Below are 288,358 nucleotides of genomic sequence, written 5' to 3'. Positions count from 1 at the left end.
ATCAGACATCAGAGGTGAAGGAGAAAATGAATTCATAACAGTACCTCCCCCTTGAGGAGGGGTCACCGAACCCTCATCCACACCACCAGGGCGATCAGCATGGGCCCGATGAAAAGCACGAACCAATCTTTCGGCATGAATATCAGATGCAGAGACCCAAGCATTATCCTCCTGGCCATAACCCTTCCATTTAACCAAATACTGGAGTCTCCGTCTAGCCAGACGAGAGTCCAGTATCTTCTAAACCTCATATTCCACATTACCTTCAACCAATACAGGGTCAGGAGGTGCCACCACAGGAACTACTGGCTCAACAAACCTCTTTAACAGAGACTTATGAAACACGTTATGGATCTTGAATGTAACAGGAAGAACCAATCGAAAAGAGACTGGATTAAGAATCTCCAAAATCTTGTAAGGTCCAATAAATCTAGGTTTAAACTTTGGAGAAGCCACCTTCATAGAGATATTCTTTGATGACAACCAAATCATATCATCCACCTTAAAACGGGGACCAATGGTCCTATGCCGGTTGGAAAACCGCTGGGCCTTTTCCTGGGAGAGAGACAACTTATCCACCACTTGGTCCCAGATCTGGTGCATTCTCTCCACCACAGTGTCAACACCTGGGCAGGCAGAAGACTCCACCTGCCCTGAAGAGAATCGAGGATGAAACCCAAAGTTACAAAAAAAAAGGTGACATCAAAGTGGCAGAACTAGCTCTATTATTTAAAGCAAATTCGGCCAAGGGCAAAAATGAAACCCAATCATCCTGATCAGCAGAAATAAAACATCTCAAATACAACTCCAAAGTCTGGTTTGTTCTCTCCGTCTGCCCATTGGTCTGAGGGTGAAACGCAGAGGAGAAGGACAACTGAATTCCCAGCTTGGAACAGAAAGTCCTCCAAAATCTAGAAACAAACTGATCTCCTCTGTCAGATACAATGTTCTCAGGAATCCCGCGCAAGCGAACCACCTGTTGCAAAAACAAGGGCACCAACTCTGAGGAAGATGGCAACTTAGGGAGTGGTACAAGATGGACCATCTTAGAGAATCTCTCACAAATCACCCAAATAACAGTCATTCTCTGAGAGACAGGCATATCAGAGATAAAATCCATTGAAATATGGGTCCATGGCCTCCTGGGCACCGGCAAAGGCATCAACAACCCACTAGAGCGAGAACAAGGTTTAGACCGGGAGCAAGTCCCACAGGACTGCACAAAATTCCTGACATCACGAGACAAGGCGGGCCACCAAAAAGACCAACTCACCAAATCTCTAGTACCAAAAATATCTGGATGACCAGCCAATGCGGAGCAATGAACTTCAGTCATTACTCTCTTCCTCCACTGGTCAGGAACATACAATTTTCCAATGGGACAACGCTCAGGTTTGTCCTCCTGAAACTCTTCCAGAGCACGTCTCAAATCGGGCGAGATGGCAGAAAGAACTACCCCCTCACCTAAGATGGTAGCAGGCTTGGTCACAACAGGAGAATCAGCAAAGAAACTCCTAGAGAGGGCGTCTGCCTTGACATTCTTAGTGCCCGGAAGAAAAGAGACCACAAAATCAAAACGTGTGAAAAACAAGGCCCACCTAGCCTGTCTAGGATTCAAGCGTTTGGCCGACTCCAGGTAAATCAAATTCTTGTGGTCAGTAATGACCACGACTTGATGTTTAGCTCCCTCCAACCAATGTCTCCACTCCTCAAATGCCCATTTCATGGCAAACAGTTCCCGATTTCCCACATCATAGTTACGTTCAGATGGGGAGAACTTTCGGGAAAAGAAAGCACAGGGATTCATTTTAGATGTTACAGGATCTTTTTGGGACAAAACAGCTCCTGCACCAATCTCAGAAGCATCCACCTCTACCTGAAACGGGAGTGAGACATCAGGTTGACGCAAGACCGGAGCAGAAGTGAACCTTCGCTTCAGCTCCTGAAAGGAGGAAACAGCCTCCGGAGACCAATTCGGCACATCAGCACCCTTCTTAGTCAAATCAGTCAATGGTTTGGCAATACCAGAAAAATTAGCTATAAATTTACGATAAAAATTAGCAAAACCCAAAAACTTCTGGAGGGCCTTCAAAGAAGTGGGCTGAACCCAATCATAAATGGCCTGTACCTTGGCCGGGTCCATTTCAATAGCTGACGGAGACAAAATAAATCCCAAAAATGAAATCCTCTGTACCCCAAAAAGGCATTTCAATCCCTTGACATACAGGGAATTCTCCCTCAAAATACGGAACACAGTCCGAACATGTTCCACATGAGAGTCCCAATCCCTGGAAAAGATCAAAATATCATCCAGATAGATGATCAAAAATTTATCCACAAAGTCTCGGAAAATATCATTCATGAAGCACTGGAAGACAGAAGGGGCATTAGTGAGCCCAAAAGGCATCACCAGGTACTCAAAATGTCCCTCCGGAGTATGAAACGCCGTCTTCCATTCATCCCCATGCTTAATGCGAATAAGATTATACGCCCCCTGAGGTCAAGCTTGGTAAACCAGCAAGCACCTTTAACTCTGGAGAATAGATCAGAAATCAGGGGTAATGGATACTGATATTTAACAGTAATTTTGTTGAGGGAACGATAGTCAATACAAGGCCTTAATGAACCATCTTTCTTGGCCACGAAAGAAAACCCAGCACCTAAGGGTGAAGAGGATGGTCTAATATGACCCTTCTCCAACGACTTCTTAATATAGGATCGCATAGCCTCGTGCTCGGGTACAGATAAATTGAGAAGTTGACCCTTGGGAAATTTACACCCAGGGCTCAGCTCAATTGCACAGTCATAACTCCTATGAGGAGGCAAAGACGCAGACTCATTCTCACTAAATACATCATAAAAATCAGCCAAATAGTCAGGAACATCATGCGACTGGGGAGAGGTGGAGAAAACAGGAGCGTCACTAAGTGCACACCGACAACCCCAACTCACCACAGACAAAGATTTCCAATCCAAAACTGGATTATGGATTTGCAACCAGGGAAACCCCAGATACCAGAACAATGGTATCATGCAAATTATGCAACACCAAAAATCTGCAATTTTATTGATGGTCTGGGGCGACCCGCATTACCGCCTGGGTCAGAAAATGAGGTTTATCCTTCGCTAAAGGAGTAGCATCAATACCCTGCAAAGGGATAGGCGTCCGCAGAGGTGTCATAGGAAACCCACAACGTTTAGCAAAGTCCAAGTCCATCAGGTTCAGAGCTGCTCCCGAATCCACAAAAGCCTTAGCGGAAAATGTGGAGAGGGAGCAGATCAGAGTAATTGCCAGAAGAAACTTAGGTTGAACACCACCCACAGCAAATGTGTGGGCAAAACGTTTCTCTCGTTTAGGGCAGAGGCATCTCCACAAAAAAAACACAGCTATTTACGCCTTCTGAACTAGACAAAACTCTATCACATTGCATAGGTTCAGACATTTGTTCAACAGGTGGCAACACCTCTCGTGCAGTTTTGCGTTCACGCAAACGCCGATCAACCTGAATGGCTAATGACATAGAATCGTCAAGACCAGAGGGAACAGGAAATCTCACCATAGTATCTTTTACGGTTTCTGACAAACCCTTCCGAAAGAGAACTGCCAAGGCACCATCATTCCAGGTAGTAAGGACCGCCCACTTTTGGAATTTTTGACAGTACAACTCTGCTGAATCCTGACCCTGGCTCAATGCCAACAGGGCCTTTTCAGCCTGATCAATAGCATTAGGTTCATCATACAACAACCCCAAGGCTTGAAAAAATGCGTTCACATTAGTTAGAATAGGATCATCAGGTGTCAAAGAAAACGCCCAATCCTGGGGATCGCCGAGCAGCAAAGAGATGACAATTTTAACCTGCTGCGCGGAGCTCCCCGATGAGTTAGGCTTCAAGGCAAAAAATAATTTACAATTATTCTTAAAATTCAAAAATTTAGACCGATCCCCAAAAAACACATCAGGAGTAGAGATCTTTGGTTCAACAGCATGTGAATGAGCAAGATAGGTGGAAATTCCCCGCACTTCAGCAGTGAGCTGCTCCACATGATCAGACAATTGCTTAATCTCCATTGAGAAAAAGTTCCCCCTACAGCCTCAGAGAAATAGAGGAAAAAATATACGCAAAAAAAAATTCTGACACTTTTTTTTTTTTTTTTTTACAATTCTTTCCTGCTATTGAGTACCCTAGAATCTGCGGCATGGCTGGTGATTCTGTTATGAATGAGTCACCGGAGGAGGAAAAAACAAAAATACAAGCTAAGTCCAGAAAACCGGAGAGCGGATTGCAGACCCTTGATCCTATTCACCACAACTAACAGTAGCAGTGGGGGGTTCCTACGGTGCCCTAGACCCCTCGTCACAGCCGGAAAGCTAAATAAGCCTAAAGAAAGAAAAGGGAAATCTAAACTGCCCCAGAGCAGACCCCAAAGCAATAGACAGCCTCCAACATGTATTGTCGGTGAAAAACAGATGAAAACACAAACACAGACAGAAAGACAGGCTGAGCAAATGATGGGGCCCAACTAACTAGATAGGAAAGGACAGAAAAGATGCTGGCTGCAATCACGCAAAAAACCCTGCCAAAAATAATGTCCAACACGTCTGATAGAAAAGGCCCTGAAGTCACTAGACTTCAAAAACACTATATCAGCACTCAGGTATATTCTGAAGACAGAGTAAAGAGATCAACTGATCAGAGACAAAAATGGAGTTCAGCCCGTCCCAACCAGGGCAGGCTGAACACAAACACTAAGTAAACAGACAAAATCTCATGGAAAAGTAGCAGAGCAAAAAACTTAGCTTTTAGTAGACAGGAACTAAACTGGATGCCAGAGCTCAGAGCAGAAAGGATCACCAGCAACTCTGCAGGGTGTCGGCTGCCTTATATCCACTCAGAAATTCCGGATGCCCAATCACACTCCACCTGTTCAGATGACAAGTTCTTCCCATCCAGATCAATTTCACTACCTCCTTTCACCAGCAGAGGGAGTTCATCAGACATCAGAGGTGAAGGAGAAAATGAACTCATAACACCATGGCCCTGGGCGTCCAATAAAAGGGGATTATTTACAGGGGAAAAATAAAGTTTGTAAAGGGTTCGTGATGCCACCTGTGGTGTCTGATTAGAGGTGACCAGCGCTGCCGGGCAGATCCTCTGAGACTGATGTTGATGCAGCAGAGTTAGTATAGCTCTCCACAGGCAGAGCTTAGTCCCAGGGCAGATGAAAGATGTAGAAGGTGGTGTTGATGTAGTATTTAGTAAGAGATATAGCAGAGTTGGATAGGTGATGCAGGAATAATTAGAGGACACAACAGAGTGAAGTTCCCTTTACCTTTTAACTGAGCTTTGTAGGTACATTCCTGGGCTCAGATTACAGATGGTTCTGGATTCGGTCTGCCTGAAGGCAATTTGGGAATCTCCTTATACAGGTGGGTTGTGAGGTCTCCTCTCTAGCGCTATTCTCTGACTTCTATGACTATCGGCTGATAGCCAGAAACGCGTCAGAATGTGATCTCTATTTTTATATCCATATGGACACTTGTGTTTTTAATGGTGTGAAATAAAGAAGTATTTTTATTTATTTTTTCAGCAAGTTGATCCAACCCTTTTTTTTGTCTATTCTCTGAGGCACTTGCTGCCGTGGATTCTATTCAAGTTCCTCTCTGTGTCTGCTGCATAGGTAGAACTCCACTCACATGACAGGAAGCTGTAGCCTCCTTCAGGAATCACTCCTATATGGTGTCTCTAGCTCACATGTGCTGCTATGTCGTCGAGTCTCAGTTGGGGACAGAGGATCTGCAGCCTACTGCCCTCTGGATTCTGCTGTGGGACCTTTAGTATCCACACAGCCTCGGACTCCGGCGTCCGGTCTCTAGCGCTCAGGCTTAGAGATGAGCTCCTCTCTAGCTCCAGTCTCCCAGCTCCATTCCACAAGTCCTTCCTTCACCCTGTTCAGGCTCTAATTCCCACTAACTTCCTCCTCCTGACCAGAGAGAGCAGCTCCCCTTAAGTTGGGTTTAGAGCTCAGACGCCAGCAAGGTGAAGGTGGGGTACTGGTATCGGCTGGTATCAAAGATGAACTTGTGGGACCTTTTTGGGCTGACGATGGAGAGAAGCTCAACTCCCAAACCTACTGACAGTTTCTTAGAAGATACCTTCTTGAAGCAGTGGTACAGGAAGAAGTCGGTATCGTTCAAGAAATGATTTTCATGCAGGACAATGCTCCATCACAGGCATCCAAATACTCCACAGCGTGGCTGGCCAGTAAAGGTCTAAAAGAAGAAAAAATAATGACATGGCCCCCTTGTTCACCTGATCTGAACCCCATAGAGAACCTGTGGTCCCTCATAAAATGTGAGATCTACAGGGAGGAAAACCAGTACACCTCTCCGAACGGTGTCTGGGAGGCTGTGGTGGCTGCTGCACACAATGTTGATCGTAAACAGATCACGCAACTGACAGAATCTATGGATGGAAGGCTTTTGACTGTCATCGTAAAGAAAGGTGACTATATTGGTCACTGATTTTTTTGTTTTGTTTTTGAGTGTCAGAAATGTTTATTTCTAAATTTTGTGTTGCGCTATTGGTTTACCTGGTGAAAATAAACAAGTGAGATGGGTATATATTTGGTTTTTATTAAGTTGCCTAATAATTCTGCACTGTAATAGTTACCTGCACAAACAGATATCCTCCTAAGATAGCCAAATCTAAAAAAACCCACTCCAGCTTCCAAAAATATTAAGCTTTGATATCTATGAGTCTTTTGGGTTGATTGAGAATATAGTTGTTGTTCAATAATAAAAAGAATCCTCTCAAATACAACTTGCCTAATAATTCTGCACACAGTGTATATATAAACACACACACCCCTCGCTTATTTGTGCGCTCATTTCTGAACAGACTATAGCCCTGTAAATTGCCCGCCCACTCATGGCTCTCGTCTGTGTTATTGCAGTCTGTGCTACCTTTGCCATGACTTCTGTGCCTGCTGTTGCTACTGCTGATGATGTTACAAACAATTTTTCGAAATGTGGAGACTCAATGTTGGGTCTCCATCTTGTGGGTTGCATGCAGTGTAAGGTGTGTCAAAGGCTTATTATACTGTTTCTACTCTGTGGACATTAATGCCACTTTCGTGGTGTGTGACAATTTTTTGAATTCTGGATAATTCAAGTTGGGTCTTCATCTGGTGGGTTGCCTGTAGTGGAAGGTGTGTCAGAGGCCTATTATACTGTTTCTACTCTGTGAAAATTGATGCCACTTTAGAGGTGTGCAACAATAATTTTTTCCAATGTGGGGAATCCAAATTGGGTGTTATCCATGTGTGTTGCCTGTAGCAGAAGGGCTGGTAGACCATCAGGTCTACACTAATTTTCACTCAACTACTTGTTCTGCTAGACTTACATTTTTATACCAATAGTACTCTATGAAACTGATGCTTGTGCCACATGAGTGTGGCTGGGAAAAACAAAATTGACCTGTTGCATGAGTGGTAGCTCAAGTGCTCCCAGCAAAGTTCAATTCAAAGCTGTAAATGCTGTCCCAGACCCTGATACCTCATGCATAGACCATGGCTGACTGCTTCTGTGCCATTATCAGTTGTTCTACTGTGGTTCAATTGATCAGTCAACTACCTGTGTTACTTTCCTTACATTTTTCTACCAACAGTGCTCCGTGAAACTGATGTTTGTGCCATCTGAGTGTGGCAAGTAAAATAAAAAAATGAAGCTGTTTCATGAGATATCAGGGCTCAAACCAAGCAAAGCTTATACTGCTCCCTTAAACAAAAATTTTTTATTGAAACTTTGGTTCAAAGCTGTAAATGCTGGCCCAGACCCTGGTACCTCATGCATGGCCCATTAGCAAATTTCTGCTGTGGGTCAATTGATGCCACTTTTCATGGCGTCTGCCCCTAATTTTAGCTGTTTGGGAAGATTTTGTCACACTTTCAACTGTGTTGTCTATACATTTGGTTTGACCTGCCGTTGCATTTAATGGGATTTGGGTACATTCATCGAACCGTTCGGTAAACATATTCGGCGAACATCGGGACGTTCAGCGAACCGAACTGAATCTTGGAAGGTTCACTCATCTCTCTCTACTTGAGACTTTGTATTTTGCTGTATTTTATAGGTACATTTCTTATAGGAACCACCCTTTGAGGTTCATCTAATGTATTAGCTAATTTTTCTTTTCTTTTGGAGGAGATTGGGGTGGAATTGAAAGATACAGCAATTTTACAATGCTTTTTAATTTTTTTTATGACATGCAAGTATAAAGTGTAAATAATGTGTTAATTATTACAGCAATACCATGTTTGTGCAGTAATCACAGTAAGCATCAAATTTGTCAGCATCAAGCTTCAATATTTCTTCATACTGCAAGCTGTTGTAACCTGCAATCAACAACAACACCACAGAAATGTCTCTGCACCCATGTAGGACTCCACCAGGGATCAGATTCATTCCGATCCTTTTGTTCTCCCAACTACAGGACAGAACATTTAATTTCGCTGGGAAGACCCTCTGGACAAAACCTTACACCATATACAGTACATATACATGTCCTGTCACTCCTCCCATTACATTTAGATTGTAAATTCCTATGGGCAGGGACATCAATTCTGTTATCTCTTTGCCTCTTGATTCATTTAGCTCACTTGTCCTTTTAACTCATGATGAAGTATTGTAAATTGCTGCAAAATAAGGTGGTGCTATAAAAATAATCATCCTCCATTGACTTATAATTGACTTTTCCAGGAAAAGTCCAGAATTAACCAATTAGCCATTCAGATGGAATTCTATAATTTTTTTTTTTAAATAGCAATTTCTTGTACACCTGGTTTAAAAAAAAAACATCTCAAGTCTATTTCACACCAAAGCCCCAGCATGTCTGATTTCCTTTGAAAATGATATCACTGGAAACCTGGGCTACATTTATACCAACTTAACTTTGGTGATGACTCATGCTTTCTGGAGTGACCACCAAAGTAGGCATGAACCTGACAATGATGACTCCTTCAGAGACGATTCCTAGACCAGAGAACACACCTAAAAATAATACACATTTCTAGAAATTGCTTATATTTTCTCAGAAGAGCAATTGTCATTTTTCCATATGTCAGTACTTGAATTTAATTATTTGTAAGACTTCAGACTGAACATTTCATGGCAAATATTTTGCATTTGACATTTATTTATTTTTCAAATATTTTTTATTTTATTTAACCCTTAAGCAAACAACAAATTTTGTCTCTGTGTTTTAATTTTTTACTTCCCCTTTTCAAAGAGCCATAACTTTTTCATTATTGCTTCAACAGACTTGTGAGGGCATGTTTTTTTTTTTTGCACGATAAGTTGTCATTTCGAGCAAAATCATTCATTTTACTATATAGAATAAAGGAAAATAGCAAAATGATTCAAAGTGAAGTGAAAAAAATGCAATTCTGCAATTGTTTTTTGAGTTTTATTTTTATGGTTTAATTGTATTGTCTTTTTTACTGCTTTAAAGACTTAAAAAAATTCAGACCTTTGTTAAAAAAAAAAAAAACATACTTCCATTGTTTAAAGCGTCTCCGGACTTGTCTCTCATGGAGCACATCTGGGACATAATTTGTTGACAATTGCACAGGAGCTGCCAGAAGAGGATCTTGAAGTGTGTGACTGTGCATTCAGTGCAGCAGAAGTTCATCACACAAGCATTGAAAATTTCATTGATAGCAACCAAGGCTGTAAGTGCGGTAATTTCTGTGTGGTGCTTATACTACATACTGAATAAATCAAGATGTTTTTAAAATGTTGTTTAACCCCTTAACTACCATCGATACGCCTTTTAATGGTGTCAGTTAAGGGTACTTATTCATCAGCGCCGCTTTTTAATGACGCTGAGAAATAAGGTTATAGCGCCCCCCGCCAGCGACGACAATCTCCAGGGTCTCGGCTACCAGGAGTGGCCGAGACCTCGGAGAACATGATTCGGATCGTTTTTTACTGTCCCCAGTCTCGTGATCACCGTTATTCACGGAATAACGGCGATCACAAAAAAGGTCAGATTTCCCATTTATTTCTCTCTCCTCAGACATGATCTAGCACACCAGAGGAGAGAGAAATGGGGTCCCCCAAGCTCCCCGGTATCTCCGATATCCCTGGACCCTCCGGCTCTGTCCCCGGCGTCTTCTTCCTGGAAGAAAATAGAGGGCGCATGCGCAGTGCACCCGCCAAGATCTCCCAATCGGCACTCAGCAACAATAAGAGATTTGTCACCCTCTTAGTTAGGTAAAAATAATAAAAGAATTTTTTTTACATTTTTACATTAGGATTAGGGTTAGAATTAGGGTTGGGGCTAGGTTTAGGGTTGGGGTTAGAGCTGGGGTTAGGGTTGGGGCTAGGATTAGTGATGGGCTAGAGTTGGGGTCAGTGCTAGGGTTAGGGCTAGGGTTAGGGTTGGGACTTGGGCTTGGGTTGGGGCTAGGGTTAGGGTTTTGTTGGGGTTACAATTGTGGTGTTGGGATTACGGTTGTGTGGTGTTATGGTTGTGGTGTTAAGGTTAGGGTTGTGTTGTGATTAGGGTTGTGTTGCGATTAGGGTTGTGCTGGGGATACGGACGGGATTAGGGTTAGGGTTGGGATTAGGGTCAGGGGTAGACTTGTGTTAGGGTTGGAGTTAGAATTGGGGAGTTTCCACTGTTTCGGTTCATTAGCAACATGGTGCCCACCATTGATTCCAGCCAATTTTGTATTCAAAAAGTCAAATGTGCTGAGCCCTGTCATGCGCCCAAACAGTGGCTTTCCCCCAACATATAATGTATCGATGTACTCAGGAGAAATTGCACGACAAATTTTGCGGTCCATATTTTCTTGTTACCCTTGTGAAAATAAAAAAGGTTGGGTCTAAAATAATTTTTTTGTGAAAAAAGTAAAATGTTCATTTTTTTCCTTACACATTGCTTTAGTTTTTGTGAAGTACCTGAAGGGTTAAAAAAACTTCTTGAATGTGGTTTTGAGCACCTTGAGGGGTGCAGTTTTTAGAATGGTGTCACTTTTGGGCATTTTTTGTCATACTGACCCCCCAAACTCACTTCAAATGTGAGGTGGTCCCTAAAAAAATGGTTTTGTAAAGTTTGTTAGAAAAATTAGAAATCGATGGTCGACTTTTAACCCTTATAACTTCCTAACAAAAAAAAATTATGTTTCCAAAATTGTGCTGATGTAAAGTAGACATTTGGGAAATGTTATTTATTAACTATTTTGTGTGATATGACTCTCTGATTTAAGGGCACAAAAATTACAACTTTGAAAATTGCCAAATTTTCAAAATTTTTGCAAATTTCCATTTTTTTCATAAATAAACGCAAGTCATATTGAAGAACTTTTACCACTAATATGAAATACAATATGTCACAAAAAAAATCTCAGCATCAGTGGGATACGTTGAAGCGTTCCAGAGCTATAACCTCATAAAATGACAGTGGTCAGAATTGTAAAAATTAGCTTGGTCATTAAGTACAAAATTGGCTCTGTTACTAAGGGGTTAATCTTTTGATATGCATGTATACAGTATGCACAAATGCACACATACAGTAGGCATGCATGCACACACATGGTACACATGCAGACTTGCTTGCACATGGTACAATACGCAGACATGGACACACGGTACGCAGACATGTACATAGACAAAGATATACACAGATATGTACACATACAGGTATACATACATATACTGTATATATTTGAAGACAAAGTCACAAAAATGCATATAAACAGAGAAATATACAGTGGCATGTATATTTTGGGCACCCCTGATCAACATTATCGTTACTGTGAACAGTTAAGCAAGCTGAAGATTAAATGATCTCTAAAACTCCATTGTATTTTAGGCACTAAATATATACGGTGGCTCAGTGGTTAGCACTGCAGCCTTGCAGTCCTATTGGGGTTCTATTTTGAGGTCTAGCCATAGATTTTCAATTTTGCTCAAATCAGGGCACTGTGAGGGCCATTGTAAAACCTTCAGCTTGCACCTTTTGAGGTCGTCTATTGTGGATTTTTTCATGTGTTTAGGATCATTATCCATTTTGTAAAAGCCTTCCTCTTTTTAACTTCCACTTTTTTACAGATGGTTATGTTTGCATTAAGAATTTGTTGAAATTTAATTAAATATTCAGAATTGAGAGTCCTCAGTGGTCGATACCTTTTAATGGCTAACTGAAAAGATGGTAACACATTGCAAGCTTTCGAGACTACTCAGGTCTCTTCTTCAGGCTAGACTAATACAAAATCTGAAGAGTCACATATTTATGCACAATACAACACAGAAAAAATGCAATGGATAAGACAAGTGACGTGAAGCAGAACTATCAATATGGGAGAGGTAGAAACATAAATATTGGACCAGTACATAGATAAGGAGTCCGGATGTTTTATAGTCCTCTGATTGGGGTCTCCTAATGTGTTGTGATGCCCCCACCAGGTCTTGAAAGCAAATTCCTTAATTGATGTAAAAAGACATAAATCCATGCGACACATTCATTCCAGCACTGAGAGTGTCAAAGGTCGTTATAAATTTATACTCCCAAACACGTCTCTCTCTCTGAGATGTGAAGCTACTTTTCAGTACCAGTAATTTCACATCCATGTTGCTCCACAGTATAGAGTACACAGTCTTTTTAGTGTATGGGTAGAGGGTATTCTTAAACCACTGGTGAAGGATACAACTAGCTACATTCAGGACACAACTGACCTATTGAATAAACTAGCAGCAATAGGTCCTCTACCAGAAGGAACGATCCTGGCCACCATGGATGTGGAATCTTTGTACTCTAATATCCCCCACTGTTATGAATGAGTCACCGTAGGAGGCAAAAACAGAAATACTAGCTAAGTCCAGAAAACCAGAGAAGTTGGCAGCTATCGGAGGACTGAGCAGTGTATTTTAATATATGGTGGACTATGAGGAGTATATTATACTATATGGAGGATTATGGGAAGTGTATAATACTATATGGAGGACTGAGGAGTGTATTATACTATATGAAGGACTATGGGGAGTGAATTATACTATATGGAGGACTATGAGGCATATTATATTATATGGATGACTATGAGGTGACTATGAGGTGTATTATAATATATGGAGGACTATGAGGTGTATTATACTAAACAAGCTTTTGCTGCATATTCATCGAGTGATTGGATTGTTTATGCTGGAACAAAAATCATTGTTCTCAGCAGCACATCGCCGGTGTAAACTATGGATGTGCTGCTGATAACATGATACTGTATGGGGACAGATTGATCTAATAGTGATCGTTCTGTTCCCAAGATTCTTTCTCAGATGGTGGAAAGAGGCCGGGAAACAAGCGTTGAACGATTTCAATATTGTCGATCGCGCTCGTTTAGCGTCCTGAACTCAGCGCATGTAAATACAACAGAAATGCTTCTGTGTGATGTGCAATATGTTAGCATTTGGGGCCCCGTTTTAAACTTTGCCTAGGGCCCCACTTTGCCTAAAACCAGCCCTACCTGTTGCATTCACAAACTCAAATGGATATGTGTAAAAAAAAAGAAATCGCAGGCGCTCCCCTCTGGTGGAATGAATCCTTAAACAGATGTTAGATGTGAACCACTCCTTCGGGTGCTGTCCAAAAAGGTGAAGACACTTTGCATTTGTCACATTAAATTTATTTTAAAAACATAAGTATTAAAGATTTTTTTCATGCTTGCGATAATTAAAAAAGCTACCAGGAGACAGGCCAGTACACCAGGAGTCGTGGAGGGGGCCGTAGGAGGGCAGCAGCCCAGCAGTCGGTCCGCTACCTCAGCCTTTGTGCAAGGAGGAACAGGAGGAGCACTGCAAGAGCCCTGCATTATGACCTCCAGCAGGCAACAAATGTGCATATGTCTGCACAAACGGTTAGAAACCGACTCCATGAGGATGGTCTGAATGCCCGACGTCCACAGATGGCAGTTGTGCTCACAGCCCAATACCATGCAGGACGATTGGCATTTGCCAGAGAACACAGTGCTTGGCAGATTTCACACTGATGCCCTATGCTCTTCACAGATGAAAGCAGGTTCACAATGAGCATATGTGACAGACGTGACAGAGTCTGGAGACACCACAGAGAATGTTCTGCTGCCTGCAACATCTTTCAGCATGACCGGTTTGTAAGTGGGTCAGTAATGGTGTGGGGTGGCATTTCTTTGAAGGGCACCACAGCCCTCCATGTGCTCGCCAGAGGTAGCCTGGATGCATTAGGTACCAGGATGAGATCCTCAGACCCATTGTGAGACCACATGCACGTGCACTGGGCTCTAGGTTCCTTTTTATGCATGACATTGCTATACCTCATGTAGCTGAAGTGTGTCAACAGTTCCTGCAAGAAGAAGGCATTGAAGCTATGGACTGGCCCGCCCTTTCCCCAGACCTGAATCCAATTGAACACATCTGGGACATCATGACTTGCTCCATCCACCAACGCCACTGTGCACCACAGACTGTCCAGGAGTTGTCTGTTGCTTTAATCCAGGTCTGGGAGGAGATCCCTCAGGAGAACATCCCTCCTCATCAGGACCATGCCCAGGCATTGAAAGGAGGACGTACAGGCACATGGAGGCCCCACACACTACTGAGCATCATTTCCTTGTGTTGAGGCATTTCCACTGAAGTTGGATCAGCATGTAATTGGATTTTCCACTTTCATTTCGAGTATCATTCCAAATCCAGACCTCCATGGAATATTAATTTTGATTTACATTGATCATTTTTATGTTTTATCATTCTCAATGTATTCCACTATGTAATGAATAAAGATTTATAACTGGAATATTGTATGTGTATACAATGTATAGATGTACATGTTGGTAATATAGAATTGTATGTCTTTTACACTGTTTTTAGGAATACGGAAATATAGCAAAATATGTGCAAAATTTTACAAACTTTTGGAGGTTTTACTCCATTCCCTTACAGGTTCACTAACTTTTTGAAAAGGGGGCAGATCTTAGCAAGAGGTGGCATGGTCAAGGTGGTTAACAAATTTGCCATAATTTATACCATTGGCATAAATGAGAACAAAAATGAATTCTAGAAAACATTTCTTAAGGTGGCACACAGCAGCTAAAAGATGCACCCAATTCACTAAGATTTGCATAAATTTGTTGCATCTTTTTGCAGCGCCCCCTCAACAAGAGTGGAATACACCAGTCTTGAGGAATCAGGGCCATAATTATTGAGATCATCTATTGCGACTCATGAGTGCAACTCATGAGTGCCTTTTTCACACGTCCTGATATTACCAGTACCGGAAAAAAAGGTTACCAGAGATATCTGTGTCCGTGTGTGTAATACATGCTGCACACGTGTGGCAACCATGTGTCGCCCGTATGCCACATCAGTGCCACACGGACAGCCGCTGGGGAAGAAGCGCTACAGTAAGCGCTGTTTCCAAGGGGCAGGTGCTGAAGACGGCTCTCACCATTCTCCCCTTCTCTGCTGGCGATCAGCATGAGCAGAAGAGAATGATGAGAGTTATATTAAAGTCAGAAAGATGACAGCAGGTGGGAGCTTTTGGGACAATTACTCCCTTCATTCGACACTTGCTACCGCTAATAACAGTGACAGCAGGAACGTATGATCCGGGGTTTTCCTCAGCCGCCACCTGCAATCTAATTAAGTAAATTAATGAAAGACCCATTATGGGTTCCCCCCTATTTTCTTGAACCAACCAGACAAAACTCATAGCTGGGGGCTGCAACTCTCAGCTGTCAGCTTCAGCAAGGCTGGTTATCAAGAATAGAGAGGTCCCCATGCTGTTTTTTTAATTTTGTTTGACAACCAGCCTTGATAAAGCTCACAGCTGGGGGCTGGTATTCTCAGGCTGGTAAGGGGCCATTGATATAGCCCCCCTAGACTAAAAACAGCAGCCCGCGGCTGCCCAGTAGATGCGCATCCAATAGATGCGCCTTTTCTGGAGCTTTGCATGGCTCTTCCCACTTGCCCTGTTGCAGTGGTAAGTGGGGTAATATTTGTGGAGTTGATGTCACCTTTGTATTGTTAGGAGACATCAAGCCCACAGCTTAGTAATGGAGAGGCCTATAAGACACCTATCCATTACTAATCCTATAGTTATACGTTAAATAAAGACACAGCCAGAATAAAGTCCTTTATTTGAAAAAAATGACACAGACTCCTTTATTAATCTCAAACTATACTTACTGCATTGCCTAATCCCAGCGAAGCCCTCAATCTCCTGTAATAAAAATAAAATAAGAAAAACAACAATATACCATACCTGTCCTTTGTTCTGTCCTACGCTGTAATCCATGTCTGGGGACTAAATAGTTTTCAACCTGGATGGTGCTGAGATGCGACCGTCCAGGCTGAAAACCATTGGTCAATGAGCTGCTGAGAGCGCAGCATCATTCACCAGCAGTGACATCATCACTGGCATTTTCCCACGGTCCTGAGGTTACCACAGTTCAGCCCGGCCTCGATGATGTCATTCTCCTCTGCTCGCGCTGATCGCCGGCAGAGCAGGGGAAAATGATAAGAGCTGTCTTCATCACCTGCCGCCGGGGAACATCACTTACTGTAGCGCTTCTTCCCTGACGCCGATGCGTGTCACATGGAGGACATCAATTTGTGTTCTCTGTATGCACGTGTGCAGGACGTTTTGCTATCCGTGCTGATGGTAAAAACGAAAATGTCAGCGTGTTTTGCCCATGGACACACTGTCCTGGAAACACACTGACATGTGCACAGACCCATTCATTTGAATGCGTCTATGTGTGTCTGGGTGTCCAGTACGTGTGAAAACTGTCACCACACATACAGGAGACACTGATGTGTGAAAGAGGCTTAACATTGTAACATTCTCTCACTGATGTATGCAATAAAAGAGGCTGTAATCACAGGTTCATCAAAGTCAACAATAAATAGCATGACAGTACTCATTTACAAATCACATAGATACATACAGTCTGTACTAGTGAAGATAATGAGCTAATCATAGATAATTTTATATCTTACACTGCCACCTGGTGGTGGTACATGATATAAACCTACTATGTAAGTAAAAGTCATAGGGATTATTTTATCATTCTGCATGCTCTCCCCCTCACCACCCCTTTTTTTTGGAGAGGCTATTTATGTTTTTATTTGAATTTTTCTGTGTCTTTCTTTCTGGCTTATTTCTTTCATGTTTGCATCACAATTTATTCCAATATCAAAAAGATGTGCTTCCTTTGCACATTTTCAGCGATAATGATATTTATTAAGAGGAATTTTTTAAAGAGTTGCAAAAAAGTTAAAATACTATTAATAATAATTGGGGGTGGTGTAAACAGTGGAGACGGAAAGCCATCTCTAGACAGGTGTGACATATTTAAATACATTTATGCAACATTGGATTGGTTCCTTCACAATGGACTCTCTTATATTCCTCTCATTATATATCTTCTCCATGAAGTTTGGTGCACATGCTAAGGACCTTCCAGTTCATTGTACAGCCATCAGCACAATGTATATATAATATATACAGCACTATAGTATGAATAGTTATTATTAGAGTTGAGCGACTTTTGTTTTTTTAGGGTCGCGTTTCGTTTCGTGAAACCCGACTTTTCCAAAAGTCGGGTCGAGCAAGATCGTCCGATTATAGGGAAAAGTCGGGGTCGTCCCGAAACACGAAACCCAATGTAAGTCAATGGGGAATAAAAGTCGGCAGTGAGAGGAGGACAAGAAACACACCTACAGTGCCCATTTGAATGCCAAAAGCATCAATTCTTCTTACTTAAGCTTGTCAACCTTAATTAACTTCATAATACAAGTTACACACTGAAAAATGGGGGTTATTTGGCTAAAGTTGTGGAGGGGGGAGGGCTGGCTGCAGGTTTTCATGTGCCCTGGGCGAAAAAGCGCCCCTTTAACACATACCACAACTCATCATGCTCCGATACGGCAGAGAAATAGCGGTATAGTACAATGAAAAATACCTCACTTTTTACATCTCCTGACGAGGCCCATCTATTTCTCCATACAGAATCATTGGTCCCATATAATGTTTGAAACAGTATATGATGAGCTCCACATAATGCTACAGTATATGTTGGTCCCCATGGATGAAGCTCCACTGTCTTATGGGCCCAAATAATGCTACAAACATAATGGGCCCCATTTCTAATGCTCTAGTGTATAATGGGCCCTGTAAATGCTGCTCCAGTGTCTGATGTCCACCTTTGGAATGTTCCAGTGTATGGTGGGCCCCATCTATCATTCTCCAGAGTATAGTGCTCCCCAAAAATTGCTGTCCCAACATTGAAAACAATCAAATAAGTCTCCTCGCTAGGGAATCCCTGTACTTGTCTGGACAGGTGCTGTAGCTTGCTTAACAGCTCGCCAGCCGTTCTCACGCCCAGTATGGATTGCACGTGATTGCACAAAGGTTAGAAAGGGTACCGTATCCCTGGATAACATGTATGGATAGCGTACACATTCAAAATATATGTCTCAGGAGGCAGGCTCAGACGGTGTCAGGCCCAGTATGGATTGCACGTGATTGCACAAAGGTTAGAAAGGGTACCGTATCCCTGGATAACATGTATGGATAGCGTACACATTCAAAATATATGTCTCAGGAGGCAGGCTCAGACGGTGTCAGGCACAGTATGGATTGCACGTGATTGCACAAAGGTTAGAAAGGGTACCGTATCCCCGGATAACATGTATGGATAGCGTACACATTCAAAATATATGTCTCAGGAGGCAGGCTCAGACGGTGTTAGGCCCAGTATGGATTGCACGTGATTGCACAAAGGTTAGAAAGGGTACCGTATCCCCGGATAACATGTATGGATAGCGTACACATTCAAAATATATGTCTCAGCAGGCAGGCTCAGACGGTGTTAGGCCCAGTATGGATTGCACGTGATTGCACAAAGGTTAGAAAGGGTACCGTATCCCTGGATAACATGTATGGATAGCGTACACATTCAAAATATATGTCTCAGGAAGCAGGCTCAGACGGTGTCAGGCCCAGTATGGATTGCACGTGATTGCACAAAGGTTAGAAAGGGTACCGTATCCCTGGATAACATGTATGGATAGCGTACACATTCAAAATATATGTCTCAGGAGGCAGGCTCAGACGGTGTCAGGCACAGTATGGATTGCACGTGATTGCACAAAGGTTAGAAAGGGTACCGTATCCCCGGATAACATGTATGGATAGCGTACACATTCAAAATATATGTCTCAGGAGGCAGGCTCAGTCGGTGTTAGGCCCAGTATGGATTGCACGTGATTGCACAGAGGTTAGAAAGGGTACCGTATCTCCAGATAACATGTATGGATAGCGTACACATTCAAAATATATGTCTCAGGAGGCAGGCTCAGACGGTGTTAGGCCCAGTATGGATTGCACGTGATTGCACAAAGGTTAGAAAGGGTACCGTATCCCCGGATAACATGTATGGATAGCGTACACATTCAAAATATATGTCTCAGGAGGCAGGCTCAGACGGTGTTAGGCCCAGTATGGATTGCACGTGATTGCACAAAGGTTAGAAAGGGTACCGTATCCCCGGATAACATGTATGGATAGCGTACACATTCAAAATATATGTCTCAGGAGGCAGGCTCAGACGGTGTTAGGCCCAGTATGGATTGCACGTGATTGCACAAAGGTTAGAAAGGGTACCGTATCCCCGGATAACATGTATGGATAGCGTACACATTCAAAATATATGTCTCAGGAGGCAGGCTCAGACGGTGTTAGGCCCAGTATGGATTGCACGTGATTGCACAAAGGTTAGAAAGGGTACCGTATCCCCGGATAACATGTATGGATAGCGTACACATTCAAAATATATGTCTCAGGAGGCAGGCTCAGACAGTGTTAGGCCCAGTATGGATTGCACGTGATTGCACAAAGGTTAGAAAGGGTACCGTATCCCTGGATAACATGTATGGATAGCGTACACATTCAAAATATATGTCTCAGGAGGCAGGCTCAGACGGTGTCAGGCCCAGTATGGATTGCACGTGATTGCACAAAGGTTAGAAAGGGTACCGTATCCCCGGATAACATGTATGGATAGCGTACACATTCAAAATATATGTCTCAGGAGGCAGGCTCAGACGGTGTCAGGCACAGTATGGATTTGACAGCCCAGATTACACAGCGGAGGAGCAGGGAGAGGTAAAGATTGCAAATGCTGGGGCCCTGCCCAAGCAAGGGGGGCCCACTCGTGGGCGTCGGTACTGGCACTGGGCCCCTCATAGTACAGCGGTGTGTCTGACGGCGGGTGTGCACCACCACCGTCAGAGACACTTGATTGCACTATGAGGGACCCTGTGCCAGTGCCCGCGCCCAAGAGTCGGCCTACCCACCTGTCCAGGGCAACGGCACTCGCACGGTGTCGTGCTGTAGGTGGTGACCCCGGCCATGGGGGGGGAGGCAGCACAGTTAGGGAGTTTTAGAAAGTGGCATATGTTGATGTTGGACATTCAGCTGATGCAAAAGGCGAAATAGGTGAAGTACCAGGAAGAGGTGGACCAAAGCAAGCCATTTTTCTGTCACCCTATGTGTCATCAGGGGAAGGTGGGACAAAGTCCTTGGAAACCCATGCGTGGTTCATTTTAATGAAGGTTAGATCATCCACATTTTGGGTTGACAGACGGGTCCTTTTTTCTGTCAGGATTGATCCAGCTGCACTGAAGACTCTTTCCGATAGCACACTTGCAGCTGGGCAAGCGAGCTCCTGTAAGTCATATTGGGCCAATTCAGGCCAGGTGTCCAGTTTAGCGGCCCAATAGTCAAAGGGGAATGACCTGTGTGGGAGAACATCGATATGGGAGGAAAAGTAGTTTGTAACCATAGTTGACAACTGCTGTCTCCTGTCACTTTCCATCGATGCAGTATTACCAGTTGTGTGAGCGGTATTTGAAAAATCAGTCCACAACATTGTCATGAAACCCCTGTCTCCAACGCCACTTCTGCTGTGTGCACCACGAACACCTCTGCCAAGCTGCCCCCGGCCCGTACGGCTCGTGTGAGAACCATCACCGCTGCTGTGTGCTGGGAATGCCTCAAGCAACCGATTTACCAGAGTTGCTTGTTTATTAGCCAATATTAGGTCAAGGTTCTCCTGTGGCATGATGTTTTGTAATTTGCCTTTATAGCGTGGATCCAGGATGCTGGCCAACCAGTAGTCGTCATCGTTCATCATTTTGGCAATGCGGGGGTCCCTTTTTAGGATCCGCAAGGCATAATCTGACATGTGGGCCAATGTTCCCGGTGTCAATGATGCACTGCGAGTGCTGGTTGGAGGAGCACTTTCTGGCAAATCCACATCCCTCCAGTCACGCACAAACCCTGTACCAGACCTTGCCACGCCAACATTTTCACTTGCCCCACGAGATTCATCCTCCTCCCCTAAGTAATCATCCCCATCATCCTCCTCCTCTTCTTCCTCCACCTCGTCCAGGAGAGGTCCCTGAGCAGACAATGGCTGAATGTCATCAAGGATTCCCTCCTCCTCTTCCTCCTCATCAACATTGGCTGCAGACGCCTGCTCCTTAAGGTGCGTCAAAGTTTGCATGAGCAGACGCATAAGTGGGATGCTCATGCTTAGGATGGCGTCGTCTGCGCTTACCAGCCGTGTACATTCCTCAAAACACTGAAGGACTTTACAAAGGTCTTTCAGCTTCGACCACTGCACGCCTGTCAACTCCATGTCTGCTCTCAAAGTACCTGGCCGTGTATCCTCCCACAAATGCATTATGGCCTGCCTCTGCTCGCACAGCCGCTCCACCATGTGCAGGGTGGAGTTCCACCTTGTTGCAATGTCGATAATGAGGCCGTGGTTGGGAAGGTGGAGCAATCGCTGCAGCTTCTGCATACGAACGGAGTGTACAGGCGACCAGCGGATGTGCGCGCACAGTCTTCGCACCTTCTGGAGCAGGGCTGTTAACTCCGGATAATTTTTGAGGAAGCACTGCACCACCAGGTTCAAGGTGTGAGCCAAGCAAAGGCATGTGGCTGAGTTTTGAAAGGGCTATGGCTGCCACAAAATTACGGCCGTTATCACTAACTACCTTGCCTGCCTCAAGATGTACACTGCCCAGCCATGACTCAGTTTGTCGCTTCAAGTACTCGGCCAGCAACTCGGCGGTGTGTCTGTCGCCCAAACACATCATCTGCAACACAGCCTGCTGACGCTTTCCACTAGCTGCTCGATAGGGGGACACATCGTGTGCAACAGTGGCAGCTGCAGATGGAGTGCTCGTACGACTGCGCTCTGTGGACGAGCTTTCGCTTCTGGAGGAGGAGGAGGAGGAGGTGGGTCGAACGTCTACAGCCAACTGTTTCCTATACCGTGGGCTAGGCAGCACTGTCCCACCACCGCTGTCCCCTGTGGACCCTGCATCCACCACATTAACCCAGTGCGCAGTGATGGACACGTAATGGCCCTGGCCATGCCGACTGGACCATGCATCAGTTGTGAGGTGCACCTTTCCGCTCACTGACTGCTTGAGTGCATGGACAATGCGGTCTTTCACATGATGGTGGAGGGCTGGGATGGCTTTGCGAGAGAAGAAGTGGCGACTGGGTAGGTCATAGCGTGGTACTGCATAGGCCATGAGTTCGCGGAAAGCTGTGCTTTCCACCAACCGAAAGGGCATCATCTCAAACGAGATTAGTTTGGCGATGTGGGCGTTCAAACCCAGTGTACGCGGATGAGAGACTGAGTACTTTCTTGACCTACTCATAGTGTCTGGGAGGGTGAGCTGGACTTGAGAGCTGCATATGGTGGAAGTAGCGGTGGACAGGGCGGACTGAGAGAGGGTTGATGATGGTGATGGAGTTGGTGTTCTTTCTGATGGCCTAGAATCAGTCTTTCGTTGATATAACAGTGGGAATCCCTGACTGCTGTGGTCTTGCAACGACACCTCAACATTTGCTGCTGTGCTAACCGGTGGGCTTACAGTGGGGGAAACAATGTAGCGTTGCTGACTACCTTCGTTGTGATCAGTTGCACATGTGGCACTTGAGGTTTGGTGTTGTGTCCACGCTTGCAAGTGCATGCTGGTTAAATGTCTAAGCATGCAACTGGTATTCAAATTTTTCAGATTTTTCTCTCGGCTAAAGGTCTTTGCGCACTTCTTACAGATAACCTTGGCCTGATCATGAGGATTTTGTTCAAAAAAGTGCCACACTGCACTCTTCCTACTTTGGCAGACATTTTGCGGCCTAGCACGCTGTGATCTTTTGACCCTCTGGACAAGCTGTCCAGCAACTCTTTTGATGTTTGGAACCTGTCTTTGGAGTGCTCCGGGCCTGCCAGATAACAGCTGTTGCGATGTTGATGTCTGCTGTGGATGCTCCTCATCTGAGCTATTGGAAGCAGCACCCTCTTCCCCCAATGGATGCCAATCTGGGTCAACAACTGGGTCATCCATCACCTCCTCTTCTATGTCATGTGCACCTTTCTCTGTGTCACCGTGTATGGTGGTATAGTGTGCGGGAAGGGGCACCTGAGTCTCATCAGGGTCAAAATCTGGCTCTGTACACTGCGAGGACAATGTAGTGCTCTGAGTGAATGTACCAGCAGAATCATCCATCAGCGGCTGTGCATCAGTGCACTCCATGTCAGATTCATCTTGGCCTGGGTAATTCACCATTTCACTTGATAATCCAGGCATGGTATGTGAAAACAGCTCCATGGAGTAATCAGTAGTATGGCCTGCGTCATCCTTCAATCTTGGTTGGGGTGAAGGACACAAGGAAAGGTGTGGTTCATGAACATGAGCCTCCAATGACGACTCAGTGCTTTTACTTTTTACAACTGAAGAAGAGGAGGCGATAGAGCTGGAGGCTGAGTCAGCAATGTAAGACAAAACTTTTTCCTGATGCTCTGCCTTTAAAAGCGGTTTGCCAACTCCTAGAAAACTAAGCGTTCGAGGCCTTATGTAGCCAGACGATGACGCAGGGTCAGCACCTCCTGCATTCGGTCCTATTTTGCTCTTGCCACTACCATCAGATCCACCACCAACACCATCATTACCAGCTGCCAACCCCCGCCCAATTCCACGGCCTCTTCCACCAGCCTTCCTCATTTTTGGTAGAAATGTAGACAAAATCCAACAAACTATATAGTAATGTAAAACAAGGTACAAGGTGTCTATAGGACAGGGGAGATTTAGAATTTCTGCACACACTTGTGGACAGTGGACACTTTTGGATTGTGTGAGGCCCACTGATATCTGAGCGCTATGTGACAGGCTCGATGGCACAGCTGCCTGTGACCAAAGTGACGAGAGGATAATGGAGATTTTGAATCTCTGCGCACACTTTTGGACACTGGACACTTGTGGATTGTGTGAGGCCCACTGACATCTGAGCGCTATGTGACACGCTCGATGGCACAGCTGCCTGTGACCAAAGTGACGAGAGGATAATGGAGATTTTGAATCTCTGCGCACACTTTTGGACACTGGACACTTGTGGATTGTGTGAGGCCCACTGATATCTGAGCGCTATGTGACACGCTCGATGGCACAGCTGCCTGTGACCAAAGTGACGAGAGGATAATGGAGATTTTGAATCTCTGCGCACACTTTTGGACACTGGACACTTGTGGATTGTGTGAGGCCCACTGATATCTGAGCGCTATGTGACACGCTCGATGGCACAGCTGCCTGTGACCAAAGTGACGAGAGGATAATGGAGATTTTGAATCTCTGCGCACACTTTTGGACACTGGACACTTGTGGATTGTGTGAGGCCCACTGATATCTGAGCGCTATGTGACACGCTCGATGGCACAGCTGCCTGTGACCAAAGTGACGAGAGGATAATGGAGATTTTGAATCTCTGCGCACACTTTTGGACACTGGACACTTGTGGATTGTGTGAGGCCCACTGATATCTGAGCGCTATGTGACAGGCTCGATGGCACAGCTGCCTGTGACGAAAGTGACGAGAGGATAATGGAGATTTTGAATCTCTGCGCACACTTTTGGACACTGGACACTTGTGGATTGTGTGAGGCCCACTGATATCTGAGCGCTATGTGACACGCTCGATGGCACTGCTGCCTGTGACCAAAGTGACGAGAGGATAATGGAGATTTTGAATCTCTGCGCGCACTTTTGGACACTGGACACTTGTGGATTGTGTGAGGCCCACTGATATCTGAGCGCTATGTGACACGCTCGATGGCACAGCTGCCTGTGACCAAAGTGATGAGAGGATAATGGAGATTTTGAATCTCTGCGCACACTTTTGGACACTGGACACTTGTGGATTGTGTGAGGCCCACTGATATCTGAGCGCTATGTGACACGCTCGATGGCACAGCTGCCTTTGACCAAAGTGACGAGAGGATAATGGAGATTTTGAATCTCTGCGCACACTTTTGGACACTGGACACTTGTGGATTGTGTGAGGCCCACTGATATCTGAGCACTATGTGACAGGCTCGATGGCACAGCTGTGACCAAAGTGACGAGAGGATAATGGAGATTTTGAATCTCTGCGCACACTTTTGGACACTGGATACTTGTGGATTGTGTGAGGCCCACTGATATCTGAGCGCTATGTGACATGCTCGATGGCACAGCTGCCTGTGACCAAAGTGACGAGAGGATAATGGAGATTTTGAATCTCTGCGCACACTTTTGGACACTGGACACTTGTGGATTGTGTGAGGCCCACTGATATCTGAGCGCTATGTGACATGCTCGATGGCACAGCTGCCTTTGACCAAAGTGACGAGAGGATAATGGAGATTTTGAATCTCTGCGCACACTTTTGGACACTGGACACTTGTGGATTGTGTGAGGCCCACTGATATCTGAGCACTATGTGACAGGCTCGATGGCACAGCTGTGACCAAAGTGACGAGAGGATAATGGAGATTTTGAATCTCTGCGCACACTTTTGGACACTGGACACTTGTGGATTGTGTGAGGCCCACTGATATCTGAGCGCTATGTGACAGGCTCGATGGCACAGCTGCCTGTGACAAAAGTGACGAGAGGATAATGGAGATTTTGAATCTCTGCGCACACTTTTGGACACTGGACACTTGTGGATTGTGTGAGGCCCACTGATATCTGAGCGCTATGTGACACGCTCGATGGCACAGCTGTGACCAAAGTGACGAGAGGATAATGGAGATTTTGAATCTCTGCGCACACTTTTGGACACTGGACACTTGTGGATTGTGTGAGGCCCACTGATATCTGAGCGCTATGTGACACGCTCGATGGCACAGCTGCCTGTGACCAAAGTGACGAGAGGATAATGGAGATTTTGAATCTCTGCGCACACTTTTGGACACTGGACACTTGTGGATTGTGTGAGGCCCACTGATATCTGAGCGCTATGTGACACGCTCGATGGCACAGCTGCCTGTGACCAAAGTGACGAGAGGATAATGGAGATTTTGAATCTCTGCGCACACTTTTGGACACTGGACACTTGTGGATTGTGTGAGGCCCACTGATATCTGAGCGCTATGTGACAGGCTCGATGGCACAGCTGTGACAAAAGTGACTAGAGGATAAGGGAGATTGGATTGCTTTTAAAAAAGCAGTTTGCGGAGCAGTGGGTAAACAGCAATGCCAGTGTGTCAGGAAGCCTTAAAAGGCAGCCCAACAACCAACACCACTGATACACCACAATATAGCCTCCCCTTGCACTGCACACACAGTGACTTGTGTGTTGTGCAGGCCAAATCGCTAGCAGCAGAAGCAGTTTTTTGTCTTCTTCCCTGCCTAACGCTCTCCCTACAGAATCAGCAGCAACCTCTCCCTATACTAAGATCGGCAGAAGGAAGATGGCGGTCAGCGTGCACGCCCTTTTATACCCCCTGTGACGCCCACCAAAGCAAGCCAATCACTTGCATGCCCTTCTGAAAGATGGTGGTGACCCGTGCCTAGGTCATCACGTTGCCCACAGTGTCCGTGGATCCTGATTGGCTGTAAAAGAGCGCAAAACAAACTTTTGAAACGCGACTTTGGCGCGTAAGTCGCCGACCTCGTGGCCGACCTCATCCTAGGGTCGGGTTTCGTTTCACGAAACCCGACTTTGCCAAAAGTCGGCGACTTTTGAATTTTTTCGACCCGTTTCGCTCAACTCTAGTTATTATTATTACTGCTTATATAAATTAGACTGTAAACAACACTGCCATCTAGTGTTCATTCAGGAAAATACAATAGTGTATATTTTACTGCAGATATAGCGAGTGCAGGGGAAATAGTCACAGGAGACAAAAGACCCATCTTCCACATAAAAGGAAATTAGCCTTTTAAGCGACACATGGTGGCTATGGCCTTTTCTACAGTTCTGGTTGCTTTGTTTTTTTAAACTATCTTTTTAGTTAGTGTATTTTTTTCATGCTTTATTTTTTATTTTTTTGCCTCATTCCTGATGTGGCTAATTTTCGCGTTTTCAAACATACGCATATCAAAACTTGTTTTCTGCGTGAGAACTTGTGACACCATACATTTTATTGAATGAAAGGGAAAATTCCAAGTCCAGTGAAATGGTGGAAAAAACATAATTCAACCATTACTCTTTGAAGTTTTGTTTTTCTGGCATTAAGTGTGCAGTAAAAAAATACCTGGAAACATGAACTGCATGAATACGTCAGTGTGATTCCAGGAACAAATCAATTACTGGACTGTTTGCTGCAGTTTTGATACAATCACTGTTTTATCTGCTGCAGATCTAGCAGTTCTCTGACTGCTGAGTTGTGTATAACCTCGCCCACACCACTGATTTGCAGCTTTCATTTTACACTGTGCATAAGAAGAAAGCTGTCAATCAGTGATAGGGGTGAGGTTATATGAATATGAAGGACTACATGGCATTGCCTGATGATAAAACGAAGATTTTATCACAACTACAGCAAGCAGCCTAGTAAGTGACACATCACTGGAATCAGAGTATCTGTCTCTACATTATGCTGTACTCAGATTAGCTGGCAAAAACCTGGTAATATATTTATTTTAGAAGTTTAAGAGCTGAAGTGGATGTGATTTCATGAAAACTCATGCCTACATGCCTTTTAAAGAAGCACTCCCATCCAGGTTTTTCTCCTCTTAATATATTGCAGTCATCATATTATATAGCACTGTGTACTTACAATTGCTCATTTTTCCTTTCTACACAGATAATTCTTCTCTTTTCCATTAGGCCTATGACATCATATGATTTAAAAATGACTAGCTCAATGCTTCTAAGCTCTATGTACAAACAGGAGGTCAATTTTCCCTGCAAGAATCATACTCTCTTCAATTCCTGACCCAGTTGCTCCACTTTGCCAGAGACTTTGCAGTGAGTAGAATTATAGTTGCAATGATAACTTGTGGGGAAGGTGATTTGACGGACAGACTTGACTCGAAGTAGGAGGGAGCGGTTGGTGCACTATGGACGGAGATTGACAAGGACAGCAGGTTGATAGCTGGGAAAGACAGACAAAAGAGTGCAGTACCTAAAAATGACCACAAGATGGCAGGGGGGAGTAGTTCAGGACTCAACAGCAGCTTAGGGCTTGAGAAACACTTAGTCATGGGGGGCGGGGAGATAGGAACCCAGGAGGGGAATTCCCGGTGAGAGAGGGGATAAATAGGACTGGTTGGGGTTCCAGGCAGGTTAGTCCCGGGAGGAGCTCGGCAGAAGACGGAGAACAGCGAAGAGCTCGACTAGGGGACTGATAGGAAAGAGACAGTCAGGGGGGTGGCCCTGACCCGACGGACCGCAGGACAGACGAGGCTCCGGGGGTACCGATTGGACGACGACATTGAGCAGGTGAAGTGCTGGCGGTGGATTGGTCTAGGACAGCCCCAGTGAAAGATCCACAAGGGACGTTACTTCAACTGGAGGAAAGGTGTAGGTACCCAGGCCTGGAGACGGAGAACTGTAAAGAGGCTGCGGTGTGTGGTTGTGGTCGTCAGGAGGACGACGAATAAAATCCGGAACTGTTACAACTGAACTCTGCCTCCGTCTTGTCCTTGCTTCCCCTGGTGTCTGTGATGTCCGGACGTGGTAAGCAGTGGACCACCCCCCAATCCCGCCCCCAACCACAAACTCATGCAGAGAAAAGAGGCAGTTTTTCAAGAATATTGCATATTGTATAAGACTGACCCAAGCTTTTCTTTTGGAGATTCCAGTGGTCCTGGTTTATTTCCTCCTAAGTATGAGAGTCCACATTCTAACAACAGAAACTGCAGAGATCCAGTGCCAGTGTAAAAGATTGCTATTCTTCCCACACCTACATCAGCTTTAGACAACAGCAACAAAGGTGAAAAGGTTGAAATCCCTAATCGCCTGTGTCTCACTCCTAAGAAACCACATCCCCTCAAGAAATGCTTCAGATTCAGAAAGAAACCACTCCAAGAATCCAAGGAGCTTCTAAATAAGTTTGGGGTATGTTATAGATCAGTGGTGTAACTACAAAGTTATGGGCCCCGGTCAGAACTTTCAAATGGGGCCCCCCATGCCAAAATACATGCACATCTCCGCTCCATACACCTCATACACGTGCGGCTCCGCTCCACACGCCTCGTACACGCGTGGCTCCGCTCCACTCTGCACACCTCGGACACGCACATCTCCACTCCGCACACCTCGTACATGCGCGGCTCCATTCCGTACACCTCGTACACGCACGACTCCACTCCGTACATCTCGCACACGAATAGCTCCACTCCGTACACCTCGTACACGCACGACTCCACTCCGTACATCTCACACACGAATAGCTCCACTCCGTACACCTCGTACACGCAAGGCTCCACTCCATACACCTCATACATGCGCAGTTCCGCTCCATACACACGCGGCTCCGCTCCGTACACTTCGTAGACACACGGCTCCGCTCCGTACACCTCGTACACACGCGGCTCTACTCTGGACACCTTGTACACATGCGGCTCCGCTCCATACATTTCGTACACAAACGGCTCCTCTCTGTACACCTCATACACACGCAGCTCCGCTTCATACACACACAGCTGTGCTCCATACACTTCGTACACACACGGCTCTGCTCTGAACACTTTTCACACACACGGCTCTGCTACATCCACCCTGTAAACCCCTCCTGACCCCACACATAAACTTACCCTCATCCAGTACCATGACAACCAACACAGCAGAGTCCTGAATACACGAAGGCTTCTGATCATGTGACCCCTGACTCCTCCCCTCCTGTGACCTCATCACAGGTCCTGTGTGCACAGAACGGCCATCGCATCAGGCCAATTGCAGCCTGGCAGCCAATCAAAGCATGGAGCTGCACAGCCAATGAGTGGCTGCAGCTCCCAGAGGCTGCCATTCCCCTGACATGCCCACTACACAATTCACCTTCAAAGTGCAAACTCACGATCGGGCACCTAAGCACTCCAGGCCCCGTCACAATTGCGACTTCTGCGATGGCGGTAGTTACGCCACTGTTATAGATGTTGTGCTTCTACTGAATACTTTGCTAAAAACTGTAAAATTACTATTAAATGTTTAGAGTTTGACAGTGAGGACCACGTACAAGAGCTTCTTCCATCCCAACCTAACTTTGCACCGTTTATGCCTTCTCCCACCACAAAGCATGGCGGGGTGGATTTAGACCATGGTGCAAGTCCTAGCACAATATCTTCTTCATGCGCAGAAGTCTGCGAAGCAGGCCTTTGGGACAAGTCCTGTGCAAATATATTTCCGGTGAACATGTAAGGGGGTGAGAAGAAGATGCTGTGTCAAGATGAAGTTGAATTGTAAAGTTATTTATAGTAATGTTTTATAGTTATAGGTCTTGTATATAAAACTGTATTTTATCTTTATGTCCTGTTTATGTCTTGGTTTCTTGGAGATTTTACCTCACGACCATCTCCGGGGATTGGAGAAGGTTGTTCTTAGAGGAACCATTGGGAGGTAAAAGGATATAGTTAGCAACATTCAGTGTAAGATGTAGTTACAGATAAAAAAAAGGGATGCACTTCCTGACTGGAGAGTTGAGCTCAGTCAGAAGTCTCAGAGTGTTAAAAGTAGAGGCAGATTCAGTGTCAGTGGCTGCTTAAGGCCTACCTTGATTCTTTGTCCCCTAAGTGGAAGAGGTCGGTCAGGTCACAGCAACATGGAAATATGGTGAGCCTCAGGGAAGCTCTACTGCAGGAGAGAAACCTCCTGCTACTAACAAAGTCTGTTAAGATGCTGGCAGGTCCAGCAAAGAGGAGGCGCAGGGAGCACCAATCAGAGGGGCGCTGTCTCATACTGTATGCTGCAGTCGAATGTATCATAATTTTCTGAATTCAGTTGCTTACCCATAGATTATGTTTTAAGTGATTTGTGGTATATACACTATGTTCCAAATTATTATGCAAATTGTTTTTAAGTGTCATAGCATTTTTTTGTCTTTTTTTAATTAAACCCATTAATGGTATTGTGTCTCAGGGTTCTTTGGATCACTGAAATCAATCTCAGATACCTGTGATAATTACCAATAAAAGGAAAACTGGATGTTCCACACTATTGAGCAGGCAACAGTTTTCAAGTAACATGGGAAAGAAAAAGGATCTCTCTGCTGCCGAAAAGCATCAAATAGTGCAATGCCTCGGTCAAGGGATGAAAACTTTAGATATTTCCCAAAAACGTAAGCGTGATCACCGTACTGTTAAGAGATTTGTGGCTGATTCTGAGCACAGATGTCTTCGTGCTGATAAAGGCAGAATGAGGAAGGTTTCTGCCAGGCAAGTTCATCGGATTAAGAGAGCAGCTGCTAAAAAGCCATTACAAACCAGCAAACAGATATTTGAAGCTGCTGGTGCCTTTGGAGTCCCTCAAACCTCAAGGTGTAGGATCCTTCAAAGGCTTGCTGTGGTGCATAAACCTACTATTCGGCCACAGCTAAATAGTGTTCACAAGCAGAAACGGTTGCAGTGGGCCCAGACATACATGAAGACTAATTTTCAAGCAGTCTTGTTTACTGATGAGGGTCGAGCAACCCTGGATGGAGTAGTGGATGGTTGGTGGATGGCCACTATGTCACAACAAGGCTGCGACGTCAGCAAGGAGGTGGAGGAGTCATGTTTTGGGCCAGAATCATGGGGAAACAGCTGGTAGGGCCCATTAAGGTTCTTGAAGGTGTGAAAATGACCTCTGCAAAGTATATAGAGTTTCTGACTGACAAATTTCTTCCATGGTATAAAAAGCAGAAACGTGCCTTCAGGAGCAAAATCATCTTCATGCATGACAATTATTTTTGAGCGATACCGTTCGATACCCAAAAATATCGTATCGGATGGTATCGCCCGATACGAAAAAAATATCGGGTATCGCCAATTCCGATACCGGAAGTCCCATTCAAGTCAATGAGACTTCCGGTATCGGAATTAAAAAAAAGCCCTTTATTTCCTTGTTGGCTAATTCTACATAATTGAAAACAAATAAGAATCATGTAGAATGTATTGTGGGAGGTGGAGGAGACATTAAAAGCATAGTGGTTTATTCAAATCACATGGCATAGCATTAATTCTAATTTTTTTTTTCAAGACGTTCGGAGTTAAAAAGATATTGACTATGTTAACCTTTTTTATATTTAGTCAGATATGTATGTTTCACAACTTCCATGCTCTTCACCTTCTTTTGTACTTCTCCCACACTTTCTCCTTCATGATCCGCAGCAGTAGCATTTTTTTCATCAACTTTTTCTTCACCTTATTCATCTTCTTCTTCTTCACCTTCTTCCCATTAATTTTTTTTTCCATTCTTCATATTCTTCTTATTCAGCTATTATTAATTTTCATATGCTATTTCTTCATCTTCTTCCTATTCTTCTTTTTCTTCATTTTCTTATGGTGACAGGCATTCCTGTAGTACTTATCTATAAAAGTTATAAGATTACACCTTACGTTCTGCCTGTCACAAAAGATTTACAACAGGATTTGTCCGCGTTCAGTTTGGCCTGCAGCAGCAGGCATTTTCCAGGGGCACCACGAGGAGGAACGGACTCACCCCCATTTACTGCTTAGTCTTCTTCTGCTTATAATTTTCTTCTATGCTGATTTTTTGTCTTATGCTTAATGTTCTTCTGCTTTCTGTTCTTCTGCTTTTGCTTCTTCTGCATCTTGTTCTTCTGTCTTTTGTTCTGTATCTTGGTGGTTGTCTTCATGCGAGAACCAGCTGACAGTACTGGAACCCGTAGTGGCAGCAGAAGGAACAATAGCCAATGGCACTACTGAGGAACAGCTGATGGGGCTGGACCCCGGTTACTATGCAGGAGGTACCTGTGCTAGAAACCACTACCAAGGACCAGCTGACGGTGCTGGACCTCGGATACCGAGATGGAGGCACCTAGGCCAAAGGCTGTGGCGAGAACCAGCAGACAGTGCTGGCACCCGGATGGGTAGCAGAAGGAACAAGAGCCAATGGCACTACTGAGGACCAACTGACGGTGCTGGACAACGGTTACTAAGCAGAAGGTACCTGTGCTAAAAAGCACTACCAAGGACCAGCTGACGGTGCTGGACCTCGGATACCGAGATGGAGGCACCTAGGCCAAAGGCTGTGGCGAGAACCAGCAGACAGTGCTGGCACCCGGATGGGTAGCAGAAGGAACAAGAGCCAATGGCACTACCGAGGACCAACTGACGGTGCTGGACCACGGTTACTAAGCAGAAGATACCTGTGCTAAAATGCACTACCAAGGGCCAGCTGACGGTGCTGGACCTCGGATACCGAGATGGAGGCACCTAGGCCAAAGGCTGTGGCGAGAACCAGCAGACAGTGCTGGCACCCGGATGGGTAGCAGAAGGAACAAGAGCCAATGGCACTACCGAGGACCAACTGACGGTGCTGGACAACGGTTACTAAGCAGAAGGTACCTGTGCTAAAAAGCACTACCAAGGACCAGCTGACGGTGCTGGACCTCGGATACCGAGATGGAGGCACCTAGGCCAAAGGCTGTGGCGAGAACCAGCAGACAGTGCTGGCACCCGGATGGGTAGCAGAAGGAACAAGAGCCAATGGCACTACCGAGGACCAACTGTCGGTGCTGGACCACGGTTACTAAGCAGAAGGTAGCATAGTGACCTTGACACTACCCGGAAACAGCAGGCGTGCTGGAACCAGGCTGGGCAACAGGGAGTCCCCGTGCAAAAGACTCTGCCGAGAACCAGCTGACGGTGCTGGAACCCAGATGGGTATCAAAATCTACAAGAGCCAATGGCACTACCGAGGAACAGCTGACGGTGCTGGACCACGGTAACTAGGCAGGAGGTACCTGTGCTAGAAAACACTACCAAGGACCAGCTGACGGTGCTGGACCTCGGATACCGAGATGGAGGCACCTAGGCCAAAGGCTCTGGCGAGAACCAGCAGAAAGTGCTGGAACCCGGGTGGGTAGCAGAAGGTACCCATTGAAAGCAAAGTAGCCAGGCCGCAAGCCGGCCGCAGTTACCGAAACCCACAGTCCTACAGGGGGTCCATGTCCCATTGGCACTACGGATCCAGCCTTCAGTGCCAGTTCCCGCAGCCCACATAGGAGTCACCTAAACTGCAGGCAGCGTAGAGTCGGCTAACCCGGCCGCAAGACGACAGGACAACGGATTGGTGGCATAGTGACCTTGACACTACCCGGAAACAGCAGGCGTGCTGGAACCAGGCTGGGCAACAGGGAATCCCCGTGCCAAAGACACTGCCAAGCACCAACTGGCGTTGTTGGAGCCCAGGGACAATCATGGTGTAGGCCGAGGCCTACTTGGTGGTAGTTTTAGATTGTTTGTAGGCTACAACAGACTGTCAACGTGCTCCAATTAGGCATCTGTCTCCACTCTGTTTCCAGGATTTCACGTGACTACCAACACCGCCAGTTTATGCGTATAGTAGCCGTCTGCCCAATCCACACGTGTTCCTGTGTTACTGGTGTTCTGTAATGTCAGCAGATCCCCTGATGTTTGTCTGCCAATGTCTCCTGCTCTGTCCACATTCCCACCACTTGCAGTGGGAAGGTGGACAGCGCAGGAGACAGTGGCGGACACACATTGGGGGATCTGCTGACGTAACAGAACCCCAGTAACACGGGAACACGTGTGGAATGCGTGGACGGCAACTGTGAGCAGGAACTGGCGGTGTTGGAGGTCAGGGGAAATACTAGAGACAGAGTGGAGACAGAGGCCAAATCAGAGAATGTTTAAATCTGAAGTAGTTACAATTTGGAGGCAGCAGTTTGCCCTCCACACAGCAGGGGATCAGCTGACGTTACTGAACCCCACTTTCACATGAACGAGTGTGTTTTTCTGTGTGGACAGCACTTCCGAGCACCAACTAGCGTTGTTGGAACCCAGGGACAATCATGGTGCAGGCCGAGGCCTACTAGGAGCGAGGTGTAAAGCAGAGGTATTTTCACTATGGAGGGAGCAGGACACTTTGCCATCCACACAGCAGGGGATCAGCTGACGTTACTGACCCCCACTTTCACATGAACGAGTGTGTTTTTCTGTGTGGACAGCACTTCCGAGCACCAACTAGCGTTGTTGGAACCCAGGGACAATCATGGTGCAGGCCGAGGCCTACTAGGAGCGAGGTGTAAAGCAGAGGTATTTTGACTTTGGAGGGAGCAGGACACTTTGCCCTCCACACAGCAGGGGATCAGCTGACGTTACCGAACCCCACTTTCACATGAACGAGTGTGTTTTTCTGTGTGGACAGCACTTCCGAGCACCAACTAGCGTTGTTGGAGCCCAGGGAGAACCAGGGTGCAGGCCGAGGCCTACTTGGTGGCAGTTTTAGATTGTTTGTAGGCTACAACAGACTGTCAACGTGCTCCAATTAGGCATCTGTCTCCACTCTGTTTCCAGGATTTCACGTGACTACCAACACCGCCAGTTTATGCGTATAGTAGCCGTCTGCCCAATCCACATGTGTTCCTGTGTTACTGGTGTTCTGTAATGTCAGCAGATCCCCTGATGTTTGTCTGCCAATGTCTCCTGCTCTGTCCACATTCCCACCACTTGCAGTGGGAAGGTGGACAGCGCAGGAGACAGTGGCGGACACACATTGGGGGATCTGCTGACGTAACAGAACCCCAGTAACACAGGAACACGTGTGGAATGCGTGGACGGCAACTGTGAGCAGGAACTGGCGGTGTTGGAGGTCAGGGGAAATACTAGAGACAGAGTGGAGACAGAGGCCAAATCAGAGAATGTTTAAATCTGAAGTAGTTACAATTTGGAGGCAGCAGCAGTTTGCCCTCCACACAGCAGGGGATCAGCTGACGTTACTGAACCCCACTTTCACATGAACGAGTGTGTTTTTCTGTGTGTACAGCACTTCCGAGCATCAACTAGCGTTGTTGGAGCCCAGGGAGAACCAGGGTGCAGGCCGAGGCCTACTAGGAGCCAGGTGTAAAGCTGAGGTATTTTGACTTTGGAGGGAGCAGGACACTTTGCCCTCCACACAGCAGGGGATCAGCAGACGTTACTGACCCCCACTTTCACATGAACGAGTGTGTTTTTCTGTATGGACGGCATTTCCGAGCAACAACTGACGATGTTGGAGCCCAGGGATAGTCATTTTGTAGGCTGAGGCCTACTTGGAGGCAGTTTAAGATAAGACGTTGTTTGAATTTGGAGGCAGTAGCAGTTTGCCCTCCACACAGCAGGGGATCAGCTGATGTTACTGAACCCCACTTTCACATGAACGAGTGTGTTTTTCTGTGTGGACAGCACTTCCGAGCAACAACTAGCGTTGTTGGAGCCCAGGGACAATCATGGTGCAGGCCGAGGCCTACTAGGAGCCAGGTGTAAAGCTGAGGTATTTTGACTTTGGAGGGAGCAGGACACTTTGCCCTCCACACAGCAGGGGATCAGCTGACGTTACCGAACCCCACTTTCACATGAACGAGTGTGTTTTTCTGTGTGGACAGCACTTCCGAGCACCAACTGGCGGTGTTGGAGCCCAGGGACAATCATGGTGCAGGCCGAGGCCTACTAGGAGCCAGGTGTAAAGCTGAGGTATTTTGACTTTGGAGGGAGCAGGACACTTTGCCCTCCACACAGCAGGGGATCAGCTGACGTTACTGACCCCCACTTTCACATGAACGAGTGTGTTTTTCTGTGTGGACAGCACTTCTGAGCACCAACTGGCGTTGTCGGAGCCCAGGGAAAATCAGGTAGTAGGCCGAGGCCTACTTGGTGGCAGTTTGCGATTGTTTCTCGACTACTACTAACTGTCAACGTACTCCAATTAGGCCTCTGTCTTCACTCTGTTTCGAGTATTTCCGCTGGCTTCCAACCACGCCAGTTGCTGCTCTGAAATGCCGTCTGCACAACCCACACTTGTTCCTGTGTTACTGGGGTTCTGTAACAGCAGCTTCTCCCTAGAGGTGAGTCAGGCAATGTCTCCTGCTCTGTCCACATTTCCACTACAAGTAGTGGGAATGTAGACAAAGCAGGAGACATTGCCGTGCTCAACTCTGGAGATGAGCAGATGTTACAGGACCCAGGTACCACAGGATCAAGTGTGGATTGTGCAGACGGCACTTGAGATCAGAAACAGGCGGTGTTGTAGGCCGGAGGAAATACTCAAAACAGAGTGGAGACAGAGGGCAAATCAGAGAACATATTAAATCAGAGGTAGTCAGAAGTTGTAGGCAGCAGGAGAGTTTGCCGTACACACAGCAGGGGATCAGCTGACGTTACCGAACCCCACTTACACATGAGCGAGTGTTTTGTCTGTGCGGACAGCACTTCCGAGCACCAACTGGCGTTGTCGGAGCCCAGGGAAAATGAGGTAGTAGGCCGAGGCTTACTTGGAGCCAGGTGTAAATCTGAGGTTGTTTGACTGTGGAGGGAGCAGGACACTTTGCCATACACACAGCAGGGGATCAGCTGACGTTACCGAACCCGACTTACACATGAGCGAGTGTTTTGTCTGTGCGGACAGCACTTCTGAGCACCAACTGGCGTTGTCGGAGCCCAGGGAAAATCAGGTAGTAGGCCGAGGCCTACTTGGTGGCAGTTTGCGATTGTTTCTAGACTACTACTAACTGTCAACGTACTCCAATTAGGCCTCTATCTTCACTCTGTTTCGAGTATTTCCGCTGGCTTCCAACCACGCCAGTTGCTGCTCTGAAATGCCGTCTGCACAACCCACACTTGTTCCTGTGTTACTAGGGTTCTGTAACAGCAGCTTCTCCCTAGAGGTGAGTCAGGCAATGTCTCCAGCTCTGTCCACATTTCCACTACAAGTAGTGGGAATGTAGACAAAGCAGGAGACATTGCCATGCTCAACTCTGGAGATGAGCAGATGTTACAGGACCCAGGTACCACAGGATCAAGTGTGGATTGTGCAGACGGCACTTGAGAGCAGAAACAGGCGGTGTTGTAGGCCGGGGGGAAATACTCAAAACAGAGTGGAGACAGAGGGCAAATCAGAGAACATATTAAATCAGAGGTAGTCAGAAGTTGTAGGCAGCAGGAGAGTTTGCCGTACACACAGCAGGGAATCAGCTGACGTTACCGAACCCCACTTACACATGAGCGAGTGTTTTGTCTGTGCGGACAGCACTTCCAAGCACCAACTGGCGTTGTCGGAGCCCAGGGAAAATGAGGTAGTAGGCCAAGGCCTACTTGGAGCCAGGTGTAAATCTGAGGTTGTTTGACTGTGGAGGGAGCAGGACACTTTGCCATACACACAGCAGGGGATCAGCTGACGTTACCGAACCCCACTTACACATGAGCGAGTGTTTTGTCTGTGCGGACAGTACTTCTGAGCACCAACTGGCGTTGTCGGAGCCCAGGGAAAATCAGGTAGTAGGCCGAGGCCTACTTGGTGGCAGTTTGCGATTGTTTCTCGACTACTACTAACTGTCAAGGTACTCCAATTAGGCCTCTGTCTTCACTCTGTTTCGAGTATTTCCGCTGGCTTCCAACCACGCCAGTTGCTGCTCTTAAATGCCGTCTGCACAACCCACACTTGTTCCTGTGTTACTGGGGTTCTGTAACAGCAGCTTCTCCCTAGAGGTGAGTCAGGCAATGTCTCCTGCTCTGTCCACATTTCCACTACAAGTAGTGGGAATGTAGACAAAGCAGGAGACATTGCCGTGCTCAACTCTGGAGATGAGCAGATGTTACAGGACCCAGGTACCACAGGATCAAGTGTGGATTGTGCAGACGGCACTTGAGATCAGAAACAGGCGGTGTTGTAGGCCGGAGGAAATACTCAAAACAGAGTGGAGACAGAGGGCAAATCAGAGAACATATTAAATCAGAGGTAGTCAGAAGTTGTAGGCAGCAGGAGAGTTTGCCATACACACAGCAGGGGATCAGCTGACGTTACCGAACCACACTTACACATGAGCGAGTGTTTTGTCTGTGCGGACAGCACTTCCGAGCACCAACTGGCGTTGTCGGAGCCCAGGGAAAATGAGGTAGTAGGCCGAGGCCTACTTGGAGCCAGGTGTAAATCTGAGGTTGTTTGACTGTGGAGGGAGCAGGACACTTTGCCATACACACAGCAGGGGATCAGCTGACATTACCGAACCCCACATACACATGAGCGAGTGTTTTGTCTGTGCGGACAGCACTTCTGAGCACCAACTGGCGTTGTCGGAGCCCAGGGAAAATCAGGTAGTAGGCCGAGGCCTACTTGGTGGCAGTTTGCGATTGTTTCTCGACTACTACTAACTGTCAACATACTCCAATTAGGCCTCTCTCTTCACTCTGTTTCGAGTATTTCCGCTGGCTTCCAACCACGCCAGTTGCTGCTCTGAAATGCCGTCTGCACAACCCACACTTGTTCCTGTGTTACTGGGGTTCTGTAACAGCAGCTTCTCCCTAGAGGTGAGTCAGGCAATGTCTCCTGCTCTGTCCACATTTCCACTACAAGTAGTGGGAATGTAGACAAAGCAGGAGACATTGCCGTGCTCAACTCTGGAGATGAGCAGATGTTACAGGACCCAGGTACCACAGGATCAAGTGTGGATTGTGCAGACGGCACTTGAGAGCAGAAACAGGCGGTGTTGTAGGCCGGAGGAAATACTCAAAACAGAGTGGAGACAGAGGGCAAATCAGAGAACATATTAAATCAGAGGTAGTCAGAAGTTGTAGGCAGCAGGAGAGCTTGCCGTACACACAGCAGGGGATCAGCTGACGTTACCGAACCCCACTTACACATGAGCGAGTGTTTTGTCTGTGCGGACAGCACTTCCGAGCACCAACTGGCGTTGTCGGAGCCCAGGGAAAATGAGGTAGTAGGCCGAGGCCTACTTGGAGCCAGGTGTAAATCTGAGGTTGTTTGACTGTGGAGGGAGCAGGACACTTTGCCATACACACAGCAGGGGATTAGCTGACGTTACCGAACCCCACTTACACATGAGCGAGTGTTTTGTCTGTGCGGACAGCACTTCTGAGCACCAACTGGCGTTGTCGGAGCCCAGGGAAAATCAGGTAGTAGGCCGAGGCCTACTTGGTGGCAATTTGCGATTGTTTCTAGACTACTACTAACTGTCAACGTACTCCAATTAGGCCTCTGTCTTCACTCTGTTTCGAGTATTTCCGCTGGCTTCCAACCACGCCAGTTGCTGCTCTGAAATGCCGTCTGCACAACCCACACTTGTTCCTGTGTTACTGGGGTTCTGTAACAGCAGCTTCTCCCTAGAGGTGAGTCAGGCAATGTCTCCTGCTCTGTCCACATTTCCACTACAAGTAGTGGGAATGTAGACAAAGCAGGAGACATTGCCGTGCTCAACTCTGGAGATGAGCAGATGTTACAGGACCCAGGTACCACAGGATCAAGTGTGGATTGTGCAGACGGCACTTGAGATCAGAAACAGATGGTGTTGTAGGCTGGAGGAAATACTCAAAACAGAGTGGAGACAGAGGGCAAATCAGAGAACATATTAAATCAGAGGTAGTCAGAAGTTGTAGGCAGCAGGAGAGTTTGCCGTACACACAGCAGGGGATCAGCTGACGTTACCGAACCCCACTTACACATGAGCGAGTGTTTTGTCTGTGCGGACAGCACTTCTGAGCAACAACGGGCGTTGCTGTAGCCCAGGAAATAAAGTTCAGGTCATAGAAACATGAACACAACAGGAGACCTGGATCCTGTTGCCAGCCAATTATTTATTATGGAAGAGGACTGGCAAATTCAGGTGAGATCCAGGCCTTGTTCATTTTCACAAAAGTAAGCCGGTCAACATTATCGGCGGATAGTCGCGTGCGACGGTCTGTTACCACACCACCTGCAGCACTAAAGACACGTTCCGATAATACACTGGCAGCAGGGCAAGCCAGCACCTCCAATGCATACTGGCTAAGCTCTGGCCATGTATCCAGCTTAGAGACCCAATGCTTGAACGGGGAAGAGCCGTCTGGGAGAACACTAACAGGGCACGACAAGTAGTCTGTCACCATCTGACGGAAACGTTGCCTCCTGCTGACTGGAGCCGTCTGTGATGGTGTAGCCGTTTGTGGCGGTCCCACAAAACTTTTCCACATTTGGGCCATACTGGCCTTGCCTTGTCCTGCGGCACTGCCTCTGCTACCTCTTTGTGCAGAGCTTCCTCCACTGCCTCTACCCACATGGCTGGTTTGAAAAGCACTACCAGCAACACTTGTGGGGGGAATGGAGAACATGATGGCCTGCACAAGTGTTTCTTGGTACTCCCGCATTTTTCGCTCCCGGTTCAACTGTGGTATGAGGCTTTGTAAGTTGTCCCGGTAGCGAGGATCTAGGAGGGTGTACACCCAATAATCAGCCGTGTGGAGAATGTTGGCGATGCGGCGGTCATTTAACAAGCACTGCAGCATGAAATCAACCATGTGCTGCAGACTGCCAACTGGACCGGAAACGCTGTCCCCAGCTTGAGGCAGCATCTCTGCCTGCTCAGCATCACCCCACCCTCGCTGTACACACTGACTACTAGAGCCTTGTGTACCTCCCTCCTCTGGAGAGATGTGTTCCTCCTCCTCCATTGACTCCTTGTCATCCTCCTCACTAAGTGTCCCCTGCCTGGGCATTTGTGTGGAAGCACGTTGCGCAGACTTGCCAGAAGCAGATGGCATTTCTGACTGCTCATCCTCGACCTCTTCAAAAACCTCCTCACTTAGTGCTTGTAAGGTTTTTTGAAGCAGACAGATGAGGGGGACAGTCATGCTGATTAGTGCATCATCTGCACTGGCCATCCGCGTGGAGTCATCGAAGGCACGCAAAACTTGGCAGATGTCCCTCATAGTGGCCCACTCAGTGGTGGTGAAGTGTGTTCGGCGCACAGTGCGACTTGTTTGCGCCTGATGCAGCTGGTACTCCATTACTGCTGCCTGCTGCTCACATAACCGCTCCAACATATGTAACGTTGAATTCCACCTGGTGGGGAGGTCACATATGATGCGATGTTCTGGCAGGCGGAATCGGCGTTGCAGAGATGCAATGCGCGATCTTGCCATGCTGGAACGCCGCAAGTGAGCACACTCTAGGCGAACCTTGTGCAGCAGTGCATCAAGATCCGGATAGTCCCTCAGAAAGCTCTGCACGACCAAATTGAGCACGTGTGCCAGACATGGTATGTGAGTGAGGTTACCTAGGCCCAGAGCTGCCACTAGATTTCGGCCATTGTCACTCACTACCAAACCTGGCTGGAGATTCGCTGGCACAAACCACACATCGCTCTCCTGCTTGATGGCATTCCAGAGCTCCTGTGCTGTGTGGCTCCGATTCCCCAAAGAAATTAATTTAAGGACGGCCTGTTGACATTTGGCCACACCTGTGCTCATATCTGGCCTAACAGGCTCACGCAGTGCTGATTCCGAGGAACTAGAGTAGGAGGAGGACTCAATATGTACAGACTGCATTCCTGCAATCCTTGGAGTTGGCAGAATACGTACAGAGCCACTCTCCAGATCTGTACCCGGCTCCACAACATTGACCCAATGGGCAGTGAGGGAAAGGTATCGTCCCTGTCCATGGCTACTGGTCCACGCATCGGTGGTCAGGTGGACCTTGCTACTGACGGCATTTAGTAGCGCATTTTTAATTTTTCCCTCCACATGCTTTTGCAGGGCAGGGAGAGCTTGCCTGCTGAAATAAAAGCGGCTGGGCACATTGTATTGTGGAACTGCCAATGACATAAAGTTCCGGAATGTGTCAGTCTCCACCAGCCTGAATGACAGCATCTCAAGGGCCAGTAGTTTGGCAATGCCGGCATTCAGAGCCAGTGCTCGGGGATGGTTTGCCGAGTATGGCCGCTTTTTCTCCCATGCCTGTGCTACCGATTGCTGGTGAGTGGCCTGGGAGGGTGCTGATGACTGCGAACGTGGTTCAGTGGGTGGAATTTCACTGGGTCACTGGACAACAGTAGCAGTGGTTCTTCCATGGCGTTCCAGTGAGGAAGCCGAACCAGCTGTGTGTGAGCTGGAGGAAGAGGCCCCAACACGAGCTGAAGAGGTGGTAGGTGCTGCTGAAGGTTGGCCTACATCTTCAGTGTGTCTGTGTAACTCCACCTCGTGCTTGGTACGCACATGTTTCCACATATTTGTGGTATTGAGGTTGGTCACATTTTTGCCTCGTTTCACTTTCTGATGACACAGCTTGCATTTGACAAAGCAAATGTCATCTGCAACTGTGTCAAAAAAAGACCACGCACTGCAAGTCCTGGGAGCGCCCGTTTTGTGTTTTGGAAGAGGATTGCTCCTCACGGGTGCCAAAGTGGAGGCTACAGGCAACCAAGTCTGCCCCCGCCCTCTCCCTCCTCTTTTGGCCGTTCGGGGAATCTCTTCCTCAGAGCTGCTCCCACCACCTTCCTGTGGCTGACGCCATGATGGGTCAAGGACCTCGTCATCTCCACTCCCCTCTTCAAGCACCGGCTGGTCCTGGGTTGTCTCGCCAGCACCATACGCACCAGAAATTGGCAACTGAGTCTCATCATCATCTGATGCATACTGAGGTGTGCTGACCATAGGCACTGGCCCACCCGCCTCTTCAGATTCAGAGGGACAAAGTAGTTGCGCATCACTGCATACTCCCTCTTCTTCACGCTCTAGAATGCTGCTTGGCTGGCCACCTCTTTCCAAGCCAACAGATTCTGAGAACAGAAGTAAAGATTGAGATGGCTCCTGTCCAGGGCTCTCAGACTGCCTGGGCAATTTGGCAGGTGGTGAAGAGACAGATGGTTGCTCTTCAGTGCTCTGGCCTTGGGAGGATGCGGTAGTCATTGAAGTGGATGCGTTAGCTGCCATCCATCCGACAACGGCTTCAATTTGTTCGTCACGCAGCAGTGGGGTACGGAGAGGTCCTACAAAGCTGCGCATGAAGGACTGTTGCCTGGTAAAAGTGGGGGATGCCGGGTCACTGGTGGCCACAGCAGATACCGAATCCCCACGTCCTCTCCCTGCTGAATTCCCCCGTCCTCTCCCTGCTGAAACTCCATGGCCACGACCACGTGCCTTACTCCCTGCCTTCTTCATCTTGGTAGACTGATAAAGATAGGCAGAAAAGTAAAAAAGGGGTGGCTTAGTGTTCTTATTCCTGAACACCTGCTAACCAGTATAAGAAACACTAATTTGGCTAAGAGTGTGTGTACTACACTTTAATATGAACTAATGTGGCCTAGACAACTGTAAAGTGGAGTGTTTGGTGAACTTTATTTCCTTTTTTTTTTTTGGGTGGGGGAAAGGAAAGGAAAGGATGTGACCAAAGTTTGAAAGCTATAGTATCACAAACTTTTTGGAGCGATTACAATGCAGGAAGCAAACCTACAATGCAATTGATGAGGCTCCAAAAAATAGGGTGATACTAGCCTGGCTGGCCCTGAAGGGCACAAGCCAGCAAAAAGGCTCCTCTATCTAATCCTATATAGTGTTTGCAACCAACCAATGACAATGGATGCGGTTGGAAGCACACAAATATAGGAGCAAAAATCTGGCTAAATTTGCTGCAAAAAAAGGACTATGTATGAGGCAGTGACGCACGCTGAGCGGACTACAGCTAGCGGTGGCTGTAGAACACACTGCAACGTGAGCTGCACTCACACACAGAGAGACCTATCAGACAGCCAAAAACAGTGCAGAGAAATGGGCTATAGCACTGAAAGGCTGCTGAAAGGCTCCGCTGTCCACTCCTTTAGTGTTTGCAACCAACGTATATGGATACGTATGGAAGCACACTATACAGGAGAAAAAAAAAGCAGCAATAACAGAAAAATGTGTATGAGGCAGAGACACACGCTGGCCGGCCTACAAGCAGACGTGCCTGCAGGACACACTACACAGCGTGGGTCTGCACTCACACAGCCCTTGCAGACAGCTGTGAAAACAGCGCTGCTAGGGAAAAGCAAGCTACAGTGGTGGTTTATGTAGCCTGGATAAAGCACAATATTGTTTTTAGAATCGCTATTTCTAACTGTCCCTCACAGTCTTCAACAGCAGCCTGTCCCTAACTGAATTCACAGCAGAGTGACCAGAAATGGCGGCTGCAGCGCTTTTTATAGTGCATCATGACATCATTTCAGCAGCCAATCACAGCCATGCCAGTAGTTAACATGCCTACATGCCTAACAGGATATGCCCACACTTCTGAGGATCCCCATTGGCTGAATCAAATCGAGCGGGCTCCTAGCATTATGGGAACTTCCGATTCCGGTATTCGATATGAAAAAAGTATCGGAACTAAGTATCGGAATTCCGATACAGCTAATATCGGCCGATACCCGATACTTGCGGTATCGGAATGCTCAACACTAATGACAATGCACCATCTCATGCTGCAAAGAATACCTCTGAGTCATTGGCTGCTATGGGCATAAAAGGAGATAAACTCATGGTGTGGCCACCATCTTCCCCTGACCTCAACCCTATAGAGAACCTTTGGAGTATCATCAAGCAAAAGATCTAAGAGGGTGGGAGGCAGTTCACATCAAAACAGCAACTCTGGGAGGCTATTCTGACTTCATGCAAAGAAATCCAAGCAGTAACTCTCCAAAAACTCCCAAGTTCAATGGATGCAAGAATTGTGAAGGTGATATCAAAGAAGGGTTCCTATGTTAACATGTAACTTGGCCTGTTAGGATGTTTTGGAGTTAAATAGCTTTTTTGTTCAGTGATTGTGACCTCCTAATGCTGAAAATTCCACAAACGAGCATTTTCAGTTCTTGAAAACATATCAAATGTTTAGAAATTCTTCAGTGCCAAATAATTTGGAACATTGCATTTTGAGTTTTTATTCATTTTGGAGATTATACTATTATCATTGGGAGGTTTCTTCAATAAAATTCGATGTATACTCTAATGGGTGATGACTTTTATTAGACTGACTGTCATTTGCATCGGCCACTTAGGAAAATCAGAGAAAAATATAATTTCCATAATAATTTGGAACATAGTGTGACGGTGGTATTAAACTCCCAAAAAATGCTTTGACTGCTGCAGGTGAGCAATTTTTTTTTAATTAAAGGGGTTGTCTGGGCATTTCACATAATCTCAGTACATATCTGGGCTGCAGAATGGTGACAATAAGTAATTTTCCTTCTGTCACCAGTTTGCAGGGTTTTCTAGATATCACTCTCTTGCTTCTGATCAGAACGTCCAAGGGGGGATGTTCTGGCATTGAAATGAGAACTGGTCGTTTCCTCCTACTCTACTAAAAATCTGCCCTCTATAGCAACAAGCCCACCCTCCATAGCAACAGGCTCTCCCTGTCCACATGAACAAGCCCTCCTCACACAGTAACAAATCCTCCCCCTCTAGCAGCCTCAGTGCAGAGAGCAGAACTACCCCGCTGCTTCTCCCCCAGACACACACTGAACAGTGATCTATGGAAAGTGAAACTCTAGTGAGCAGGGAAAATCATCCTGTATTCTGGGCCACTCCATGATTACAATACATAAGTCACTCATTATCAGTAGAGTTGAGCATTCCGATACAGCAAGTATCGGGTATCGGCCGATACTTGCTGTATCGGAATTCCGATACCGACATCCGATATTTTTTCAATATCGGGCATCGGAATCGGAAGTTCAAAGTTGATTGACAGCCGAAATGACGTCATCATGATGCGCGGTGTGTGCGCATCATGATGCGCCGTCATTTCGGGCTTTCCGGGGGTCTCTGCCGGCCTGCCGGGGGGCTGTGCCGGCCTGCCGGGGGGCTGTGTGGACTGCCCGGGGTCTGTACCGGCCTGCCGGGGGGCTGTGCCGGCCTGCCGGGTGGTCTGTGCACCCTGTGGGGGTCTGTACCGGCCTGCCGGGGGGCTGTGCCGGCCTGCCGGGGGGCTGTGCACCCTGTGGGGGTCTGTACCGGCCTGCCGGGGGGCTGTGCTGATGTCCGGGGGTCTGTGCAGGCATCGTCCGATGGGACTACAAGTCCCATCGGGCGATGCCTGCTACCATGACAGTGATTGACACATTAGCCAATGATGGGACAGTAGTAGTCCCATCATCCGGCTAATGTGTTAAATGTTAAAAAAAAAAAAAAAAATACTACATACATACTACATGCATGCTACATACATACCACATATATACTACATGCATGCTACATACATGCTACATGCATGCTACATACATACTACATACATACTACATGCATGCTACATACATACTACATGCTACATACATACTACATATATACTACATGCATACTACATACATACTACATGTTACATGCATGCCACATACATACTACTTGCTACATACATACCACATATATACTACATGCATGCTACATACATACTACATGCTACATGCATGCTACATACATACTACATACATACTATATGCATGCTACATATATACTACATGCATGCTACATACATACTACATGCTACATACATACCACATATATACTACATACATACTACATGCTACATACATACTACATACATACTACATGCATGCTACATACATACTACATGCTACATACATACTACATACATGCTACATACATACTACATGCATGCTACATACAATACATTCATACAATACATACATAGACATACAGTACATATAACATAGAGTAACATACTTACCAATACTTGTCACATTGTTCCCCGAAGCCATTGTCTTTTACGGAATAAATATTAACATAACAAACCACAAAAATACTCACCCATGATCCGAAGCAGTCCACGAGTGTGTCCCACGACGATCTTGGGTAGAGAACTGCAGCATCAGCTGATGCTGCCGCTCTCTACGGGCTGCAGGAATCCAATGACGGAAGGTAGGTATCCTTCCGCACTGTATTCCTCCGCCACTTAAAAAAAAAAAAGTCCCTAGTCTCACTTTATGGTAAAATACCATAAAGTGAGACTAGGGACTTTTTTTTTTTTAAGTGGCGGAGGAATACAGTGCGGAAGGATACCTACCTTCCGTCATTGGATTCCTGCAGCCCGTAGAGAGCGGCAGCATCAGCTGATGCTGCAGTTCTCTACCCAAGATCGTCGTGGGACACACTCGTGGACTGCTTCGGATCATGGGTGAGTATTTTTGTGGTTTGTTATGTTAATATTTATTCCGTAAAAGGCAATGGCTTCGGGGAACAATGTGACAAGTATTGGTAAGTATGTTACTCTATGTTATATGTACTGTATGTCTATGTATGTATTGTATGAATGTATTGTATGTGGCATGCATGTAGTATGTATGTAGTATGTATGTAGTATGTATGTAGCATGTAGTATGTATGTAGCATGCATGTAGTATGTATGTAGCATGTAGTATGTATGTAGCATGCATGTAGTATATATGTAGTATGTATGTAGCATGCATGTAGTATATATGTAGTATGTATGTAGTATGTATGGAGCATGCATGTAGCATGCATGTAGTATGTATGTAGCATGTAGTATGTATGTAGCATGCATGTAGTATGTATGTAGTATGTATGTAGTATATATGTAGCATGTAGTATGTATGTAGCATGCATGTAGTATGTATGTAGTATGTATGTAGCATGCATGTAGTATGTATGTAGTATATATGTAGCATGTAGTATGTATGTAGCATGCATGTAGTATGTATGTAGTATGTATGTAGCATGCATGTAGTATATATGTAGTATGTATGTAGTATGTATGTAGCATGTAGTATGTATGTATGTAGTATTTTTTTTTTTTTTTTTTTTTTTTTACAATTAACACATTAGCCGGATGATGGGACTACTACTGTCCCATCATTGGCTAATGTGTCAATCACTGTCATGGTAGCAGGCATCGCCTGATGGGACTTGTAGTCCCATCGGACGATGCCTGCACAGACTACCGGAGCCTGCACAAACCCCCCGGCAGGCCGGCACAGCCCCCCGGAGCCTGCACAGACCACCGGCAGGCCGGTACAGACCCCGGGCAGGCCGGCAGAGACCCCCGGAAGGCCCGTACAGACCCCCGAGAGGCTGTACAAGGGCAGGAAAGGGTTTTTCCAATTCCGATACCGGAAGTCTCATAGACTTGAATGGGACTTCCGGTATCGGCATTGGCAATACCGATACTTTTTTTAAAGATCGGCCGATCCATTCCGATCTGATATTTTGAAGTATCGGACGGTATCGCTCAACTCTAATTATCAGTGATTCCTTCCCTCAGTGTCCCAGGCTGCTGGCAGTGATGGGGCTTGGGCTGGCAGTGATGGGGCTCGGCTGCTGGCAGCAGTGAGAACAGAATGTGTGATGGCCAGTGATGGGGGTCTGCAGCTTCTAATCTGCACAGGGGATGGCAGTCACTGATGTAATCTGTTCTGTGACAAAGCCTCTGCTGTGTGAATGAGACAGCTCTGTGTCACTGATGTCTACCCATTCCTGCTACTACATGTGGGGACAAATGACACCACAAGAAACGACCGGGAAACCATCTGCAGAGACTTTGAAGACTTAGGCAAGAAAGTGAAAGAACTGGGAGCGCAGGTGGTCTTCTCTTCCATCCTCCCAGTGGATGGCCATGGAACAAGGAGGTGGAATAAGATTCTGCAGGTGAACAACTGGCTACGTCGATGGTGCCGTCAGCAACGATTTGGATTTATGGATCACGGAGTGAATTACCTTTACGATGGACTACTTGCTAGAGATGGGGTGCACCTTACAAAGACTGGAAAACATGTATTTGGAAGTCGACTTGCTACACTTGTAAGGAGAGCTTTAAACTAGAACAACATGGGAAGGGAAGCAAAAGACCAGAAAAAGTCATACACCTGACAAATGCTATTGAGAACTCTGCTATTAGAAATGGAAAGGAAGAACAAAGACAAAAGAATCTAATTAATAAAAAATATTGGAGAAAGAGAAACCAATCACAATCTAAAATGTTTCTATACTAATGCACAAAGCATGGGCAACAAACAAGGAGAATTGGAACTACTAACGCAGGAAAAGAAATATGATGTCATTGGAATCACTGAAACTTGGTGGGACGATACACATGATTGGAATACAAGACTAGAAGGATACAACTTATTTGCAAGAAACAGACTTGATAAGCGAGGAGGAGGTGTCGCATTGTATGTTAGAAACGTGTATATCTGCACAGAGATTGAAGCTTCAGAGACTGGGAGTTCTGTGGAAACTGTTTGGGTAAGACTACAAGGACAGAACAATGGAAAGGACACCATTGTAGGCATTTACTACAGGCCGCCTGTGCAAGCTGAAGATAGGGATGAACTCTTTATGCATCAAATGGCCAAGTTCTCCAAAAAATGTGACATAGTTGTCATGGGAGATTTCAACTATCCAGACATTTGTTGGGAACCTCTCTCAGGCAAAACTAACAGGTCAAGGAAATTCTTATCCTCTCTTGCTGACAACTTTATCTTCCAAAAGGTAGGGGAGAAAACAAGGGGAACTGCTACCTTGGATCTAATCCTTATAAACAGGGAGGAAATGGTTGAGGAGGTTAAAGTGGCTGGGACCCTAGGAGGTAGTGACCATGCTATTTTAGAATTTTGGATAACTAGAGGAGGAAGACCTGTGAAGACTCAAATGTCAAGGTTAGATTTCAGAAAGGCAGATTTTAAGGGATTCAGAAAGAGAATTGGAGGGATCCAATGGCTGGATATCCTTAAAGACAAAAATGTCCAGGAAGGATGGTAAATCTTGAAAAATGAAATTCTCAAAGCACAATTGTTAACAATTCCGAAAAGAGGGAAGAATAGGAAGCATTTAAGGAAGCCAGGATGGATGAACACAGAACTTAAGCACATGCTAAAAAGGAAGAAAAAAATGTTTATAAAATGGAAAGAGGGAGGCATATCTAAAGAAGAATATAATGCTGTCTGCAGAACCTGCACGGCACAAATCAGAATAGCTGAAGCTGACAATGAATTGAGGCTTGTAAGAGATGTCAAAAGCAATAATAAAGGATTTTGGGGATATGTCAAAAGTAAAAGAAAAGTCAAAGATGCTATAGGATTTTTACAGGATGAAAATGATGAAATGGTAAGACAGGATGTTGAGAAGGCCAAACTTTTAAATTCCTATTTTGCATCTGTTTTCTCTCAGAAAGGAAATGTAACATCAACTGTTCTTCACTGTCCTATTAAGGGAATAGAAGAATCCAGGATATCTATAAACAGAAAGATAGTGAGGAAACACTTAGCTAACCTAAATGAATTCAAGTCTCCAGGTCCAGATGAATTACACCCCAGAGTACTGAAGGAGATAGCAGAAGAAATTTTTGAACCCCTCTCCATAATCTTTGAAAATTCTTGGAGAACAGGAGAAGTCCCAGAAGACTGGAGAAGAGCAAATGTTGTTCCTATCTTCAAAAAGGGGAAGAAGGTGGACCCAGGCAACTATAGGCCAGTGAGTCTGACTTCTATACCAGGAAAGATCTTTGAACAAATTATTAAACAACATGTATGTCAGTACCTGGATAAGAATGAAGTGATTAAACAGAGTCAGCATGGGTTTGTAACTAATAAGTCATGTCAGACTAACTTAATTTCCATCTATGACGGAATCACTGATTGGGTGGATCAAGGAAATGCTGTAGATATAGTATATCTTGACTTCAGCAAAGCATTTGACAAAGTATCTCATACAATCCTTATTGAAAAAATGACTAAGTATGGAATGGACAAGGCAACTGCTAGGTGAATTCAAAACTGACTTAGTGATCGGACCCAAAGAGTGGTCGTAAATGGCTGCACATCCAGTTGGAAGAATGTCTCAAGTGGGGTACCACAGGGCTCTGTCCTGGGCTCTGTATTGTTCAACATCTTTATCAACAATTTAGATCAAGGAATTGAGGGTAAACTGTTATGAATGAGTCACCGTAGGAGGCAAAAACAGAAATACTAGCTAAGTCCAGAAAACCAGAGAAGTTGGCAGCTATCGGATTGCAGACCCCTGAACCTATCAACAACAACTAGCCGTCGCCGTGGGGGGTTCCTACGGTGCCCTAGACCCCTCGATCACAGCCGGAGAACTACATAGCCTAAAGACAAAAAGGGAAATCTAAACTGCCCCAGAGCAGACCCCAAAGCAATAGGCAGCCCCCAACATATAATGACGGTGAAGCAAGATGAAAAAACACTCACACAGATAGAAAGATAGGCTGAGCAAATGATGGGGCCCAAGCTAACTAGATAGGACAGGATAGAAAAGCTGCTGTCTGTAAACCGTCAAAACCCTATCAAAACAAGAGCCAACAGCTGATAGGGAAAAAAGCCCTGAAGACACTAGGCTTCAAAAACACTATATCAATACTCAGGTATTTTCAGAAGACAGAGCAAAAAGGAATTCAGCTCACCCCAGCAGGGAATGGCAGAAATCAAGGAAAACAATGCAAAACAAAACCAAAACACAAATGCAAAAAGTAGAGCAGAAAACTTAGCTTTTGAGGAGCAGGAATCAGACTGGTATCCTAGAATCCCTCAGAGAGGTCACCAGCAAGGCAGAAGGGCGTCGGCTGCCTTATATCCAGTCAGTAATTCCCGTCACCCAGTCATCATCATCCTGTCCAGGTGCTTGGTAATCAGCCTCACTACCTTCCTTCACCAGAAGAGGGAGTTCATCAGACCTCAATGGTGAAGGGGAAAATGAACTCACAACAGTAAACTGATTAAATTTGCTGATGACACAAAGTTAGGAGGGATAGCTAATACTAGAGAAGAGAGAGAGAGGATTCAAAAAGATATAAATAAACTGGAGAAGTGGGCAGCAACTAACAGAATGGTTTTTAACAGGGAAAAATGCAAAGTACTACATCTGGGCAATAAAAATGAAAAAAGCATATACAGAATGGGAGGAATAGGGCTAAGCAACAGCACATGTGAAAAAGACTTGGGTATACTAATAGATCACAGACTGAATATGAGTCAACAGTGTGATGCAGCAGCAAAAAAGGCAAATGCAATTCTAGGATGTATTAACAGTAGCATACAGTCTAGATCACGTGAAGTCATTATTTCCCTCTACTCCTCTTTGGTCAGAGCTCATCTGGAATATTGTGTCCAGTTTTGGGCACCACATTTTAAAAAAGACATCAACAAACTGGAGCAAGTTCAGAAAAGAGCGACCAGAATGGTGACCGGTCTGCAAACCCTGTCTTATGAGGAAAGGTTGCAGGATTTGGGAATGTTTAGTTTGTAGAAATGATCCAGCTGAAGTGCTCTGGTGATTTATTGAGTGCTGTTCAGACAACAGAACATTGTTTATGCGTTTCTGGCTAGACGCCCTTAATCATAACAACTAGTGAATGTTGCCAGTTCCACTATATACCCCCCTCTTCAGTAGGGGAAATTAAGGGCAAGTGGGAACATATGTGTCAGCAGATAATGCTGGATTATACAAAAATGAATAAGTGAAAAAACAAAAACCGTGAAAATAAAATAAAAAGTGTCTACTGGAACCACATATAATGCTCTTTCAGATTATACAGTGCCTACAAGTAGTATTCAACCCCCTGCAGATTTAGCAGGTTTACACATTCGGAATTAACTTGGCATTGTGACATTTGGACTGTAGATCAGCCTGGAAGTGTGAAATGCACTGCAGCAAAAAAGAATGTTATTTCTTTGTTTAATTTTTTTTTTAAATTGTGAAAAGTTTATTCAGAGGGTCATTTATTATTCAACCCCTCAAACCACCAGAATTCTGTTTGGTTCCCCTAAAGTATTAAGAAGTATTTCAGGCACAAAGAACAAAGAGCTTCACATGTTTGGATTAATTATCTCTTTTTCCAGCCTTTTCTGACTATTTAAGACCCTCCCCAAACTTGTGAACAGCACTCATACATGGTCAACATGGGAAAGACAAAGGAGCATTCCAAGGCCATCAGAGACAAGATCGTGGAGGGTCACAAGGCTGGCAAGGCGTACAAAACCCTTTCCAAGGAGTTGGGCCTACCTGTCTCCACTGTTGGGAGCATCATCCGGAAGTGGAAGGCTTATGGAACTACTGTTAGCCTTCCACGGCCTGGACAGCCTTTGAAAGTTTCCTCCCGTGCCGAGGCCAGGCTTGTCCGAAGAGTCAAGGCTAACCCAAGGACAACAAGGAAGGAGCTCCGGGAAGATCTCATGGCAGTGGGGACATTGGTTTCAGTCAATACCATAAGTAACGTACTCCACCGCAATGGTCTCCGTTCCAGACGAGCCCGTAAGGTACCTTTACTTTCAAAGCGTCATGTCAAGGCTCGTCTACAGTTTGCTCATGATCACTTGGAGGACTCTGAGACAGACTGGTTCAAGGTTCTCTGGTCTGATGAGACCAAGATCGAGATCTTTGGTGCCAACCACACACGTGACGTTTGGAGACTGGATGGCACTGCATACGACCCCAAGAATACCATCCCTACAGTCAAGCATGGTGGTGGCAGCATCATGCTGTGGGGCTGTTTCTCAGCCAAGGGGCCTGGCCATCTGGTCCGCATCCATGGGAAGATGGATAGCATGGCCTACCTGGAGATTTTGGCCAAGAACCTCCGCTCCTCCATCAAGGATCTTAAGATGGGTCGTCATTTCATCTTCCAACAAGACAACGACCCAAAGCACACAGCCAAGAAAACCAAGGCCTGGTTCAAGAGGCAAAAAATCAAGGTGTTGGAGTGGCCTAGTCAGTCTCCTGACCTTAACCCAATTGAAAACTTGTGGAAGGAGGTCAAGATTAAAGTCCACATGAGACACCCAAAGAACCTAGATAACTTGGAGAAGATCTGCATGGAGGAGTGGGCCAAGATAACTCCAGAGACCTGTGCCGGCCTGATCAGGTCTTATAAAAGACGATTATTAGCTGTAATTGCAAACAAGGGTTATTCCACAAAATATTAAACCTAGGGGTTGAATAATAATTGACCCACACTTGCATGTTTAAAATTTATTAAAATTTAACTGAGCAACATAACTTTTTGGTTTGTAAGATTTATGCATCTGTTAATAAATCCTGCTCTTGTGTGAAGTTTGAAGGCTCTAACTTATTTGCCTCTTATCAAACCTGCTAAATCTGCAGGGGGTTGAATACTACTTGTAGGCACTGTATATAACAAAAAACTCAATTGAGATTTGTTCTAAATGAATTTGTATATATATATATATATATATATATACGATGACATGTATATTTTATGAGTCATTAAATTCATAATTTTTAAAATTTTTATGGTTCATGTTATTAATCATTGTTAATCATTGATAAACAATGATACAAATAAAATATAGAGCAATTATAAGAGGTTTCACAAAAATAATGTCAACATGATAAATGATACATAATGGTGGAAAACATACACTTATAGACAATCATTATATATGAAATCCTAAGAACTGGAAGCAAAAGCGAAGACAAAAATGAAAAAGAAGAGGGAGAAAAAAAAAAAAAAAAATTTATTTTTTCCAAGTTTTTTCTCCTTTCTCCTTCTTTCTTCCTTCTCTTCTAGTCATCTTGGATGAGTATGAACAAAGTCCCATAGTGGTCAATCCCGATATTGAAGACATATTCCTTTCTCAAAAAGTTTTTCCTGATCAATCATTGTGGAAATGTCCAAACCACCGCAGGCAAATGTGAACAAAGTCCTGCAACAATTCGCTCCCAACATTAAAGACAAAATCTCCATAAAAGTCTTCCAAACCGAATGTGATCACAATGTCAAGTGATCATGGATAGACATAGATAAAATCCTATAGCACTTAATTTAAGGATCATTTCCATGATTAGAAAAAACCAATAATGTTTTCACGTGTATACCTATAAAATGCAAAAATAGTTGGTTATAAGCGAAGTCATATTAGTGAGCACTGCCATGAAATATAGTGCCAAAGTTGATCATGAAAAAAAAAAAAAAAAAATTATTTTCTACAGTCACTGCACAACCACACATATTGTCGTAGTGATTGAAACTCTAGCACCTGAATATATCAATACATAATCAAGTTCACCAAAATAAGCTGCATGATAAACCCAGTTAGATGATCACAGAATTTAAATGGATTTATGTTAAAATCAAATAATGACAGTGCAAGGCTTAATATAAACATAATACCAAACAAATTGTTATTGCGATAACTAATAATGCAACATAATATCTCGTCTAAGATTCAATCCTTGTGGGACTCTGGTGTCCAATTGAAAAATCCACCAAGCCTCCCTATTTCTCAAATCATTTAGATTGAAACCATGTCTAATAATAATAATAATAATAATAATCTTTATTTATATAGCGCCAACATATTCCGCAGCGCTTTACAGTTTAACAGTTTCAAAACACAAGTCATAAGTAACAACGCTAACAATACAATAATTAAAGCAAAATAAGACGAAATAAGACGACCCTGCTCGTGAGAGCGTACAATCTACAATGAGGTGAGGGAGATACAGAGTACAGGTGTGTATTTACAGTGGTGTATTTACAATGAAGGTCCAGCCATCTTGCAGGAGTGAAGGATGGATGGAGATAGTGAATGGGCTACGCACGCACACTTACACAGAGAATGACTTTGATTAGTGAATGTGATAGGCCACTCTGAACAGGTGTGTTTTGAGGGAGCGCCTAAAACTATGCAAATTGTGGATAGTCCTGATTTCTTGGGGTAGAGCATTCCAGAGGATAGGAGCAGCACGGGAGAAGTCTTGGAGTCGGGAGTGGGAGGTACGGATTAGTGCAGAGGTTAGTCGAAAGTCGTTTGCAGAGCGCAGCGATCGGCTAGGCCGATAGACAGAAATGAGAGAAGAGATGTAAGGGGGTGCCGCACTGTGGAGAGCTTTGTGGATGAGAACAAGTACTTTGAATTGGATCCTATAATGAATGGGCAGCCAATGTAAGGACTGTTGAAGAGCGGACGCGTCCGAGTACCGATTACCCAGATGGACGATCCTGGCTGCTGCATTGAGTATGGACTGGAGAGGGGATAGTCGAGTGACGGGGAGACCAATTAATAGAGCGTTGCAGTAATCCAGGCGAGAGTGGATCAATGCAACAGTGAGGGTTTTTGTTGTTTCCATAGTGAGAAAAGGGCGGATTCTAGAGATGTTCTTTAGGTGTAAGCGGCAAGAGCGGGCAAGGGATTGTATATGGGATGTAAAGGAGAGATTGGTGTCAAACATAACACCCAGACAGCGCACCTGCTGCCGGGGTGTTATTGTGGTACCACCCACGGAGAAGGAAATGTCAGATTTAGGGAGGTTAGTAGACGGCGGGAGCAGAAAAGTTCAGTTTTGGAGAGGTTGAGTTTCAGATAGAGAGCGGACATGATATTGGAGACTGCGGACAGACAGTCACTGGCGTTCTGTAGTACAGCGGGGGTAAGGTCGGGGGAAGACGTGTATAGTTGTGTGTCATCAGCATAAAGATGGTACTGAAAGCCAAATCTGCTGATGGTCTGTCCAATTGGGGCCGTGTAGAGAGAGAAAAGAAGGGGGCCAAGGACTGAGCCCTGAGGTACCCCGACAGCAAGAGGAAGAGGAGATGACGTGGAGCCAGAGAGCAAAACACTGAAGGAGCGGTCAGAGAGATAGGAAGAGAACCAGGAGAGTGCAGTGTCCTTAATGCCTAGTGACTGGAGCCTAGAGAGTAGGAGATGGTGGTCAACAGTATCGAAAGCTGCAGATAGGTCAAGAAGAATGAGCAGAGAGTGGTCACCGTTACGTTTTGCTGTCAGAAGGTCATTGGTCACTTTGATGAGTGCAGTTTCAGTCGAATGTAGGGGGCGGAAGCCGGACTGTGAAGGGTCTAGAAGGGAGTGAATGGAGAGGTAACGGGTAAGGCGGGAGTAAACTAGGCGTTCCAAAAGTTTAGAGATGAAGGGGAGATTGGAGACTGGTCTGTAGTTGTTTGTGCAGGATGGGTCGAGAGCAGGTTTCTTTAGTAGTGGAGTAACGATGGCGTGTTTGAAGGAGGATGGGAAAATGCCCGAGGAGAGGGAGAGATTAAAGATTGTAGTTAGGTGGGTTGTGACGACTGGAGAGAGAGACTGGAGGAGATGTGAGGGAATGGGGTCGGTAGTGCATGTAGTCGGACGAGAAGTAGAGAGGAGTCTGGAGACTTCTTCTTCTGTTATGGGATCAAATGTGGAGAGTGAGCCAGTGGAGATGTAGGAAGGGATGGGAGTCACAGCACTTGGTGGTTGGGAGCAGATTTCTTGACGGATATTATCTATTTTTTCTGTAAAGTGGGAGGCCAGGTCATCAGCACAAATGTCTGTGATAGGGGCTTGTGCTTTTGGCCTGAGGAGGGAGTGAAAAGTGTCAAAAAGTTTCTTGGGGTTGTTGGCTAGTGAGGAGATCAGGGTGGTGAAGTAGGTCTGTTTGGCAAGGTGAAGGGCAGCGTTATAGGTTCTTAACATAAATTTGAAGTGGATGAAGTCTTCTGGTGTGCAGGTTTTTCTCTATAGGCGTTCAGCACTCCTGGAGCATCGCTGGAGAAGTTGAGTTTGCGATGTGAGCCAGGGCTCTTTTACTCTGTGTTTGGAGGTTCTGAGGATGAGGGGAGCTACTTGGTCAAGGGTGCTTCTAAGAGTGTCATTGTAGTGATGAACAGCCAGATTAGGACAGGAAAGAGAGGAGATTGGGGACAGAGATGAGTGTAGGGAATCTGAAAGTGTCTGAGGGTTAATAGCTTGTAGATTTCTGACTGTGTGGTAGGTAGGAATGAGCTGGGGTGGGCGAGGATTTGTGAGCGTGAAGGAGAGAATGTTGTGGTCAGAGAGTGGAAGCGGTGAGTTGTTTAGGTGGGAGATTGAACAGAGCCGGCAGAAGACCAGATCAAGGGTGTTACCGTCCTTATGTGTCTCAGAGGTTGAAAGCTGTGAGAGGCCTAGAGAGGTGGTTAGTGATAGAAGCTGGGATGCAGATGTGGAATTAGGGCTGTTAATGGGGAGGTTGAAGTCTCCCAGGATGAGGGTTGGTAGTTCTGAGGACATGAAGTGTGGCAGCCAGGCTGAAAAGTGGTCAAGGAAGAGGGTGGGTGAGCCTGGGGGCCGGTATATGACCGCTACCCTGAGGGAGAGGGGACGGAAGAGCCTGATGGTGTGGACCTCAAAAGAAGGGAATAAGAGTGATGGGACTGGGGGGATGACCTGGAAAGTGCATTGTGGGTACAGGAGTATGCCAACTCCACCACCAGGTCTGTTTGTGCGTCTCGGGGAGTGAGAGAATTGTAAGCCACCGTAGGAAATGGCAGCAGGAGAGACAGTGTCAGAATCCTGAATCCAGGTTTCAGTGAGGGCCAACAGATTAAGAGAGTTGTTCAGAAAGTAGTTGTGTAGGAAAGGAAGCTTGTTACAAGCAGACCGTGGATTCCAGAGGGCACAATTAAAAGATTGAGATGAGGGAGTGCAAGTAATGTTAATCAGATTATTGTGGTTTCGATATGAGGTAGGGTAGGGGTCGAGGTTGGGGGATGGTGGACCAGGGTTGGGGGAGATGTCCCCTGAAATCAGTAGGAGAAGGAAGATAAAGAGCCAATAGTTGTTGGAATTGTAAGTAGTTTTTTTCTGCGATGTGTTTGGGCAAGATGGGCTGAGGTTTCTCAGGAAGGTGAGGAGTGTGTGGGAGCTGTACATGGGAGAGGGAAGTATAGAGGGGCTGATGTGTATGAGTCGTGATGGAGGGGGGATAGGGTGATGAATGTGGATGGCAAGGGAACACAGGAGGATAAAAATAAAGCACATGGTTAAAGGGGAAGGCAAAGTGTGGGTTACCTGACTCCTGCCCTGATTAACTGCCATGTATAACTGCCGTTTTGCTGGATGCTTATCTTCTGTGATGCTTTGCTTATGGGATGCTTGCGTGCTGTACCCCACACTGCGTGCTTCCCCTTAGCAACTACTACATATATAGGCCACACTACAGGGTCAGGAGAGAGGGATTGTGGGAGATGGTTGGGTATAATTTGGCAGCTGGGGCCAGCACACCAGGGGATGGTTAGATGATCAAAGGCACTAGACCAAGATGTGGCAAAATGCTATAGCACCTTCCACCTGATAAGATCTAGAAAGGCCCCAGTCACAGATCTAAAGCAGTAAGTATTACATACAGTGCAACAAATGAATTATACCAAAGCTTTAGCAAGCACATTTAAATATGCAGCAAAATGGTCAAGCAGCAGAAGTATGGAGTTGTACCATTTGGATATATTACAGCAGAGAAATAGAGGCAGCAGAGGTGGGAAGTTGTATCATTCAGGCTGCTTGCTGGCAGTGAATGGAGTAAATACATGCAGGGTGGCTCAGTTGATTACCATTTGGATATATTACAGCAGAGAATAGAGGCAGCAGAGGTGGGAAGTTGTATCATTCAGGCTGCTTGCTGGCAGTGAATGGAGTAAATACATGCAGGGTGGCTCAGTTGATTACCATTTGGATATATTACAGCAGAGAAATAGAGGCAGCAGAGGTGGGAAGTTGTATCATTCAGGCTGCTTGCTGGCAGTGAATGGAGTAAATACATGCAGGGTGGCTCAGTTGATTACCTGTGTGAAGAGAGAAGATGAATGTTAATTCCATGCCATGTATGACTGCCGTTTTGCTGGATGCTTATCTTCTGTGATGCTTTGCTTATGGGATGCTTGCGTGCTGTACCCCACACATGTCTAGATTTTTTATGAAGTTTTTCAATCGCATATGCAGAAAAAAATTCAATTGTTTTGTCATGTATTTGAACAAAATGTTTAGAAGCCTGTGATATATTTTTTACCGAGTTGTATTTAACAATATCATGGAGATGCTCCTTAATTCGGGTACAAACTGAATGTTTTGTACTACCAACATATTTAAGATTGCATTTGGTGCATTCTATAATATAGGTAACCCATCGAGTATTACAATTCAAGAAGGAATTAATCTGATATTTGTTGTTATTAGTTGTATTGGTAAAAAACTTACATTTTTTGGCCACTGTGCACATTTTGCAGTTATGCAAACCGCACTTGTAAAAACCCCTCAATAGAGTTGAGCGAAACGGGTCGAAAAATTTCAAAAGTCGCCGACTTTTGGCAAAGTCGGGTTTCATGAAACAAAATCCGACCCTAGGATGAGGTCGGCCACGAGGTCGGCGACTTACGCGCCAAAGTCGCGTTTCAAAAGTTTGTTTTGTGCTCTTTTTCAGCCAATCAGGATCCACGGACACTGTGGGCAACGTGATGACATAGGCACGGGTCACCACCATCTTTCAGAAGGGCATGCAAGTGATTGGCTTGCTTTGGTGGGCGTCACAGGGGGTATAAAAGGGCGTGCACGCCGACCGCCATCTTACTTCTGCCGATCTTAGCATAGGGAGAGGTTGCTGCTGATTCTGTAGGGAGAGCGTTAGGCAGGGATGAAGAAAAAAAAACTGCTTCTGCTGCTAGCGATTGTGCCTGTACAACACACCAGTCACTGTGTGTGCAGTGCAAGGGGAGGCTATATTGTGGTGTATCAGTGGTGTTGGTTGTTGGGCTGCCTTCTAAGGCTTCCTGACAGCTGCATTGCTGTTTACCCACTGCTCTGCAAACTGCTTTTTTAAAAGCAATCCCAATTTTTTTTTTGTCCTGCTGAGGTACTGAGCTGCAAACTGCTTTTTTAAAAGCAATCCCAATTTTTTTTTTTTGTCCTGCTGAGGTACTGAGCGTGCATTTTTTCACACCATACAGCGGTGTACGCTCCTCACACAGTACCGTGTAACGGCTGTTATCACAGCCACAGTGAAGCTATCTGTGTCACTCTGTGAGAATAAGTCGAGGACATGTTCCGTTCTTACAGACCTGCACTCTAGGGAGATTCTTATTCTGCCCAATTCTACATACACCTTGTAGTTTGTGATACACTAGCCAATTTCTGCCTGTGACATAGCACTGTGATATTCAGTGGGCCTCACACAATCCAAAAGTGTCCAGTGTCCACAAGTGTCTGCAGAAATTCAAAATCTCCGTTATCCTCTAGTCACTTTTGTCACAGCTGTGCCATCGAGCCTGTGACATAGCGCTCAGATATTCAGTGGGCCTCACACAATCCAAAAGTGTCCAGTGTCCACAAGTGTCCTGATGACCTGAGGTTAGTATCCTCAAAAGTCAGAACCTCCCACTCCCGTCTCCAAGACTTTACACGTGCCGCGCCAATTCTTTGGAATGCACTTCCCAGGTCAATACGATTAGTCCCCAATCCCCACAATTTTAAGCGTGTCATGAAAACGCATTTATTCAGACTGGCCTATCGCCTCAACACATTAACCTAACCTATCCCTGTGTGGCAGAGCCAAAAGTTTTACCATAACCAGGTTCCCAGCATCATGTTCCCACATGCTTTATGCATCCATTAGCCCTCTGTGTCTGTACTGTTACACACTTAACATTATGGCTGGTCCATACAATCAGAACAACTGTTACCACCCACCTTTCATGTCTACCTCTTTCCTCATAGACTGTAAGCTTGCGAGCAGGGCCCTCACTCCTCTTGTTATTTGTTATAATCTACTGTATGTGATTATTGTTATGCTGTAATGTCTATTGTCTGTACAAATCCCCTCTGAAATGTAAAGTGCTGCGGAATATGTCGGCGCTATAAAAATAAAATTTATTATTATTATTTATTAAGTGTCTGCAGAAATTCAAAATCTCCGTTATCCTCTAGTCACTTTGGTCACAGCTGTGCCATCGAGCCTGTGACATAGCGCTCAGATATTCAGTGGGCTCACACAATCCAAAAGTGTCCAGTGTCCACAAGTGTCTGCAGAAATTCAAAATCTCACTTATCCTCTAGTCACTTTGGTCACAGCTGTGCCATCGAGCCTGTGACATAGCGCTCAGATATTCAGTGGGCCTCACACAATCCAAAAGTGTCCATTGTCCACTAGTGTGAGCAGAAATTCAAAATCTCACTTATCCCCTAGTCACTTTGGTCACAGCTGTGCCATCGAGCCTGTGACATAGCGCTCAGATATTCAGTGGGCCTCACACAATCCAAAAGTGTCCAGTGTCCACTAGTGTGTGCAGAAATTCAAAATCTCACTTATCCTCTAGTCACTTTGGTCACAGCTGTGCCATCGAGCCTGTGACATAGCGCTCAGATATTCAGTGGGCTCACACAATCCAAAAGTGTCCAGTGTCCACAAGTGTCTGCAGAAATTCAAAATCTCCGTTATCCTCTAGTCACTTTGGTCACAGCTGTGCCATCGAGCCTGTGACATAGTGCTCAGATATTCAGTGGGCTCACACAATCCAAAAGTGTCCAGTGTCCACAAGTGTCTGCAGAATTTCAAAATCTCCCTTATCCTCTAGTCACTTTTGTCACAGCTGTGCCATCGAGCCTGTGACATAGCGCTCAGATATTCAGTGGGCCTCACACAATCCAAAAGTGTCCAATGTCCACTAGTGTGTGCAGAAATTCAAAATCTCACTTATCCTCTAATCACTTCTGTCACAGCTGTGCCATCGAGCCTGTGACATAGCGCTCAGATATTCAGTGGGCCTCACACAATCCAAAAGTGTCCAATGTCCACTAGTGTGTGCAGAAATTCAAAATCTCCCTTATCCTCTAGTCACTTTTGTCACAGCTGTGCCATCGAGCCTGTGACATAGTGCTCAGATATTCAGTGGGCTCACACAATCCAAAAGTGTCCAGTGTCCACAAGTGTCTGCAGAAATTCAAAATCTCCCTTATCCTCTAGTCACTTTTGTCACAGCTGTGCCATCGAGCCTGTGACATAGCGCTCAGATATTCAGTGGGCCTCACACAATCCAAAAGTGTCCAGTGTCCACTAGTGTGTGCAGAAATTCAAAATCTCACTTATCCTCTAGTCACTTTTGTCACAGCTGTGCCATCGAGCCTGTGACATAGTGCTCAGATATTCAGTGGGCTCACACAATCCAAAAGTGTCCAGTGTCCACAAGTGTCTGCAGAAATTCAAAATCTCCCTTATCCTCTAGTCACTTTTGTCACAGCTGTGCCATCGAGCCTGTGACATAGCGCTCAGATATTCAGTGGGCTCACACAATCCAAAAGTGTCCAGTGTCCACAAGTGTCTGCAGAAAATCAAAATCTCACTTATCCTTTAGTCACTTTGGTCACAGCTGTGCCATCGAGCCTGTGACATAGTGCTCAGATATTCAGTGGGCTCACACAATCCAAAAGTGTCCAGTCTCCACAAGTGTCTGCAGAATTTCAAAATCTCCCTTATCCTCTAGTCACTTTGGTCACAGCTGTGCCATCGAGCCTGTGACATAGCGCTCAGATATTCAGTGGGCCTCACACAATCCAAAAGTGTCCAATGTCCACTAGTGTGTGCAGAAATTCAAAATCTCACTTAGGCCGGTTTCACATTAGCGCTTTTTCAGTGCACGCACGGCCGGGGTAGCTCCGCCCCCGAGCCGGCTCTCTGCCCGGCGTGCCGCCCCTTGCTTGTAGCGCCGCCTACTAGCGGACAGCGGCGCCTGCGATCGGCGCACCCTATCTTTAGCATAGGGTGCGCAGATCGTGCGCAGGCCATGCGCTAGTTGCGCTTTGACCTGCACTGCGCACTTTTGATGGTGCGCCGTGCGCGCCAAAATCCGAAAAGTTTGATTTTGGCACGCACGGCGCACCGTCAAAAGTGCACAGCGCAGGTCAAAGCGCAACTAGCGCACGGCCTGCGCACGATCTGCGCACCCTATGCTAAAGATAGGGTGCGCCGATCGCAGGCGCCGCTGTCCGCTAGTAGGCGGCGCTACAAGCAAGGGGCGGGCACGCCGGGCAGAGAGCCGGCTCGGGGGCGGAGCTACCCCCGGCCGTGCGTGCGCTTAAAAAGCGCTAATGTGAAACCGGCCTTATCCTCTAATCACTTCTGTCACAGCTGTGCCATCGAGCCTGTGACATAGCGCTCAGATATTCAGTGGGCCTCACACAATCCAAAAGTGTCCAGTGTCCACTAGTGTGTGCAGAAATTCAAAATCTCCCTTATCCTCTAGTCACTTTTGTCACAGCTGTGCCATCGAGCCTGTGACATAGTGCTCAGATATTCAGTGGGCTCACACAATCCAAAAGTGTCCAGGGTCCACAAGTGTCTGCAGAAATTCAAAATCTCCCTTATCCTCTAGTCACTTTTGTCACAGCTGTGCCATCGAGCCTGTGACATAGCGCTCAGATATTCAGTGGGCTCACACAATCCAAAAGTGTCCAGTGTCCACTAGTGTGTGCAGAAATTCAAAATCTCACTTATCCTCTAGTCACTTTTGTCACAGCTGTGCCATCGAGCCTGTGACATAGCGCTCAGATATTCAGTGGGCCTCACACAATCCAAAAGTGTCCAGTGTCCACAAGTGTCTGCAGAAATTCAAAATCTCACTTATCCTCTAGTCACTTTGGTCACAGCTGTGCCATCGAGCCTGTGACATAGTGCTCAGATATTCAGTGGGCCTCACACAATCCAAAAGTGTCCAGTGTCCACAAGTGTCTGCAGAAATTCAAAATCTCCCCTGTCCTATAGACACCTTGTACCTTGTTTTACATTACTATATAGTTTGTTGGATTTTGTCTACATTTCTACCAAAAATGAGGAAGGCTGGTGGAAGAGGACGTGGAATTGGGCGGGGGTTGGCAGCTGGTAATGATGGTGTTGTGGTGGATCTGATGGTAGTGGCAAGAGCAAAATAGGATCGAATGCAGGAGGTGTTGAGCCTGCGACATCGTCTGGCTCCATAAGGCTTCGAAGGCTTAGTTTTCTAGGAGTTGGCAAACCGCTTTTAAAGGCAGAGCATCAGGAAAAAGTTTTGTCTTACATTGCTGACTCAGCCTCCAGCTCTATCGCCTCCTCTTCTTCAGTTGTAAAAAGTAAAAGCACTGAGTCGTCATTGGAGGCTCATGTTCATGAACCATACCTTTCCTTGTGTCATCTTGGCCTGGGTAATTCACCATTTCACTTGATAATCCAGGCATGGTATGTGAAAACAGCTCCATGGAGTAATCAGTAGTATGGCCTGCGTCATCCTTCAATCTTGGTTGGGGTAACCAAGATTGAAGGATGACGCAGGCCATACTACTGATTACTCCATGGAGCTGTTTTCACATACCATGCCTGGATTATCAAGTGAAATGGTGAATTACCCAGGCCAAGATGAATCTGACATGGAGTGCACTGATGCACAGCCGCTGATGGATGATTCTGCTGGTACATTCACTCAGAGCACTACATTGTCCTCGCAGTGTACAGAGCCAGATTCTGACCCTGATGAGACTCAGGTGCCCCTTCCCGCACACTATACCACCATACACGGTGACACAGAAGAAGGTGCACATGACATTGAAGAGGAGGTGATGGATGACCCAGTTGTTGACCCAGATTGGCATCCATTGGGGGAGGAGGGTGCTGCTTCCAATAGCTCAGATGAGGAGCATCCACAGCAGACATCGACATCGCAACAGCTGTTATCTGGCAGGCCCGGAGCACTCCAAAGACAGGTTCCAAAAATCAAAAGAGTTGCTGGACAGCTTGTCCAGACGGTCAAAAGATCACAGCGTGCTAGGCCGCAAAATGTCTGCCAAAGTAGGAAGAGTGCAGTGTGGCACTTTTTTGAACAAAATCCTCATGATCAGGCCAAGGTTATCTGTAAGAAGTGCGCAAAGACCTTTAGCCGAGGGAAAAATCTGAAAAATTTGAATACCAGTTGCATGCTTAGACATTTAAACACCATGCACTTGCAAGCGTGGACACAACACCAAACCTCAAGTGCCACATGTGCAACTGATCACAACGAAGGTAGTCAGCAACGTTACATTGTTTCCCCCACTGTAAGCCCACCGGTTAGCACAGCAGTAAATGTTGAGGTGTCGTTGCAAGGCCACAGCAGTCAGGGAATCCCACTGTTATATCAACGAAAGACTGATTCTAGGCCATCAGAAAGAACAACTCCATCACCATCATCAACCCTCTCTCAGTCCGCCCTGTCCACCCTACTTCCACCATATGCAGCTCTCAAGTCCAGCTCACCCTCCCAGACACTATGAGTAGGTCAAGAAAGTACTCAGTCTCTCATCCGCGTACACTGGGTTTGAACGCCCACATTGCCAAACTAATCTCGTTTGAGATGATGCCCTTTCGGTTGGTGGAAAGCGCAGCTTTCCGCGAACTCATGGCCTATGCAGTACCACGCTATGACCTACCCAGTCGCCACTTCTTCTCTCGCAAAGCCATCCCAGCCCTCCACCATCAAGTGAAAGACCGCATTGTCCATGCACTCAAGCAGTCAGTGAGCGGAAAGGTGCACCTCACAACTGATGCATGGTCCAGTCGGCATGGCCAGGGCCATTATGTGTCCATCACTGCACACTGGGTTAATGTGGTGGATGCAGGGTCCACAGGGGACAGCGGTGGTGGGACAGTGCTTCCTAGCCCATGGTATAGGAAACAGTTGGCTGTAGGCGTTCGACCCTCCTCCTCCTCCTCCTCCTCCAGAAGCGAAAGCTCGTCCACAGAGCGCAGTGGTACGAGCACTCCATCTGCAGCTGCCACTGTTGCACACGAGGTGTCCCCCTATCGAGCAGCTAGTGGAAAGCGTCAGCAGGCTGTGTTGCAGATGATGTGTTTGGGCGACAGACACACCGCCGAGGTGCTGGCCGAGTACTTGAAGCGACAAACTGAGTCATGGCTGGGCAGTGTACATCTTGAGGCAGGCAAGGTAGTTAGTGATAACGGCCGTAATTTTGTGGCAGCCATAGCCCTTTCAAAACTCAGCCATATACCTTGCTTGGCTCACACCTTGAACCTGGTGGTGCAGTGCTTCCTCAAAAATTATCCGGAGTTAACAGCCCTGCTCCAGAAGGTGCGAAGACTGTGCGCGCACATCCGCCGGTCGCCTGTACACTCCGTTCGTATGCAGAAGCTGCAGCGATTGCACCACCTTCCCAACCACAGCCTCATTATCGACATTGCAACAAGGTGGAACTCCACCCTGCCCATAGTGGAGCGGCTGTGCGAGCAGAGGCAGGCCATAATGCATTTGTGGGAGGATACACGGCCAGGCACTTTGAGAGCAGACATGGAGTTGACAGGTGTGCAGTGGTCGAAGCTGAAAGACCTCTGTAAAGTCCTTCAGTGTTTTGAGGAATGCACACGGCTGGTAAGCGCAGACGACGCCATCCTAAGCATGAGCATCCCACTTATGCGTCTGCTCATGCAAACTTTGACGCACCTTAAGGAGCAGGCTTCTGCAGCCAATGTTGATGAGGAGGAAGAGGAGGAGGGAATCCTTGATGACATGCAGCCATTGTCTGCTCAGGGACCTCTCCTGGACGAGGTAAAGGAAGAAGAGGAGGAGGAGGAGGATGATGGGGATGATTACTTAGGGGAGGAGGATGCATCTCGTGGGACAAGTGAAAATGTTGGCGTGGCAAGGTCTGGTACAGGGTTTGTGCGTAACTGGAGGGATGTGGATTTGCCAGAAAGTGCTCCTCCAACCAGCACTCGCAGTGCATCATTGACACCGGGAACATTGGCCCACATGTCAGATTATGCCTTGCAGATCCTAAAAAGGGACCCCCGCATTGCCAAAATGATGAACGATGACGACTACTGGTTGGCCAGCATCCTGGATCCACGCTATAAAGGCAAATTACAAAACATCATGCCACAGGACAACCTTGACCTAATATTGGCTAATAAACAAGCAACTCTGGTAAATCGGTTGCTTGAGGCATTCCCAGCACACAGCAGCGGTGATGGTTTTCACACGAGCCGTACGGGCCGGGGGCAGCTTGGCAGAGGTGTTCGTGGTGCACACAGCAGAAGTGGCGTTGGAGACAGGGGTTTCATGACAATGTTGTGGACTGATTTTTCAAGTATCGCTCACACAACTGGTAATACTGCATCGATGGAAAGTGACAGGAGACAGCAGTTGTTAACTATGGTTACAAACTACTTTTCCTCCCATATCGATGTTCTCCCACACAGGTCATTCCCCTTTGACTATTGGGCCGCTAAACTGGACACCTGGCCTGAATTGGCACAATATGCCTTACAGGAGCTCGCTTGCCCAGCTGCAAGTGTGCTATCGGAAAGAGTCTTCAGTGCAGCTGGATCAATCCTGACAGAAAAAAGGACCCGTCTGTCAACCCAGAATGTGGATGATCTAACCTTCATTAAAATGAACCATGCATGGGTTTCCAAGGATTTTGTCCCACCTTCCCCTGATGACACATAGTGTGACAGAAAAATGGCTTGCTTTGGTCCACCTCTTCCTGGGACTTGACCTATTTCACCTTTTGCATCAGCTGAATGTCCAACATCAACATATGCCACTTTCTAAAACTCCCTAACTGTGCTGCCTCCCCCCCCCATGGCCGGGGTCACCACCTAGCGCACGACACCATGCGAGTGCCGTTGCCCTGGACAGGTGGGTAGGCCGACTCTTGGGCGCGGGCACTGGCACAGGGTCCCTCATAGTGCAATCAAGTGTCTCTGACGATGGTGGTGCACACCCGCCATCAGACACACCGCCGTACTATGAGGGGCCCAGTGCCAGTACCGATGCCCATGAGTGGGCCCCCCTTGCTTGGGCAGGGCCCCAGCATTTGCAATCTTCACCTCTCCCTGCTCCTCCGCTGTGTAGTCTGGGCCGTCAAATCCATACTGTGCCTGACACCGTTTGAGCCTGCCTCCTGATGTATAGACATATATTTTGAATGTGTACGCTATCCATACATGTTATCCGGGGATACGGTACCCTTTCTAACCTTTGTGCAATCACGTGCAATCCATACTGGACCTAATACCGTCTGAGCCTGCCGCCTGATGTATAGACATATATTTTGAATGTGTACGCTATCCATACATGTTATCCGGGGATACGGTACCCTTTCTAACCTTTGTGCAATCACGTGCAATCCATACTGGGCCTAACACCGTCTGAGCCTGCCTCCTGATGTATAGACATATATTTTGAATGTGTACGCTATCCATACATGTTATCCGGGGATACGGTACCCTTTCTAACCTTTGTGCAATCACGTGCAATCCATACTGGGCCTAACACCGTCTGAGCCTGCCTCCTGATGTATAGACATATATTTTGAATGTGTACGCTATCCATACATGTTATCCGGGGATACGGTACCCTTTCTAACCTTTGTGCAATCACGTGCAATCCATACTGGGCCTAACACCATCTGAGCCTGCCTCCTGATGTATAGACATATATTTTGAATGTGTACGCTATCCATACATGTTATCCGGGGATACGGTACCCTTTCTAACCTTTGTGCAATCACGTGCAATCCATACTGGGCCTAACACCGTCTAAGCCTGCCTCCTGATGTATAGACATATATTTTGAATGTGTACGCTATCCATACATGTTATCTGGGGATACGGTACCCTTTCTAACCTTTGTGCAATCACGTGCAATCCATACTGGGCCTAACACCGTCTGAGCCTGCCTCCTGATGTATAGACATATATTTTGAATGTGTACGCTATCCATACATGTTTTCCGGGGATACGGTACCCTTTCTAACCTTTGTGCAATCACATGCAATCCATACTGGGCCTAACACCGTCTGAGCCTGTCTCCTGATGTATAGACATATATTTTGAATGTGTACGCTATCCATACATGTTATCCGGGGATACGGTACCCTTTCTAACCTTTGTGCAATCACGTGCAATCCATACTGGGCCTAACACCGTCTGAGCCTGCCTCCTGATGTATAGACATATATTTTGAATGTGTACGCTATCCATACATGTTATCTGGGGATACGGTACCCTTTCTCACCTTTGTGCAATCACGTGTAATCCATACTGGGCGTGAGAACGGCTGGTGAGCTGTTAAGCAAGCTACAGCACCTGTGGTTTGCACACGTAAGTTTTTCATTTTTTCAGGAATGACGGTTAGGCCTAATTCCGGAACTGCGGTTGACCTGCACTTACTGGGAAATCATCGTACGCGGGTAATAATTGTAATCCCAGATCCCCATCACTAACGTTGTTCAGCGGGTTATCTGCTCCTATAAGCGACAAACGCTGGCCTTTTCAGTGTAGCGCACATGCAGCCACGGACATGTAAGGGCATGACACACCAGTTATTGGCCAATCTCATGTGCCAGAGCCTCACGTGTCCCTCTAGTAAGCGGGACTCGGACCGCGGGGCATGACGGAGTCTCGTTCGTTAACGGAATTAAGCTTGCAATGTGTGCATCTGTTCTGTAGCTGGCATGGTTGAGGTTTCCCAGGTGGAGTCGAATTTAACCGTAGGCTCCACTCCTGGTGGTGCCCTTCTGGACATTCCTTTAAGGTTCAGCTTTGCAACCATACTGCCCACGTAAAACAAACACTTTGCCTTCATGAACGCTGTTTGGAGGGTCATGACTCGTGGGAATAACGCCGCCCAATCAGTTAACCTGCTAGAGAGATCCTTCGTTGCTCCCAAGCATGATATCACACTCCCTAGGAGGAAGGTAATGCCACTGTGGCGACCGTACTCCTGGGGGCGACACAAGTGCACTGATGCCCAGCCACTGCTCGATGAATCTGCTGGTACATTGACCCAGACCACTACATTCCCCTCGCATGCTACATGGCCTGAATCTGACCCTGATGAAACTCAGGTTACCCTTCCCATATACAGTTCCATCTTACACGGTGACAAAGAGGAAGCTGCAGATGAAAGTGCAGGTTCGGCCCACCTGCCATCAGACACACCACCGTACTATCAGGGGCCCTGTGCCAGTGCCGTCGCCAACGAGTAGGCCCCCCCTGCTTGCTCAGGATCACAGCACTTGCAAAGTTGAAATACTGTGCAGTGAGATGGAAGATGGGGACGACGAGGAGTCCAGACAAGTACAGGGATTCCCTAGCGAGGAGACTTATTTGATTGTTTTCAATGTTGGGACAGCAATTTTTGGGGAGCACTATACTCTGGAGAATGATAGATGGGGCCCACCATACACTGGAACATTCCAAAGGTGGACATCAGACACTGGAGCAGCATTTACAGGGCCCATTATACACTACAGCATTAGAAATGGGGCCCATTATGTTTGGAGCATTATTTGGGCCCATAAGACAGTGGAGCTTCATCCATGGGGACCAACATATACTGTAGCATTATGTGGAGCTCATCATATACTGTTTCAAACATTATATGGGACCAATGATTCTGTATGGAGAAATAGATGGGCCTCGTCATGAGATGTAAAAAGTGAAGTATTTTTCATTGTACTATACCGCTATTTCTCTGCCGTATCGGAGCATTATGAGTTGTGGTATGTGTTAAAGGGGCGCTCTTTCGCCCAGGGCACATGAAAACCTGCAGCCAGCCCTACCCCCCCACAACTTTAGCCAAATAACCCCCATTTTTCAGTGCGTAACTTGTATTATGAAGTTAATTTAGGTTGACAAGCTTAAGAAGAAGAATTGATGCTTTTGGCATTCAAATGGGCACTGTAGGTGTGTTTCCTGTCCTCCTCTCACTGCCGACTTTTATTCCCCATTGACTTACATTGGGTTTCGTGTTTCGGGACGACCCCGACTTTTCCCTATAATCGGCCGATCTTGCTCGACCCGACTTTTGGAAAAGTCGGGTTTCACGAAACGAAACTCGACCCTAAAAAACCAAAAGTCGCTCAACTCTACCCCTCAATGATAACCAATTACCTTTAGATTGAGAAGATCTGATGGCACTTGGTGAAAGAATATTGGCTAGTGTGGTAGCCTTTTTATATACTACTTTGTAGTTATTTTGTAAAATATTATTTAAGATATTATCTTCTCTCAAAATGGAAATATTTTTGTGAAACATACGTTTGATGATATCAAATTGATTACTGTATTTCAAAACAAGTGTAAGTGAATTATTTTGCAATGTATGGCTCTTCTTCCACTCTTTAGATCTTTGTTTTGCTTCTAATCCCAGTGGATTTTTTGAATTTTTTAATTTTTTTGATTTTTTTATTTGTATCTACTATTTTTTTGGCTCTATTGATCATCCAGTTTTTGTATCCTCTAGCTTGTAAGCGATTTTCAATGCTATTTATTTCTGCGTTATAAGAATCAGAGGTATTACAATTACGGTTTGCTCTAATAATCTCACCCAATGGAATCGCTTTAATTGTATGTGCTGGATGGTGGCTGGTAGCATGCAAAATAGTGTTACCAGCTGTCTGCTTTCGATAAGTTTTAGCAAAAATCCTAGAGAACATTCTCCCCTCCAAAGTCAGGTCCAAAAATTGGGTGACATTATGATTGTGTTTGACAAACTCATAGATGAAGGTTTTTCTTTGGGTTGTTTTGATAATAGAGAAGCGAGATTTCTACTAAAACTTATAGAAAGCAGACAGCTGGTAACACTATTTTGCATGCTACCAGCCACCATCCAGCGCATACAATTAAAGCGATTCCATTGGGTGAGATTATTAGAGCAAACCGTAATTGTAATACCTCTGATTCTTATAATTTGTGGGCCCGATGCTATTGCATCATGAGGGCAGTGATGTCACGATGGGGTGAGCTCTGTGGAGCTGTCTTTCACCCTGTCTGCTCTTTCTTCATCCTGTGCTGTCTTCTCCCCTCATGTGCTTTCTCCTTTGTGCTGTCTTCCCCTGTGTGCTCTTCCCCTGTGCTGTCTTCTCCCCTCTGTGCTCTCTCCACCTTGATGTCTTTTTCCATCTATGCAGGGCCGCCATCAGGGCATTACTAGCCTTACTGGTGTAAGGGGCCCCGGGAGCTGGAGGGGCCCCACGCTCAGAATTTTCATAAACCGGAGCGCTGAGTGTGAGGAGGAAGCAGGAGTCACTGTGACAGACAGCTGGGAGAGGCAGTCAGTGCTGAGCAACAGGAGGGCGGGACTTTCCAGCATCCAATCCTGGCTGAGCGCGGGCTTAGTGCAGTGCAGATATAGTATTCTCCCGCCACACAGTCTGGAGCGAGTCACTGAGCAGCAGTGCAGCCCTCAGTCCCACGGTGAGTGTCTGAGCCTGTGTTGTTTAAGTGTATGGCCAGTGTCTTGCCAGGATCTAGTCCAGTCCCTGTAGCAGATGGATCCTCAGTGAGTGGGCTGTGTGCTCAGTGACAGCGTCAGTCACACTATCAGCACAGCAGCCACTCACCAAGGAAGGAAGCTGCTATGTCCTGAGTCTGACCCCTGTCTGTATCAGCTATAGACCAAGATAACAACAGAGAAGCATAAGACCGCTGAGCACAGCCTGCCCCCTGACAGTACACAGCAGCCCCCTCTTAGGATTCCCTGCATTTACTCTCCAAACTTATGTAAAAAAAACTTCAGTATTCAGAATGAAGCTGTGGTGTCCTGTCAGGGGCAGAGGGGGCACAACAGCCTTATCCTTCTCTGGAGGGGACAGGGGGCCAGGACACTGCTCATCAGGATTTATAGCATCTCCCAGAGATGTTATGTAACACAACCACACACTATATATATATATATATATAATCACAAACACAGTATAAGTTAGGGTATATGCACACATTGCAGATTCTGCTGCGTTGTACCCTTAGGCTATGTGCACATGTTGCGGATTCTGCTGCGGATCCGCAGCGGTTTTGGCTCTGTGGAACGGTGTACAGTACCATTGTTTTCAATGGAGAATGAAAAACGCAGTGCACATACTGTGGATTTTTTCGTGGATTACAATCCGCAGCATGTCAATTCTTTGTGCGGAATCCGCAGCGGTTTCACACCTCCATTGTGAGGTGTGAAACCGCAGGGCTAATCCACAGGTAAACCACAGGTCTTTTGACCTGTGGATTTTTCCAAATCCGCACAGAAAAATCCGCAGCACGTTTCACTACGTGTGCACATAGCCCAAAAGACTATCTAAAACCAAAACTGTTGTGCACATGTTGCGGCTTTAAATCTGCAGCATGTCAATTCTTTGTGCTGATCCGCAGCATTTTTACACCTCTTTTATTATAGGAATCGAAAAGTGTAAAAACGCTGTGGAAATCTGCACAAAATCTGCAGAAAATTCTCAGGTAAAACGCAGGTCATTTTACTGGCGGATTCAGTGAAATTTGTGTGGAAAAATCCGCAGCAGAATCCGCAACAAGTGCACACACCCTAAAAGTATGCAAATATTCCACAGTGTTACAGAAAAGTAACTGAGGCCGGACTCCAGCATGAGAGGCTGATGAGAAGATCTGCAGGGGAAATGAAGGGTCTCAGTCCTCGCTCACACAAGCGTATAACACGGCTGAGTGCTATGTGATGTTTTATTGCATAACACTCAGCACAGTGTTATACTTTGGGGCATCGCAGATCTGTGATTTTTTCTACAGACCGAATTCGTCTGTGGAAAAATAATCTGCAGCACGCCGTGCAGCTGTCAGCTGAGTGCAGTCTGAATCCACGACCTCAGACAATGGAGAAGATGGAGAAATTAAGTTCCCTGTCTTCTCAATGTGCTCTGATTATCTCATGCAAGAGAATCAGATGACACTTGGATGAGAGTTTGAGCTGAGTGTCAGTAGCATAATTAAGCTGATTCTCTCACATGAGAGAATCATCACTCGTGTGACCCCGGCCATACACTTTTTGCTGGACAATTCTTTTATATACCTTAATTATTCCTAATATTCCCAAAAACTTTATAATATAAGTATCCTTCTTCCCAAACCCACTGACCTAAGCAGGGGCGCTATCAGGGCATTACTGCCCTTACTGGATAGGGCCCAATGACCGGAGTGGGGCCCCGGTCACTATTTGGTGGTAAAATGTGGTCTGGTCATGGCGTGATGGTATTTGTTCCTTGTATATGGGATTTTAGTTCACCATGTGGTGGTAATATGGTGGCTGGTCATGGTGCGGTGGTATTTGTCCCTTGTATGTGGCATTATTGGTAATTTTAAAAATGGAAAAATAAATAAAAATATACCAAAATTGTATTGGATATTTTAGCAAATGTTTAGTAAGTTACAGTAGAGTAGGGCCCGGCCAAAAGAGTCTACTTTGTCGTGGTGGTGGATTAAAAAATCTTTTGGCTAAAACAAAAGCTGCTGGCTATGTATGTGGTGATGGGAACTGTTAATGTGTGATTTGTGAGGACATGGTGCAGAAGTGGAGTTGTTCCAAGAGAGCGGTGGGACTTTGGAAGGTTCGAGGGGTGGAGACGGGGCTGGGTGGAGCCTGGGCGGAGTTTCAAGGGGCCCCGAAAATTTTGCCAGTATGGGGCCCCGAAATTCCTAGTGGCAGCCCTGCATCTATGACCTCATCCCTGCAGGGCTGACACTCGAAATTTCAGGGTCCCTTACTGACAACATATTCGGGTCCCCTGGAGATGCCACCCATCCTTCACTCCAGCTCTGCCTCCATTCCAGCATAATATATATATACATTACACATACACAATATAGATTGTTGCTGGCTGTATACACTATAGAGACTGCTGCAGGCTGTACACCCAATAGACGGCTGCTGCAGGCTGTATACACAATAGATGTCTTCTGCAGGCTGTATACACAATAGATGTCTGCTGCAGGCTTTATACACAATAGATGGCTGCTGCAGGCTGTATACAGAATAGATGGCTGCTGCAGGCTGTATACCAAATAGACATGCTCACACATACACTGCACCAAATCTGCTGCTGAGTGAAGACATCAGTGACACAGAGCTGTCTCATTCACAAAGCAGAGGCTTTGTCACAGAACAGATTACATCAGTAGCTGCCATCCCCTGTGCAGAATAGAAGCTGCAGACCTCCATCACTGGCCATCACACAGTCTGTTCTCACTGCCAGCCCAAGCCCCATCACTGCCAGCAGCCTGGGACACTGAGGGAAGGAATCACTGATAATGAGTGACTTATGAATTGTAATCATGGAGTGGCCCAGAATACAGGATGATTTTCCCTCCTCACTAGAGTTTCACTTTCCATAGATCTCTGTTCAGTGTGTGTCTGGGGGAGGAACAGCTGGGTGGTTCTGCTCTCTGCACTGAGGCTGCTAGAGGGGGAGGATTTGTTACTGTGTGAGGAGGGCTTGTTCATGTGGACAGGGAGGGCCTGTGGCTATGGAGGGTGGGGTTGTTGCTATAGAGGGCAGGTTTTTAGTAGAGTAGGAGGAAACGACCAGTTCTCATTTCAATGCCAGAACACCCCCCTTGGACGCTCTGATCAGAAGCAAGAGAGTGATATCTAGAAAACCCTGCAAACTGGTGACAGAAGGTAAATTACTTATTGTCACCATTCTGCAGCCCAGATATGTACTGAGATTATGTGAAAAGAATGGACAACCCCTTTAAAGATAACCTTGGTATCAAGAGACCTAGCCTATAGAAATTGCTTAAGGCATGAGATAAGGGACAAGTAAGTAGAAGTGCTGATGATGGTGAATGCAGACGCTGAGGATGTGGGGCAGGTATGAGTACACCTGCTTCAGGAGCACAAGAAACATGGCCATCCTCGACACATAGGTTCCAGTCCCACTTTGCAGGGAGGCACAGTACACCACTTCTAAAGCCAGAGGAAGTGAGAACAGGTGGTCAGCTGGATAGCAGATAATTTTTCCAGGATGTTTGGCAGCACCACCCAGTCTTCCTCACTGTTCAGTCCCACCAGCCAACAGTCTGGATCACTTAATCCTCACTCTGATCCTCCTACCTTATTGACTCCCAGGAGACTAGTAATACCACACTAGGGCACTCCAAGGAGCTCTTTACAACATCATTTCTTGATTGTTCCCTCACACCCTGTATGTTCCAAGAGGGAGCCGAGGATATTCTGTTTAGTGATGCTAAAAACTCAGAGAAGCCACGGCCACATGAAGATGATGGTGGGGAACAACAAATTTTGTCACAGGAGGAAGATGATTATGAGACACAGTGGCCAATAATTCGGGTTGTTTTTAGCTCACCAGGTCAGGAGGACCAGGGTGCGGTGGTGGAAGATGAGGTGTTGAATGATGAAGTCACTGAGCCAACCTGAGAATATGGCATGCAGAGCAATGCCAGCAGAGTTGAGGGGAGCAATTGGCAGCCCCGAAACCGGCAGGAAGAGGCAGTGGAGCGGTCAGAGGGAGAAGGCAGGCAACTGTTCTGCAGAGCACTGATATTCCTGAATTTCTCCATCAAAGTTAGGTTCTGAGACAAAAAAAAGATCAGCAGGGGACTGACCTCTAAGAGCCTAACCACCACCAGGGGATTCCCTAACAAACAGGCATTCCTCACATCTATTCAGGCTGTCCAGCAGCCGTAAATCATGCAGCTGTGTCGACACAAACTAAATCTCCGAGCACATCCAAATACTTGGAGATCACCCGAGCATGTTTGGGAAAACTCACTCATCACTACTGCTCACAAGTGTGCAAGCACGTGTATAAATAGTAAGCAATAATGAACAAATCAGTAACTTGTGTGTGTCCTGTCACATCCAAGGAAACAAGAAGTGAGTGAGGATAGATCTTAACCCCTATTGCTGCTAATTTTTTATCGGTACATAATGGCAGGTGTTGTGTCCCACGAATGGGAACAACCTGTAATGTACAGTATATTCTCTGTGTTGAGTTTTTTCCTCCAATCAGCAAAATTCCCTGTTGTTGCTAGGTAGAATTAGACTGTGTGAAGATTGTCCCTATGTTCCTCCCGTAGTTGGGCTCTGTATTAGGTTGCTCCTCCCTTCTTCTTCAGTTTAGCCTACAGAAGCCATTACTCTAGACGCATGTGTACTCTCCTATACAGATTACTCCTTTTTACCTACTGTTCATTGTAATTAATACAAGATTCTGGAAGAAAACATCATCGTTTCTCCTGGTCTTTCTACAGTTGCATTGCTGGTGGAGTTAAAACTATCTGAAGACGCCTGGTGGTGTGAGTACAAGTTATAAAAAAATATAAGAAGCTGATAATTAGAACACTTGGGATTTGCAGCCATCAGGAAGAGGCAGAATAGCAGGTCTCATGGTGTATGTCTCTTTGGATTACAGAAGGTTCTCAATAATGGTAGAGGTGGTAATTACCACAGGCAACTATTACAAATGGAATTTGTCAGAGACACCACACTGCACTTGCTCATAGAGCCAGTGCACGTGTCCTGAGTACAGAAGCAGTGCTAAAAGATACCTGTGGAGTGGGCAGCAGAGGTGACCATGCGTGCTTCAGGCTAATAGTGTCAGGATTCAGTCAGTGCTGGAAAGTAATGATGCATAGGACCTGCGGACACTGAAACTGAATAGTCTGCACGGGACCTATGGTCATGTGACTGCAAGGGGGCGGGGCTTAGCATCCTGTATTCAGATAGGACAGGACCCCATACAAACAACTCAGAGTCAGGCAAAACAGAGGTCACAGCAGTACGGGCAAATGAGGTACAGAGGGACAAACAGACGGGTAGTCAGACAGAGCCAAAGGTCATACACAAGAGGGCGACGTGGTACCAAGGGGACGAGCAGAGAGGAGTCGGGTCACAAGCAGAGAGTCATACACGAGAGGTAGCGCAGTACAAGAGGGTCAGGCAGAACTCGTAACAGGGACAGAACCAGATCACAACCGAACAAGCAAGCAAGATATCAGGCACAAGGCACACATATACAAGAGGTCACTTAACTCAGCCGAGGGCAGGAGTATAACTGACACCGGACCCAGGTCCAGTGAGCACTAAATAGCCTCCTGCTGCCAGAGAGAGGCAGCACAATTAACCCATAGTCTAACCAGGACGGGTCAAAGCGAAATCCCGTCCTGGATCATGACAGTACCCTCCTCTCAATGGGGGGCCACCGGACCCCCAGGTCTCTCAGGGTACTTGGCGTGAAAGGCTCGGATCAACCGATCCGCATGAACTGATCGAGCAGGAACCCACGAGCGTTCCTCAGGACCATAGCCTTTCCAATGTATCAGATACTGAAGGGCGCGACGGACCAACCTGGAGTCGACAATTCGTTCCACCTCGTACTCAGCCTGCCCATCTACCAGAACCGGTGTCGGGGAAGATGATGATCCCTCCCCACTGGACCTCACAGGTTTCAAAAGGGCCTTATGGAAAACATTAGGGATCCTTAGAGATGGCGGAAGACTCAACCGAAAAGCCACCGGGTTAACTGCTTCGGTAATTACATAGGGACCTATAAACTTGGGTCCAAGCTTCGCAGAGGGGACCTTGAGCCTTATATTTTTGGTGGATAACCATACCTTATCTCCGACCTGAAACACTGGACCCACGGATCGTTTTTTGTCCGCAAAAAATTTAAATTTGTCCTGGGCCTTCGTAATGTTATTCTGGACCTCCCGCCATACCTCCCCCAACCGCTGGATCGTCTCGTCTGCCCCAGGACACCCAGAATTCAAGCGGGAAAATTCTCCAAAATGAGGATGAAACCCATAATTGCAAAAAAAAGGAGATGTACCCGTAGACTGGTTAGTGCGGTTGTTAAATGCAAACTCAGCCAATGGTAACACAGAACACCAATCATCCTGTCGGGCTGAGGTCAAACAACGCAGAAATTGCTCCAGAGACTGATTGGTCCGCTCAGTCTGCCCATTAGTCTCTGGATGGTAGGCGGATGAAAAGGACAGACCAATACCCAACCTCCTACAAAAAGCTCTCCAAAATCTGGACACAAATTGCACTCTCCTATCAGACACCACATTCAGGGGTACCCCATGCAACCGCACCACATGCTCCACAAACAATCTGGACAATGTTTCCGCATTAGGTAGAGCTGCCAAAGGTACAAAATGTGCCTGCTTACTAAACCTGTCCACTACGACCCAGACCACGGTATTACCCTTGGAAGGGGGAAGGTTGGTGATGAAATCCATGGACAGATGAGTCCATGGTCTCTCAGGAATTGGCAGTGGTACCAATTCCCCGGCCGGCCGGTTATGGGGAGTTTTCGCACAGGCACAAACCTCACACGCAGACACATACTCCCCAACATCAGAGGCTAAAGAAGACCACCATAATATTCTAGCAATGGCCTTCCGGGTCGCTGAGATCCCTGGATGTCCACCCAGAACTGAGTCATGGAACTCCTGGAGGACCTTGAGACGAAACTGAGCTGGCACAAAAAGTTTATCCAACGGCTTAGCTGGAGGTGCAAGAGCCTGGGCTTCTCGAATCTCCCGTTCCAACACATTAGAAACCTCTGCCACCACCACCCCAGGCTGAAGAATGGAGGATGGAGGTTCCGGGGGGGACACCGGATCAAGACTGTGTGACAATGCATCCGCTCTGATATTCTTGGATCCTGGTCGAAAAGTGATCGAGAAGTTGAATCGGGAAAAAAAAGTGACCATCTAGCCTGTCTGGGAGTCAACCTTTTAGCTGACTCAATGTAAGCTAGGTTTTTGTGGTCCGTGATTACCGTTATAGGATGAACAGCCCCCTCCAAAAAATGCCTCCATTCTGCAAAAGCCAATTTTACGGCCAGAAGTTCCCGATTCCCCACATCATAGTTTCTCTCCGCAGGGGAGAACTTCTTTGAGAAAAAGGCGCAAGGTCTTAAATTGGTCAAAGTGGCGGGTCCCTGGGACAATACCGCCCCCACCCCCACCTCTGAGACGTCTACCTCAACAATAAATGGTTCAGAGGGGTCCGGTTGGATAAGAACCGGGGCCGACATGAAACATTTTTTCAAAAACTGAAATGCCGCTACCGCTGCGGTTGACCAATTCTTGATATCGGCCCCCTTTTGAGTCATGTCTGTGAGGGGTTTAACCACCTGTGAGAACCCCCTTATGAATTTCCGATAATAATTAGCGAACCCTAGGAAACGTTGCAGACCCTTCAAATCACACGGTTGAACCCACTCGAGAATGGCCTGCACCTTATTAGGATCCATGCGATACCCTTCAGCAGAAACGATGAACCCCAGAAAGGACAGTTCCTGAGCAAAAAATAAACATTTTTCAAGTTTAGCAAACAGACAGTTCTCCCTGAGCCTTTGGAGAACTGCCCGAACATGACCAATGTGAGTCTGTTTATCAGGCGAGTAGATTAAAATGTCATCCAAATACACCACCATAAAACGTCCAATCAAATTGGAGAACACATGATTTATGAAATTTTGGAAGACCGCTGGAGCGTTGGTCAGGCCGAAGGGCATGACCAAATTTTCAAACAACCCTTCAGTAGTGAGAAAAGCGGTCTTCCATTCATCTCCGTCCCGGACTCGGATAAGGTTATACGCTCCCCGTAGATCTAATTTCGAAAACCACTTAGCTCCGGACAACTGATTGTATAAATCAGGAATAAGTGGAAGGGGATAAGTATTCCTCACAGTTATTTTATTTAACTCACGAAAATCGAGGCATGGGCGCAAACCACCGTCTTTTTTTTTTACAAAAAAGAACCCTGCCGCCACAGGAGAAACAGAAGGACGAATATGTCCCTTACGGAGGCTCTCGGAAATATATTCCTTCATCGCAGCCCGTTCCGGACCCGAGAGGTTATACAGGCGGGCTTTGGGCAATTTAGCACCTGGAACCAGGTCAATGGCACAATCAAATGGGCGGTGTGGTGGTAAAACCTCAGCCTCTTTTTCGGAGAAAACGTCAGTATAATCTATCAGGCACTCCGGAATGCCTTCTAGACCCACGGACAACACAGACACAGAAACAAGACATTTCTCAGAGCAATAGGGACCCCATTTAACAATGTCCCGAGATTCCCAATTAATCAGAGGATTATGCAGCTGTAACCAGGGGAACCCCAACACCAGTCCCGCAGGCAGGTTGTTCATTACAAAACATGAAATACGTTCCTGGTGTAAGGAACTCACTTTAAGGAGAAACTCTTCCGTACAAAACACAATGTCATTCTTAACCAGTGGTGTTTTGTCAATAGCAACAAGGTGAATTGGAGTCTCCAACCTAACTGTCCCTAACTTACACCTGGCCACCAAGTCAGAGTCAATAAAGTTCAATGATGAACCGCAATCCACGAAGGCAGAAGTGGATGTGGAGACACCCCCACAACAAAGTTCCACTTGAAATGACATTTTAGAAAATGCAGAAAAGGGTACCTGAGAGCCTGGGTGACCTCCACGATAATCACCCGGGCTCAGTCGCTTGCTGGTTAGTGGCCGGGAGGGGCAATCCTTTTTCCAATGTCCAGACTCGCCACTGTGAACACAGCATTTTCTCACGTGCCGTTGTCTCCTTTCTTCCTCCTTAAGGTTGATGGTTCCCATCGCCGTGATTTTCAATGAAGAACTGGCTCCCCTTCCTTGGGAGAATAATGATGTCTCGGTTTGTATCACTCCCCTTGCCCGTAACCTGCGATCCATTCGGACGGCCTGTGTCATAGCTTCCTCCAGGGCATCAGGTGGGGGGTGGAGAGCCAAGGCGTCTTTCAGATGCTCAGACAGGCCTCTACGGAACAACCCCCGGAGAGCAGCGTCGTTCCAGCAGACCTCAGCAGCCCAGCGTCTGAACTCTGAGCAAAACCACTCGGCTGAGTGTTTCCCCTGACAAACATTCATCAGCCTGTCCTCAGCCATACGCACCCGATCAGGCTCATCATAAATATGCCCCAGGGCCTCAAAAAATGCATCCACAGTCAAACGCTCAGGGGCCGTGGTAGGAAGGGAGAAAGCCCAAGCTTGGGGGGCTCCCCTTAACAGAGACATAATGACCCCCACTCTCTGACTTTCATCCCCAGAAGAGTGTGGTCTTAAGGAAAAAAAAAGCTTACAGCCTTCCTTGAAAACTCTGAAGTCATTTTTATCTCCAGAAAAGGTATCTGGTAACTTCACTGGAGACTCAGGGGAAATTAATGTAACATCCCGAGCCCCCAATGAAAGAACCCCCTGCACAGTGTCAGCGATCAGCTGCTGAGACTGAGCCAGGACTCTTTGTTCTCCAAAGAGTTTCTGAGACATCTGCGTCAGGTGCTTAACCTGCTCAGAAAGAGTGTGCACAGGATCCATCACACACACAGGTGAATGGGAGCAGAGAAAAAAAAATGGTATGGGTCAGTTATAATGTCAGAGACACCGCACTGCACTTGCTCATAGAGCCAGTGCACGTGTCCTGAGTACAGAAACAGTGCTAAAAGATACCTGTGGAGCGGGCAGCAGAGGTGACCAGGCGTGCTTCAGGCTAATAGTGTCAGGATTCAGTCAGTGCTGGAAAGTAAAGAGGCACAGGACCTGCGGACACTGAAACTGAATAGTCTGCACGGGACCTATGGTCATGTGACTGCAAGGGGGCGGGGCTTAGCGTCCTGTATTCAGATAGGACAGGACCCCATACAAACAACTCAGAGTCAGGCAAAACAGAGGTCACAGCAGTACGGGCAAACGAGGTACAGAGGGACAAACAGATGGGTAGTCAGACAGAGCCAAAGGTCATACACAAGAGGGCGACGTGGTACCAAGAGGACGAGCAGAGAGGAGTCGGGTCACAAGCAGAGAGTCATACACGAGAGGTAGCGCAGTACAAGAGGGTCAGGCAGAACTCGTAACAGGGACAGAACCAGATCACAACCGAACAAGCAAGCAAGATATCAGGCACAAGGCACACGTATACAAGAGGTCACTTAACTCAGCCGAGGGCAGGAGTATAACTGACACCGGACCCAGGTCCAGTGAGCACTAAATAGCCTCCTGCTGCCAGAGAGAGGCAGCACAATTAACCCATAGTCTAACCAGGACGGGTCAAAGCGAAATCCCGTCCTGGATCATGACAGAATTCAAGTGTATCTTCAATCTACAATCAGTTGTTCCCTCAGGACTTAACAAATAACTCTTGTTCACTGGATTATTGGGAGAATGGAGCATCTAGTGACCCATTGATTTACTGGTGTACCTTTTGTAGTATAATGTCTCTGCCAAGCAGAATCAGGATATTTGCAATGTTGTCAAGGGCTGGTATCTTGTTGGCTATAGATGAAGGTGATGAAGAACAGCCTTTGGCCTTGGGACAATAGATATGAGCGAGCACTAAAATGCTCAGATGTTCGTTACTTGAATTCCTAGTGCTCATTTCGAGTAACGGTTATAATGGGAATCAATGGGAAATCCAAGCATTTTTCTGGCAGACCCTACAAAGAGGATTGGAGTGGCAGTGAAAATAACGAAATTGATGGGGAAAGTGCTGAATGGAAGAAGAACAACATGGGGAAGACACCAAGAAGCATATCTCTCTCCCAAATCGGTGCTGAGAACAGTGGTGTCATACTTTTACTCCACTTTAAGAACTGACAATAAAACATTCAAAATCAGGACTTGTTTTCAGGGAAAACACATTTTTAACATTTTTTTTATATATTATAGCTTGTACAGTCATATGTTAAAGTTTGGGCACCCCTATTAATGTTAACCTTTTTTCTTTATAACAATTTTGTTTTTTGCAACAGCTATTTCAGTTTCATATATCTAATAACTGATGGACTCAGTTATATTTCTGGACTCAAATGAGGTTTATTGTACTAACAGAAAATGTGCAATCTGCATTTAAACAAAATTTGACCGGTGCAAAAGTATGGGCACCCTTATCATTTTCTTGATTTGAACACTCCTAACAACTTTTTACTGACTTCCTGAAGCACTAAATTGGTTTTGTAACCTCATTGAGCTTTGAACTTCATAGCCAGGTGTATCAAATCATGAGAAAAGGTATTTAAGGTAGCCACTTGCAAGTAGTTCTCTGATTTGATTTCCCTATGAAGAGTGGCATCATGGGCTCCTCAAAACAACTCTCAAATCATCTGAAAACAAAGATTATTCAACATAGCTTTTCAGGGGAAGGATACAAAAAGTTGTCTCAGAGACTTAACCTGTCAGTTTCCACTGTGAGGAACGTAGTAAGGAAATGGAAGAACACAGGTACAGTTCTTGTTAAGCCCAGAAGTGCCAGGCCAAGAAAAATATCAGAAAGGCAGAGAAGAATGGTGAGAACAGTCAAGGACAATCCACAGACCACCTCCAAAGACCTGCAGCATCATCTTGCTGCAGATGGTGTCACTGTGCATCGGTCAACAATACAGCGCACTTTGCACAAGGAGAAGCTGTATGGGAGAGTGATGCGAAAGAAGCCATTTCTGCAAGCACGCCACAAACAGAGTCGCCTGAGGTATGCAAAAGCACATTTAGACAAGCCAGTTACATTTTGGAAGAAGGTCCTGTCGACTGATGAAACAAAGATTGAGTTGTTTGGTCATACAAAAAGGCCTTATGCATGGAGGCTAAAAAAACACAGAATTCCAAGAAAAACACTTGCTACCCACGGTAAAATTTGGTGGAGGTTCCATCATGCTTTGGGGCTGTGGTGCCAATGTCGGCACCGGGAATCTTGTTAAAGTTGAGGGTCGCATGGATTCAACTCAGTATCAGCAGATTCTTGACAATAATGTGCAAGAATCAGTGACGAAGTTGAAGTTACGCAGGGGATGGATATTTCAGCAAGACAATGATCCAAAACACCGCTCCAAATCTACTCAGGCATTCATGCAGAGGAACAATTACAATGTTCTGGAATGGCCATCCCAGTCCCCAGACCTGAATATCATTGAACATCTGTGGGATGATTTGAAGCGGGCTGTCCATGCTCGGCGACCATCAAACTTGACTGAACTGGAATTGTTTTGTAAACAGGAATGGTCACAAATACCTTCATCCAGGATCCAGGAACTCATTAATAGCTACAGGAAGCGACTAGAGGCTGTTATTTTTGCAAAAGGAGGATCTACGAAATATTCATGTCACTTTTTTGTTGAGGTGCCCATACTTTTGCACCGGTCAAATTTTGTTAAAATGCAGATTGCACATTTTCTGTTAGTACAATAAACCTCATTTGAATCCAGAAATATAACTGAGTCCATCAGTTATTAGATATATGAAACTGAAATAGCTATTGCAAAAACCAAAATTGTTATAAAGAAAAAAGGTTAACATTAATAGGGGTGCCCAAACTTTAACATATGACTGTATATAAGGCAAGGATTTAAAAAATAATTTAAGTAAACCAAAATTGAATTTTTTATAAAAAAAATTGGAAATTTCAGTGTAATTTAAGAAAGTAGCAAGAAGTACCAAAAATTAGGGAATCTAAGTGACTAAGATACACCCTGTATTAGACAAAAAAGGAGGGTCTCATATACCATGTAGTGGTACTCCTAGTTTCATAAACACTATCCACTAAAAGCAAAGCCTGCCAAAAATTACAATTAGGGTAATCCATACACCCTTCATACACCCTGGAGTGCCTTATAAAATAATTAAGAAAGTGTAGTTGTGGCACTTCTACACATATAAAGGCTTGGCACATAGTGCAAAGCTAGGAAAAAATATACTGTAAGCAGGGAAATACAGTCATCAATACACCCTTGAAGACAACAACTTGCAGACCTCATTAAAATATTTTGAAACTGCTGTTGATGCACTCCAACACTCAAGAAAGCTGTGCACAAAGTGCAAAGTCAGGAAAAAAAATATATATAGGGTCATCCAGTCATCCATAGACCCTTGTAGGCCACAACTTGCTGGCCTCATTCAAATATTGAAAATTTATAATATAACATTTACATGCTGCTTTCATCTGGTGGTGTGGAAAAGCCTGGTTTCATCCAGGTTTTGTTCTTATCAAAGGGAGTCTGTCAGCACTTTCTGTGGACATGTGAAAGCGGCTATTTGTTATGACCCCTGCAATGGCACTAAAAAAACGCACAGAAAAGAAGCTAGTGGCATGGCAGCACAACACCTCAAAGGCACAGATCAATAGTTCATGCCAAGTGTCCTGCTCTGAGACCCAATAGCTGAAGGTCGCAGAGGAATTAGGGAGTACACTGGTTTTGTCGGCCAGGTATTGATTGACTATGTTTAAAAATACCTTGTCATCAGGGCTTAGACACGAGGAAGGTGTCATGAAATTGACTCAGGCTTTTCACAGTGTAAGTGTCATGATCCAGGACGGGGTTTCGCTTTGGCCCGTCCTGATCAGACTGGGGGTTAATTGTTCCACCTCTCTCTGGCAGAGGGCGGCTATTTAATGCTCACTGGACCTAGGTCCGGTGTCAGTTATACTCCTGCCCTCGGCTAAGTTAGTTGACCTTTTGCGTACGTGTGCCTTGTGCCTGATATCTTGCTTGCTTGTTTGGTTTTGATCCGGTTCTGTCCCTGTTACGAGTTCTGCCTGCCCCTCTTGTACTGCGCTACCTCTCGTGTATGACTCTCTGCTTGTGACTCAACTTCTCTCTGCTCGTCCCCTTGGTACCACGTCGCCCTCTTGTGTATGACCTTTGGCTTTGTCTGACTACACGTCTGTTTGTCCCTCCTGTGCCTCGTTTGCCCGTACTGTTGTGACCTCCGTTTTGCCTGACTCTGAGTTGTTGTATGGTGTCCTGTCATATCTGTAAGCAGGATACTAAGCCCCGCCCCCTTGCAGTCACCTGACCATAGGTCCTGTGCCAGCTTGCTAACTTCAGTGTCCGCAGGTCCTGTGCCTCTTTACTTTCCGGCGCTGACTGGACCCTGACACTAATAGTTTGAAGCACGCATTGTCACCTCTGCTGCCCTGCTCCACAGGTATCTTTTAGCACTGTTTCTGTACTCAGGACACGCGCACTGGCTCTGTGAGTGAGTGTAGTGCGGTGTCTCTGACATTATAACTGACCCATACCATTTTTTTTTTCTCTGCTCCTATTCTCCTGTGTGTGTGATGGATCCTATGCACGCTCTTTCTGAGCAGGTGAGGCACCTGACTCAGATGTCTCAGAAACTCCTTGGAGAACGAGTCCTGGCTCAGTCTTAGCAGCTGATCACTGACACTGTGCAGGGGGTATTCTCATCGGGGGCTCGGGATGTTACATTAGTTTCCCCTGAGTCTCCGGTTAAGTTACCAGATACCTTTTCTGGAGATAAAAGGAAATTCAGAGTTTTCAAGGAGGGCTGTAAGCTTTTTTTTTTCATTTAGACCACACTCTTCTCGGGATGAAGGTCAGAGAGTCGGGGTCATTATGTCTCTGTTAAGGGGAGCCCCCCAAGCTTGGGCTTTCTCCCTTCCGACCACAGCCCCTGAGCGTAAGAATGTGGATGCATTTTTTGAAGCCCTGGGGCATATTTATGATGAGCCTGATCGAATGCATATGGCTGAGGACATGGTGATGAGTGTGTGCCAGGGGAAGCACTCAGCTGAGTGGTTTTGCTCAGAGTTCAGACGCTGGGCTGCTGAGGTCTGCTGGAATGACGCCGCCCTCTGGGGTTTGTTCCGTAGAGGCCTGTCTGAACATCTGGAAGATGCCTTGGCTCTCCACCCTCTGCCTGATTCCCTGGAAGAGGCTATGACACAGGCCACCCGAATGGATCGCAGGCTACGGGCGAGGGGAGTGGTGCAAATTGAGAGACCGTTATTCTCCCAAGGAAGGGGAGCCAGTCATACATTGGAAGTCACAGAGATGGGAACCATCGACCTCAAAGAAAAGGAAAGGAGACAACGGCACATGTGAAAATGATGTTTTCACTGCGGCGATTCTGGACATTGGAGAAAGGATTGCCCCTCCGGTCTACTGACCAACAAGCGACTGAGCCCGGGTGATTGTCATGGAGGTCACCCAGGCTCTCAGGTACCCTTTTCTGCCTTCTCTAAAATGTTGTTACAAGTGGAACTTTGTTGTGGGAGTGTCTCTACATCCACTTCTGCCTTCGTGGATTGCTGTTCATCATTGAACTTTATTGACTCGGACTTGGTGGCCAGGTGTAAGTTAGGGACAGTTAGGTTGGAGACTCCTATTCACATTGTTGCCATTGACAAAACACCACTGGTTAAGAATAACGTTATGTTTCACACTGAAGAGTTTCTCCTTAAAGTGAGTTCCTTACACCAGGAACATATTTCATGTTTTGATATGGACAACCTGCCTGCAGGACTGGTGTTAGGGTTCCCCTGGTTACAATTGGATAATCCTGTAATTAATTGGGAATATCGGGACATTGTTAAATGGGGTCCCTACTGTTCTGAAAAATGTCTTGTTACGGTGTCTGTGTCGTCCGTGGGTCTGGAAGGTATTCCGGAGTGCCTGAAAGACTATACGGACGTTTTCTCCGAAAAAGAGGCCAAGGTTTTACCACCACACCGCCCATTTGATTGTGCCGTTGACCTGGCTCCAGGTGCTAAATTGACAAAGCCCGCTTGTATAACCTTTCGGGTCCAGAACGGGCCGCGATGAAAGAATATATTTCCGAGAGTCTCCGTAAGGGACACATTCGTCCTTCTGTTTCTCCCGTAGCAGCGGGGTTCTTTTTTGTAAAGAAAAAAGACGGTGGTTTACGCCCATGCCTCGATTTTTGTGAGCTAAATAAGATAACTGTGAGGAATACGTATCCCCTTCCACTTATTCCTGATTTATACAATCAGTTGTCCGGAGCTAAGTGGTTTTCAAAGTTAGATCTACGGGGAGCGTATAGCCTTATCCGAGTCCGGGACGGAGATGAGTGGAAAACCGCTTTTCTCACTACTGAAGGGTTGTTTGAAAACTTGGTCATGCCTTTCGGTCTGACCAATGCTCCAGCGGTTTTCCAAAATTTCATTAATCATGTGTTCTCTGATTTCATTGGACGTTTTATGGTGGTATATTTGGATGACATATTGATCTACTCTCCTGATAAACAGGCTCACATTCGTCATGTTCTAGCAGTTCTGCAAAGGCTCCGGGAGAACTGTCTCTTTGCTAAATTAGAAAAATGCTTATTTTTTGTCCAGGAACTGTCTTTTCTGGGGTTCATTGTGTCTGCTGAGGAGTATCGCATGGATCCTAGTAAGGTGCAGGCCATTGTCGAGTGGGTTCAGCCTTGTGATTTGAAGGCTCTGCAGCGTTTCCTAGGATTCACCAATTACTACCGTAAATTTATAAGGGGGTTCTCACAGGTGGTTAAACCCCTCACAGACATGACTCAAAAGGGGGCCGATATCAAGAATTGGTCAACCGCAGTGGTAGCGGCGATTCAGTTTTTAAAAAAATGTTTCATGTCTGCCCCAGTTCTTATTCAACCGGACCCTTCGGAACCATTTATTGTTGAGGTAGACGCCTCAGAGGTGGGGGTGGGGGCGGTATTGTCCCAGGGACCCGCCACTTTGACCAGTTTGAGACCTTGCGCCTTTTTCTCAAAGAAGTTCTCCCCTGCGGAGAGAAACTATGATGTGGGGAATCGAGAACTTCTGGCCGTAAAGTTGGCCTTTGAAGAATGGAGGCATTTTTTGGAGGGGGCTGTCCATCCTATAACAGTAATTACAGACCACAAAATCCTAGCTTACATTGAGTCAGCTAAAAGGTTGACTCCCAGACAGGCTAGATGGTCACTTTTTTTTTCCCGGTTCAATTTCTCGATCACTTTTCGGCCAGGATCTAAAAATGTCAGAGCGGATGCCTTGTCACGCAGTCTAGATCCGGTGTCCCCCCCGGAACCTCCATCCTCCATTCTTCAGCCTGGGGTGGTGGTGGCAGATATTTCTAATATGTTGGAACGGGAGATTCAGGAGGCTCAGTCTCTGGCACCTCCGACTAATCCGGTGGATAAGCTTTTTGTACCAGCTCAGTTTCGCCTCGAGGTCCTCCGGGAGTTCCATGACTCAGTTCTGGGTGGACATCCAGGGATCTCAGCTACCCGGAAGGCAATTGCTAGAGTATTCTGGTGGTCTGCCTTAGCCTCTGATGTTGGGGAATATGTGTCTGCTTGTGATGTTTGTGCCCGTGCAAAAACCCCCCATAACCGGCCGGCTGGGGAATTGGTACCACTGCCAATTCCTGAGAGACCATGGACTCATTTGTCCATGGATTTCATCACCAACCTTCCCCCCTCCAAAGGTAATACCGTCGTTTGGGTTGTGGTGAGAGGTTTAGTAAGCAGGCACATTTTGTACCATTGGCAGCTCTACCTAATGCGGAAACGTTGTCCAGATTGTTCGTTGAGCATGTGGTGCGGTTGCATGGGGTAGCCTTGAATGTGGTGTCTGATAGAGGAGCGCAATTTGTTTCCAGATTTTGGAGGGCTTTTTGCAAGAGGTTGGGTATTGGTCTGTCCTTTTCATCCGCTTATCATCCTGAGACTAATGGGCAGACCGAGCGGACCAATCAATCTCTGGAGCAAATTTTGCGTTTCTTGACCTCAGCCCGACAGGATGATTGGTGTTCTGTGTTACCGTTGGCCGAGTTTGCATATATCAACCACATTAACCAGTCTACGGGTACATCTCTCTTTTTCTGAAATTATGGGTTTCATCCTCATTTTGGAGAATTTTCCCGTTTGAATTCTGGGTGTCCTGGGGCGGATGAGACGATCCAGCAGTTGGGGGAGATATGGCGGGAAGTCCAGAGTAACATTACGAAGGCCCAGGACAAATTTAAGTTTTTTGCAGACAAAAAACGATCTGCGGGACGGGTGTTTCAGATTGGGGATAAGGTATGGTTGTCCACCAAGAATATAAGGCTCAAGGTCCCCTCTGCGAAGCTTGGACCCAAGTTTATAGGTCCCTATGTAATTACCGAAGCGGTTAACCCGATGGCGTTTCGGTTGCGGCTCCCGCCATCTCTGCGGATCCCAAATGTTTTCCATAAGGTCCTTTTGAAACCTGTGAGGTCTGGTGGGGAGGGATCATCAGCTTCCCCACCACCGGTTTTGGTAGACGGGCAGTCGGAGTACAAGGTGGAACGAATCGTCGACTCTAGGTTGGTCCGTCGTGCCCTTCAATATCTGATACATTGGAAAGGCTACGGTCCTGAAGAACGGTCGTGGGTTCCTGCTCGATCGGTCCATGCGGATCGGTTGGTCCGGGCCTTTCACGCCATGTACCCTGAGACCTGGGGGTCTGGTGGCCCCCCATTGAGAGGAGGGTACTGTCATGATCCAGGGCGGGGTTTCGCTTTGGCCCGTCCTGATCAGACTGGGGGTTAATTGTTCCACCTCTCTCTGGCAGAGGGCGGCTATTTAATGCTCACTGGACCTAGGTCCGGTGTCAGTTATACTCCTGCCCTCGGCTGAGTTAGTTGACCTTGTGCGTACGTGTGCCTTGTGCCTGATATCTTGCTTGCTTGTTTGGTTTTGATCCGGTTCTGTCCCTGTTACGAGTTCTGCCTTCCCCTCTTGTACTGCGCTACCTCTCATTATGACTCTCTGCTTGTGACCCGACTTCTCTCTGCTCGTCCCCTTGGTACCACGTTGCCCTCTTGTGTATGACCTTTGGCTTTGTCTGACTACACGTCTGTTTGTCCCTTCTGTGCCTTGTTTGCCCGTACTGTTGTGACCTCCATTTTGCCTGACTCTGAGTTGTTGTATGGTGTCCTGTCATATCTGTAAGCAGGACGCTAAGCCCCGTCCCCTTGCAGTCACCTGACCATAGGTCCTGTGCCAGCTTGCTAACTTCAGTGTCCGCAGGTCCTGTGCCTCTTTACTTTCCGGCACTGACTGGACCCTGACACTAATAGTTTGAAGCACGCATTGTCACCTCTGCTGCCCTGCTCCACAGGTAACTTTTAGCACTGTTTCTGTACTCAGGACATGCGCACTGGCTCTGTGAGTGAGTGCAGTGCGGTGTCTCTGACAGTGAGCCTGCCTCTGCTGTACTTGGTGCATGTTTTCCCTGCCTCTCCTCCTTGGTTGGGCAAGGATGCTTGCCTCCTGTGGCTAGCGTTGTCTGATGGGAATTTTTAAACATATTTTCCACAATGGCCTTCTGGTATAGCACCATTTTAGCAGACCTCTCCGCTTCAGGAATGAGAGATGCAATGTTCTCCTTATAGCATGGGTCTAGGAGGGTGAATAACCAGTACTCTTTTTTGGCCAATATGAATGTAATACGAGAGTCACTGGAAGGCTCTCATAAAGTGAACCAGATTTCCACACTGACTTTCCCTACCTCTGCTTCTTGCATCCACTCAGTACTTGACCCAGCTTTCCACACTGACTTTCCTTACCTCTGCTTCTTGTATCCACTCGGTATGTTTTTCAACTAACCCCTACTATAATCCCAATGTTATTTATGACCTTGTATACTCTGCCTTGATCATTCTGCATCTGGCCCACTCTTAATTATCTGACCAATATGAGCACAGACCAATCCCTTCTGCTCCACACCTGAATGCACATTTTTGCAAATATACTGCAAACCATACGTCTGCAAGATGTCAATCTGCCCAGTGCATCACATAAGTGCATCATAGAAGTGTGTGGAGCTATGAATTAATCCAGGTAATGAAGGTAACCGGCAGGGCCATATTTGCAATTAGGCACTGGAGGGCCCATGCCTAGGGTGGGGCTTAGCGGTGGGGCGGCACCTCATCCTCGTTCACACACCCCCTGCTCCATCCCCCCGCCATCATACTCACCTCCTCCAGGTTCCAGCAGTGCCTGTTGCAGGCAGCTCCGATGGTCCTGCATGGGTGCCAGGATGTCTGTCTTCTTCCTGTCTCAGCATGCGGTCACGTGGTGCCGCTCATTAAAATCATGAATATGGACGCCACTCCTCTCTCATAGGCGTGGCACCCATATTCATGATTTTAATGAGCGGCACCACGTGACCGCATGCTGAGACAGGAAGAAGTTCAAGATACCGGTGGCGCCGGCAGCTCCTCCTCACATGACATGAATCGATGCAGCAGCAGGAGCAAGGACCAGAACATGCCAGAATGTGGTGTTTGCAGGTACGCAGGATGCAGTGACGAGTTGCGAGACAATTTGGTGCTTACTAGAATAACGTTTATACGACTAGAGGGAACTTTCCTCAGTCAAGACTTGATCAACAAAAAAGGGGTAACACGGGTTGCCCTCGCAGGGGCTCGATACAAGCAAACACAAAACGTTAGGACACGACTACTCCCGGCAATAGCCGGTCACTATAGGGCCACGGTATGGCCGACTACGGGTCCGTAATTATACAGTCACTTAGCTGTCCAGACGTCCCTCGCCGTTCGGGATGGTGGTCCTTCGGCATAGTAGTTGCTGGGCCCAGTTGCTGAGGCGTTGGCGGAATCTTTGCGCTCTCGTGACCGCGGAGTCCTTGGACGGATAAGCCGCAGCCCCCGGACTGGGGCAAGCGGCAGCGATGTCGGGTGACGAATGACGGGCCACCTGCGCAGCTCACGGCTCAGCCCCTGCTGCGGACCGGAGCGGGACTGTGGTGGCCGCCAACAACACTGTACTTGCTGCGGCCACTGGTGAGAGCGGGGAGGCTGCGGAGGACAGGCCGCAGCCGCGGGCTGAGGAGAGGCGGCAGCGGCCGCGGGCGACCCCAGGCAGGCTGCAGCCGCGGGCTGAGGAGAGGCGGCAGCGGCCGCGGGTTGGACTGGGGCTGCAGTGGCCACGGGCTGTAGCGGGGCTACAAGTCTCAGCTGTTCGTCTTGGGGCAGTCTCTCTGGGGCCCTCAGTGAGCGTCTTGCCTGGCCCTGGTAAGTTACTCTCGCTTGCAGTTGCTCCCTTCGTCTCCATCTGCCTCTGTCCCGGTCTGCTGACTCATCGCCCGGGGAATTCCCCGCCCTGTTTATACTGGTCCCTCCCCTAAGTGGCTCTGAGACATGGTTGTTACAAATTACACTGGTTCTTGGGTCTGAATATAGGGCCATGATGGAGGATGTCAGATTATCATCGAACCCGAATTTTTTGAGTGTCTGCTTGAGAAAACACCAACTAAGTCTGTCGAATGCTTTCTCGGCATCGAGTGACAACAGAGCCATGGGTGTTTTCGAAGAGTTAGCCCATTTTATGGTATTGATGATTCGCCTTGTTGCATCGGCTGGTTGTCTCCCTTTTGTAAAGCCCATCTGATCATTGCTTATCAGTTTAAGAATTATCAGACTTAGCCTATTCGCTATGATCTTAGAATACAACTTAATGTCTGTGTTAATTAGTGAAATAGGGCGGAAGTTCTCTATGGCTTCAGGATCCCCTTTCATTTTAGGGATGACCGAGATCGAAGCCATCAGCATTTCGGATGGAAAAGCTCCCTTTCCTGAGGCATAATTGAACATCTCGGTAAGGTGAGGGGAGAGAGAATTGTTGAAGGCTTTGTAATAGGCGTTGGTTAGTCCATCGGGACCTGGGGATTTGTGAAGATTAAGTTTCTTGATGGTGTCTTCAATTTCAATAGAAGTAAACGGGGATGACAAGAACACTATATCATCGGAACATAAAGAAGGCATATTTATTGTTGATAGATAGTTATCAATTTTTTCTAGGTTTTGGGAAAGCGGCTTAGGGTCAGGGTTTAAATTATACAGCTTGGCGTAGAAGTTCGCAAATTCATTTGCTATTTCCTGGGGATGCGAAAGTTTAGAGCTACCATTAATCGAGTTAATTCTATTAATTTTATTATGAATTCTTTTGTTTTTGATTCAGTTGGCCATGTACCTCGTGGGTTTATTGAGAGACGTGTAATAGTTATACTTAGAAGATTTTACTACTGCTTCATAGGGGGATTTCAGCTGAGTCCTGAGTTCTTGTCTTAGTTTAGCAAGTTCTAATTTTAGGGTGGGAGATGGTGAGGCAAGGTTCACAATGGTACTTTCAAGTTTACGGATTGATAGTAGAGTGGCGTTAATTTTTTCTCTATTCTCTTTCTTTAATTTAGACGTAATGCTAATAATGACGCCTCTCACAACCGCCTTGTGAGCACACCAGTTAGTGAATGGGTTTGTCACTTCAGTTCTATTCTCTCTAAAGAAGTTATCTAAAGCTTCCTGGATGACAGTCTTGTGGATTGGATTATGTAAAATGTTTGCACTACACTTCCAGAGTTTGGCATTCTTCAAGGGAGGACCCAATAAAAGTTTGCCAAAAACCGGAGCGTGGTCAGAAATGGTTCTGTTTCCAATGGAGATTTCCTTAAATCTAGTGAGAGAAAATACATTTGTAACAATCAAATCAATCCTGGATGCGGATTGATGCACCTCAGAGAAATGTGAATATTCCCTCGATGTGGAATTTAAACACCTGAAAGCATCCAGTAACTCATTTTTATCTAACCATGCATTGAGGTTATCATGATTAGGTCTTGAGCTTGAAGAAGGATCCATAATATTGTTGGGAGTGATGTTGAAGTCACCTAAAAGGACTAAATCACCTCTTTTCACAATAGACACCTTTTTCATGACTTTGTTGAGGAATGACACTTAATCTCGGTTAGGAGCATAGATATTGACCAGTGTACATACCTGATCATTCAGTCTGCACACCAAGATATGGAATCTACGCCCCTTGTCCTTGTGTTCCTCCAAGGCTTCGAAGGGGATAGAACTCCCAATTATTGTCAATACCCCAGCTTTCTTTTTTGAGTTACAGGACTCGAAAATATGCGGATATTTATGATGATTAAAGTAAGGGTGATTCTCGTGTAGGAATTTTGATTCCTGGATACAGGCAATGTCTACACGAGAATCTAGGAGTTCCTTCCAGAGGATATGCCTCTTTCTTGCACTATTCAAGCCCCTGACATTGTACGATGCCACTTTGAAGCTCATGGTTACAATGCGGTGTGACTGACCACCTTCCGGAGCATTTGGGCTAACAGGATGACTCAACCTTTTTCTTGGGCCGAGGGTGCGACAGCCTGTTGGATTCGTACCGTTACTGCCCAAGGATCTTCGGGCTGCACCTTCAACTGGACCGCGGGGTCCGGCAGCATCTCCTCCAAAGGCCTCACTAGTTTGGCCATTTCGGCCCGGGGCTTCAGGGTGATTTCTTGGTCTTCCAGGTTGACACAACGCACCAGGACGATCCCCTCCCACACCGTGGCCAGGGAGCGGGCTACCAGTATGCCAGGGTGCAGGCGCTCTGAGTAACATGGTTCCACCTGCACCTCCATGCCCTCCAGTGGCATCGGGGCGTGGATCAGCAGAGCTACCACCGTCTGCCCTGGAGGAAGCACGAGCGGGTGGCCGCCGGTGCGATGACCTTGCCCAGCGCCTCACCCTCCTGGCACTCCTGGAGCACTCGCGCCTCCCGCACCAACCGCTGGAAGACCTGCCCTTGGACCATGCGAGAACCCCTGTGGCTCAGAGTCTCCTGTGTGGGTTCATTGAGGAGGAGGTGGCCGAACTCTCGTAGTATGTTCATACCCAGAATAACCAGATGTTTGCTGTTTGTGTCTCCCTGGGTCAGGACCACTACCCAGTTGCTGAGTGATTTGCCGCTTATTGAAATCTGCATCCAGGCTACTCCGACGACAGGAACTGGTAGCTGGTTGGCAGCTACCAACTTTATCACGGTCCCCCACTGAGGTTTCACTGCTTTGGGAAAATGCTGCCGAAAATAAGTCTCTGGCATGGTCGTAACTTGCGATCCCGTATCTACTAGGCATCGCACAGCATGGCCTTCGATCTCTGCCCATACCACTGGGCACCGCACGACCAGGTCTTCGTGACTTCCTCCACCCCGTGTGATAGGCTCCAGCTCCGGGCGGCATCCCAATTCTCCACAATCATAACAGGCAAATGGTCGTGGGGACCGACTTGGGTGGGGGCCGCGATGGTTCATGCCTCCTTTACCCGGCCCTGGCCGACTCCTTGTGGCCGCTTTCTTGGCTTCAGCCAGTTCACCTTTAATGCTCTGTATCTCTCGCTTCACCTCTTGTACCCAGTGGAGTTCGCTCAGGGCGCTTACGGATTCTTCGATACTCCGAGCCATCCCCACGGGGACCGTCACCTCCTGCTCCTGCTCCCGAACCCGTGCCTCCTTCCCTATCTCTGAAAAGGTCAGATGTGGGTCCACTCATACCTGCTCTCGCAAAGCCTGTCTTGTCAGGGTGTCTCGTAACCCAGTCACTAACAGGTCACGTAATGTTACGTCCACAGTCCCCACGCCGACTCCATCCTTCCTTTCAATGGCTAAAAACAGTTCCTGCAAAACATTCATATACTGGGTCACTGTTTCCCCCTCTTTCTGCATGCATCTAAACATCTGGGTTCTCAGTTCCCCCACATCGGTCGGGTCCCCATAGGCCTCTTCTAAAATCTGTAACACCCTGATGAAGGTGTTTCGCTGCCCCCGGGGCCTCAACATTACAGTATCCTGGGCTTCCCCATCCAACGCCATCAGGGCCACTTCTGCCTCTAGGTCAGGAGTAAGCAGATGCATCATGAATAACCCACGCATTCGCTCCATCCAATTCCACAGCATAGTACTGCTGCCGGAGAACCTGGGCAGATTGCTCAGCATGGCCCCCAAAGAAATGCTGGGCCGGGGGCCCTCATTTTCCACGCTCGGAGACTGCATCCTGCCGACTATGCCAAATGTGGCGTTTGCAGGTACGCAGGATGCAGTGACTAGTCGCGAGACAATTTGGTGCTTACTAGAATAACGTTTATACGACTAGAGGGAACTTTCCTCAGTCAAGGCTTGATCAACAAAAAAGGGGTAACACGGGTTGCCCTCGCAGGGGCTCGATACAAGCAAACCCAAAACGTTAGGACTCGACTACTCCCAGCAATAGCCGATCACTATAGGGCCGCGGTATGGCCGACTACGGGTCCGTAATTATACAGTCACTTAGTTGTCCAGACGTCCCACGCTGCTCGGGATGGTGGTCCTTCAGCGTAGTAGTTGCTGGGCCCAGTTGCTGAGGCGTTGCCGGAATCTTCACGCGCTCTGGCACGCTGATGACCTTGGAGCCCCACGGGCCCCGGCGGAGTCATTGGACGGATAGGCCGCAGCCCCCGGACTGGGGCAAGTGGCAGCGATGTCATGTGGCAAATGACGGGCCACCTGCGCAGCTAACGGCTGCGACGGGGAATCCACGGCAAGCCGAGGCTCAGCCCGTGCTGCGGACCGGAGCGGGACTGTGGTGGCCGCCAACGACACTGTACTTGCCACTGCCACTGGTGAGAGCGGGGCGGCTGCGGGTGGCAGGGGACAGGCCGCAGCTACGGGCTGAGGAGCGACCGCGGGCAGGCCGCAACCGCGGGCTGAGGAGAGGCGGCAGCGGACGACCCCGGGCAGGCCGCAGCCGCAGGCTGTGGAGAGGCGGCAGCGGCCGCGGGTTGGACTGGGGCTGCAGTGGCTGCGGGCTGTAGCGGGGCGACGAGTCTCAGCTGTTCGTCTTGGCGCAGTCTCTCTGGGGCCCTCGGTGAGCGTCTTGCCTGGCCCTGGTAAGTTACTTTCGCTTGCAGTTGCTCCCTTCATCTCCAGCTGCCTCTGTCGCCGGTTTGCTGACTCATCGCCCGGGGAATTCCCCGCCCTCTTTATACTGGTTCCTCCCATAGCTCTCCTGTCTGTCACAACGGTCCATCCCAGAACTCTGTCCCCCGGGAACAGTTTCCCCCGAAACCTGGATGACGGCTCCTTTGGTTCTGGCCCGGACACACGACGGGGGGGAACGTTCCTCCCACAAGGACAGCAGTAGCAGATAAGCTGGAAGGAGAATGGGGGCCGGGGGGAAGACTGAGCAGCAGGGCAGAGGGGGTAATAAATGATCCTGGGGGAGAATGAGGGCCAGGGGGAAGACTGAACAGCGGGGTGGGGGGGACAATAAATGATCTGGGGGAGAATGGGGGGTCTGGTGAGACTGAGCAGTGGGGGAGGGGGGATGAGTGCCAGGGGGGCAATAAATGATCCAGGGGGGAGAATGGGGGGCCTGGCGAGACTGAACTGTGGGGGAAGGGGGATGAGCACCAGGGGGGCAATAAATGATCCAGAGGGAGAATGGGGGGCCTGGCGAGACTGAGCAGTGGGGGAGGGGGGATGAGCACCGGGGGGCAATAAATGATCCTGGGGGGAGAATGGGGGCCTGGCAAAACTGAGCAGTGGGGGAGGGGGGATGAGCACCGGGGGGGCAATAAATGATCCAGGGGGGAGAATGGGGGGCCTGGCAAGACTGAGCAGCGGGCAAGGGGGGATGAGTGCCGGGGGGGCAATAAATGATCCGGGGGGAGAATGGGGGTCTGGCAAGACTGAGCAGCCGGGCGGGCAATAAATGATCCAGGAGGAGAATGGGGGGCCTGGCGAGACTGAGCAGCAGGGCAATAAATGATCCAGGGGGGAGAATGGTGGGCCTGGTGAGACTGAGCAGCGGGGGAGGGGGGATGAGCACCAGGGGGGCAATAAATGATACATGGGGGAGAATGGGGGGCCTGGCAAGACTGAGCAGCGGGGGAGAGGGGATGAGCACCAGGGGAAATAAATGATCTGGGGGCAGAATGGGGGCCTGGTAAGACTGAGCAGCAGGCAGTAAATGATCCAGGGGAGAATGGGGGGCCTGGCGAGACTGAGCAGCAGGGGAGGGGGGATGAGCGCTGGGGGGGCAATAAATGATCCAGTGGGGAGAATGGGAGGCCTGGCAAGACTGAGCAGCAGAGAGAGGAATGAGGGGGGAATGAGTGTGGGGGGAGACAGCAGCAGGGAGTGGAATGAGCGGGGGGGTTTTAATGAGTGCCAGGGGGAGAATGGGGGCTGGGGGGTGACTAAGCAGTTTTTTTAATACCTACAGTAGCGGCAGCAGCAATATATGGGGGCATAATCTATGGGGCATCTTATGTGGGCAGCATATGGGGGCATAATCTATGGGGCATCTTATGTGGGCAGCATATGGGGCATATTCAATAGAGCATCTTATGGGTGCATATTCAGTGAAGCATCTTATGGCGGAATATTCAGTGGAGCATCTTATTGGGGCAGCATATGGGGCATATTCAATGGAGCATCTTATGGGGGGCAGCATATGGGGGTATATTCAATGGAGCTTCTTATGGGGGCAGCATTTGGGGCATATTCAGTGGAGTATCTTATGGGGGCAGATTCAGTGGAGCATCTTATGGGGGCAGCATATGGGGACATATTCAGTGGAGCATCTTATGGGGGCATATTCAATGGAGCATCTTATGGGGGCAGCATATGGGGGCATATTCAGTGGAGCATCTTATGGGGGCATATTCAATGGAGCATCTTATGGGGGCAGCATATGGGGGCATATTCAGTGGAGCATCATATGGGGGCATATTCAGTGGAGCACCTTATGGGGGCAGCATATGGGGGCATATTCAGTGGAGCATCTTATGGAGGCAGCATATGGGGCATATTCAGTGGAGCATCATATGGGGGCATATTCAGTGGAGCATCTTATGGGGGCAGCATATGGGGGCATTTTCAGTGGAGCATCTTATGGGGGCAGCATATGGGGGCATATTCAGTGGAGCATCATATGGGGGCATATTCAGTGGAGCACCTTATGGGGGCAGCATATGGGGGCATATTCAGTGGAGCATCTTATGGAGGCAGCATATGGGGCATATTCAGTGGAGCATCATATGGGGGCATATTCAGTGGAGCATCTTATGGGGGCAGCATATGGGGGCATTTTCAGTGGAGCATCTTATGGGGGCAGCATATGGAAGCATTTTCAATGGAGCATCTTATGGGGCCTATTCTATGGAGCATTTTATGAGGCAGCATATGGGGCATAATTATGGAACGTCTTATGGGGCCATAACCTTTATGGAGCAGCATATGGGGCATATTATTCTATGGAGCATCTTATGGGGCCATTATTAACCTCTGTGCAGCATTATATGGGGTGCATTTTGTATGGAGCATCTTATGGGGCCATCATGAACTGTATGGAGCATTATATGGGGCTCCTGATTCAATATGAATATTCAAAAACATTTAACCTACTGATGTCTCAATTAATTTTACTTTTATTGGTATCTATTTTTATTTTTGAAATTTACCATTAGCTGCTGCATTTTCCACCCTAGGCTTATACTCGAGTCAATAAGTTTTCCCAGTTTTTTGCGGCAAAATTAAGGGGGTCGGCTAATACTCGGGTCAGCTTATACGCGAGTATATACGGGTAATCCTCCAATGTCTGCTGGACATGATATGGGGATAGTTTATAGTTCATTTAGTACAGATACCATACTTCTTGCTGTTAACCAGTTAATGTTTTCTTGTCCACCACACTGCAGTGTCAAAAGAGGAAGACAGACAGGCAGCAACATCGCATCAGAGAGCTCGTGACCTCGAAACAGAAGATCCTCAGATCCTGGTATTGTGACATAATCTTAAGAATAATATTTATTCATTGATATTGCGCTATTAAATACACTGCCGGATCGGCCGTGAATGGCGAAAATCACTGATATGAAAGTAGCCCAAGTCACTGCCGACAGTGTCTGCATTAATCATACTCGCCAATGGGAGGGCAGCACGAAAAGTGCCTAGGGCAGCACAAACTCTAAATACGGCCCTGGTAATCGGATAGTCACTGTAAACAATATTTCTGATTGTTTTCACTCTCACTACATAATCCTTCACATTCTACTAACCCCCCTAGTCTCTACACCTAGTAATGAACTGGTCATCTCTCCCTCCATCCTAAGTACTGTTCCTCAATATACAATCCTCTGTCTCTAAACACAGACAGCCCCATCATGTCCTCTCATGCTCCCACCTGCTATCACTTTCTCTGCTCCTCCAGACTGCCGGTGATATCTCACCAAATCATGGTCCTACTCACATCCCCAGAGTCATTTCTACCTCCCATCCACACTCTATCACAAATTTCCATAACCTCTCTAATAGAGTTGAGCGACTTTTGGTTTTTTACGGTCGAGTTTCGTTTCGTGAAACCCGACTTTTCCAAAAGTCGGGTCGAGCAAGATCGGCCGATTATAGGGAAAAGTCGGGGTCGTCCCGAAACACGAAACCCAATGTAAGTCAATGGGGAATAAAAGTCGGCAGTGAGAGGAGGACAGGAAACACACCTACAGTGCTCATTTGAATGCCAAAAGCATCAATTCTTCTTACTTAAGCTGGTCAACCTTAATTAACTTCATAATACAAGTTACGTACTGAAAAATGGGGGTTATTTGGCTAAAGTTGTGAGGGGGTAGGGCTGGCTCCAGGTTTTCATGTGCCCTGGGCGAAAGAGCGCCCCTTTAACACATAATACCACAACTCATCATGCTCCGATACGGCAGAGAAATGGCGGTATAGTACAATGAAAAATACTTCACTTTTTACATCTCATGACGAGGCCCATCTATTTCTCCATACAGAATCATTGGTCCCATATAATGTTTGAAACAGTATATGATGAGCTCCACATAATGCTACAGTATATGTTGGTCCCCATGGATGAAGCTCCACTGTCTTATGGGCCCAAATAATGCTCCAAACATAATGGGCCCCATTTCTAATGCTCTAGTGTATAATGGGCCCTGTAAATGCTGCTCCAGTGTCTGATGTCCACCTTTGGAATGTTCCAGTGTATGGTGGGCCCCATCTATCATTCTCCAGAGTATAGTGCTCCCCAAAAATTGCTGTCCCAACATTGAAAACAATGAAATAAGTCTCCTCGCTAGGGAATCCCTGTACTAGTCTGGACTCCTCGTTGTCCCCATCTTCCATCTCACTGCACAGTATTTCAACCTTGCAAGTGCTGTGATCCTGAGCAAGCAGGGGGGGCCCACTCATTGGCGACGGCACTGGCACAGGGCCCCTGATAGTATGGTGGTGTGTCTGATGGCGGGTGGGCCGAACCTGCACTTTCATCTGCAGCTTCCTCTTTGTCACCGTGTAAGATGGAACTGTATATGGGAAGGGTAACCTGAGTTTCATCAGGGTCAGATTCAGGCCGGGTAGCGTGCGAGGGGAATGTAGTGGTCTGGGTCAATGTACCAGCAGATTCATCGAGCAGTGGCTGGGCATCAGTGCACTTGTGTCGCCCCCAGGAGTACGGTCGCCACAGTGGCATTACCTTCCTCCTAGGGAGTGTGATGTCATGCTTGGGAGCAACGAAGGATCTCTCTAGCAGGTTAACTGATTGGGCGGCGTTATTCCCACGAGTCATGACCCTCCATACAGCGTTCATGAAGGCAAAGTGTTTGTTTTACGTGGGCAGTATGGTTGCAAAGCTGAACCTTAAAGGAATGTCCAGAAGGGCACCACCAGGAGTGGAGCCTACGGCGTAATTTGACTCAACACGGGCAACCTCAACCATGCCAGCTACAGAACAGATGCACACATTGCAAGCTTAATTCCGTTAACGAACGAGACTCCGTCATGCCCCGCGGTCCGAGTCCGGCTTACTAGAGGGACACGTGAGGCTCTGGCACATGAGATTGGCCAATAACTGGTGTGTCATGCCCTTACATGTCCGTGGCTGCATGTGCGCTACACTGAAAAGGCCAGCGTTTTTCGCTTACAGGTGCAGATAACCCGCTGAACAACGTTAGTGATGGGGATCACTGATTACAATTATTACTCTCGAACGATGATTTCCCAGTAAGTGCAGGTCAACCGCAGTTCCGGAATTAGGCCTAACCGTCATTCCTGAAAAAAATGAAAAACTTACGTGTGCAAACCACAGGTGCTGTAGCTTGCTTAACAGCTCGCCAGCCGTTCTCACGCCCAGTATGGGTTACACGTGATTGCACAAAGGTGAGAAAGGGTACCGTATCCCCGGATAACATGTATGGATAGCGTACACATTCAAAAGATATGTCTATACATCAGGAGGCAGGCTCAGACAGTGTTAAGCCCAGTATGGCTTGCACGTGATTGCACAAAGGTGAGAAAGGGTACCGTATCCCCGGATAACATGTATGGATAGCGTACACATTCAAAAGATATGTCTATACATCAGGAGGCAGGCTCAGACGGTGTTAGGCCCAGTATGGCTTGCACGTGATTGCACAAAGGTGAGAAAGGGTACCGTATCCCCGGATAACATGTATGGATAGTGTACACATTCAAAAGATATGTCTATACATCAGGAGGCAGGCTCAGACGGTGTAAGGCCCAGTATGGCTTGCAAGTGAATGCACAAAGGTGAGAAAGGGTACCGTATCCCCGGATAACATGTATGGATAGCGTACACATTCAAAAGATATGTCTATACATCAGGAGGCAGGCTCAGACGGTGTTAGGCCCAGTATGGATTGCACGTGATTGCACAAAGGTTAGAAAGGGTACCATATCCCCGGATAACATGTATGGATAGCTTACACATTCAAAATATATGTCTATACATCAGGAGGCAGGCTCAGACGGTGTAAGGCCCAGTATGGCTTGCAAGTGATTGCACAAAGGTGAGAAAGGGTACCATATCCCCGGATAACATGTATGGATAGCGTACACATTCAAAAGATATGTCTATACATCAGGAGGCAGGCTCAGACGGTGTTAGGCCCAGTATGGCTTGCACATGATTGCACAAAGGTGAGAAAGGGTACCGTATCCCCGGATAACATGTATGGATAGCGTACACATTCAAAAGATATGTCTATACATCAGGAGGCAGGCTCAGACGGTGTAAGGCCCAGTATGGCTTGCAAGTGATTGCACAAAGGTGAGAAAGGGTACCGTATCCCCGGATAACATGTATGGATAGCGTACACATTCAAAAGATATGTCTATACATCAGGACTCAGGAGGCAGGCTCAGACGGTGTCAGGCACAGTATGGATTTGACGGCCCAGACTAGACAGCAGAGGAGCAGGGAGAGGTAAAGATTGCAAATGCTGGGGCCCTGCCCAAGCAAGGGGGGCCCACTCGTGGGCGTCGGTATTGGCACTGGGCCCCTCATAGTACGGCGGTGTGTCTGACGCCACCACCACCGTCAGAGACACTTGATTGCACTATGAGGGACCCTGTGCGAGTGCCCGCGCCCAAGAGTCGGCCTACCCACCTGTCCAGGGCAACGGCACTCGCACGGTGTCGTGCGCTAGGTGGTGACCACAGCCATGGGGGGGGAGGCAGCACAGTTAGGGAGTTTTAGAAAGTGGCATATGTTGATGTTGGACATTCAGCTGATGCAAAAGGCGAAATAGGTCAAGTCCCAGGAAGAGGTGGACCAAAGCAAGCCATTTTTCTGTCACCCTATGTGTCATCAGGGGAAGGTGGGACAAAATCCTTGGAAACCCATGCATGGTTCATTTTAATGAAGGTTAGATCATCCACATTTTGGGTTGACAGACGGGTCCTTTTTTCTGTCAGGATTGATCCAGCTGCACTGAAGACTCTTTCCGGTAGCACACTTGCAGCTGGGCAAGCGAGCTCCTGTAAGGCATATTGTGCCAATTCAGGCCAGGTGTCCAGTTTAGCAGCCCAATAGTCAAAAGGGAATGACCTGTGTGGGAGAACATCGATATGGGAGGAAAAGTAGTTTGTAACCATAGTTAACAACTGCTGTCTCCTGTCACTTTCCATCGATGCTGTATTATCAGTTGTGTGAGCGGTACTTGAAAAATCAGTCCACAACATTGTCATGAAACCCCTGTCTCCAACGCCACTTCTGCTGTGTGCACCATGAACACCTCTGCCAAGCTGCCCCCGGCCCGTACGGCTCGTGTGAGAACCATCACCGCTGCTGTGTGCTGGGAATGCCTCAAGCAACCGATTTACCAGAGTTGCTTGTTTATTAGCCAATATTAGGTCAAGGTTCTCCTGTGGCATGATGTTTTGTAATTTGCCTTTATCGCATGGATCCAGGATGCTGGCCAACCAGTAGTCGTCATCGTTCATCATTTTGGCAATGCGGGGGTCCCTTTTTAGGATCCGCAAGGCATAATCTGACATGTGGGCCAATGTTCCCGGTGTCAATGATGCACTGCGAGTGCTGGTTGGAGGAGCACTTTCTGGCAAATCCACATCCCTCCAGTCACACACAAACCCTGTACCAGACCTTGCCACGCCAACATTTTCACTTGCCCCACGAGATGCATCCTCCTCCCCTAAGTAATCATCCCCATCATCATCCTCCTCCTCCTCTTCTACCTCCAACTCATCCAGGAGAGGTCCCTGAGCAGACAATGGCTGAATGTCATCAAGGATTCCCTCCACCTCTTCCTCCTCGTCAACATTGGCTGCAGACGCCTGCTCCTTAAGGTGCGTCAAAGTTTGCATGAGCAGACGCATAAGTGGGATGCTCATGCTTAGGATGGTGTCGTCTGCGCTTACCAGCCGTGTGCATTCCTCAAAACACTGAAGGACTTTACAGAGGTCTTTCAGCTTCGACCACTGCACACCTGTCAACTCCATGTCTGCTCTCAAAGTGCCTGGCCGTGTATCCTCCCACAAATGCATTATGGCCTGCCTCTGCTCGCACAGCCGCTCTACCATGTGCAGGGTGGAGTTCCACCTTGTTGCAATGTCGATAATGAGGCGGTGGTTGGGAAGGTGGAGCAATCGCTGCAGCTTCTGCATACGAACGGAGTGTACAGGCGACCGGCGGATGTGCGCGCACAGTCTTCGCACCTTATGGAGCAGGGCTGTTAACTCCGGATAATTTTTGAGGAAGCACTGCACCACCATGTTCAAGGTGTGAGCCAAGCAAGGTATGTGGCTGAGTTTTGAAAGGGCTATGGCTGCCACAAAATTACGGCCGTTATCACTAACTACCTTGCCTGCCTCAAGATGTACACTGCCCAGCCATGACTCAGTTTGTCGCTTCAAGTACTCGGCCAGCACCTCGGCGGTGTGTCTGTCGCCCAAACACATCATCTGCAACACAGCCTGCTGACGCTTTCCACTAGCTGCTCGATAGGGGGACACCTCGTGTGCAACAGTGGCAGCTGCAGATGGAGTGCTCGTACGACTGCGCTCTGTGGACGAGCTTTCGCTTCTGGAGGAGGAGGAGGAGGAGAAGGGTGGAACGCCTACAGCCAACTGTTTCCTATACCGTGGGCTAGGCAGCACTGTCCCACCACCGCTGTCCCCTGTGGACCCTGCATCCACCACATTAACCCAGTGCGCAGTGATGGACACGTAACGGTCCTGGCCATGCCGACTGGACCATGCATCAGTTGTGAGGTGCACCTTTCCACTCACTGACTGCTTGAGTGCATGGTCAATGCGGTCTTTCACATGATGGTGGAGGGCTGGGATGGCTTTGCGAGAGAAGAAGTGGCGACTGGGTAGGTCATAGCGTGGTACTGCATAGGCCATGAGTTCGCGGAAAGCTGCGCTTTCCACCAACCGATAGGGCATCATCTCAAACGAGATTAGTTTGGCAATGTGGGCGTTCAAACCCAGTGTACGCGGATGAGAGACTGAGTACTTTCTTGACCTACTCATAGTGTCTGGGAGGGTGAGCTGGACTTGAGAGCTGCATATGGTGGAAGTAGCGGTGGACAGGGCTGACTGAGAGAGGGTTGATGATGGTGATGGAGTTGTTGTTCTTTCTGATGGCCTAGAATCAGTCTTTCATTGCTATAACAGTGGGATTCCCTGACTGCTGTGGCCTTGCAACGACACCTCAACATTTGCTGCTGTGCTAACCGGTGGGCTTACAGTGGGGGAAACAATGTAGCGTTGCTGACTACCTTCGTTGTGATCAGTTGCACATGTGGCACTTGAGGTTTGGTGTTGTGTCCACGCTTGCAAGTGCATGGTGTTTAAATGTCTAAGCATGCAACTGGTATTCAAATTTTTCAGATTTTTCCCTTGGCTAAAGGTCTTTGCACACTTCTTACAGATAACCTTGGCCTGATCATGAGGATTTTGTTCAAAAAAGTGCCACACTGCACTCTTCCTACTTTGGCAGACATTTTGCGGCCTAGCACGCTGTGATCTTTTGACCGTCTGGACAAGCTGTCCAGCAACTCTTTTGATTTTTGGAACCTGTCTTTGGAGTGCTCCGGGCCTGCCAGATAACAGCTGTTGCGATGTCGATGTCTGCTGTGGATGCTCCTCATCTGAGCTATTGGAAGCAGCACCCTCTTCCCCCAATGGATGCCAATCTGGGTCAACAACTGGGTCATCCATCACCTCCTTTTCAATGTCATGTGCACCTTCCTCTGTGTCACCATGTATGGTGGTATAGTGTGCGGGAAGGGGCACCTGAGTCTCATCAGGGTCAGAATCTGGCTCTGTACACTGCGAGGACAATGTAGTGCTCTGAGTGAATGTACCAGCAGAATCATCCATCAGCGGCTGTGCATCAGTGCACTCCATGTCAGATTCATCTTGGCCTGGGTAATTCACCATTTCACTTGATAATCCAGGCATGGTATGTGAAAACAGCTCCATGGAGTAATCAGTAGTATGGCCTGCATCATCCTTCAATCTTGGTTGTGGTGAAGGACACAAGGAAAGGTGTGGTTCATGAACATGAGCCTCCAATGACGACTCAGTGCTTTTACTTTTTACAACTTCAGAAGAGGAGGCGATAGAGCTGGAGGCTGAGTCAGCAATGTAAGACAAAACTTTTTCCTGATGCTCTGGCGTTAAAAGCGGTTTGCCAACTCCTAGAAAACTAAGCCTTCGAAGCCTTATGGAGCCAGACGATGACGCAGGCTCAACACCTCCTGCATTCGGTCCTATTTTGCTTTTGCCACTACCATCAGCTCCACCACCAACACCATCATTACCAGCTGCCAACCCCCGCCCAATTCCACGGCCTCTTCTACCAGCCTTCCTCATTTTTGGTAGAAGTGTAGACAAAATCCTACAAACTATATAGTAATGTAAAACAAGGTACAAGGTGTCTATAGGACAGGGGAGATTTAGATTTTCTGCAGATACTTGTGGACACTGGACACTTGGATTGTGTGAGGCCCACTGAATATCACAGCGCTATGTCACAGGCTCGATGGCACAGGTGTGAAAAAAGTGACTACTGGATAAGGGAGATTTTGAATTTCTGGGAGATTTTGAATTTCTGCAGACACTTGTGGACACTGGACACTTGGATTGTGTGAGGCCCACTGAATATCACAGTGCTATGTCACAGGCTCGATGGCACAGGTGTGAAAAAAGTGACTACAGGATAAGGGAGATTTTGAATTTCTGCAGACACTTGTGGACACTGGACACTTGGATTGTGTGAGGCCCACTGAATATCACAGTGCTATGTCACAGGCTCGATGGCACAGGTGTGAAAAAAGTGACTACAGGATAAGGGAGATTTTGAATTTCTGGGAGATTTTGAATTTCTGCAGACACTTGAGGACACTGGACACTTGGGTTGTGTGAGGCCCACTGAATATCACAACGCTATGTCACAGGCTTGATGGCACAGGTGTGAAAAAAGTGACTACAGGATAAGGGAGATTTTGAATTTCTGGGAGATTTTGAATTTCTGCAGACACTTGTGGACACTGGACACTTGGATTGTGTGAGGCCCACTGAATATCACAGTGCTATGTCACAGGCTCGATGGCACAGGTGTGAAAAAAGTGACTACAGGATAAGGGAGATTTTGAATTTCTGCAGACACTTGTGGACACTGGACACTTGGATTGTGTGAGGCCCACTGAATATCACAGTGCTATGTCACAGACTCAATGGCACAGGTGTGAAAAAAGTGACTACAGGATAAGGGAGATTTTGAATTTCTGGGAGATTTTGAATTTCTGCAGACACTTGTGGACACTGGACACTTGGATTGTGTGAGGCCCACTGAATATCACAGCGCTATGTCACAGGCTCGATGGCACAGGTGTGAAAAAAGTGACTACAGGATAAGGGAGATTTTGAATTTCTGCAGACACTTGTGGACACTGGACACTTGGATTGTGTGAGTCCCACTGAATATCACAGTGCTATGTCACAGGCTCGATGGCACAGGTGTGAAAAAAGTGACTACAGGATAAGGGAGATTTTGAATTTCTGGGAGATTTTGAATTTCTGCAGACACTTGTGGACACTGGACACTTGGATTGTGTGAGACCCACTGAATATCACAGTGCTATGTCACAGGCTCGATGGCACAGGTGTGAAAAAAGTGACTACAGGATAAGGGAGATTTTGAATTTCTGGGAGATTTTGAATTTCTGCAGACACTTGTGGACACTGGACACTTGGATTGTGTGAGGCCCACTGAATATCACAGCGCTATGTCACAGGCTCAATGGCACAGGTGTGAAAAAAGTGACTACAGGATAAGGGAGATTTTAAATTTCTGCAGACACTTGTGGACACTGGACACTTGGATTGTGTGAGGCCCACTGAATATCACAGCGCTATGTCACAGGCTCGATGGCACAGGTGTGAAAAAAGTGACTACAGGATAAGGGAGATTTTAAATTTCTGCAGACACTTGTGGACACTGGACACTTTTGGATTGTGTGAGGCCCAATGAATATCAGAGCGCTATGTCACAGGCTCGATGCAGCAGGTGTGATAAAAGTGACTACAGGATAAGGGAGATTTTGAATTTCTGCAGACACTGGACACTTTTGGATTATGTGAGGCCCAATGAATATCAGAGCGCTATGTCACAGGCTCGATGCAGCAGGTGTGAAAAAAGTGACTACAGGATAAGGGAGATTTTGAATTTCTGCAGACACTTGTGGACACTGGACACTTTTGGATTGTGTGAGGCCCACTGAATATCAGAGCGCTATGTCACAGGCTCGATGGCACAGGTGTGAAAAAAGTGAATTGTAGAATTGGGCAGAATAGGAATCTCCCTAGAGTGTAGGTCTGTAAGAACGGAACAAGTCCTCCACTTATCCTTCCACAGTGACACACAGATAGCTTCACTGTGGCTGTGATAACAGCGGTAACACGGTACTGTGTGAGGAGCGTACACCGCTGTATGGTGTGAATAAATGCATGCTCAGTAGCTTAGCAGGACAAAAAAAAAATTGGGATTGCTTTTAAAAAAGCAGTTTGCAGAGCAGTGGGGAAACAGCAATGCAGCTGTCAGGAAGCCTTAGAAGGCAGCCTAACAACCAACACCGCTGATCCACCACAATATAGCCTCCCCTTGCACTGCACACACAGTGACTGGTGTGTTGCACAGGCAAAATCGCTAGCAGCAGAAGCAGTTTTTTTGTCTTCTTCCCTGCCTAACGCTCTCCCTACAGAATCAGCAACCTCTCCCTATGCTAAGATCGGCAGAAGTAAGATGGCGGTTGGCGTGCACGCCCTTTTATAACCCCTGTGACGCCCACCAAAGCAAGCCAATCACTTGCATGCCCTTCTGAAAGATGGTGGCGACCCCTGCCTATGTCATCACATTGCCCACAGTGTCCGTGGATCCTGATTGGCTGAAAAAGAGCGCTAAACAAACTTTTGAAACGCGACTTTGGCGCGTAAGTCGCCGACCTCGTGGCCGACCTCATCCTAGGGTCGGGTTTCGTTTCATGAAACCCGACTTTGCCAAAAGTCGGCGACTTTTGAAATTGTTCGACCCGTTTCGCTCAACTCTACTCTCTAACCTTATAGCCAATTGCCCAGCCCCCCGCTTCCCCAGTGCCACTAACAGGAGCTCTATGGAACTCTCACACTGTCTGCCACAAACTTTCCTACTTCCATGATCTTTTGATTACTAACAAACTTTCCTTCTTCGCTATCACCAAAACCTGGCTTACTCCCTCTGACAAAGCCTCTCCAGCTGCACTTTCATATGGTGGATTACACCTGTCCTTCACCCCCCTCCCCAGCAGCAAGCAAGGCGGAGGAGTTGGTTTTCTCCTTCACCCAAATCCCACTGCCACCCTCTGTTACCATCCCTTTCTTTGAGGTGCACTCTGTGCGCATCTACTCCCCCTCCAACCTCGAACTGGCTGTCATTTACCATTCCCCCAAGGTCAGCCACCACCTTCTTTGACCACTTCACCACCTGGCTACTTCATTTCCTCTCCATTGACATCCCCACTATCATCATGTGCGACTTCAACATCACCATTGACACTTCCCTCTCAGCTGCCACTTAATTTCTATCTCTCACGTCCTTCTTTGGCCTCACTCAATGGTGTTCTGCAGCCACTCACAAAGATGGTCACACATTGGACCTCATCTTTGCCTCTGCTCCCTATCTATCCTCTCTAACTCGCACCTCCCTCTTTCTGAACACAACCTATTTACATTCTCTTCCCTCTCCTCTCCTTGTCCCCAATCCCCACTCCACCAACTTGCACAACCTCACAAAAATCTTAAACACCTTGATTTACACTCAGTTTCTGAATCCCTCCTCCCTCTTACAGACATAAGTTCCTTATACAATGCAGATGCTGCTGCTGATTTATATAACTCCACAATAGCTGCAGCTCTGAAATCAGTTGCCCATCTCATACCAGGGGAAGAGTCTTGAGGAGATCATTTGCATATTCCCAGTGCCTTCTGGGATAAGTGAAGAGTCTCCGCGAGCTCAACGATCACTGGGTTTTGGCCGTTGCAGCTGAAAAGAGGAAATCGGAAAAACCGCGCGCGGATTTTGGCTCATCTTTCATCGTTTTTAAGAAATCTCAAGATGGAAGAGGCCAGGAGCCATTTGGTGAGCTGCATTTCTTGCTACATGTTCACAGATTTACCAGTGGAAAAGCCAAACTTCACATGCCACAAATGCAAGCTTGTGTCCCTGTTGGAGGAAAAGTTGCAAAATCTCGAAGAGAGGTTAGCTACGTTGAAGATCATTAAGGAAGGTGAAGAGTTCTTGGACAGAGCAGAATTATCTCTTCATGTTACAGAAAGAGAAGAAATTCGAACTGCACCTGAAGAAACAGAGGAATGGAGACATGTGACCCAGAGAAGCAGGAGGATCAGGAAGCAGTCAGCACCCATACTGCTCAGAAACCAGTACCAGGCTCTCACGCAGGAAAACGATGAAGAAATACATCAGGATAAGACTTTGCCAACAAACAGCAACCTTGTACGCCTTCAGAGTCCTCCTGGATGGAGAAAGAAAAATGTTGTGAAGAAGAAACGGAGAGTGGTGGTCATGGGGGATTCCCTGTTGAGAGGAACAGAGGCCGCTATCTGCAGACCGGATATAACTTCAAGAGAAATGTGCTGTCTTCCAGGTGCAAAAATTAAAGATGTGTCTGACAGGATATCAGGACTCTTCAGACCTACAGATGACTACCCATTCCTGCTACTACATGTGGGGACAAATGACACCGCAAGAAACGACCTGGAAACCATCTGCAGAGACTTTGAAGACTTAGGCAAGAAAGTGAAAGAACTTGGAGCGCAGGTGGTCTTCTCTTCCATCCTCCCAGTGGATGGCCATGGAACAAGGAGGTGGAATAAGATTCTGCAGGTGAACAACTGGCTACGTCGATGGTGCCGACAGCAACGATTTGGATTTCTGGATCACGGAGTGAACTACTTATACGATGGACTACTTGCTAGAGATGGGGTGCACCTTACGAAGACTGGAAAGCATGTATTTGGAAGTTGCCTTGCTACACTTGTAAGGAGAGCTTTAAACTAGAACAACATGGGAAGGGAAGCAAAAGACCAGAAAAAGCCATACACCTGACAAATGCTATTGAGAACTCTGCTATTAGAAGTGGAAAGGAAGAACAAAGACGAAAGAATCTAATTAATAAAAAATATTGGAGAAAGAGAAACCAATCACAAACTAAAATGTTTCTATACTAATGCACAAAGCATGGGCAACAAACAAGGAGAATTGGAACTACTAACACGGGAAAAGAAATATGATGTCATTGGAATCACTGAAACTTGGTGGGACAATACACATGATTGGAATACAAGACTAGAAGGATACAACTTATTTGCAAGAAACAGACTTGATAAACGAGGAGGGGGTGTCGCATTGTATGTTAGAAACGCGTATATCTGCACAGAGATTGAAGCTTCAGAGACTGGGAGTTCTGTGGAAACTGTTTGGGTAAGAATACAAGGACAGAACAATGGAAAGGACACCATTGTAGGCATTTACTACAGGCCGCCTGTGCAAGCTGAAGAAATGGATGAACTCTTTATGCATCAAATGGCCAAGTTCTCCAAAAAATATGACATAGTTGTCATGGGAGATTTCAACTATCCAGACATTTGTTGGGAATCTCTCTCAGGCAAAACTAACAGGTCAAGGAAATTCTTATCCTCTCTTGCTAACAACTTTATCTTCCAAAAGGTAAGGGAGAAAACAAGGGGAACTGCTACCTTGGATCTAATCCTTATAAACAGGGAGGAAATGGTTGAGGAGGTAAAAGTGGCTGGGACCCTAGGAGGTAGCGACCATGCTATTTTAGAATTTTGGATAACTAGAGGCGGAAGACCTGTGAAGACTCAGACGTCAAGGTTAGATTTCAGAAAGGCAGATTTTAATGGATTCAGAAAGAGAATTGGAGGGATCCAATGGCTGGATATCCTTAAAGACAAAAATGTCCATGAAGGATGGGAAATCTTGAAAAATGAAATTCTCAAAGCACAGTTGTTAACAATTCCGAAAAGAGGGAAGAATAGGAAGCATTTAAGGAAACCAGGATGGATGAACATAGAACTTAAGCACATGCTAAAAAGGAAGAAAAAAAGTTTATAAAATGGAAAGAGGGAGGCATATCTAAAGAAGAATATAATGCTGTCTGCAGAACCTACAGGGCACAAATCAGATTATCTAAAGCTGAAAATGAATTGAGGCTTGCAAGAGACGTCAAAAGCAATAATAAAGGATTTTGGGGATATGTCAAAAGTAAAAGAAAAGTCAAAGATGCTATAGGATTTTTACAGGATGAAAATGATGAAATGGTAAGACAGGATGTTGAGAAGGCTGAACTTTTAAATTCCTATTTTGCATCTGTTTTCTCTCAGAAAGGAAATGTAACATCAACTGTTATTCACTGTCCTATTAGGGGAATAGAAGAATCCAGGATATCTATAAACAGAAAGATAGTGAGGAAACACTTAGCTAACCTAAATGAATTCAAGTCTCCAGGTCCAGATGAATTACACCCCAGAGTACTGAAGGAGATAGCAGAAGAAATTTTTGAACCCCTCTCCATAATCTTTGAATATTTTTGGAGAACAGGAGAAGTGCCAGAAGACTGGAGAAGAGCAAATGTTGTTCCTATCTCCAAAAAGGGGAAGAAGGTGGACCCAGGCAACTATAGGCCGGTGAGTCTGACTTCTATACCAGGAAAGATCTTTGAACAAATTATTAAACAACATGTATGTCAATACCTGGATAAGAATGAAGTGATTAAACAGAGTCAGCATGGGTTTGTAACTAATAAGTCATGTCAGACTAACCTAATTTCCTTCTATGACGGTATCACTGATTGGGTGGATCAAGGAAATGCTGTAGATATAGTATATCTTGACTTCAGCAAAGCATTTGACAAAGTCTCTCATACAATCCTTATTGAAAAAATGACTAAGTATGGAATGGACAAGGCAACTGTTAGGTGGATTCATAACTGGCTTAGTGATCGGACCCAAAGAGTGGTCGTAAATGGCTGCACATCCAGTTGGCAGAATGTCTCAAGTGGGGTACCACAGGGCTCTGTCCTGGGCCCTGTATTGTTCAACATCTTTATCAACGATTTAGATGAAGGAATTGAGGGTAAACTGATTAAATTTGCTGATGACACAAAGCTAGGAGGGATAGCTAATACTAGAGAAGAGAGAGAGGATTCAAAAAGATTTAAATAAACTGGCGAAGTGGGCAGCAACTAACAGAATGGTTTTTAACAGGGAGAAATGCAAAGTACTACATCTGGCAATAAAAATGAAAAAAGCATATATAGAATGGGAAGAATAGGGCTAAGTGACAGCACATGTGAAAAAGACTTGGGTATACTAATAAATCACAGACTGAATATGAGTCAACAGTGTGATGCAGCAGCAAAATAGGCAAATGCAATTCTAGGATGTATTAACAGAAGCATACAGTCTAGGTCACGTGAAGTCATTATTTCCCTCTACTCCTCTTTGGTCAGACCTCATCTGGAATATTGTGTCCAGTTTTGGGCACCACATTTTAAAAAAGACATCAACAAACTGGAGCAAGTTCAGAAAAGAGCGACCAGAATGGTGACCGGTCTGCAAACCCTGTCTTATGAGGAAAGGTTGCAGGATTTGGGAATGTTTAGTTTGCAAAAGAGAAGACTGAGAGGAGACTTAATAGCTGTCTACAAATATCTAAAGGGTTGTCACATTGTAGAAGGATCAACTTTATTCTCATTTGCACAAGGAAAGACTAGAAGCAATGGGATGAAACTGAATGGGAGGAGACACAGATTAGATATTAGAAAAAACTTTTTGACAGTTAGAGTGATCAATGAGTGGAACAGGCTGCCACGAGAAGTGGTGAGTTCTCCTTCAATGGAAGTCTTCAAACAGAGGCTGGACAGACATCTGACTGGGATGATTTAGCGAATCCTGCTTTGAGCAGGGGGTTGGACCAGATGGCCCAGGAGATCCCTTCCAACTCTACGATTCTATGATTCTATGATCTTTCTTTCTCTCTCTCTGTTCTTCCTTTCTTTCTCTCTGTTCTTTCTTTCTTTCCCCTCTTTCTTTCTCTCTGTTCTTTCTTTATTTCCCCTTTCTTTCTTTCTCTCTATTCTTTCTTTCCCCTCTTTCTTTCTCTCTTTTCTTTCTTTCTTTCTCTCTGTTTCTCTTTCTTTCTCTCTCGCTCCTTTCTTTCTCTCTCTCTGTTTTCTTTTTTTCGCTCTCTCTGTTCTTTCTTTCTTTTCCTCAGTACCAGTCAGTGTGCCCACAGTACCAGCCACTGTGCCCATAATGCCAGCCATTGTGCCTTCAGTACCAGTGAATGTGATCAGCAGTTCTAAATGGGTGTGGTTGGGGCGTGGACATGGGTGTGACTAGTTGTGAAATCGGTGTGGTCGGGCAGCCGGTAACCAATCATCTTAGTGGAAGTCGTCTGTTTCCATCAACTTTGTTATGTGTGGGCAGTGGGCATATCTAGTAAGGTGGGCACGAGATGGCGGGTCTTGTCACCTCTGCCTCACACATAAGTTACTATGAGGTGTACTTTATTCCTGCCACAATTCTTTCTTGGCCTACTGAGAGAAATGTTTTGAACAGTTGAAAGTTATACAACCTGAGGATTGTGCATTTGTGCGCTGCCCGCATGTAGTAATATGTGTGTGTGTATACAGTACAGACCAAAAGTTTGGACACACCTTCTCATTCAAAGAGTTTTCTTTATTTTCATGACTATGAAAATTGTAGATTCACTCTGAAGGCATCAAAACTATGATGCCTTGAAGCTCATCAACAGAATGCCAAGAGTGTGCAAAGCAGTAATCAAAGTAAAAGGTGGCTATTTTGAAGAACCTAGAATATAAGACATATTTTCAGTTGTTTCACACTTTTTTTGTTAATTATATAATTCCACATTTGTTAATTCATAGTTTTGATGCCTTCAGAGTGAATCTACAATTTTCATAGAAAATAAAGAAAACTCTTTGAATGAGAAGGTGTGTCCAAACTTTTGGTCTGTACTGTATATATATTTACTTACTCCGACCCCTATATAAACCCTGCCCCTCCGACCGCCATCCACTTTCCCATGCTCCTGTTCCAATCCTGGGGTCTTTTTTGTCCCCCCTTGCTCCTCCACATGCTGAACATCTGGGACATGACTAACATTGCGCAATGTGTGCTTGTTCATTGCCAGATGCAGCGTCGTGTCCAGTGTGTGAGGAGACGGTGACTTGTCTGTGGCGTTAACCCCTCTGCTGCTATGTTGGGCACAGCCTGTGATGAGGAGCATCTCTTCCTGTGCATCTGGCCACAGGCTGTACATCGGAGGCTGCTTCTTCTACCTGGGGAAGTTCATGAAGCAGAAGCCTCTGTGTCACTCATGTGAAGTAACTTGTCTCACAGGACATGGGCCCAGATCAGCAGGTGATTGCAGACTATTAGCTGGTTTCGATGTTAGGTACAAGTGAGTCAGGACTAGATGTTGGGTGGAAGCCTTCCAGTATTTGTAAGGCCTCGTGCACACACTGAGTATTTGGAGAGTTTTTACCTCAGTATTAAAAAGGCCTCGTGATCATGCACACGCTGAGTATTTGGTGATTTTTTCACTCAGTATTTGTAAGAACTCATGGACACGCTGAATATTTGGTGTTTTTACTTCAGTATTTGTGAGGCCTCATGGACATGCTGAGTATTTGGTGTTTTTTACCTCAGTGTTTGTGAGGCCTCGTGCACATGTTGTGTATTTGCTGAGTTTTTTACCTCAGTATTTAACCCCTTCCCACTCCTTGACGCACAGTATGCGTCATCAAAACTAGTGACTTCCCGACGCCGTAACATGACCCCGTCACATGACCAGGGGGCCCACAGAGTCTGAACAGCCCGGGGCCCTGGCTACCCTTAATCCACACCTGCCTGCAAGCTTCAGTCCTAGGGCACTTGCTCTTCTCCATTTACACCTTCAGACTGGGACAGCTCATAGAATCTCATGGCTTTCAGTACCACCTCTATTCTGATGACACACAGATCTACATGTTTGGACCAGATATCACCTCACTACTAACCAGAATCCCACAATGTCTGTCCGCTATTTCATCCTTCTTCTTCAATAGATTTCTAAAACTTAATATGGGCACTCGACTCTCCGAACAGACCTATCCATTAAAGTAAATGGCTGCCCAGTCTCCCCAGTCCCACAAGCTCACTGCCTTGAGGTAATCCTTGACCTTGATCTCTCCTTCAAACCACATATCCAACTCAAAAATATTTCCCAGATAAGTACATTCCTCAACCAAGAATCGGCAAAAACCCTAGTCCATGCCCTCTTCATCTCCCGCCTTGACGACTGCAACCTCCTGCTCTCTGGCCTCCCCTCTTAACATTCTTGCACCCCTCCGATCTATTCTATGCTCTGCTTCCCAACTAATCCACCTGTCCCATGCTATTCCCCAGCCTCTCCCCTCTGTCAATCCCTGCACTGGCTCCCCATTACCCAAAGACTCCAGTTCAAAACCCTAACCACGGCATAACAAAGCTATCCACAGCCTGTGTCCTCCATATAGCTGTGACCTAGTCTCTCGTACTTACCTGCATGCAACCTCTTATCCTCACAAGATCCCCTTCTCGATACAAGATTTCTTCCACGCATCCCCCTTACTCTGTAGCCCTCTACCTCCACAAATCAGACTCTCGCCTACCATGGAAGCCTTCAAAAAGAACCTGAAGACGTACCTCTTCCGACAAGCCTACAACCTGCAGTAACTACCCATCGACTAAACCACTGCATGACCAGCTCTACCCCCACCTACTATATCCTCACCCATCCCTTGTAGATTATGAGCCTTTGCGGACAGGGTCCTCTCTCCTTCTGTATTAGTCGTGACTTGTATTGTTTTTGATTACTGTACTTGTTTTTTATTATGTATACCCCTCCTCACATGTAGAGCGCCATGGAATAAATGGCGCTATAATAATAATAATAATAAAGTCTGCCATATGTACCAAGCTCCCTACAGCCAACAATTCTGTCTACACCCTGATGATTACTCTCCATCTCTTCCTACTCATTCCCTTGCTCAGCCAATCCATGCAGGAGAGTACAGAGGTACCAAATTTGTACACCAGGGAAGAAGCCAGCGGCGAAACACGCGTCGGGGTGAGGAGATGCCATCACAATTTTATGTAAGATAATTTGGGCTTGGCACATTTATTAATCTTTATGTATACATGGATTTTGCACATATATCGCGCTACGCTGTTTGGGATGGGACAGCTATGCTACTGAGTTACATATGACTGTAACTGGTATTATTATGTATTGAGTTCTTCTTACCTTTATCTATCCTTTTGTGGATTCCTGTAAGGATAGGGCCATACACTGATTGTTAAGTGCACAGTGTTAGTTCTGTGTGTTTTTTTAAGCACATTTTATGAACTTTTGTGAATTTACATTATTACACTTTAGTACTAGGGCTTTTTGGTGCCCTGTGATAATTATTGATTGAATTTCCCTGAATGGTACTGTGCACTTTAATATATAATGGATATCTAGGTTACATATACCTGCATAATAATAAGTATATCTCATTATAATTGATGGCTATTGAAAATTGTGAATGATCTCTGTTATATTTAGGAATTGAGTACCGTATTTAGCCGGATTATGGTAATTATGGATATTGGCATCCACCCTTAAGGATTACTTGTGTTGGTGATGTCTCTCCTATTGTTGAGACATCTTGCTTTTTTACTATAAAATTGTGTTTTTAAAATATTGAAATAAATGTATACATTTTATTTATTTATGGGTCTCTTCTTTATCTGGGATGAATTTACATCCTGGTTGGTAGCATCCATGTTGAAAACTGTTTTTCCCACAGACATGGATTACTGTGTGGGACAGAACGGCGGAGAGGTGAGGGATATTGTTATTTTTTAATTTTAGTTTTATTACAGGAGAAAGAGGGCTTCGGTGGAATAGGCATTTGGTGAGTATAACTGTTATTTTTAAATAAAAAAGTAAAAGTGTGTCTTGTTTGCTGTGTGTTTATTTACCATACCTCTATAGGATTAGTAGTGGATAGATGTCTTAGGCTACTTTCACATTAGCGTTTTTTAGCGCAGCGCTTCGTGCACAGTCCAAACGCATGCAAAAAACACATCAAGCGTTTTGCATGCGTTTGCTTATTTTATGCGCATGCATTTTAACCAGTAGCCATGTTAACTCTTAAAACGCATGCGATTTTAAACGCAGGCGTGCGCATGTCCATGCGCGCCAGCATTCCCATAGACTGTAATGTAATTTTTTTTTGCGCATTCCGTGCGCTTTTGTGCGCATCTGTTTTTTTTACACAGGTTGGGCGCACAAAAAATGCAACAGGGTGCGTCTGGCGTGCCTAGGCACACACTACAAAAACGCATGCGCACAAAAACGATTACAAACGTGTGCAAACGCTAGTCCATGCGCACCCATGTTAAACATAGGGGAGCATGCGCATGTACGCGCATGATGCGCTGCGCTAAAAACCGCTAGTGTGAGACCAGCCTTATAGACACCTCTCCATTACTAAGCCGTGGGCTTAATGTCACCTGACAATACAAAGGTGACATCAACTCCACAAATATTAATCCCACTTACCACCACTACAGGGCAAGTGGGAGAAGCCAGGCAAATCTCCAGAATTGGCGCATCTAATAGATGTGCCTTTTCTGGGCAGCTGCTGGCTGCTTTTCTTTAGACTGGGGGAGGCCAATATCCATGGACCCTTACCAGCCTGAGAATACCAGCCCCCAGCTGTCTGCTTTAGTAAGGCTGGTTATCAAAAATATGGGGAGACCTCATGCAGTTTTTTTAAATTATTTATTTAAATAATTTAAAAAAAACAGCGAGGAAACCCCTCTATTCTTGATAACCAGCCTTGTTGAAGCTGACAGCAGAGGGTTGCAGCCCCCAGCTGTAGGTTTTGCCTGGCTGTTTTTTTTTTAATTTATTTACAATGCAGGAGTTGGCTAAAGAATACTCCCATCCGCTGCTCCTGCTCTCGCTGTTATTAGCGACAGCAAATGTCAGATGATGGGAGCTGGAGTCCCATCAGCTGACACCAGTGACCAGAAGTAAACTTTATACCTCCAAAAACAGCTGAGCGCTCATGATGTCTTTTGACAGTGTGAGAACTGCGGCTCTCTGACCGGCGGGGATGATTTCACCTCCAATCAGAAGTGGTATTGCAGTGCAGTCATGCAAGTGGCAGCGTGACAACACCCAGTGTTCGGGCAGCCAAACCCAAACAGTAACAAGGACTTCCTGGTGAAGTCCATGTTCATTGTCCGCGCCCAAACAGTAGGTGTACTGTACGGACGCTGAACTTTAGGCTGTGTGCACATGTTGCGGGTTTTTTTGCGATATCACGGCGTTTTTCCGCTGCAAAATCACTGTGAAAATGCAAAAAACCCACATTCCATGCAATCCTATGGGATTCCGCAATGCTGTGCTAATGCTGCGGATTTTTCCGCTGCGGAATTGCAAAGCAGAAAAATCCGCAGAATGCCGATTCTTTTTGCAGAATCGCGGCGATTCTGCACCCATAGCAATGCTTTGATCCGCTTACTTTCCGCATGTGGCTATACCCACCATGCGCAAAGTAAGCGGATCATGTGTGGATGGTACCCAGGGTCTGGAGGAGAAGAGACTGTCGTCCAGGCCCTGGGTACCATAATCCTGTAAAAAATAGAATAAAGATAAAAAATAGTGATATTCTCACCTTCCGGCGACCCCCGAAGCCCTTCCCGCCTCTCACCACGCTCCCGGCATCTTCCGGTCCCAGTAATGATTTACGCGCAAATGACCGCTGATGACGTCACGCTCATGCGAGCATGACGTCATCTCAGGTCCTTCGCGTAAAGCATTACTGGGACCGGAAGATGCCGGGAGCGCGGCAGAGCAGATCGGGAGCCGTCGGAAGGTGAGAATAACGATATTTAAAATTTTTTTTACTATTTTAACATCCTCCCTATCACATTCCATGTGATGCTAATCGCTTGAAATGCGCTTGTTTTCCGTGGGAAAAACGAATGTGAATTCGCATGCGTTTTACCCACGGTGGGAGTGCTGAAATGTTGTGGAAATTTCACAGCCTTACTGTTCGAGTTCGCCCATCTCTAGTGACTAACTGAATCCAGAAAAAAAATAAAAAGCCTTTTGGTAGTGTTATATACCACTGAAATTTAACAGAAAGTACATAATACTCTATGGATGATTAATTGAATCCAGAAAAATGTTTCACTGTTTTTTGGGAGTGTTATATACCAAAACTCTGTGGTTAACTAATTGAATCCATTAAAAAATTTCAATGATTTTTAGGAGTATTAAATACCAACAAAATTTAACAGAAAGCACATAATTCTCTATGGATGACTAATTGAATCCAGAAAATGTTTTCAACTGTTTTCTTAGTGTTATATACCACCATAATCTAGCAATACCCATCCTACAGTGTAAAGATGAATTATTAAAGCCCTAAAAAGTTTTTAAGTTTTTTTTGGTGTTTTACATACCTCCATAATGTAACATGAACAATGTTACAGTGTATGGTTGAATCATTGAATACATAAAAAGTTTTAGAAGGTTTTCTTTTGTTTTTTTATACCACCACAATCTAACATAAACCTCAATAAAATGTATGAATGAATCACTGAATCCATAAAAAATTTACAAGGTTTTTTTTATACCACCGTTGTGTTCCACAAGTCACCAAATCCTCTATAGGTAAGTAATTGAATCTAGAAAAATTTCTATGCTTTTTAGAGTGTTGTATACCACAGAAATGCACCATATAGCATGTAATACTCTATGGATGACAATATAGTATATTTTTTTACTCCCCAAAACAAATGTGGTCACGTGCAGCCGCTATATATTTTGCAGCAGACTGTGAAGCCCTCTGCCCTGCCTACAGCCTTTATTCCACCACTCTCCCTGCTCTTGCAATTGTCACTAGGCTAAATGCAGAATGTATCAGATGGGGACAGCAAAGGACAGGATTAGCTCTTAGAAGGATTGTTAGTATGATGGTTCAGCTTCAGCACCAGTATGGACACTAGAGGACTCTGATCAGTTAAACTGTGAACACACCGCTCTGGACAAGCACTTTCTCCCTTCAATCACAGCTGAACCTCCCTTGGCTAAATGCAGAATGTGTCTGATGCAAACAGCAAAGAACAGGATTAGCACTTAGAAGGACAGTTAGTGTGAATATTCAGAATCAGCATCAGTAGAGGACTCTGATTTGTTAAACTGTGCACACACAGCCCTGTACAAGCACTCTCGAAATCCAATATGAACTGTCAATGACAACTAGGTTTGCCACGATATAGTAACATAGTTGTTAAGGTTGAAGGAAGACTTTAAGTCCATCTAGTTCAACCCTTAGGCTATGTGCACACGTGCGGAATTGCCGCCAAAAAAATAGCATTTTGCAAGCATAAATAGCTTGCAGAATGCTAGCGTTTTCCAAGTGATCTGTAGCATTGTTTGGAAAACTGATTGACAGGCTGATCACACTTGTCAAACATAGTGTTTGACAAGTGTGACCAAATTTTTGCAATTGAGGCTGCCTATGCGCATTATTAGTAAAAATATATAATGCTAAAAATAATTTAAAAAATAAAAAATCGTGATATTCTCACCCTCCGGCGTCCCCCGCAGCGTTCCCAGGCGTCAGCGATGCTCCCGGCGAGTCCCGTTCCCAGTGATGCCTTGCGACAATGACCCCAGATGACGTAGCATCACGCGAGACCGCTGCGTCATCAAAGTCATTGTTGTGGCGCCCCTGAGGCTCAGTCGCCACAGAGGTACTGCACCTTCTAAGGTGTGGTGCCCCACCATCCAGGTAAGTTGGAGGCTCCTGACCACGCTCTAACACTCGCACCCCACACAATAGAGTAGTTCAGCAAAACCACATTGCGGCTCCTTGCTTAGAGAGAAGCAGAGCACCTTTGGTGGTTCCCTGCTTGGAACACTAAATGTGCTGGGAGATGGGTGGAGTTGAGAATACACATAAAAGAGCGGGAAGGTTTTAGGATTTGGGGAATCAGTCAGACGGGGAGTCTGAGAGAGGAGGCCACTCGGAGAGGAGTGGGGATCCCTGGAAGAGGGATGGAGGAAGGAGTGCTGCAGCTGCCTCAGTGATCTGAGCCAGCTGGCAGGGGAAAGGAAAGAAGGAGAAAGACATTGAACCGAAGCCTGAGCTTCCATAGGAGGGAACGACAAGTACGGAACGTAGGAGTGAAAGGGAACACAGAGGACGTGGGTTAGAGGAAGAACCCTGCCTAGAAGTTCTAAGCACAAGGCCGGGGCCCAGTCCCCGAGGTTTTATGGACACTAATGGTTTTGCAGCAGACACCGGTGGAGTACTGGGCTGTAAATGCACTACTCCCATCTAAGGCTTGTGGGCACAACAGCAATTTGGATAGAGAGCCGGGACTCAGGAGTAGAGAGTCCCCGAAGCAGGCTACAGCTGTCTGCCATACAAGTAGAGTTCTTGGGAACATCTGTCAGGAGGAACTCCAGTGTAACTCAGCACTAGGAGATCCAGATGCAGATGCGCACAAAAGCGCACGGAATGCGCAAAAAAAATTACATTACAGTCTATGGGAACGCTGGCGCGCGCATTGGCAGGGCCGCGGTGCGGGTCACTGCTGCTGTGACACATCCCACTGATACCGGCCCGGTACCGAGTACCCCACAGCCCTGGGAGGGCGACCCATTGTCGCAAGGCATCACTGGGAATGAGACTTGCCGGGAGCATCGCTGAGGCCTGGGAACGCTGCAGGGGACGCCGGAGGGTGAGAATATCACGATTTTTTATTTTAATTCTTTTTTTCTTAACAGGGATATGGTACCCAGGGCCTTACTTTGCGAATGGTGGGCATAGCCACATGCAGAAAGTAAGCGAAACAATGCATTCCTATGTGTGCGGAATCCCTGTGACTCCGCAAAAAGAATGAGCATGCCACATATTTTTCTGCGATGCGATTCTGCCGCGGAAAAATACACAGCATTAGCACAGCATGTGCAGAATGCCATTGAATACAATGGGTTGCAGATTTTTAGCATTTACGCAGTGAAAAAACGTGGCAAAAATGCTAAAAATCTGCAACATGTGCACACAGCCTTATCCTATCCTAACCTGCCCTAACATGTTGATCCAGAGGATGGCAAAAAAACCCATGTGGCAAACAGTAAGCTTCACATTGGGAAAAAAAAAATTCCTTCCCGACTCATACGGAAATCAGACTAGCTCCCTGGATCAACACAATATCAAGGAAACTAGTGTATATAACCTATAATATTATACTTTTCAAGAAAGGCATCCAGGCCCTTCTTAAATTTTAGTAGGGAATCACTCATTACAACATCATATGGCAGAGAGTTCCATAGTCTCACTGCTCTTACAGTAAAGAATCTGCGTCCGTGGTCATGCTTAAACCTTCCTTCCTCCAGACGTAGAGGATGCCCCCTTTTCCCTGTCACAAGTCTAAGAGTAAAAAGATCTTTAGAAAGGTCTTTGTACTGTCCCCGCATATTTTTATACATTGTAATAAAATCACCCCTAAGCCTTCGATTTTCCAAACTAAATAACCCCAAGTCTAATAACCTGTCTTGGTATTGCAGACCCCCCAGTTCCCTAATAACCTTGGTCGCTCTTCTCTGCACCCGCTCCAGTTTAGCTATGTCTTTCTTTTCCACCGGAGACCATAACTGTATGCAGTATTCTAAGTGTGGTCGCACTAGTGACCACAAGCTTCTAGTTTACATAAATCGTCCTGTAATATAAATTTGTCCTCCTCTGTATTGATTACCCTGCAGAGTTTAGTGTCATCTGCAAATATTGAAATTCTACTCTCTATTCCCCCTACAAGGTCATGAATAAATATGTTAAAAAGAAGCGGGCCCAATACTGACCCCTGTGGTACCCCACTGCTAACTGTGACCCAGTCTGAGTGTGCTCCATTAATAACCACCCTTTGTTTCCTATCCCTGAGCCAGCTCTTAACCCACTTACACATATTTCCCCTATCCCCATTGTTCTCATTTTATGTATCAACCTTTTGTGTGGCACCGTATCAAAAGCTTTTGAAAAGTCCATGTACACCATGCCCACTGCATTCCCTTGGTCCAGTCCGTAGCTTACCTCTTCATAAAAGCTTATCAGATTAGTCTGACAAGAACGGTCCCTCATAAACCCATGTTGATATTGGGCCATGAGGCTATTCTTCTTCAGATACTCCAGTATAGTATCTCTTAGAAAACCCTCCAGGATTTTATCCACAGTAGAGGTTAAGCTCACTGGCCTATAATTTCCAAGTTCAGTTTTTGTCCCCTTTTTGAATATTGGCACCACATTTGCTATACACCAGTCCTGTGGTACAGACCCTGTTATTATGGAATCTTTAAAGATTAAAAATAATGGTCTATCTATGACTGTACTTAATTCCTGCAGTATTCGGGGGTGTATCCCATCCGGGCCCGGGGTTTTGTCAATTTTAGTGATTTTTAGATGCCACCGTACTTCTTGCTGGGTTAAGCTGGTGACATGACGTTGGTATTGTTAAGTAGTTTACATAAGGGGAGACCTAAGCATCTCGACATCCCCTTACCCCCACCTGTATAAAAACCCGTACCAGCACAAACTAAAACACAGACACTAGTAATTTTCTTTGGAATTTGTATGGCCACAGCAGTCTTTTATTAAACCAACAAACAAAATCAACACTGTATTATGAATGACATAAGTACAATGACTTGAACACCGAGGAGGAGTCCTTGAAGCCACAAGATCTTGGTGAAGTAGCCCAAAATGCTGTGAACAAAACCCCATCAAATTGCTCCCAGCCATTACCCCACAGGCTCAGGAGCACCAACACACCAAGATATATTGTCCACTAAGCTACTTGGGGATCCGCCCACTTCTGACGGAAAACTCCCCATCCACCTTTCACCAGATCACCACCAACATACCTTTGAACGGAGGAGACCCTATACACTGAGTCTCCAAAACCAATTTCAACCGACTTCAAGGACTCCCCCCTCCTCCAAACCGCCGCAACGAGGGGCCCTTGAACACCTCAACATCCCGAGACCCTCCAAACCCGCCACCTGAAGGCCGAGAGCCCAAATATCGGAGCCAACTGCATTTAACTGGATACCATCGGCCAACCAAAAATCGCCCTCGCCCTGCTCCAAGTCAAAATGCCACACAGCCACTCCCCCAATCCTAACAACAAAAGAAGACACCGCCCTATTGACTTTTATCCCGGCTTTATTGACCTTCGCCAAGGATCTCATAGAACGCCATCGCCTGCGTGGAACAATCTCTTACCAAACGATGGTGACCCCCTGGTACAACAACCACAACCACCAGCAATCCTGCATGATATCCTTAATTAGTTCTCGAAAAGGCCGGACCGCCAGATCATTGCCCCCGATGTGAAGAACGAGAATATCAGGTGCCCGGTCCAAACGGGCGCACTCGTGTATCTCCTGCAATACCCTTCTCCACTCCAAGCCCCTGAAACAGAGCTACCGAACCACCGCCAAGGTCTCGGGGAAACCCAGTTGTCTGCCTTCGCTCCTGACATTGGCTCGCAATGCTCCCCAATAAACGAAGGAGTGACCAAAAATCCAGACCAGTAGCGACTCAGCACCTGAAACAAAAATGCAATGCGAACATCAAAACATACTTGAAGTACAACTTACAGCAACCCACTCTGTAACCCTCCCCGCCCCCGAGATCTGCGTGAACCACCCCCCCAAAATTAAGGCCTAATGTAACTGCGGTACCGATTGGACTTCCAACCACCGATGCGCTGTGTTGAAGCGGGACCCAGACCCCCAGCTGCCGCTTCCATAGCCACTCCTATCCTAAAAGAATGAGGAGCAAAGCGGGAATCGTCCAGACCCAACAACCGAATGGACTTCTTAAAAGCGGCCCCAAACTGGTACCGGAACAGACTGCCGCCGTCAACGTGGCACAACAGGGAACCGCTCAAGCGGATGAAGTTCCCAAAAACACCGTAAGCACTGAATGGGACACATGGAGGAACCAGGCACACCGCCAAGCACCACTCGGCGGCCTTTTCCAGACTGATCCGTCTTTGACCGCCGCAGCCAGAATTCAACACCCCATGAGGTCAATATGACATCCCTGGCCAATAGCCCATCTGTCGACTCTTTGTTGGGAGAAACAAGCTCCCACACCCGCAAGGCCCCAAAAAATGCAAACGAGAAAGCCAGACGAAACAACAAAACCTCATAGCGCGAAGAACATGCCGATTCCAAAATAAGGCCCAACTGCTCTAATACATTAAAAGATACTGGCCGCCTCAAATCATCCCTGCTTTTGACACAGCGAAAACCTTTTGCCGCATGTTTGACCAAAAATGTCTTTGTCAAAACTTCTACTACTTCAGCACAATCGAAAACCAAAAGACAACCCAGCCAAGATGTGCGTGACTTTCGCACAGGACCAACCCTCAGTAGCACCGCGCCCCAACCAAGACAACAAAATTCCCTCCTGATCCTGCCCGGACCCGATGACCTGGCCAGCTGTAAGGGCCTCCCACATCCGCCATGCTGCCCAGTAGGCATCCCATGTTTTTGGGGCCAAAGAAGATTCAATCAGCGACTCTGCGGCCCATAAGCCACTTTCCACAGTTCCTCCAGACAAGCTAGACCCTCGATCTCTGCTTCTGGCGCCAAAGAGCAAAAACGATCCCACTGCGAACGAGAGAGTCAGCTATTTCGTTCCTGACACCAGGAACGTGCGTGGCAGTCACATGCGCATTCAAAGACAAACTTAATAGAACCATCTGTTGCAAAACTTGAACGACTGGGGGGGACGACGCGGTAAGGCCATTACCATTAATCGCACTCACAACGCCCATGTTGTCACAATTAAAAAGGACCCGCTGATTCCAAATATCCCGCCCCCACAAGTGCATGGCCACGAGGATCGGAAAAATCTCCAACAACATGATATTGCGACCAGGCCAGCCGAAATCCACTCGTCAGGCCAATGAGACGTGCACCATTGCCCTCTGGAATAGGCCCCAAAACCGATACCGCCAGCCGCGTCCGTAAACAACTCCAGGGCATCGATACCTACAACCTCAGCCATTACCAACGAGCGGCCATTGTACCCCTCCAAAAAGGACTCCGAAACCACCAAATCTGCCGTGAGCTCCGCCGTCAATCTGATGAAATGATGAGGAGCCCGAATCCCCGCAGTAGCGCTAGCCCGCTTATGTGAAAAAACTCGCCCCATCAGCATCACACGACAAGCAAAGTTTAGCTTCCCCAACAGCAAATGGAGATCACGCAGCGATATTTTCTTCAAACGGCGGGCTCGGACCACCTCCGTCCGCAAATCCACTAGCTTGTCCTCGGGCAGCCTGAACTCCCACTCCACAGTGTCGATGACAATCCCCAAAAAACGCAGGCACGTACTAGGGCCCTCCATTTCGCCAGGCACCAATGGGACTCCAAAACGGTCAGCCACCCACTCAATGGCTTTCAAGATCCTGTGAAAACGCAATGAATCCGCAGGACCGACGCACAAAAAGTCATCCAAGTAATGAATGACCGATTCGAAACCGGAAACATCGCGCACAACCCACTCAAGAAAAGAACTGAAGGCCTCAAAATACACACAGGACAACGAACATCCCATGGGTAACACCTGTCCACAAAAAACATTCCTTCCCAAAAACAACCCAGCAGCTTCATGCTATCCGGGTGGACCAGTAAAAGACGAAAAGCGGATTCGACATCAGTTATCGCCATAAGGGCCCCCCGACAGCATTTCCGCACCCACAGAGCCACCGAATCGAAGGAGGAGTAAACCACCGAACAGATCTCTGGATCAATACCATCGTTAACCAACCTCCCGCCTGGGTAAGACAAGTGCTGGATAAGCCGGAACTTATTCGGCTCCTTTTTCGGAACAACTCCCAAAGGGGAAACCACCAAGTCTGGAAAAGGGGGAGAAACAAAGGGGCCAGCCATACGGCCCAACGAAACTTCCTTTTCAAGTTTCTCTGAAACAACAGCGGCATGTGACAGAGCTGAACACAAATTCTTCAAAACTAGCGGAATATCGAACGGGGGACAAGGGATAAGAAAACCATCCTTAAAACCCACATACAGCAGCACCGCCTTATCCCTATCCAGATACCTATTTAGATAGGGGACCATGCTTTCCAGATTCAGTGGAGTCTCCCCCTTGCGAATTGCCACCCCCGGTTCCGGGCTTCCCTTTTTTTAAACACTTGGACGCTCCATGTGAAGCGCCGTTGCAATTGGAGCAGAGGTGTTTGAATTTACAATTTGCCCCAAACTTACACTGGCTGTCGTTAAAATGCCAGCACACCCCAACTTGTGAGTCCCTGTCTGCCCTTGTCCGCTTCCGCTTGTAGCGCTGGAGTTGCTACTACTCTGGCTGGAGCTCCCAGCCCCACCATGAAAGGAGCTCCCAAACTTATTTTGAGCTATAACACGCATCCACAATCCAATATCCTTCTGGTCCCAGCGGATAGCCGGACGAACGGCCTTCCTCTGCCGGAATTGCTCGTCATACCTCAGCCACGCCTGACCCCCATACACTCTGTAAGCCTCCCCTATCGCATTCAGGTAACAAAACAATGCAGAGCAATTGTCAGGGGCTTTCTCCCCAATAACGCTTGCCAAAATGGCAAAAGCCTGCTGCCAGTTGACAAATGTCTGAGGGATCAGACGCCGCCTGCGCTTTTCTTCCTCCTCCTTTTTGCTATCTTCTTTCTTGCTCTTATCCAGGTTAAATTTCTCAAGACGCAACAAAGAAATTATTTCTACGTACTCATCCTTTCAAATGCGCTCTTTCACCTCTTTCTTTAAATGAGCCCCCAGCGGGCCTTCGAAGCATACTTAAACCTACCCATGCGCCCGGTCGTCTAAATGCACACGACACTCCATCTCCTTTTCAGTTTGCACCGACACCGACACTGGTTCAACGGAGCGCATAGCCGGCTCTAACCCACTCTGCCAAGCAGCCCCCCTGACGACCAAACCTAAGCCACTACCGGGGACGGCGTGACAAAGCCCCCCTCCAAACATGAAAGCAAATTACGCATATCCGCGAGCATATCAGTCACACCCCCCACTGCGGCTAAACCACTCAACCCCGACCCCCCCAACACTGATAGATTCAGCAAACGGCCCCCCTCTACCAGTGAAGACGACGAAAGTGGGTGACAAACAGTGGACACAGAAGCGTACTCACCAGGCTGTGAGGCGGCTGTGTGCCCTCCAGCCAGAAAGCCTGGATCCCCAGATGCATCATTGCCTTCCCGCCTGACGATGCCGGCCCCACCAGCTTGCTGCTGACCTCCAAGACTCCCCACAGGAAGAACCGGGGTAGGATGCCTGAGCACCTGGGGGGATCCTGATTGCCGGAGCCCGGATAACGATGCCGCCTGGGTCAACCCGCTGGGAGCCCCTGCCAATGTCCCAGCATGCTATACTGAAGAGTCGATGGCCCCCCCGTGGTGCCGCCTGGAAGCCCGAAATATTCCTCCCGCCAGTGCTGTAGGCCACTCGCACAACGCCTGGAGGACTGACGCTCATGGATCCGGGTGCCAAAGCAGGACCCACTGTGGGCCCTCCGCAGCAGCGCCCCCCGCAGAAACCGATGCCCCCGCGCCGCTGGGGGATGGTGACTCCTGCCCTGCTGCCCGACAGGCCACCGCTCTGTCGGTGGATGACCTCAGCCTGGAGGAGGAGGCAGGCCGCCCTTCATGCCCGCTACCGCCACGGCCCCCCGAAGAAACTGGCTGCTTACGTTGCCCTGCACGTACCGGCTCCGCCCCCAGCCGGGAGTGAGGCAGAGGCCTAGCCACCGCCACGGGGCCTCGCCGGCCTGAGGATTCCTCTCAGGCCGGCACGCGTTGGTGGGGGAATTGCATCTTGCCCGGCCTGGAGGGTCCTGGGAGGGGCTCCTGCGGCGACGCGAGGCCCGGGGAGCCGCATCGCGTGAGAACTGCTCAGGAGGCCTCACCCGTCTTGATCGGCGCTCCCTCATGTCCGACGGGGCCGACTGCCCAGAGGTCCCAGGAATAATCCTGGCCACCTGCGCCTCCAGCCAACCCAGAGGCTACTACAGGGCTGCGGCTTGCAACCGCTCAAGCGCCTGATCCACCCCTGACATGCTGAGTGAGTACAGATCCTCCGTTGTAAAAGCGGGAACTGAAGGAGGAACGCCCCCAACCTCCCCCTATATACCCCATAACTCCCCACTCATTAATATCGGCAACTCCCACTAAACCCTCCAACCCCCCGTCATGTTGGCCTCCGCCCACGCCTCTTATGGGAGGTTGGGAGGCTCGCTCCGGCCATTTCTTTTAATGGAGGATTTTTTTTTATCGCTGATCATGTTATCCGTCATGGGATTTTCTTGTGTAAATACTGTTGAAAAAAGTCATTAAGCATATTAACTTTTTCCTCATCCTCATCCACCATTTCACCCAGATTAATTTTAAGGGGGCCAACACTATCATTTTTTAGTTTCTTACTACAGTATTTATGTAGTTAAAGAATATTTTGGGATTATTTTTACTTTGTCTGGCAATGAGTCTCTCTGTCTCAATCTTTGCTGCCTTGATTTGCTTTTTACAGAATTTATTTAATTTTCTGTATTTATTTAATGCCTCATCACTACCTACTTGCTTTAATTCTCTAAATGCTTTCTTTTTGTCACTTATTGTGCCCCTTACAGCTCCTCCTATTTCTAGCATGTTTATTCCCATACGGCATATTTTGTGCACACATGCATGTATCACACAGCTCACACACATCTCACGCTCACACACAACTCACGCACACAGCTCATGCGTATCACACACACACATGTATCACATAGCTCACACACGCATGTGTTACACACACAAGTAGCTCACGCTCACACATGTATGTATCACACAGCTCATGCTCACACACACAGCTCATGCACACACACAGCTCATGCTCACACACAGCACACACATGTATCACGCAGCTCACACACAAGTAGCTCACACACAGCTCACACATGTGACACAAGTACCTCACGCTCACACAAGCACACAGCTCACGCTCACAGACGGCTCATGCACACACACGCATGTATCACACAGCTCACACACAAGTAACTAACGCTCACACATGCATGTATCACACAGTTCACACACACAGCTTATGCTCACACACACAGCTCACACCTCACGCAGCTCACACACACATGTGTTGTGAGTTCATTTTCCCCTTCACCGTTGATGTCTGATGACCTCCCTCTGCTGGTGAAGAGAGGTAGTGACATTGATTGGGTTGAGAAGAACCTGTCATCTGAACAGGTGGAGCCTGATTGGACACCCGGAATCACTGAGTGGATATAAGGCAGCCGACGACCTACAGGGGTTATCCTTTCTGCTCTGAGCTCTTGCAACTAGTTAGTCCTGTCTACTGAAAGCTAAGTTTTTGCTCTCTTATCTTTCCATGAGATTTTGTCTGTTTGCTTCATGTTTTGTGTTCAGCCTGCCTTTGTTGGGACGGGCTGAGCTACATTTTTGTCTCTGATCAGTTTATCTCTTTGCTCTGTTTTCAGAAAATACCTGAGTGCTGATATAGTGATTTTTGAAGTCTAGCGACTTCAGGGCCTTTTTCCCTATCAGACGGTTGGGATATTTTTGGTAGGGTTTTTTGCGGATTGCAGCCATTATCTTTTCTGTCCTTTCCTATTTAGTTAGTTGGGCCCCATCGTTTGCTCAACCTGTCTTTCTGTCTGTGTTTGTGTTTTCATCTGCTTTTCACCGACAATACATGTTGGGGGCTGTCTATTGCTTGGGGTCTGCTCTGGGGCAGTTTAGATTTCCCCTTTCTTTCTTTAGGCTTATTTAGTTCTCCGGCTGTGAACGAGGGGTCTAGGGCTTCGTAGGAACCCCCCACAGCTACTGTTAGTTGTGGTGAATAGGATCAGGGCTCTGCAATCCGATAGCTACCAACCTCTCCGGTTTTCTGGACTTAGCTTGTATTTTTGTTTTTTCCTCCTCCGGTGACTCATTCATAACACACATGTATCACACAGCTCACACATGCATGTATCGCACAGCTCACACATGCAGCTCACACACATGTATCACACAGCTCATACACAAGTATCTCACACACACACACACGTATCACACAGCTCACGCTCACACGTATCACACACGAATGTATCACACTGCTCACACACACACAGCTCACACATGCATGTATCATACAGCTCACACACAGCTCACACACACATGTATCACAGCTCACACACAGCTCACGCTCACACATATCACACAGCTCACACACAACCTCACACATACACACAGCCTCACACACATACACAGCCTCACACATATACACACAGCCTCACACACACTTACAGCCTCACACACATACACACAGCGTCACACACATACACACAGCTCATGCCCACACGTATCACACAGATCACATGCAGCCTCACACATACACACTGCCTCACACACACATACACAGCGTCACACACATACACACAGCTCATGCTCACACGTATCACACAGCTCACACACTGCCTCACACATACACACAGCCTCACACACACATACACAGCCTCACACACACACACACACACACAGCCTCACACACACATACAGCCTCACACACATACACACAGCGTCACACACATACACACAGCTCATGCCCACACGTATCACACAGATCACATGCAGCCTCACACATACACACTGCCTCACACACACATACACAGCCTCACACACATACACACAGCTCAAGCTCACACGTATCACACAGCTCACACACAGCCTCACACACAGCTTCACACACATACACAGCCTCACACACAAACACACACACAGCCTCACACATACACGCACATACACACAGCCTCACACACACATACACAGCCACACACACACAGCCTCACACATACACAGACTCACACATAGATACACAGCCTCACACATACACACACATACACACAGCCTCACACACAGCCTCACACACACACACACAGCCTCTCACACACGCACACACACAGCCTCACACACACCCAGGCTCACACATACACAGCCTCACACACACATACACAGCCTCACACACACATACTGTACACACAGCCTCACACACTCTCCTCTGTGGTGCAGGGGAGGCTGGTGTCCACGTGCAGCTCTTCAGCTTCTCCTGCTCATAGCAGCACTGTCCGGCACATCCCCCGGTCTCTCCTCTCTCCTGGGATAGCAGATGAGAGCAGAGAGAAGCTGTCACCTGCTGATAGGAGTTTATCTCTCCCTGGGAGCAGAGCCACCTATTCTGACCTTATGCTGATGTTTCATCTTCATTGCTCCCTCAGAGCAAGCTGCACAGGAGGACAGGAGCCAGGGCCAATCAGCGGCATCCAGGGCTCTGAAGGAAAGCAGAGAGGCATCCTGTGCGTGCCCAGGCGGCCTTTTCACATTTCTGACCAGGGCCCTGTGTGCACGCACTCCCCTGCTTGCCGGCACTAGCAAGGGCCGCAGCTGCGCTCACACACTGACGTGGGCCACTGCAGCCCTTATTAGTGCGTGCACCAACAGAGCACAAGCGCACACAGGGCCTACTCAGAAGTTTTAAAGGGCTGGCGGCCCATTTTTGTAGTTCAGAGCCACCGACCCACCGGGAATCTGCCTGGCTCACCAGATTATCAATCCGGACCTGGATTCACATATATTATCACGCAGGATGGATTTTAAGCATGACTTTAAATATAAACACACACACCCCCCTCGCTTATTTGTACGGTCATTTCTGAACAGACTATAGCCCTGTAAATTAACAGCCCAGTCATGGCTCTCGTCCAGCCATGTCTCAGATATCCCCACCATAATTATGCTCCAACAAAATTAATTCTAATTCCTCCATTTTGCTGGTGAGGCTTCTGGCATTAGTATGCATGCACTTTATGTACTGTATTTCTCTGTACCTCTATTTTTTCTTAAATTATTAACTGTTCTAGCAGCAGTGCTACCCCTGCACTGACACTCCCCTCATCTACCAACTTAGCAAACTTATTGGGCTCTGCCAGATCAGGACTAGCCTCCCTGGCACTCTTCTCTCTACCCCACCTTCTAACAGTCAATCAGCTAGCTGCTTAACTGTCCTGCAGCTCCAAACTAGCATCCCCTACCTCATCTATCCCATTGAACATCTGCTCAGTGACAAGACTCCTTTCCATATTGCCTATGGATCTCAGTGTTGCCAGCTGCACATTTAGATCCAGTATCTGGGCTTCCAAAAGCACAACGTGCTCACATCTCGCACAGCAATATGCACCTTCGACCGGCTGTTCAAGGATTGCATACATGTGGCACTGGCAATAATGGAGCACATTCTAATGGGGATTGCACCAGACAGAAAAGATAAGTAAAAATAAATAAAACGTATTAATAAAATATAACAGCAATTCAGTAATACCTCCCTTGGAAACTCCCTGAATCCAAAGTCACTGAATCACAAGTCACACACTTACCACCGTTCACACTTATGCTCCGGTCACACTTAGCTCGCTCACACTTGCTGAAGCAGAAGATTTAAAGAGAGTTTTTTTTCCCCTTCACCAACAAACCACCCGGCTGCTCAATGCACTTCCAAAAGGGTGTCCTTTATTTTACTTGTATCCACATGGTACTTTGCAAAGACAATCGCCCATCCCCATAACCATTAATAAATCACCAGTGAATTTGGGAGAAAGGCAGATGATTCGGCTTAGATACTAGTTCTCAGAACATTTTGGAAGAGTAAATGTATTCTATAAATGTACAGTCACCAATTGAACCATCAAAGTGATTTAACACAATTTATCAAACTGGTAACACAAATGTAGTTTCCTGTACAAAACAGTTTCTTATATGCTACTATCCTACCTGATTAGAACATGAAAGTGAAAGCTCCACCAAAACCACAACTCAGCAAACAATTGTATTCTTTTACCCAGAGGTCTCTTTCACTACCACATTCTTCTGCAAAGTGTCGTGACTTCGGAACAATGCTTGCTTTCTGGAATTTTGTATTTCTAGTGGTCATTCTACAGGATAAAAATTGTAAGTATCCAACATTCGGCTCTCACCAGGTTTTCTAAGATTATGATCTGTTTTCTCACTGGTTTTAACTTAAAGGGGTAGAATCATCTTATTAAATAGATAAAATTGTAAAGTGCTTGTGTAAAAAGGTGGAAATGTTGCCTCGTTCCTCCATTTTGATGTGCAATATGTTTAGTGATGTTATTAAAAGTAGAATTGTGTTCTGCCCAGCCACAGATAGTTAATAGAGACAGGTAAAGTTAATGGTTGGAACAAGCCCACAGTAGGGGATTGGGGGGCTAAAGTAAAGGGACAGAGGGAGTTTCTGGTCAGGAAGGCATATAAGGTCTAGCTTGCAAGCTAGAGCAGACCTTTGCCTTGATTAATCACCAGAGCATGAATTGGGTGTCAATGATGTGACAGGAGGCAGCGGTAACGGATAGTGTGATCCAGAATAGAGACAAGGAAAAGTAATAGAAGTAGTGAGTGATCTTCTGGAGACTAGGTCTGGGGCAGGAAGCCTAGTGGGATGGTACAGAGTTAACTAAAAGTCAAAAGATGGAGCAGCTCTGAAAAGGAAAGTGGGACTAATAGAGAGTGCCCCTTGTGGTTATTCCAAGGCGTTGGAAATCAGAGAAGCTAAGCAGCAGCCATAGTGGCATAAGTAGCTCCCCTAAGAGGAAAAGGATATGGAACCCCAGTTTGAGAAATAGGACTATTGCTTACTGGTTAGTGTTGCTGCTGTTGGAGACTAGGCAAGCTCCTGAAGTGTTTGTGCTGGGTGGCTGAGTGGTAGTGAATCTAGAGAGAGAGGCTAATGGTTAGAGAGATATGAGCAAGTTCAAGAAGAAACAGGAATGCGCATGTAAATATTATCTGCTCTAACATAAGGCTCCACATATTTGTGATCAAATACATGTGATCATAGGGTAGATTCTTTCAGAAATACATCCAAGGGATACAGTCTGATGAAGCTGCTTCACAGTGATAGGCATGGGGTTTGCGCTCACACCCATGTTACTCTGGGCAACCTTCCACCATTGTAATTCCTTCACCCACTGATATCCATGTGAAGTGGTGCCTGTCACCATTGTCCTATGGTAGCCTCTGCACAATGGATTAGGTACTGCTCCATAGACCTGGTGTTTGTGGCATACACATTCTGGGTATTTTCTTTATACACTCTTTATGCATATTGTTTAGTGGTTGGTTACTCTCTGACAGCCATTTTCTGCATGCACAGTTGTATGCCTTGTTTTCATTACCATCAGTGCTATTTTTGCACTGTACATACCAAGGTTTTGATGGGGACAAACCATTGATCCGTTTTGATATTGATTTCATCAGGTACAATTGTATTTGCTTGCACTATTTTCATGTTTTCATATTTAAATACTCTACTCATATAAGTTTTCTCAACTGTAGTGGCATTAGAGCAGATCATACACAGGTGCTTCTCACAAAATTAGAATATCATCAAATATCATCAAAAAGTTAATTTATTTCAGTTCTTCAATACAAAAAGTGAAACTCATTATATAGAGTCATTACACACAGAGTGATCTATTTCAAGTGTTTATTTCTGTTAATGTTGATGACTATGACTTACAGCCAATGAAAACCCAAAAGTCATTATCTCATGAATTAGAATACTTTATAACAACAGCTTGAAAAATTATTTTAAAATCCAAAATGTTGGCCTACTGAAATGTATGTTCAGTAAATGCACTCAATACTTAGTCGGGGTTCCCTTGCAGCAATTACTGCATCAATGCGGCGTGGCATGGAGGCGATCAGCCTGTGGCACTGCTGAGGTGTTATGGAAGCCCAGGTTGCTTTGATAGAAGCCTTCAGCTCATCTGCATTGTTGGGTCTGGTGTCTCTCATCTTCTTGATAATACCCCATAAATTCTCCATAGGGTTAAGGTCAGGTGAGTTTGCTGGCCAATCAAGCACAGTGATACTGTTGTTTGTAAACCAGGTATTGTTACTGGCACATCCTGGGGACAGAAGCAGCTGAAAGGTATTTACACTGCCCACAATTGTTTGGGAATTTTATCACATGTTATAAGCGCTGATTTATTTTATTATTGTGGCACATCGCACTTTAATTAGAATCATAGAATCATAGAATCATAGAATCGTAGAGTTGGAAGGGACCTCCTGGGCCATCTGGTCCAACCCCCTGCTCAAAGCAGGATTCGCTAAATCATCCCAGTCAGATGTCTGTCCAGCCTCTGTTTGAAGACTTCCATTGAAGGAGAACTCACCACTTCTCGTGGCAGCCTGTTCCACTCATTGATCACTCTAACTGTCAAAAAGTTTTTTCTAATATCTAATCTGTGTCTCTTCCCATTCAGTTTCATCCCATTGCTTCTAGTCTTTCCTTGTGCAAATGAGAATAAAGTTGATCCTTCTACAATGTGACAGCCCTTTAGATATTTGTAGACAGCTATTAAGTCTCCTCTCAGTCTTCTCTTTTGCAAACTAAACATTCCCAAATCCTGCAACCTTTCCTCATAAGACAGGGTTTGCAGACCGGTCACCATTCTGGTCGCTCTTTTCTGAACTTGCTCCAGTTTGTTGATGTCTTTTTTAAAATGTGGTGCCCAAAACTGAACACAATATTCCAGATGAGGTCTGACCAAAGAGGAGTAGAGGGAAATAATGACTTCACGTGATCTAGACTGTATGCTTCTGTTAATACATCCTAGAATTGCATTTGCCTTTTTTGCTGCTGCATCACACTGTTGACTCATATTCAGTCTGTGATCTATTAGTATACCCAAGTCTTTTTCACATGTGCTGTCACTTAGCCCTATTCCTCCCATTCTATATATGCTTTTTTCATTTTTATTGCCCAGATGTAGTACTTTGCATTTCTCCCTGTTAAAAACCATTCTGTTAGTTGCTGCCCACTTCTCCAGTTTATTTAAATCTTTTTGAATCCTCTCTCTCTCTTCTCTAGTATTAGCTATCCCTCCTAGCTTTGTGTCATCAGCAAATTTAATCAGTTTACCCTCAATTCCTTCATCTAAATCGTTGATAAAGATGTTGAACAATACAGGGCCCAGGACAGAGCCCTGTGGTACCCCACTTGAGACATTCTTCCAACTGGATGTGCAGCCATTTACGACCACTCTTTGGGTCCGATCACTAAGCCAGTTATGAATCCACCTAACAGTTGCCTTGTCCATTCCATACTTAGTCATTTTTTCAATAAGGATTGTATGAGAGACTTTGTCAAATGCTTTGCTGAAGTCAAGATATACTATATCTACAGCATTTCCTTGATCCACCCAATCAGTGATACCGTCATAGAAGGAAATTAAGTTAGTCTGACATGACTTATTAGTTAGAAACCCATGCTGACTCTGTTTAATCACTTCATTCTTATCCAGGTATTGACATACATGTTGTTTAATAATTTGTTCAAAGATCTTTCCTGGTATAGAAGTCAGACTCACCGGCCTATAGTTGCCTGGGTCCACCTTCTTCCCCTTTTTGAAGATAGGAACAACATTTGCTCTTCTCCAGTCTTCTGGCACTTCTCCTGTTCTCCAAGAATTTTCAAAGATTATGGAGAGGGGTTCAAAAATTTCTTCTGCTATCTCCTTCAGTACTCTGGGGTGTAATTCATCTGGACCTGGAGACTTGAATTCATTTAGGTTAGCTAAGTGTTTCCTCACTATCTTTCTGTTTATAGATATCCTGGATTCTTCTATTCCCTTAATAGGACAGTGAATAACAGTTGATGTTGCATTTCCTTTCTGAGAGAAAACAGATGCAAAATAGGAATTTAAAAGTTCAGCCTTCTCAACATCCTGTCTTACCATTTCATCATTTTCATCCTGTAAAAATCCTATAGCATCTTTGACTTTTCTTTTACTTTTGACATATCCCCAAAATCCTTTATTATTGCTTTTGACATCTCTTGCAAGCCTCAGTTCATTTTCAGCTTTAGCTAATCTGATTTGTGCCCTGTAGGTTCTGCAGACAGCATTATATTCTTCTTTAGATATGCCTCCCTCTTTCCATTTTATAAACATTTTTTTCTTCCTTTTTAGCATGTGCTTAAGTTCTGTGTTCATCCATCCTGGTTTCCTTAAATGCTTCCTATTCTTCCCTCTTTTCGGAATTGTTAACAACTGTGCTTTGAGAATTTCATTTTTCAAGATTTCCCATCCTTCCTGGACATTTTTGTCTTTAAGGATATCCAGCCATTGGATCCCTCCAATTCTCTTTCTGAATCCCTTAAAATCTGCCTTTCTGAAATCTAACCTTGACGTCTGAGTCTTCACAGGTCTTCCACCTCTAGTAATCCAAAATTCTAAAATAGCATGGTCGCTACCTCCTAGGGTCCCAGCCACTTTTACCTCCTCAACCATTTCCTCCCTGTTTATAAGGATTAGATGCAAGGTAGCAGTTCCCCTTGTTTTCTCCCTTACCTTTTGGAAGATAAAGTTGTCAGCAAGAGAGGATAAGAATTTCCTTGACCTGTTAGTTTTGCCTGAGAGAGATTCCCAACAAATGTCTGGATAGTTGAAATCTCCCATGACAACTATGTCATATTTTTTGGAGAACTTGGCCATCTGATGCATAAAGAGTTCATCTATATCTTCGGCTTGCACAGGCGGCCTGTAGTAAATGCCTACAATGGTGTCCTTTCCATTGTTCTGTCCTTGTATTCTTACCCAAACAGTTTCCACAGAACTCCCAGTCTCTGAAGCTTCAATCTCTGTGCAGATATACGCGTTTCGAACATACAATGCGACACCCCCTCCTCGTTTATCAAGTCTGTTTCTTGCAAATAAGTTGTATCCTTCTAGTCTTGTATTCCAATCATGTGTATTGTCCCACCAAGTTTCAGTGATTCCAATTACATCATATTTCTGTTCCTGTGTTAGTAGTTCCAATTCTCCTTGTTTGTTGCCCATGCTTTGTGCATTAGTATAGAAACATTTTAGTTTGTGATTGGTTTCTCTTTCTCCAATATTTTTAGTAATTAGATTCTTTCGTCTTTGTTCTTCCTTTCCACTTCTAATAGCAGAGTTCTCAATAGCATTTGTCAGGTGTATGGCTTTTTCTGGTCTTTTGCTTCCCTTCCCATGTTGTTCTAGTTTAAAGCTCTCCTTACAAGTGTAGCAAGGCGACTTCCAAATACATGCTTTCCAGTCTTCGTAAGGTGCACCCCATCTCTAGCAAGTAGTCCATCGTATAAGTAGTTCACTCCGTGATCCAGAAATCCAAATCGTTGCTGACGGCACCATCGACGTAGCCAGTTGTTCACCTGCAGAATCTTATTCCACCTCCTTGTTCCATGGCCATCCACTGGGAGGATGGAAGAGAAGACCACCTGCGCTCCCAGTTCTTTCACTTTCTTGCCTAAGTCTTCAAAGTCTCTGCAGATGATTTCCAGGTCGTTTCTTGCGGTGTCATTTGTCCCCACATGTAGTAGCAGGAATGGGTAGTCATCTGTAGGTCTGAAGAGTCCTGATATCCTGTCAGACACATCTTTAATTTTTGCACCTGGAAGACAGCACATTTCTCTTGTAGTTATATCCGGTCTGCAGATAGCGGCCTCTGTTCCTCTCAGCAGGGAATCCCCCATGACCACCACTCTCCGTTTCTTCTTCACAACATTTTTCTTTCTCCATCCAGGAGGACTCTGAGGGCGTACAAGGTTGCTGTTTGTTGGCAAAGTCTTATCCTGATGTATAGATAATTGTGGCAGCTCATTTATTATAAATTATTTCAGCACTTCGTTTGTGCTCTCACATATATGTGAAAAAACTTTTTCTTTTGCACTCGTTATCTGTTTACATTTGTGGCACATTGCACTTTATTATGTGGAAATATATACTTAGCCAATTATTTTAGCATTTTTTTTTTTTTTCTTCATATATTTTTTTCTCTTGCTCACACGTATTATATGTTTACACATTTTTTACACTAGCACCAGCATTTTTCATATGTGTTTTTATATATGTATATATTACATTTATATATATATATTTTTTTTTGTTTTCACTTTATATTGTGTGATACTATTGTGGGTACTTTTAATTGAAGTGATTAATGCTGTCCCCAGGTTGTGCCTTCATTTTGGCATTGGCCTCCCCTTACCAGTAATTTTAAATACATATATATATACAATATTGTTGGATATTTAATAAAATAAAAACTTTATTATTAGACATTGTTCTCGGTTTCTTCGTTTGTTTTATCCTATTTGCCCGAGTTGTCTTTTTATTATTCTTTCCATGGTGCATAATTTTATTATTAGGTGATTTTATATTGCACTTTCCTTGAGTCATTCTATTCTATTTTAATTGTTACTTTTGGCAGTGTGGACAGGTGCCAAGTCCTGAAATTTCCATCTCCAAAAATATTGTCGCAGGGGGAAGCATGAAATGCTCTAAAATTTCTAGATAAACGGCTGCTCGGCCTTTGGTCTTGATAAAACACAGTGGACCTACACCAGCAGATTACTTGGCTCCCCAAACCATCATTGATTGTGGAAACTTCACACTAGACCTCAAGTTGCTTGGATTGTGGCCTCTCCACTCTTCCTCCAGACTCTGGGACCTTGATTTCCAAATAAAATGCAAAATTTACTTTCATCGAAAAACAAATCCTTAGACCACGGAACAACAGTCCAGTTCTTTTTCTCCTTGGCCCAGGTAAGACGCTTCTGGCATTGTCTATTGGTCATGAGTGGCTTGACACAAGGAATATGACACTTGTAGCCCATGTCCTGGATACATCTGTGTGTGGTGGCTCCTGAAGCAATGACTCCAGCAGCAGTCCACTCCTTGAGAATCTCCCCCATATTTTGAATGGCCTTTTCTTAACAATCCTATCAAGGTTGCGGTTATCTCAGTTGCTTGAGCACCTTTTTCTTCCACACTTTTTCCTTCCACTCAACTTTCCATTAATATGCTTGGATACAGCACTCTGTGAACAGCTAGCTTCTTTAGCAATGACCTTTTGAGGCTTACCCTCAATGACTGCCTTTTGGACATATGTCAAGTCAGCAGTCTTCCCCATGATTGCGGAGCCTACTGAAACAGACTAACGGACCTTTTTAAACACTTAGGAGGCCTTTGCAGGTGTTTCTTGTTAATTATTCTAATATACTGACTTTTGGGGTTCAGAACTAAACACTTGAAATAGATCACTCTGTCTGTATCGACTCTATATAATATATGAGTTTCACTTTTTGTATTGAAGAACTGAAATAATTTAACTTTTTTATGATATTCTAATTTTGTGAGAAGCACTTGTATGCATGTATGGTACATGGACCAGTTATTGTATTGGAGTGGAATGGGTTTGTACACCTAATACAGTGATCACGTTATAATTATACTCAGGTTGCCTTGTCTATTGTAGGTTTAGGGGTGTTACCACAATGTACATGTTTTCATGTTTTTAAAGGGCTTTAGATTTGTCTTTTATGTCTAACAGTGTCAGTGAAGCGTATTTTTCTATTTACTATCAGGCGTGCATATTTTGTATGTATGGGCCTATTTTCTTCTCTGTTTACATTTTGCTTCCATACATGTTCTAGCACCCTTTCGTTGTATTTCAGATATAATTTTGGATACTATTTGGTTCACCCTATCAGGGCCCTATCAGGGCCAGCATCAGCACCAGGTGTACCCAGACAAGTGCCGGCTCCCTGACCAGGTGGGGAGGCCCACTCGCCGTCGAGGACACCAGCGCACTGTGGTGGCCCTGTCTCTGTACCAGTCCTGGCACCCACAAATGGGCCCCCCTGCTTACTCAGGGCCCCGGCACTTGCAATACTTACCTCTCCCCGATGCAACATCTTCCGCGTCTCCTGACTGTGACGTTCAAGTCAGAGAGCCCGATGACATCAGGTCTGTTCGCCCTCTGCCTGAACAGTCAAAGCGCAGAGAGCCAGAAGATGTCGACGCTATGTGGTGCCCATAATACTGCATGGACCAATATATGGGGCTCATTATTCTGTATGGAGCACTATGTGGTGCACTTAATACTGTATGGAGCAATACATGGGGGCTCATTATTCCTTATGGAGCACAATGTGGTGCACATAATACTGTAAGGAGCAATATATTGGGCTCATTATTCTGTATGGAGCACTATGTGGGGCCTATATACTGTATGGAGCAATATATGTGGCTCATTAAACTGTATGGATCATTGTATGGGTTCATTATATAGTATGGAGCATTATATGTGGCCTATTATACTGTATGGAGCATGATATTGGGTCCATTATTCTGTATGGAGCAATATAAGGGGCTCATTATTCTGTATGGAGCACTATGTGGTGCCCATAATACTGTATGGAGGATTATACTGTCTGGTTTCTGCCCTAATGTAGAATTTAAAATAGATATCACTCATGTAATGAAAGAAGTGAAATCTTTGGCACTGTACTATACCTATTTCGCCTGGGGCCCATGAAAACCTGGAGCTGGCCTTGCACCCTAATAATACATACCATAGAGTTTAATGTCTTCAGTGTTACGTTATGGTGGTATATAAAACGCCAAAAAGAGTTAAAACATTTTTCTGGATTCAGTTAGTCATCCATAGAGTTTAACGTGGTTAGTGTTCCATTACAGTAGTATATCAAACTCAAAAAAGTTGCAATTTTTTTTTCTGAGTTCAATTAGTCATCCATATAGTTTAACTTAATTAGTGTTACATTATGTTGGTATATAAAACTCCACAAAACCGCTTTGCCTGCTCCAGGTGAGGTGATCTTTTTTTTTTTAAATTAAAAATAAACTTAGTTTCCAGATACCTAGCAATTAGAAAATGTGTAAGGCAGATGCCTAGGAAGTGGGCCGAACAGGTGGTCGGTTGGATAGCAGATAATGCTTGCCAGCCCCACCTGTTCTTCCACATCGTACAGTCTCACCAGTCCACAGTCTGTATCACTTAATCCTCACCCTGTTCCTCCTTCCTCCCATGATGTTGAGTCCCAGGAGACCAGTGACACTAGAAAACTCAGAGGAGCTCTTTACAACATCATTTCTTGATTGTGACCTCTCACCCTGCATGTTCCAAGAGAGACAGGAGGAGATGCTGTTTATGCATAAAACTCAGAGCAGCCACGTTCACAAGAAGATGATGGTGGGGAATGGCAAATTTTGTCTAAGGAGGTAGATAATGATAAGACACAGTTGTCGATAACTCAAGTTGTTAAGTCACCAAGTCAAGAGGACTAGGGTGCTGTGGTGAAAAATGAGGTGTGTGTGATGAAGTTACTGACCCAACCTGGGAATCTGGCAATCTGGAACGAAACAGGCACAAAGAGGCAATGGGGTCAACAGAGGGAGAAAGCGGGCAACTGTTTCTCAGCGCTCCACCACTCTTGAATTTCTCCATCAAAGAGTTAGATTTTCCCCACTCTGTGACTTTTTTAAAGAGAGTTCTGAGACAAAATCATGGTCATTTTCAACCTGTGCCATACCAAGATCAGCATGCCACTGACCACTAAAAGCCTAATAACTACCAGCATGATCAGGCACATGTCATTTAAGCACCTGACTTGGTGGGCTGAATTGCTTGGTCCACGATTGGTGCCAGCAGGTGACTCCACTGCTTCTTCCCCTGTGCTAGGTGCTTTCCAATCCACTGTCAATGACACTGGCACAGATGCCTCCTGCCCTGTACCTGTCCTTGCACATTCTGAGGCACCATCATCAGGCACTTCCAAAAACTTCCAAAAGGCATTCAGCTGTCCCTACCCCAGGCCTTGGAATGCAAAAGAAAGTTCCTAGACAACCACCCACAGACCGAAATGCTAACCAGGTGCATTTCCAGACTGCTTGTCATGAAAATGTTGACGTTTAGGCTCGTAGACACAGAGCATTTCCGCCAACTCATGACGGCAGCCATCCATCATTACTCGGTTCCCAGTCGCCACTATTTCTCTAGGTGTGGAGTTCCCGCCTTGTACCAGCACGTGACCTGAAAAGATTTACTCAAGGGTGGATAAAAATAAAGAATACCACAAGATCAGAGCAGAATGTGCAGCATGAATGATGATACAATGATAAAATAATAAAGATGATAATAACAAATGGCAAAGTTTTTGTGGAAAAAATGCCTTTATTAAAATATATTGGCACAACAATTAAGTGCATTAAAATTATATATATATATAATCATAAAAAAGAAAAAATAATAATAAAATATAAAACCACATATGCGGTATACTTATGTAGGGCGTTTTTTTACTTATTTGCACAGCTGCACTTTTGGCACATTTATTAATGTATATTTTTTTTTTGTGTCACTATAATTATGCACTTCTCTACCTGTATCATTAATTCAGCCTTTTTTGTTATGGAACGGGTTTTCCAGTATACATAAGTATACCGCATATGTGGTTTTAGATTTTATTATTATTTTTTCTTTTTTATGATTATATATATATATATAATTTTAATGCACTTAATTGTTGTGCCAATATATTTTAATAAAGGCATTTTTTCCACAAAAACTTTGCCATTTGTTATTATCATCTTTATTATTTTATCATTGTATCATCATTCATGCTGCACATTCTGCTCTGATCTTGTGGTATTCTTTAATTTTATCCACCCTTGAGTAAATCTTTTCATACACACCGGATGGTCTGCCATCCTTTTCTTGGGAGATTGGTTCAATCACACTTTTTTATATATTTATATCTTTATTTATATTAATGTGATTAATATAAATAACAGACAGGTCTGTGGCTCCCGGTGCTGAACATCCAACCAGCCATGGTCATGTGTGATAACGGTCTTAACCTGGTGGCAGCTGTGAAGCTTGGCAAGCTCACACACGTACAATACTTGGCCCAAGTGCTAAACTCGGTGGTTCAGCTGTTTCTGAAAACATATCAAAATTTTCCAGGGCTTCTGGTCAAGGCATTCTGTGTCAGTGTCCAAGTCAGCTACAGCTGCTGCTGCTCTGGCAGTGCTGCAGCAGCACATGCAAGTGACAGCTCACTGGCTGGTGTGTGATGTGACCACGGGCTGGAACTCCACACTGCCATGCTGGCAAGGCTTTGCGAGCAGAAGAAGCCAGATGTGGAATACCAGTTCCAACATGCCTGTCGGTATTCTGGTCAGTCTTCGCACATAAAAACTAAAGACTGGACCTGGATTTCTGACATTTGTGTAGTTCTCCAAGATTTTAAGGACTCCTCAAAGATGGTCAGCGGCGATGAAGCCATAGTCAGCTCAATGATCCCGCTTTTGTGCCTACTTAAACAGTCACTGCTCACAATTAAAACTTTAGCTTTGCATGCGGACCAGGTAGAGATGAAGGAACAGAGTAGACAGGGAGATATTACTCAGCCTTATCTTAACTGCTAAACGCGGCTTGGGTAACAATGAGGAGGTAAAAGCTGAAGAGAAACAGGAGCTGGTTACTAGCACAACAGAGGCTCGTACCGACACAAGCTACAGCAGAGGCAGGGGTATAAAGGCCTGTGCCAATTTCATGATTCCGTTGAAGCATCAAGGAATTAATGACCAGGTATTTTTGACAATTGGGTCTCAAAGATGGACACATGGCATTAGTTGTCCCTCTATGCCTTGAAGGTGTTGTTCTGCCCTGCTTCTAGCATCTTGTCTGAGCAGATTTTTAGGGCTGCTGAAGATGTCATAACCGACTGGTGATTTTGCCTGTCAACTGATAATGCTGACAGGCTCACTCTGAGAAAAATTAACAAAGCCTGTATTATCCCCAATTGCAGCTCTGCATGCTATAGAAGCGATCAGCCTGCACAGAATGATTGTCCCATAGTGGGACAGGGTGTGAAACTAAGAATAAAATTAAAAAATTTTTTAAATAGTTCTAAAAATATTTGAAAAAATAAAAATAATAAAAAATCAATATTTATTAAATCAATAAATAAATATTTAAATAAAAAAATCTACACAATTAAAGTACACATATTTAGTATCGCCGCGTCCATAACAAACTGCCCTATAAAACTATCCCACTAGTTACGGTAACCCCTTTAATTAGCATCATAAAAAAAATACAAAGCAAAAAAACAATGCTTTATCATCATACAGCCAAACAAAAAATGGAATAACATGCGATTAAAAAGACGGATATAAATAAATGTGGTACCACTGAAAACATCATCTTATCCCGCAAAAAACAAGCCCCCATGCAGCATCCTCAGTGAAAAAATAAAAAAGTTATAGCACTCAAAATGAAGCGATGCAAAAATAATTATTTTTTATATACAGTAAAATAGTTTTTATTGTATAAAAGCGCTAAAACATAAAAAAGATATAAATGAGGTATCACTGTAATCATACTGACCCGAAGAATAAAGATGCTTTATCAATTTTACCACACGCAGAACAGTGTAAACGCCCCCCCAAAAGAAATTCATGAAATGCTGGTTTTTGTTCATTCAGCCTCGTAAGGTGCCCGAAAATGGTACCAATAAAAATGTCAACTCGTTCCGCAAAAAACAAGACCTCACATGACTCTGTGGACCAAAATATGGATAAATTATAGCTCTCAAAATGTAGTGATGCAGAAACAATTTTTTGCAATAAAAAGCATCTTTTAGTGTGTGAAAGCTGCCAAACATAAAACCCCGCTATAAAAAGCCACTATAAATAGTAAATCAAACCCCCCTTTATCACCCCATTAGTTAGGGAAAAATAATAAAATAAAAAATGTATTTATTTCCATTTTCCCATTAGTGTTAGGGCTAGGGTTAGGGCTAGGATTAGGGCTAGGATTAGGGCTAAAGTTAGGGCTAGGGTTAAAGTTAGGGTTGGGGCTAAAGTTAGGGATAGGGATGGAATTAGGGTTAGGGTAGGGATTAGGGTTAGGGTTGGGATTAGGGTTAGGGGTGTGTTAGGGTTAGGTTTGTAGTTAGGGTTATGGTTAGGGTTGGGATAAATGTTAGGGGTGTGCTGGGATTATGGTTGGAGTTAGAATTGGGGGGCTCTCCAAACGTGACATGGCATCTGATCTCAATTCCAGCCAATTTTGCATTGAAAAGTCAAACGGTGCTGCTTCCCTTCCGAACTCTGCCATGCGCCCAAACAGTGGTTTACCCCCACATATGGGGTACTAGCATACTCAGGACAAACTGCACAACAACGTTTAGGGTCCAATTTTTCCTGTTACCCTTGGATAAATAAGAAATTGGGGGCAGAAAGATCATTTTTGTGAAAAAAATATGATTTTTTATTTTTACGGCTTTACATTATAAACTTCTGTGAAGCACTTTGGGGTTCAAAGTGCTCACCACACATCTAGATAAGTTCCTTAGGGGGTCTACTTTCCAAAATGGTGTCACTTGTGGGGGATTTCCACTGTTTAGGCACATTAGGGGCTCTCCAAACACGACATGGCCTCCAATCTCAATTCCAGCCAGTTTTGCTTTGGAAAGTCAAACGGCGCTCCTTCCATTCTGAGCTCTGCCATGCGCCCAAACAGTGGTTTATGTGCATATATGGGGTGTCAGCGTACTCAGAACAAATTGTACAACAACTTTTGGGGTCCAATTTCTCCTGTTATCCTTGGTAAAATAAAACAAATTGGATCTGAAGTAAATTTTTTGTGAAAAAAAGTTAAATGTTCATTTTTTTAATCATTCCAAAAATTCCTGTGAAGCATCTGAAGGGTTAATAAACTTCTTGAATGTGATTTTGAGCAGCTTCAGGGGTACAGTTTTTAGAATGGTGTCACTTTTGGGTATTTTCTATCATATAGACCCTTCACAGTGACTTCAAGTGTGGTGTGGTCAACTTTTAACCCTTATAACTTCCTAACAAAAAAAAATTTGGTTTCAAAATTGTGCTGATGTTAAGTAGACATGTGGGAAATGTTAGTTACTATTTTGTGTGGCATATTTCTCTGTTTTAAGGGCATGAAAATTCAAAGTTGTTAAAATTGCGAAATTTTCTAATTTTTCTCCAAATTTCTGTTTTTTTCACAAATAAACCGAAGTCATATCAAAGAATTATTACCACTATCATGAAGTACAATATGTCATGAGAAAACATTGTCAGAATCACCGGGATCCATGAAAGCGTTCCAGAGTTATTACCTCAGAATTGTAAAAATTGGCCTGGTCAATTGTCAGGAACACCGCACTGCACTTGCTCACTGAGCCAGTGCGCATGTCCTGAGTAAGACAAGCCATGCTCAAAGATACCTGTGGAGTGGGGCAGCAGCGGTGAAGATGCGTGCTTCAGACAAACAGGACCTGAAGCACTTGACTACCAAGGGGCGGAGCCGGCCACAGGTCTTGCAAAGGAAGAAGGAGCAGAGAGAAATTGCTTTAGGCCAGATAGGACCTGAAGCATGTGTCTGCTGGGGGTGTGGCCTAAGCTCCGAAGAGCTAGGAGCTGAAGGAAAACTCCTAGAAGGGTAACTACAGGACAAAGTTACCAAGGGGCATAGACAGGGAAGTAAACCAGATCAGGCCGGGGTCAAAGCACGAGATAGCACGACAGTACCAAAGGATTAGATAGAACGGATAGTCAGGACATAGCAAGAGATCAATAAACCAGAACGGGCAAATACACAGTACCAAGACAGTAGACAAACTCACAATGAAGAGACGGACTGGGTCAAAACCAAACAAGCAACAAGATATCAGGCACAAGGCTCAGGCACGCAAGGGGTCAACTAACTCAGCTGAGGGCAGGAGTATAACTGACACCGGACCTAGGTCGATTGGCAACTAAATAGCCACCCTCTGCCAGAGAGAGGCAGAAGCAATTAACCCCTGTCTGACCAGGATGCAACAAAGACAAAACCCTGTCCTGGATCATGACACCATTAACATGCAAACCACCCTTGGGGGTAAAGGGGTTAAACCCAGGAATTATCTAAATTTACATTCAGGTCCACTGCTACCTAATTCAACAATTACCTAACTAATCATATGCTGTTCCTTTTATTAGAGTGTAACAAGGTAGCACGGGGTGGTAGTCGTGAGCGAGTCCCTTAAGCAACAGTCAGTGAACACCCGGCACTAGAGGTGAGAGATACCGTCCGATACTTCAAAGTATCGGATCGGAATGGATCGGCCGATCTTAAAAAAAAGTATCGGTATCGCCGATTCCGATACCGGAAGTCCCATTCAAGTCTATGGGACTTCCGGTATCGGAATAAGAAAAATCCTGTTTTTCCCTTGTACAGCCTCTCTGGGGTCTGTACGGGCCTTTCGGGGGGCTGTGCCGGCCTGCCAGGGGGTCTGTGCAGGCTCCGGTGGTCTGTGCCGGCCTGCCGGGGGGCTGTGCCGGCCTGCCGGGGGGCTGTGCAGGCTCCGGGGGGCTGTGCCGGCCTGCCGGGGGGCTGTGCCGGCCTGCCGGGGGGCTGTGCAGGCATCGTCCGATGGGACTACAAGTCCCATCGGGCGATGCCTGCTACCATGACAGTGATTGACACATTATCCAATGATGGGACAGTAGTAGTCCCATCATCCAGCTAATGTGTTGAATGTAAAAAAAAAAAAAAAATTACATGCTACATACATGCTACATACATACAACATGCATACTACATACATGCTACATTCATACTACATACTACATACATGCTACATTCATACTACATATATACTACATGCAACATACATACTACATATATACTACATGCATGCTACATACATACTGCATGCTACATGCATGCTACATACATACTACATACATACTACATGCTACATACATACCACATATATACTACATACATACTACATACAATACATTCATACAATACATACATAGACATACAGTATTGGAATTTCCCACACAGCAATGGCATAAAGTGAGACTAGGGACTTTTTTTTTTTTAAGTGGCGGAGGAATACAGTGCGGAAGGATACCTACCTTCCGTCATTGGATTCCTGCAGCCCGTAGAGAACGGCAGCAACAGCTGATGCTGCAGTTCTCTACCCAAGATCGTCGTGGGACACACTCGTGGACTGCTTCGGATCGTGGGTGAGTATTTTTGTGGTTTGTTATGTTAATATTTATTCCGTAAAAGACAATGGCTTCGGGGAACAATGTGACAAGTATTGGTAAGTATGTTACTCTATGTTATATGTACTGTATGTCTATGTATGTATTGTATGAATGTATTGTATGTAGTATGTATGTAGTATATATGTGGTATGTATGTAGCATGTAGTATGTATGTAGTATGTATGTAGCATGCATGTAGCATGCAGTATGTATGTAGCATGCATGTAGTATATATGTAGTATGTATGTAGCATGTAGTATGTATGTAGTATGTATGTGGTATGTATGTAGCATGTAGTATGTATGTAGCATGCATGTAGTATGTATGTAATATGTATGTAGTATATATGTAGTATGTATGTAGCATGTAGTATGTATGTAGCATGTAGTATGTATGTAGCATGCATGTAGTATATATGTAGTATGTATGTAGCATGTAGTATGTATGTAGCATGCATGTAGTATATATGTAGTATGTATGTAGCATGTAGTATGTATGTAGCATGCATGTAGTATATATGTAGTATGTATGTAGCATGTAGTATGTATGTAGCATGCATGTAGTATGTATGTAGTATGTATGTAGTATGTATGTGGTATGTATGTAGCATGTAGTATGTATGTAGCATGCATGTAGTATGTATGTAGTATGTATGTAGCATGTAGTATGTATGTAGCATGCATGTAGTATATATGTAGTATGTATGTAGTATGTATGTAGTATATATGTAGCATGTAGTATGTATGTAGCATGCATGTAGTATATATGTGTTATGTATGTAGTATGTATGTAGTATGTATGTGGTATGTATGTGGTATGTATGTAGTATGTATGTAGTATGTATGTGGTATGTATGTAGTATGTATGTAGCATGTAGTATGTATGTAGCATGCATGTAGTATGTATGTAGTATTTTTTTTTTTTTTTTTTAACATTTAACACATTAGCCGGATGATGGGACTACTACTGTCCCATCATTGGCTAATGTGTCAATCACTGTCATGGTAGCAGGCATCGCCAGATGGGACTTGTAGTCCCATCGGACGATGCTTGCACAGACCCCCGGACATCAGCACAGCCCCCCGGCAGGCCGGCACAGCCCCCCGGCAGGCCGGTACAGACCCCCACAGGGTGCACAGACCACCGGCAGGCCGGCACAGCCCCCCGGCAGGCCGGTACAGACCCCCACAGGGTGCACAGACCACCGGCAGGCCGGCACAGCCCCCCGGCAGGCCGGTACAGACTCTGGGCAGTCCACACAGCCCCCCGGCAGGCCGGCAGAGACCCCCGGAAGGCCCGAAATGACGGCGCATCATGATGCGCACACACCGCGCATCATGATGACGTCAGGCTGTCAATCAACTTTGAACTTGCGATTCCGATGCCGACTTCCGATATTGAAAAAATATCGGAAGTCGGTATCGGAATTCCGATACAGCAAGTATCGGCCGATACCCGATACTTGCGGTATCGGAATGCTCAACACTACCCGGCACCTTGCACATGAAAAGACAAGTGTAGTCTCAGTCCTGCAGTACAGTCGGTTACCTCTGCTCCTCGTCCACTTCAGCTGCTGAGGACCAGATCTCAGGAAACACCACAAACTACAGTTCTGTTCCAACGGTTAAACTTTACTGAACAGTCGCATCCATGACACAGTACAAACAAGGCAATGTTTCCTATGCTTTCCCTGCTGCCTCTGTAGGGTATATTCCAATGGTTCCATCCAGTTTGGGAACTCGTGTTCCTTCTGGAGACGATCCCACAGAACCAGTGCCTGTCCACAGTGCCTGACAGTCTGTGGCAGCTTTTATCCCCACGACTGGGGCACCCTCTGTTCCTGACTGTGGAGAGTGTCTTGCCCTTGGCAAGCCTGCCCGGGCTGTACCTTAGAGGCAGGAAGTCCTATCCTATATCCTTGGGACTTTACACCGTCCCCCTTCTAAATCCTCCTAACAGGTTAACTCATTCTGTCCCTAAGCTAAATATACATGCACATTAGAATACAACATGTTACAATGACATTAATAAATGACATAACAACATTAAACATTAGTGAAACATCATGGTGCCGCATGTGACACATGTGCTCGTTATATAGAAGAGAAGAGGCACGTGAGGGTCCCCGCCTCCTCCTTACAAGAGGATCTCACAGTAATAACTGTAACTAATCTGAGTTAGACACTGCTGCATGTAGCCGTGGACTATATATTATTGCTTATTATATATTAGACCGGCACATTATTGCATCTGACCTTATAAAGGAACGGTTGTGATGTCACTAAGCTCATCCAATCACTGCTTGTTATACAACTACTAATCCTAGAATTTGTTATTACATAAGGTCTATATATAACATGAATTCCCATAGTTGCCAGTGTTCACAGCATATTACCCTAGCCATCCAATAAATGCCCTTATAATGCTAGAACTTACTAATCAAAAAGTCCTTCCATGTCATCCATTTGGACCTCATGTGACCGGAACTGACATCACTTTCTGAATTCATATGACCATGTGTCACAATCCATTTTTGGATCTGTGCCAGATCTGGATTCTCATATATAAACTTTTTTCCTTTCAGGCCATCGGGGGTTAATGCAGTTTTTCCCCCCGCTGGTCTGCTGGTGTAACTGCATCTCTGCTGGGTTAGCTGATGTGGGTGGTGACCACTTCCACCATCCTTCAAAAAGTCAAAACAAAAACCCTTAAAATATATATATCTCATGCTATACAAGGGCACATAAATGCCCCGAAAGTCAGGAGTAGGAACGACTCAGAAAGGACTATGAAAGGAGGAGCAATGGAGTCCAACTACATGCAAAATATACTTTATTGTGTACAAAGACACACAAAGGAGCAGAACAAGATAGACAGATGATAAAAAACAGATGTACAAGACCAATGTCATTAATAGCCGGATACAAAAAGAAAACCCTGGGCAGCACAGTCAATAGTTGCCAGAAATAGATGAATACGAACAGTGATGTCACAAAAAATAATGTTAACAAAAGGCATACAAAGTGCTGTAGAAACTCTCTGATATTCAATAAGGTAAATTTCCAGGAGATAAAACACTCCACGGTAGTAATAAAGTGAATCAAAGAGAGAGATAATCTAAGAAAGTATTGCACAATTGCCCAATGTAAATATAAAAAAAAATTATAACATACCCATCAAGTTTAGCAAGAGAAAGTGCCGCTCAGGGAGACCCCAATGCGTATTTCGCTGTAAAACCGCTTCCTCAGGGGGCGTGGCTTGCACTATGACACATGCCCTATTAAATACCCATTCCCCAAAGTCATGTGTGCCTGCGCAGTATTCATGAAAGCCCACTTCCGCCCTCACTGCCCCAACAGTAAGTGACACCATGAAGGGGATGGCTGGCGCCTAGTCATCACCACAACAACGTAGCACGTCAGAGGAGTGACCACCATGCCAAGATACTTCAGAAATACACCAGAGTCAAAAGGAAACCAATGAATTGCGCAGAAATGATGACAAGGATCATGGGTAAACAACTACAGGCAAGAAGAAAAAATTTACATTGGTTTAACATCCCGGAAATTAAAAGTGCGAGTCAGAGAGCACGTTTGGGGCATTATGGCGGCGGCAGAGGTTTTGGACATGTCTCAATTGAAAATCATCCCCAGGCACTACAAAATGCATCATGATTGTAATCCCAAATCCATTATGGTGAGGGGTATCCAGCACATCAACAGTAGGATAAGAGGCGGTGATGTTAAACGCCTCCTCGCCCAGTGTGAATGTAGGTGGATAACCATTCTTGGCACAATGACCCCATATGGACTCAATGAGTCCTTGGGTTTCGCGTCTTTCTTGTGAGACAAATATAGTTTCTGCCTGTTTCTCTGCATTTTCTGCTCCTGACAATGTTTATTTTAATTTATTTGTATGTATTCATTGTTTTTAATAATTTTTTTAAATTTCTTCTTGCCTGTAGCAGTTTACCCATGATCCTTGTCATCATCTCTGCGCAATTCATTGGTTTCCTTTTGACTCTGGTGTATTTCTGAAGTATCTTGGCATGGTGGTCAAGAGTGAGGACAAGAAAGAAAAAAAGAACAAATCTCTCTTTGATATACATATTTTTTTTTAAAAATATTTTATTAAAAAGTATTTTTCAATATATATAATAACATATAATAACATGTGATTTGTATTTGTACTTTGTATTGATGCATCTGTATAATCTTATGCAACTTGTTGTGTTTTTTCAATAATATTTTTGCACATCTTGCATTATTATTATCAATTGAAAAAGTATGTGTATTATTTAGGTGTTTTTTCATCTGATTTTTGCTCTTTATATTTGTTATGTACATCCCATGGCAAATCTATTATTGCTACTGTCTCTTTTTCCCATGGGAATTGATTATTTGATGGTATCATATGATGTATGCAATAATGCCACTATTGTATTAGCGTTTGATGATAGATACTTTGGAATGACATTAAGTATTTTATATTAGCGCTTTTTTGACTTTGGTGCAGCTTTTCTATTGTGGCTTTAGCCGAGCGCCATGGTGTGTCATCCTCCTTCCCTCATTACTGCCTCCTCTGACGTGCTCCGTTGTTGTGGTGACAACTAGGCGCCAGCCGTCCCCTTCATGGTGTCACTTCCTGTTGGGGCAGTGATGGCGGAAGTGGGCTTTCATCTATACTGCGCAGGCGCTATCTATCGCCTTCATGATTGGTTTGCTGCACCCACATGACTTTGGGGAATGGGTATTTAGTAGGGCATGTGTCATAGTGCAAGCCATGCCCCCTGAGGAAGCGGTTTTACCGCGAAATGCGCATTGGGGTCTCCCTGAGTGGCACTTTCTCTTGCTAAGCATGATGGGTATGTTATAATTTTTTATGACATTTACATTGGGCAATTGTGCAATACTTTATTAGATTATCTCTCTCTTTGATTCACTTTATTACTACCGTGGAGTGTTTTATCTCCTGGAAATTTACCTTATTGAATATCAGAGAGTTTCTACAGCACTTTGTATGCCTTTTGCTAACATTATTTTTTGTGACATCACTGTTTGTATTCATCTATTTTTGGCAACTAGTGACTGTGCTGCCTAGGGTTTTCTTTTTGTATCCAGCTATTCATGACATTGGTCTTGTACATCTGTTTTTTATCATCTGTCTATCTTGTTCTGCTCCTTTGTGTGTCTTTGTACACAATAAAGTATATTTTGCATGTAGTTGGACTCCATTCATCCTTCAAAAGGTCACCTGATGCATCAGCTGACCGTTGGTGTTAGAGCTCATTCTGCAGCGACCACTCTGGAAGGAGCTGGCTGGGAGCAATTGTTCTTCAGCAGAATGCTATGATCTGGTGCCTTACTCTGCTGTGCGTTGTGTTTTTGTTACCCTGTTCCTTTTGCTGTCTGTCTATCCTTACCTTGTGTTGTATTAGTGCAGCGGTGGGACCAGTGTCCTAACTTGCCAATTCCCTACTTAGGGATAAGTGCAGGGCAAGCGAGGGCTGAGGTATCCTGCTTGGTGACAGGTTGAAAAAACCTGTATAGGGACATCGGGGAGATCAGGGCACATCCTTAGGAGAGTGCAGAAGGTGTCCATTTCCATTTACCTATCACAGGGCCCACCGTTGTAATTGTGTCCCCGCTGCTCCCTTGTTTGTTTTGCTGTATGGTGACCGACCTATTGTTGGGTCACTTCATACTGGGTCAGTCACTTTCGTGACACCATGTATCGCAACAGGACCTGCCAAGGTCACGTGACCGAAACTAATATCACGAAAGGATCTTCTCAGCTAAATAATTTAGAAAAGGACTTGGGCGCCTACTAGCCTAACAAGACTTGTCAGTATCTTGTGTTTCTGCGCATATCACTAACTACAATCAGAATAGATGATTGCGCTATAGCGCATGTCACTGACCAAGCTGTGGAATCAGAGCACGGTACATTAATACTGCTATCACTACATACAAAAATAGTAAATGACTTGATTTTCTTCCTAATAGCTGTTATTTTAATTTTTCTCTGGGGTTATTCATGATATCTTTAACATGATGAATATATTTTTTTTTTTCCCCTGGTCAGTCAAACAGTTAACAATCATATTTATATTGTCTAGGTAAAATATATTTCATCATTATTGTCGTTTATATTCGTTTAAATCTTTTAGTGATATTTCTTATGAAATCAAGATGAGAATATATTTATAATTTTTTAAATATCTACACAGCCAACCAGTAGGCAATAAATATTAGATAGTTTAAACATATCTCATCATCACTTGCCCCCTATCAGTATCAATCAAAAAGTCCTTTCATAGGTTAGGAAATCATTACAATTATTATTCCTCAATAGCTTCCTCAATTACATACGTTTATCTTTACTCCTTTTATGGCAGATATGTGTAATTATGTCTCCTATTAGATATAAATTTGGCCCTTCTCATAATAATGCTGTATACGTAAATCCCTCATTCAGACCAGATGGATTGCGGTAGTTCAGTTTGAAGATCCAACTTGATTTTTTTGCAGAAGCTTATTCAAATCTCCTCTCCTTGGACCCAGACTCAAATGTCGTATACTTCAAAACTGGAGATTTAAGGGATTTGTGGTGTGATAAGTTTTAATGTACACCGAAAGTGGTGTACTCACTCCCGTATTTATTGTACTCAGATATTTTGAAATTCTTCACCTTAATTCTTGAATAGTTTTCCCTATATATAATTTAGCGCATGGACATATGTGTATATCACCCCCTTTACAATTTATTTTATCCTTTATAGCAAACTTTTGATCGTCAAAGGGGTTCACAAATTCTTTCATATCCGGTAAATATTTACAAAAGGTTTAAGACCTGCAGGGGAGGAACCCCCCCAGTTGGTGACCCTGATTAAGTTGTTCTTTGGGTTTTTGGGTATAAAATGACTATGTGTCAATTGTTCCTCTAAATTACTGCCTCTCCGGTAGGTCACCAATGAAAAAGTACCTATAATATCTTTCAAATCCGGATCTGGTCTCAAGATTGGCCAGTATTTGCGTAATATATTTAGTGCTCCCTGTTCATCAAATGTGCCAACAAATCTCACCAGTTGATCTTCACTTTCCTTTTCTACAGAGTCCAATAGGACATCCCTATTCATAGATTTGGCTCTATCGAATGCGCTGTGTAGGATCCTCTTATGGTACCCTCCGGTGGAAAATATTTGGAATATTTTTACACTCTTTACCAACGCTATCGTTGTCAGAACAGTTCTGGTGGGCTCTCAAATACTGTCCTATTGTTATGCCTGCCATCAGCGCTGGAGAGTGCCAGCTGTTCCAATGTAAGAAGCCATTAGTGGCACTTTGCTTCCTATACTCCTGAGAAATCGGCGTTGAAGTTGATATCCAAATGGCTGTGGTAGACCTGAAGCCTCGGTCACTCGTTTTATTCCCAGTTCAGTGCCAGCTCCTTCTGCTTGACTGACAGCCTCTATGCTTTGTGATTTCAGTCAAAGAAACCATCAGTCAATCAGGAGGAGGCATCACTGGGCTGAGAATAGAACTGGAGTGAAAAAAGCTTAAGATCTACCATTGTCTTTCAGCCTCATTTGTATATCAATTTTAACACAGATGAACAGACTGGCCATGTAAAGGTATTGCTAGACAAACATGCACATATAAATAGTTTGGGGTGTTAGTTAAACCCTGCTGACAGATTTCCTTTAAGTTCAGATAAGCAGACATTAATGGCTCCATTTGTAGCTCTGTACGCTTGTCCATAATTGGGATGGTGTAGACGCTGCCTGCTATTTACATGCCCTAGTTTGATTTGTAAACCGGACCAAACTAGAACATGCAGCAATTATTTTTCACAAGAACCTGAGATCCATGGGGAAAATTGGCCATGCACATACACTAACAATGGTTTATGTGCTGTTCCTTCGTGGTCAATTGCACACATGCATCGAAAATATGTTTGTGTGGCTGTACCTTTATAACGTGTTGAAATAATAGGGCTATATGTAATACAATGGCTGGCCTGGCTGTATGACTCATTTCCTGGAATGAACAGCACCCTAAATATGGAAATCATTGACAGATAAGCCCCTTTTTTCCCTGTGCTATAATCAAGGACTAAACATACATGGCTTCAAATCTAGGATCACTTTGATATAATGATTCCCTATCCTTTGTCCAACAACCACTTCTGTAATCTGCTGCAGCTGAGCCTGGAGAGCCGCTTCTTGCTGGATGGCATCCCTAGCTCTTTTGTTAATTAGCCTGCCGGGTACAACATCATTTTGACATACAAGCAACATCGAGCCATATCAGTTATTCAAAAATCATTCAGCAGATGACTCCAGACAAAAGGCAGTCCAGAAGCCACAGATTACTGACGTGGTGGTTGGGTTTGCCCCAATGCTAACCATTACACATTGTAAGAGAAAGACAACAGTGAGTTCAGCTGGATCGTAGATTGTAAAGATAGAGAGGAACCTGTCTTTGGTTTGATCTTATTAATTATTAATTTATTTAATTATTAATTTCTATAAAATTGTGATTTGCAGGTAATTCCGCAGATATTATAGGAGGTAAGGAATCTCGCTCAAGTCCATACATGGCTTTAGTGAGGACTGGAAAAACCTTTTGTGGAGGAGCATTAATTAAGTCAGATTGGGTGTTAACATCTGCAGAGTGCTTCATGTAAGTAACTTTCCTATGTAATTTAGTTTTCTGCATTGGTAGACCACAACCATGAGAGTCAAAATGAAAAAACAAATCCTTGTCTGATTTGGCAACATTTATTTTGCAAATTTCATCTCAATATTTTGTTATATATCCTTTGTTGGCAATGACAGAGGTCAAACGTTTTCTGTAAGTCTTCACAAGGTTGGCGCACACTGTTGGTGGTATGTTGGTCCTTTCATGAATGCAGTTCTCCTCAAGAGCAGAGATGTTGTGGGCCTGTCGCTGGGCAAAATGGACTTTCAAATTCCTCCTAAGGTTTTCTATGGGGCTGAGATCTGGAGACTGGCTAGCCACTCCAGGACCTTCATATGTTTCTTAAAAAGCCAATCCTTTGTTACCCTGGCAGTGTGCTTGGGATCATTATCATACTGAAAGACCCATCCACGTTTCATCTTCAATGCCTTTGCTGATGGAAGGAGGTTTGCACTCAAAATCTCACAATACATGGCCCCATTCATTCTCTCATGTACACGAATCAGTCGTCCTGGTCCCTTTGCATAGAAACAGCCCCAAAGCATGATGTTGCCACCCCATGCTTCATAGTAGGTATGGTGTTCTTTGGATGCAACTTAGCATTCCGGCATCGCTGGCCATCCCTGTAAAAAATAGAATCAAAATAAAAAATATAATTATTCTCACCTTCCGACGTCCCGTTCAGCCATCCTGCCTCTCTCCACGCTCCGGTCCCAGTGATCCTTTGCGAGAATGACCGCGAGATGTCACGGTCTCGCGGGATAACAAAGTCTCGCGGTCATTCGTGCAAAGGATCACTGGGACCGGAGCGTGGAGAGAGGCAGGATGGCTGCGTGGGACGTCGGAAGGTGAAAATAACTATATTTTTTATTTTTTTTATTATTTTTTACACCTGATCGCTGGTCTCCCGCCTGTCACACACAGCGATGAGTGCTGGCCAGCGGGAGACCAGTGACCAAAGGAATGTCCAGAGGTTTCTTCCAGTGATCAGCGATACCGGCAGGGGGGCCGCTCGCTGATCGCTGTCACACACAGCGATCTCGCTGGTGAGATCGCTGTTACGTCACAAAAGTTGTGACTCAGCAGCGATCTCGCTACCGAGATCGCTTAGTGTGACAGGGCCTTTAGTGTGTTACTGATGGTAGCCTTTATTACGGTGTTCCCAACTCTATGCAGGTCATTCACTAGGTCCTCCTGTGTGGTTCTGGGATTTTTGCTCATCGTTCTTGTGAAGGAAGATCTCTCGCAGGAAGAGATCTTGTGTGGAGCCCCAGATCGAGCGAGATTATCAGTGGTCTTGTATGTCTTCCATTTTCTTATTATTGCTCCCATAGTTGATTTCATCACACCAAGCTGCTTGCCTATTGTAGATTCAGTCTTCCCAGTCTGGTGCAGGGCTACAATTTTATCTCTTTGGTCTTCACCATAGTGAAGTTTGGAGTGTGACTGTTTGAGGTTGTGGACAGGTGTCTTTTATACTAATAGCAAGTTCAAACAGGTGCCATTACTACGGGTAATGAGTGGAGGACAGAAGAGCCTCTTAAAGAACAAGTTACAGGTCTGTGAGAGCCAGAAATCTTGTATGTTTTTAGGTGACCAAATACTTATTTTCCACCATAATTTGCAAAATAAATCTTGCCAATCAGACAAGATGATTTTCTGGATTTATTTTCTCATTTTGTCTCACATAGTTGTGGCCTACTTATGATGTCAATTACACGCCTCTCTCATATTTTTAAGTGGGAGAGCTTGCACAATTGGTGGCTGATGAAATACTTTTTTTCCCCACTGTATACACACCTTCAGAAAAATCCAGGATTTAGGCTACTTTCACACTTGCGTTTTTTTGCGCTGCGCACCGTGTGCAGTGCAAACGAACATAAAAAATGCATCATGCGTTTGTGTGCGTTTTTTGCGGGTTTTGGTGCGATTTTAAAAAAAACGCATGCTTTTTTTGCGCATACGTGCGCATTACCATGTGCACGTATGCGCACCCATAGACTATAATGGGTATTTGGCTGTAAAAAAACGCATTGCGTGTGCATGAGTTTTTTGGGGGCAAGTTGGATGCACAAAAAATGCAACAGGATGCATTTTGTGCGCCCGAGCGCACACTACAAAAAAACGCATGCGCATACAAACTCGCACAAACGCATGTGTATGCGCACCTATGCGCACCCATGTAAAAGATAGGGGGAAAAAACGCATGCTTTTTTTGCGCTAAAAAACAGCGCAAAAAAGCGCAAGTGTGAAACCAGCATTAAAGGGATTCTGTCACCCATATTTTGTGATATCATGTAAAGATATCACCCAATTGTGCGTCCCATAAGGATTCTATTAGGGCTTTTGACTCCCCCAACCCCACACCTTAAGGGCATGTCACACTAAGAGATATCGCTAGCAATATCGCTATAACTTGTGACGTTATAGCGATATTGCTAGCGATATCGCTGTGTGTGATACTTACCTACAACCCGCTCCCCCGCTGGTTATTGCTGATCGCGCGAGAACAGGCTGGACTGTTTCTCGTCGTCAGCTTCCTGCTGTGACGACGAGCGACGCGTGGAGCGGGGCGGGAGGACGCAGGATCGCCTGGTGTGACAGGTAAGTAGCGACCCCCGTCCCCAGCGATGTCGCTGGTGAGATCTGCCTGTGTGGCAGCTCACTAGCGACCACTTAGCGATTCACCAGCGATCCTGACAGCGTCATATCGCTGGTCGGGATCGCTGGTACATCGCTAAGTGTGACAGCACCTTTAGAGGCATAAATACCTTTTTTATCTTGTTTGGGATGTATGCAAATCGCCCCGGAAGTCTTCACATGCATTGGATCTCATCCCACACTCTGGTTCTCCTTATCTCTCTAACTTTATTTTCATTAGCATTATCAAATCTTCATCAGCTTATCTGCATGTGTTTTTACACATCTGTCCTGATTTTTTATTATAAATCTCTTTCCATCACGAGTGCTGTTGGACCTACAGTCATGGCCAAAAGTATTGACACCCCTGCAATTCTGTCAGATAATACTCAGTTTCTTCCTGAAAATGATTGCAAACACAAATTCTTTGGTATTATTATCTTCATTTAATTTGTCTTAAATGAAAAAACACAAAAAGAATTGTCCTAAAGCCAAATTGGATATAATTCCACACCAAACATAAAAAAGAGGGTGGACAAAAGTATTGGCACTGTTCGAAAAATCATGTGATGCTTCTCTAATTGGTGTAATTAACAGCACCTGTAACTTACCTGTGGCACCTAACAGGTGTTGGCAATAACTAAATCACACTTGCAGCCAGTTGACATGGATTAAAGTTGACTCAACCTCTGTCCTGTGTCATTGTGTGTACCACATTGAGCACGGAGAAAAGAAAGAAGACCAAAGAACTGTCTGAGGACTTGAGAAACCAAATTGTGAGGAAGCATGAGCAATCTCAAGGCTACAAGTCCATCTCCAAAGACCTGAATGTTCCTGTGTCTACCGTGCGCAGTGTCATCAAGAAGTTTAAAGCCCATGGCACTGTGGCTAACCTCCCTAGATGTGGACAGAAAAGAAAAATTGACAAGAGATTTCAACGCAAGATTGTGCGGATGTTGGATAAAGAACCTCCACTAACATCCAAACAAGTTCAAGCTGCCCTGCAGTCCGAGGGTACGATGGTGTCAACCCGTACTATCCGTCGGCATCTGAATGAAAAGGGACTGTATGGTAGGAGACCCAGGAAGACCCCACTTCTTACCCCGAGACATAAAAAAGCCAGGCTGGAGTTTGCCAAAACTTACCTGAAAAAGCCTAAAACATTTTGGAAGAATGTTCTCTGGTCAGATGAGACAAAAGTAGAGCTTTTAGGGCAAAAGCATCAACATAGAGTTTACAGGAGAAAAAAGAGGCATTCAAAGAAAAGTACACGATCCCTACAGTCAAACATGGCGGAGGTTCCCTGATGTTTTGGGGTTGCTTTGCTGCCTCTGGCACTGGACTGCTTGACCATGTGCATGGCATTATGAAGTCAGAAGACTACCAACAAATTTTGAAGCATAATTTAGGGCCCAGTGTGAGAAAGCTGGGTCTACCTCAGAGGTCATGGGTCTTCCAGCAGGATAATAACCCAAAACACACTTCAAAAAGCACTAGAAAATGGTTTGAGAGAAAGCACTGGAGACTTCTAAGGTGGCCAGCAATGAGTCCAGACCTGAATCCCATAGAACACCTGTGGAGAGATCTAAAAATGGCAGTTTGGAGAAGGCACCCTTCAAATATCAGGGACCTGGAGTAGTTTGCCAAAGAAGAATGGTCTAAAATTCCAGCAGAGCATTGTAAGAAACTCATTGATGGTTACCGGAAGCGGTTGGTCGCAGTTATTTTGGTTAAAGGTTGTGCAACCAAGTATTAGGCTGAGGGTGCCAATACTTTTGTCCGGCCCATTTTTGGAGTTTTGTGTGAAATGATCAATGTTTTGCTTTTTGCTTCATTCTCTTTTGTGTTTTTTCATTTAAGACAAATTAAATGAAGATAATAATACCAAAGAATTTGTGATTGCAATCATTTTCAGGAAGAAACTGAATATTATCTGACAGAATTGCAGGGGTGTCAATACTTTTGGCCATGACTGTACTTTGGTATTGTATGTCTACCTTCAGTTTGGTTGTTAGACCTTTTTATACATACCTTTTTGCATGAGATCAATACAGTTTCAGGTGGTGTGTCTGTTTCTGTTTATGTATATTGCAGATGTATATGCTTTAGCCAGTTATTTTGATTGGTATAGCGCTTCTTTGAGAACCACGTGTGGTTTACCATAACCCTCATATTAGGATTTGGTATTGTTTTGAGTCTCTTTTGCATACGTCAGATGCAATTTTAAATGTTTTTACTCTGTATATATGCATTATTATTATTTTGTGTACAATGGAGGTGTTCCCTTTCTATGGGCTTGCTCTTTTTTTCTTGCTCTACTACATGTTCCTTGCATACCCTGGTGAACCCTCTTGTTCAGTAGCATAGCTACCGGGGGGGGCAGAGGGGGCGGTGGCCCCGGGCCCCACGCTCTCAGGGGGCCCACCTGGCGCTACGCTACAGATGCATTTTGCGGCAGAGCAGGGATAATCAATCTCCCTCCTCTGTCGTCTGGCCGCTATGGGCCCCTGAGCAGGCGGGGGGGGCCCAGTGCTAGCAGTGGGCCCCCTGCCCATCATCGCAGGGTCAGCGGTGTCGGCTACATGCCGACACAGCTGACCGCATTGATAACAGAAGGAGCGAGCGCTCCTTCTTTCATCATCCCCCTGTCAGCGTCTGACGTCACCAACGCCGACACTGACAGGGGGCGCGATGACGTCAGTACCCAGCGCCTGCAGTCGGAGATGAGCGGGATCAGCGCAGGAACCAAGAGGAAGAGAGGTGAGTATTTAGTTTATGGGGGAGTGGTGCATTATCCTACACAGGGTGGCTATGGGGGTGCATATGCATAAGGTAGCTATGGGGGTGCATATACAGAGGATGGCTATGGGGGTGCAATACAGAGGGTGGTTATGGAGGTGCATATACAGAGGATGGCTATGGGGGGTGCATATACAGAGGATGGCTATGGGGGTGCATATAAAGAAGGTGGCTATGGGGGTGCATATACAGAGGGTGGCTAGGGGGTGTATATACAGAGGGTGGCTATGGGGGTGCATATACAGAGGGTGGCCATGGGGGTGCATATACAGAGGGTGGCTATGGGGGTGCATATACAGAGGGTGGCTATGGGGGTGCATATGCATAGGGTGGCTATGGGGGTGCATATACAGAGGGTGGCTATGGGGGTGCATATACAGAGGATGGCTATGGGGGTGCAATACAGAGGGTGGTTATGGGGGTGCATATACAGAGGATGGCTATGGGGGGTGCATATACAAAGGATTGCTATGGGGGTGCATATACAGAGTATGGCTATGGGGTGCATATACAGAGGGTGGCTATGGGGGTGCATATACAGAGGGTGGATATGGGGGTGCATATACAGAGGGTGGCTATGGGGGGGTGCATATACAAAGGATTGCTATGGGGGTGCATATACAGAGGATGGCTATGGGGTGCATATACAGAGGGTGGCTATGGGGGTGCATATACAGAGGGTGGATATGGGGGTGCATATACAGAGGGTGGCTATGGAGGTACATTATACTACAGAGGGTGGCTATGGGGGTGCATTACATTATAGAGGCTGCCTATGGGGGTGCATTACACTACAGAGGCTGTCTATGGGGAGTGCATTACACTATAGAGGCTGCCTATAGGGGTGCATTACACTACAGAGGCTGCCTATAGGGGTGCATTACACTACAGAGGCTGCCTATGTGGAATTCATTATACTATAGAGTCTGCCTATGGGGAGTGCATTATGTACAGTATAGAGTCTGCCTATGGGGAGTGCATTATACAATAGAGTTAAAAAAAAAGCATTATTACATTCTAGGGGACAAAATGTGGGCACTGTTTTCTAGGGCACTTGCACCCGGCCTTAGTATTTTCTAGAGGGTTGCTTTAAAATTTAGAGGTCACACAGGGCCACACAGCAGGTGCAGTAATAGGGTCACATACGACAGCAGCAGATCAGCATTGTGGCATCAGCAGGATGAGGAGTTTGTGTAGGTTGGGGATAGTCCCGTTTTGGACAGTGCTGAAAATGTGAGAAGTGAAACATGTCTTTGTTGTATTCTCTGTAGCCGAGTCCTAGCTGGAGAAGTTGTCATGTTGGTCTGGGCCAGATGGAAAAGATGTGAAAAGTGAACGGTTCCTTCAGAAAGAACTTCAGCGGTAGGCCATTATCTGTAGCTGTGCTGTGATCTCTTACACAGTATGTTCTATAGGACGGGTATCTACCACTGACCATATGGCGGTAATATCAATGTTGGTCTTTATATAGCAATTATTTTCAGTAACAGCGCGGTCATCTGCTGAGGTTCTCCTCCACTATTAAGGTGCGTCACCCAGTTATAATCAAGGCTACCTGGTTAGGGGCCCACTCAGAAGTTTCGCCCCCCCTGAACCAAAACCCTAGCTACGCCTCTGCTCTTGTTTATATATATTTATACATGTTAGTGGTGCCCTCCATTTGCTCTTTATACATGCGCTGGTATTTTCCAGCGTGGAAAAGTTATTAAGGGCAATGATGTGCCCCAAAACAAGGCAGTGTAGCCAGCAGCGCTAGAGAGATAAGGAGAACCAGAGTGTGGGATGAGATCCCATGCATGTGAAGACTTCCGGGGCGATTTGCATACATCCCCCAACAAGATAAAAAAGGTATTTATGCCTCAAAGGTGCGGGGTCGGGGGGAGTCAAAAGCCCTAATAGAATCCTTATGGGACGCATAATTGGGTGATATCTTTACATGATATCACGAAATATGGGTGACAGATTCTCTTTAAGAAGACCACTGTAATATCTGATCGGCAGCGAACAGATTTGAAATTGTGCTGATGGAAATGAAATATCCTTTTAATATTGGAGATGTCATAACTAGGGTTACTGAAATGTTTTGTCACAAGTAGATCTGTCCTTTCTTATCATATGACCATGAATGTTAATTTTTGTTCTAAGTTTCTGTTTCTTCTCACCTGGTGGGGTGAATCCCCAAAGCACTGGGTCTGAATGAACAGCTGAAGAGCTGCAAGGACAGGTGTCACTGGAGCAGCAGGATGGAGAAGTGGGCTATAGAGGAGATGTCCAGCTGATGTAGTAAAGTTGGAACAGTGATGGCACGGCTGGGTTGGTGAAGCAGTGAAAATGAGGATGAGTAACCTCATGGAGATCAACATCCAACACTGCGGAGACACCATCACATGTTTCTCAACGCAGTGATTCCAGAGCAATGCCCCCATCCCTTATGGGAAATATGCAAAAACATGCAAAACACAAGCCGCGGAGACACCATCATGTGTTTCTCAACGCAAGCAATGACTAGCCAGGTCTTTCCCCGGGAAGGAACAACCACGGGAAGGGCAGTCTCCAATGAGGGGAACCACCTATGCCAAAACATGGTATCCATCCACAGACAGCTGTTTCTTTTTTTTTTTTTAAAACCATTCAGGTTAGTTATAAACAACTGAATATAAGCTCATCAACTTAAACGTCGTTGTTTCAACTATCATCATCATGGTTCATATTTATTTTAGTATAGCAAACCATGGGTATACACAAAAGACATCCTGAACATCAATAAACATCACTAAAATTCACTGATATTTGATCAGGTGCTGCCATTTTTTAAATTTCCAGACACCCTCTGCATCAGAACCACCACCGCCTTCGCTGTCTAATCTATAAATCAAGTATAATCTAGAAAGGATCAGCCCGACACACTTATTCACAGATACATGCTTCTCTTTGAAAATTCCTAAATTCCTCACATCCCACAAACTCTGCATCACACAAGTCATAATTAACCATAGGATTCTATTTTTCACACGACCACATGCACCAATTCCAAACATCGCAACACGCCAGTCAACAAAACTCACACCTGCTAACTCCTTACACAACCCACCTACACACTTCCACACACTGCACGCGTAATCACAGTCCCACATAGTATGCCACACAGTCTCACATCCACCACATCCTTCCCTCGGGCACACATCAGTTCTGGTCAGACCTCATCTCTTCTGAACCTGTTGCACAGGCAAAATATTGTGCAAGGACATCCATACAATATCCCTTTGTCTATTAGACATCCCGTGTGTTTCAAAACTCTTCCATGCAACCGAAACTTCATTCCCTCTCAACCCCACAATATTACATTCCACATCATTCTTACATATTATTTTCATCACATTCTTAGCCATTCTAAAATCATTCATCGGTACACTCAGCAAATCATGCTTCCTCACAAACTTCTCAATCACCTCATACTAGACCGGACACTGGATAGCAACAGGCACTCTAGCATCCCTCTTTCTCCAACATAAGCCATATAACATCCAACCAGCAGAATAACTTGCCATATACGCTCCCTTATTTCCTTACTCAGCAAAATAACAACAGTTTTGATATACTGAAGCCCCAGAAAAATCTCAATGTTTGGAAAGGCCATGCCACCATGGTGACATGCCTTGAAAAGACTCTCTCTCTTAAGCTTCTCTATTTTACTGCTCCAGAAAAAAGTGAAAACTAACTTTTCCACTCTTTTTATTTTCCTACATGATGGTGGAAAAACTGTTGCAATAAAAAGCAAAATCGGAAGAATCACCGCTTTTATGACCAAAATCTTACCACTCAAGGTCAAGTCTCTCAGTCGCCAAAAATTTAACTTACTCTCTATGCGCAATCCACACTCCTCCCAGCTCTCCTTACCTTCCAAGTCCTTATTAAATAATACTCCCAGCACTTTTAATAGCACCCTCCTCACACTTTACCCCCTCCATTTTAACCCTGTCATCCCCAAAACATTTAAAACTACATTTATTCCAATTCACTCTAAAGCCAGATGCACCACAGAAAAACTCCAGAAGCAACTTAACCCTACTCATAGACGCAACACTTTCACTCACAGCCACAACATCATCCATATATCCAAGAACTTTCACATGCTTCCCACCACTCCCAGGTACCAACAAACCTCGCATCATTTTATCACGTCTCACCAAGCACAACAAAGGTTCAATCACACATACAAACAAGACAGGGGACATGGGACACCCCTGCCTTACACCAGACTTAATATTCACTTTCTCACTCAACCACCCATAAACAAGAAACTCACTTGACACACAATCATACAAAGACATTATCCCATTCACAAATTTTTGAGGAAATCCCATTCTATCCAGAACTTTAAACAAAAACACATGCGAGACCCTATCAAACGCTTTCTCAAAATCAATTGACAGAACCATACACTTCCGTTTCCTTCCCATGCAGTCTCCAATCAAATCCCTTAATAACAATAAGTTATCACTCATACTTCTTCCAGGCACAGCACACACTTGATCCTCATCCACAACACTACCAATCACCTCACGCATACAATTCGCCAACAATTTGCTATAGATTTTGTAATCTGCGTTCAGCAATGTTATAGGTCTCCAATTCTCTAAACACTTTCTCTCACCTTTCTTATGCACAAGCACAACCACCCCCTCTTTCATTGATTCATACAACTTGCCACTCTCCCACATATACTTACATATCTCAGTCAAATCAGCACCCAGAAAATCCCACGCCTTCACATAGAATTCTACCGGCAATCCGTCTTTACCTGGAGTCTTATTCTTTTTAGCACTCTTCATCACATTTTCTACTTCTTCCATAATTACGTCCTCATTCAAAATATCACATTTTCCACTATCCAACTTGTTCTCTAACCCATTCAGCACTTCTGAAACAAGACCAGAATCAATCCATTTTTTATCATATAACTTGCTATAGAACCTATTCACCTCCTTTATCACATTGTCACCTGACACAGACAAACCGTTCCTATCCAGGATTTTATCCATATCAGCCTTTCTCCCATTCATTTTCTTAAAAAAGAACCTCGTGCACTTTTCATCTTTCTCAAGATGTTCTATTTTGGTGCGATAGAGGATTTCTTTCCCTTTTTCATCCATAACACTCTTTTAATTCACTCTTTGTCTCAGCCAGCAGATCAGACACATCCATGCCACTTTCTCCACACTTCCTTAACCAGTCTAAGCGCCTGTTTAAATCATTAAATCTACTCCGATAAATAGCAGCTTTTTTATAGCCCCACTTTTTGAAGAATTTTTTGCAACACACCTTAACCCAGTCCCACCATTCCAGTACACACGCAAAATCCCTCTTACATACTCTCCACTCTTTATACTTTATTTTTAATTCATTCATCACATCCTCATCTTCTAACAATCTTACATTCAGCTTCCAAACCCCACCCCCATACACACGGTCATCAATCGCACTAAACACACCTCTCAAACACTCATGATCAGAAAAAGGTACAGCATTTTGTTCAAAATTCATACACAACATATTTTTGGAAAACAATATTTTATCTATCCTGGATGCAATACCACCCCTATCAGCATGGTACGTTGGTGGTGGTGGGATGCCAAATTTCAGAGCAGCAGCATCTAGAAGGGAAAAATCAGAAATAAGATTGGATAACTTTTTACCAGTTATGTCACAATTCCCTTCTGTGGTGCAATTAAAGTCTCCAACTAAAACTGTAGGCATTTTGCCCGGAAGAAACAAACTTAATTTTTCCAAAAGAGCCAGACGCTCCTTTTTCCTGTCGTGTCCTGATGGACAGTACACATTAATAATTCTAGCCCGCCACCCCCTATAGCTAACATGTGCAATTATACATCTACCCACCTCTACCACCGTGTAGCTATCTAAACTAATCTCCCTGTTACCCATTAATATCCCTACACCATCATTCCTATTAACACATGAGCCAGACCATACATGCTGTCCGTAAGGCCAGTCCTTATCGCTTGGAGCGTCCACAATCCCACATTCCTGAAGACAAAAGATGTGAGCATTCATCTGTTTAATATAATCTAGAACGATTGCCCTCCTGAATTTGGATCTAATTTGCCTGACAATCAGGGACGCAATGCCCCAACCAGCTTGGGGAGCCATAACATGACTGTGTTATTTACATGACGACAAACCCGCCACTTCCTCTTCAGCCGTTTTCGTCTTCCATCTGGAACTGCAACTCCTTGAATCTGTTTACGTCTGCGGGAATGCCTAAAAAAGCATTGGTGTCAGGAGAGAAGACATTCTGAGGGTAACTACGTTCACTCACCGGACTTAAACCAACTTCACCGGGGTCTGCCCAATCCGTTCTGGGCTTCTTACAGGAATTTCCAGGTTCCTCTTCCTCAGAGGACCTCGCAAGAGTGAAGTCACCTTGATCTCCACAACTGGCCAACTCCTCCTCAGTAGCAAACCAGGATACACTGGGGGTATTGCCAAGAGTACTCTCCAACTCCCCCTCCCCACAGACATCAGACTGAAGAGGGAGCTCACATTCAACATCAGTAGCTTCCAAAACTGCCACCTCTGGGCTGGGAGACTCCGTTTGGGGCAGGGCCTCCTCATGTGCATCCATGATTTCAGGTTCCTCAATAAGTTCCAGGTCTGAAAACATAGAATCATAGAATCATAGAATCACAGAATCGTAGAGTTGGAAGGGACCTCCTGGGCCATCTGGTCCAACCCCCTGCTCAAAGCAGGATTCGTTAAATCATCCCAGTCAGATGTCTGTCCAGCCTCTGTTTGAAGACTTCCATTGAAGGTGAACTCACCACTTCTCGTGGCAGCCTGTTCCACTCATTGATCACTCTAACTGTCAAAAAGTTTTTTCTAATATCTAATCTGTGTCTCCTCCCATTCAGTTTCATCCCATTGCTTCTAGTCTTTCATTGCGCAAATGAGAATAAAGTTGATCCTTCTACAATGTGACAGCCCTTTAGATATTTGTAGACAGCTATTAAGTCTCCTCTCAGTCTTCTCTTTTGCAAACTAAACAATCCCAAATCCTGCAACCATTCCTCATAAGACAGGGTTTGCAGACCGGTCACCATTCTGGTCGCTCTTTTCTGAACTTGCTCCAGTTTTTTTATGTCTTTTTTAAAATGTGGTGCCCAAAACTGGACACAATATTCCAGATGAGGTCTGACCAAAGAGGAGTAGAGGGAAATAATGACTTCACGTGATCTAGACTGTATGCTTCTGTTAATACATCCTAGAATTGCATTTGCCTTTTTTGCTGCTGCATCACACTGTTGACTCATATTCAGTCTGTGATCTATTAGTATACCCAAGTCTTTTTCACATGTGCTGTCACTTAGCCCTATTCCTCCCATTCTGTATATGCTTTTTCATTTTTATTGCCCAGATGTATTACTTTGCATTTCTCCCTGTTAAAAACCATTCTGTTAGTTGCTGCCCACTTCTCCAGTTTATCTTTTTGAATCCTCCCTCTCTCTTCTCTAGTATTAGCTATCCCTCCTAGCTTTGTGTCATCAGCAAATTTAATCAGTTTACCCTCAATTCCTTCATCTAAATCGTTGATAAAGATGTTGAACAATACAGGGCCCAGGACAGAGCCCTGTGGTACCCCACTTGAGACATTCTTCCAACTGGATGTGCAGCCATTTACGACCACTCTTTGGGTCCGATCACTAAGCCAGTTATGAATCCACCTAACAGTTGCCTTGTCCATTCCATACAGTCATTTTTTCAATAAGGATTGTATGAGAGACTTTGTCAAATGCTTTGCTGAAGTCAAGATATACTATATCTACAGCATTTCCTTGATCCACCCAATCAGTGATACCATCATAGAAGGAAATTAAGTTAGTCTGACATGACTTATTAGTTACAAACCCATGCTGACTCTGTTTAATCACTTCATTCTTATCCAGGTATTGACATACGTGTTGTTTAATAATTTGTTCAAAGATCTTTCCTGGTATAGAAGTCAGACTCACTGGCCTATAGTTGCCTGGGTCCACCTTCTTCCCCTTTTTGAAGATAGGAACAACATTTGCTCTTCTCCAGTCTTCTGGCACTTCTCCTGTTCTCCAAGAATTTTCAAAGATTATGGAGAGGGGTTCAAAAATTTCTTCTGCTATCTCTTTCAGTACTCTGGGGTGTAATTCATCTGGACCTGGAGACTTGAATTAATTTAGGTTAGCTAAGTGTTTCCTCACTATCTTTCTGTTTATAGATATCCTGGATTCTTCTATTCCCTTAATAGGACAGTGAATAACAGTTGATGTTACATTTCCTTTCTGAGAGAAAACAGATGCAAAATAGGAATTTAAAAGTTCAGCCTTCTCAACATCCTGTCTTACCATTTCATCCTGTAAAAATCCTATAGCATCTTTGACTTTTCTTTTACTTTTGACATATCCCCAAAATCCTTTATTATTGCTTTTGACATCTCTTGCAAGCCTCAATTCATTTTCAGCTTTAGCTAATCTGATTTGTGCCCTGTGGAATGTCAACAACAGCAGCAGGGGGTGCAGCTGCCCCACCTGAGACCTCAGCGTAAGACCTAGGACTGATCCTGGCCTTACAGTCCCGATACTTATGGCCCTCCTCACCACAAGCATTACACATAACAGGATTTGTGCAGTCTTTTGCCATATGGCCAGAAGCATTGCAATTCCTGCAAGTTGGCATCTCCTTGCAACTATCCTGGCTATGCCCGAAATTTTTACACCTCCTGCAATACATCGGGGCATCTGGAAAGAATAAAAAAACAGTATTTTTCCCAGTTGAAAAATTAAGAGGGGGGTAATGGATGCCTCCCGGGCCTTGGGGATCCATCCCAAATCTCACAAAAAATTTGTACTTCCCAGTCCAGAGCCCTTCTCCATTCAGGACCCTGTGGGAGTACTGAACATAAATGCAATGTCTTTTCAAAAATAAAGCAATGTCCTCCAGGGAAACAAAAGGGTTGTGCATGAAAACTACAAGTGGGATATCTCCCTTAGACTACAGCACAGTAAAGGTAAGACCTTCCAGCAAAGGATTTGCCACTCCATTTTTCAGGGCAGTAAACAAATTCTGGCAAGCCGCCATAGAAGATAGCACCAGTACATACCTGCCTTCTCTCCTAAACTCCTGCAGGCATATTATATCGGACTTCCGAATCTTCAGGATGTCATAAAACACCATGTTGACCAAATATCCCAGGGAAAAATGCAACTTCTTATCTTCAGCGATGTCAATCCTGAATCCATTTTTGACCCAGCTATCACCGGTCCCAGAGAACTGAAGTCGGACTCCCATCGTCCACAACTCCAAGGGTCTCCTCCCCGAAACCTCCTGGCTATCTCCCAAAAGCAGCGACCGGCTTAAGCCACCGAAGTGGCGATGCTGGAAAGCCAAGAGACAACACTCAAGGTATTCAGGAAACTCCGCACCTCATCAGTGAAGAGTAGAAAACTGGCTAGTGGGAGCAATGCCTAGTAAAAGATTGTGAAAATGAGGATGAGTTACCTAATGGAGATCAACATCCAACACTGCGGAGACACCATCACATGTTTCTCAACGCAGTGATTCCAGAGCAATGCCCCCATCCCTTATGGGAAATATGCAAAAACATGCAAAACACAAGCCGCGGAGACACCATCACGTGTTTCTCAACGCAAGCAATGACTAGCCAGGTCTTTCCCCGGGAAGGAACAACCACGGGAAGGGCAGTCTCCAATGAAGGAAACCACCTATGCCAAAACATGGTATCAATCCACAGACAGGGTTGGTGAAGCAAACCGGTATCAAAAAGTAACAGATTTGGTACAATGATGTAGCAGAGTTAATAACATGATGCATCAAAGCTGTTACCACGATATAGAAAAGTGGGTATCGCATTGTAGCAGAAGTAGCGCACCCTTGCCCTTCTTGTCGACTGGACAATCTAAGGTCCATATACTGGCACAGCTAAGATTACATGGCAGTGATTTTGCTGTGCTTGGACCTCCACTGTGTAATTCCAAAAACTACTATACCCTATACATTGGAGATGAGCAAAATTAAAATTTGTCAACTTTGTTGACCTATCACCATTTTTAAACTTTATCTATCTGTTTTGCTATGCTGAGAGCTGTGACATCTTCTCACTATCCAGATTCACAACAAAATGGCTGCTGCATTCCTGCCTCTGCTATAATAGTCCATTATGATTGGCAGTGCAATACCTCCTGATGTGATAGATGCAAGACATCATGGGAAAGCCCACATGTCTGCACATAAGGCCATGAAATCATTCACTGGCTCATGCAACCTTCTGGTTTGTGTGAAATGGAATCTGACATTTCTTGGGCAATTTGTGCAAATTGAATCTAAAGTTTGAATTTCCAAACATTCGATTTGCATTAAATTGGTTTGCTCATTTTTTCCATATAACTGTAGACTTGTTCTAGTTTTATTACATATGTGTTACATGGGACTTAATTGAATGCAGTTTTGAATGTCACCGAAAGTAACACAATTTAATTGGGTAGAGCACTGTCGATCAATCCCTGGACTTCTTGGCGTCTATCTTCTAGTGTTCCTGACAAAGAAACCAGACTTTGTTCTGAAATGTGTTGTTTCAAACAAAAAAAAAGTTTTCACCAATTAACTTTTTCATCGTTAGTAAGTGTGAACTTGACTTCTACAGGTGTGAAGAAAACAACTTCACACCCACACAATCATCTCTGTCATCATGAAAAATGAAAATGCAGTCCAATCTGTAGGCACAATGTTATAATTTTGAGAATTATGAATTTTCAGAAAAGATTCAGTATAACCTGTGTGTTAATCATTGAAGATGTGTGTTCTTTGTGGTATTTTCAGTCCAGTGGGCGGTCCTATCAGTGACTGACAGCTTTCTGTTTATAAGTGTGTATGTAGAGATAACTGTCAGTCACTGATAGGACCGCCCACTGGACCAAAGATCCCAGATAGAGCACAGACTTAAATGATGAAAACACAGGTTGCGCCTAATCTTTTCTCACAAAACCATATATCAATCTAGTCATCTCCATACTGATCTATAACATGATGCCTGCAAATTGGACGGCATTTTCATGGTGACAGGTTCCCTTTAACTATACTCATGGTTCTTTGCAGTGTTCAGAGGTCTAAATGACCTACTATATGATGATGTTATATGTGCATCATACTTTTTTTGTTTTTATCTGTAATCTCTCAAAATATATATCATTTTTACATGTTTGTGTCATATTATTTACTATGACATATACACTGTGTGCAAAATTATTAGGCAGTGAGTATTATCATCATTTCTATGCAGATTTTCCTTCTCCACTCTGTATAAACTTGACTGCTTATTGGATTAATCAGATTACACGATGTGTATTTCTTTAATGATGAAGATGAAGTCTAAGGATACAAGGCCTTTTACCAAGGTGTGCAAAATTATTAGGCAGCTTGCTTACCTCAGGCAAAATGGGGCACAAAGATCTAATTGACTCTGAAAACTCAAAAATTGTTTACAAAAAAGGGATGTGGCACTCTAGAAATTGCTAAGATATTGGGGTGTAATCACAGAACCATCAAAAGTTTTGTTGCAAATAATCAAAAGTCGCAAAAAACGGGTTCAGAAACAAATGAAACGTGATGTTACCAGAAAGACGTTATCCTCCACTGCGGACATATTCCAGAATTGCAACCTCCCTGGAGGCCCAGAAGTACAAAGTGTTCAGTGCACAGAGACAAGGAGGAGATGAGGAAGGCTCAAACCCAGCCACCACTGATCAAGACACAGAAGTGGAGATGTCAAGACTGGGCCAAGAAATATCTGATGTAAGGTTTTACTCACTTGGCTGCAGGTTGAGGTAAGCATAGGAAGCTGCTGTCATAAAAATGTCCATCAGGTTTATTTGCTCCATACACCTGCTTAAGTTTAAGCAAGCAAAAGATGGCCTTCTGCGGCACAAAATTGAAACAAACCGAAAAACAAACAGTTCATATAGCACAGCGGGTCCACTCGCTCAGGTCAGTGTCTTAGGAAAACACACACTGAAAACTTCCATGCTTCCAGTCACAGACCATGTGACAAACATTAAATCAGCTGTAACCACACCCAGTTGTGAGGTATGTGGGTAGCCAGACCTGCCCATCTCTTATAGCTACCCGCAACCTGGTCCCAGGTGCAACAAACTAACCTCTTAGTGCTTGGTGCTTTCATGCAGCAGAGAAAAAATACTCAGGGTTATATCACAGAGACAAGCCTACTCTGTGATACATACCTCCCATCTACTATGCAACCATTAGCCACAATACACTGAAGACAGATTTCTCAAAGGTTTTATTGACTGATGATATGAGTAACTCTTGATGGACCAGATAGATGAGCCATGGCTGGATCGGTAATGGGCACAGACGTCTACTTCCACTCAGATGCCAGCAACGTGGAGGCGGAGCATTGCTATGGACTAGTATTTTTAAAGATGAGCTAGTTGGGTTGAAGATGGACTCAAAACTAAATCGTGAACCTCCTAACAGTTTTTAGAAGACACTTTCTTCAAGCAGTGGTACAGGAAAATGTCTTTTGAAATTAGAATTTGCTGACTTTGCCAAATTTTGCCCAAAAATTTGATTTGCAGCTAATAATTTGCATGAATTTCAATACTGGAAAGCTTGTAAGTGCTTGAAAAATACATGTGGAGGTGGTGAGAGATAGAACCTCACTGACCATAAGAGCGGAAGAGAGAAACTGACTCATTGACTCTGGACATAAAAAAATGACTCTGCCGTACAGACTGGTCCACTGGGAACCACTAGTTTCATCTCCAGCAGCCGCATATTCATTTTAATTCTCAGTCATTCAGTGGCGGGAGCATAGATACACAGGTTTATGTTATGTCCACTTATCCTTTTTCTTTCATTTCTCCATTTTTCATCTGTAAAAATATTTCACATTCCTCCACTGACACCTTTCCTTTTCCACACTTCTACTTTATATTATACAAATTCACTAGTTTCTTTAATCATTATATCTTACAATAAAATGTTACATCTCCACATATACATATTTTCCAATACATTACTTATTTTACTCCACTTCTCCAACATTTTTTCAATTATTGAAAAAATTTATTTTTAATTTACAGTATTTTTATATCTCTCTGTTTAGTTTTTATCAGTTTGCATCTTTTTCTCTCTTTATTTTAACTCTAATCAAATATTGCAATTGTATTGTGCTGAGGAATATGATGGAGCTATATAAATAAAATGATTACTTAACTATTGGAGTTGATATTTCTTCCCACTTATCAATTACAGCAATATTGCCATTTACAATATATGTCTTCTTGTATTCTCATAACTTGTATATCTGTCAGTTTTCACTCATTATTCACAGTAAGCTCTGAGTTCTGTAAGTGTTTTCACCAGTTTTTGGATGCAAAACACCTTCAAATGTTGCAATTTGTTTTTTGAAGAATTTGAAAGTTGAGTAAAAATGTGGAAACTTTTGGCGTCTTCTCGGCCAGCTTCACTAAAAAGGGTGGAACATGGGCAGACAGGCATAGATAAACCCGCCTGTCTAATTTATGAAAACTTTAGTGGCATGTACTTTTCCAGAAATATACTCCAGTCCCTGACTGGAGTAACATGCCTGAATGAGGTGAAGTTGTAAGATACACCTAATTCATTAAATGACATGCACCTCTTAATGAATTAGATTTATCTCACTCAACCAATCCCGATCATAAAGACTGACAATTGCAATTAAGTATTTTGTGTAAATTGTGATTACATACTGTACATGTTTTAACTGATGTAAGAATGCTAATAAGTTTTGGCTGATATTTATTAGCTCATGTGACTTATATGACACTTATGTTTCCTTTGTTGTCCTGTATTTTTGTTTTAAAGACCATCTTGTACACTCACAGCTGGAATCTCATGGAAGTGATTCTGCTGTGGACCTCCACTCTCGAAAAGGATACCAAAAATTACCATAAACTATGTATCTGTTGACTAGTTCTTGTGGGTTTCATTACATACAGTATGTGTTACAATGGATTTGTTTGACTTCTGCTTCAAATGTTACTGCATGCAAAGCCATTTAGGTCAGGGCTACTAGCGTTGATGGTCACTTTGGCTTCTGTCTTATTGTAGAATTATACAGGGTTAAAGCAAGTTAATAGTGGGGCTACCTTTGGTCCATCCATCAAAGATGGTTAAAAGAAAAGTCTGGAGAACTTGACAAGGAAGTCAATTTCGGTCCAGAATTGTGTTACTTCAAACAAAAACAGTTGTCAACAATAAGTCTCATCACCAGTGAGAAGTGTGAACTTTACTTCAGCAGGTGTGAAAAAAACAAGTTCACACCCACAGAGTCATCACATTAATATCAAAACTCATGAAGCTCTAGAAAATATCTATATCACATCAGCTTGGTACATTCATATACAACATTATAATGTATTGGCCCCAATGCAAAATCTGTACTGGGGTCCCTACCTCTTATTCATTTACATAGGGCTTCTACCATTGCAACCCGTATAACTAGAGCCCAGCATAATATCTCTTTCCCATTTTCAATATATATTAAAGGGAATGTGTTGCATTCTATGTAAAATATGTCAACCAACATCTAGTGTCCATGAAGTACGTCCCCTAGCATCTCCCTTCCTTAGAGACCAGGTGGTGGCATTGAATATTTATGCAGAGCCTTACCTCTGCTATCTATACTTCCAGCAATACAACAGAGCAGTCATTAAAGGGCATGTCTATTACTTTAAATTTGATCACCTATTCTTATGATTGGTCATCATTTTCAGATCAGAGGGGATGCAACACATGGCACTTCCACCAATCAGCTGATCCTTGTGCTGGTGGCAGCCGGATGTGATCAGCTGAGGAGCAGCACAGCACATTTTTGTCAACTGCATAGTGGTTGTGGCTGAGTATTGCACAGCTGCCTTTATTCAAATGAATGAGAGATCTGCCGTACCAATGTGGCCATTTTACATTAGTGATTATTTCTGATCACATCCAGCTTCTGCCAGCACCAGAATCCGCTGATCAGTGGGGGTGCCATGTGTCACACCCCTACCAATGTAACATTGATGACCTATCCTGAGGAGGCTAAGTCGTCAATATAAAACTAGAGGAAATCCCTTTAACTGGTTCAATCTTTGTTAAAGGGAACCTGTCACCAGGTTTATCCCTTATGAGATAAGACCACCACCTTCCAGTCTTGATATACAGCATTCTAATGTAGGGAGATGGACCGGGCTAGGGCGGCTTCTTGTATGCCCAGGCTGGAACTGTCGGGGCTGTCACCATTGTTGCCGGGGGAAGGACTTTCTGACTGGAGCTGACTTTTGCACCTGACTGTAGGGGGTGGGGTGGACATAAAAGGGGCTGAGCGTGCAAAAACGGGACTTCTGGCCGTAAGACAGTGTACGTGCAAGGAGAAGGTTGACTCCTTCTCGCTGTTCCACAACACCAAGGAGGCCTATTTGGCGGCCTGTCCTTCCCTACGCGCGCAACCTGTGCATGGACAGAGCCAAGCACATTGCAGACTCCTGAACCCGAGAGCCATGAAAGGTCGTCCCCCCTCACAGTGACTGACAAGCTACACAGCACTGACCTCGTGTTACACGCTGAATCGAGAGGCTCTGCTGTGGCCTCCACATCGAGACTTCGTGTTGAACTTGCTGCACCACCTACAACCTCTTGTCCAACACCGTGTTCCAGGTTAGGAGACCATGTCTGGAAAGGCCAGGATACGCTGCTTCGGTAAAGAGACAGTGCTTCAATTTCATCCGGGACCACGTCAGAAACGTTTCGCGTCACCTGCGCTGCCATTGTGGGATCTTTCAACCTCTTTCGTTCGAGAACCACAGACTGATAAGTTGATTTGCTTTAACTGTCTGTTGCTAACAATGCACCCCCCTACCGTGTTATCCCCTATTGCATTTGTATACTTCCATACCTTCATACTCCCTGCGTGGAGTGGTTACTTTTAAGATCTCTTTGCATAAAGAACCCGTTAACTCTTGTTCTGCCTTCTGCTCGTCACTGCATCCCGCATTCCTGCTAGAACCTTACACTAATATGCTGTATATATGCCCCCAATCCAGCCAGTGACGCCCATCATACCGGACCGCACCGTAGGTGAGTATAATAAAAGCTCTTATTCTTTTTTTGCAGGCCGGATTGGGGGCAGATATTAGATGCTGCAAATCAGGGCTAAAACATGGTGGTCTTATCTCTTATGGGATGAACCTGGTGACAGGTTCCCTTTAAACCTGTCCCAGTCTACACAGCAAAGCTGAAAAGTGACCTGCAGTAAATATAAAATGTCAATCGTGTTTGGCAGGAGGGAATTTGAAAGCCTTACCTGTGTGTACTATGCTTATCTAAGCCATCTATTTACACATAAACATCAAGAGTACAAAGGAGAAATAAGTTTTGTAGCAATCAAAAGGGTCAATTAGAAGCCCTCCTCCTCCAATCAAGGTTTTTCTCTTAATATATTGCAATCACCATATTATACAGCACTGGGTCCTTACTATTGCTCATTTTGACTTTCTACCCAGAAAATTCTTCTCTTTTCCATTATGTCTATGATATCACGTGATTAAAAGCTGACTAGCAGAATCCTTCTAAGGCAGTGTTTCCCAAACTCCAATCCTCATGACCCACAACATATCATGTTTTCAAGATTTCCATAGAACCTGTGGAAATTTCTGATATCTTGATAGTAATGTCATCATCTGTCCAATATTAAGGAAATCTTGAAAACATGATATGTTGGGGGCGGTGAAGACTGGAATTTGAGAAACACTGTTCGTAGCTCTATGTCGAAACAAGAAAGTCTCTTTTGTCTGGTTGAGTCATCATTAGAGTATGTAATCCAAAAAGTAATTCCAATATACAGTAGATAGGAGCACACAGAAAAAGTCAGCTTAGAACTACAATTCTACATCACTATAAAGTCTCTGACAGCCCAGAACCCCACCTTCTCTTCAACTCCTGACCAAGCTGATCTGCTCCTCTCCTCTACCAAGGACTTTTGTTGTGAGTTCATTCTCTGGTTCACCAATTGTGAGTTCTCCTTCCAGACTCCCTCTGGTGGTAACAGGAGGAAGTGAGACTGATTTGATCGGTGGAGATCTGCCACCTGAGAATGAGGATGACGATTGGACCTCAGGAGTCTCAGATTGGATTTAAGACAGCCGACGCCCTATTCAGTTGCTGGTGATTCCTTCTGGCTTGTCAGCTATTGGTTTTCAGCTCTGTTCCAGTCATTTAAAGCTAAGTTTTTCTGCTAATGTTCACACTTGATTTTGTTGGTCTATTCAGTTGTTTGGTGTGGTCAGCCAGCCCCAGCTGGGGGCTGTGCTGAATTTCCACTCTTATTTATCAGTATTTTGCCAATTTGCTTTTTGTCCCTTACTAGTTTGGTCTCTTTTTGCTCTGTCTCAGAATATTTCAGAGTGCTGATATAGTGGGAGAAGTCTAGTGACTTCAGGGTTAATTTTGCTATCAGAAGTGTTGGACATTATTTTTGTAGGGTTTTTTGCAGGTTGCAGACAGTGTCTTTCCTTTCCTCTCTAGTTAGTTTGGGCCCCATCATTTGCTCAGCCTATTTTCCTGCCTGTGTTTGTGCCTTCATCTTCTTTCACCGTCAATACATGTATGGGGGCTATCTATTCCTTTGGGGTTTGCTTTGGGGCAGTTAGTTTTCCCCTTTTCATGCTTCAGGCTTATTTAGTCCTCCGGCTGTGACAAAGCGTCTAGGAACATCGCTCCACGGCTACTGCTAGCTGTGTGGTAGGATCAGGGATCTGCAATCTGCATAGTTACCAACCTCTCTGGTTTTCTGTGACTTAGCTTGTTTTGCTTTCTTCTCCTCGGTGACCCATTCATAACAGAATCACCAGCCATACCGCAGATTCTAGGGTACTCAAAAGCAGGAAAAAGTTGTTAAGAAAAAGGTGTCAGAATTTTTTTTTTATATATTTTTTCCTCTTTTTTCTCTGGAGCCGTAGGAGGATTTTTTTTCTTTTTTCTAATGAAGATTAAGCAATTGTCTGATCTTGGGGACCAGCTGGCTGCTGAAGTGCAGGGAATTTCCACCTACCTCATTCAGTCACATGCTGCTGAACCTAAGATCCCTACTCCTGATGTGTTTTCTGGTGATCAGTCTAAATTTCTGAATTTTAAGAATAATTGTAAATTATTTCTGGCCTTGAAGCCTAACTCATCGGGGAGCTCTGTGCAGCAGGTTAAAATTGTCATCTCCTTGCTGCACGGCGATCTCCAGGATTCGGCTTTTTCTCTGACACCTGAAAATCCTATTCTGACTAATGTGGATGCATTTTTTCAAGCCTTGGGGTTGTTGTATGATGAACCTAATGCTGTTGATCAAGCTGAGAGAACCCTGTTGGCATTAAACCAGGGTCAGGATTCTGCAGAGTTATACTGTCAAAAATTCCAAAAGTGGGCGGTCCTTACTACATGGAATGATAGTGCATTGGCAGCTCTCTTTCGGAAGGGTTTATCAGAGACCGTAAAAGATGTTATGGTGGGATTTCCTGTTCCCTCTGGTCTGGATCATTCTATGTCATTAGCCATTCAAGTTGATCGGCGTTTACGTGAATGTAAAACTACACGGGAGGCGCTGCCACCTTTTGAACAAACGTCTGAACCTATGCAATGTGATGGAGTTTTGTCTAGGACGCAACGTCAGGAGTTTAGAAGGCGTAATAAGCTGTGTTTTTTCTGTGGAGACGTCTCTCATATTATTTCTGTCTGCTCAAAATGAGAATCGTTTTGCACACACATTTGCTGTGGGCAGTATACACCTAAGTTTCTTTTGGCAATTACTCTGATCTGCTCCTTATCCACGTTTTCCACGAAGACTTTTGTGGATTCAGGAGCAGCGTTGAATCTGATGGATTTGGACTTTGCTAAATGTTGTGGTTTTTCCATGACGCCTCTGCGGACGCCTATTCCTTTGAGGGGTATTGATGCTAATCCTTTGGCTGAGAATAAACCTCAGTTTTGGACCCAGGTGACAATGCGAGTTGCCCCAGACCACCAAGAAAATTGTAAATTTTTGGTGCTGCATAATTTGCATGATACTATTGTTCTGGGTTTTCCTTGGTTGCAAACTCATGATCCAGTTTTGAATTGGAAATCAGGGTCTGTGGGGAGTTGGGGTTGTCAGTGTGTTCTTAGGGATGCTCCTGTTTTCTCCACCTCTCCTCAGTCTCATGATATTCCTGATTATCTAGCCGATTTTTCTGATGTATTTAGTGAGAGCAAGTCTGCGTCTTTGCCTCCTCATAGGAGTTATGACTGTGCAATTGAGTTGATGCCTGGGTGTAAATTTCCCAAGGGTCGGCTTTTCAACTTATCAGTACCCGAACATGATGCTATGCGATCCTATATTAAGGAGTCATTGGAGAAGGGTCATATTAGACCATCCTCGTCACCTTTAGGTGCTGGGGGTTTTTTTGTGGCCAAGAAAGATGGTTCATCAAGACCGTGTATTGATTATCGTTCCCTTAACAAGATGATGGTTAAATATCAGTACCCATTACATCTGATGTCTGATTTATTCTCCAGAGTTAAGAGTGCCTGCTGGTTTACTAAGCTTGACCTCAGGGGGGCGTATAATCTTATTCTCATCAAGCACGGGGATGAATGGAAGACGGCGTTTAATACTCCTGAGGGACATTCTGAGTACCTGGTGATGCCTTTTGGGCTCACTAATGCCCCTTCTGCCTTCCAGTCCTTTATGAATGATATTTTCCGTGACTTTGTGGATAAGTTTTTGATCATCTATCTGGATGATATTTTGATCTTTTCTAGTGATTGGGATTCTCCTGTGGAACACGTCCGGACTGTGTTCCGGATTTTGAGGGAGAATTCCCTGTTTGTTAAGGGATCGAAATGCCTCTTTGGTGTACAGTGGATTTCATTTTTGGGATTTATCTTATCTCCATCGACTATTGAAATGGACCCGGCCAAAGTACAGACCATTTATGATTGGGTTCAGCCTACTTCTTTAAAGGCCCTCCAGAAGTTTTTGGGTTTTGCTAATTTCTATCATAAATTAATAGGTAATTTTTCTGATATTGTCAAACCACTGACTGATCTGACCAAGAAGGGCGCTGATGTGCTGAATTGGTCTCCTGAGGCTATCTCAGCATTTCAGGAGCTTAAGCAGAGCTTTACTTCAGCTCCAGTTTTACGGCAACCTGATGTCTCACTTCCATTTCAGGTGGAGGTAGATGCTTCTGAGATTGGTGCAGGAGCTGTTTTGTCCCAAAAAGACCCTGTGACTTCTAAGATGAATCCCTGTGCCTTCTTTTCTCGAAAGTTCTCCCCATCTGAACGCAACTATGATGTGGGGAATCAGGAATTGTTGGCCATAAAGTGGGCATTTGAGGAGTGGAGACATTGGTTGGAGGGAGCTAGACATCAAGTTGTGGTCCTCACTGATCACAAGAATTTGATTTATCTGGAGTCGGCCAAACGCTTGAATCCTAGACAGGCTAGATGGGTCTTGTTTTTCACACGTTTTAATTTTATGGTCTCTTTTCTCCCGGGCACTAAGAATGTTAAGGCAGATGCCCTTTCTAGGAGTTTCTTTGCCGATTCTCTTAGTGTGACCGAGCCTATTACCATCCTAGGTGAGGGGGTAGTTCTTTCTGCCATTTTGCCAGATTTGAGATGCGCCCTGGAGGAATTTCAGGAGGATAAACCTGAGCATTGCCCTATAGGAAAATTGTATGTTCCTGACCAGTGGAGAAAGAGAGTGATGTCTGAAATTCATTGCTCTGCATTGGCTGGTCATCCAGGTATTTTTGGTACCAGAGATTTGACGAGTCGCTCCTTTTGGTGGCCTGCCTTATCACGTGACGTCAGGAATTTTGTACAGTCCTGTGGGACTTGTTCTCGGTCTAAACCCTGTTCTCGTTCTAGTGGGTTGCTGATGCCCTTGCCGGTGCCCAAGAGGCCATGGACCCATTTCTGATCTTCCTGTCTCTCAGAGAATGACTGTTATGTTGGTGATTTGTGATAGATTTTTGAAGATGGTCCATCTTGTACCACTCCCAAAGTTGCCATCTGCGGCTGAGTTGGTGCCCTTGTTTTTACAACAGGTGGTTCGGTTACATGGGATTCCTGAGAACATTGTGTCCGACAGAGGAGTCCAGTTTGTTTCCAGATTCTGGAAAGCCTTTTGTTCCAATCTGGGAATTCAGTTATTCTTCTCCTCCGCATTTCATCCCCAGACCAATGGACAGTCTGAGAGAACAAACCAGACCTTGGAGTCTTATTTGAGATGTTTTATATCTGCTGATCAGTGAATGGGTCTCATTTTTGCCCTTGGTCGAATTCGCACTGAACAATAGAGCTAGTTCTGCCACTTTGAATTCACCCTTTTTCTGTAATTTTGGGTTTCATCCTCGATTCTCTTCAGGGCAAGTGGAATCTTCGTCCTGCCCAGGTGTGGACACTGTGGTTAAGAGATTGCAGCAGAAATGGGACTAAGTGGTGGATAAGTTGTCACTCTCTCAGGAAAAGACCCAGCGATTTTCCAACCGGCATAGGACCATTGGTCCCTGGTTTAAAGTGGGTGATATGGTTTGGTTGTCGTCTAAGAATATTCCTATGTAGGTTGCATCTCCTAAATTTAAGCCAAGATGTATTGGTCCTTATAAGATTTTGGAAATTCTTAATCCTGTTTCATTTCGATTGGCTCTTCCAGTTACGCTCAAGATCCATAACGTATTTCACAAATCTCTGTTGAAGAGGTTTGTTGAGCCAGTGGTTCCTATGGCAGCACCTCCTGACCCTGTGTTGGTTGAAGGCAATGTGGAATATGAGGTAGAGAAAATATTGGATTCTCGTTTGGTTAGACGGAGACTCCAGTATTTGGTCAAATGGAAGGGTTATGGTCAGGAGGATAATTCTTGGAAGAATTATCTGGGTAGAAAGGCCAAATTATTAATTGTAAGTACACAGTGCTGTATAATTATAATATGATGCTTGTAATATATTAAGAGGAGAAAAACTTTAACGGGCGTGCTTCCTTAACATTTGTTTATATGAACTGCCCGGCGGCATTAAGCAACTGCAGATCAAAAAATATTTACTGATCATCAGTTGTTTAATAGCCTTAATAGCCTGTTTACACAGGATGACTGTACTTACCAATGGATTGTTCTGTGTGCATAGGCTGCCTGGTAATGTTTTTCATTTTATTTACAAATATTTAATCTGTCCAATTACTTTTGGCCCCTTTAAAAACAGGGTGGCACATGTTAAGGAGCCAAAACTCCTAAACCCTTCATCCAATTTTAATGTGGATACCCTCAAATGAAAGCTGAACGTCTGAACTTCAACTGCATCTGAATTGTTTTGTTTAAAATTCATTGTGGTAATGTCTGGAACCAAAATTGTAAAAATGTTGTCTCTGTCCAAATATATATGGACCTAACTGTAATTTGGCTTTTTGGAATATTTAGAAGCTATCTAGGAAGGTGACAACTAGAGATATAGCTCTTACAGTCATTTGGTCCATTGTATGTGAATTGTCAATAATTTTTATTAATACATTTAAAAAAGTGTTGTGAGAATCTTTAGTTCACCAGAACACAAAAAAGAGTTGTGTTTGGTAGAGGCATAGAACCAATTTGCTGAAGTTTATTAGTGTAAGTAAATTTGAAGGCAGTAGTGCCAAGTGTGATTTTATGTTGTATTGATCTTACAGATAGAGGCGACATTAACTTATCCTCTCTCTGCTAAATCTGTCCCAGTCTACACAACAAAGCTGAGAAAACAGGATGTCAGGAATGTCCATTTGTTGCATGTACTCTTGTAGCCAGTGTGGAAATGGCATCATTTCAAGATTTTATCTTGAAAAAAGATGCCAATCTTGATAACGGATAATAAAGTAACTTGGCACTCAACTGAATGATCTGCAGCAGTCGGCAGACTGACGAAGGCCAATTGCAGGCCGAAACGTCCTTTGTGACTGCCACAATAAAAACTTATTTTCAAAAAGGATCATTCAGTTGAGTGCCAAGTTACTTTATTATTCACTTGGGTCTGGGTAACCTACTTGTGCACCTTGTAGTAGTGCCACGCTATACTTTACACAATCTTGATAACGGGACAGGGTGGCTTGTGAGGCTCCTGAGGCACATGCCACTTAATGAATCAAGAGTGGCATGTGCCTTTGTGTGCGCCACACCAGAAATCTTAGTCTACTCCATGCTGGAGTAAGATTTGTATCATAACGAAAGTCACTGATTGTCATGAGTTTAGTGGGTGGCGGTCGCCACACACCTGTCCCACTCCAGCTCTGCCTATTTTGTTGGAGCTGGATGAAAATAGCATGGGAGCGCTAAAAGTCCCAAACTTTTTGCAGCCTTCAGTTATGCCAAAATATTGCGACTATTCAAAGCTTTTTAACCCAGAATTCTGGTCTGGTGTACATGCTTTGATGAATAGGGCCCTTTGTTAAAATATAAACTTGCCTTTAAATAATCTATGGTTATTTCTGAATACCTTCCCTAGATCTGTGCATGGATTCTTTTCGAGTGTTTAGATGTAAATGTTTGTTTCTTGATTGAACATTCTTCTTGTCCTTGGCTCATCTGCAGAAAAAAATATTGACTTAGATATAAAATTTTAATTGCATCTTTATAGAGATAGGACGACAACTATTGATCTCGGGGTTCACTCCATCAAGAATACTAAAGACGACCGAAGACAGCAATTCAAAGTTATGAAAACTATCTCACATGAGAAATTTAATAAAGACAAACACATTAATAACCTCCAGCTTGTGAAGGTGACTATTCTGAATAGTGTTTTAGTGTATAAATCATTTTATATTTTAACATTGTTGCAGATCGCTGATTTCTGTCTCCGGATTTAGTTGTCAGGTAAAGCGAATATAACTAAAGCCGTCAACACTGTTCGTTTTCCTGAGAAGTTTGATGACGTTAAGCCCGGCAGCGTCTGTACCATCGCAGGATGGGGAAGGACTGACAACAAAAAACCCAACACTGCTGACAAACTGATGGAGGCTAGAGTGACCATCATAGATCGGAAGTCATGTGCTTCCCAGTGGAAACGGGTCACGAAGATCACAAAGGACATGATGTGCACCATGGAGAAGGATGCTGTGCGGGGGTTCTGTAATGTGAGTGTTGAGTCTCCATATTGGTAAACCATTGATGTGAATGCCATCCTGAAAACAGAAGCTGCTGTTTCAACAACTTTTGCCTAAATCAATAGTATAAGGTAACTTAGGAAACTTTGTAATATATCTCCCAAGAGAAATATGTTTCTTTTCTGCTTATCAGTCACTTGTTCGAGTCCCAGACCTCCTGAACTCATCAATCACTCACAAAATATTCCAAAATATGTACTACCAACTCTTTGAGCAATCAGGTTACTGTGGCCTATTAAAGTACAGTGAAAAAAGATGGAATTTATATTTTTAGTTCTAGTGTTTTATCTAATCTCAGAGCTAGATTCACAGTTACACTGTGCACTAGACTGTTGCACAGTTTCACTGCTCAGTATGAAGTTGTTGCTATGGATTCTGAATATGTGCTACGTAAAGACAGGAGAGCAGTAATACCATATGTATGTGTGTGCAGTATATGGGAGGAGACATAGCAGCTAGTCTCCACACACTAGCTCAGTGACAACTGAAAATTAGGGATACAGCGTGTAAAGGAAAAATGGTGAAAAATGCAGGTTTCAAATCATAATACAGAAAGAAATAGTGATATTCCCCACAACATACAAATGGCAACTTATCCTGAAAAGTAGCTTTCTATGAAATCCTTCAAAACATTTCAAGCTAGATTTTTACCGAAACGTACTGATGTAGCACAGTAGAGGGATGAAGTCTTTAAGTGTAACCTGTGGAAGCGCCTTTGCAGCGCGAAACGATCGTCGTTGCTATCTCCTTTTTGCACCCGTTCTCCCGCTGATATGCTTTTATAATAAAGCCTTGACTACACTACCCGGTGAGTGCCGTTCTTTTCTACTATTTTTTGCTAAGTGTAATGACTGGCACAAGGTAGAGGCATCGGTGTAACGATTGGTGAGGAATATGATCCTGGCTGCAGCATTCAAGACAGATTGGAGAGGGAGAGAGTTTGGTAAGAGGGAGACCGATTAGAAGAGAGTTACCATAGTCCAGATGAGAATGAATAAGAGAAACAGTAAGAGTTTTTGCAGAGTTGAAAGTAAGAAAAGGTCGAATTCTAGAAATGTTTTTGAGATGCACATAACAAGAGCGAGCCACTGATCGAATGTGGGGGGCGAAGGAAAGCTCAGAATCAAGTATGACCCCAAGACAGCGGGCATGTTGCTGGGGAGTAATGGTGCTATATCATCCATTTATTAGGAATCATGAGTTTTCTGTGGTGTTAATAGTTCACACTGCAGCAAGGATAGTTTCACATGTTTTCTGAGAGAAAAAAAAACACATTTTTTTCAACATCTTTTGCTCCTTGTTTGGACCCAAAAAAAAGTTGTCAAAACGTCAGTTCAAAAATGCTGAACAAACTGAATTCCGCTCTTTTAATCTGGTGTTTTCCAAACTTTGGGGTGTTTTTTTGGGGTCTTTGGCATTTTTTATCCAAACAAGTATGCTGTAAATTTCAAGACTTTTCAAACATATGGTAAATAAAAAAAAATGCTTGCACTAAATGTATGAAAGTTATGGAGCCTTTATAAAGCACAAAGAAAAAAAAAATGCTGGTGGAGAAGAACTGAGCCTGAAGATGTATAATGAATCAGATTTCCTGTTACTGGTTCTGAACTCCAAAGACTTTAAAGCAGATTTGTCATCAGGTTTCACAATAATAACTACATATATCATTAAATAGATGTTAGACCTGATGAGACTGGTGTATTTACTTTGAAAATCTATGACAGAATGGCTCTATTTTATTTGTCAAACTATAGGATGAAATAGCTAAGAGTCCAAGGGTATCCAATCTTCATCCACCCGGCCTGATTGGAAGCTGCAGCTTGTACTGGACAGTGTGAGATCTCAGCAGCGGGGAGGAGGTCACTGAGGAGCTGTCACTAAGGCAAAGTGGGCAGAGAATGAGTTATAATGCTATAAAGGGTTTCATAGCCATTTTGATAAGAATTATCAAAGTAAGGACATCAGCCTCATATATTTAATAATGTTTAAATCCAAAATTAAAACATAATAAGCACATACCCTGCAGTAAATAAATAAACTTCAGTGTATTTATTTACTGCAGGGTATCTGCTCATTATGTTTTTATCTGGGGTTTTGTATGTTTAGTGGTCAGTGTGAACCTGCGGTTACACGCTGTGTGCACACCAACTTATATTCCAGGTCATCTCCTTATGTTTTTTTTTTCGTCTGTTTGCACTCTGTGCATATAAAGGTGCGGCCTGCCTTTATTTTTGAGCTGCACATTACATTCATGTAGTTCCTTTTGGCTGTCTGTCCACTAACCAGGTCAGACCTTCTGAGCCCTTATCCATATGCACGTCACTTGACAAATGGTAAGGTTTAATACTAGAGGATAGGACCATCCCAAATCGGGTCACTGTGATGTGGTGGGATGGCGTTTACACGTTTTTGATAAAAATTATGTTAACTAAGTATCCTATATTATTTTCACGCACTATTATTGTTTATTTACTACAGGGTATTTGTTTATTATGTTTTTTATCTTGGGTTTTGTCTGCTTAGTGTCCAGTGTGAACATGTGCTTACATGCTGCATGCACACCAGCTTATATTACAGATCATCTCTTTAGGTTATTTAATAACGTTTCTAGTTTGCATTGTAAAATCTGATGACAAGTCGGCTTTTAATGGTAGCCTGTGCTTTTTTTTTACCTATGTACATCAAAATAAATTGTCAGCATCTCATAGTCCAAAAACAGAACACAGATTTTTTTTTTATATAGTTGTTAGATAATATACAGAAATGTTTGTATTATTTAAGAGGTCCTTGTATACATAGGGAAGTTTAACGAATCTAAATTTGTACTTTGTAGGGTGATACCGGAGGACCGTTAATTTGTGGAGGATTTATTAAAGGTATCATTTCTTTTGGGCCTATGTTGTGCGGGACTCCAAATGGGGCAGATGTCTACACCCGTCTTACAAAAGACTACATGAAATGGATTAATAAAAAGACCAACAGACTGCTATAAATTGTTTCTTTTACTGATATGAAGCCATGCTAGTATTCTTTTTTTCCTCACTTTGCAAGCCTTAGCTGTCTTGGATATTTCTTTCTACATCTGTTTTTGCTCTTTCATTTATCAGAATGTCACCAATGATAATGTGAGCTAGTTACATTAAAAGAAAAATTAATAAATTTGTCAGAATATTCAGAATTGAGAGTCCTCAGTGGTTGATACCTTTTAATGGCTAACTGAAAAGATGGTAACACTTTGCAAGCTTTCGCGACTACTCAGGTCTCTTCATCAGCCTAGACTAATACAACATCTGAAGTCACATATTTATTCACAAGACAGCACGGAAATACTGCAATAGAAAAGTCAAGCGATGTGAAGCAGAATTGTCGATATGGGAGAGGGTTAAACATAAATATTGGAGCAGTTCATAGATAAGCAGTGTGAAGGTTTTATTGCCCTCTGATTGCAGTCTGGTTCTGTGTTGTGATGACCTCAGAAGGTCTGAGGAGAAAATTCCTTAATTGATGTAAAAAGACATAAATCCATGCGACACATTCATTCCTGCACTGAATGTGTCGAAAGTTTTCATAAATTTGTACTCAGAGATTCTTCTGTCTCTCTGAGACTTGAAGTTACCTTTTAATACAAGTAATTTAATGTCCATGATGCTATGACCAGGGATACAAAAATGTTTTGCCACAGGTAGATCTATTCTTTTTTCTCTTATTGTGTGACGATGAGCATTCATCCTTGTTCTCAGTTTTTGCCCTGTATCCCTCACATACAGACCCCCTGTTGGACATTTAGTACAAATAATTAAGTGCACCACATTAGATGTGATGCAGCTGATCGTACCTGGGATCTTGTAGTCCTGATGTGAGTTGGGAATCTTTATCTTGTCCGTGGTCATTATAAATGGATAGGTTTTACATTTATTTCTGGTTGCAAGGAAAGATTCCTGCAGCCGTTGGAGAGGACAGGGAGCTGACAATTATGCTTCTGAGGTCATCACAACACAGAAGCAGACCCCATCAGAGGGCAATAAAACTTTCACGGTCCTTATCTATGAACTGCTCCAATATTTATGTTTAACCCTCTCCCATAATGATAATTCTGCTTCACATCATCTTATCTATTGCGTTATTTCTGTGCTGTCTTGTGTATAAATATGTGATTCTTCAGATTTTGTATTAGTCTATGCCTGATGAAGAGACCTGAGTAGTCTCGAAAGCTTGCAATGTGTTACCATCTTTTCAGTTAGCTATTAAAAGGTATCAACCACTGAGGACTCTCAATTCTGAATATTCTTCTATCTACTGGCTAACACGGTACAAAGATATACATCTTTCCTGTATCTAAATTTGTCAGCAAATTCTAACAACTGTTAACTAGCTGAACTGATTTTTACAGAATTTGTGCTATTAAATGAACTTTCTTCTGTATACATTGTCAGCAAAGGACTGAAATAATTAGGTCCACCAAACAGAATGATTCTGAGGGTTCACCCTTCATCTATACAGGTCATGTGGACATCCATCCTAACGTATATCATATTCTTTTGTTGTTATTGGACCCAAATTAATATCTACCATATTTTTCAGACCGTAAAGACGCACCGGACCATAAAACGCACCAAGGTTTTATAGGAGGAAATTAGAAAAAAAAATTGAAACAAAAAATGTGGTCAATTCTGTACCTAAAATCCCCTATCCAGAAATACATGGTCCACTCATCCTCATCCTGGTATGCAGGGCCCCCTCATCCCCATCCTGGTATTCATGGCCCACTCATCCCTATCCTGGTATGCAAGGCCTCCTCATCCCTATCCTGGTATTCATGGCCCCCTCATCCCTATCCTGGTATGCATGGCCCCCTCATCCCCAGCCTGATAGGCATTTCCTCTTATCCCTAGCCTGGTAGGTATGGCCCACTCATCCCTATCCTAGTTGGCATGGTCCCCCTCATCCCTATTCTGGTATGCAGGGCCCCCATCTCCAGCCTGGTATGCATGACCCCATCCTTATCCTAGTATGCAGGGACCCCATCTCCCTCCTGGTATGCATGACGCCATCCTTATTCTGATATGACTGGACCCCATCACTTTTCTGTTATGCATGGCCCCCTATTTTTTGAGGAAAAAAGTGCGTACTATAGTCTGAAAAGTATGGTAAATGTGGTTCCACATGGTGAGACAGGAAAGAGAAGCCCTCGAGGGGTGAGATCTATATACAGGAGTCTTTTCATCTATGTTCCTCATACAGTGGGGTTCTAATCTGATGTCTCTTGAAAGAGCTATGTTGGAGTCATTTTTCTATTTAGCAGCTTCTAATGTGTAATTTTAGGGTGATCTGCCAAGGTTGTGATATACTAATTGGAATTCACACGCTGTTGTTTAGTGGTATATCTTAAATAAATTGGTTAAAACATAAGGAAAACATTTTTCTTTTTAATTCCACCTTTAAAATTTCCCTGACATCTCATGAAAAATGGAAACAAAACCACACATAAAAATATTATACATCGGTCCACTGCGGCTAAGCAAAAATTTTCAAAACTTAACATGAGATTCTTAATTAGCAATTTGATGAACATGTATATAAGCCCACTGCCACATCATAGTGACCTCTGGAGGTGGTCCCTACTCTGTTAGGCTGGAGTCACACACAACGAATAAAAAATCGGTCCCATTTTAACGGTCCGAAATCGCACAATAGTGATGCGTTTTTGATGCGATTTATCTTCATTGATGCGATTTTAATCGCATGTAAGGATCCTTTTGACATCCGTCTGGCGAGATTTTCTCGCAGGAAAGCAAAATGGACATATAATGGAGCCCAATGACAGGTTTCCCCACACAAACCAATTAATAGATATAGACACATTAAATAAATATATATATATATATATATATATATATTTATATATATATATTATACATGTTATAGAGACACATTAATATATATATTTCTAGTTCATACAGTTCTTAATTGCAGAATAGCCGCTGACACATTAGCCGGCTTTTGTATAATTATGCTCCTGCCCGACATGAAATGACACATGGTTTACATATAGTTAACCATTTCATTTCATGTTTTTTTTTTTTCTATCACTATTAATTATATGAGGGCTTGTGGGTTAAATTTTGGGCTTGTAGGGGTTCATTTAAGGGGTTAATTCGTTGTATTAAATTACGGGGACTCCCTGCAGCCTCAGTCACGTCAGCGGGAGTCTCCGCAATTTAATACAACGAATTAACCCCTTAAATGAACCCCTACAAGCCCAAAATTTAACCCACAAGCCCTCATATAATTAATAGTGATAGACATAAAAAAAAAAAACATGAAATGAAATGGTTAACTATATGTAAACCATGTGTCATTTCATGTCGGGCAGGAGAATGTTATGCAAAAGCCGGCTAATGTGTCAGCGGCTATTCTGCAATTAAGAACTGTATGAACTAGAAATATATATATATTAATGTGTCTCTACAACATGTATAAAATATATATATATATTAATATATATATATTTATTTAATGTGTCTATATCTATTAATTCGTTGCTTTTTTTAACTGGACACTGTGATTTTACTGTATTTAGGCAAAACAATTGACGGCTTTTGGTGCGATTTTTATCGCAACTCACACATTGGGTCCGTTTGCAATCCCTTTTTTTCTCGCCCCCATAGACATGCATTGTCGAATCCGATCCGAAAATCGGTGACAATAGCAGCATGCTGCGATTGTCTCGGTCAGAGGATCGGATGCGATAAAAAATCGCATGATGGGAGCTGCCCCATAGAATAACATGGGTTCGCATTGCATTCGTTCGTTTTAATCGCCAGTGTGACCCCGGCCATAGGTCTCTTAGGTCTCTGACCTGTTACATCATTTCACTATCTGATCAGAGGTATGTGAATGCTGAAATGAGTCTGATACTGTCACTTTTTATCAATTATTTTATACTGTTATTAAAACTAGAGAAAAGGTGTCAAAATGTGCATGTCCTGAAACTGAATTATTACTAATATGACTGCTATGATTCATAAAATCCATCATACAATCCTAAGCCTTAAGTGAACAGTCATTTTGTCTGCTCTATCTGTATCTTTTATCAGCATGGTTGCTAGGAAGTTGATTTTGTGTCAGATACTATAGGCTGTACTTTTCATGTATAAGAACTTGATTTTGTGATATATTACCCAAGAAGCAGCAGTTTTTAAATTCCTTTTTTTTCTTGTGTCTCGTTAAGAAGTAGAAAATTAGTCTAGAGTGCAATTATGTGAATCTATATAAGCTCCCGATCTTTCATCTAGTCACTAGTTTGTCCTCTTATATCTGCTCTTGTCCACCAAATATACAGTATGCTTTCACAGTAACACCCCCCTCTAAGTTCCCTGTATCTTGGGTTCCTCTATGGAGCTGGCACATGTCTCCCCTCTTTAGCGCAGCAGAAACACTAGCAGCATGAGGAAATGAACTCATCGCACTACTAGATGGCAGATGGTGTTGCTATCTTCAACTGTATTTGTACCTGAACGATGATGTTAGCGCATAAAGCTTCAGCAAAGGCCAGGTTTGAGGATCTAAAGCTCAATGATTTTTTTTTTAGCCACTGTAAGAAAGCTTGATAAGTTGCTGTGTTATGAATTATATTTTTGACATTTAAAAGAGCTTTTTAAGTAGCAAATAATACTTGTTGTGACTAGGGAAATAAAACTATAGAGTTATAATAGCTACCACCTTATTGCACAGAAACATGTCTTAGGGCCCATCTTGATGGCTGTATAAATCGGACTGAGATCAGATGGCAATGCACGGACTGACCGCAGCTCACCAGACCCGAGTGCAACATCTTCATAGAAATATATGAAGATGCTATACTTAGGTCAGGAAAGCCGCTGGCCAGTATAGACATAGCGGTCTGATCTTGGTCTGATTTGTCAGCATGGGCAATAAGTGTTTAGCTCCTCTCTTGAAATGTAATACTCAAGATACCAGAGGAGGCTGCCCACACTGCTGTCCACCCTGTCTATCTGTTCTACTACCGGAGACACCAGGGGTGCTGAGGTAAGACTAGGCGGCTCACACTGCTGTCCACCATGTCTATCTGATCTCATACTGGAGACATCAGAAGTCCTGCGGTAAGAAGAGTCTGCTCACAATGCTGTCCATCCTGTCTATCTGACCTAATTGTGGAGATACTAGGGGTGCTGAGATAAGACTAGGCCACTCACACTGCTGTCCATCCCGTCTATCTGACCTAATAGTGGAGATACTAGGGGTATTGAGGAAAGAAGAGGTTGCTCACACAGCTGTTCACTCCATGCAATCTAATACTGGAGATACCAGGGGTGCTGAGTAGTGTTGAGCGATACCATCCGATATTGAGAAATATCGGATCGGATTGGATCGGCCAATACCCAAAAAGTATCGGGTATCGCCGATTCCGATACCGGAAGTCCCATTCAAGTCAATGGGACAGAAATATCGGAATTAAAAAACCCCGTTTCTTTCCTTGTAGGTTAATTCTACATGAAGAAAAACAACTAAGAATAATGTAGAATGTATTGGGGGAGGTGGAGGAGACATTAAAGGCATAGAGGTTTAGCCCAATCAAATGGAATAGCAGGAATATTTTTTTTTTTTTAAAGACATTCAGAGTTACAAAGATATTGACAATGTTAACCTTTTTATATTTTGTCAGATATGTATGTTTCACTACTTCATTGCTCTTCACCTTTTTTTACTTCTCCCACACTTTCTCCTTCATGATCCTCAGCAGCAGCAGCAACATCTGTAACGGGGTCTTCCAAGCTGGGGTACCTCTTTCAGTACCACCCCGTGTTTTCGGAGGTCCGCTCTGCGTTGGCTGGAGTCTGAATGAATGACGCTGGCTGGAATTCCTCTGAGTGCATGGGCGCATATGAACGATCGCTGCTTCTCGATGTATTTCCAGTCTGACAACACTTTACTCACAGGACACAGAATATATCACACAGATACAGAGGGCCGGCCAATAGACAAGCATCAGGCCACACATGCATTACAAAAGCCGCAAGTGGCCGGAGCCTGCGGATGTTTACTGTGGGAATTATAAAGGTGGGGGGAGGGCGGACACTGCTGATACATTAGGGACATGCATCTCACAAGGAACCTATTATATATACATATAACTGCACAACATATTCTGGGTGCTGAGTGGTTCTGTAACAGCATCTTTTTCATCAACTTCTTCCTATTATTCTTTCTTTTTACATTATTCATATTCTTCCTATTCAACTATTATTCTTCTTCATATTCTACTTCTTCATCTTCTTCCTATTCTTCTTCTTCATCATATTCTTATTTGTGACAGGCATTCCTGTAGTTGTTATCTATAAAAGATTGAAGATTGCACCTTCCGTTCTGCCTGTCACAAAAGATTTACAACAGGATTTGTCCGCGTTCAGTTTGGCCTGCAGCAGCAGGCATTTTCCAGGGGAACCACGAGGAGGAACGGGCTCACCCCCATACACTGCTTAGTCTTCTTCTGCTTATACTTAAGATAATATCTTTTGCTCTGATTTTTAGTCTTATGCTTAATGTTGTTCTGCTTTTTGTTCTGCAGCTTCTTGGTCTTCTGCTTCTTGGTCTTCTGTCTCTTGTTGTTCTGTATCTTGGTGGTTGTCTTCATGTTCTTTGTCCTCTTGGTCATCTTCTTCAGGGTCATCTTTTTGGTCTTCTTCGTTGTGGTGTTCCGGGTCGTCGTCTTCAGGGTCATCGTTTTCGTCGTCGTCATCTTCTTCGGGGTGGTCTTCAGGGTTGTCGTCTTCAGGGTTGTCGTCAGGGAGATCCAGAGTGATAATAAACAAAAACCATTTCCAAAAGCTTGAACTTGGAAATGTAGCAGAAGGTACAAGAAGGCTGAGGAACTGCCGATAAACCAGCTGACGGTGCTGGAACCCGGATGGGTAGCCAAAGCTGCAAGAGCCAATGGAACTAGCGAGGACCAGCTGACGGTGCTGGAACCCGGAAGGGCAGCAGAAGGAACAAGAGCCAATGGCACTACCAAGGACCAGCTGACGGTGCTGGAACCCGGTTACTAAGCAGGAGGTACCTGTGCTAGAAAGCACTACCAAGGACCAGCAGACATTGCTGGAACTCGGATACCGAGAAGGAGGCACCTCAGCCAAAGGCACTGCCGAGAACCAGCTGACGGTGCTGGAACCCGGATGGGTAGCCAAAGCTGCAAGAGCCAATCGAACTAGCGAGGACCAGCTGACGGTGCTGGAACCCGGAAGGGCAGCAGAAGGAACAATAGCCAATGGCACTACCGAGGACCAGCTGACAGTGCTGGAACCCAGTTACTAAGCAGGAGGTACCAGTGCTAGAAAGCACTACCAAGGACCAGCAGACATTGCTGGAACTCGGATACCGAGAAGGAGGCACCTAGGCCAAAGGCTCTGCCTGGAACCAGCTGACAGTGATTGAACCCCGAGGGGTAGCAGAAGCTGCAAGAGCAAATGGAACTAGCGAAGACCAGCTGACGGTGCTGGAACCCGGAGGGGAAGCAGAAAGAACAAGAGCCAATGGCACTACCGAGAACCAGCTGATGGTGCTGGAACCCGGTTACTAAGCAGGAGGTACCTGTGCTAGAAAGCACTACCAAGGACCAGCAGACGTTGCTGGAACTCGGATACCGAGAAGGAGGCACCTCAGCCAAAGGCACTGCCGAGAACCAGCTGACGGTGCTGGAACCCGGATGGGTAGCAGAAGGTACCCATGAAAAACAAAGCTGCAATGCCGTGAGTCGGCAGCAGTTACCGAAACCCACAGTCCTTACAGGGGGTGCTTGTCCTATTGGCACTACGGAACCAGCCTTTATTATCAGAACCCACAGCCCACATATGAAGCACCTAAACTGCAGGCACCATAGACTCGCCTAACCCGACCGCAACTCGACAGGACAGCGTATTGGTGGCAAAGTGACGTTGACACTACCCGGAAACAGCAGGCGTGCTGGAACCAGGCTGGGCAGGAGGGAGTACCCATGCCAAAGACACTACCGAGAACCAGCTGACGGTGCTGGAACCCGGAGGGGCAGCAGAAGGAACAAGAGACAATGGCACTACCAAGGACCAGCTGACGGTGCTGGAACCCGGTTACTAAGCAGGAGGTACCTGTGCTAGAAAGCACTACCAAGGACCAGCAGACGTTGCTGGAACTCGGATACCGAGAAGGAGGCACCTCAGCCAAAGGCACTGCCGAGAACCAGCTGACGGTGCTGGAACCCGGATGGGTAGCAGAAGGTACCCATGAAAAACAAAGCTGCAATGCCGTGAGTCGGCAGCAGTTACCGAAACCCACAGTCCTTACAGGGGGTGCTTGTCCTATTGGCACTACGGAACCAGCCTTTATTATCAGAACCCGCAGCCCACATATGAAGCACCTAAACTGCAGGCACCATAGACTCGCCTAACCCGACCGCAACTCGACAGGACAGCGTATTGGTGGCAAAGTGACGTTGACACTACCCGGAAACAGCAGGCGTGCTGGAACCAGGCTGGGCAGGAGGGAGTACCCATGCCAAAGACACTACCGAGAACCAGCTGACGGTGCTGGAACCCGGAGGGGCAGCAGAAGGAACAAGAGACAATGGCACTACCAAGGACCAGCTGACGGTGCTGGAACCCGGTTACTAAGCAGGAGGTACCTGTGCTAGAAAGCACTACCAAGGACCAGCAGACGTTGCTGGAACTCGGATACCGAGAAGGAGGCACCTCAGCCAAAGGCACTGCCGAGAACCAGCTGACGGTGCTGGAACCCGGATGGGTAGCAGAAGCTGCAAGAGCTAATGGAACTAGCGAGGACCAGCTGACACTGCTGCAACCTGGAAGGGCAGCAGAAGGAACAAGAGCCAATGGCACTACCGAGGACCAGCTGACGGTGCTGGAACAAAGTTACTAAGCAGGAGGTACCAGTGCTAGAAAGCACTACCAAGGACCAGCAGACGTTGCTGGAACTCGGATACCGAAAAGGAGGCACCTAAGCCAAAGGCACTGCCAAGAACCAGCTGACGGTACTGGAACCTGGATGGGTAGCAGAAGGAACAAGAGCCAATGGCACTACCGAGGACCAGGTGACGGTACTGGAACACGGTTACTAAGCAGGAGGTACCTGTGCTAGAAAGCACTAGCAAGGACCAGCAGACATTGCTGGAACTCGGATACTGAGAATGAGGCACCTCAGCCAAAGGCACTGCCAATAACCAGCTGACGGTGCTGGAACCCGGATGGGTAGCAGAAGGTACCCATGAAAAACAAAGTTGCAAGGCCGCGAGCCGGCTGCAGTTACCGAAGCCCACAGTCCTTATAGGGGGTGCTTGTCCTATTGGCACTACGTAACCAGCCTTTATTACCAGAACCCGCAGCCCACATAGATAGCACCTAAACTGCAGGCACCACAGACTCGGCTAACCCGACCGCAACACGACAGGACAACGTATTGGTGGCAAAGTGACGTTGACACTACCCGGAAACAGCAGGAGTGCTGGAACCAGGCTGGGCAGGAGGGAGTACCCGTGCCAAAGACACTTCTGAGCCGCAACTGGCGAAGTTGGAGCCCAGGGTCAATCTGGGTGTAGGCTGAGGCCTAATTTCATCAAGTTTTATATCTGTTGTAGACTACTACTGATTTTAACCGTGCAGGTAATGGGAATGTGGACAGAGCAGGAGACATTGCCGGACACACATCAGGGGATCAGCTGACGTTACTGGGGTAACAGGAACAAGTGTTGATTGTGCAGACAGCACTTCTGAGCAGCAACTGGCGGTGTTGGAGGCCAGGGGAAATTCTAGAGACAGAGTGGAGCCAGAGGCCTAATTGGAGCAAGTTTGAAATCAGTAGTAGTGTGAATGTGGAGGCAGCAGGAGACATTGCCAGACACACAGCAGGGGAGCAGCTGGCATTACTGAACCCCACTAACAATGGAGCATGTGATTTTCTCTGTGCAGACGGCACTTCCGAGCAACAACTGGTGATGTTTGAGCCCAGGGTCAATCATGGAGCAGGCTGAGGCCTAATTGCAGCAAGTTTTATATGTGATGTAGTTTGAATGTGGAGGCAGCAGGAGACACTGCCGGACACACAGCAGGGGAGCAGCTGGCATTGCTGAACCCCACTAACACTGGAGCATGTGTTTTTCTCTGTGCAGACGGCACTTCCAATCAACAACTGGCGATGTTGGAGCCCAGGGTCAATCATGGAGCAGGCTGAGGCCTAACTGCAGCAAGTTTTATATGTGATGTAGTTTGAATGTGGAGGCAGCAGGAGACTTTGCCGTACACACAGCAGGGGAGCAGCTGGCGTTACTGAACCCCACTAACACAGGAGCTAGTGTTTTTCTCTGTGCAGATGGCACTTCCGAGCAACAACTGGCGAGTTGGAGCCCAGGGTCAATCATGCAGCAGGCTGAGGCCTAATTGCAGCAAGTTTTATATGTGATGTAGTTTGAATGTGGAGGCAGCAGGAGACTTTGCCGTACACACAGCAGGGGAGCAGCTGGTGTTACTGAACCCCACTAACACAGGAGCTAGTGTTGTTTTCTGTGCGGACGGCACTTCCGAGCAACAACTGGCGATGTTGGAGCCCAGGATCAATCTGGGTGTAGGCTGAGGCCTAATTTCATCAAGTTTTACATCTGTTGTAGACTACTACTGATTTTAACCGTGCTAGTAGTGGGAATGTGGACAGAGCAGGAGACATTGCCGGACACACATCAGGGGATCAGCTGACGTTACTGAACCCCAGTAACACAGGAACAAGTGTTGATTGTGCAGACGGCACTTCTGAGCAACAACTGGCGATGTTTGAGCCCAGGGTCAATCATGGAGCAGGCTGAGGCCTAATTGCAGCAAGTTTTATATGTGATGTAGTTTGAATGTGGAGGCAGCAGGAGACATTGCCAGACACACAGCAGGGGAGCAGCTGGCATTACTGAACCCCACTAACACTGGAGCATGTGTTTTTCTCTGTGCAGACGGCACTTCCGCGCAACAACTGGCAATGTTGGAGCCCAGGGTCAATCATGGAGCAGGCTGAGGCCTAATTGCAGCAAGTTTTATATGTGATGTAGTTTGAATGTGGAGGCAGCAGGAGACTTTGCCGTACACACAGCAGGGGAGCAGCTGGCGTTACTGAACCCCACTAACACAGGAGCTAGTGTTTTTCTCTGTGCAGATGGCACTTCCGAGCAACAACTGGCGAGTTGGAGCCCAGGGTCAATCATGCAGCAGGCTGAGGCCTAATTGCAGCAAGTTTTATATGTGATGTAGTTTGAATGTGGAGGCAGCAGGAGACTTTGCCGTACACACAGCAGGGGAGCAGCTGGTGTTACTGAACCCCACTAACACAGGAGCTAGTGTTGTTTTCTGTGCGGACGGCACTTCCGAGCAACAACTGGCGATGTTGGAGCCCAGGATCAATCTGGGTGTAGGCTGAGGCCTAATTTCATCAAGTTTTACATCTGTTGTAGACTACTACTGATTTTAACCGTGCTAGTAGTGGGAATGTGGACAGAGCAGGAGACATTGCCGGACACACATCAGGGGATCAGCTGACGTTACTGAACCCCAGTAACACAGGAACAAGTGTTGATTGTGCAGACGGCACTTCTGAGCAACAACTGGCGATGTTTGAGCCCAGGGTCAATCATGGAGCAGGCTGAGGCCTAATTGCAGCAAGTTTTATATGTGATGTAGTTTGAATGTGGAGGCAGCAGGAGACATTGCCAGACACACAGCAGGGGAGCAGCTGGCATTACTGAACCCCACTAACACTGGAGCATGTGTTTTTCTCTGTGCAGACGGCACTTCCGCGCAACAACTGGCAATGTTGGAGCCCAAGGTCAATCATGGAGCAGGCTGAGGCCTAATTGCAGCAAGTTTTATATGTGATGTAGTTTGAATGTGGAGGCAGCAGGAGACTTTGCCGTACACACAGCAGGGGAGCAGCTGGCGTTACTGAACCCCACTAACACAGGAGCTCGTGCTTTTCTCTGGGAATGTGGACAGAGCAGGAGACATTGCCGGACCCACATCAGGGGATCAGCTGACGTTACTGAACCCCAGTAACACAGGAACAAGTGTTGATTGTGCAGACGGCACTTCTGAGCAGCAACTGGTGGTGTTGGAGGCCAGAGGAAATACTGGAGACAGAGTGGAGCCAGAGGCCTAATTGGAGCAAGTTTGAAATCAGTAGTAGTGTGAATGTGGAGGCAGCAGTAGACATTGCTGTTGCTGGACACACATCAAGGGATCAGCTGACGTTACTGATCTCCAGTAACACAGGAACAAGTGTTGATTGTGCAGACGGCACTTCTGAGCAGCAACTGGCGGTGTTGGAGGCCAGGGGAAATAGTGGAGACAGAATGGAGCCAGAGGCCTAATTGGAGCAAGTTTGAAATCAGTAGTAGTGTGAATGTGGAGGCAGCAGTAGACATTGCTGGACACACAGCAGGGGAGCAGCTAGCGTTACTGAACCCCACTAACACTGGAGCATGTGTTTTTCTCTGTGCAGACGGCACTTCTGAGCAACAACTGGCGGTGTTGGAGCCCAGGGATTACAGTTCAGGTGGTAGAAACATGAACACAACAGGAGACATGGATACTATTGCCAACCAATTATTTATTCTGGAAGAGGACTGGCAAATTCTGGCGAGATCCAGGCCCTGTTCATTTTCAGAAAAGTAAGCCGGTCAACGCTATCGGAGGATAGTCGCGTGCGACGGTCCGTTAGTACACCACCTGCGGCACTAAAGACGCGTTCCGATAATACACTAGCAGCAGAGCAAGCCAGCACCCCCAATGCATACTGGCTAAGCTCTGGCCATATATCCAGCTTAAGAGACCCAAAACTTGAAGGGGGAAGAGCCGTCTGCGAGTACACTGACAGGGCAAGACATGTAGTCTGTCACCATCTGACGGAAATGTTGCCTCCTGCTGACTGGAGCCATCTGTGATGGAGTAGACATTTGTGGTGGGCACACAAAACTTTGCCACATTTGGGCCATACTAGTCTTGCCTTGTGCTTAGGCGCTGCCTCTGCTCCTTCTTTGTGCAGAGCTTCCTCCACTGCCTCGACGCACTGAGCTGCTTTGTAAAGCACTAGCAGCACTGCTCTCGGGTGGAATGGAGAACATGATGGAATGCACGAGTGTCTCTTGGTACTCCCGCATTTTACGCTCCCGGTTCGACGGTGTTATGAGGCTTTGTAAGTTGTCCCGGTAGCGAGGATCTAGGAGGGTGTACACCCAATAATCAGCCGTGTTGAGAATGTGGGTGATGCGGCGGTCGTTTCTCAGGCACTGCAGCATGAAATCAACCATGTGCTGCAGACTCCCAACTGCCAAAGAAACGCTGTCCCCTGCTTGAGGCGTCATCTCTGCCTGCTCTGCATCAGCCCACCCTCGCTGTACATACTGACTAGAGCATTGTGTACCTCCCTCTTCTGGAGAGATGTCTTCGTCCTCCATTGACTCCTCCTCATCCTCCTCACAAAGTGTCCCATGCCTAGGCCTTTGTGATGAACCACGTAGCGCAGACTGTCCAGAAGCAGATGGCATTTGTGACTCCTCATCCTCCACCTCTTCCAAAACCTCCTCCCTTAGCGCTTGCAGTGTTTTTTTAAGCAGGCAGATAAGGGGGACAGTCATGCTGACTAGTGCATCATCTGCACTCGCCATCCGCGTGGAATCATCGAAGGCATGCAAAACGAGGCAGATGTCCTTCATAGAGGCCCCCTCAGTGGTGCTGAAGTGTGACCGGCACACAGTGCGACTTGTTTGCGCCTGATGCAGCTGGTACTCCATTACTGCTGCCTGCTGCTCACACAACCGCTCCAACATATGTAACGTTGAATTCCACCTGGTGGGTAAGTCACATATGATGCGATGTTCCGGAAGGCATATTCGGCGCTGCAGAGCTGCAATGCACGATCTTGCCATGCTGGAACGCCGCAAGTGAGTGCACTCTATGCGGGCCTTGTGCAGCAGTGCATTAAGATCCAGATAGTCCCTCAGAAAGCTCTGCACGACCAAGTTGAGCACATGTGCCAGACATGGGATGTGAGTGAGGTTGCCTAGGCCCAGAGCTGCCACCAGATTTCGGCCATTGTCACACACTACTAAGCCTGGCTGGAGATTCGCTGGCACAAACCACACGTCGCTCTCCTGCTTGATGGCATTCCAGAGCTCCTGCGCTGTGTGGCTTTGATTCCCCAAAGAAATTAATTTGAGTACGGCCTATTGACGTTTGGCCACGGCTGTGCTCTTATCGGTCGTAACAGGCTCCTGCAGCACTGACTCTGTGGAACTGGAGTATGAGGAGGAGTCAATGTGTACAAACTGGATTCCTGCAATCCTTGGAGTTGGCAGAACATGTACAGCGCCACTCTCAAGATCTGTACCCGGCTCCACAACATTGACCCAATGGGCAGTGAGGGAAAGGTATCGTCCCTGTCCATGGTTACTGGTCCATGCATCGGTGGTCAGGTGGACCTTGCTACTGCCGGCGTTTAGTAGCGCATGTTTAATTTTTCCCTCCACATGCTTTTGCAGGGCAGGGACGGCTTGCCTCCTGAAATAAAAGCCTCTGGGCACGCTGTATTGTGGGACTGCCAATGCCATGAAGTTCCGGAAGGTGTCTGTCTCCACCAGCCTGAATGAGAGCATTTCAAGGGCCAGTATTTTGGCAATGCCAGCATTCAGAGCCTGTGCTCAGGGATGGTTTGCCGAGTATGGACGCCTTTTCTCCCATGCCTGTTCTACCGATGGCTGTAGAGTGGCCTGGGAGTGTAAGGATGAACGGGAACGTGGTGCTGTGGGTGGAATGTCACTGGGTCTCTGGACAACAGTGCCATAGGTTCTTCCATGGCGATCCTGTGAGGAAGCCGAACCAGCTGTGTGTGAGCTGGAGGAAGAGGCCCCAACACGAGCTTAAGAGGTGGTAGGTGGTGCTGTAGGTTGGCCTAGGTCTTCAGTGTGTCTTTGTAACGCCACCACGTGCTTGGTCCGCACATGTTTCCACATATTTGTGGTATTGAGGTTGCTGACACTTTTCCCTCTTTTGACTTTCAGGTGACACAGCTTGTATTTGACAAAGCAAATGTCATCTGCAACTGTGTCAAAAAAGGACCACGCATTGCAAGTCTTGGGAGCGCCCGTTTTGGCTTTTGGAAGAGGAATGCTCCTAACGGGTGCCGAAGTGGAGGCTACAGGCAACCAAGTCTGCCCCCTCCCTCTCCCTCCAGTTTTGGCCGTTCAGGGAATCTCTTCCTCAGAGCTGCTCCCACCACCTTCCTGTTCCTCACGCCATGATGGGTCAAGGACCTCATCATCTACACTCCCCTCTTCAAACAACTGCTTCTCCTGGGTAGTCTCGCCAGCACCGTACGCACCAGAAAGTGGCACCTGAGTCTCATCATCTGATGCGTACTGAGGTGTGCTGACCATAGGCACTGGCCCACCCGCCTCTTCAGATTCAGAGGGACAAAGCAGTTGCGCATCACTGCATACTCGCTCTTCTTCACATTCTTGAATGCTGCTTTGCTGGCCCCCTCTTTCCAAGCCAACAGAATCAGAGAACAGAAGTAGAGACTGAGATGGCTCCTGTCCAGGGCTCTCTGACTGCCTGGGCAATTTGGCAGGTGGTGAAGAGACAAATGGTTGCTCTTCAGTGCTCTGGCCCTGAGAGGATGTGGAAGTCATTGAAGTCGATGCTTTAGCTGCCATCCATCCGACAACGGCTTCAATTTGTTCCTCCCGCAGCAGTGGGGTACAGCGAGGTCCTACAAAGCTGCGCATAAAGGACTGTTGCCTGGTAAAACTGGAGGATGCTGACTCACTGGTGCCCGCAGCAGGCACAAAATCCCCACGTCCTCTCCCTGCTGAATCCCCATGTCCTCTCCCTGCTGCAACTGCACGCCCACGACCACGTGCCTTACTCCCTGCCTTCTTCATCTTGGTAGTGTTATGAATGAGTCACCGTAGGAGGCAAAAACAGAAATACTAGCTAAGTCCAGAAAACCAGAGAAGTTGGCAGCTATCGGATTGCAGACCCCTGAACCTATCAACAACTAGCAGTAGCCGTGGGGGGTTCCTACGGTGCCCTAGACCCCTCGATCACAGCCTAAAGACAGAAAGGGAAATCTAAACTGCCCCAGAGCAGACCCCAAAGCAATAGGCAGCCCCCAACATATAATGACGGTTGTTATGATTGAGTCACCGTAGGAGGCAAAAACAGAAATGCTAGCTAGTCCTGAAAACCAGAGAAGTTGGCAACTATCAGATTGCAGACCCCTGAACCTATCAACACAACTAGCAGTAGCCGTGGGGGGTTCCTACGATGACCTAGACCCCTCGATCACAGCCGGAGAGATACATAGGCCTAAAGAAGGAAAGGGGAAATCTAACTGCCCCAGAGCAGACCCCAAAGCAATAGGCAGCCCCCCACATATAATGACGGTGAAGCAAGATGAAAACACTTACACAGACAGAAAGACAGGCTGAGCAAAGACGGGGCCCAAAAACTACCTAGATAGGAACGGATAGGAAGACTGCTGTCTGCAATCTGCCAAAACCCTATCAGAGACAAAAGCCAACAAGCTGATTTAAAACTGGCCCTGAAGCAACTAAGCTTCAAAAACTAAATCAGCACTCAGGTACTTTCAGAAGACAGAGCTCAAGGAACACTGCACACTCCAGCAGGGAGTGGCAGAATCCAAAAAGCAAGAAAAACAAAAACAAATCTTAGATGCAAAAGGCAAAACAGAAAACTTAGCTTTAGGAGAGCAGGAATCAGACTGGTGTCCAAGAGTCCACAGAGAAATCACCCGCAGGGCAGAAAGGGCGTAGGCTACCTTAAATCCAGTCAGTGACTCCACTCAGCCAATCATCTTCATTAGTCCCAGGTGCCTGATAATCAGGCTCACTACCTTCCTTCACTAGAATAGGGAGTTCACCAGGCCTCAGTGACGGAGGGGAAAATGAACTCACAACAGACGGTGAAGCAAGATGAAAAAACACTCACACAGATAGAAAGATAGGCTGAGCAAATGATGGGGCCAAAGCTAACTAAATAGGACAGGATAGAAAAGCTGCTGTCTGCAATCCGCCAAAACCCTATCAAAACAAGAGCCAACAGACTGATAGGGAAAAAAGCTCTGAAGACGCTAGGCTTCAAAAAGTCTATATCAGTACTCAGGTATTTTCTGAAGACAGAGCAAAAAGGAATTCAGCTCACCCAGCAGGGGAAGGCAGAAATCCAGAAAAACTTAGCTGAAAACTTAGCTTTTGAGGAGCAGGAATCAGACTGGTCTCCTAGAATCCCTCTGAGAAATCACCAGAAGAGGGAGTTCATCAGACCTCAATAGTGAAGGGGAAAATGAACTCACAACAGTACCTCCCCCTTGAGGAGGGATCACCGAACCCTCATCCACACCACCAACCTTAAACTGGGGACAAATGGTCCTATGTCGGTTGGAAAACCGCTGGGACTTTTCCTGAGAGAGAGATAACTTATCCACCACTTGGTCCCAGATCTGGTGCATTCTCTCCACCACAGTGTCAACACCTGGGCAGGCAGAAGGCTCCACCTGCCCTGAAGAAAATCGAGGATGAAACCCAAAGTTACAAAAAAAGGTGACATCAAAGTGGCAGAACTAGCTCTATTATTTAAAGCAAATTCGGCCAAGGGCAAAAATGAAACCCAATCATCCTGATCAGCGGAAATAAAACATCTCAAATACAACTCCAAGGTCTGGTTTGTTCTCTCCGTCTGCCCATTGGTCTGAGGGTGAAAAGCAGAGGAGAAGGACAACTGAATTCCCAGCTTGGAACAGAAAGTCCTCCAAAATCTAGACACAAACTGAACTCCTCTGTCAGATACAATGTTCTCAGGAATCCCGTGCAAGCGAACCACCTGTTGCAAAAACAGGGGCACCAACTCAGAGGAAGATGGCAACTTAGGGAGTGGTACAAGATGAACCATCTTAGAGAACCTATCACAAATCACCCAAATAACAGTCATTCTCTGAGAGACAGGCATATCAGATGAAATCCATTGAAATATGGGTCCATGGCCTCCTGGGGACCGGCAAAGGCATCAACAACCCACTAGAGGGAGAACAAGGTTTAGACCGGGAGCAAGTCCCACAGGACTGCACAAAATTCCTGACATCATGAGACAAGGCGGGCCACCAAAAAGACCGACTCACCAGATCTCTAGTACCAAAAATACCAGGATGACCAGCCAATGCAGAGCAATGAACTTCAGACATCACTCTCTTCTTCCACTGGTCAGGAACATACAACTTTCCACTGGGACAACGCTCAGGTTTGTCCTCCTGGAACTCTTCCAGAGCACGTCTCAAATCGGGCGAGATGGCAGAAAGAACTACCCCTTCGCCTAAGATGGTAGCAGGCTTGGTCACCACAGGAGAATCAGCAAAGAAGCTCCTAGAGAGAGCGTCAGCCTTGACATTCTTAGTGCCAGGAAGAAAAGAGACCACAAAATCAAAATGTGTAAAAAACAAGGCCCACCTAGCCTGTCTAGGGTTCAAGCGTTTGGCCGACTCCAGGTAAATCAAATTCTTGTGGTCAGTGAGGACCACGACTTGATGTTTAGCTCCCTCCAACCAATGTCTCCACTCCTCAAATGCCCATTTCATGGCTAACAGTTCCCGATTCCCCACATCATAGTTATGTTCAGATGGAGAGAACTTTCGGGAAAAGAAAGCACAGGGATTCATTTTAGATGTTACAGGATCCTTTTGGGACAAAACAGCTCCTGCACCAATCTCAAAAGCGTCCACCTCTACCTGGAACGGGAGTGAGACATCAGGTTGCCGCAAAACCGGGGCAGAAGTGAATCTTCGCTTCAGCTCCTGAAAGGAAGAAACAGCCTCCGGAGACCAATTCAACACATCAGCACCCTTCTTAGTCAGATCAGTCAATGGCTTGGCAATACTAGAACATTTTGCTATAAATTTCCAATAAAAATTAGCAAAACCCAAAAACTTCTGGAGGGCCTTCAAAGAAGTGGGCTGAACCCAATCATAAATGGCCTGTACCTTGGCCGGGTCCATTTCAATAGTTGACTGAGACAAAATAAATCCCAAAAATGAAATCCTCTGTACCCCAAAAAGGCATTTCGATCCTTTGACATACAGGGAATTCTCCCTCAAGATCTGGAACACAGTCCGAACATGTTCCACATGAGAATCCCAATCCTTGGAGAAGATCAAAATATCATCCAGATAGATAATCAAAAATGTATCCACAAAGTCCCAGAAAATGTCGTTCATGAAGCACTGGAAGACAGAAGGGGCATTAGTGAGCCCAAAAGGCATCACCAGGTACTCAAAATGTCCCTCCGGAGTATTAAACGCCGTCTTCCATTCATCCCCATGCTTAATGCGGATAAGATTATACGCCCCCCTGAGGTCAAGCTTGGTAAACCAGCAAGCACCTTTAACTATGGAGAATAGATCCGAAATCAGGGGTAACGGATACTGATATTTAACAGTAATTTTGTGGAGGGCACGATAATCAATACAAGGCCTTAATGAACCTTCCTTTTTGGCCATGAAAAAAAAAACGGCACCTAAGGGTGAAGAGGATGGTCTAATATGACCCTTCTCCAACGCCTCCTTAATATAGGATCGCATAGCCTCGTGCTTGGGTACAGATAAATTGAAGAGCCGACCCTTGGGAAATTTACACCCCAGGCTCAGTTCAATTGCACAGTCATAACTCCTATGAGGAGGCAAAAACGCAGACTCAATCTCACTAAATACATCATAAAAGTCCGCCAAATAGTCAGGAACATCATGCGACTGAGGAGAGGTGGAAAAAACCGGAGCCTCACTAAGGGCACTCCGACAACCCCAACTCACAACAGACACAGATTTCCAATCCAAAACTGGATTATGAATTTGCAACCAGGGAAACCCAAGAACAATGGTATCATGCAAATTATGCAACACCAAAAATCTGCAATTTTCTTGATGGTCTGGGGCGACCCGCATTACCACCTGGGTCCAAAACTGAGGTTTATTTTTAGCCAAAGGAGTAGCATCAATCCCCCTCAAAGGGATAGGCGTCCGCAGAGGTGTCATCGGAAATCCACAACGTTTAGCAAAATCCAAGTCCATTAGGTTCAGGGCTGCTCCCGAATCCACAAAAGCCTTGGCGGAAAATGTGGACAGGGAGCAGATCAGAGTAATTGCCAGAAGAAACTTAGGTTGAACACCACCCACAGAAAACGTGTGTGCAAAACGTTTCTCTCGTTTAGAACAGACAGAAATAATATGCGAGGCATCTCCACAAAAAAAACACAGCTTATTACGCCTTCTGAACTCCTGACGTTGCTCCCTGGACAAAACTCTATCACATTGCATAGGTTCAGACTCTTGTTCAACAGGTGGCAACACCTCTCATGCAGTCCTGCGTTCACGTAAACGCCGATCAACCTGAATGGCTAATGACATAGAATCGTGAAGACCAGAGGGAACAGGAAATCCCACCATAGTATCTTTTATGGCTTCTGACAAACCCTTCCAAAAGAGAGCTGCCAAGGCATTATCATTCCAGGTAGTAAGGACCGCCCACTTTCGGAATTTTTGACAGTACAATTCTGCAGAATCTCGACCCTGGCTTAATGCCAACAGGGTCTTTTCTGATCAATAGCATTAGGTTCGTCATACAATAACCCCAAGGCTTGAAAATATGCGTTCACATTAGTCAGAATAGGATCATCTGGTTTCAAAGAAAACGCCCAATCCTGGGGATCGCCACGCAGCAAAGAGATGACAATTTTAACCCGCTGCGCTGAGCTCCCTGACGAGTTAGGCTTTAAGGCAAAAAATAATTTACATTTATTTTTGAAATTCAAAAATTTAGACCGATCCCCAAAAAACACATCAGGAGTAGGGATCTTTGGTTCAGCAGCATGTGAATGAGCAAGGTAGGCGGAAATGGCAGAAATCCAGAAAAACAAGGCAAAACAAAACCAAAACACAAATGCAAAAGGCAGAGCAGAAAACTTAGCTATTGATGAGCAGGAATCAGACTGTTCTCCTAGAATCCCTCTGAGAAATCACCAGCAAGGCAGAAGGGCGTCAGCTGCCTTATATCCAGTCAGCAATTCCAGTCACCCAGTCATCATCATCCTGCTCAGGTTCTTGGTAATCAGCCTCACTACCTTCCTTCACCAGAAGAGGGAGTTCATCAGACCTCAATGGTGAAGGGGAAAATGAACTCACAACAGGTAGACTGATAAAGATAGGCAGAAAAGTACAAAGGGGGGCTTAGTGTGCTTATTCCTGAACAGCTGGTAACAGGTATAAGAAACACTAATTTTATAAAGTGTATGGACTACACTTTAATATGAGCTAGTGTGGCCTACACAACTGTCAAGTGGAGTGTTTGGTGAACTTTATTTTGTTTTTTTTTCAAAAATACAAAAATGATGTGACCAAACATGTGAAAGCGATAGTGTCACAAACTTTTTGGAGCTATTACAATGCAGGAAGGTAACCTACAATGCAATAGATGAGGCTCCAAATAATAGGGTAATACTAATCTGGCTGCGGCTGCAGGGCACAAGCCAGAAAAAAAGCTCCTCTATCTACTCCTATATATTGTGTTTGCAACCAACCAATGTATATGGATACGGATGGATGCACACTAATAGGAGAATTAATGAAAAATGATCTGCAATAAAAGAAAAATATGTGTGAGGCAGTGACGCACGCTGAACGGCCTACAACCAGACGTGGCTGCAGGACACACTACAGCGTGAGCTGCACTCACACACAGAGACCTCTCAGACAGCCGTGAACAGTGCAGATAACTGGGCACTAGCACTGAAAGGCTGCAGAAAGGCTTCGCTGTCTACTCCTATAGTGTTTGCAACCAATGTATATGGATACGGATGGAAGCACACTAATAGGAGAATTAATGAAAAATGAGCTGCAATAAAAGAAAAATTTCTGTGAGGCAGTGACGCACGCTGAGCGGCCTACAACCAGACGTGGCTGCAGGACACACTACAGCGTGAGCTGCACTCACACACAGAGACCTCTCAGACAGCCGTGAACAGTGCAAATAACTGGGCACTAGCACTGAAAGGCTGCAGAAAGGCTCCGCTGTCTACTCCTATAGTGTTTGCAACCAATGTATATGGATATGGATGGATGCACACTAATAGGAGAATTAATGAAAAATTTTCAGCAATAAAAGAAAAATATGTATGAGGCAGTGACTCATGCACAACCAGACATGGCTGCAGGACACACTACACAGCGTGAGCTGCACTCACACAGACCTTGCAGACAGATGTGAACAGCGCAGCAAGGCAAAAGAAAGCTACACTGATTGATAATGTAGCCTGGGTAAAACACAATATTATTTTGAAAATCGCTATCTCTAACTGTCCCTCACAGTCTTGAACAGCAGCCTGTCCCTAACTGAATTCACAGCAGAGTGAACCCAAAATGGCGGCGGCTTTTATAGTGCATCATGACATAATTTCAGCAGCCATCCACAGCCATGCCATTAGTTAACATGCCTACATGCCTAACAGGATGTGCCCACACTTCTGAGGATTGTCATTGGCTGAATCAAATCAAACTTGCTCATAGCATTATGGGAACTTCCGATTCCGGTATTCGATATGCAAAAAGTATCGGAACTCAGTATTGGATTTCCGATACCGTGAATAGTGGCCAATACCCGATATTTGCGGTATCGGAATGCTCAACACTAGTGCTGAGGTAAAAAGAGACTGCTCACAGAACTGTTCCTCCTGTCTATGTGATCTAATACTGAAGATATTGGGGTTGATGAGGGAAGAAGAGACTGCTCCCACGACTATTCATCCTGTCTTTTTGATCTAATACTGGAGATACTGTGGGTATTATGGTAAAAAGAGGCTGCTCACACTGCTGTCCACCCTGTCTATCTGATTTAATACTGAAGATACTAGGAGTACTGAGGTAAGAAGAGGCTGCTCACACTTCTGTCCTCCATGTATTTCTGTTCTAATACTAGATATACAATGGGTGCAGAGGTAAGAAGATGTTAGGTACCACCGTGCAGAGGTGGTACACTGCTGCTAGGTAATGGCGGGAGTATAAAACGGTGTGGAAAGGTCACACATGGGTTAACGTCACCCAGTGTGAACAGAAGTAAACTCTGTTAACTCACAGAGCCGCACTACCGCTGAACATAAATGCCGCAGCCTGTTTAGCCTGGGTGCTTATCAGGCTAGGCTGCACAACACATGTGTGCCAAGGGTAGGGGTTTCTTAATGAGTCATTTACTAGAGACATTCATACATGCATACAACACTCACTCCTCATAGCCTGATAAAGCAGTCTATATTAGCGCATGGCCGAGCGGCCATGCGAACCTTTTATAGCCGTGTGCTTCCAGGACCTTCCTGGCCTTTCAGATGGACCAATCCAAGCTTGCGAAGGACCTGAGCATGTGACCTTTGATCTGCAATGGGAGATCACTCCACGGGCATGCTCAGTGGACTGAACGGAGGACTTAGCCCCTGGAGAGACTTGCTGCTGGCCAGCCTGCGTTGCTATATGTGGACTAGAGGTGGCAGCAGCCAGCAAGCCAACAGTGCTGGTCTGAGCAGAGCGCTGGGAATGACGAGTCTGCTGAGCAGGCTCCTCTGCGGCTGAAGGAGAATGGGAGACCGCCGAGTGCAAGGCTCTGGATTCCTGTTGTGCAGTGGCAAGAACCCGACACCTAACAGAAGAGGCTGCTCACACTGCTGTCCACCCTGTATTTTGGTTCTAATACTAGATATACAAAGGGTGCTGTGGTAAGAAGACACTGCTGTCCACCATGTATTTCTGTTCTAATACTACATATATAAAAGGTGCTGTGGTAAGAAGAGGCTGCTTATACTGCTGTCCACCCTGTATTTCGGTTCTAATACTAGTTATACAAAGGGTGCTGTAGTAAGAAGAGACTGCTCACACTTCTGTCCACCATGCATTTCTGTTCAAATACTACATATATAAAGGGTGCTGTGGTAAGAAGAGGCTGCTCATACTGCTGTCCACCCTGTATTTCTGTTCTAAAACTTTAGATAGAAAGGGTGCTGAAGTAAGAAGTGGCTGCTGTTATTGCTGTCCACCCTGTATTTATGTTCTAATACTAGATATACAAAGGGTGCTGAGGTAAGAAGAGGCTGCTCACATTGCTGTCCACCCTGTATTTCTGTTCTAATACTCAATATACAAAGGGTGCTGAGGTAAGGAGAGGCTGCTCACACTGCTGTTCACATGTATTTCTGTTCTAATACTAGATATACAGGGTAGGCCATTTATAAAATGGCCACCATGGTCACCACCCAACTTGAAAAGTTTTCCCCCTCCTATATACTAATGTGTCACAAACAGGAAGTTGATATCAGCAACCATTCCCATTTTATTTAGGTGTATCTATATAAATGGCTCACCTAGGTTTAACCATATAAATGGCCAACCCTGTTCAAAGGGTGCTGAGGTAAGATGAAGCTGCTCACATTGTTGTCCACCCGGCCCATCTGATATACTGTGCAGTAATATTGGACAGATTTGTATCAGTGTAACAAGGCAATGGCCATTTTAATTCTATTGTGATTACCTATCTAGAAAATACGATTATGATTTGCTAATAAAGTGTTATATTTATAATGGCATTTCCTTTAGTTATTTTTTGTTGCTGCTGCAGTAGATCACTCGTAGTGAAAATCTGTTTAGCTCATTGGTCAGGCATTGCATTCCTTTGCTTTTTTTTATTTCCAAATGTTGAGAATATGATAATAGCTGCATGGAATTTAGCAACTTGATTATGTAATCTATTTGGAATAATTTCATGCATTTTTATTTGTAGAATAGTTTCTCAGCTGATACGTTGTGTTGTACATTTCTTATTGTTTGTGGCTTCAGATCTTAATCTCAGATAACTGCCACAGTCACATGTAGCAGTGGGTGACCATTGTTTAAGTGTTTCCCAATAACTACACTTTGCAGTATTTATATGAGGACGGGGACTGCAATTTTACATTTGAAAAATATAAGTGGACAAAGTTTTTTTCCAAGTAAATACTCTATTAACCAGGTGGAATATACTGTACAAGTCATGACGCCTTTTTGCTACATTTTCCTTGCAGCTACTTTTATGATCTGCGACGGTAAGTAAAGAATTTTTCTCATAACTGTAAGTGATTACTGTATCAGAGTTCTAATATATAATGTACTGTAATTGAATACTTTTCAGCTACTTTACATTGAAAGTAATCTATAGGCTATGGCTCAAATAAATGTGCATTTATTTGATTGGCTGGTATTTCATTGCATGTCACACATGGATAAATAAGGATAAGATGATTTGGAAATTTCGCTATTGCTATATTTTATTCACGACAGAGCACAGATCAAAAGTTAAAAGACACTTTTCCACTTTGTTTGAAAAAATTAACTCATTTAGAAATTGATGGCAACAGCACATATCAAAAATTCAACTAAGTTACATAACTGTGTATAAAAGGAGCATGTTAGAGAGGCAGAGTCTCTCAGACACAAAGATGGTCAGAGGTTCATTTTTGAACAACTGCATCTAACAATTGTGGAACAATTCCAGAAAAATGTTCCTCAATCTAAAAATTAAAGACTTTGAATATCCTACCATCAAAGGAACATAACATCATCAAAAGGTTTAAAGATTCTGGGGAAATCCATGTGCAAAAGAGACAAGGCCTGTTGTCAATATTGGATGCTCATGCTCTGCGGGCCCTCAGGTGGCACTGTATTAGAAACAGGCACGATTAAGTCATGAAAATCACTGTATGGACTTAAAAATACTTCCAGAAATCATTTTATGTGAACACACTTTGTCGTGGAAACAACAGATGCAAGTTAAAGCTCTGTCATGCACAGAGGAATCCATATATCAACACAATCCAGAACCGCTACCCTGGGGGAATGCAGTCCAGAACTTTCACCAATAGAAAACATTTGGTGCACTATGATATTAAAAATTCAGCAAACTCCAAGGACTGCGGAACATCGAGAATCCTACATCAGACAAGAATGGGACAACGTTCCTCTCCCGAAACTTTAGTAATTGGTCTCCACTCCATGATCTCAGATCAAGAAGAAGACCTCGGTCGAAACACGTTGATCAGTTTCTACTTGCAGTGTACCTGACAAATTGTGCCAGATTATGTTTTTATTCAAGCTGAATTAAAGACTATATATTTTAGCTGTCCTAAGCATCTCTGGATTTCTTCTCCTTTTTGTTCAGTCTGCTCACATGGATCCATACTGGCGAAGGTCAGCAGAGAGGAATTCGCACACAGTTTGTGGTGAGCTGACTACACCTTTTTTAAAAAAAAAAACAAACCCTAATGTTTCCAAGCCATTGGCTGCATGGCCCCTTTTTAATAATCAGGGAGAGAATGCCCTAAACACTGTCCCAGGAGACCTGTGTGCCGTGCACAGGTCTTGGGAGGAGAGAGACGCCGGGGGAGCGAGAACGAGTAAGTGAAAATGTCAGTGTCCCTGCAGGGGGAAGAAGGGGACACGTGCAGGGGCGCCTGCACTGTTGTAACAGTACACTCCCCTTTACACCCCCTTTTCTTCAAGCTTGCTATAAATTTCTGTAGAAGAAGTGGGGCATGAGTATTTTCTTTGGGCTCTCACAACCTTTCTTCAGGTCCAAATCACTCCCAATCGAGAAAAACATTTTTCCTCACACCTTCTTCAAGGTTAAGATATTCTTTACTTCAAAGACATCCTTGGAGCTGATGGGAGAAACGGTGACACCAGTATTCTTGAAAACAGAGCTCAAGATGACTGGCTTCAGGAGACGTGTAAGGAATTGGTAGCTGTAAGGTTGTGTATCCACGTTGTGGATTGTATGCATTTTTCGCTTCGAAAACGCTGCGAAAATGCATACAGAACGCACCTCATGCATTCCTATGGCATTCCGCACCTGCTGTGCTAATGCTGCATTTTTTCCGCTGCGGAATCGCATAGCGGAAAAAAATGCAGGAGGCTCATTATTTTTGCGGAATCGCAATGATTCCGCAATTCCGCACACATAAGAATGCATGAGATCCGCTTACTTTCTGCATGTGGCTATGTCCACCATGCGCAAAGTGAGCGGCTCATGTGCGGATGGTACCCACGGCCTGGAGGAGAGGAGACTGTCCTCCAGGCCCTGGGTACCATATCCCTGTAAAAAAAAGAATAAAAAATAAAAAATCGGGTTATACTCACCTTCTGGCGTCCCGCGTAGCGTCCCCAGGTCTCAGCGATGCTCCCGCCAACTCCTGTTCCCTGTAATGTCTTGCGGCAAGGACCTGTGATGACGTAGCGGTCTCGTGAGACCGCTAGAGTATCGCGAGACCGCTACGTCATCAAAGGTCATTGTCGCAAGGCATCGCTGGAATCGGGAGCATCGCTGAGGCCTGGGGACGCTACACAGGACGCCGGAAGGTGAGTTTATCACGATTTTTTATTTTTTTTAATTATTTTTCACATTCTATCTTTTACTATTGATGCTGCATAGGCGGCCTCAATAGTAAAAAGTTGGTCACACTTGTCAAACACTATGTTTGACGAGTGTGACCAACCTGTCAATTACATTCCAAGCAATGCTTCAAATCGCTTGGAATGCGCTTTAATTCCGCACTCAAAAAACGCATGAAAACGCTTGTTTTCGTGGGAAAAACGCAAGTGAATTCCGTGCGTTTTCCCAGTGGCGGGAGTTGCGGAAATGCTGTGGAAATTTCCGCAGCATCTCTGCAACGTGGGTACATAGCCTAAGGTGGCTGGCAATTTCAACTTACAGGACACAGCATTAATTTGTTTGATGACCTCAGAGGGACTGATGAAGCGAGGGTTTAACTTGTAGGATGGGATCTTAAGACGGATGTACTTAGAACATAACCACACATTATCTCTTTGATGAAAGCAAGGTGGATCCAAGCATCTACTATCTGCATGCCTCTTCATATTGCTTACACAATCTCTCTAGAGTGGCTTTAGTGTCCTTCCATATTTTTTAGAAATCCTTAGTAAGATCATCGACTGTTATACGCCAGAAGAAGCCGACACCGGAAAGGGGATTCCTGGCAGCTGCCCCAAAAAAATAAAGAATGGACAACTTGCAGTAGACTCACTTATGTGGTTGTTATAGGAGAACTCCGCCCATGGTATGAGCTTAACCCAATCCTCATAATGTGCATTTGTGAAATGCCGCAGGAAGTTGGCCAGAATCTCGTTGATTCTCTCTACGTCTCCGTTGAGAACTTTTGTCGTGGATTCCGATACTCACCTCTCTTCTCTCTGACGTCTTCATTACTTCATTACAGTTCTTCCTTGAGGGGCAGGACCGCATCTCTCTGTTCAGTGAATGAAATAAATTATAATATTCACCCCTCTCTTGTGTTCAGGTCTCCTGGGACTCAAACTCACATCTCCATGTTCGCAGGCTGTAGCTACCTATGAGCCAAAGACCACAATTGTGTAGATTGGAACATTTCATAATCTTGACCAGTATTGCAGGCAATGAACTCAGAAGCCGATCATTCTATTATATATAGAGATACATTGTATATATCAATGTATTTCCATGTTCCCTGTATTCTAAAGGTTAGGAAAAAGTCAGATTTTTTTACTATAAAACTACTAAAAATAATGAAAAGCACTTAAAAGAATTTCAATTTTTGTGAGTCTCCCTGGTGTTTTAACCCACAACTTTCAACATTACAGGCAGAAACTAAAGCAATTGCGCCACAAGCTCTAGTGATGTAATGGGAAGAATTCTGTGTACTTGATCTGTATTGCAGAGTATGACTTCACAGGCAAATTGTACAGATACATTATACACAGCAGTGTATTTTTAGGCATTTGTATTAAAGAGGGAGAATGAAAGAGAGTTTTTGTCATTATATTTAATTGCAAAAAATAATGAAAAACACTTGATAATGAAAAAAATGTAATTTTTACATTGTTATTAAATAATAAACATCAAACATCAGCACATAATATGGACATATTTGGTGTCCCTGTATTCATAACAATCCGCACTACACAGCGATCAGATTATTTACAGGATCGGTAAATGGCATATGGTTCTTGCAGGTGTGTCCACCACACGATGCAATAACAATCTTCATGATTCAGGGTTTCACTGCCTGATTTTATCTACCTTTATAACCATGGCATTTTAACTCACAGGTTGGGTTGTACTCTATTTACACCAATAAAACTCAGGTTTTGTGATCTCTGTAAATCTTAATCTTTTCCTTTTTACATATTTGATGTCCCTGTAATCATAACGACACGCACAACACAGCGATCAGAAAATTTACAGGGATCGGAAAATGGAATAAAAAAATGGCATGATTGATATTTTTCTCTATTAAACCCATAAAATATGCAATAAAAATGTAATGCTGAGGCCGTGATCACACGTTGCATAAATGCTGCGTTCTTTCTGCTGCTTTTTTTCTGCAGGTGTCAACACCAGACAGCGTAATAACAATCTTCTCTGATTATTGCGTGCTTGTTGTGTTTCTTTTATGCGTTTTTCTCCTTATTTGATGCGATTTCAGTGCAGGTATAAAGCAGAACACAGCCTTATAGACACCAGAAGCTAGATGCAATAAAGTGAAGCTACATAAAGATGAGAAAGTTCTGGTGGCTCCCAACTAGACATGAGCAGGACGCACAGATGATGTGACATCCCACCATCCCTGTGTAAGCAAAAGTCACACCAGGGATGCCAGAAGTTTAGAGATCTGTAGGCCTCCCATCCAGCCTCCAGATATTACTGATGTAGATGCTGGACCGGAGTCCCATGATTTGATCTGCTGTCCCAGATACAGCGGACAGAACCGGATTTAGGTCTATGCCCTGCTGTCTCGGGCATCTGCTGAATGTCCCTCACTGACACCACTCCTCTTACTACTACTACTCCTGCCAGGGAATAGAAAAATGGTAAATGGGTGTGGATTGCGGTGTGGACATGGGTGTGACCAAAATCTGAAAGTGCGCAGTGTGCACATGGCATAATTTATCCCTCTTTCTGTTCGTCCAAAGTTGGAAGGTATGAATGTATGCAGATGTTTGAGAGGTGAAGCTGGTATTGAATAACTTATTTTTGCTCATACATGTTGCATGAATTAGAAATGTAAGTTAATCTGTCTCACATGCCAAGGGTTTGTGTGGCAAGGCTTTTCTGCCCCAGTCCTGTGACAAATGCTGTACTAATGCACCACCACTGCATTAACACATGCCATACAGGTTGGGAAAATTCTGAGGAAACCTTTGTCAAAGGAAGACTACAAGCATTACCTGATGATTATATTTTTATAGGGGGCCGGATGAAAATAATAAATGGGGATGAAGTGTATCCACATTCTAGGCCGTACATGGCCTTCATAGCTACTGCCCTGGAAAACATTACAATGTGTGCCGGCGGTCTAATCAAACCCAACTGGGTGCTAACTGCAGCTCACTGTAGAACGTAAGTAGACCTGTCTATGTACAGTGTGTATCCATGTGTCGATTTATCTATCTCTTTTACATCATCTATGTATGTGAAGAATTGAACATTCTTCTATCAGATAATAATCTGGTAACTGCTTCATCTTTACAATCATGAAATCATATATTATCCCCCTCCGTAAGTGTGGTATCATTTTGATCAGTGCAGTGATCTGTTCTGAAATCTTACACATATGCCGTGTCTTCCAGTTCTGGAACTTATGCAATACTCTCCCTATTTTGGGCAATGGCCTAAATGACATACACAGTAAATCAGTAATGTCAATGCCCACAGGAAGTAGAATAATGTGCATTCTCTTGGCTGAGAGAAAAAAGCTCATACGCACAATTTTTATGGCAGGTGTAAATTCCCATTTCTGCAACTAAAGGTGGTTTATGTCCTTTAAAGGCAGATGTCCTTTAAAAAAGTAGTTACAACAAAGTTTATATCCTCCTAGTTTATTGCAATCATCAAATTATATAGCACTGTGTACTTAAAATTGCTCATTTTGCCTTTCTACCCAGCTGATTGTTCCCTTTTCCATTAGTTCTGTGACATCACGAGATTAACAACTGATTAGATGAATCCTTCTAAGCTCTATGTAAAAACATGAGGTCTCTTTTCCCTGCATGAGTCACAAGTGACTGCAAAAGTCCCTGGCAGTGGGGAAGAGGGAGCACAGGCCCGGATTGGCAAATGTAACTTATCGGGCATTTTCCCACTGGGCCGCGATGTTTTCCATCGTAGTGGGCTGTGGGCCGGTGATGCCCGCTGATCCGACTACCGGCCCATTTTTCTGTCCACCGGCCCTTTAAATCTGCCGGCAAGAGGGTTGCAACTAGAATGGAGTGGATTGTATGAGGTAACGATGTCACCAGAAGGGGCGGGACTAGCGCCGTCTAGATTGGAGTTGATTTTTTGTGATCCTCGTCATTTTAGCCACTCCAATCTAGACAGCGCTAGTCCCGCCCCTTCCAGTGACATCATTACCTCATACAATCAACTCCATTCTAGTTGCTACTGTCCCGGAACTAGAGGAGCTGCTGCTGACAGAGAGATCTCTGTGCCGGCAGCTCTGTGACTGCCTGCTGGAGATCTGTGCCCCTCAGCTAAGTGCCCCCTGTGATATATATGTCCCCCTGTGATCTCTGTGGCCCCCCCAAATATGTGCCTCCCAGCTATGTGCCCCCATGACCTCTATGGCCCCAGCTATGTGACCCCACTGTAATCTCTATGGCCCCAGCTATGAGCCCCACCCCCTGTAATCTGTGCCCCATAGCTATATGTCCCCCCATGATCTCTGTTCCCCCTGTGATTTCTGTGCCCTCCAGTTATGTGCCCCCCATGTGATCTCTCTGGCACCAGCTATGTGCCCCCCTGTGATCTCTCTGGCCCCAGCTATGTGACCCCTTGTGATCTCTGTGACCCCAGCTTTGTGACCCCCTGTGATCTCTGTGGCTCCAGCTATGTGCCCCCTGTGTTCTCTGTGGCTCCAGCTATGTGCCCCCCTGTGACCTCTATGGCCCCAGCTATGTGCCCCCTGTGACATCTATGGCCCCAGCTATGTGCCCTCCTGTGATCTCTGTGACCCCAGCTATGTGACCCCCTGTGATCTCTGTGACCCCAGCTATGTGACCCCCTGTGATCTCTGTGACCCCAGCTATGTGACCCCCTGTGATCTCTGTGGCTCCAGCTATGTGACCCCTGTGACCTCTATGGCCCAAGCTATGTGCCCCCCTGTGATCTCTCTGGCCCCAGCTATGTGCCCCCCCCGTGATCTCTGTGGTTCCAGCCATGTGCCCCCCCACCCCCTGTGATCTCTCTGGCCCCAGCTACATGCCCCCCTGTGATCTCTCTGGCTCCAGTTATGTGCCCCCCGTGATCTCTCTGGCCCCAGCTATGTGACCCCCTGTGATCTCTGTGACCCCAGCTATGTGACCCCCTGTGATCTCTGTGGCTCCAGCTATGTGCCCCCATGTGACCTCTATGGCCCCAGATAAGTGCCCCCCTGTGAGCTCTGTGACCTCAGCTATGTGACCCCCTGTGATCTCTGTGACCTCAGCTATGTGACCCCCCGTGATCTCTGTGGTTTCAGCCATGTGCCCCCCCACCCCCTGTGATCTCTCTGGCCCCAGCTACATGCCCCCCTGTGATCTCTCTGGCTCCAGCTATGTGCCCCCCGTGATCTCTCTGGCCCCAGCTATGTGACCCCCTGTGATCTCTGTGACCCCAGCTATGTGACCCCCTGTGATCTCTATGGCCCCAGCTATGTGCCCCCTGTGACCTCTATGGCCCCAGATAAGTGCCTCCCTGTGATCTCTGTGACCTCAGCTATGTGACCCCCTGTGATCTCTGTGACCCCAGCTATGTGACCCCCTGTGATCTTTGTGGCTCCAGCTATGTGCCCCCTGTGATCTCTGTGGCTCCAGCTATGTGCCCCCCTGTGACCTCTATGGCCCCAGCTATGTGCCCCCCTGTGATCTCTCTGGCCCCGCTATGTGCCCCCCGTGATTTCTGTGGTTGCAGCCATGTGCCCCCCCGTGATCTCTGTGGCTCCAGCTATGTGCCCCCCTGTGATCTCTGTGGCTCCAGCTACATGCCCCCTGTGATCTCTGTGGCCCCAGCTACATGCCTCCCTGTGATCTCTGTGGCCCCAGTTACATGCCCCCCTGTGATCTCTCTGTCTCCAGCTACATGCCCCCTGTGATCTCCGTGGCTCCAGCTATGTGCCCCTCTGTGATCTCTCTGGCTCCAGCTATGTGCCCCCCCGTGATCTCTCTGGTGCCAGCTATGTGCCCCCTCGTGATCTCTGTGGCTCCAGCTATGTGCCCTTCTGTGATCTCTCTGGCTCCAGCTATGTGTCCCCCGTGATTTCTGTGGTTGCAGCCATGTGCCCCCCCGTGATCTCTGTGGCTCCAGCTATGTGCCCTTCTGTGATCTATCTGGCTCCAGCTATGTGTCCCCCCCTGTGATCTCTGTGGCTCCAGCTATGTGCCCCCCTGTGATCTTTGTGGCCCCAGCTACATGCCCCCCTGTGATCTCTCTGTGGCCCCAGTTACATGCCCCCCTGTGATCTCTCTGTCTCCAGCTACGTCCCCCCCTGTGATCTCTCTGGCTCCCACTATGTGCCCCCCCGTGATCTCTGTGGCTCCAGCTACGTGCCCCCTGTGATCTCTGTGGCACCAGCTACATGCCCCCCTGTGATCTCTGTGGCCCCAGCTACATGCCCCCTGTGATCTCTGTGGCCCCAGTTACATGCCCCCCTGTGATCTCTCTGTCTCCAGCTACATGCCCCCTGTGATCTCTGTGGCTCCAGCTATGTGCCCCTCTGTGATCTCTCTGGCTCCAGCTATGTGCCCCCCCGTGATCTCTCTGGTGCCAGCTATGTGCCCCCTCGTGATCTCTGTGGCTCCAGCTATGTGCCCCCCCGTGACCTCTATGGCACCAGCTATGTTCCCCCCGTGATCTCTCTGGCCCCAGCTATGTGCCCCCGTGATCTCTCTGGCCCCAGCTATGTGCCCCACTGTGATCTGTAGCCCCAACTATGTGCACCCCTGTGATTCCTGTGCCCCCTATGTGCCCCCCTGTGATATTTGTGCTCCCTTGTGATCTCTGTGCCCCTGTGATCTCTGTCCCCTCCAGCTATGTGACCCTCCGTGATCTCTGTGCCCTTCAGCCATGTGCCCTCCTGTGATTTCTGTGCCTCCCCGGCGATGCCTGTCCCCGCCAGTGCTGTATATCCCCCTTTTTTTGTTTCCTGCTCTACTTACTGTCCAAGCCAGAGACCCGCTCCTGTGCATGCCCAACGATGGACGCATCTCAGCTGTTCATCCTCCCCATCTCAGGGACCTGGGTGAGTCCCAATATGGAAACTTTGTTTTATGTATGTACAGCACTTGCACTATCACCTGTATATTGTATATACATTATATAGGTGATACTGGCTGCTAAATCTGTGTATACTCACAGTATCACCTATATAATGTATATACAGCAGTCTATATACATTATATAGGGGATACTGTGACTTATAAATACAATATATGGGTGATACTGCAGTAGATATGTTACATAGGTGATACTGCACCTATACACACCAGTCACAGTATCAACTATATAATGTATATACAGCACTCACCTGTATGATATATGCAACATAATATAGTATATAGTATAATGCTGTCTTAATATAGTGTATAATGTAGAGTTGTGTGTATATAGTATAGAATGTACAGATGTTTATATAGTATGTTGCTGTGTATATAGTATATAGTATGGAATCCACACTATATACACTGGCACTCAATATTCCTTAACACAGTATATACTGTGGAGCTGTATATACTTCTCCTATCCTCCGATAAGTTTTGAAAAAAGTGGCGGACTCTTTAATAACCCATGTGGCAACGTTTCAGATCCATAACATAACCTTTGTCTGCTGTGGAACTGAAATGTTGCCACATGGGCTAATAAAGCAGTGAAATCTTTGGCATTGTATACCTATATTTCTTTGCTGTATCTGTGCATTATGAATTGTGGTACGTGTTAAAGAGGCCCACTGAGACTTTCACCCGGGGCCCACAGAAACCTGGAGCCGGCCCTGTATACACTGCACAATACCACTTCTCCTGTCCTGTTGTCGAAGAGGCGACATTGGACTTTGGACGGGTCAATGTTGGTTTAGTATTTTCAATATTACTATATAAATAAAAATAAAATATTGGAAAAGCTGTTTAAATGGATTATCCCAAGTAATCCCCTCTCCTCTGGATAGGGATAACTTTCCAATTGCTGGAGATCCGACTGCTGGGACTTCCATGATCCTGAAAACCGGAGCTCTGTAGAGCACCATGTAAATGCAGCTGTGGTCGATCATACGCACTCTGGCGCCATTCACATGTGGCTCTTCAAATATCTCCTTTAGGAGAGTGAGGGGCATGACAAAGTATAGCAAAATTCACTGATCGGGGTGAGGGGTGTTATAGTTTGTGGGCTGGTGGGGTTTGTGTGGCAGGGCTGCTTTTTTGTCCCAGTCCGGCCCTGAGGGAGCAGCTGGGTCAGGAGAGGAAGAGGAAATTGATTTTGCACAGAAAAGAGACTTGCTGCCTCTACATAGAGCAGAGAAAAGAGAAGAATTTAATGGAGAGAAAAGCAAAATGAGCAACTGAGAAATCACTGTATGTTTTTTTTCAGGGAAGTGAATAAAACAAAGGTTTCTCTTGGGATCCATTCATTAAAAACAAATGAAACAGAAAGTCAGATGATAAAGGTTATTGAATCTTTCCATCCGAAACAGTACCACAAGTCAGCAAAGCGATTTGACATTAAGCTGCTTCAGGTGAGATGCTTCTTATTTAGTGATTGGTCACCATTATATTATTCAATTAGTCAGTAAGTCGTTTTTGTTTGGAGACTATTAGAGTTGCACAAGATCTCTACTGTTCCTCCCTATGACGTTGATTTCACAGGTGGCATGCTAAGTATTACTTCTAGAATATTTCTATATGTACTGTTCCCTAAGGAAAGGTGCAGAGGATGAAAGGAAAACTTATGGAGGTTGGCATCTGAGAGTTAGCTAGTCTTACTGTGCTCAAAACTTAGACAAAAAACAATGAGCAAATGCCCTGCTGTAAGTAAATAAAAGAGCGTAAAAGTCATTCATCGCTGTGGATGTACGCAGCGTCCAACCCGCAGTGTCCAAATGTTACAGCATAATGGATGGATTTAATGAAATGTCATCTCCACTATGAGTGCAGGGACACCTCCGACTTCCCTGCGTAGATGCACATGCAGCATGTCTTAGCCGACTGCAGTATGACTATTTATCTTGTGGAGATGCTCAGTCTCCACAAGATAAATATCACCAGGGCAATGTATTGGGTGCGGTGATTCCGCACGGTTCAATGAACACATGCGTAATCACCTGCGTTTAAAAGCCGGCAGCATTTTGGACGGAGCGGACATGTGCTGCGCTCAAAGCGTTGCCTGATACTGACCGTGGGCACATATGTAACGGCCGATACGTTGCTCGGGATTGGAATATGGCGCTGCTATTAGAGTTGAGCGAAACGGGTCGAAAAATTTCAAAAGTCGCCGACTTTTTGCAAAGTCGGGTTTCATGAAACGAAACCCGACCCTAGGATGGGTCGGCCACGAGGTCGGCGACTTACGCACCAAAGTCGCGTTTCAAAAGTTTGTTTTGCGCTCTTTTTCAGCCAATCAGGATCCACGGACATTGTGGACAACGTGATGACATAGGCAGGGGTCACCACCATCTTTCAGAAGGGCATGCAAGTGATTGGCTTGCTTTGGTGGGCGTCACAGGGGGTATAAAAGGGCGTGCACGCCGACCGCCATCTTACTTCTGCCGATCTCAGTATAGGGAGAGGTTGCTGCTGATTCTGTAGGGAGAGCGTTAGGCAGGGAAGAAGACAAAAAAACTGCTTCTGCTGCTAGCGATTTGGCCTGCACAACACACCAGTCACTGTGTGTGCAGTGCAAGGGGAGGCTATATAGTGGTGTATCAGTGGTGTTGGTTGTTGGGCTGCCTTCTAAGGCTTCCTGACATTCCTGCATTGCTGTTTACCCACTGCTCCGCAAACTGCTTTTTTAAAAGCAATCCCAATTTTTTTTTTTGTCCTGCTGAGAAGAAAAAAAAACTGCTTCTGCTGCTAGCGATTTGGCCTGTACAACACACCAGTCACTGTGTGTGCAGTGCAAGGGGAGGCTATATAGTGGTGTATCAGTGGTGTTGGTTGTTGGGCTACCTTCTAAGGCTTCCTGACATTCCTGCATTGCTGTTTACCCACTGCTCCGCAAACTGCTTTTTTAAAAGCAATCCCAATTTTTTTTTTTTGTCCTGCTGAGAAGAAAAAAAAACTGCTTCTGCTGCTAGCGATTTGGCCTGTACAACACACCAGTCACTGTGTGTGCAGTGCAAGGGGAGGCTATATAGTGGTGTATCAGTGGTGTTGGTTGTTGGGCTGCCTTTTAAGGCTTCCTGACATTCCTGCATTGCTGTTTACCCACTGCTCCGCAAACTGCTTTTTTAAAAGCAATCCCAATTTTTTTTTTTTGTCCTGCTGAGAAGAAAAAAAACTGCTTCTGCTGCTAGCGATTTGGCCTGCACAACACACCAGTCACTGTGTGTGCAGTGCAAGGGGAGGCTATATAGTGGTGTATCAGTGGTGTTGGTTGTTGGGCTGCCTTCTAAGGCTTCCTGACATTCCTGCATTGCTGTTTACCCACTGCTCCGCAAACTGCTTTTTTAAAAGCAATCCCAATTTTTTTTTTTTGTCCTGCTGAGAAGAAAAAAAAACTGCTTCTGCTGCTAGCGATTTGGCCTGCACAACACACCAGTCACTGTGTGTGCAGTGCAAGGGGAGGCTATATTGTGGTGTATCAGTGGTGTTGGTTGTTGGGCTGCCTTTTAAGGCTTCCTGACAGGCTGGCATTGCTGTTTACCCACTGCTCTGCAAACTGCTTTTTTAAAAGCAATCCAATCTCCCTTATCCTCTAGTCACTTTTGTCACAGCTGTGCCATCGAGCCTGTGACATAGCGCTCAGATATCAGTGGCCCTCACACAATCCAAAAGTGTCCAGTGTCCACAAGTGTGTGCAGAAATTCAAAATCTCCCTTATCCTCTAGTCACTTTGGTCACAGCTGTGCCATCGAGCCTGTCACATAGCGCTCAGATATTCATTGGGCCTCACACAATCCAAAAGTGTCCAGTGTCCACAAGTGTGTGCAGAAATTCAAAATCTCCCTTATCCTCTAGTCACTTTGGTCACAGCTGTGCCATCGAGCCTGTCACATAGCGCTCAGATATTCATTGGGCCTCACACAATCCAAAAGTGTCCAGTGTCCACAAGTGTGTGCAGAAATTCAAAATCTCCCTTATCCTCTCGTCACTTTTGTCACAGCTGTGCCATCGAGCCTGTGACATAGCGCTCAGATATCAGTGGGCCTCACACAATCCAAAAGTGTCCAGTGTCCACAAGTGTGTGCAGAAATTCAAAATCTCCCTTATCCTCTAGTCACTTTGGTCACAGCTGTGCCATCGAGCCTGTCACATAGCGCTCAGATATTCATTGGGCCTCACACAATCCAAAAGTGTCCAGTGTCCACAAGTGTGTGCAGAAATTCAAAATCTCCCTTATCCTCTAGTCACTTTGGTCACAGCTGTGCCATCGAGCCTGTCACATAGCGCTCAGATATTCATTGGGCCTCACACAATCCAAAAGTGTCCAGTGTCCACAAGTGTGTGCAGAAATTCAAAATCTCCCTTATCCTCTAGTCACTTTGGTCACAGCTGTGCCATCGAGCCTGTCACATAGCGCTCAGATATTCATTGGGCCTCACACAATCCAAAAGTGTCCAGTGTCCAGAAGTGTGTGCAGAAATTCAAAATCTCCCTTATCCTCTCGTCACTTTTGTCACAGCTGTGCCATCGAGCCTGTGACATAGCGCTCAGATATCAGTGGGCCTCACACAATCCAAAAGTGTCCAGTGTCCACAAGTGTGTGCAGAAATTCAAAATCTCCCTTATCCTCTAGTCACTTTGGTCACAGCTGTGCCATCGAGCCTGTGACAGAGCGCTCAGATATTCAGTGGGCCTCACACAATCCAAAAGTGTCCAGTGTCCACAAGTGTCTGCAGAAATTCAAAATCTCCCCTGTCCTATAGACACCTTGTACCTTGTTTTACATTACTATATAGTTTGTTGGATTTTGTCTACATTTCTACCAAAAATGAGGAAGGCTGGTGGAAGAGGCCGTGGAATTGGGCGGGGGTTGGCAGCTGGTAATGATGGTGTTGGTGGTGGATCTGATGGTAGTGGCAAGAGCAAAATAGCACCGAATGCAGGAGGTGTTGAGCCTGCGTCATCGTCTGGCTACATAAGGCCTCGAACGCTTAGTTTTCTAGGAGTTGGCAAACCGCATTTAAAGCCAGAGCATCAGGAAAAAGTTTTGTCTTACATTGCTGACTCAGCCTCCAGCTCTATCACCTCCTCTTCTTCAGTTGTAAAAAGTAAAAGCACTGAGTCGTCATTGGAGGCTCATGTTCATGAACCACACCTTTCCTTGTGTCCTTCACCCCAACCAAGATTGAAGGATGACGCAGGCCATACTACTGATTACTCCATGGAGCTGTTTTCACATACCATGCCTGGATTATCAAGTCAAATGGTGAATTACCCAGGCCAAGATGAATCTGACATGGAGTGCACTGATGCACAGCCGCTGATGGATGATTCTGCTGGTACATTCACTCAGAGCACTACATTGTCCTCGCAGTGTACAGAGCCAGATTCTGACCCTGATGAGACTCAGGTGCCCCTTCCCGCACACTATACCACCATACACGGTGACACAGAGGAAGGTGCACATGACATAGAAGAGGAGGTGATGGATGACCCAGTTGTTGACCCAGATTGGCATCCATTGGGGGAAGAGGGTGCTGCTTCCAATAGCTCAGATGAGGAGCATCCACAGCAGACATCGACATCGCAACAGCTGTTATCTGGCAGGCCTGGAGCACTCCAAAGACAGGTTCCAAACATCAAAAGAGTTGCTGGACAGCTTGTCCAGAGGGTCAAAAGATCACAGCGTGCTAGGCCGCAAAATGTCTGCCAAAGTAGGAAGAGTGCAGTGTGGCACTTTTTTGACCAAAATCCTCATGATCAGGCCAAGGTTATCTGTAAGAAGTGCGCAAAGACCTTTAGCCGAGGGAAAAATCTGAAAAATTTGAATACCAGTTGCATGCTTAGACATTTAACCAGCATGCACTTGCAAGCGTGGACACAACACCAAACCTCAAGTGCCACATGTGCAACTGATCACAACGAAGGTAGTCAGCAACGCTACATTGTTTCCCCCACTGTAAGCCCACCGGTTAACACAGCAGCAAATGTTGAGGTGTCGTTGAAAGGCCACAGCAGTCAGGGAATCCCACTGTTATATCAACGAAAGACTGATTCTAGGCCATCAGAAAGAACACCAACTCCATCACCATCATCAACCCTCTCTCAGTCCGCCCTGTCCACCGCTACTTCCACCATATGCAGCTCTCAAGTCCAGCTCACCCTCCCAGACACTATGAGTAGGTCAAGAAAGTACTCAGTCTCTCATCCGCGTACACTGGGTTTGAACGCCCACATTGCCAAACTAATCTCGTTTGAGATGATGCCCTTTCGGTTGGTGGAAAGCACAGCTTTCCGCGAACTCATGGCCTATGCAGTACCACGCTATGACCTACCCAGTCGCCACTTCTTCTCTCGCAAAGCCATCCCAGCCCTCCACCATCATGTGAAAGACCGCATTGTCCATGCACTCAAGCAGTCAGTGAGCGGAAAGGTGCACCTCACAACTGATGCATGGTCCAGTCGGCATGGCCAGGGCCGTTACGTGTCCATCACTGCACACTGGGTTAATGTGGTGGATGCAGGGTCCTCAGGGGACAGCGGTGGTGGGACAGTGCTGCCTAGCCCACGGTATAGGAAACAGTTGGCTGTAGGCGTTCGACCCTCCTCCTCCTCCAGAAGTGAAAGCTCGTCCACAGAGCGCAGTCGTACGAGCACTCCATCTGCAGCTGCCACTGTTGCACACGATGTGTACCCCTATCGAGCAGCTAGTGGAAAGCGTCAGCAGGCTGTGTTGCAGATGATGTGTTTGGGCAACAGACACACCGCCGAGGTGCTGGCCGAGTACTTGAAGCGACAAACTGAGTCATGGCTGGGCAGTGTACATCTTGAGGCAGGCAAGGTAGTTAGTGATAACGGCTGTAATTTTGTGGCAGCCATAGCCCTTTCAAAACTCAGCCATATACCTTGCTTGGCTCACACCTTGAACCTGGTGGTGCAGTGCTTCCTCAAAAATTATCCGGAGTTAACAGCCCTGCTCCGAAGGTGCGAAGACTGTGCGCGCACATCCGCCGGTCGCCTGTACACTCCGTTCGTATGCAGAAGCTGCAGCGATTGCTCCACCTTCCCAACCACTGCCTCATTATCGACATTGCAACAAGGTGGAACTCCACCCTGCACATGGTGGAGCGGCTGTGCGAGCAGAGGCAGGCCATAATGCATTTGTGGGAGAATACACGGCCAGGCACTTTGAGAGCAGACATGGAGTTGACAGGTGTGCAGTGGTCGAAGCTGAAAGACCTCTGTAAAGTCCTTCAGTGTTTTGAGGAATGCACACGGCTGGTAAGCGCAGACGACGCCATCCTAAGCATGAGCATCCCACATATGCGTCTGCTCATGCAAACTTTGATGCACCTTAAGGAGCAGGCGTCTGCAGCCAATGTTGATGAGGAGGAAGAAGAGGAGGGAATCCTTGATGACATTCAGCCATTGTCTGCTCCGGGACCTCTCCTGGACGAGGTGGAGGAAGAAGAGGGACTTGACCTATTTCACCTTTTGCATCAGCTGAATGTCCAACATCAACATATGCCACTTTCTAAAACTCCCTAACTGTGCTGCCTCCCTCCCCCATGGCCGGGGTCACCACCTAGCGCACGACACTGTGCGAGTGCCGTTGCCCTGGACAGGTGGGTAGGCCGACTCTTGGGAGCGGGCACTGGCACAGGGTCCTTCATAGTGCAATCAAGTGTCTCTGACGGTGGTGGTGCACACCCGCCGTCAGACACACCGCCGTACTATGAGGGGCCCAGTGCCAGTACCGACGCCCACGAGTGGGCCCCCCTTGCTTGGGCAGGGCCCCAGCATTTGCAATCTTTACCTCTCCCTGCTCCTCCGCTGTGTAGTCTGGGCCGTCAAATCCATACTGTGCCTGACACCGTCTGAGCCTGCCTCCTGATGCATAGACATATATTTTGAATGTGTACGCTATCCATACATGTTATCTGGGGATACGGTACCCTTTCTAACCTTTGTGCAATCACGTGCAATCCATACTGGGCCTAACACCGTCTGAGCCTGCCTCCTGATGTATAGACATATATTTTGAATGTGTACGCTATCCATACATGTTATCTGGGGATACGGTACCCTTTCTAACCTTTGTGCAATCACGTGTAATCCATACTGGGCGTGAGAACGGCTGGCGAGCTGTTAAGCAAGCTACAGCACCTGTGGTTTGCACACGTAAGTTTTTCATTTTTTCAGGAATGACGGTTAGGCCTAATTCCGGAACGCTGGCCTTTTCAGTGTAGCGCACATGCAGCCACGGACATGTAAGGGCATGACACACCAGTTATTGGCCAATCTCATGTGCCAGAGCCTCACGTGTCCCTCTAGTAAGCCGGACTCGGACCGCGGGGCATGACGGAGTCTCGTTCGTTAACGGAATTAAGCTTGCAATGTGTGCATCTGTTCTGTAGCTGGCATGGTTGAGGTTTCCCAGGTGGAGTCGAGTTTAACCGTAGGCTCCACTCCTGGTGGTGCCCTTCTGGACATTCCTTTAAGGTTCAGCTTTGCAACCATACTGCCCACGTAAAACAAACACTTTGCCTTCATGAACGCTGTTTGGAGGGTCATGACTCGTGGGAATAACGCCGCCCAATCAGTTAACCTGCTAGAGAGATCGTTCGTTGCTCCCAAGCATGACATCACACTCCCTAGGAAGAAGGTAATGCCACTGTGGCGACCGTACTCCTGGGGGCGACACAAGTGCACTGATGCCCAGCCACTGCTCGATGAATCTGCTGGTACATTGACCCAGACCACTAAATTCCCCTCGCACGCTACACGACCTGAATCTGACCCTGATGAAACTCAGGTTACCCTTCCCATATACAGTTCCATCTTACACGGTGACAAAGAGGAAGCTGCAGATGAAAGTGCAGGTTCGGCCCACCCGCCATCAGACACACCACCGTACTATCAGGGGCCCTGTGCCAGTGCCGTCGCCAACGAGTGGGCCCCCCCTGCTTGCTCAGGATCACAGCACTTGCAAAGTTGAAATACTGTGCAGTGAGATGGAAGATGGGGACGACGTGGAGTCCAGACAAGTACAGGGATTCCCTAGCGAGGAGACTTATTTGATTGTTTTCAATGTTGGGACAGCAATTTTTGGGGAGCACTATACTCTGGAGAATAATAGATGGGGCCCACCATACACTGGAACATTCCAAAGGTGGACATCAGACACTGGAGCAGCATTTACAGGGCCCATTATACACTAGAGCATTAGAAATGGGGCCCATTATGTTTGGAGCATTATTTGGGCCCATAAGACAGTGGAACTTCATCCATGGGGACCAACATATACTGTAGCATTATGTGGAGCTCATCATATACTGTTTCAAACATTATATGGGACCAATGATTCTGTATGGAGAAATAGATGGGCCTCGTCATGAGATGTAAAAAGTGAGGTATTTTTCATTGTACTATACCGCTATTTCTCTGAGGTATCGGAGCATGATGAGATTGGTATGTGTTAAAGGGGCGCTCTTTCGCCCAGGGCACATGAAAACCTGCAGCCAGCCCTCCCCCCCCACAACTTTAGCCAAATAACCCCCATTTTTCAGTGCGTAACTTGTATTATAAAGTTAATTAAGGTTGACAAGCTTAAGTAAGAAGAATTGATGCTTTTGGCATTCAAATGGGCACTGTAGGTGTGTTTCCTGTCCTCCTCTCACTGCCGACTTTTATTCCCCATTGACTTACATTGGGTTTCGTGTTTCGGGACGACCCCGACTTTTCCCTATAATCGGACGATCTTGCTCGACCCGACTTTTGGAAAAGTCGGGTTTCACGAAACGAAACTCGACCCTAAAAAACCAAAAGTCACTCAACTCTAGCTGCCATGAATGACTCAGAACACAATATGAAAGTAAACCAACTTTTCTTTATAACTGAGGCAAAGAATAACAGAATTCTCTCTCTCAACAAGAAATGGGCCACAACAGCTACAACCCACACAGAACAAATTATGCAGCCTGCGGGACCCCAAGTGCCAGCTTCCCCGACAGGGATCAGACTACCCCAAGACTATGCCCCTCCCTCCCTTATATGTAACGGGCCTATACGGGGTTCTACCGCGACTGTGACACGTTGTCCTCTCAGGAATACAATCTTACTCCCGCCTCTCGCTTTAATTACAATAAGACACGGGTATCCTTTATCCCCTTAATATACATATATCTATATATATATATATATATATATATATACCCGATAAATCAATTAAACCAACAAAGTATAAACACAGTATATGCACAGTGCACTTTCTTATTAGTGAGTTCTCAGAGCATACGCCTTCACAGATTATGCTTCAATAATAACCAACTGAACTTGTTATACAGACATCCAGCCACCAGATTAAACAGCATTCTAGATCACCAAATCTTCTGTTACAGATACAAATAAAGTTCTCAATCAGTTCCAGTAATATTTCACAGCCAGAGTATACACAGGACTCGACAAAGTCTTTATTAGTTCATATGCAATTCTTAGTAACAAGAGTGTCCATGAATATACTGCAATCTCTATCTAGCTATCCCTAAGTAACTACATAGTCTGTGACAGGTCACATTTCTCAGTTTACTCACAGGAGCTGCTTTCTTTGAATCATGCTGTCCAAGCAAGAATCCTTCAAGCTCTGGATTTCTCTCAGTCTCACCAACAAGCTCCTTCTCCTTATTTACCCGGGAAAGTCTCTGAGTCTTCATTTCCTGTTTCTAGAGTTTTCTGTCTGTTTCTCAAAGGTGACCATTGGTGGCCAGATTAAATTTCTACATATTATTGTTTATAATAGAAAACACCAACATACTACACATACCCTATAGGGTTATGGTCAGGCGAGTTTTCTGGCCAATCAAGCACAGTGATATTGTTGTTTTTAAACCATGTATTGGTACTTTTGGCAGTGTGGGCAGGTACTAAGTTTTACTGGAGAAAGAAATTTACATCTCCAAAAAAGATTGTCGGCAGAGGGAAGCATGAAGTGCTCTAAAATTTAATGGTAGATGGCTGCGCAGACTTTAGTCTTGATAAAACACAGTGGACTTCCCACCAGCAGATGACATGGCTCCCCAAACCATCACTGATTATGGAAACTTCACACTAGGCCTTAATCAGCTTAGAATCCTAGATTGTGTGCCTCTCCACTCTTCCTCCAGACTCTGGGACCTTGATATCCAAATGAAAAGCAAAATTTACTTTCATCTGAAAACAACACCTTGGACCAATGAGCAACAGTCCAGTTCTTTTTCTCCTTGGCTCAGGTAAGACACTTCTGGCGTTGTCTATTGGTCATGAGTGGCTTGACACAAGGAATGCGACACTTGTAGCCCATGTCTTGGAAACGCCTGTGTGTGGTGGCTCTTGAGGCAGTGACTCCAGCAGCAGTGCACTCCTTGTGAATCTCCCCAAAATTTTGAATGGCCTTTTCTTAACAATCCTTTCAAGGCTGCGGTTATCCCGGTTACTTGTGCACCTTTTTCTACCACACTTTTTCCTTCCACTCAACTTTCCATTAATATGCTTGGATACAGCAGTCTGTGAACAGCCAGCTTCTTTAGCAATGACCTTTTGTGGCTTACCCTACTTGTGGAGTGTGTCAGTGACTGCCTTCTGGACATCTGTCAAGTCAGCAGTCTTCCCCATGATTGTGGCGCCTACTGAAACAGACTAAGGGACCTTTTTAAATGTTTAGTGTTATGATTGGGTCACCAAGGAGGAAAGCAAGACCAAGCTAAGCCACAGAACACCAGAGAGGTGGGTAACTAAGCAGATTGCAGACCCCTGATCGTATCCACACAACTAGCAGTAGCCGTGGAGCGTACCTACGATGATCCTAGACGCCTCGACACAGCCGGAGAACTAAATAAGCCTAAAGCAAGAAAGGGGAAATCAAAACTGCCCCAGAGCAGACCCCAAAGGAATAGATAGCCCCCAAACACATATTGTCGGGAGACAAAATGAAAACACAAACGCAGGCAGGAAAATAGACTGAGCAAACGATGGGGCCCAAACTAACTAGACAGGACAGGAAAGGAAACACTCTGTCTGCAATCACGCAAAAAACCCTGCAAAAAATGCCCAACACATCTGATAGAAAAAACACTGAAGTCACTAGACTTTGCCCACTATATCAGCACTCAAGTATATTCTGAAAGCAGAGCAAAAAGAGGCCAATCTAATAAGGGACAAAAGCAAAATGGAACAAGCAGTAACATAAGGATGGAAATTCAGCACAGCCCCAACCAGAGCTAGCTGACCACACAAAACTGAAATAGACAAAACCAGATCAAATGTGAACAATAGCAAAAGAACACTTAGCTTGAGCATGCAGGGACTGAGCTGGAAACTAAGACCTCAGGAGGCAGGAAAAAAATCACCAGCAGGGATAGAGGGATTTGTCTTAAATCCAGTCAGAAACTCCAGATCTCCAGTAATCCTCCTCATTATCAGGTGGCAGGCCTCTGTTAATTAGATCAGCTCCATTACCTCCAGTAACCACCAGAGGGAGCCCGGAAAGAGAACTCACGACCCCTCTGTCAATACAGCCAGCTCCACTACCTTCACTAGTAACCAGAGGCAGGCCAGAAAGCGAATTCACAACAGTTTAGTAAGCCTTTGCAGATATTTTTTCTTATTTCTTCTAATTTACTCAGATAATGACTTTTGGGCTTTCATTGGCTGTAAGCCAAAGAAACAGTAACATAAATAAACACTTGAAATACTGTACATCACTCTGTTTGTAATGACTCTATATAATATGAGCTTCACATTTTGTACTTTGCATTGAAGAACTGAAATAAATTAACTTTTTGATGATTTTCTAATTTAGTGAGAAGCATGTGTATATACAAAGAACAAGGAACTAAAGCAAAACCGAAAAAATGGGAAGCACACCTAGTAGTATAAGCATAATGGGTAGATACATATTCACACTGTGTTCATTAACAGACAAAACCTAATATAAAAACAATGTGTAGATACCCTACAGTAACGTAGAGTACTTAGTTGTCACTATTTTGATCAAAAGAATATAAACGTCTGGCATGCCCACCCCAACCAAACTTTTCTAGGTTTTTGAAAGGTAAATGCTCCTTAGGGTAGATGAAGCGTGCATTGAAGTAAAATGTGCAAAATTCATTAAAGGGCATCTTTTAGATTCAGGGTGGTTCCATGATGAGTAATGTACTCCAGTCTGAGACTGAAGATAATTTTTGTTGTAATTAGGCCACTTTTGTGGTGTAAATAATGATTAGTGTTGAGCGAGCACTAAAATGCTTGGGTGATCGTTGCTCGGGTCGAGTAAATTGGAATACTCGCGTACTTGACTCGAACAACGAAACCAATGTTAGTCTATGGGAAATACGTGCTTTTTTGCCACGACCCCCCAGAGGTCTTTCTAGGGTATCAAATAGTCGGAAATATATGGGAACAATGTACAAACAACATGGGAACGTCATGGGAAGGCCCCTGGAAGCATTTCTGACTCCAAGGTCACTGCTGTGAACAATGTTATCAGAGTGTTATGCCACTTTTACAGGTGCACAGTAAAACATACAAAAACTAAACCAAAATGGATTTTACAGGGAAATATGTTAAGGGACATCCTTTCCAGGGTAATAATTTGTATGTAAGGCAAAAAAAATAAACTCCCCCAAAAATGTTCCTCTACCACTTTGGCTATGTTCACACGTAGCGTTTTTGATGTGTTTTTCAACGTTACCATTGCTTACAACCAATACAACGGCATTTACTGTAGATAAGCCCCTGATGGAGGTGGCCGCATCTTATATACGAAAAAATAGGTGACAGATTTCCTTTAAAGGAATGCCAATAAACGTAGTTAACCACAAACTTGGGAAACAATTATTTTCCTCTTTACAAGATATTGACAATTATGGTATTGATGACGACTTGGAACTAGAGATGAGCGACTTTGCCTTTTTTCGGGTCGAGTCGGGTTTCATGAAACCAGACTTTCTCAAAAGTCGGGTCGAACGAAATCGGCCGATTATTGTCGAAGGCCGACTGAAACACGAAACCCAATGCAAGTCAATGGGGAGCCAAGGTCGGCAGGGAGTGGAGAACAGGAAACGCACCTACAGTGCCTATTTTAATGCAAAACACATCAATTCTTATTACTTAAGCTTGGCAACCTTAATTTACTTTATAATAATAGTTACGCATTGAAAACTGGGGGTTATTTGGCTAAAGTTGTGGGGGGGTAGGGCTGGCACCAGATTTTCGTGGGCCCTGGGCCAAAGAGTGTCACTGGGCTCCATTAACACATGCCACAATTCATGATCCTCTGATACGGCAGAGAAATAGCGGTATAGTACAATGAAAAATACTTCACTTCTTATATCTCATGACTGATATCCATTTTAAATTATCCAATAGCTCCAAAAACGGACAGTATATTACGCCATACACTATTATGGCCACCGCATAGTGAGCTATACAGAGTAATGAGGCCCATATATTTCTCCATACAGAATCATTGGTCCCATATAATGTTTGAAACAGTATATGATGAGCTTCACATAATGCTACAGTATATGTTGGTCCCCATGGATGAAGCTCCACTGTGTTATGGGCCCAAATAATGCTCCATTTATAATGGGCCCCATTTCTAATGCTCCAGTGCATAATGGGCCCTGTAAATGCTGCTCCAGTGTCTGATGTCCACCTTTGGAATGCTCCAGTGTATGTTGGACCTCATATATCATTCTCCAGAGTATAGTGCTCCCCAAAAATAGCTGTCCCAACATTGAAAACAATTAAATAAGTCTCCTCGCTAGGGAATCCCTGTACTAGTCTGGACTCCTCGTCATCCCCATCTTCCACCTCACTGCACTTGGACTGTTTAAGCAGAGGGCGTACAGACGTGATGTCATCGCGCTCTCTGACCAGAATGTCACTGTCAGGAAACGCGGAAGACGTCACGGCGGTGGAGCAGGGAGAGGTAAGTTTTTCAACTTTGCAAGTGCTGTGATCCTGAGCAAGCAGGGGGGCCCACTTGTTGGCAACGGCACTGGCACAGGGCTCCTCATAGTATGGCGGTATGTCCCACCGGCAGAGACACTTTTGCGTACTATGAGGGTCCCTGTGCCAGTGCCGTCACCCATGAGTATGCACCCCCACCTGCTCAAGGAACCTGCACTTTCATCTGCACCTTCCTCTTTGTCACCGTGTATGGTGGTATAGTATGCGGGAAGGGGAACCTGAGTTTCATCAGGGTCAGATTCTGGCTGTGTAGAGTGTGAGGGGAATGTAGTGGTCTGGGTCAATGTACCAGCAGAATCATCTAGCAGTGGCTGGGCATCAGTGCACTTGTGGCGCCCCCAGGAATACGGTCGCCACAGTGGCATTACCTTCCTCCTAGGGAGTGTGATGCCATACTTGGGAGCAATGAAGGATCTCTCTAGCAGTTAAACCAACACACAACACAGTTCCCACTCCAGGCCAGCAGGGAGACCTCTGAACCTGACTGCTGAGGAGCTGCTCTTCCACCTCAGGGTCAGATTCTGGCTGTGTAGAGTGTGAGGGGAATGTAGTGGTCTGGGTCAATGTACCAGCAGAATCATCTAGCAGTGGCTGGGCATCAGTGCACTTGTGGCGCCCCCAGGAATACGGTCGCCACAGTGGCATTACCTTCCTCCTAGGGAGTGTGATGCCATACTTGGGAGCAATGAAGGATCTCTCTAGCAGTTAAACCAACACACAACACAGTTCCCACTCCAGGCCAGCAGGGAGACCTCTGAACCTGACTGCTGAGGAGCTGCTCTCTGTGGTCGGGAGGAGGTAAGTTAGGGAAGTCTGTGAAGGGAAGGGGAAGTGTGTGGATGTGAGAAGGGGAGCTGGAGGATGAGCAGAGTTAAGGCTCACTCCTAGCTGGAGCGCATGGTCCGGATTCCGGTCTCTGAGTTTGTAGGGACACTGACGGTCCTGCAGCAGAAACCGGAGGAAGTAGCAGCAGTAAATGCTCTGTTCCCAACTAAGGCTCGGAGGCCCCAGCAGCGACGTGTGTGAGCCAGAAGGAAAAGGCTATGGCTGCCTGCCATACGAGAAAGTTCCAAAAGAGAGTCAACAGGGGGAACTTCAGAGAACTCAGTACTCCAAGTACCTCAGATAACCCAGGCATGGTATGATAGAAAGAGCTACATGGACTAATGTGAAGTGTGGCCTGCTGCATCATTCACTTTTGGTGGGGGTGAAGGACACAAGTAAAGGGGTTCTTCCTGCCCAGGAGCCAGCACTTGACCACTCAGTGCTTGCATTTTTTGAAACTTCAGAAGAGGAGGGCATATTTGCTGGAGTCTGTTTCTCCAATGTAAGCCAAAACCAGTTCCTGATGCTCCGGCTTTAAAAGCGGTTAACCTACTCCCAGAAAAGGTAGCCTTCCAGGCTCTCCGGAGCCAGACCATGACGCAGGCTCAACACCTCCTGCCTTAGCTGCTATGGTGCTTTTGCCACTACCAGCAGATGCACCACCACCATCAGCACCAGCTGGCCCCCCCACGCCCACGTCCGCGGCCTCTTCCACCAAACTTCAAAATGTTGCAGAAAATGAACCCAAAATAACATCAGATATATGGTGCTGTATCAGAAGCATACAGCACTATACAGTCAAAGGATGATTGTCAATCTCCCTATATATACCATCAGTCACACAGACGCTCACAGGCTCAGCATGGATTAGACAAGACTATAAAAAGTAGAAAAAGTGTACAGTATCATCAGATAGCAGGTATATATAGTATAGTTTAAACATTCTAAATCTCCGTAGATATTTCAGGAGGCCGACACAGACGCTCTCAGGCTCAGTATGGATTACAACACAATATAAAAAGCTGTAAAACGGTAATGGATCTGAAGAGTACAGCTGTACACAGTGTATGGGTCATTGTTGTCAATCTCAGTATTTATTTCCACAGTCAGAAAATAACTCTCACTTGGTCAGTTTGGATTAGACCAGAATATAAAAAGCAGTAAATGGGTAATGTATCGCAAGCGTAGAGCTGTATACACTAGTGTTGGGGTAATTTTTAAATGTACATCTAAATTGCAGGAGTAACCCACAGACTGTCACACACTCAGGATGGATCACACCACAATATAACAAGAAGATCATCAAGAAATAATCACACATGTGGGACAATGTTCCAGGTGTCAAAGATACACTTAGAATGGTGGGTGGAGGAGGACTTCCTGGCAGAAAGGGTACAGTATCACCAGATACCAGGTATACATAGCATAGTTTAAACATTAAAAATGTAGGTCTATATATTCAGGAGTAGTGTTGAGCCACCCCGCTAGTGTTCCAGTTCGTTTTGGTTCGTCGAACACGAGGCAAGTTCGTCGAATGTTTGTCGAACGTTCGACAAACAACGTCAAACACCATTGAAAACAATGGCAGGCAAACACAAACACATACAAACACATAGAAAACAATTACAAAACACCTTAAAAGGTGCTCATGATACAAAAATAACATATGGAAAACGGCAACTACATATTGAAAAGAGGTGGAGGAGTAAAAGGAGAAAGGCTGGAATGTAAAATACCAAAAGACAGTAAAGATCTGAAATCGAAGATGATCATATACCGTCGGACTTCCCACCATAAATTAGGCCAACTGCCGATCGGGCGGCGTTATTCCCACGAACCTCCGAACAGCGTCCATGAAGGCAAAGTGTTTGGTTTCCAGGGGCAGTATGGTTGCAAAGCTGAACCTTGAAGGAATATCCAGAAGGGCACCACCAGCAGTGGAGCCTGCGTCTTAATTTGACTCCACCCGGGAAACCTCAACCATGCCAGCTACAGAAAAGATTGACAGATTGCAAGCTTTGTCAATTCTGTGGGTGGTGGTGGATGTCCATTTTTAGTTGTCCTAGCGATTTGTCAGCTTAATTCCGTTAATGAACGAGACTCCGGCATGCCCCCGTGGTACGCGTCAAGCTTACTAGAGGGACACGCGAGGCTCTGGTACGCGAGATCGAGCAATAACAGGTCTATCATGCCCTTACAAGTCCGGGGCTGCATGCGCGCTACGCTGAAAGGTCCAGCGTGTGTCGCTTACAGGTGCAGATAACCCGCTGAACCCCGTTAGTGATGGGGATCTGGGATTCCAATTCTTCCCCGCGAATGAGGATTTCCCAGTAAGTGCAGGTCAACCGGAATTCAGGAATTAGGCCCAACCGGCATTCCAGAAAAAATGAAAAAATTAAGTGTCTAAACCACAGGTGCTGTAGCTTGCTTAACAGCTGGGCTTCTATGCTGAGTAGCACGCAGTTCTTACATAAACAGGCGGCATAGCTTGGTTCACGGATTGGCAACTCTGCTGAGTAGCAGACAGTGCTTACATCAACAGGCGGCATAGCTAGGTTCACAGGTGGGCTCCTCTGCTGAGCAGTAGACACCGGTACTAGTCCCAAAGTATTCACTGGGCTAAATGAAGTTAAAAAATGGTTCTTACATAAACAGGTGGCACAGCTTGGTTCACGGGTGGGCTCCTCTGATGAGTAGCAGACACAGTTACTTGGCCCAAAGTATTAACTGTGCTAAATGCAGTCAAAAACTGGTTCTTTCATAAACAGGCGGCATAGCTAGGTTCAATGGTGGGCTCCTCTGCTGAGTAGCAGACAGTGCTACAAGACCAAAAAGGATTTTCTGGACAAGATGCGGTAAAAAAATAATTAGAAACACACACGGTGAAGCTCCTTGACAGGTGCACTACACCACTTGCTACCACACACCGCTACTATGCCATGAAACAGTCTATTAACATTGAAAACCATTATTAATGTGAAAATGAAGTTACGCTTTTGGCGAACGAACTGTTCTCGAACGAAACCTCCAACAGCCGAATTTTAGGCAAAGTGTTCGAGTTCGACGAACGGCTCGAACACCGCCCAAAACAGCTGAAATTTTAACTTGGCGAACAGGTCGACTCGAACCCCGCTCATCTCTAATCAGGAGGCAGACTCAGACGTTCTCAGGCCCAGTATGGATTCAACGTGATTGTAGAAAGTTGAGAAAGGGTACAGCATCACTGGATAACAGGTATATATGTAGCATAGTTTACACATGAAAAACCTATGTCTATATATCAGGAGGCAGACTCAGAGGGTCTCATGCCCAGTATGGATTTAACGTGATTGTACAAAGTTGAGAAAGGGTACAGTATCACCGGATTACAGGTATATATAGCATAGTTTACACATGAAAAACCTATGTCTATATATCAGGAGGCAGACTCAGACGGTCTCAGGCCCAGTATGGATTCGACGTGATTGTAGAAAGTTGAGAAAGGGTACAGTGTCACCGGATTACAGGTATATATAGCATAGTTTACACATTAAAAACCTATGTCTATATATCAGCAGGCAGACTTAGACGGGCTCAGGCCCAGTATGGATTCGACGTGATTGTAGAAAGTTGATAAAGGGTACAGTATCACTGGATAGCAGGTATATATAGCATAGTTTAAACATTAAAAATCTGCGTGTATATTTCCGGAGTCCGACAAGACACTCACAGCCTCAGTATGGATTAGACAAGAATCTAAAAAGTAGAAAAAGGGTTATATATTCGAAGCTTACACCAGTATACACTGTTGGGGTATTTTTCAATCATCATAAATATTTCAGTCTCAGTAATACAGTCCAGACTGTCCGCAAAAGGAAACTAGATGGATACAAGTACAGACGGAAAGTCGAGTGATTGCAGAAATTTTGGAATTACTCATCACAGGAAAAACTCCAGGGAGAATTCTCAGAGGTGATGCTGACCCTCAATTACTTTGTCTGTGGAGACAGCGAATACAGTTCTTGGTGAAGAAAGGTTTGCTGTATCGCAGTACCGTGGAACCCATCACTGTTACTCATCTCCATAAAATTGTGATCACAGGGACAGATGTAGACTTTGTCCTCACTGCCTATCATGATCTGTCAGGTAACTTTGGAGTGCAAAAGACACAAGCCACAGGCCGTAGGCGATTCTATTGGTTTGGCATGAGAGGACACATTTAAAAATGTGGGCAGGAATGTCACACGCCTGTGAGTCGGAAAACCGTAAAAGCTGATGATAAACCACCACTGCATCTCATTGTGAGACGACATCTATAACAAATGGAAGCCATTGATCATCTGAAGATAGAGCCCAGCAGGACAGGGCATAGCTACATCTTAACCATCATCTATCACTTCACCAAATTTGTATTGGCAGTCCCAGTGAAGGATTTAACAGCCCAGACTACACAGCGGTGGAGCAGGCAGAGGTAAGTATTGCAAGTGCTGGGGCCATGAGCAAGCAGGGGGGCCCACTCGTGGGTGGCGGTACTGGCACAGGGCCTCTCAAAGTACGCCGGTGTGTCTGGCGGTGGGTGTGAGTCACCGTCAGAGACACTTGATTGTACTATGAGGGACCTTGTGCCAGTGCCGTTGCCAAAGAGTGTGCCCACCCACCTGTCCAGGGCAACGGCACTCGCATGGATGCGTGCGCCAGGTGGTGACCCCGGCCCTGTGGGGGGAGGCAGCCCAGTTAGGGAGGTGGACAAAAATGGCATATGTTGATGTTGGACATTCAGCAGCTGTAAATGGAGAAGGACAAAAGCAAGCCATTTTTCTGGCAACCTACGTGTCAGCAGGGGAGGGTGGGACAAAATTAGTTGAAAACCATGCATGGTTCATTTTAATGAAGGTTAGATCATCAACATTTTGGGTCGACAGACGGATCCTTTTTTCTGTCAGGATTGATCCAGCAGCACTGAAGACTCGTTCAGATAACACACTAGCAGCAGGGCAAGTGAGCTCCTGTAAGGCATATTGTGCCAATTCAGGCCAGGTGTCAAGTTTACTGGCGCAATAGTCATAGGGGAATAACCGGTAAGGGAGAACATCAATATGGGAGGAGAAGTAGTTTGTTACCATAGTTGACAACTGCTGTCTCCTGTCACTTTCGATGGATGCAGTATTACAGTCGTGTGGGCGGTACTTGAAAAATCAGTCCACAACATGGTCATGAAACCCCTGTGTCCAATGCCACTTCGGCTGTGTGCACCACGAACACCTCTTCCATGTTGCCCCCTATGGCTCGTTGGAAAAACATCACCGCCGCTGTGTGCTGGGAATGCCTCAAACAAACGGTTTACCAGAGTTGCTTGTTTGTTAGCCAATATTAGCTCTAGGTTCTCCTGTGGCATGATGTTTTGGAATTTGCCTTTATAGCGTGTATCCAGGATTCTGGCCAACCAGTAGTCGTCATCGTTCATCATTTTGGCAATGCGGGGGTCCCTTTTTAGGATCTGCAAGGCATAATCAGACATGTGGGCCAATGCTCCAGGTGTCAATGATGCACTGCGAGTGCTGGGTGGAGGAGCACTTTCTGACAAATCAACATCCCTCCAGTCATGCACAAACCCTGTACCTGACCTTGCCACGCCAACATTTTCTCTTGCCCCCTGAGAAGGATCCTCCTCCCCAAAATAATCATCCTCCTCCTCTTCCTCTTCTTCCTCCACCTTGTCCACGAGACTTCCCTGAGCAGACAATGGCTGACTGTCATCAAGGCTTCCCTCCTCCTCTTCCTCATCGGCTGCAGACGCCTGCTCCTTAATGTGCGCCAAAGTTTGCATGAGCAGACGCATAAGTGGGATGCCCATGCTTATGATGGCGTGGTCTGCGCTTACCAGCCGTGTGCATTCCTCAAAACACTGAAGGACTTTACAGAGGTCTTTCAGCTTCGACCACTGCACACAAGACAACTCCATGTCTGCCTGCAAACTGCCTGCCCGTGTATCCTCCCACAAATGAATTACAGCCTGCCTCTGTTCGCACAGCCTCTGAACCATGTGCAGGGTGGAGTTCCACCTTGTTGCAACGTCGATAATTAGGCGGTGCTTGGGAAGGTGGAGCAAACGCTGCAGCTTCTGCATACGACTGGAGTGTACGGGCGACCAGCGGATGTGCGAGCACAGTCTTCGCACGTTATGGAGCAGGGGTGTTAACTCAGGATAATTATTGAGGAAGCACTACATCACCAGGTTCAAGGTGTGTGCCAGGCAAGGTATGTGTCTGAGTTTTGAAAGGGCTATGGCTGCCACAAAATTCCGGCCGTTATCACTAACTACCTTGCCTGCCTCAAGATGTAGACTGCTAGCCATGACTCAGTTTGTCGCTGCAAGTAGTAGGCCAGTACCTCCGCGGTGTGTCTGCTGTCGCTCAAACACATCATCTTCAACACAGCCTGCTGACGCTTACCACTAGCTGTTCGATATTGGGACACCTCGTGTGCAACACTGGCAGCTGCGGATGGAGTGCTCGTGCGACTGCGCTCTGTGGACGAGCTTTCGCTTCTGGACGAGGAGGAGGGTCGAACGCCTACAGCCAACTGTTTCCTATACCGTGGGCTGGGCAACACTGTCACACCGCCGCTGTCCCCTGTGGACCCTGTATCCACCACATTAACCCAGTGCGCAGTGATGGCCATGCCTACTGGACCATGCATCTGTTGTGAGGTGCACTTTTCCACTCACTGATTGCTTGAGTGCATGGACAATGCGGTCTTTCACATGCACATGGAGGGCTGGAAAGGCTTTTCGCGAAAAGAAGTGCAGACTGGGTAGGTCATAGCGTGGTACTGCGTAGGCCATGAGCTCGTGGAAACCTTTGCTATCAACCAATCGGTAGGGCATCATCACTAACGAGATTAGTTTGGCAATGTGGGCGTTCAAAGCCAGTGTACGCGGACGAGAGGATGAGAACTTTCTTGTCCTACTCAGAGTCTCTGGTAGGGTGAGCTGGACTTGAGAGTTGCATATGGTGGAACTAGCGGTGGACATGGGGGACTGAGAGAGGGTTGGTGATAGTGATGGTGTTGGTGATGTTGCTGATGGCCTAGATTCAGTCTTTCGTAGCAATAACATTGTGATTCCATGACTGCTTTGCCCTTGCGACGACACCTCGACATTTGCTGCTGGTGGTGTGCTAACCGGTGGGCTTACAGTGGAGGAAGCGATGCAGCGTGGCTGACTACCTTCATTCGGAGCAGGTGCACATGTGGTACGTGAGGGTTGGTAGTCCGTCCACGCTTGCAAGTGCATGGTGGTTAAATGTCTAAGCATGCAACTGGTATTCAAATTTCTCAGGTTTTTCCCTCGGCTAAAGGTCTTTGCGCACTTCTTACAGATAACCTTGGCCTGATCATTAGGATTTTGTTCAAAAAAGTGCCACACTGCACTCTTCCTACTATGGAAGACATTTTGAGACCTTGCACGCTGTGCTAATATGACCGTCTGGCCAAGCTGTCCTACAACTCTTTTGGTTTTTGTAACACGTTTTTGGACTGCTACAGTCCTGCCAGATAACAGCTGTTGCAATGTCGTTGCCTGCTGCGGATCCTCCTTCTCCTCTTCTGAGCTATTGGCAGCGGCACCCTCTTCCCCCAATGGATGCCAATCTGGGTCAACAACTGGGTCATCCATCACCTCCTCTTCAATTTCATGTGCACCTTCCTCTGTGTCACCGTGTAAGGTGGTATAGTATGCGGGAAGGGGCACCTGAGTTTCATCAGGGTCTGATACTGCCTCAGTACACTGCGAGGACGATGTAGTGCTCTGAGTGAATGTACCAGCAGAAAAATCTAGCATCAGTGCACTCCATGTCAGATTCATCTTGGACTGGAGAATTCACGATTTGACTTGCTAACCCAGGCATGGTATGTGAAAAGAGCTCCATGGAGTAATTGGTAGTGTGGCCTGCCACATCCTTCACTTTTGGCAGGGGTGAAGGACAAAAGGAAAGGTGTTGTTCCTGACCAGGAGCCTCCACTGATGACTCAGTGCTTTTATTTTTTGAAACTTCAGAAGAGGAGGCGAGAGAGCTGGAGGCTGTGTCAGCAATGTAAGCCAAAACTTGTTCCTGAAGCTCCTGCTTTAAAAGCGGTTTACCTACTCCCAGAAAAGAGAGCCTTCAAGGCCTTGTAGAGCCAGACGATGACGCAGGCTCAACACCTCCTGCATTAGGTGCTATTGTGCTTTTGCCACTACCAACAGATGCACCACCACCATCAGGACCAGCTGGCAACCCCCGCCCACTTCCATGGCGTTTTCCACCATTGTGAAAATGTACCCAAAAATACCACCAGCTACATGGTACTGTAAAACAAGGTAGAACGTGTATCTAGTATTGGTGAGAATTTGAATCTCACTATAGATTTGTGGATGCAGAACTATTGTCTCAGGCCCAGGAGAGATTACACCTCAATGTAACAGGCTGAAATTGGATTGTGTATGACAAGGTGGAGGGTGTATATAGGATTGGTGAGAATTTGAATCTCACTATACATTTGAGGATGCAGAACTATTGTCTCAAGCCCAGGAGAGATTACACCTCAATGTAACAGGCTGAAATTGGATGGTGTATGACAAGGTGGAGGGTGTCTATAGGATTGGTGAGAATTTGAATCTCACTATAGATTTGAGGACGCAGAACAATTGTCTCAGGCCCAGGAGCGATTACACCTCATTGTAACAGGCTGAAATTGGATGGTGTATGACAAGGTGGAGGGTGTCTATAGGATTGGTGACAATTTGAATCTCACTATAGATTTGAAGACGCAGAACTATTGTCTCAGGCCCAGGAGAGATTACACCTCAATGTAAGAGGCTGAAATTGGATGGTGTATGACAAGATGGAGGGTGTCTATAGGATTGGTGAGAATTTGAATCTTACTATAGATTTGAGGACGCAGAACTATTGTCTCAGGCCCAGGAGAGATTACACCTCAGTGTAACAGGCTGAAATTGGATGGTGTATGACAAGGTGTAGGGTGTCTATAGGATTGGTGAGAATCTGGATCTCACTAAAGATTTGAGGACGCTGAGGCCGGGGTCACACTGGCGAGGAATACGGCCTAGTGAGAGGAGCTAAAAGCACGCATTAGACCCGGACCAATGATTCTCTATGGGGTCCCTCGCACCAGCCGTATATTTCTCATCCGTATTCTACGGTCCGTGCCAATCGCAGCATGCTGTGATTGTCAGCGTACTACGACCGTAGTACGCCAATGCAAGTCTATGGGTGCGCAAAAAATACGGATTACACACGGACCACACATGTGACTTGCGAGAAATACGCACCCGGTGTCTTTTAGCAAAGGCGGCAATTCAGTGCGCTATACAGTAAACTCACACTGACAGGTTTAATAAAGAAACGAAAGAATAGATATAGACACATAGAATACACACACATATATATATATATATATATATATATACATACATATATGCATTCTATGTGTCTATATCTATTCTTTGGTTTCTGTTTAGAAACCCTGTCATAGGGCTCCATTATATGTCCATTTTGCAAGCCTGCGAGAAAATCTCGCCATACGGATGCCATACGGATTACATACGGATGCTTACATGCGCAAAATACGCGACCACACCTTGATTACGGATGACATACAGAGCACTGTTTAGGGGCCATTCATCCGTATTACGCATGTAAAATACTGACCGTATTTTGCGTCGGTTAGTGTGACCCCGGCCTGACAATGATGCTCTCAGTCCAAGTATGGACGCAGGCAGCCTAATAAGCAGGACTGCTGCACACACAAAAGGGTGGAAAAATGAACGCTTGGTAAGTTGGTAACTGTGCAGAAAAGTATTTTTGCTTTTAAAAAAGCAGTTTGCACAGCAGTGTGCAAACAGCAATGCAGCTATCAGGGAGCCTTATAAGGCAGCCTAATAACCAACAGAGCTGATGCACAAAAATAGATCCTCCCCTGTCACTGCACACAGCAGAAGCAGTTTTTTTGTTCTTCTTCCCTGCCTAATGCTCTCCCGTATTCTGAATCAGCAGCAGCAACCTCTCCCTAATGCTAAGATCGGCAGAAGTAAGATGGCGGTCGGCGTGCACGCCCTTTTATAGCCCCTGTGACGCCACACAAAGCTAGCCAATCACTTGCATGCCCTTCTCAAAGATGGTGGTGACCGATGCCTATGTCATCGCGTTGCCCACAGTGTGCGTCCTCCATCATTGGCTGAAAAAGGGCGCTGGAAGCATCTTTTGAAACGCGACTTTGGCGCTCTGGTCGCTGACCTCGTGGCCGACCTCACGCTATGGTCGGGTTTCGTTTCATGAAACCCGACTTCAGCGAAAGTCGCCGACTTTTGAATATGACCGACCCGTTTCGCTCAACTCTACTTGGAACTTTAACACAACCCCACCAAGAAGATGAAGATCACAGCTGCAAACAATGTGCAAAAAAGGCCGTGAATGTCTGGAAATTCATTTTCTTTTGGACAAGCTTTACCTCCTACTAAAGTGTTACAGAATTGTCATGATCCCAGTGCAGGTTTTTGAGCTGCACGTCAGGGGTTAATGTCTGGAGCTCCTATCTCTCTGGAGTTTAGGCCACGCCCCTAGCAGTCACGTGCTTCAGGTCCTGCTGTTCTGAAGTACGCATCTACTCGGCTGCTGCCCGCTCCACGGGTATCTTTGAGCACAGTTCACTTTACTCAGGACACACACACTGGCTCAGTGAGCAAGTTCAGTGCAGTGTTCCTGACATTATAACTGGCCCTGAATTTTTTTTTCTCTCCTCACTTCTTCAGCATGGACCCAATGTGTGCTTTATCTGAGCAGGTGAAATGCTTGACTCAGTCACTGCAGAAGCTTAGTTTGTAACACCAAGCTCTGGCCCAGTCCCAACGGCGGGTTGAGGACTCAGTTCAGGGGGTACTTTCCGCAGGCTTCCAGCAGGTGGGGAATAGAGATGTCGTTTTAGTCCCACCCGAATCCCCGGTTAAATTGCCAGATACATTTTCTGGTAACAAAGATGATTTCAGAGCAGTTAAGGAGGGCTGTAAGCTCTTTTTCTCTTTGAGGCCCCGCTCCTCTGGGGATGAGAAACAGAGGGTGGAGGTGGTTATCTTCCTGCTTAGGGGGTCCCCACAAGCCTGTGCATTTTCGCTTTACTCTTCTGCCCCTGAGAGAATGTAAGTGGATGCGTTTTTTGAAGCCTTAGGGCTTATTTATGATGAGCCTGATATAGTGCGTTTGGCTGAGGACAAGGTGATGAGTGTCTGTCAGGGGGAGCATTCGACCGAGTGGTTCTGTACTGAATTCAGACGTTGGGCAGCCGAGATTTCTTGGAGTGATGCCGCCCTTCGGGGGCTGTTCCGTAGAGGCCTGTGTGAACGTCTGAAGGATGCCTTGGCACTACATCCTCCGCCTGACTCCCTAGAGGATGCCATGACCCAAGTGGTTCGCATGGATCGCAGACTGCGGGCTAGAGGTGTTATGCAACTGGAAACACCATTATTCTTCAGTGGAGATGAGACCCGGACTCTTCCTGTGGCTATGGAGGTGAGCGCTGTCACCTGTGAGGAAAAGGAAAGAAGACGCCGACGGGAAAAGCAGTTGTGCTTCTCTTGTGGGGAATCTGGACACTGGAAGAAGGACTGCCCCTCCTGTCCGTCATCCTCCAAGATAACGGGAAACGACTAGGTCTGGGTAGTAGTCGAGGAAGCTACCCAGACCTTCAGGTACAATTTTCCTCATGTGCAAAAATGGTGCTGCAGGTGGAACTGGAACTTTGTAATGGACCGGTTCAGACTACTGCTTTTGTTGACTGTGGTTCTGCTGTGAACCTGATTGATATAAAGCAGCAAATGAGATAAAATATAACTTTTAATATACTAATTAAAACAATACCAAAAATAATGTCACCCACAAGTGAGTTTTAAAAAATGCAGAATAAATGGGTGATCCTCAGAGGATATTTGAAAACACCCAAAAGCATCACATTAGGGATATAGAATGTAGCTGTTAGACAGACAACAACCTATATGATGGATACAGCATGAAAAATAGCACAATACTATAGCCAATCGCACATGTATACACATGTATAATATTTGAGACCAGGGGCTCATAGCCCCAAATATGAGATTTCAAAGTAGGAACGAGATTTCAAAAAAAGGAACAATCTCACCAGTTAAAGCAGACGGTCAGGAGTCCCTGGGACGCTCCTTATAGGGAAAGTGCAGGGCATGTGCAATATAGGGCTAGCTGTGGACTGCCCTTGTAAGGGCAGGAGCTTGGGGATCAGTTAATGGTTAGCATGTAAGGGAATTGACAGGGTAATAATAATAATAATAATAATTTTTATTTATATAGCGCCAACATATTCCGCAGCACTTTACAATTAAGCGGGGACATGTACAGACAATAAATTCAATACAAGTTAAGACAATTCAAACAGTGACATTAGGAGTGAGGTCCCTGCTCGCAAGCTTACAATCTACAAGGAAATGGGGGGACACAGTAGGTGAGAAATGCTTGTTAATTCAGGTCTGGCAATTATAATAGGGATTTTTATATAAAGCTGCATGATCCCGTCATCAGCCCGTGTGTTTAAGTGCAATAGACAAGTATCAAATGCAGTTATCATGTGCATGAAGGGTGTGGAGACAGATGAATAGTAGGGTGCAGATTCAGAATAATATTTGGAAGGAGGGAACAGGGCAAAGTTAGCTTGCCGAGTAGTTGATGTGGTAGGCTTGTTTGAAGAGATGGGTTTTCAAAGCGCGCTTGAATAGGTCAGGGCTAGGTATCAGTCTGATCGTCTGGGGAAGTGCATTCCAGAGAGCTGGAGCAGCACGAGAGAAGTCTTGGAGACGGAGGTGCGAGGTTCGGATTACGGGGGATGTTAGTCTTAGGTCATTTGTAGAACGGAGGGCACGTGTAGGGCGATAGACAGAGACGAGAGAGGAGATATAAGGCGGTGCAGAACAGTGGAGAGCTTTGTGGGTGAGAGAGATGAGTTTATACTGGACCCTGTAGCGAATAGGTAGCCAGTGTAATGACTGGCACAAGATGGAGGCATCGGTGAAGCGGCTGGACAGAAATATGACCCTGGCTGCCGCATTCAAGATGGATTGGAGAGGAGAAAGTTTGGTAAGAGGAAGACCGATCAGAAGAGAGTTGCAGTAGTCCAGACGAGAATGAATAAGAGCGACAGTAAGAGTCTTAGCAGTTTCAAAGGTGAGAAAAGGTCGGATTCTGGAGATGTTTTTAAGATGCAGGTGACAAGAGGTGACATGCAGGTGACTTCAAAGCACAAACCAAATAGATAAAAAAAGAAAGACCCACCACAGGAGTGATGGAATGAATTACCATAAAAATATCTGGCAATATATGATGCAGTTCACACTTGTCAGACAGCACACATGGATGATGGAATGAATTACCATAAAAATATCTGGCAATATATGATGCAGTTCACACTTGTCAGACAGCACACATGGATGATGGAATGAATTACCATAAAAATATCTGGCAATATATGATGCAGTTCACACTTGTCAGACAGCACACATGGATGATGGAATGAATTACCATAAAAATATCTGGCAATATATGATGCAGTTCACACTTGTCAGACAGCACACATGGATGATGGAATGAATTACCATAAAAATATATGCCAATATATGATGCAGTTCACACTTGTCAGACAGCACACATGGATGATGGAATGAATTACCATAAAAATATCTGGCAATATATGATGCAGTTCACACTTGTCAGACAGCACACATGGATGATGGAATGAATTACCATAAAAATATATGCCAATATATGATGCAGTTCACACTTGTCAGACAGCACACATGGATGATGGAATGAATTACCTGTGTGAAGAAGAGAAGAGAGGAACAACAGCTTCAATGCATTGTCTAACTGCAAAACACTTGATCCTGTTGCACTTAATATCTGTTGCACGCGTGAGCCCGCACGCGTGCTATCCCAGCCAGAGCTGGGGATTGCCTCCCCATCGCTACCTTCCTGTAGGCATACAGAGTATCCCTGATGACTCCTGACCGTCTGCTTTAACTGGTGAGATTGTTCCTTTTTTTGAAATCTCGTTCCTACTTTGAAATCTCGTATTTGGGGCTATGAGCCCCTGGTCTCAAATATTATACATGTGTATACATGTGCGACTGGCTATAGTATTGTGCTATTTTTCATGCTGTATCCATCATATAGGTTGTTGCCTGTCTATCAGCTACATTCTATATCCCTAATGTGATGCTTTTGGGTGTTTTCAAATATCCTCTGAGGATCACCCATTTATTCTGCATTTTTTAAAACTCACTTGTGGGTGACATTATTTTTGGTATTGTTTTAATTAGTATATTAAAAGTTATATTTTATCTCATTTGCTGCATTATTGTGAATTTGGATGAGAAATATTTGCCATTTCGGACTGTTATTGGCTTTGCTTTGTTTGGAACCTGATTGATACCAAAATTATGACTCTTAATAAGAGAGGGACAGTCAGGCTTCAGGATCCTGTTAAACTTGTGGCAATTGACTCGTCTCCTCTTACCCAGGACGGTACCTGTTGCAGGTCTGAACTTTTTTCTCTAAAAGTGGGTTCCACTCATGTGGAAAAACTAAGTTGTCTTGTGCTAGATAACTTGCCTGCAGGACTGGTACTGGGGATGCCTTGGCTTCAAAGCCATAATCCTACCATTGATTGGGTTACAGGGGAGATCACTCAATGGGGATGCAAGGATAAATGTGGTAACCTGGGACATCTTCTTAACTGTTATGAGTTCATTTTCTCCTTCACCTCTGATGTCTGATGAACTCCCTCTGCTGGTGAAAGGAGGTAGTGAAATTGATCTGGATAGGAAGAACCTGTCATCTGAACAGGTGGAATGTGATTGGACATCCGGAATTTCTGAGTGGATATAAGGCAGCCGACGCCCTTGCTGGGTTGCTGGTGATCCTTTCTGCTCTGAGCTCTGGCATCCAGTTTAGTTCCTGTCTACTAAAAGCTAAGTTTTTGCTCTGCTATTTTTCCATGAGATTTTGTCTGTTTACTTAGTGTTTGTGTTCAGCCTGCCCTGGTTGGGACGGGCTGAACTCCATTTTTGTCTCTGATCAGTTGATCTCTTTGCTCTGTCTTCAGAATATACCTGAGTGCTGATAAAGTGATTTTGAAGTCTAGTGACTTCAAGGCCTTTTCTATCAGATGTGTTGGACATTGTTTTTTGGCAGGGTTTTTTACGGATTGCAGCCAGCATCTTTTCTGTCCTTTCCTATCTTGTTAGTTGAGCCCCATCGTTTGCTCAGCCTGTCTTTCTGTCTGTGTTTGTGTTTTCATCTGTTTTTCATCGACAATACATGTTGGGGGCTGTCTATTGCTTTGGGGTCTGCTTTGGGGCAGTTTAGATTTCCCCTTTCTTTCTTTAGGCTTATTTATCTCTCCGGCTGTGATGAGGGGTCTAGGGCACAGTAGGAAAACCCCACAGCTACTGTTAGTTGTGGTGAATAGGATCAGGGGTCTGCAATCCGCTAGCTACCAACCTCTCCGGTTTTCTGGACTTAGCTTGTGTTTTTGTTTTTTCCTCCTCCTGTGACTCATTCATAACACTTAACGCTGATAAATCCATATCTGTGTCGTATGTCGGTCTGGAAGGTATTCCGGAGTACCTGAAGGATTTCGAAGACGTTTTTTCCGAAAGTGAGGCTGAGGAGCTGCCACCACATAGACCCTACGATTGTGCCATTGATTTAGTACCCGGAGCCAAGTTACCTAAGGCTCGATTGTTCAATTTGTCTGGGCCTGAGCACAAAGCCATGAAGGAGTACATAGCTGAGAGTCTCCGCAAAAGGCATATCAGGCCTTCTGTGTCACCTGTGAAGAAGAAAGATGGTGGTTTGCGGCCGTGCCTCGACTTTCGGGAACTGAACAAGATAACGGTTAGGAACACTTACCCGCTTCCTCTCATCCCATACTTACGTAACCAGTTAGCTGGGACCCAATGGTTCTCCAAGTTAGATGTCCAGGGGACCTACAATCTGATAAGGGTTCGGGGAAGGGGACGAGTGGAAAACTGCATTCCTCACATCAGAAGGACTCATTGAAAACCTGGTAATGCCGTTTGGGTTACCTAATGCACCCGATATTTTCCAGAATTTCATCAATGTTGTGTTTTCTGACCTGATAGGTCATTTTGCTATTACTTATTTGGATGACATTTTGGTGTATTCCCCGGACAGCCAATCTCACTTGCAACATCTACAGACAGTTCTCCAGAGACTCAGGGAGAACCAATTGTTCTCTAAATTGGAAAAATGCTCGTTTTTTGTACAGGAACGGTCTTTTTTGAGGTTGATTGTGTCCTGTGAGGGGTTTCGTATGGATCCTAAGAAGGTGCTGGCGATCGCTGACTGGGTTCAGTGTTATGATTGAGTCACCGTAGGAGGCAAAAACAGAAATGCTAGCTAAGTCCAGAAAACCAGAGAAGTTGGCAACTATCAGATTGCAGACCCCTGAACCTATCAACACAACTAGCAGTAGCCGTGGGGGGTTCCTACGATGACCTAGACCCCTCGATCACAGCCGGAGAGATACATAGGCCTAAAGAAGGAAAGGGGAAATCTAACTGCCCCAGAGCAGACCACAAAGCAATAGGCAGCCCCCCACATATAATGACGGTGAAGCAAGATGAAAACACTTACACAGACAGAAAGACAGACTGAGCAAAGACGGGGCCCAAAAACTACCTAGATAGGAACAGATAGGAAGGCTGCTGTCTGCAATCTGCCAAAACCCTATCAGAGACAAAAGCCAACAAGCTGATATAAAAATGGCCCTGAAGCAACTAAGCTTCAAAAACTAAATCAGCACTCAGGTACTTTCCGAAGACAGAGCTAACGGAACACTGCACACTCCAGCAGGGAGTGGCAGAATCCAAAAAGCAAGAAAAACAAAAACAAATCTTAAATGCAAAAAAGGCAAAACAGAAAACTTAGCTTTAGGAGAGCAGGAATCAGACTGGTGTCCACAGAGAAATCACCTGCAGGGCAGAAAGGGCGTAGGCTGCCTTAAATCCAGTCAGTGACTCCACTCAGCCAATCGTCTTCATTAGTCCCAGGTGCCTGATAATCAGGCTCACTACCTTCCTTCACTAGAATAGGGAGTTCACCAGGCCTCAGTGACGGAGGGGAAAATGAACTCACAACAGTACCCCCCCCTTGAGGAGGGGTCACTGAACCCTCAACAATGCTACTAGGGCGATCAGGGTGAGCCCGATGAAAGGCACGCACCAATCTTTTGGCATGAATATCAGAGGCAGAGACCCAGGAATTATCCTCCTGACCATAACCCTTCCACTTAACCAAATACTGGAGTCTCCGTCTAGCCAGACGGGAATCCAGAATTTTCTCTACCTCATATTCCAAGTTACCTTCAACCAATACAGGGTCCGGAGGTGCCACCTCAGGCACAACTGGCTCAACAAACCTCTTCAACAAGGACTTATGGAACACATTATGGATCTTAAATGTGACTGGAAGAGCCAAACGAAAAGAGACCGGATTAATAATCTCCAAAATCTTGTAAGGTCCAATAAATCTAGGCTTAAACTTAGGAGAAGCCACCTTCATAGCAATATTTTTTGATGATAACCACACCATATCACCAATCTTAAACTGGGGACCAATGGTCCTATGTCGATTGGAAAACCGCTGGGCCTTTTCCTGAGAGAGAGATAACTTATCCACCACTTGGTCCCAGATCTGGTGCATTCTCTCCACCACAGCGTCAACACCTGGGCAGGCAGAAGGCTCCACCTGCCCTGAAGAAAATCGAGGATGAAACCCAAAGTTACAAAAAAAGGTGACATCAAAGTGGCAGAACTAGCTCTATTATTTAAAGCAAATTCGGCCAAGGGCAAAAATGAAACCCAATCATCCTGATCAGCGGAAATAAAACATCTCAAATACGACTCCAAGGTCTGGTTTGTTCTCTCTGTCTGCCCATTGGTCTGAGGGTGAAAAGCAGAGGAGAAGGACAACTGAATTCCCAACTTGGAACAGAACGTCCTCCAAAATTTAGACACAAATTGAACTCCTCTGTCAGATACAATGTTCTCAGGAATCCCGTGCAAGCGAACCACCTGTTGCAAAAACAGGGGCACCAACTCAGAGGAAGATAGCAACTTAGGGAGTGGTACAAGATGAACCATCTTAGAGAACCTATCACAAATCACCCAAATAACAGTCATTCTTTGAGAGACCGGCATATCAGAGATTAAATCCATTGAAATATGGGTCCATGGCCTCCTGGGGACCGGCAAAGGCATCAACAACCCACTAGAGCGAGAACAAGATTTAGACCGGGAGCAAGTCCCACAGGACTGCACAAAATTCCTGACATCATGAGACAAGGTGGGCCACCAAAAAGAGCGACTCACCAGATCTCTAGTACCAAAAATACCTGGATGACCAGCCAATGCAGAGCAATGAACGTCAGACATCACTCTCTTCTTCCACTGGTCAGGAACATACAACTTTCCACTGGGGCAACGCTCAGGTTTGTCCTCCTGGAACTCTTGCAGAGCAAGTCTCAAATCGGGAGAGATGGCAGAAAGAACTACCCCTTCGCCTAAGATGGTAGCAGGCTTGGTCACCATAGGAGAATCAGCAAAGAAACTCCTAGAGAGGGCGTCCGCCTTGACATTCTTAGTTCCAGGAAGGAAAGAGACCACAAAATCAAAACGTGTAAAAAACAAGGCCCACCTAGCCTGTCTAGGGTTCAAGCGTTTAGCCGACTCTAGGTAAATCAAATTTTTGTGGTCAGTGAGGACCACAACTTGATGTTTGGCTCCCTCCAACCAATGTCTCCACTCCTCAAATGCCCATTTCATGGCCAACAGTTCCCGATTCCCCACATCATAGTTACGTTCAGATGAAGAGAACTTTCGGGAAAAGAAAGCACAGGGATTCATTTTAGATGTTACCGGATCCTTTTGGGACAACACCGCTCCTGCACCAATCTCAGAAGCATCCACCTCTACCTGAAACGGGAGTGAGACATCAGGCTGCCGCAGAACCGGGGCGAAGGTAAATCTACGCTTCAGCTCCTGAAAGGAAGCAACCGCCTCCGGAGACCAATTCAACACATCCGCACCCTTCCTGGTCAGGTCAGTCAATGGTTTGGCAATACTAGAAAATTTTGCTATAAATTTCCGATAAAAATTAGCAAAACCCAAAAACTTCTGGAGGGCCTTCAAAGAAGTGGGCTGAACCCAATCATAAATGGCCTGTACCTTGGCCGGGTCCATTTCAATAGATGACGGAGACAAAATAAATCCCAAAAAAGAAATCCTCTGTACTCCAAAAAGGCATTTTGATCCTTTGACATACAGAGAATTCTCTCTCAAGATCCGGAACACAGTCCGAATATGTTCCACATGAGCATCCCAATCCTTGGAGAAGATCAAAATATCGTCCAGATAGATAATCAAAAATTTATCGACAAAGTCTCGGAAAATATCATTCATGAAGCACTGGAAGACAGAAGGGGCATTAGTGAGCCCAAAAGGCATCACCAGGTACTCAAAATGTCCCTCCTGAGTATTAAACGCCGTCTTCCATTCATCCCTCTGCTTAATGCGGATAAGATTATACGCCCCCCTGAGGTCAAGCTTGGTAAACCAGCAAGCACCTCTGACTCTAGAGAATAGATCCGAAATCAGGGGTAACGGATACTGATATTTAATGGTAATTTTATTGAGGGCACGATAATCAATACAAGGCCTCAAAGAACCATCCTTCTTGGCCACAAAAAAAAAAACGGCACCTAAGGGTGACGAGGATGGTCTAATATGACCCTTCTCCAACGCCTCCTTAATATAGGACCACATAGCCTCGTGCTCGGGTACAGATAAATTGAAGAGCCGACCCTTAGGAAATTTACACCCCGGGCTTAGTTCAATTGCACAGTCATAACTCCTATGAGGAGGCAAGGACGCAGACTCATTCTCGCTAAATACATCATAGAAGTCCGCCAAATAGTCAGGAACCTCATGCGACTGAGGAGAGGTGGAAAAAACCGGAGCCTCACTAAAGGTACACCGGCAACCCCAACTCACCACAGACACAGACTTCCAATCCAAAACTGGATTATGAATCTGCAACCAGGGAAACTCCAGAAAAACAGCATCACGCAGACCATGCAACACCAAAAATCTGCAATTTTCTTGGTGGTCTGGGGCGACCCGCATGACCAACTGGGTCCAAAACTGAGGTTTATTTTTAGCCAGAGGGGTAGCATCAATCCCCCTCAAAGGGATAGGCGTCTGCAGAGGTGTCAACGGAAATCCACAACGTTTAGCAAAATCCAAGTCCATTAGGTTTAGCGCTGCTCCTGAATCAACAAAAGCCTTGGCGGAAAATGTGGACAGGGAACAGATCAGAGTAATCGCCAAAAGAAACTTAGGCTGAACCCCACCAACAGAAAACGTGTGTGCAAAGCGTTTCTCACGTTTAGGACAAACAGAAATAATATGTGAGGCATCTCCACAGAAAAAACACAGCTTATTACGCCTTCTGAATTCCTGACGTTGCGCCTTAGACAAAACTATATCACATTGCATAGGTTCAGACGTCTGTTCAACCGGTGGCAACACCTCTCGTGTAATCCTGCGTTCACGTAAACGCCGATCAACCTGAATGGCTAAAGACATAGAATCGTCCAGACCAGAGGAAACAGGAAATCCCACCATAGTATCTTTTACGGCTTCTGACAAACCCTTCCGAAAGAGAGCAGCCAAGGCACTATCATTCCAGGTAGTAAGGACCGCCCACTTTCAGAACTTTTGACAGTACAACTCTGCAGATTCTCGACCCTGGTTCAATGCTAACAGGGTCTTTTCAGCCTGATCAATAGCATTAGGTTAGTCGTACAGCAACCCCAAGGCTTGAAAAAATGCATTTACATTAGTCAGAATAGGGTCATCTGGTTTCAAAGAAAACGCCCAATCCTGGGGATCGCCGCGCAGCAAAGAGATGACAATTTTAACCTGCTGCGCGGGGCTCCCCGACGAGTTAGGCTTCAAAGCAAAAAATAATTTACAATTATTTTTGAAACTCAAAAATTTAGATTGATCCCCAAAAAATACATCAGGTGTGGGGAACTTTGGTTCAACAGCATGTGAATGAGCAAGGTAGGCGGAAATTCCTCGCACTTCAGCAGCGAGCTGCTCCACACGATCAGACACTTGCTTTATCTCCATTGAGAGAAAAAAAAATTCCCCCTACGGCCTCAGAGATATAGAGGAAAGAATATACACACTCTTTTTTTTTTAAACACAATTCTTTCCTGCTATTGAGTACCCATGGATCTGCGGTTTGGCAGGTGATTCTGTTATGATTGAGTCACCGTAGGAGGCAAAAACAGAAATGCTAGCTAAGTCCAGAAAACCAGAGAAGTTGGCAACTATCAGATTGCAGACCCCTGAACCTATCAACACAACTAGCAGTAGCCGTGGGGGGTTCCTACGATGACCTAGACCCCTCGATCACAGCCGGAGAGATACATAGGCCTAAAGAAGGAAAGGGGAAATCTAACTGCCCCAGAGCAGACCACAAAGCAATAGGCAGCCCCCCACATATAATGACGGTGAAGCAAGATGAAAACACTTACACAGACAGAAAGACAGACTGAGCAAAGACGGGGCCCAAAAACTACCTAGATAGGAACGGATAGGAAGGCTGCTGTCTGCAATCTGCCAAAACCCTATCAGAGACAAAAGCCAACAAGCTGATATAAAAATGGCCCCGAAGCAACTAAGCTTCAAAAACTAAATCAGCACTCAGGTACTTTCCGAAGACAGAGCTAACGGAACACTGCACACTCCAGCAGGGAGTGGCAGAATCCAAAAAGCAAGAAAAACAAAAACAAATCTTAAATGCAAAAAGGCAAAACAGAAAACTTAGCTTTAGGAGAGCAGGAATCAGACTGGTGTCCAAGAGTCCACAGAGAAATCACCCGCAGGGCAGAAAGGGCGTAGGCTGCCTTAAATCCAGTCAGTGACTTCACTCAGCCAATCGTCTTCATTAGTCCCAGGTGCCTGATAATCAGGCTCACTACCTTCCTTCACTAGAATAGGGAGTTCACCAGGCCTCAGTGACGGAGGGGAAAATGAACTCACAACAGTTCAGCCTCAAGATCTCAAAGGGCTCCAGCGCTTCTTAGGATTTGCAAACTATTATCGAAGATTCATTAAAGGTTTCTCACAAGTGGTTAAACCACTCACGGATCTTACCCAGAAGGGCGCTGATGTAAAAAAAATTGTCTGTACTCGTTAAGGAGTCCTTCTCAGCTATTAAGAAATGTTTCATGTCTGCCCCGGTGTTGGTACAACCAGACCCGTCCAAACCATTCATTGTGGAGGTGGATGCTTATGAAGTGGGGGTGGGGGCTGTGCTGTCCCAGGGTCCGGCCACCCTTACCAATCTCAAACCCTGTGCCTTCTTCTCCAAGAAATTCTCTTCAGCCGAGAAAAACTATGATGTAGGCAATAGCGAACTTCTTGCGGTCAAGCTGGCGTTTGAGGAATGGAGGCACTTTTTGGAAGGGGTGGCTCACCCTATCACGGTTTTCACGGATCACAAAAATTTGGCATACCTTGAATCTGCTAAGAGGCTTACTCCTAGATAAGCCCGTTTGTCACTTTTTTTTCACGATTTCAGTTCTCCATTACTTTTCGACTGGGGTCCAAAAATGTTAAAGCAGATGCCCTGTCCAGAAGTTTTGACCCAGTGTCTCCCCCTGAGCCGCCGTCCTCCATTCTTCCCCCAGGGGTGGTAGTGGCGGAGGTCTCAACTGAGTTGGAACAAGAAATTCTAAGGGCTCAGGCCCTAGCTCCGGCAACCAGGCCAGACTTCTGTAGGAGTTTCATGAGTCTAGGCTGAGTGCTCATCCAGGTATCACAGCCACTAGAGAGGCAGTAGCCAGGGGTTTTTGGTGGCCATCACTAAGGTCCGATGTCAAGAAATGTGTTTCTGCTTGTGGCATGTGTGCCCGTTCCAAAAGCTCGCATAACCGGCCGGCTGGGGAACTCATACCTTTACCGGTTCCTGATAGGCCATGGACTCATCTTTCCATGGATTTTTTTACCAGCCTTCCACCTTCCAGGGGCAATACCGTGATCTGGGTGGTGGTGGATAGGTTTTCTAAACAGGCCAATTTCATTCCCTTGGCAGCATTACCCTCAGCAGAAACATTGTCAAGGTTGTTTGTGCAGCATGTGGTCAGATTGCATGGGGTACCCCTGAATGTTGTGTCTGACAGAGGTGTGCAGTTTGTGGCCAAATTTTGGAGGGCGTTCTGTATGAAATTGGGCATCTCACTCTCCTTCTCTTCGGCATATCACCCGGAGAGTAATGGTCAGACAGAACGCACCAATCAATCCCTGGAACAAATTCTCAGGTGTCTGACCTCCGCCAGACAGGAGGATTGGTGTGATGCGTTACCGTTGGCGGAATTCGCTTTTAACAACCGGGTGAGTCAGTCCACCAACATGTCCCCATTCCTGATTAACTATGGGTTTAATCCGCATTTTGAGGAGTTTTCATGGGTGGATTCCGGTTGTCCAGGGGTAGAGGGGTCCGTTCAACGGTTAAAAACCTCTGGGCTGAAGTCCAGCGTAATATCTCTCGGGCCCAGGGGAGGTACAAATATTTTGCTGACAAAAAGAGAGCCTCGGGAGACATGTTTTAGGAGGGAGAGAAGGTTTGGCTTTCCACACATAAACCAACTTAAAGGTACCATCAGCTAAGTTGGGACCAAAGTTCTTTGGTCCGTACGAGATTATGGAGATAGTCAACCCAGTGGCATATAGGTTGCATCTCCCCGCCTCCTTAAAAATATCAATGTGCTCCATAAATCTCTGTTGAAATCCGTAGGGTCTGTCAAAGAGGACTCCGAGCCTGTTGTTCCTCCAGTGCTGGTGGAGGGTCAATTGGAGTATGAGGTCGGACATATTGTGGACTCTCGGCGGCTGTGCCGCTCTTTGCAGTACCTGGTCCACTGGAAGGGATATGGACCAGAGGAGCGCTCATGGGTCCCTGCTCGCTCTGTACATGCAGATCGCCTGGTTCGGGCTTTCCATGCCAAGTACCTGGGGAAGCCTGGGGGTCCAGAGGCCCCCCGTTGAGGGGGGGGTACTGTCATGATCCCAGTGCAGGTTTTTGAGCTGCACGTCAGGGGTTAATGTCTGGAGCTCCTAGCTCTCAGGAGTTTAGGCCACGCCCCTAGCAGTCATGTGCTTCAGGTCCTGCTGTTCTGAAGTACGCATCTACTTGGCTGCTGCCCGCTCCACAGGTATCTTTGAGCACAGTTCGCTTTACTCAGGACACGCACACTGGCTCAGTGAGCAAGTTCAGTGCGGTGTTCCTGACAAGAATGCTGCATACACAGCTCCCATGTCTACTCAGCACATCACTTCGCCAATCACCACCTTTATTGCACACAAAGGCTCTAACCAACGTGTCACGGACAATTGTCACAAAGGAGGCCAGTTCATCAGTAGGGCCCTCTCATAAAGAGTCTGTCTATAGCTCTTTAGAAGGCACAAAAATGACCATTAATAATTTGCATCCAAGAGTCACAGAGGAAGATATCGTGGAGCTTTTCTGTTTATGCGGTGCCTTGAAGCGCACCTGCTTGTTGAGTTCCGAAGTTGCAGAGGTTGTGTTTGTAAGAAAGGAAGACGCAGTTGGTGCCTACAAAAAATACAACAAATACCTAGATGGACAACCAATGCAATCAGGGGTGAACCTAGCCTCTCTGCTGCCTGAGGCAAACAGCAAAATGACGCTCCCCCCACACACACACAAAGTAAATTCTCATATCTATCCTGTAAAACTGAGTATAGTAGTGGACATTTTGATTTAGATAAATAGAAAAAAAAAAAAGGTGTCCAAACACAAGGATGTCAGCGGCATCACACGCACATAGAAGAACAACACAGAAGTATCCAGAACAAGGGTCATTAATGGCAATAGAAGGCCTGGCACAGGGCCGGATTGGGACAAAAATGCAGCCCTGCCACACAAATCCCACCAGCCCACAAACTATAACACTCCTCACCCCGATCAGTGAATTTTTGCTCTACTTTGTTGTCCCCTCATCACTCTCTTTAAGGAGTTATTTGAAGAGCCACATGTGAATGGCACCACAGTGCATATGACTGAACACAGCTCCATTTACATTGTGCTCTTCAAGGCTATGTTTCCCAGGATCAGGGGGGTCAGATCCACAACAAACAGAAAGTCATCCCCTATCCCCACATAATGCTCCATACAGTATTATGTGCCCCATATATTACTTCGTACAGTATAATGGGCCCCATATAATGCTCCATACAGCATAATGGGCCCCATATATTACTTCGTACAGTATAATAGGCCCCATATAATGCTCTATACAGTATAATGGGCCCCATATATTACTTCGTACAGTATAATGGGCCCCATATATTACTTCATACAGTATAATGGGCCTCATATATTACTTCAAACAATATAAAGGGCCCCATATATTACTTCATACAGTATAATGGGCACCATATATTACTGCATACAGTATAATGTGCACCATATATTACTGCATACAGTATAATGTGCACCATATATTACTTCATACAGTATAATGGGCACCATATAATGCTCCGTACAGTATAATGGGCCCCATATATTACTTCGTACATAGTGTTGAGCATTCCGATACTGCAAATATCGGGTATCGGCCGATATTCGCTGTATCGGAATTCCGATACCGAGTACCGATATTTTTTCAATATCGGATATCGGAATCGGAAGTTCCCGTAATGCAAAGAGCCACTGCTGTGGCTCTGATTAGCTGCCAAAATGACGTCATCATGATGCGCGGTCTGTGCACATCATGATGCGCCGTCAGTTCAGGCCTTCCGGGGGGTCTATGCCGACTGCCCGGGGTTCTGTACCGGCCTGCCGGGGGTCTGTGCCAACTGCCCGGGGGTCTGTGCCGACTGCCGGGGGTCCGTACCGGCCTCCCGGGGGGCTGTGCCAGCCTGCCGGTGGTCTGTGCCGACTGCCCGGGGCTCTGTGCAGGCTGCGGGGGTCTGTACCGGCCTGCCGGTGGTCTGTACCGACTGTCCGGGGGTCTGTACCGGCCTGCCGGGGGTCTGTACCGGCCTGCCGGGGGGCTGTGCCGGCCTGCCGGTGGTCTGTACCGACTGTCCGGGGGTCTGAGCGGACTGCCGGGGGTCTGTACCGGCCTGCCGGGGGGCTGTGCCAGCCTGCCGGTGGTCTGTACCGACTGTCCGGGGGTCTGTACCGGCCTGCCGGGGGTCTGTACCGGCCTGCCGGGGGCTGTGCTGGCCTGCCGGGGGGCTGTGCCGACTGTCCGGGGGTCTGTGCAGGCTGCGGGGGTCTGTGCAGGCATCGTCCGATGGGACTACAAGTCCCATCGGGCGATGCCTGCTACCATGAGGGTGATTGACACATTGGCCAATGATGGGACAGTAGTAGTCCCATCATCCGGCTAATGTGTTGAATGCACACAAAAAAAAAAACATACTACATACATACTACATGCTACATACATACTACATACATGCTACATACATGCAACATATATACTACATGCATGCAACATACATACATACTGCATATATACCACATGCATGCAACATGCATACTACACATATACCACATATATACTACATGCATGCAACATGCATACTACATATATACCACATATCCCGGGGGGCTGTGCCGACTGTCCGGGGGTCTGTGCCGACTGCCCGGGGGTCTGTACCGGCCTGCCGGGGGGCTGTGCCGGCCTGCCGGTGGTCTGTACCGACTGTCCGGGAGTCTGTGCAGGCTGCGGGGGTCTGTACCGGCCTCCCGGGGGGCTGTGCCGGCCTGCCGGTGGTCTGTACCGACTGTCCGGGGGTCTGAGCGGACTGCCGGGGGTCTGTACCGGCCTGCCGGGGGGCTGTGACGGCCTGCCGGTGGTCTGTACCGACTGTCCGGGGGTCTGAGCGGCCTGCCGGGGGTCTGTACCGGCCTGCCGGGGGGCTGTGCTGGCCTGCCGGGGGGCTGTGCCGACTGTCCGGGGGTCTGTGCAGGCATCGTCCGATGGGACTACAAGTCCCATCGGGCGATGCCTGCTACCATGACGGTGATTGACACATTGGCCAATGATGGGACAGTAGTAGTCCCATCATCCGGCTAATGTGTTGAATGCACACAAAAAAAAAAAAAACATACTACATACATACTACATGCTACATACATACTACATACATGCTACATACATGCAACATATATACTACATGCATGCAACATACATACATACTGCATATATACCACATGCATGCAACATGCATACTACACATATACCACATATATACTACATGCATGCAACATGCATACTACATATATACCACATATCCCGGGGGGCTGTGCCGACTGTCCGGGGGTCTGTGCCGACTGCCCGGGGGTCTGTACCGGCCTGCCGGGGGGCTGTGCCGGCCTGCCGGTGGTCTGTACCGACTGTCCGGGAGTCTGTGCAGGCTGCGGGGGTCTGTACCGGCCTTCCGGGGGGCTGTGCCGGCCTGCCGGTGGTCTGTACCGACTGTCCGGGGGTCTGAGCGGACTGCCGGGGGTCTGTACCGGCCTGCCGGGGGGCTGTGCCGGCCTGCCGGTGGTCTGTACCGACTGTCCGGGGGTCTGAGCGGCCTGCCGGGGGTCTGTACCGGCCTGCCGGGGGGCTGTGCTGGCCTGCCGGGGGGCTGTGCCGACTGTCCGGGGGTCTGTGCAGGCATCGTCCGATGGGACTACAAGTCCCATTGGGCGATGCCTGCTACCATGACGGTGATTGACACATTAGCCAATGATGGGACAGTAGTAGTCCCATCATCCGGCTAATGTGTTGAATGTACAAAAAAAAAACCATACTACATACATACTACATGCTACATACATACTACATACATGCTACATACATGCAACATATATACTACATGCATGCAACATACATACTGCATATATACCACATGCATGCAACATGCATACTACACATATACCACATATATACTACATGCATGCAACATGCATACTACATATATACCACATATACCGGGGGTCTGTGCTGACTGTCCGGGGGTCTGTGCCGACTGCCCGGTGGTCTGTACCGACTGTCCGGGGGTCTGTGCAGGCTGCGGGGGTCTGTACCGTCCTGCCGGGGGGCTGTGCCGGCCTGCCGGTGGTCTGTACCGACTGTCCGGGGGTCTGAGCGGACTGCCGGGGGTCTGTACCGACCTGCCGGGGGGCTATGCTGGCCTGCCGGTGGTCTGTACCGACTGTCCGGGGGTCTGTGCAGGCTGCGGGGGTCTGTACCGGCCTGCCGGTGGTCTGTACCGACTGTCCGGGGGTCTGAGCGGACTGCCGGGGGTCTGTACCGGCCTGCCGGGGGGCTGCACCGGCCTGCCGGGGGGCTGTGCCGGCCTGCCGGTGGTCTGTACCGACTGTCCGGGGGTCTGAGCGGACTGCCGGGGGTCTGTACCGGCCTGCCGGGGGGCTGTACCGGCCTGCCGGGGGGCTGTGCCGACTGTCCGGGGGACTGTGCAGGCTGCGGGGGTCTGTGCAGGCATTGTCCGATGGGACTACAAGTCCCATCGGGCGATGCCTGCTACCATGACGGTGATTGACACATTAGCCAATGATGGGACAGTAGTAGTCCCATCATCCGACCTATGTGTTGAATGTAAAAAAAAAAAAATACATACTACATACATACTACATGTTACATACATACTACATACATGCTACATACATACTACATGCATGCAACATACATACTACATATATACTACATGCATGCAACATGCATACTACATATATACCACATATATACTACATGCATGCAACATACATATATACTACATGCATGCAACATGCATACTACATATACAACATATATACTACATGCATACTACATATATACCACATGCATGCAACATACATACATACTACTAGTGTTGAGCATTCCGATACTGCAGGTATCGGCCGATATTCGCTGTATCGGAATTCCGATAACGAGTACCGATATTTTTTCAATATCGGATATCGGAATCGGAAGTTCCCATAATGCAAAGAGCCACTGCTGTGGCTCTGATTGGCTGCCGAAATGACGTCATCATGATGCGCGGTCTGTGCGCATCATGATGCGCCGTCAGTTCGGGCCTTCTGGGGGGTCTATGCCGACTGCCCGGGGTTCTGTACCGGCCTGCCGGGGGTCTGTGCCGACTGCCCGGGGGTCTGTGCGGACTACCGGTGGTCCGTACCGGCCTCCCGGTGGTCTTGTGCCGACTGCCCGGGGGTCTGTGCCGACTGCCCGGGGGTCTGTACCGACCTGCCGGGGGGCTGTGCCGGCCTGCCGGTAGTCTGTACCGACTATCCGGGGGTCTGTGCAGGCTGCGGGGGTCTGTACCGGCCTGCCGGGGGGGCTGTGCCGGCCTGCCGGTGGTCTGTACCGACTGTCCGGGGTCTGAGCGGACTGCCGGGGGTCTGTGCGGACTGCCGGGGGTTTGTACCGGCCTCCCGGGGGGCTGTGCCGGCCTGCCGGTGGTCTGTACCGACTGCCCGGGGGTCTGTGCCGACTGCCCGGGGGTCTGTGCGGACTGCAGGGGGTCTGTACCGGCCTGCCGGGGGTCTGTGCCGGCCTGCCGGTGGTCTGTACCGACTGTCCGGGGGTCTGTGCAGGCTGCGGGGGTCTGTACCGGCCTGCCGGGGGGCTGTGCTGGCCTGCCGGTGGTCTGTACCGACTGTCCGGGGGTCTGAGCGGACTGCCGGGGGTCTCTACCGGCCTGCCGGGGGGCTGTGCCGACTGCCTGGGTATCTGTACCGGCCTGCCGGTGGTCTGTACCGACTGTTCGGGGGTCTGTGCAGGCTGCGGGGGTCTGTACCGGCCTGCCGGGGGGTTAGCAGGAAGCAGCCAGAGGCTGCTGTCTCATCTTACAAGTTGTGTTACACTGGTGTGTGTGAGCTGTGGGTGAGGAAGGTGCTGACAGGCAAAAGTCTCATCTGTAGTGTAGGGAATGGAAGATTCTGGAATGTTCCGGAGAAGTCATATCTTACATTATCATTACACCTCCCCCTTTTTGAGTGCGCTTAGGGAGCCAGTGATGCACAGCCGCAGGTTCGCCCCTGCTGGACAACCCATCGGCATTTCCATGCTCGCGACCCTTCTTGTGTTGTACAGTAAAGTCGTACTGCTGAAGGGCAAGGCTCCAGCATAGCAACCTTCCATTGGTTCCGAACACTGTGTGCAGCCAGCTCAGAGGGTTGTGGTCGGTTACCACAGTGAAGGTGCGCCCGTACAGGTAGGGCTGCAAACGTTGCAGTGCCCAGACCATGGCCAGGCACTCCTTCTTGATGCTGGAGTATGCCACTTCCCTCAGCAAAAGTTTCCGACTCAGGTACAAACACAGGGTGCTCCTGGTTCCCCAAGTCCACCTGGCTGAGCACAGCACCGAGGCCAAACTCGCTGGCGTCGGGCTGTACCAGGAACGGGCGACTGCTGTCAACTGCTTTCAGCACTGGAGAGCTGCACAGGGCTGTTTTCAAAGCTCGGAAGGCCGCCTCACAGCAATCTGTCCAGTTGACTGTTTGGGGCAGACTCCGCTTGGTGAGGTCCGTCAAGGGTTTTGCAAGGACACTATAGTCCTGTACGAACCGCCTATAGTAGCCTGCAGTGCCCAAGAAGGACATCACCTGTTTCTTGGTCCTTGGGGTGGGCCAGGACACAATTGCGTTCACTTTCTCCAGCTCCGGACTCATGTAACCCCCGCCTACACGATGCCCCAGGTAGTGGACCTTGCTCATGCCCATCTAGCACTTTCCCGGCTTGATGGTCATGCCTGCCTGGTGAAGATGCTTCAAGATGCTCCTGGAGATGCTGAAGGTGTTCCTCCCAGTTGGAACTGAAGACAGCAATGTCATCCAGGTACGTCACTGCGTACTCCTCCAGTCCCTGGAGCAGGTGGCTGACAATCCTCTGGAAAGTGGCAGGGGCATTTTTCATGCTGAAGGGCATGACCGTGGACTCGTACAGTCCAAAGGGGGTGATAAAGGCAGATCTCTCCTGCGCCGCAGGACTGAGGGGAATCTACCAGTATCCCCGACTCAAATCCACAATGGATATGTATTTTACGTTCGCCAACCGTTCAAGCAGATGCTTGATGCACGGCATCGGGTGTACATCAGAGGTTCTGATGGCGTTGAGCCCCCTGTAGGTCCGCGCAGAACCGGGTGGTCTGGTCCTTTTTAGGCACGAGGACTACAGGTGAGGCCCACGCGCTCTTGGACTGTCGAATCACCCCCAGCTGTAACATCTCATCGATCTCTCGGCGCATAACCTGCTGTACCTCCTCAGAGATTCATTCAGGCCTTCGCCGTAGTGGTGCATGATTCCCGGTGTCCACCTCGTGAACCGCTACCTCCGTCCTCCCCGGTCAGTTGGAGAACACGGCCCGGAAGAGTTCCAGAGTGGCCAACAGCTGCGACCACTGGGGTACGGTTAACAAATCGCTTATCTCCATGTCCTCGATAGACCCTCCGGCCTTGGCTTGGGCCAGCATGTCCAGGAGAGGATTCTCCTCCCCATCCTCGGGCAGGTTGCAGACCGGTGGGATGCAGGCTTGAAAAAAAAAAGCTGTAGCTAACTTTCTAAAATGGGCAAGCAGGGCGGCATACTTTGACAAGCAAATCCGACAGCTCCGGGCCGCTTTTGAGAAACCGTTGAACAATGTGGTTAAGCACATGGGCCAGGCATGGAATGTGTGTGAGATCTCCTCGCCTCAGAGCCGCCACCAGGTTCCGGCCATTTTCACACATGACCATGCCTGGCTGTAGGTTCAGCAATGTCAGCCACACATCTGCCTGCTCTTTCAGAGCTATCCACAACTCTTCAGCATTGTGCGGTTTGTCACCTAAGCATATTAACTTCAGCACAGCCTGTTGCTGCTTGGCTGAGGCAGTGCTGCAGTGCTTCCAGCTTGTGACTGATGTGTTCATTTCATAGATGGAGGCTGAAGAGGAGGAGGTGCATGAGCTGTAGACTGGGGGCAAGCGTGATTGATGTAGGTCCCGCAATCCTCGGCGTCGGGAGGACGTGTTTCATCACAATGTCCGACTGGGTACCGGCTTCCATTACCTTAAACAAGTGTGCCGTCAGCGAGATGTACCGTCCCTGCCCACAAGCACTTGTCCATGTGTCCATGGTTAGATGGACTTTCCCAGTAACAGCGTGGTTGAGGGCCCGGGTAGTGTAGTGGGACACATGCTTGTGTAGTGCCGTGACAGCTGGGGACAGAGTCCTTTTTTAGATGGACGCCGAAATCAGGTTGCAGAAAGCTTCCGTCTCCACGAGGCTAAAAGGCAACATTTTGACCGCAAACAGACAAGAAATGTGTGAATTTAGTACTGTGTTCTTTGGGGCGTTGACTGGATATTTCTGCTTGCGTTCAAAGGACTGGGGTATGGACAACTGAATGCTGCGCTGGGACAAGAACGTGGACGTGCTTGTTGATAGTGCTATTTAAGTTTGTGTGCAATGACAGATGTAGGGTAGGAGCCATCTTCACATGCACCATGGACAGGGGATTTACTTGCAACAGTGGAAGAAACAGTGGTATCACCCACAGACACTGTTCCTGGAGCCTGGTGTTCGGCCAACAAAGTCAGGTGGTTTTCTGCCATGTGCCTGATCATGGTAGTGGGCAGGCTGGTATTTTCAGATTTCCAGCCCCGCAGTGTGAATACATCATAACACACACACTGTGGGGCAGGATCTGGAGTCTCCACAACACGCAGGCGTGATCGCCTGATGTCAGTTCACGTGCAGCGCACACTGACCATGCCCGAGAACTGTTTTCACAGAGCAGGCGCCGGCATAGGAGACAGAAGGAGGCGGGGAACAGAAGCAGAGCAGGGGCATGATGGACGGCTATGGGAGGCAGGGCACAGAAGGCAGCACAGGAGCTTGATGGATGGCTATGGGAGGCGGGGCACAGAAGCTACAAAGACATGATTGACGGTGGGGAGGTGGCTGCTTCAGGGGGACACACCATACCTATGGGACGCATTACAGGTATGAGGACCTATTTATAAAAGTTAATATTTTGGTATTACTGGGGGTCAGAAACGGAAGAGCCACCTTCACAGAATGCAGCCTTAGTGCTGCAGAAGGTGGCTCTTTTAGTTAAAACGTCCAGGAGGGTGACAGGTTCCCTTTAATATCTTAGCACTACAATCCACCCTTGACCATCAGGAAACCATATATCCTTTATATGCAATGCCATATCCCAAGAGAATAGCCTCAGCAGATAAATGACACATTGATATGAGAGAAGGATACAGCAGCATAAGGCAATACAAGTACAGATTATAACAAAAATTACTCCTAAAATATAGCGTAAATAACCAAAATCGGGCAACCAGGAAAATAATCAATCCAACCATTTACCATTACTTTGTGTGATGTAATCAATGCTATCATTTAACTGGTCTATCTGAGATTGAAAATCCTGGATATGATCTGGCAAGTTAAACCAACACATACTTTCAAACTCTTGACATCTATGATAGTGAATTAATAACAAATAATCTATAGTTGCTCTATTCTGTAAGATAGCTTTTCAGTAACTTTGTATATCTAATAATATATCTTCTAAGTCTCTACTGGTAGTACCAATATGGGTTCCCGATGGTCAGTAATATCTGAGCACTACAACTGTTCAGGTACATACACCGAACACAGACTTCACCAGGAAGCCCGTGTTACTGTTCGGATTTGGCTGCGGTGACCTCGGTGACATCCCTGCTAGCACCTTGAGAGTTTTTCTCATGGTGGTAGGGGGATCTCAGAGACCGGACGTAACCTCTATGATGTCACCACCGGTCTCTGAGGCTGCGCTCGCAGCAGTTCAGTCACCAGTGTTTATCCCCCAGACATGGATTACGGCATGGGACAGAATGATGGACAGGTATGCTATATTGTTTTTTTATTTTACTTTAGTTACAGGAGAATGAGGGCTTTGTTGGATTTAGGAGTTTAAATAAAAATGGAAAAATGTGTTTTGTCTTATTTCAAATAAAAGACTTTATTCTGGCTGTGCCTTTATTTACCAGACAACTATAGGATTAGTAATGGATAGGTGTCTTATAGACGCTTCTCCATTACTAGCTGTGGGCTTGATGTTACCTGACAATACAAAGGTGACATCAACCCCACAAATATGAACCCCACTTGCCACCACTACAGGGTAAGTGAGAAGAGCAAAAAGGCAAAGCACCAGAATTGGCACATCTAATAGATGTGCCTTTTCTGGGCAGCTGTGGGCTGCTATTTTTAGGCTGGGGGGCTAATATCCATGGCCCCTTACCAGCCTGAGAATACCAGTCTCCAGCTGTCTGTTTTAGTAAGGTTGTTTGTCAAAAATGGTGGGGACCTCACACAGTTTTTTTGATTATTTATTTAAATAATTAAAAAAAACAGCTTGGGGACCCCTCTATTCTTGATAACCAGCCTTGCTGAAGCTGACAGCTGAGGGTTGCAGCCCCCAGCTGTGAGTTTTGCCTTGCTGGTTAGCAAAACTACAGGGGAACCCACGCCGCTTTTTAAAAAAATTGTTTATTTACAGTGCAGGAGCGGCTAATGAATACTCCCATCCGCCGCTCCTGCTCTCACTGAAATTAGCGGTAGCAGGTGTCGGATGACGGGAGCAGTAGTCCCATCAGCTGACACCAGTGACCCGAGGTGAGCTTTATACCTCCGATCACAGCTGAGAGCTCCCGTTGTCTTTTGACAGCATGGGAACTGCGTCTTCCTGACCGGCGGGGATGATTTCCCTGCAGATCAGAAGCGGTGTTTGCCACGCTGTCATGCACATAACAGCACAGCAAACACTGGATGTACGGGCCCCCCATTCAAGTGAATGGGGTCCGGGTGCGGGTCTCAAAACTGTTCAACACACGAACCCTAACTTTTTATAACTGTTTGGCCGAACTTGCCAGACTCGAACATCCAGGTGTCCACCCATCTGTAGACGGGACTTGGATAAAATCATAATAACTTGCAAAAAGGTTATATAACTATGACTTAACTATGAGTTGCACAAAAATGTTGCAACATTTCATGCAGTTTTACAAGAAAATTGGCAAAAATTGCTGGATGAAACCACGCCTTAGTGAAAAACTCTTGTATGTTATTACTATGAAATTAATCAAAAGATTAGGCGAGCATTTCTTATGTACAATTTACCGTAAATTTACTGGTGATTTTTTTATTATTTAATTGATTTTCACTCTTTTTTTTCAGCTGTCTCGGGATGCAGAGCTCGGTCCAGCAGTAGATATTTTGCCGCTACCAAACAATGATGAAGATGTTAAGGCAGACACAGTTTGCCAAGTAGCAGGATGGGGGCAGACTGAAAACAGCAAGTTTTCAGACACATTGAGAGAGGTCAATGTCACTATTTTTGATAGAGAACAATGCAAGAAGATCTGGAGGCACAAATATGTAATTTCAGATAATATGATATGCACTTCTGTGGGAACCGACAAAAAAGACACGTGCAAGGTAAGGTTCTGTAGAAAATTGTGCCAGTTCCTGATGTTTGCAGAGCAGACCAAGGACAAAAACTCAGCAGCTCCCATTGTTTCACTGCTCCGATCTCCTCTAAGTCATTCGGTGGTAGACTGTACTAATGTCCTGTAAAAGCTACAACAATTTTGATAAGTTTTCCAATAAGATTTCCAATGCATGGGTCCATCGATCATAGCAATGTTCAGATCACTGGATGCTTTTTTAGAGTCTTTAAAAAAAGTTATATACAGTATTTTTCCAATGTAATTACAATTTAACGTGCTTTCCAAGACCTCTGCTTATTGTCTGTTAAAAGCGACCTCCGCTGTTTATTTCCATTGGATACCAATGGTGTAAGGCACTCAAAACAGTAGAATAAGACATGTGTTCTATAATGGCCATCGTGGTGGCTCAATGATTAGCACTGTTGCTTTATAGCGCTGGAATCCTGGTTCCCACCAAGGACAATATCCGCAAGTAGTTTGCATCTTCTCCAGTTTCCTTCAACAATCCAAGACATAATGATAGGGAATTTAGATAGGGAGTGCCAATTGGGACAGTGATGATAATGTCTGTAAAGAGCTGTTCTATTAGTAGAGGCAGAATTAATCTTCTGTGTAGGAGATTTTGCAATGTACGAATTAGGGATGTAAAGTGGACAAATGGTTGTAGATATTATATGGACACAGTAGTCAACTAGTCCGGGCAACGCCTAATATCTATTACTGATTTTTGAATACTATAAAGACATTATCAGGTCATTGTGGCAGGTACCTCCATCAAGGATGAAGAAAAAATGTAACAAAGAGGCCTGATGCCGCTGCTCATTTCCTGCTTGGCCCCAAGAGAGCCACGCATCTCCTTATCTTAACAACAGAAAGAAAATGAGATTGTACATCCCCTCATAGATCCCATGCACTTACGAGAATGGGGCAGCTCTCCCTATAGAGCTTTTAGCCCCTATTAGATAGAATGAGGACCCTCTCCCTATAGAGCGTTTAGACCGAACACCCACCATAGGAACCTAGGTTCTAGGCCATTGTGCTGACACCCCTACAGATCCCATAACACCTTGGTATATTGTGCCCTCTAAAACCGCTTTGCTCTTTTGTATAATGATCCCTCTGCTCCCAAAGAGGTGAGCCTATTGGTGGATTATTCACTATTTAAACCCATTGTCCCTTGGTAATATCCCTTCATATACAGTGGAAAGGTCAAAAATCTATAATGGTGTTGTCTGTTTACTGGGAGCCCCAATGATCCTGAGAACAGGTGTCTTAGTTATAGAAAATATATGAAAAACTTCTTTTCTATTTTATGTAATACTAGCTGAAGAGCCCGGCGCTGCCCGGGCATAGTAACTAACTACGATTAGTTATAACAAATTATAATGATTATATCTATACATATATAAAGCTGAGTGTAGAGCCCCGCCCACTCCGCATAGCCACATTCACTATAACATCCCACATCATCCCATCAGCCAGAGCTACCGGACTACTACCCATAATATCCCACATCATCCTGTCAGCCAGAGCTACCGGAATACTAATATCACATATCATCCCATCACAGCCGCCGGACTACTACTCCAAATATCCCACATCATCCCATCAGCCAGAGCCACCGGACTACTAATATCCCACATCATCCTTTCACAGCCGCCAGACTACTACCCCTAATATCCCACATCATCCCATCAACCATAGCCACCGGACTACTACCCCTAATATCCCACATCATCCCGTCAGCCAGAGCCACTGGACTACTTCCCCTAATATCCCACATCATCCCATCAGCCTGGGGTCAGAACCAGAGTGCTGAGTGGAATGGCCCTAACTTCCATACCAGGGATCCCTTTAAGAGAGGCCTGGCATCAGAACCAGAGTGCTGAGTGGATTTGCCCTTACTTCCATACCAATGATCTCTTTAATAGAAGCCTGGGGTGAGAATCAGAGCGCTGAGGGATTTACCCTAACTTCCATACCGGAGATCCCTTTAAGAGAGGCCTGGGGTCAGTACCAAAGTGCAGACTCGATTTGCCCTCACTTCCGTACCGGGAATCCCTTAAGAGGGGCCTGGGGTCAGAATCAGAGAGCAGAGTGGATTTGCCCTAACTTCCTTACCGGGGATCCCTTTAAGAGAGCCTGGGATCAGAACCAGAGCGCTGAGTGGATTTGACCTGACTTGCATACCAATGATCCTTTTAATAGAATCCTGGGGTCAGATTCAGAGCGCTAAGGGATTTGCCCTAACTTCCATACAAGGGATCCCTTTAAGAAAGGCCTGGGGTTAGAACCAAAATGCTGGATGGATTTGCCCTGACTTCCATACCAATGATCCCTTTAAAAGGGAAGATGTGCCTATGGGATGGAGGATGCGTGATGGTATATGGGCACGGGAGGGGGGGATTCATACCTGTCGTGCTCTCTGCGCCTTTCTGAGGGTAGACAATGGCTGGGAGCTTATGTTCCCGGGGATGCTAGATTTCTCCCACCATGTCAGTGTCTGCTGAGGTGTTGTCAAGTGGGAAAACTTGCTCATAGCAACCAATCACAGCTCACCTTCTTTTAACTAGCTCTGGTGAAATGAGAGATGCTTAGTGATTGCTTGTAAGGAAAACTGTTGTTCATAGCAACCAATCACAGCTCAGCTTCTTTTAAACAGCTCTGGTGAAATGAAAGATGCTTTGTGATTGGTTGGTGATACACACACACATTAATTTTTATACATAGAGATATGCCATTTATTCCCATTCCAAGCATCACGTACATGTATGAATATGTAGGAAGAAAGGCAAATGACAGGAGGTCGAAAAGGAGATTTCGTAGTGAGAATATAGGGTGGTGGAGGTCGAATGCTTCTTGCAAAATTTATGTATTCTGTATGAATTTGCCATATACAGAGCTACATAATGGGTCATTGATTTCTACTGTAAGAGACATAAGGAAAAGGGGGAAGAGGCGTGACTTGGAAAAAAAAATTACATTTCAGTCCAACAATTGTTTTTTTTTCTCTTGTAAAATTATTTACTTATATACTGTATGATTCTTTTAGGGCGATTCGGGAAGTCCCTTAATATGTAAAGGAGTTTTCAGAGGAATCAATTCTTTTGGGTACAAGCCATGTGGAACGCCGCACACCACAAACGTCTACACTCGTCTGAGTAACAGCATCCTCTCCTGGATCCGTAGTATAATCAATGACACTGATCGAAAGTGATTGCCAGTGTCCTAATATATTTCAGCTTGCTTAACGTTAGATACGCAATCTCACCAACATATCAGCAGAAATAAAAGAAAATGTTCAAAATAAAATATTTTTTATCGAGTTGTTTTTACCGGCTGTGAGTTCCACAATAGGAGGCCCAACTCCATTGTTATGGCTTTGTTTTTAGAATGTGATATTTTACTAGCTCGTGAAGGTGCAGTGGTCTAGAAAACATGAGAAAGAGAATCTGCCATAGAAGTGATTGGCCACAAGGGTGAGGATCTGTATCCGTTAAAGGGAACCTGACAGTAGATCATCATTTCTGCCAGGCATGTTTTCCTTTAACACTTGTTTTTAAGTGTGATTTGGCTTAAAGGGAATCTGTCACCACATTTGACCTATCTAAACTATTAATATGGGCATACAAGTTACAGAATGCTGAAAACAGTCCTCCCTGTATGCCTCATATCAGATGTGTTGTTGTTGTTGAGAAATCATCTTTTATAACTAGAGTTTAGTGAAACGGGTCGGTCAATTTCAAAAGTCGCCGACTTTCGCAAAAGTCGGGTTTCATGACCCGACCATAGCGTGAGGTCGGCCACGAGGTCGTCGACCATGGCGCCAAAGTCGTGTTTGAAATGATGCTTCAGCGCCCTTTTTCAGCCAATGATGGAGGACGCACACTGTGGGAAACGCGATGACATAGGCAGCGGTCACCACCATCTTTGAGAAGGGCATGCAAGTGATTGGCTTGCTTTGTGTGGCGTCACAGGGGCTATAAAAGGGCGTGCACGCCGACCGCCATCTTACTTCTGCTGATCTCAGAATAGGGAGAGCTGCTGCTGCTGCTGATTCTGTAGGGAGAGCGTTAGGCAGGGAAGAAGATACCAAAAACTGCTTCTGCTGCTAGCGATTTTGCCTTTACAACACACCAGTTAGTGTGCAGTGACAGGGGAGGCTCTATTTTGGTGCATGAGCTCTGTTGGTTATTAGGCTGCCTTATAAGGCTCCCTGATAGCTGCATTGCTGTTTTCACACTGCTGTGCAAACTGCTTTTTTAAGAGCAAAAATACTTTTCATCCTCTTTTTTGTCCAGTTACCAAGCGTTCATTTTTCCACACTTTTGTGTGCAGCAGTCCTGCTTATTAGGCTGCCTGCTGCCATACTTGGGACTGAGAGCATCATTGTCAGCTTGCTAAAATCTCTAGGGAGATTCAAAACGCCCACATTGCCAAACTAATCTCGTTAGAGATGATGCCATACCGGTTGGTTGAAAGCGAAGCTTTCCGCAAACTCATGGCCTATGCAGTACCACGCTATGAGCTACCCAGTCAGCACTTCTTTTCTCGCAAAGCCATCCCAGCCCTCCACCTTCATGTGAAAGACTGCATTTTCCATGCACTCAAGCAATCAGTGAGTGGAAAGGTGCACCTCACAACAGATGCATGGTCCAGTAGGCATGGCCAGGGCAGTTACGTGTCCATCACTGCGCACTGGGTTAATGTGGTGGACACATCAGAAGTGGCGTTGGAGACAGGGGTTTTATGACCATGTTGTGGACTGATTTTTCAAGTCCCGCTCACACGACTGGTAATACTGCATCGATTGAAAGTGACAGGAGACAGTAGTTGTCAACTATGGTTACAAACTACTTCTCATCCCATATCGATGTTCTCCCTCACAGGTCATTCCCCTTTGACTATTGGGCCTCTAAACTGGATGCCTGGCCTGAAATGGCACAATATGCCTTACAGGAGCTCGCTTGCCCTGCTGCTAGTGTGCTATCGGAAAGAGTCTTGAGTGCTGCTGGCTCAATCCTGACAGAAAAAAGGACCCATCTGTCGACCCAAAATGTTGATGAGCTAACCTTCATTAAATTGAACCATGCATGGGTTTCAAAGGATTTTGTCCCACCTTCCCCTGATGACACATAGGTTGCCAGAAAAATGGCTCGCTTTTGTCCTCCTCTTCCTCGAACTTCTCCAATTCCTCCATTTGCAGCTGCTGAATGTCCAACATCAACATATGCCATTTTTTAAACCTCCCTAACTGGGCTGCCTCCCCCCCCCCATGGCCGGGGTCACCATCTAGCCCAGGCAACCGTGCGAGTGCCATTGCCCTGGACAGGTGAGTGGGCCGACTCTTGAGCGCCAGCACTGGCACAGGGTCCCTCATAGTGCAATCAAGTGTCCCTGACGGT

At 45.8% G+C, this 288,358-nt stretch overlaps 2 protein-coding genes across 4 annotated transcripts; both read left to right on the top strand.

Moving 5' to 3' along the window:
• The first annotated feature begins 74,244 nt into the window (after positions 1-74,244).
• Positions 74,245-197,137, top strand: LOC141072653 (granzyme A-like). Of its 3 annotated transcripts, XM_073559952.1 has the most exons (7): positions 74,250-74,309; positions 79,122-79,166; positions 103,177-103,256; positions 164,069-164,204; positions 193,404-193,548; positions 193,636-193,902; positions 196,766-197,137. In XM_073559952.1, the coding sequence occupies exons 4-7, from the start codon at positions 164,119-164,121 to the stop codon at positions 196,922-196,924; spliced, it is 657 nt and encodes a 218-aa protein (XP_073416053.1). In that variant the 5' UTR covers positions 74,250-74,309; positions 79,122-79,166; positions 103,177-103,256; positions 164,069-164,118; the 3' UTR covers positions 196,925-197,137. The 3 variants fall into 3 exon arrangements, with proteins under 3 accessions (XP_073416054.1, XP_073416053.1, XP_073416052.1); XM_073559953.1 differs by lacking the exon at positions 79,122-79,166 and having other exon boundaries at positions 74,245-74,309; XM_073559951.1 differs by lacking the exons at positions 74,250-74,309; positions 79,122-79,166; positions 103,177-103,256 and adding an exon at positions 139,407-139,534.
• A 24,817-nt stretch (positions 197,138-221,954) lies between these two features.
• LOC141072652 (granzyme A-like) lies at positions 221,955-286,278 on the top strand. The gene is made up of 5 exons (XM_073559950.1): positions 221,955-222,146; positions 227,341-227,491; positions 232,706-232,850; positions 282,682-282,942; positions 286,006-286,278. Exons 1-5 carry the CDS (start codon positions 221,993-221,995, stop codon positions 286,168-286,170), a joined length of 876 nt encoding a protein of 291 aa, XP_073416051.1. The 5' UTR covers positions 221,955-221,992; the 3' UTR covers positions 286,171-286,278.
• The last annotated feature ends 2,080 nt before the right edge of the window (positions 286,279-288,358 follow it).

Source organism: Dendrobates tinctorius, unplaced genomic scaffold (assembly GCF_039654945.1).
Source record: "Dendrobates tinctorius isolate UK_male_01 unplaced genomic scaffold, ASM3965494v1 ptg000285l, whole genome shotgun sequence".
Classification (NCBI taxonomy): Eukaryota; Metazoa; Chordata; class Amphibia; order Anura; family Dendrobatidae; genus Dendrobates; species Dendrobates tinctorius.
This window is presented reverse-complemented; position numbering and strand designations above follow the sequence as displayed.

Excerpts from the sequence above, each read along its gene's own strand:
- LOC141072652 (XM_073559950.1), top strand. The coding sequence starts at position 221,993 with ATGAGGACGGGGACTGCAATTTTACATTTGAAAAATATAAGTGGACAA. Across the intron at positions 222,147-227,340 it reads TACTTTTATGATCTGCGACG|GGGGCCGGATGAAAATAATA; the intron begins GTAAGTAAAGAA and ends ATATTTTTATAG. Across the intron at positions 282,943-286,005 it reads ACAAAAAAGACACGTGCAAG|GGCGATTCGGGAAGTCCCTT; the intron begins GTAAGGTTCTGT and ends TGATTCTTTTAG.
- LOC141072653 (XM_073559951.1), top strand. The coding sequence starts at position 139,480 with ATGCTTGCTTTCTGGAATTTTGTATTTCTAGTGGTCATTCTACAGGAT. Across the intron at positions 164,205-193,403 it reads ACATCTGCAGAGTGCTTCAT|AGATAGGACGACAACTATTG; the intron begins GTAAGTAACTTT and ends GCATCTTTATAG. Across the intron at positions 193,549-193,635 it reads ATAACCTCCAGCTTGTGAAG|TTGTCAGGTAAAGCGAATAT; the intron begins GTGACTATTCTG and ends CTCCGGATTTAG.